The following is a 288,358-nucleotide window of genomic DNA, read 5'->3' on the forward strand; positions in this document are numbered from 1 at the left end:
TTGCAAGTGTGGCCACACCACTGCGCTGGCAGCTGTCAGTGTGCACAGACTGCAGCGCTTTCCCTACTCAGCTGTACGAAGACAGGTTTACCTCACAGCGCTGTACAGCTGCAAGTGTAGCCAAGCCCAAAGTCTCCCTGTTCATTGTATAGGGAGCCAAGGCACCTAACTTAGGCTTTGTGGGCCACAATAGCGCTCCCGTTATTTTTCTAGACATTGCAACACTCAGTGTTGCTCTGCCTCAGTCCCTTTGTGGATCTGGGCTTCAGAGTGGGACTCAAGGTCTTATGTCCCCTAATGGAATTCCCCACCTTGAGTCTCCCCTGTAAAATGCATGGGGAGACGTAGGCACCTACGACTGGCGTTCACAAAAGCCAGCACACCACAGGCATAGCTGCCAAAATATAGGTGCCTTGGGGATATTAACAGTGGAACGTAGGTGCCTAGGGACTTTGGCTCCTACGTGGGTAGGCAGCAACTGAGCAGGGGTTTTGAGAATGCCACTGGCACCTAAATGCTGAACTTAGCAACCTAACTGCCATATTAGGCACCTGAGGGTGCAATTCTCAAGGAGGTATTAGGTGGTTAAATCCTACTGACTCTCTGAGACTTATGCTCCAAAGTTCCAAAGGTTTTGAAAAATGGGACTTAGACTCCTAAGTCACTTTGACACTTTTGAAAATTCCACCTCTGGTCTCTTGCTTCCTGGGTCAGAGGAGAATGAATACGTTTCCCTCCAGCGGGGCCTCTGGTCTGAGCAACACAGATGGGCTCCAGAGGCCATTCCATCCAGCCCTACGTGGCCAAGAGGAAGCTGATTCCTGCATGAGACTGGGGGCCAGATTGAGGAGGAGCTGTGGCACTTCAGGAGCTCAAAAAGAGGCGCTTGTCAGCTGTTGTGCCATTGGCTGATCCATTGAGGATACCATTTTAGATGTTAGTAACGTGACCAGCAGTGAGGAGAAAGCCTGCATCTGTAAGCTCCACCCAGGGGTACTTTAGAGCACGGGTATGGACTCAATAAAGCAGTGAAATATTAAAGACATGAGGCCTGATTTACCATCATGTTACTCTGATTTTATGCCTGTGTAACACCACTGAGCTCAGGTAGCAGGAAGGATCTGGATTCAGGCTATAGTTGTCTAGATAAGAATTCGCTGGGGTGGGGGAAGCTTTCAGGTGTCACAAAGCCAGTGGAGCTGGCTTCTGTTCTAGCATTCCCCCCTTTCCCCCCCCGCCATGGGATTAGGGATCATGGTAGGGCAGAGAGGGTGGCTGCTGGAGGTGGGCATGAGTGTGATGGGGGCTAATTCTCCTTAGGTTTGCTCTCACACCAGGGCCAGCTCAGCTCAGCCTGGCCCAAAGAATCAGGGAGCCATAACTGGCTTCCCAATGCCTCCCTCCCTTCTCATATGCAAGAGATAATTTAACCCTAAGGACACAATCCTGCGCCAATGCCATTGACCTCAACAGGAGCTGGATCAGGCCCTATAGCTCTACTCTGTCTAAGCCTCTTTTTATAATTGGGGGAAAAACTAAATGTAAGATCTCTTCGCTGGTGATGAAGTCTTCCCAACAAATCTTTTGTAGGTGCTCATTTTCAAAGCTCTCACAGAAGAGAATAGCGTAGCTGAAGTCGACGTATCTTATTTCGACTTACCTCCCATCCTCACGGCGCGGGATCGACAGCCGCGGCTCCCCCGTCGACTCCGCTTCTGTCTCTCGCCCTGGTGGAGTTCCGGAGTCAACGGGGAGCGCGGCGGGGATCGATTTATCGCGTCTAGACAAGACGCGATAAATCGATCCCCGATAGATCGATAGCTACCCGCCGATCCAGTGGGTAGTGTGGACGTACCCTTTGATACTAAAGATCTCTGAAATCAGACCCTTAATTATAGAGGAATAAGAGAGCCTGCATGCTGAGATCACATTAGGAGAAATCAAGCATGAGAACAGTTCTTTGATTACTGATCTTTCTTAACAGATCCCCTATAGATTTCCACTAAACATACAGTAGATTCAGCTGCTTGCCCCACTTCTTGTGAATACAGACCTAGTCAGAATAAGGGACACCCCCCCCCCTTGCTTTCTTTGTTAGGGGTACGTCATATCTGTTTTCTTAGAACATTTGTTTCCTTTCATCAGGAAGAATGGTGTTCACAGCTACAATCTTTACATGGACAGAGAGGGTCAAACTTTGTGCGTTTCCCCTAAATCCAGACTTACCCTACTTTCAGCAGTACAAAACTACATAATTACAGAACAGCTCAGCTCTGCTTTTAGGGTTGGATGCGATCTCAGCTTTTTCTTTCAAGAATAACTCTCTTTCTCAATATTATGTAGGTGGAATTGTCCTACAGTCATTAATGAATATTCAGAGGCCCAGCTCCTCAGCTGGTGTGAATAAAACTGTATAAAAAGTAGTGAGAGAGGAAAATCCAACCCTTAGATCTTGTTCCAGCAATTGGATCTACATGGGCCTGCGTGGAGTGCCATTGGCTTCATAGACGTGCAGGGCTCCAACTGCAGAGTCAGAGTTTCCTTGTGAATAAATTTATGTCCTTTAGTTGTGAAAGTCTCGTTTGTGCCTTACCTGACGACTCTGCTTGTATTGGGCTCTCCCTGCACCCACTGACGCTTCTCTACCACTCTCGCTCAATCTTGTTGTGGGAAGGCCACCTGTGTGGAAGAGAGAACAGTTCAGTGCGTTGACCCCATTCAGTTCTTGGCTTCTCCACTGAGATTGCAAACAAGGATAGCTAGTTAGCACCAGATGTAATGTGCTCTCCTATCCATTAGGGACCAGGCTGAGATACCCACCTTCTATCACAGATATGCATCAGCATCATCAAACATGCACAGTCTACTGAGGACCATTGCGCCAGCCAGAGCGACCATGGTTGACAGCATTGCACCAAGCATTGTGTAGTGGAGTTCCCAGATTTGTCTCAGTCCTGTGAATCCATGAATTTCTCGGGCAGCCCCATGGGCAGCCCCAGGTAGGGTCAAGGTGTACTCCTCTTCATGCATCAATGGAGAGTTTGAGAGCATGGTGTGCTGAGGTGTTTTTGTCCGCCCTGGTGATGTGGCTGAAGAGCATGCAATGCTGCTTGTGAATATAATGAGGGATTGGAGGAAGGCCAGATCTCGGTGAGATTGTGACAATATGCACAAAGCCAGACCAGTTTATGCTCAGGATTTGGTGCTGACAGCACATGTAGAATACCTCTAGCCATGCCAAGTCTGTCTAAATGAGGGTCCAGGTTTCTGACCTGTCTACCAATACAGGTAGTATGCAGGTTTGATAGATCCTGAACTCTGTCTCAATGCAAAACATGGACTTCAAGCAGGAAGCAGTGAGACCTATTCATCAAATAACAACCAGTTTGCTGTGAGCTTTTGGACTCTGCCTGCAGCCTAGGTAGATGAACCTGTAATGCTCTCCACAGTACTCAACCCCACCTGGCTCAGCTGTGAGGTTCGGGACCTTGGTCTTCTGCCATGAGACATATATGTATATGATATAATTAAGTGAAACCATTAAGGTTTGGTCACCATAAGAGCTTACTCCTGAAAGCATAGAAATCCACTGAAAATTCATCTGTTTAATGTGGGCAACTGGAGTAGTGCTGCTATTTCAAATCTTTCAGTCCTTGTTTGCTTTGCTTCCCCCACACCTAGAATGTGGCTCTGTTTCTGTCCATACACGCATGTCCAATGCAGCAGCAAATGGCAATGCAGTTTATACGGGATATCGGAAAATAAGGGTGTTTTCTAGGGCTGTCGATTAATCGCAATTAAGTCACGCAATTAACTCAACAAATTTAATCGTGATTTAAAAAATGAATCGTGATTAATCGCAGTTTTAATCACACTTAAACAATAGAATACCAATTAAAATGTATTAAATATTTTTGAATATTTCTCTTTATTTTCAAATATATTGATTTCAATTACAGCACATACAGTGCTCACTTTATATTATTGTTTTTATTACAAATATTTGCACTGTAAAAATGATAAACAAAGGAAATATTATTTTTCAATTCACCTCATACAAGTACTGTAGTGCAATCTCTTTATCGTGAAAGTGCAACTTACAGTTACGTAACAGCACTCAGAAACAAAACAATGTAAAACTTTAGAGCCTACAAGTCCACTCGGTCCTACTTCTTGTTCAGCCAATCACTAAGACAAACAAGATTATTTACATTTACGGGAGGTACTGCTGCCAGCTTCTTATTTACAATGTCACCTGAAAGTGAGAACAGGCGTTCGCATGGCACTTTTGTAGCTGGTGTTGCAAGGTATTTACATCCCAGATATGCTAAACATTCCTATGCCCCTTCATGCTTCGGCCACCATTCCAGAGGACATGCTTCCATGCTGATGACGCTTGTTAAAAAAAAAAAATGCATTAATTAAATTTGTGACTGAACTCCTTGGGGGAGAACTATATGTCTCCTGCTCTGTTTTACCTGCATTCTGCCATATATTTCATGTTATAGCAGTCTTGGATGATGACCCAGCACATGTTGTTTGTTTTAAGAACACTTTCACTGCAGTTTTGACAAAACACAAAGAAGATTTCTAAAGATAGCTACAGCACTCGACCCAAGGTTTAAGGATCTGAAGTGCTGTTCAAAATCTGTGGGGGATGAGGTATGGAGCATGCTTTCAGAAGTCTTAAAAAAGTAGCACTCCGATGTGGAAACTACAGAACCTGAACCACCAAAAAAGAAACTCAACCTTCTGCTGGTGGCATCTGCCGCAGATGAAGAAAGTGAACATGCGTCAGTCTGCACTGCTTTGGATCGTTATCAAGCAGAACCCCTCATTAGCAGGGATGCATGTCCTTTGGAATGGTGGTTGAAGCATGAAGGGACATATGAATCTGTAACACACCTGGCATGTAATTATCTTGCGACGCCAGCTACAACAGTGCCATCTGAACATCTGTTCTCACTTTCAGGTGACATTGTAAACAAGAAGCGGGCAGCATTATCGCCTGCAACTTGTTTGTCTGAGTGATTGGCTGAACAAGAAGTAATGGACTGGACTGAGTGGACTTGTAGGCTCTACAGTTTTACATTGTTTTATTTTTGAATGCAGTTATTTTTTGTACATAATTCTACATTTGTAAGTTCAACTTTCATGATAAAGAGATTGTATTATAGTACTTGTATGAGGTGAATTGAAAAATACTATTTCCTTTGGTTTTTTTATAGCATAGATATTTGTAATAAAAAATAAATACAAAGTGAGCACTGTACACTTTGGGTTCTGTGTTGTAATTGAAATCAATATATTTGAAAATGTAGAAAACATCCAAAAATATTTAAATAAATGGTATTCTATTATTGCTTATCAGTGCGATTAATCACGACTAATTTTTTTAATCGTTTGACAGCCCTAGTATTTTCTTAACTGCTATGCTCCAGGAAGGAACAATAATAATAAACAAACCCAGATGAAAACCTGAGAATCCACTTTCTATTAAAAAAATCACTATTAACATTAGGCTAGTGGTGCCAAATTCACCCTGGGTGTAACTCAGCTAACATCAAAAGAATCATTCCAGGAACTAATTTGTCCATGGGATCTAAATGAAGATATAACATGCTCTCACAAGAATGACCATCTTACACACTATGCAGAGAACCAATCTAAACAGACTGTGTTTTGTGCAATAAATATGCAACAGAAGTGTACAATGAGTAAACACGCTGGCCAAAACATGAGCTGGTATAAATAGGCATAACTCCATTGACGTCAAGAGAGCTATTGCAATTTATATCACCTGAGAATCTAGCCAGCCGCCTCTTCCATCCCAAATGGGAGATCACAGAATAAATTTTATTTAGCACCAACATAATGCTCTACCCCCACCAATGTGTGAGTCCTTTGCTAATAAAACCAGAGAGAAAGCAAATGGAGTTAGAATTTGTATGAGAAGCCAGGTAACCAAAGATCTAAATCAAATGGCTGTATTAATGTGCTAATTCCTACCTCCTCCCCCATCTCCCTCCTCTTCCCACCCTCCAATGGGCTGCCAGGAGGCTTGTTAACTATTAAATAAGAAACACACAGCAGTATTGTTTGTTTTTGGAGAACGCTCCCGTCTGATTTAATTACAATATTCTACAGGTTTAGTGAATTTTCCAATCAGTGCAAACTCCAAAACGGGATCATGCCATTAAAAAAAGGGCCTATTTGTCAGCTGTGATCTAAGTGTGTTATTGCCCCAAGTGTGTTATCTAATCCTTTGCTGAACATTCCTTTTGATTGTGATCTACCTCACAGCCTCATTTCCATCAGGAAGCTTTTTCACTATGGCTACCCTAAGCATGCCCTTGTTTAGTTTAAGGCCTATAAGTCTTGGGGGCAGATTTTAAAAGGTATTTAGTGGCCTAACCCCCACTGATTTCAATGAGGCACCTAACTCCCATTGATTTATACAGTATTATCGGTCCCGTCCCCCCCGAATCGAGAACTTTCTATGTTTTCTCTCTCCTGCACTGGCAATACCTCTGCCTTTTGCTACTACTTGACTATTTGATCAGCAGAACTCCTTATTTTATTTTCCAGTTCATTTAGGTTAGGGATGTGGCCAAGTACTGACTCTTGTGCATCTGCCCCCACCCCAGAGATTGGGAACTCTTCCCAGTCTGAGAATTAATAATTTGTCACAAGTCTTGTCTCTGATTTGGGGACCAACTCTGCAGTAATGTTTTGTTTTCCACTTTTGCCATCAACATTATTTTTCTTTAGATTTTAACTGCTAGTCCATAGCTTGGCTTTCCTTGTTCTCCCTTTCTCAATGTCTCCTGTCCTCTCTCAGCTCCTTAAACAGGTTCCTGTGACTCCCATTAGTATTTGTTTTATGCATCAGAACCCATGCTGCTGTCCTTATTCTGTAACTTCAAAGGGGGTTTTGTCAGAAAAGGGATAAGATTTGCTATTTAGTTTTATCTTATGATTCTTCCTTGTGGATTTACCTTTGATTTTAATATGCAGTTGATTGGCCTGGTGCTAGCTAGACAAGGACTCTGGTAATATTATGCCCATTTTTAATAACTCTGTAATGAAGGAAACAATTTTTATTTCCTGAACAAATGGGGCCATTGTGAAAGATCTTTGGTTGGTGTGAACCAGCCTAGCTCCATTGCAGCGACACCAATTTATACCAGCTTGGGATCTGACCCAGGGAATCAAGTACCCATGGATCCAGTCCCATGGATCCTTTGAAAGCCAAAGTTCTGCCTGCCCTGAAATGAGATATCTGGCACTATATGTAAATGTGTCAGCTCATTGGTTGCATTAGTTCTGGGGAGATGGTGAATTTCTGAGTATTCTCTGCTCCGGCTGAAGCTTTAGCTTCCTTTCCTTTAGAAAGCTGACAACGACATGATGATGACGAACTGGATATATATGAGAATATACTCCATGTTGATCTATGTCGCACAGAGGAGAGCACTGGAAAGGACATAAATAAAATCTTGGCAGAGCAATACAAATATTTCTCCTTCAAGGACCTGGGGGTGGAGGGAATCAAAGTCAATTTGCATCCGCTGGGGGTATTTAGAAGGATATTTGTAATTCACCACATGGGCAGCCACACTGTCTGGTAACCCTTGAGATAATTTGTGGCAATGTACATGACATTAGATAGATGGTCACTGAAGTGAGAAAAAAAACTCAGCCTTCCTTTTAAATGCTAATGGTTCCATATGGATGGGAACTAAACTTCTTTTTGCTGGTGGCAGTAACTGATAGTGTTGATAGAGGGAAAGAAATTGTGTACCTTATTGTTAACTCACACTCTGTTCCACACTCTGTTCTTGTTAACAGTGGCCTAATTTTGTATGTAACGAATCTGACGGAAAAGATCTTCAAGATCAAAGAGCTTTGGCTGGGTTACAAACACCATGAAAATAGTAAAGGATTATTCTGTCCTGGCATGCCAGGCAATGGTTTATCATTTAAAATGAAATAGTCTAAGAAGGGTGTGAGAGATCTTGTTATTCATATTAGCACCGGTTGGCTGAGTAAACACTCAGGGCTTGTCTACATGTGGATGCTCAAGAACGTTAATCCAAATTAACTAAAAGGCGTGGATTAGTTAAACTACATTAAACCCATGAGTGGACTCTTTCATTCAGAATTAAAGTGGCCTTAATTAATTTTAATTTTGAAAGAGAATGTCGACACAGAAGTTTCATGCAATTTAAATTATCCACATTGAATTCACACCTTTAATAATTCAGATTAATTTTCCTATCTCCGTGTAGACAAGTCCTAATAGTAAACAACTGTTTTATGATTTGACTGCCAAACTTCTTCTGAGAAAGAAGGAGGAAAACATATTTCCTGACTCTGGTCTACACTAGGAAATTAGGTTGGTATAACTATGTTGCTCAGGAGTGTGAAAAATCCACATCCTGTAAACCAACCTAATCCCTGCTGTAGACCCATCAACCTAGCTACTGCCTCTCGGAGAGGGTGGATTATCTATGTGGATGGGAGAAACCCTCCCGTTGGCCTAGGTAGCGTCTTCACTGAAGTGCTACAGCAGCTCAGATGCAGCGTTTTAAGTGTAGACAAGCCCTGAGATTCAGATGTAGGGCTCCAAGCTAAGACACGTAGGGTTTGTATGCACATCTTGTTTTCCTCCAGTAAGTCTTCTGTGCAAATGGAAGGGTGTACTGGTTGCATAGTATTAACCCGAAGATTATTGGTAACATGATGCTGGTGCGGCAGAAAAGGTGAGCTTTGGGTCAAAGTGCATTCAAGTTATGATCCTATTCAACTGAATAGCAATGAGACAATGCACCTTTCAGAAAGAGACCACACCCCAAAGAGTGTTAGTGTGAAGAAGAGTGATGGACAAAGTTTGGTATTCTGATCCAGAACAGATTTGGATTGGGATGAATTAAGGCTCGGGTTAGAGTCAACGGCACCAAAACTATGGGAGCTGTTCTCAGGAGATTTTGGCCCAAAGTGGCAGAAATCTTGTGAGATCAACTCATCTCATGTCATTTCTGTCATCATAAAGTGTAGGAAACTTGACAGGAAGGTTGAGTGTGAGGTTTCAGGCTCATCCAAGCCAGAAAACTTTCCCGTCTTTTGATTTTGGATCCCAATCAGACACAAATCTCTTAAGGGTGGGTTTGGATCTGGGGGTTCAGGAGAGAATGTGAAATATACACTGAAGCCAATAATACTAAATCTTTTAATAAAATCATAATTCAAGAAAAAATATGCACCTGGTAAATAAACCTTTTGGAGCTCTCAGCTGGGTCAGTCCCTTCTCTTTCAGACACGAGGGAAGTCCTCCAGCACATACGCACAGAGGCAATCGAAGCTCCCTAAAAGTGTGTGTGGGGGCACTGGTGCCTGAAACATGGCCCTGAAATCGCACCACCTGTTCTCCTCAAGGCCCCACCATCGCACCGCCCATTCCCCCTAGGCCCCGCCCCCTGCTCACTCCTCTCCATGCCTCCCCCGTCACTTGCCCTTAGGGCCAGTAAAAGGTGGGAGGACATAGCCCTCCGACTTTTAAAAGTGATGGGGCCATGGCCCCTGGCCCAACCTGTTCCGGCACCCCTGCATACACACTGAGGTTCTTTACGGATGATTCATACTCAGTTCTAGGAGAGGGAACACAGACACCCCACATTTCAAGACTGGGTTTTTTTAAGAAGTCTAATGGAGTTGGCTATTGAAATTCCATGGGAATTGGTTGCCTAGATTTACAGTGTGGAATCCATCTTGGTCTGGAACAAAATTAGGCATCTGGGCTGATGAAGAGGCTACTGTCATATGCTATTAAGCAATGACATGATATGCTCTGTTGTAGTTGGGCATTTTATTGATTTATATTTGAAATCCTGGATGGCAATGTGCAGAGAAGATGACATGTCAGGTTCAGATTTAATCTGCGTATTTCTACTTAAACTGTGATATAATTTGAACACTACTGTTTCAGGATTCTGCCTAAAGAGTAAAACCGTCCGAGCTGCTACACTCTGGTTTGAATTAGCTCCTGGAAAAAATATTTTTAGCTTTGAAGACTGTGCTATAAAATCTTGAACATCACATTAACAAACAGACAACAGACATTTAACAATTGGAAAAAGGTTGGTTCCAAATCTTTTAAAAGATAAATTCATATGTTAAAAAGATTGAAATCTGACTGGCATTAAGTAGAAAGAACCATACAAATATAGCAGAAAGCCAACTTTAAAAGTCAGTATTCCAGCAATTTTTATACAGAGTTTATAATTAATCCCCGCCATTGTACTAGTTATTAGGTTTGGTATGCATAAACCAGGGGTCGGCAACCTTTCAGAAGTGGTGTGCCGAGTCTTCATTTATTCACTCTGATTTAAGGTTTCTCGTGCCAATAATACATTTTAACATTTTTAGAAGGTCTCTTTCTATAAGTCTATAATATATAACTAAACTATTGTTGTATGTAAAGTAAATAAGGTTTTTAAAATGTTTAAGAAGCTTCATTTAAAATTAAATTAAAATGCAGAGCCCCCCGGACCGGTGGCCAGGACCTGGGCAGTGTGAGTACCACTGAAAATCAGCTCGCGTGCTGCCTTTGGCACGTGTGCCAGAGGTTACCTACCCCTGGCATAAACTAAGCACTCTTCTAATACTTTTAACAAGAATAATGGACCAGTTCTAGGATCGATAAATGAAAAGACCAATTCAGATAATAATACCAAGTTCTTACATAGCGCTTTTCACCCATAGACTCAGAGCACTTTACAAAGGAGGTCAGTAGCATTACCCCCATGTATAGATGGGGAACAAGGGCCTAGCAAGGTGAAGTGACTTGCGAGCAGGGCCCATCGCAGTGCTGGGACTAGAACCCAGCTCTATTGAGTCGTAGGGTATGTCTATGCTTAAAATGCTACCGTGGCAGAGCTACAGCACTGCAGCTGAGTCGCTGTAGCGCATCAGTGTAGAATCACCCATGTTGACGGGTGGAAAGGTTTATTTATCAGGTGCATATTTTTTTTCTTGAATTAAGATTTTATTAAAAAAAGATTTAGTATAACTGACGTAAGTGTATGTTTCACATTCTGTCCTGCAGCCCCCGATTCAAACCCATGCTTAGGCGGTTCATGTCCAAAACCAAAAGAAAGGATTTTTCACACCTCTGAGAGATGTAGCGATGCCAGTGTAAGTTCACAGTGTAAACCAGCCCCTAGTCTGGTGCTCTATGCACTAGGCAACACTACTGTGAAGAGACTATACAATGTGGCTGCTGGAGTGCGCATCGGGGTGCCCTGAACATTGGGAATTTTCAACCCTGAGCAGGTGGTCCAAGAGCTCTGACAATATCACCTCTATTCTGACTGTCCCAGCTGTAAATAGCAGAGCCCTCAGTCTTAGGAATTATCAAAAGGCAGCTTCCCCCTTAGATTAGAGTATCCAGCTACCATGGTGCCCACCAACGCCTGCACTAGTCAGGAGACCCATCTGGTGACCGTGAGGTAATTGTAAAACAGACATTGATTGAGGAAGCTTTGCCTTCGGAATGCATACACTCATCTCATCGGTCAGATGCCAGCTCAGAATAGTCGCTGGAGAGGAATTGTAGAGAAGGAATTTACTTCAGACCAGGGGCTGTCACAACATACCTTAACTGTCAAACAATGTCAGGAAACATCCTTTATCTGGAGCTTTGCTTGGAACACTGGACACCAGACCAAACCTCCATTACCTGCAGCTTTTTAGACCACTGGAGATCATACCCAAGCTGCAGGCATGTTACAATGAGCTGTGATCTGCATATGGAATATAAGATGGGTAAGTTGCTCTCTGTGCTATGGGTGGGTATGGAGAACCCCTCTTTGTCCTTGTCACAGGCACCAAAGGCAAGAACCAGGGACAACACCTGCAGAGAACTCTACTGAATATTCCCCTTCCGCTAAAGATTCAGTGAGTCACCAGAAACATACACCTCGGCCTTGTATAAGAGGAGGGTGCCAGCCTACTTTCATGGCTGAATTCAGTCAGAGGGCCTATTTCAGTGGGAAGTTCATGAGAAAGCAGGCTCCACTACCCAAATATTACACCGTTCCCCAACTCCACCACCTCTGTCCTGGTCCTGCACCCTCCATCCCTCTCCTTAGCTAATTATCTTGCAGCATAAGCTGATTTGTGTCCACTCCCTCAGGCGAGGGCCTGACAACGATGTCTCCTGGTAACGATGTGGTGTGCACACCAGGAATAACCACCTTTTGGGGGGAGCCTATTGTGCCACCAAGCTGATGCAGACATCAGGATCTGGAAGGTGAAACAGCAAGAACCCCTTCTTGACATGGCAGTAAGGAAAACTTCCAGGCTGAGTGAAAGGGAACAGACTGGCTGATGCTAGTGGTGTCCCCCATGGTCCCAGGTGAAAGGACTCAGTGCTAGCCTGCCCGAGTAGATGGCGACCCTGACAGCGTGCCTGCAGGTCATGCTTCAGCTCATCACAACCTGCAAGCCTCCAGGCTCCTACAGGATAAGCCCTAACACTGCATTACCTGCACCATGGGGCGGTCTTCCTTGGCTCACAGACTCTTGCTGCAGGGTGTGGACCCCTCCTGTGTGCGACTCTGAGGCAGGGCAAGTGGTGCCGGTCTCCTCCTCTGTTTCACTTGCCCTCTCATGGCTGAGTGTTGTGCTGAAGCCAGAGTCCGCTGTGGCCCCTTTCCCCAAAATGCCAAACAAGACTGATCCTCTTTCAGGCCCTCTACCCCCCACCCCCGACTCCCTGTCCTTTCCCTTCTAGTCTAGTGCTCCTCCTCTTGCTAACCTCCGGGCCCAGGTGACTCTGAACAACTGCTATTACTCACTCTCTCCCCATTGGGCTAGCCAGAGTCTGGTTTGTGAACACAAACTGTATTTGCACATACATGAGGGAAACACCTCAGTACTTTATTTGCACATACAAATACAGTTTGTGTTTGCAAATACGCTCCTGCACACCCAAAATTCAAGATGTGGCATTTGGAATTGCATCTGCAAGTTTTTTAGTCTGTATATTGTAGCCCCTTTGGAAAATTTGGGCCTGGATCTCTGCTTCCACTGGGAGAAAAATGAAATTTTATGTATGAATAAAATGAGAACATGTTTTAAATGGGGTGGGGTTTTTTGTGTGTGTGCATTTTTGAGGCCGTTGGAGATTTGTTTGTTGCAGCACACTTTAGATGAAAGAAAATAATTTGCCTCCATTAAACTAACTAACAATTTTTTGCCCTGTCCCTATAGGCTAGCGATGCTTTGTGTGAAATGCGTTCACCAGTGGACAGATTGGGAAAAAAAATGAAGTGATGGTACTCTATCTAAATGCTTCCCATAATCCTAAACTTCACCCTGGCTCTTCCTGCTAGTGATCAGCTGTGACATAGTCCAGATAAAAAAAATCTCATCATTAGGTTTCCGAGTTAAAATTCCATTGAAATAAATGCGGGAAGTTCACACCACACTTAGACCTATTGGGCCTGATTCTGCTCTCACTTACACCAGTGCAGCTCTGTTGACTTCAGGGTAGGAGTCAGTCCTTATCTACACTAGTGTGGGTGAATGGCGAACCAGGCCCAAGCTCAGACAACCCTGCATTGGTTCAAATTTGTAAGGTTAGCACCGTAATGAGGAACTTTCCTTTTGAAAAATGAAAGGTTAGAATGAGCAGACACTGATGGGGCCACCAAAAAGCATTGGCACAGCGTACTGTGCCTGTGATGCCAATTCTCCCCCCACTGCTGGATTTTAAACCTGTACGTTCTGAAGCTGCATGGGTGCTCTCTGATGGTTATAGCAAACCAACTGCACAGGAATAAACACACACACAGAAGTGGAGCTGGAGCACATGATTTACGAGGAGAGGCTGAGGGAACTGGGCTTATTTAGTCTGCAGAAGGGAATAGTGAGGGGGGATTTGATAGCAGCCTTCAAATACATGAAGGGGGGTTCCAAAGAGGATGGAGCTTGGCTGTTCTCAGTGGTGGCAGATGACAGAACAAGGAGTAATGGTCTCAAGTTGCAGTGGGGAAGGTTTAGGTTGGATATCAGGAAACACTATTTCACTAGGAGGGTGGTGAAGCACTGGAATGGGTTACTTAGGGAGGTGGTGGAATCTCCATCCTTAGAGGTTTTTAAGGCCTGGCTTGAGAAAGCCCTGGCTCTGATGATTTAGTTGGGGTTGGTCCTGCTTTGAGCAGGAAGTTGGACTAGATGACCTCCTGGGGTCTCTTCCAACCCTAAACTTCTATGATTCTAAGTGGATGTAAACATTATGGGAGTATAGCGAGGCAGTGGGATACCCCACAGCCCCGCTGAGGGCCGAACCTCCCCTAACACCAATGTGGGCGGAGCCGCCACCGGGTCCGGCGCCCGCCCCTCAGAGGCCACGGCGCCGACCCGGAAGTATAAAAGCCCGCCTGCAGAGCTCAGTGGAGAACAAGCTGGCGGAGAGAGCAGACGTCTGTGGCTGAGCTCCCACTTGGGAGACAGCAGCAGGCCGCGACCGGCCTGCTGACTCACCAGGCCAGCCGAGCCTACCCCTCGCCTGTTACCCTGAGGAGGACTGGCCAAGCCTGCCCCTTTCCAGCTACCCCGAGGAGCTGAGCCTGCCCCTTTCCAGCTACCCCGAGGAGGAGCCGAACCTACCCTTCGCTACCTACCCAGAGGAACCGATGCTGGTGGAGAGCACCGAGGACACCAGTACCGCCCAGGTACCATACGAGGGGGAGTGTGGAAGTAGCCCGGGGGCAGCCGACCCTAGCCTGGCTGCAGCACTGCCAGAGCCTATGTCAGTGTGTTGCGGCCAGGATCCCCACTGACAGCAGCGAGTTTCCGCCGCTGCTAGGGCCCCGGGCTGGGACGCAGTGGAGTGGGAGGGCCTGCGTCCCCCCTGCCACCCACTCTTTGGGTGGCAGACTCCCCCTTTCTCCTGGCCTAGAGAGGCTGGGACCTCTTGCTCATTGACTCAGCCCCTGCTTAAGGGCCTGAGTTCCTGACTATTTGATTGCTGCCCCGCCCTGACCTAGGGCCTGGACCGCTACAAACCCATTGACTCAGCCCCTGCTTGAGGGCCTGAGCTCCAGACTGCGTGGTTGCTGCCCCGCCCTGATTGCGGGCCCGGGGCTTTTCTGACCTATTGGCTCAGCCCCTGCTTAAGGGCCTGAGCCCCTAACCGTGTGTTTGCTGTCCCACACTACCGCTGGACCAGGACTGACGGCGGACCAGAGTGAGGCGGTGGGATACCCCACAGCCCCGCTGAGGGCCGAACCTCGGCCGAGACTTCTACAGGGAGGAAAAGGAGGAAAAACATCTTGTCAAGCAAGACAGGAAAAGGTGAATAATAAAATATAGGTGGGAGTGTGAAGGAAGAGGAAAGAGCAATGGTTCAACAGCTTTGTCACATAGACCTCTTAGGTCTTACCAAAGCACCCACCAGTGAACCAGTACTTAAGCTCCCAAGGCTGCTGGAGCTGGCTGATTTTACAAAGGGTTATTGAGCTCACTAACACAAGACTTGCATGAGGTTGTGTCACATGACATCATGAACAATCTTTATTGATTATCCAAAAAACTTAGGAAGAACTTCTATTAAAAGCTTAAAATAAACCAACTCTAGATCTCCACCTATTCAGATAGAGAAATAAATCTTCCACAAACGTATACTCCTTCAAATGGAATACATTTGATGAATCATACCAAAAATCTGTGATCATTATACTGGATGTGTTAATTTCCCAATAAATAACCCATCACATGCTGACTTTTTAAAAATGAAGTGAAGTGCCTTCATTACCAAGGGCTGGCCAAATTCTGATCTCACGCTGGTGTAAAGCTAGAATAACTCCACCAAGGTCACATTGGTAGAAAACTAGCGTGAGCTAAATTAGGACCCTGTGGGAAATTCTGGCCCCGTTGAAGTAAATAGGAATTTTGCTATTAATAGCAATGGGGCTAGGATTTCACCCCAAGCGTTCAAAGCTGAATACTTTTTCTAATACGTAAGATATGGAGGGAATCAAGGGAAAGCATATAATATTTATATATAAACTGACAACTCTGAAAAATAGAGGGCCTGTCTCCTTAATATGAGAGAGCGAGCGAGCAGAGAGTAATTTTTGAGGGCAGGAGGAATTTTGCTTTAGACAGACAACATTCCCCAATAGGATGAAAAGTGATCAGTCTCTAGCTTAATGAAACTCAGGCCTTGCTGAGAGAAATATAGCATGGGTTGTACCAGCACGTGTAATGCTGTTTTCTGAAGTATAGACTGTGACCATATACTCTAAGATGGGAGGTCAGAAGTCAGCTATGCCAATTTACACTAGCGGAGGAACTGGCCACAGATGTGCAGGAGTGGAGAGCAAAACTCTATATATCAACTCAGTACTTTTTCCTTGAAGGAAAACACTCCAAGGCTGCAGGCCTTTCCCCTCTTTTCCCCCATCCTCACAGAGTAGTGTTAAGCACACACTCGCCCTACAGGCAAATTGCCTGGAAGCTGTATCTTGCAAATAGGTGGCTTAACAAAGAAACAAAAATCACGTTAAATGTAAAAAAAAAACCAACCCAAGAACATTTTAAATATTTCTGCAGTGCATTTACCCTGACGCACAAACATCTTCTCCCTCGATCCTCTTTAGTGCTTCTCAAGTTCAGAGTGAACAATCATATGACACTATGTACTTCTCCTGGTCCCCCAATATACATGTTCTAAGCTGACCTCTGATGTCATGGAATGTTTTGTAATCAATTCTTAAAGTTATAGCACCACTGGATTTTATTAACTCGCATAACAACAACAAACAACGACAACAAAAAACCCAACAAAACCCAGGACCTCATAACTGATCAGCCTTGTTTTATCCTTAAAGCTGCTTTAACAAGCAGGGAGTAATATATTGCAATTGGTATGCCACAATTTAATTGTTCTGTTCCTAAATCTAATATTGCAGCTGTGGGTTAAGTTTACACCAGAGCTTTCAAGAACATGAAAGTGTGGTACATCTGTGCAACAGAAAGCTAAACATCTCTTGATCTGATGTGTTTACAATGACATTTGATATTGTGGAATGGTTTGGAGTTTGTTAAAGCTACAGAACCATTTTTAACTGGTGTCATACAACAACTATGGTCTGCAAAAATCTCCTCATAAACTGCTCAGTCTGATGTGAGACAAGTAAAGCTGAGGAGGATAATGTTTTCTCAAGAATCTTTGTAGATTCGTCTGATGCAATGGAAATGGAACTCTGACCATAACTTCTCTTTCCGACTGTGGGCCATATGCTCAATTATTTCAATCAAGCATTTGAAAAATAAACACCATTTAAATAAAAACACCTGAATACATCATAATAGCATAAAGAGAGAACACAGTAGTTCAACGAGTGATACTTAAATCAACTAGGGAAACTTAGTACATTCAGAAATCAAAGAGTCTTCAAGTTAACAGGTGGCAGAGCTGTGTATGGTACCCTGGACTTCATATTCTGTGTAACGAGCAGCTTCAGCATTATTTACTAGTTAGTGCATTTATTAAGCTCATAAGTAGTTCGGGAAACTTGGTAGTGGGCTCATAAATGTCAGCTGCAGTTTGTGAACTGCAAGTATCCGAGTGTTTTGATCAATGCTTTTACAGGAAAGTTAAAGGGTTATTAAAATTGTTTACTACTGCTACATGAAAAGGGAACAAGCCTGCCGAGTAACTTCAGTGGCAACAAGATGCAGAAGGCTGCAGATTGAATGCTGTAGCAGAAAAGAATTTCCACCTTTAACGAAAAGATTCAATTCGCACACAACCTCCGAGTCCACACACTAGGAAGCCTGTTGTGTGTTCTTTCTTCACAATGAACTATACAACTTTATGGTTGGTTGGTTTTGTTTGCAACATTAAGTGACCAAGAACACAGGTTTCTGTCAGAAATATTTAATATGAGTAGGTTTCTGTATGAACGTTTTCTCATGCGCTAGTATGTCCTTCTGACACCTGCTGTCCTTTGAGAACTCAAAATGTGGAAATTAGGTAAGAAGATCCTTATCTGCCATTTCCTCCAGGGCAATCCACATTGATGCATTAGGTATTATCCAGTCTGACAGTTGAAACTCATGTAAGCTAACATACTACACTGGAATCCATTCAGGTTTCAAATTTATTATTTCAACCAGAATTAAGAACTAGCCAAAGCCTCTTCATAAAAAGGCACCAAAGCTGCACAGTGGCAACTTGACCAATGGGACAGAGTCTGCTTGCATAAAAAATACCTTAAAAAGCATATAATTCCATGGGAGTAGATCTGTAGCCATAGTCTCTTGCACATGGAAATTTGATACAGTAAAACGCAACAACAGTGCCTCCCCTCAGGTCAATTAATAGAGAAATAAAAATTGCCCTTAGAAGGGAAGAAATGCATTCATATTTCTTAGGTTTTTTCTCTTTTTTGTAACATCATAATGTTCTCTTCACGGGTGGGAAACTCAATCTTCAAGTTCAAAGCTTGTTTCATCGTATAGTTCAGGACGAGATGACCTGGAATGCCGTGAATATTTCAGTTGCAGAAAATCGCCCAATTCATCAAGGGCATTCAGGACCTGCAAGATCATTACACTGTATCAGTTATCTTAAAAGGATTTAAAGCTGTTCTCACTTCTGCTTTACATTTGAACAGCAAGTGACACAAAAACATATGTGGCGTTCACAGTTTAAAATCAAAGAAAAAGGAATAAAGCCAAAGGGGTGAATTTTGCTGTCAGCTACACTGGTGAATGTCAGTGAAATCAATTGAGCTACACTAGATTTACATTAGCATCACTGAGAACAGAATTTGGCTCTATGGTAGGCTATGTTGTATTAGCCAATGGCAATATTTATTAGCCGACTGTTGGTAAATTGTGTGTATTTCTCAGACATGCAGGGAGAAAAATACTCCAACTAAGAATTCTCGTTTTTACATGAAAAAGGCACATACATAACATAAGACAACATTGCTGTATCTGCATACATATCCCAAAGGCCAGTTTTACCATTGTATAACTCCAGTGGTGGACCAGGCCCAGATGTTTATCAGGGTCATTGTGAATATCTTGAACAGGATTATGTGGTTTGATAGCAAAAGTGGAAAATGTGCTTGTATTAATATCACAGCTGGCCTCATCCTATAATGTGAGTGGCTGCACATCCTCAACTCCTATTGGATTCAATAGAAAGCAAAGGCATTCAGAATCTCCCTGGAGAAGATCAGAACCCTGCAGCCTCAAGCCCATGCTGAAAAGCAGCCAATAGGTTGATATCAAGTAAAAATATAGCACCTGTTCTTTCAATCCTGTTTCTGTTTACGCAGTAACATACGCAGTAACATATGCTCAGGAATAGAAAAGTCCCCCCCCGGTTTAAGAATGTGGTAAAATGAGCTAAATAAAGAAGGACCTGCAAAGTAATTAAAAAAAATTACCATCCTTGAAAACTTTCACATTTATGGGTCTTCCCCCTTATGTATTACTGCCAGTGGTTTAAGCCAATGGTTGTTGTGATGAGAAATGGCACAAGAGCTGTGTGTTTTTATTTTACACTGGATTTACAGCACATTCACGCAGTGGTTGTCCTTAAAAACTTTTCAGCTGCCTGAGGTAACTAAACCACACTACCCAGAGTGTTTCCCATTCCCCACACAAGGCATAGGGAAGTTTAGATAGTGTGGCAAATACTATGGCAATGATACCTAGCTGCAAAGGCAAAACTTGTAAAAGGTGACTGCTGGGGAGCGGCATTCAAGGCCCCAATTTGCATTCCGCGGTGAGATGAATTGCAAGATCAGTGCTTGAAAATTGTAACTTTCATGTGTTTAATGCTGCTGTTTTAAGGAAAGAAAACCTAAGCGAAATAAAGAGATTAAGCTCCTAATCTCCAGGGTGATTTCACTGTGTATTACTGCAGTTGCATAATCAAAAGCTTATGCAACTCTGGAACTACACAGCGAAATAACAGCCTACCTAACTACACCTCGGTAACTAAGCATTGATATATATATATATATATATATATATATATGTTACCATTTAATTTTAACTTCGTGTTGAGTATTCCATTGTTCCTTACTGTAGTTTTAAGATTAGCAGGAATTTCCTACCGCACATGTGCAAACCAGATTTTTCAATTTTGTTTCTAAAATGGTCTAAATTGGCCTGGAAATTAGTCTTGAGTATAGGACTAAGGTCTCAGTCCTCCAACTGTGTTTGCATCCATGTGCTCACATCAAGTCCCACTGAGGTCTGCGTGGGCACAGGGGCCAGCTGCATGGAGTCAGAAGCAGGATCAGGGCTCTTCCCACTTGAAAACACTGAGTGTATAAAATGCATCAGTTTCTGAGAGTTATGCTCATGCAAAAAGAGCCTGAAAATCTGTTGGCAACCAAAAAAGTTCCACCCTTACCTAACTCAAAAATGGATGAACATATTTCATCTAAATTTGCTTCCTTACCCTTGGACTAAGAGGAAGATGGAACATTTCAATCTTAAAAATACTTTTTTTTAGAAAGTTATGAACAGATGGAAACAGAAGTTTATAATGGACATCTCAACATAAGTGTAACTGCCCTTCTGGAAGCAGGTAAAGATACAGGGATCAAACTGGTCATATTGCACCTTTTAGCCCTCTTGTTAGATACAAACAATTCCAAATATTGGACTGAAAGTTCCACATGTATCATACAAAACCCAAGATGGTGCCATATTTTGCTGCTGCAATGTAACTCACATAAATATGGAATGAAAATAAGGGCATGGAAACCCTTATATGCAATTATTACCACATCATTTAGGGTTTCCTGCCCAAGCAGTTAACTTTGGTCTTGGTGTGCTCCTCATGTAGGTCTTTATTAGTTATTACAGATTTAGTCACTCTTAGGAACAGGGGAATATAGTACAGTTAATTGTTGTATAATTTAATATTTTAAATAAAATCTGTAATTATAAAGGCTTTAAATATTAAGTGACAAAGATCAAGAAAAACAAAAGCAAAATGAATTATTGAGATTCAAAGTAACAGACTTGTAGCTTCTCCCAGCCCCTCTAGCATCTGATGTTAATTTCACCAGGACATCTGCTGTTCTTACCGTGTCTAACATCTCCCGTGTATGTGCAGCCGACACACAAAACCGAGCCCTCGATTCTGCGATAGGAGTAGCTGGAAATCCAACCACAACCACCCCAATATTTTTGGCTAACATGCGCCTTGCAAAAGCCCTGGGAGGAGGGAAAGAAGAAAACAAAAGTGAGTTATTGCCAATAAACTGAGCACAAAGAGAAAACACTCAAGTGTGAAAAACAATGGTTAAAAAATCCTGGCCCTACTGAAGTCAATAGGCATTTTACCATCAACTCTCCACTGCCTTGCAGCTTGTGTAGTCATTTTCATCTCTGCAAAGCGACTGTCAGATACAATCACTGATGTAAGTGAGCAGAGAATTCTGATTAGGAGCAATTTGCAATCACTGAGCACAGGTGCAAATGTCTATGTAAAGTGTAAGGCAGCAAGAATCAGACCCAATATCAGGCAAATATTTAGACGAACAGATGGTGATAAATAAAAATTAATGCCATTTAGATCAAATGTCATTGAACAAGGCACTGAACATAAAGTAGAACGATGGTCTTGTCGCTGCAGCACGAGACTGGGACTTGGGAGACCTGGGGCTAATTCCTGGCTCTGCCAAAGACTCCCTGAATGGGTCGGTCATTTAACCTCTGTGTGTCATTTCCCCACCTGTGAAATGGGGAGAACAGCTACCTGCTCAGTGTCCCGAGGAGAAAATTGTTCATATTTGTGAGGTAAGTAATGCAGAGGGACAGAGATCGATTCATAACACTTAGCGTGGACTAATTGGCCTCAACGACAACCCATTCTACCAATCTGTGCAAACGGGTAGAGGAGACTGTGGTCACAAATAAACTGATCCAAAGAGGAAGCATGCATGAGCCACTGGGACAGCTACAGAGGGACTCTGACAAACAACTTCATGAGGGAGTTCCAGAGATGGGGCCCCAATGCTGAGAAGTCTCTGCACCTTGACCACTGAACTTCCGGATGGCAAGGGGAGACATCTTGGTTGATCTCCAATGCCTCAAGAGGGAAACAAGATGCTTCTGCAACTAAAACTGTCTCCCATTTCCCCACAGGCCAGTTATTAGGGTTGTGTTCTGGGCTGAGGATTTTCTATAGCTCATAAGACCTGCTTTCTGCCCATCAGATAGTCCTTGCAAGAGGGCTTGATAAATAGTTAAACTTCAGACTAAAAGGATCCTGGTGTAACTGGGAGACAGGGGAGTTCACTATTCCCCACAGATCCTGAAACGCTGATGGAAGCTTGGCCATAGAAGGGCACAAGTTCTCCGTGCAAGAGCTGGCCTGTGATCACATCGGAATGAGTAAGCAATTATCCGGATGGCTTTAATGTTACCAGGTCTGATGGGCCAGGGTAGGACCCATATTTATGGTATCTCAGAAACAAAGGCTCCTCCTGAGAGCTACTTTTGCAAAGACTCCAACTCCCTACGCTCTGGGCCTTCGTTGAGAAGGTAATAGTCAATCAAGACATAAGTCAATCAAGAGATATCATCACATACCGTAAAATGGTGAAATGTATGTCAGTCTAAGACATGTCATATCTTAGATGGAAAACAATGAAATACCTTCAAAATAATTAGACAATGCGCAGCTTTTAAAATTATTATAATTTTTGCAAAACATCAATAGAAAGAGAAAGAAGAGTTTTGATTTTTTTTAAATTCTGTACACTCATTTAGTGTACGGAGAAGCTGGCTCCAAATTAAGGCCAGGATTCAATTTAAAGCTACCTATGGCAAGTTCACTGAAAGGAAGAAATTTCTCCCTTGCAACATCTACAGCAAGTAGCCAGATTGAATAGTTTAAAACGTACCCTCCATATAATGTTAGTGTAGTTTGTTTGCCTACCAGGCACATTTCAGTACTTACCCTATTTTACCAGGCATATAAAGGAGCAAGGGGACGACAGGGGAATCATCATTTCCATATACAATGAAACCCATTTCGTGCAGTCTCCGCCGGAAGTATCTTGTGTTTTCTCCTAGCTGGCGCACTCTCTGAAGCCCTGAAATGAGACAGTCATGAAATCAGTCAGGGCACAGATCCCAATGGGGCTTCTCTTCAGGAAAAACAAACAACCAAACAAACAAAACAGGGACGTGTAAGTTTCAGAACCATTTAGCTATCCATGAGATCTTTACGTAGTTATTGGAGCCACAAGAAAAATATTTAGTGAGTCCAACTGTTCAAGCCACATAAATACAGAGGCACATACTGAATTTATGTAACAACAGTGCAACTCCACTGATTTCTGCTGAATTATGCCTGACCAATGTTGGCATGAAATGAAACTCAAACCTAATGTATTCAGACACAAACGCCTAAAGCCAGGAGTATTCTCTCTCTGTCTCGCTGGACATAGATTATAGTGCATAATATAGTTTAAAAGGAGATGCTGGATGAAATATACTTATTGGTAGCAGTGGTGGTCTGGTATGACAGTATCTGGTATACATCCATCCAATTCTATGATTGTTCTTCCCTGATTAAAAATTTCCTGCTATATCCTTGTGCTGGCAAGATGTGCAAATTCCATTCAAAATAGTTGCAGAGATTTTTCAATCATAACCTATTTTCACAGGCTCTTGTTCAAGGAAACCCGATTCCACATGTCCCATGTCCGAATCGCACTGCAAATTCATAGACCAGGTTCAGGTTCTCATGGGTTTGCACCTGTACACATGAGCTGGCCAAGAACAGAAGTGAAACTAGTAGCCATGGAAGAACGAAAGCAGAATTCATCTTACTGCATTTGAGTACCATCCCTTCTGGAAGACAGAGATGTGTCCATAGGCAGAGGCTGCTCACTTCCTACGCCTCTATTACCCTCCCTTGCTAGCCTAGAGCTAGTGAAACATTTCTGGCTAAAGCGAACAAGGAACAATTAAAGAGAGGCTAGAAAGTCAGCTTTGTATTTTTTCACCTTTAAAAAAAATATTGCGCCCACCATTCTTTTGAAAACAATGCTGAAGTAACCATTTTTCCCACACATGCATCTTGAGGTCTTCCTCTCACCCACCTCACAATTAAGTGCACAGGCACAGACTTTCTAATGTGGCAGGAGGTGCCTAACCCCTCACTCTGCCCCAGGTCCCGCCCCACCCCTTCCTCTAAGGCCCCTCCCCCACTCCACTTCTTCCCCTCCCCCAGCGCGCCACGCCCTCGCTCCTCCCCCACCCTCCCAAAGCCTCCTGCATGCTGCAGAACAGCTGACCGTGGCGGGTGGGAGGTGCGGGGAGGGAGGGGGAGGCTCTGATCAGCAGGACCTGCCGGCAGGTGGCAAACACTGGCAGGCTGGGGGAGCTGATAGGGGGCTGCTGGTGGGTGCTCAGCACCCACCATTTTTTCCCCATGGGTGCTCCGGCGCTTATGATTAAGCGTACATATTTATAAGACGAGCCAAATAAAAATGTTTTGCAATAGAAAATACAGAGATAGGGAAGGGGAAACCATTTTTTAAAAAATCCTTCAAAATCTTTACTTTGGAAAAAGGCAAACGAGTCCCATACAAATGCAGTTCCACATGCACCGTAAACAAAAAGGGTAAAGGAATACCTGATATCAAACTACCTACAAGAGTGTAACATGAAAGCATTACATAAAGTCTCGGGCAGTGGTTAATAGTTCAGAGGAACACAGGAACTGCCAGACTGGATTAGAGCCCAAAGGTCCATCTAGTCCAGTGTCCCATCTCGGACAGTGTCCAGCACCATTCTGCCATCAGGCCCGAAGAGGGGTGGCGCGGGTTTTTTTGAAAAGCTACATGTGAGGACAAGAGGGGAGAAAGCTGCCTTCTAATTAGCCATCTGTCTCACTGCCCCGCCTCCTCTGGGGTGGAGCAACCAGGGCCGGTGCAAGGAAGTTTCGCGCCCTAGGCGAAACTTCCACCTTGCGCCCCCACCCAGCCCTGCGGCAGCTCCCCGCCCTCCCTCCGCCCTGAGGCGCCCCCCCCACGGCAGCTCGCCCCCCCGCCCTGAGGCACCCCCCCGCGGCAGCTCCCCCCCCAGGGAGCCGTTCAGCAGCTCCCCACCCCAGCTCACCTCTGCTCCGCCTCCTCCCAGAGCACGCCGCCCCCACTCTAAATCTCCTCCGCTCCCAAGCTTGCGGCTCCAAACAGCTGATTGGCGCCGCAAGCCTGGGAGGCAGGAGAAGTAGAGCAGCAACCACGCACTCGGGGAGGGGGTGTAGGAACGCTGTAAAAAAAAAATTGGGGGCACCGCTTTTTGGCACCCCCAAATCTTGGCGCCCTAGGCAACCGCCTAGTTTGCCTTAATGGTAGCACCGGCCCTGGGAGCAACCAATCAGAGCTCAATCGCCCTCTCTTCCCCACTCCGCTCCTGTGTGAGCGATGGGTTGGCTCCTTTGCCCCTTCCTCTTCCCTCCCGCAGCTGGGGCGGGGAGAGGGGGAAGAGCCCCTGGAGCTCAAGGTGTGCCGTGGCAGAGAAAAGGTTGGGAACCACTGTGTTGGAGGAAGTTGTAAGAACCCTGCAGTAGACAGATGTGGGGTAATCTGCCCCGCACGTAGGGTATCAGCCTGGTCTCTAATAGTTAGGGATTGGCTTAAGCCCTTATGCCCAAGCTTTAATATCCCTTCTACGTTTTGCTGCTAGTAATTATGATAATTCTGGATATTGCTGATATCCATATAAATATCTAATACATTTTTGGATCTTATTAACTTCTTGGCCTCAACAATGTCCCATGGCAAGGTCAGGGCCATCTGCTTCCCTCTGCTTCTGTAAATTGCTCCAGGGAGGCCCAAAAGAGAAAGAGCCAGTTCCATGGCATGCTTCCTCCTTTCTCTCAACCCACGGCAGGCAGCTGATCACTAGTTTGGAAGGGGCAGGCTGGGAGGCCAGATGAGCTCAACAGCATTCTCCCACCCTCAAGCCACAGGAGAAAGCAACACAAGCTACAGCAAACAGAGCCTGTCCTCTGTGCTCCACTGGGGGAGAAGAGAGTGACAGGACCAGGAGTTGGCTGCCCAAGACAGTTACATAAGCTAAGTCAAGAATTCGGCCTATCAGATATTATCAGAGTTCAAGGATGACTTTTGATCATTGTAGATCATGTGAAATGATTAAAGACACTTCAACAATATTTCAGATGTATTAATTTTCTTACTAAGTGACATCCAGGGATGTCTGCATGACAAGAAATTGCATTCATATAAAGTTTTTAGTTGCTTTGGAAAGCACTTTTACTTGTATCAGTGTTGAACAGAAAACAGCAATACAGGTCAAACAAGTGTCTTGAAATTCATTCAGACATTTGAAATTTTACACAGTTGCTTTTATTTAATCTCACATATTACAGTCTATTAAAAATGATTTTCTACTCCTATTGTTTTGATGGCAGCCTAAATTGAATGTATTTTTAAATAAATTGTTCTTTCCCCCGCTGTCAACCTTGCGAATAGATCAAACGCATACAACATGTAATGCATGTGTAGTTACACTAAGGATGTATATAAGCAGTTCCATCCAATTCTAGAATAGCTATACAAGTCATAACATTATGTATATTACCCACATTAATTTGGAAAGTAGAATCCCCAGCTGATGATCAGTTTACACCCTGAAGCAAGAGAACTGATAGACCTTGTCATTTTTTTAATGCTAGGTAGTGTAACAGATGCTCTTCCAATTCATATCATTGTACTTGTCCCAGTCATGTCCTGTAGCATTGATTATTATGAAATAATTATATGCTGAATTAGAAAGTATTTCCTTGTATCTGTTCTAAATTTGTTGCCTTCCGACTGAGAGTGTCCATTTGTTTTTGTGGTATGGGAAAGGGGTAAATAGGAGTGTTTAGAATCATAGAATATCAGGGTTGGAAGGGACCTCAGGAGGTCATTCACCTTCACTATACTATGCTGCTCATTGTTTTACAGACCTCCACCATATGCTCTCAGTCTCATTTTTATTCTTTCCAAACTAAATAATCCCTGTCTTTTTACACTCTCCTTTACGCATCTTCTTCTAATACCTCTGATCTTTCCAGTTGCTACTTTCCTTCTGGTGATTCCAGTAATTGAGGTGATGGCATGATACCATGTTCCAAGATGTATAATACCATTGTAAAAGTATCCATGTGCTTTATTCCCTAAATACCAGTCATGCCCCCCGGCATGTTTCTGGCTTGCTTGGCCCCTGTCCCCTGCAGCTGGAATGGCAGCAGGCCGCCCCCGGCCCCCCTCCCGCCCCCCGGGCCCTGCTACCCGGGACAGGGGCTGAGTGAGCTGGAGCCTCCTTCCCCCCATGGCATGCTGGGCCCCTGTCCCCGGCAGCCTGGCTGCCACTGCCTCCCAGACAGGCTCTCTCAGGCAGAAGTGGTTCCATCCCACTCCCCGCCCGGCTGCCAGAGAGAGCAGCGAATGTGCCGGGGGAAGGTGCAGGGAGAGAGGACAGAGCTCCTCTCCTTCCCTGTCCCCAGCAGGCCAATCTGGGGGAGCACTTGACCCTCCATACCTCCCCCCCCCACGTGTTGCCTTGATGTTTTCTGGAAAGGTAACGCCCAGTGTATGGGAGCGGCTTATTTCATCCTGTGCACTGCTTTCCACTTGTCTGTTCTGATTTTCACCTGCCATTGTCAGAAGCTCTGGGACTTCTCACAACTCTCGCTATTTTTGACTGGGAAGTTGAGTGAAGACCACATAGAATCATAGAATATTAGGGTTGGAAGAGAGACCTCAGGAGGTCATCTAGTCCAATCCCCCGCTCAAAGCAGGACCAACACCAACATATACTAGTACTGGTCCATGAGGCACTCCAGCATAAGGATCAGATTGTCCTTGGTTCTTGCACAGAGGGAGAGAAGAAGGATGAGTTGTGCATGGGCCAGGGAGCACTGCAGTCACTGGGAGCATAGAGAATGCCCCTTCCATTTTGTCCCAGGTGCATGATTCACCTTAAAGGAGGCAGGGAGGAGACAAGGCCATGGAGCTGACTGGGAGGAGCAGTCTGTACCATCAAATGAATGGTGTAGCTGTGTAATAAGGTACAATCCTTCCGGTGCGCCCCATGGGGCAGTGCATCTCCGTATCACACTCAACAGAGACCAGTGGCTTAATGCCACAGTCTAGCCCTTAATCCTTTTCCACTGTAAGAATTGCCCATGTTTTACCGCCTACATCTTAAACAGCCTATACTGCATGACAGGGCCTCGTCTCGCAACCCACGTTTCCTCAATAGCACTGCATAAAGGACTTTCAGTAACTGCTTCTGGTACGTGTAAACAAGTTGTGTCCATGAGTTCCTTTGTTGTATGCAGTGTTGTGGTAGCCATGTCGGTCCCAGGATATTAGAAAGACAAGGTGGATGAGGTAAAAATAAATAAATAAACAAACAAATAAATAAAAGAAATTACGTCACCCACCTTGTCTCTCCATGTGTTCCTTGCTCGATTATTTTGTGGGTGCTTTCAGAGAATACCTTTGCCACACTAATTTATCCCCATCAATTTATACTCCCCTAAATTCTATATAACACAGTTTTCTCAGCAAGAAATCCCAGGACTCCTGGATTTACCCTTTCTATTTTTATTAAAAGTTGGCACCATAATTGGCCATCCTCCAGTCCTTTGCTTTAATAGTAGCCTAGATGTTCTACCCTTCAGTTCCTTTAGAACTCTGATGAGTGCCATCTGGAGATTTACTGCCATCTAATCAGCTTTTTCACTTTTGATACCTTTATCTCCAACAGTACTTCATCTTTATTACCTGTGAAGGATAACCACAAATAGACATTTCCTCCCCATTCCTGTCTTCCTGGTGGGGTGAAGACCGATGCAAAAAAATCCCACGTAGCTTCCTTGTTATTTCCTCCTTTATATCTAGCTAACCCTAGCGTCTTAATTCTGATGTACTTCATATATGTGTAATGTGTTTGGGTCAACAGCTTTAGCTCTTTGTGCTTCAAATTTCCTCAGAATCACAATTTTGTCTTTCCTTGTAGTAATGTCACTTGGACTGAATTTGCATTATTAAGAGGATTCCTTTTTTTTGCCCGAATGAACTTTTACAAACCTGGGGCTGAACTGTGGTATCCCATTCACAGGAAGGTGCAATTCATCACGTCCAGAGGGCCTGAACAAAGTTTATGTGCCACTCCAGTTCATTTACTCATATGACCAATCCCATGGGCTTCGCTGGGACTAACTGCATGAGCAAATGCTCACCAACGTAAGTAGAATTTCCATAGTTGGGCTCTTGCCATTCAACTGTTGCCCTACTCTTCCCTTGTTTTTGTTCTCAGGAATGCAGACTTTGTGACTCTAATCAGGTAATTCTTTAGCAGTTTCCATTCGGATTCTATGGATTTTCATTTCCTAACTTTCCCCTTCAGGCTGTATCTAACTTCCTCTTTAAAAAGAAAATAAAATCCTCTTTTCTTGAAAGGTACCATCACAGTACTATCTCCTGGCATGGTCCCCTACTGAGGTCATGTCAAATTGTATCCTTTTATGCCATTGGGCCAAATGAGGCAGTTAGAAAAAGAGCCATAGAATGGTGAAGAGTGTGGTAAGTTAAAAGTGATCTTCAAAATAAAAAAATGGGTTTCTACCCTTTTTGGTTTTAATGAGGCATAAAAAAAGATGTAAAGCGTTTTTATTTTCCAAGGTATTCTTTCCTGCTTGTTTTTTATCTTAGAAAAAAAGCAGGAACATCAAGCCTAATCTTCCCTCTTTAAGCTGGGGGACTCATCGGAGGACTGGAGAACTGGAGTGAACTTCCTCAGCCATCACTTAAAGGGTAGTATTGCTGAATGTTTCAGAAAATGAGCTTTTCTCCCAAGCCCTTGCCAGGAGTTAGAATGAACAAACTCAATCTCTCTCTCACCAATTCCTTTCTTCATGATCATTCCATGTTGACAATATTTAATAATATAAAACCTGGATAAAGCTCATTTGTCTCTAAAAGTCTCTTCCCCTCTCAGTTGCTCAAGTCCTCCAGCAAAAGCAGGGGAGTAGAGAATCAATATTTATGTTAAAAAAAGAAGCAGTGAAAAATCACTTGCGTTTGAAAAACCTTTCAGTCCTTTCTACATCACAAAGAAGCAGATTTCTAGCAGATTTTGTTGCTTCCCGTATCTTTAACAGCCTGATTGCACAACCATGTTTCCAGTAAGAGGTCCATATCACATGCTTCATTACTTCATTTCTGTTTCTATAGATTCTACAGTGAATCCAGCTCTGGCTCATCCAGAATTTTTATTCAGATAGTCTAGGAATTCTTTGTGGTTAGTACCATTGCTCCATTGTTGCAAGTGAACCTGTTTTGTATTTCCCCCCAGTAAATACAATAACCCATAGATTATTCTTATGTCACTAAAGCTTCAGAAATTCTGATCATGTCTCCCAATACAAAGTATTTCAGCTTCTCTCTTTTGTTTGTGAAGTGTACAGTATTGGTACTCTACATGAATAGTTTTTACTCTTAATACCTATTTTTATTTACTTCTTTCTGCTGACTCCATCCACTTGCTGTATTGCTGTTCCTTGGTTCCCCATTCTCCAACCTGGTCCAGCTGTGATTACTGTGCTAACCCCTATTACTAGCTAGGTACTGAGCAGATTGCATTGTCAGACTACACTGCTCCTCAGCACCTGTTATCTTTCATTCTATTCCCTTTTGGTTAATGTGGGTATCACCACACCTATCCAACCCTGTTCCTCTAATCATTTCCTACTGCTTAATAAATTCTAGGTTTAGCTAAGATCTATTGCTTCATCCCTTTTGTATCTCATCTAGTCAAGACGCTCTCCTGACAAGCTTCTGGCTGGGAAATTTATAGGGAAACTGGGACTTGCTCTATAGTGATCAGTGTTTTGTTGAACAAATTAAAAGATCCCATAAAACCACTGCATTTGTAACTTCATGCACAAAACTGCCCACGCAGACAACTGGTTAGTTACAGTTTCTGCCATTCAGTTTCAAACTTTCTGTGTAAGAAATCTGCTGGGTTAGTAGAGGCCACAAATAGTTTAACCATCTCTCCAGTGCTGCTAAAACAAAAACAGCTGTGCCAGAGCAAGGAAAACAAATGAAACACAAAAGCATCCTACTACAAAGCTTTCCAGTCTCTAATAAAAACAATAGTCTGTGGTATTTCCAAAAGTATTTTTGGTGTAGTAGCTCTCAAAAAACCCAGGAGGAAATATTGAGGGGCTCGGGCGGGGGACCACAGAATAGCTTGACTGAAATCTACAAAATGAAAGTTCTCCCTTCATTTAGTAACATGTTATTAGTACCTCTTAATGCATAGAAAGAACTGTGTGTGTGTGTCTTAAAGATTAAAAATAACTGTAGTATTTTAACACTACCCAATCTAATACCTAAACTCTCAGTCCACCGCATTTGAAACTACTGACTTTTCAATTAGGGAAAGTTTTCATAGATGCAGATGTTGCTGGGGGATGTAGTTTAAGATGTCTCCTTTCTAGTCAGCTATTTACCACAACGCTGGAAAGAGAGTCTCAGCCATTCAAAAGTCCAGGCTTTTAAATATTTATCAAAACTATTGGATCATTGCATAGAGCTGACAAATAAAAAATATGTAACAATTTAAGGTGCAGGTAATATTCGTTCCCTATTAAGGGAAAAATCCCACCCCGGAGTGATGTTGCTATACTGACATAAGTTGGTAGAATAGCCTCAGACAAGCTCCTCAAAACTGAATATCCAACCACCCCAAATCTACATCCTTAGACAATTTGTAAGTGCGGAGGGAGTGTTCTCCTTTGGAGTATGCCCACAGGGCTCAGTTCAGGACATTCAAATGCTGATGTAGGAATGCCTTTTAAAACAGTGACATCCCAGAACATTAGACTCAGAATGTTAACACCATTTTGCTGGGGGTGGAAAAAGCCTAGAAAAAGATCAGAAAATGGATGAATTCTGAATAGTAAGGTGATCTCTGAGGGAGAGAATACTGGAAGAGGATGGGCAGGTGGGTGACCATTTCTTTACCAAGCCTCACCACTTTCCTTTCTGATGTTAAGTTTTTTGGTTACAGAGCACCTACTTGCCTCATACACATTGTCATCTGATGTAGTACTGCTCCACTACTACCATATATAATCAGTTATTTATCTTGTACGCTACAGTAGTAGGTGCAGCAGAAAAACCTCAAGTTTGCAATTATATTTCAACGCTCCTTTTGTTTTCAGTTTTATGAGTCTCTTCAATACTAGATGTAAGGGGAGCTTTGGGTAAAGCACAGGCTTTCATTTGAAGGGCCTAATTTCCCTCCCACATACCTGACCCCAATTTCTTCCCCAGGCTTGCTGGCTCCCTTTGCCGGCTGGCTGAATTGAGGAGGCAAAGCCTACTCTTTGCCCCTGCCCATTTATTCCCCATCACATGTGGGAGGGGAGCAGTGGTGCTGTGGAGGCCGCCTAGGGTGACCAGACAGCAAGGGTGAAAAATCGGGACAGGGGGTGGGGAGTAATAGGAGCCTATATAAGAAAAAGACCCAAAAATCAGGACTGTCCCTATAAAATTGGGATATCTGGTCACCCTAAGGCAGCCACCCCACCTGCATTGTGACCTGGAATATGGGTAATCAGTGCAAAGGGACAGGAGGTGCCCAATGCCTTCTCATTGTCTTGAGTGAGCACATAAGGCAGCTCAGAGTTGAGCTCTCTGGGTACAAACCTGCTTTCACTGTAGTCCCGCGATGTGAGTGTTGAATTCAATAGCCTAACTGTCCGAGGACCAGATTCTTAGCTGGCGTAAATCATTGACTTCAATGGAAGTAGGCTGATTTACACAAGCAAATTATCTTACCCTCTGACTGCAAAATTATCATCCCTCTCAAGCAAAGTTTCTTTTACTCTTCCAAAGACATTTGTTTTTCACTTCTGAAAGCTTTAAACCAGCAAAGACTTTAGATGTGTCCAACTTCTGCACAACATTTTACCTTTGAACTCCACATGAAGGTTTTTAAACCTTGGAAATTCTTACTCAACATATTGAAACCAGGAACAAGCAACCTGTAGCCTTTAATGTTTATATCTCAGGTGTATGTTCACTGAAAGAGGGTTATTTTTCCTGAATCTGTTCCAGAGAAGATAATCCCGCTCTTTGTACTTTTCCTCAGCATACAGTGGGCTAAGCAAGACACAAATTCACCTGCTTTAATCTTCTCCAGCTGTTTTTTCATGGGGACTTTTTAGATAATTAGTCATCCAATCAAACTTCTACATACCAGTGTCAGACTGTCTCTTCAATCTATGTTCCTGAGATACAGAACTTTACTCCCCTGCCTTCCTCTAGTAACAACTAGATAGTAAAATGAAAACTTTAATAGGCTGCAAATTTTTTTGAAAAACAATAGCTGTTCTTCTCCCCTAAACAGTTACAGATGGACTGATTTTCTTTCCTTCTCTGGTTCCACTATAGAAGTAACACATATGTACCTCCATGTGCACTAAATCACAAATAGAACATTATAAAACCAGGGTGCCTAAAGGAAATGAACTCTAAGATAACAGTTCTGTATAAAAACAACTTTGTTATGGATTAGGGAGAAGCAAAGGGATTTTCTTCTACACTAACACCATCTATAAACCAAATGATTTAGACTAATACTCCTGCTAAATAAGCCTTTAAGGACTAGAGTCAATCTAATTTTAACTGTGAATTGCTGTAAAACACTTTTCAGAGAAAAAGCAATGGTAATTTTAAATAAAAGGACAGAAAAGAGGAGCAATTGTACAAAATGCTGTTGATTTTTTTATTGGCCAGGTATGTACAGGCACTTACACACAAATATTGATAATGCAGTATCATGTACACTAAAAGCACCTTGCATGAAAACAGGGAGAGAGGGACAAGCCCTTGCTGTGCATATTTATTACCAAACACAGGTGATTAATCACAAAGCATGTCAGTCCCTCAGCTGAAAGCCAGCCAGCACACATTGCACTACATCTGTAACATATTAGGTATTACTGAAATGCCAAGGATCTAAATGCATTTAGGAAAGGCAAGTCTCTCTTTTGTGTTCCTCAGACTGACTACCCACTGCCAATTGGAGTAATACGACAGCAGCAAGCTTCTTCTGGAACTGCCGGGGAATGGAAAGCTCTGCTATCTCTAGAATGAAGAAGGTACCCTGACGTGCCATGGAACGCTGTATTATTGCCTATTGTAAAAATGAGGTTTTGCTTATGAAGCGCCAGTTGCAAACCCCTTGCTCATGCTGAGTAATTCTTATTTCCTTGACTTCAGTACCACTACTGGAGGGAATAATTGCACACAAGTGTGTGCAAAGGAGTTCACAATCTGACTTCATAAGAATAACTGTGAGATTTATTTCCATGTTAGTCTGTGGATCTCTTTCACAACCCCTTTCTCTAATGCTTAATTTGAGACTAAGGGGAGATCATTATTGTGCGAGGGATTATCAAAAGCACCCAGCATTGGCCTCTGTCCAGGTACGCCGGAACGGGGGGAGGGGCGGGGGCCATGGCCCCATCACTTTTAAAAGGGGGAGGGCTATTCCCTCCCACTTTTTACCATCTATAAGGGTGAGTGACAGGGGAGAGGGCGTGGAGAGGTGCAAGCGGGGTGTGGGGTCTTGGGGGGGGGAAGAGGCAGAGCGGGGACAAGCCCTCGGGGGAAGAGGTGGAGCAGGGGCAGGGCCTCGGGGGAAGGGGTGGTACAAGGGTGGGAGTTTGGGGAGAGGGGGCAGGGCCTTGGGGAAAGAGGAGACATGGGGGAAAGGGGCAGTGCGGGGCCACAGTTTGGGCGCCAGTGGCCCTCCACTTTTACGGAGCTTCTGCCACTCCTGTCTCTGTCCCAGTGGTGGAATGAATGGGGGGAAGCAGGGGTGACTGCACCCCTAGCAGCCATTAGGTGTATGCGTGGCGCCTTTTGCGGCACGGAGAGTGAGCCCGCCCTACACTCACACGGTAGCGGTGGCTCCTGGCCCATGGAACTACGCTCAGTTTCCTGCTCTAGGCATTGCAGCATGGTGCGAGAGTCGCATAGTGCCCAGGTTGCAATGCCTGGAGGAGGGAGCTGGGTCTAGCCCTGCAGGACGGGAGCCGCCTCTGCCAAGTGAGTGCAGGGCAGGTTTGCTCTCCAGCTCACCACCAATGACCCATCACCCCACCCCCTGCCCTCTAGTGGCAAAACCTCACTCCACCACTGCTCGATTCCCACTGATGTCAACAGAAAATCTTCCACTGACTTCAACAGGAGCAGCATTACGCCACTGTTGAGTACTTTTGAAAGTCTTGCTCTATAAGCTTATTACTCAAGTTCCCTTGCTTGTTAGAATCAATAGCCCATTGTTCTCTATGGACGCAATTCTCCCACATATAGGGTGAGGAGTACCTTACTTTGCAGGTGGCGCCGTTGAAATCAGCGCAATTACATTCAGGGTTTGTTCTGCTTCAGCTTGAGTACTGGTGGCAGAATCCAACCTGACTCATCATCTGCTGCTGAGAAAATGGCTATGATGCAAGGCCCTGATCCAGCCAGACACTTAAGCATTGTAAGCACATCACACATGGGTAGTCTCATTGCATTTAATGAGAATATTCATAGGCTTAAAATTAAGCATATCCTTAAGTGTTCTGCTGGATCAAGACCTAAGAGAAGCTATTGCAGCTCATAATAAAAGACAAGAAGAAAATCTTAGGGATTTGACACTAATGTAGTTCATCATGGATGGCTCCAATCCTGCAAGCTGCTGTGAGTGGGTGCTGGGAGCTGCCCACACAAAGCAGCTTGCAGCATTAAGGCCTCAGATTTTACAAGAGACACCGACAGCCATATTTAGTTTTACAAAACATGAAAGGCCAGATTTTCAAAAGAGCTCGGCTCCCATTTAGCACTGGAAGCTCAGCTGTCAGGAGCTGAGCTCCTTTGAAAATCTGGTGCCAATTGTGGGTGCTGAGCATTTTTGAAAATCTGGTCCTATGTTTTTACAAAACCCAAGACAAATGTAAATGTTTCCAGCGATTCATCGCCAATTTTTAAAATAAACCTTTAAAAAACAAAAACATATTCCCCTGCAGCTTTTGCAATCCAAATATGCCAGCTTTGATCTAGTACATGAGAACTCAATTCTGACTACAAACTACTAGTCCCATTTTCAATTTCCAAGCAGAGAGAGATTGTGATACAAACTTAAACCAAAGACCATAAATAGTGAAAGTCATTTGCATTTTAAAAATATCCTGTCTGTTTTAATAATCTCAGGTATTGTTTTGTAACATGCATGAGGACAGTAGCTTCTTAAGAATATATTTAAAAATTGACAGAGTTCTATAAAAGCATATAGGAAGGGAATGCTACTTTATTGTTAATGAATTACCACGTATTAAATAGAAAAAATATGACTTTTTAAATGCTTCGTTAGCAAGTTACATCACTACATTTTATTCTTTGTCAGTATGGAAACTGCTTTTGTTTGTTAGCAGTCTTAAATCTGTCCACTCAGTGGTTCTATTTTGTTACCTATCAAATTTAAGTGTAAAAATATGCTCATGATATTCTCAATAAGAAAAAAAGGTCCAAGGTCACAGCTGGAAGGGGCTAGCATGGCTTTCTCAGGCCTAATCCTAGTCAAGAAGCTCTGTCAGTGCCTTACAGGCAAGTACACATAGTATAAGCGATCATTAAAAATCAGACAAAGTCCAAGTATTCTGAGCCAAGTGCAGGCTCATCTAGGGGCTAAAACTGCTAAGGCAGCTGTTGAGTTTCCTGAGGTATCTCCAGTGGTGTAATGAGAAGCCATGAAGAGAAGGTATAAAGAATATATATATAATCCAAACTATAAAGTGAATGTCATGGAAACTTCTGCTTACCATATCCCATATGAATGAAGAAGGGTATATTTGAGATTAAAAGGCAATGCAAGTTTAAAAGGGATAAAATGACTTTAGAAACAAAAACAAAAAAACACCGCGAACTATCCTATAGAACTCACTGCTGCATGGTATTAGTGAGGAATATAGTTACAGCTGTGAAAGGTTCATACAGGGATTAGACACTTGTATTCTATTAACAATTGTATTATATGAACCACAATAGAACATTTGCAGTTACTCTATCTAGGATAAACATTGCAAATGCTATGAGTCCTCAAGCTTTAGTGCCTGAACTGACATATTGACTCAGGGAGAGGTTTCCTCCTCTTCAACTAAGAATGCTCTAATACTGAACAAATGGCTAGAGGCATTGTGACGTTATTGATATAATCTGGGACCATATAGATCATTGTTGCAACCAAGGTCCTGTAGTGGCACCCAAATCTTGTATAAAGGGGGTCAAATGGGGTGTCTTAGACAAGGTTATGGTTTACTGGTTATGATTATGCTGTCTATATGTGTGTATCAATTTTGTAGTTGAAGTTATGAATATTGGCTCTATACTGTCTGTATGGCAAACTTATGCTATGCTGCTGGGTGACATCCCAGACAAGCTGGTGTTAGCTCTGCCTAGCCTGCTTGATGGCCCATTAAGGACCATCAGCTATACAATGGACCCATTGAGAGAAGGCAAATATGCCTTGAGACTCAGCAAAGTATGCAGGGACTGGCCCATGTGACTCCAGACTCCATTTTGCTGTAATTTTCCACAGTAAGGACAAAGAGGTGTTCTTACACCTGGAAAAGACTATATAAGGCTGATGCCTCATCTCCATCTTGTCTTCAATCCTGCTTCTTACCTCTGGAGGGACTTTGCTACAAACTGAAGCTCTGAACAAAGGACTGAGGACCCATCCCAGCTGGGGATGTTCCAGAGACTTGATTTGAACCTGCAGTTTATTCTATCGCTGCTGCAAGCCTGAACCAAGAACTTTGCCATTACTGTATGTAATTGATTCCATTTAACCAATTCTAGCTCTCATCTCTATCTTTTTCCTTTTATGAATAAACCTTTAGATTTTAGATTCTAAAGGATTGGCAACAGCGTGATTTGTGGGTAAGATCTGATTTGTATATTGACCTGGGTCTGGGGCTTGGTCCTTTGGGATCAGGAGAACCTTTTTCTTTTACTTGGGTATTGGTTTTCATAACCATTTGTCCCCATAACGAGTGGCACTGGTGGTAATACTGGGAAACTGGAGTGTCTAAGGAGATTGCTTGTGAGACTTGCGGTTAGCCAGTGGGGTGAGACCGAAGTCCTCTTAGTCTGGCTGGTTTGGTTTGCCTTAGAGGTGGAGAAACCCCAGCCTTGGGCTGTAACTGCCCTGTTTTAGCAATTTGTCCTGAATTGGCACTCTCAGTTGGGTCTCGCCAGAACCGCATCGTCACAGGCATTATGGAATTTTTCACCATTTTCTGAATCCTCTGGCACAGGCCATTGTGGAGGCAGAATACTTAACTACATGGACCATTAATTAGAGTGAGCCTGGCATTTCCTGGTTCGATTTGCTCAGTGAACAGGAGAAAACAAGGTAGAATGAAGGGTATGCAGTAATGTACTCATGGATTCTGTAAAACTGTTACAGGCCATCTAGTGTACATAAGATAGTCAAGAGATATTGGTGAAATGATCATGAAATGGTGCTTGATGGCTTCAGGACTCTATCACAAATTCTGTGCCAGGTATTCATTTGTAGATAAATTTTGGGGGAGACCTTGTATTTCCTGCATCTCTTTTTAGGTACGTAATGTGGGAGTTTTTGAATGATAAAATGGAACATCCCACTGAAAGTAAAACACATTTTGCCAGTGGGTTCACAGCTATTTGCTAACAGTAGAGGAATGGTGAGACTCAGGACTCCTGGGTTCTATTCCATGTTCTGATAGGAGTATACCGTACTGTACTCCTGTCCCACCCAAGCCTGAAATCTTCTGCTCCTGTCCCTCCAATATATCCATGTCCCAGTTTTAGACCTTCCCTTCCCAACCCAACCTGCAACCCCTTCTTAGTCCCAGTCTTCCCCTTTATCCCAATGTCCTCCAACTCCATCCCCTTATCTCAGTCCACTACCTTCCCATCAAACTCTAACAAGTCTCTACAGAACATGTGAAATGGAGATGTTTCAGAGACTCACATTTGGGTGGATTTTCACAAAGATGGCAAAAGGCACAACCTTGACATCAGGATGACCTTGTGTCAAGTTTCAAAGCATGGAAGTGTTAGAGCTACTCAATGAAACATCTATACATTGTTTTGCCCATGTTAAATATTCTTACGTTTCCCTAACTTTATTGAGAGAAACAACAGAACTTTTTTTGTTGAAATAAATAAATAAAAAAATAAATTTGGCCATAGGCAGACACCTGGCATCCATGGAAAATTTCAGTCTGAAAGGTTGAAGTTTGGCAAAGTTATAAGGAACTGAAAACAGGGGCTTATCATGGAAACTGTTGGGCAACACTGACTGCAGATATCAATACCTGCAATGCCTTTAATTATTTATATATATATTATATATAAAAATGAGGAGTCCTTGTGGCACCTTAGAGACTAACAACTTTATTTGGGCATAAGATTTCGTGGGCTAGAACCCACTTCATCACCACTAGTGCACACATGTATCTACTCATACCCTCCAGTCATGCATCCATTAATTAGATCTTGGAAATTCAAACCTTGTTTTCTTTTTCAACCAAGCATAATCATGCTAAAGCAAAATAACTGCAGAAAAAACAACAGCAAATCCATCATTTTGATACACGAGAAGGTAAACACAAACACTGGCTGCATTTCTGGGCTTTGATTACATCCAATGTGTAAGCACATTTCTCTTGCTCTACTCCAAGTCAGATGTTTACCAGATCAAGGCAGAGTTACTTTAACAACTAATGGAAGGCAGGGTGGAAGCCCTATAACTAACTTGGGAAATGTAAAACAAAACTGAGCAAAGCACTAGAAAATATACTGCAGGGAATAACCTGGAAGTTGTAAGGGACTGACTAGTCACTAAATGATCAAACAGGTCTTACCCTGTCTGATTTCTGTACATCTATCATTCTAGGATCCAGTGATGAAGACAACTGTAAGAACGGGACAAATTTACTCATTTGCCACCAAGGTATTTCACTGTCTCTCTCTTTGTTAAGTTAACATGGAATAACTCACCAAGCTGTATTTTCTTTCCTTTTCAAAATACTTAATACATGTGCTGGCAGTTTTCCTAGATATCTGAGAGTCAGCACCTCTCCACCTACAGGAATATCTGTCGGAGGGGAAACACTTTGTGAGGCTCTCCTTATAGAGAGTCCCCCAAACCATTCTGTGGGGAATGGGAGCAGCTTTACTCCCATGCAATGAATTCCATTCTCACAATCCAGCAGACCCTCAGGGAGAGGCCATCCCTCCTCACTGGCTCTGGGGTTCCAGACTCATCTCCATTCCATGGTAACACACAACTCATTGCAACTTGCCTACCGGGGCCTCCTCTGCCACTGGGACCTACCCTGAAATGGAGGCTTCCCCAGTACAGAGGAGTCTGTGAAAAAGGTAATATGGCCTGCAGCCATGTTATCTTTCCTGGGTAATTGTCATAGGGCTCTTGGAATACCCATACCCACCTTTACCCATTCCTCATGAAGACCCCATTCTTCATAGAGTTTTCTGTGTGGTCCTTAATTTGGGGTTGGGAAGAGAAACGTGTGCATAGAGGTGGATTACTTAACCTTCTGCACGGGAGAGATAAACTCCATATGTCGATGGTGTCTTTCATTTTGGGATTTAGGGATGCCAGCTTGTCTGAGTTGAGACTTTCCCATCATGTGGCATGTTGCCCCACAAGGATCATTCAAAAGTTAACAGCTGCTATTTTATATTATATTAGTGCACAAGGGCCCCAGCCAAGATCAGGGCCCTGCTGTGCTAGGTGCTAAGCAAACATCTAGGAAGATTCAGCCACAGCACGCTCTCTCTCTCTCTCTCTCTCTTTCTTTTTACATTCTGAGCCACAATCTCTGTTCCTGATGCCAAAGCAGCATCAAAGCCTGATGACCTGATGCTCAATACATTAGTATTCAATTTTACAAGGCAAATTAAAATAAATTGCCAGAGCTAACAGATAAGCGAAGCAACTCAGTTCATGTAAAAATACATTGTGTCACTAAACTACATTGCTGCTCATAGAACTTTTTCTGAAACTCTAATCCTCCAAATCACCTAGGGGTGGACAGCTTTAAAGGCCCTCTCTTGAACCCAGATCTCCTACCAGAGTGCCCTACACTGTACACAGAATCATGTTACCCCAAAGCCATTTGTAAGCAGCTCTGAAAGGCTGAGATTAGAAATGCTCTACAGATATAATGCTTTACATACTATGTGTCTTAGGCCCTAAAGATATAACTCTTGAAAAGGGTTAGTACAATATTGCCCTCTGTTGGTGAGCATTTTTATAAAACTGATTCAGAGGATTATATAATGTATCAGGACCATTTGAATGTACAGGAGGCAAAATACAAGGAGTACATCAGAGTGAGTCTCTTATATCAGATGCTACATAGATTTTACTATCCCCAACCCTTACCTTTCAAATTGGAGAGTATAACAACAACTTCCTTAATCCAGTTTGGATTATTTGCCTAAATGACTAAAATATCGTTTCCCCAGCCTGCAGGCATCACAATGGAATGTTTCTAGATTCCAAGTAACCTTAATTTTTGCTAGTGCACTGAAATGAATTTTGGTATTTTGGGCCAGATTCTCCATTCCTCCTTATATGCACTGGCACCTTGCAAATGCTGGCCTGGACCAGAGGACCCATTGGCCCCTGGTGAAAATCTAAGTAGCCCCAGGCTGGTTTGCAACAGTGCTCTATGGGCCATTGCATCAGTACAAAATAGTTGGAGTGCAGTCTGATGTGGCCATGCCTCCATCACTCTCCATCCCCTGCTTGCCCCCCAGCCCAGGACTATGAGGGAGGGCCACCAGGAAGTCATTGAGTAGCTCTTCTCCAGGCAGGGACCCCTACTACAAGAAGATTCTACCTTCTTTATGCTGCTTAACCAGTAGAAATGAGCTGCTGTTCAAGACACAATCTGGCTCTTCAAGTGTATGTTATACATAAAATTGCAAAATCCACATCATTCTCCCTAAACACCTCCAGAAAATTAAAATGCATTGGTACATCAGCTATTACCCCTGGGTTAGGATAAATTTAAGTCCTAGGAGCTTGGATATATGTCAGTAACATACTGCAGTAGTAGCAGATAGTTACATAACACCTGTAGGAGAACACTTCAACCTCCCTGGTCACACAATAGCAGATGTAAAGGTAGCCATCTTACAGCAAAAAAACTTCAGGACCAGACTTCAAAGAGAAACTGCTGAGCTTCAGTTCATTTGCAAATTTGACACCATCAGCTCAGGATTAAACTAAGACTGTGAATGGCTAGCCAACTACAAAAGCAGTTTCTCCTCCCTTGGTGTTCACACCTCAACTGCTAGAAGAGGGCCTCATCCTCCCTGATTGAACTAACCTCATTATCTCCAGACTGATTCTTGCCTGCATAGTTATACCTGCCTCTGGAAATTTCCATTACATGCATCTGATGAAGTGGGCATTCACCCACGAAAGCTTATGCTCCAATACATCTGTTAGTCTTTAAGATGCCACAGGACTCTTCGTTGCTTTTTACATAACATAGTTGTTCTATAGTTTATATAGTGTACATTATACAGAGACTCTGATCCTTGGCTACATTAAAGTAGATCCCCTATCACAGAAGGAATACAAATAAGACTTATCCTCCATAAATGACATCAACACATCTTTATTGCAGTTTCTCCAGAACTTGGGGACAAAGCATGTTTGAAAACAAATGTAACTTCAGGACACTGCAGTCTAGTTACAAATTGAAGTGTGAAATTAATGTCATAATTTTAGTAGTACCATCATGTACAGTATCACACCTGGGTAGAAACTCTATGGCATGCTTTCAACTGTTTGCTGTTTCAAACGTTTACATTCATCAAGAACCTCATGCAGCAACCCCTCTATTGAGACAAGGCTGAGTCTGAAACTCCAGGAATGGTCTCTAAGTAGTATTTTTATTGCAATATCTAAGCCCAACAAGATGATTAATGAGAGATCCTCAGCTTTAACTCTGAACTCATGCTGTGAAGTCAATCATAAGATTTAAAGAGTTTACATCCTTTTCATATACGTTTTTGGGAAGCTATGTGGTCTAGTGGCTAGAAAAGGCACTTGAGAGCAAGGACTCCAGAGGGGCACTTCCATCTCTGCCACTGTCTTGCTCTGTGACCTCAAACAAAGCACCTAACCATAGGTTGACCAGACAGCAAATGTGAAAAATCATGACGGGGTAGGGGTGGGGGGTAATGGGAGCCTATATAAGAAAAAGACCCAAAAATCGGGACTGTCCCTATAAAATCGGGACATCTAGTCACCCTACCTAACCACTGCGTGCCTCAGTTTACCCAACAGCAAAACAGACATCTTCTTGCAGGAGTGTTGTGAAGCTTAGTTTGATAATGGCTTCCAGTGTACTCTGAGATCATTGATAAAACTGTGCATAAGTATGTAGAAGTTTGATTAAAAACACCCAGGGGCATGCCAGGATGGATATGATAGACAGTACAATGTGAATGACTGCATTTACACTGCATTTTTTACCATACTTTTCTACTGCCTTTGGGACCTTTGTTGTTGGAAGGTATTTTTTGCTCCTTGTCAGTAAATGCTAAGATTCTAAATAAAATGTGTGTAGTTAATAAAAGGGGTCTTACCTTGTGTTGTTCCGTCTAGTCCCATGACACATTTCATCGACCGAATGATCTGCTCTGCTACAGGTGGACACATAGATGTGGCATAAATAGCACTGTGCGAGTGAGTTCGTAAAAAATCCACAAGTTCCTTAAACAAGTGAAACAAAATTTGAATTCACTTTGAATTGTCAGGAGAGCAGAACGCCTTCCCAACTACTGATACAGGTGAGGACATACGGAGATCAAGGATATTTGACTGAGACATTTCATGACTGATTTATTTTCTTAATTGTTATTAAAAATCCATGGCAACTCCCCATTGCCACGTGCTCCCCACTTTAACATACTCCTTAGTCCTTGACACATGCTTCTGCATAAGCTTAAAATGAAAACAGGCCCCAATCATTCAATTGGATCCACCACCTGCCTGAACCCCTACACACCTGTGCAGAGCACTACAGACTTAAATGGGACTCGATGTGGGCATGGGGATTTGTGCTAGTGGCTCTGAATGCAATTCTTAGGCCCTGATGCTGCAGGGACGCCTCCCCTGCCACTTACCTGAGCCAAAGGACTTTATACAAACTAGGAAAAGTCATAAGTAGGGGGCCTAGTTACAGGACATAAAGGTTTAAGGCCTTGTGTACACAGGAAAGTTTTACCAGTTGTACTGATGTAGTTTACAGGTATAGTTATACCAGCGTAATCCCAAACTGGGCATGCAAATCTGTACATCGAAGTATATCTAGTCAAGCACAGAGCTGGCTGAATATCCCCAAGACAACGAACAGCAGCATTATTTGTAAAGCCCTCCACCCAGGTCTGGGACAAAAGTACCAATAGCCCAGCAAATTACCTAATATGAATATCAAAAAAATAAGAAAACTGAATATTTTACCCATTCCAACAAACAGAATAGCTGAACAGTTCAATCATTCATTTGGGATCCAAACAGGAGCGGTGCATTCTCTATAATAGCACTACTATGTGGCAGATTATGTGGAAAAGCAGCTATATATGCCATGCACAGATAGGATGCCATTTGTTTTGGTGTCAAACAGAGACTAGAAGTTTTCTATTTACCTTCTTGCCAGCTATGTATCCTCCAGCTGCTCCAAAGCTTTTGGTGAAGGTACCCATCAATACATCGACATCTTCAGGGTCCATTCCAAAATATTCCACGACTCCCCGGCCGGTGGGTCCCACAGCACCAATGCTGTGAGCTTCATCCAAGTAGAGGTAGGCTTTGTATCTCTTCTTCAAGGCAACTATCTCTGGCAGGCGCACAATGGAACCTTCCATGCTAGAGAACGAGAATTGCTAATGAATCTTTTAATCCCCATCTCTCTTTAAATGTTAGCACTATGATACACATTATGGACAGCAGGGTTACCTGATACCAAAAAAGGCCTCTTTAAAGCTCAAACCAAATTCGTAGCTCAAAGAAAAACTGGGAAGTCTTAATGCCCATTGCTGAGCTGGCAGTCACTCGCATGAGCAGTCCCAGTGACTTCCTTGGTCTTTTTGCAAATTTTTTTTTTTAATAGAATATCAGGGTTGGAAGGGACCTCAGGAGATCATCTAGTCCAACCTGCTGCTCAAAGCAGGACCAATCCCCAATTAGATTTTTGCCCCATATCCCTAAATGGCCCCCTCAAGGATTGAACTCACAACCTTGGGTTTAGCAGGCCAATGCTCAAACCACTGAGCTATCCCTCCCCCATTATCAGCCCTACTTCTGCATGCAGAAAAGAGAAGAGAAGGGAAGGGTTCAAATGACATGCTGGACTTTATCCAGATTAGTGTATATAATTCATTACAACCCCCCCCCCCACAATTAGAAGGTATTTGCAACTCTGGCCCCCCACTTATGTCCATATGCCCCCACTCTGACAACATTTACAGGTTGTAAAGGCAACAGATCCAGGCAGAATTCCCCCAGTGCAGGAGAAGTCTAGGGTAGCACAGGTGGGAGCCAGGGGCAGAAAGATTTATATAGATGAGCTTCAGAGCAGCCCACAGGCACATGTGGGGAGGCTCCCTAATTTAGGGCAGCCTTGGCTCTTGGAGAAGGAACAATCTGGGGAGGTACAAAGGTGACTTAAAGTGATCTTTGACTCCTTCGCTCCTAGCCTGTCTCTTTCAGGGGATGCCACACACGATCTAGCACTGTACAGGAAAAGATCCTTAATATTTTATGTTTTTTTTCTCCTTAGTACGAGAGCAGAATTCAATATGCTGCATTGATGCATTAACAGCATCTTGACACTCCTAGGGAAAAAAGGAAAAGAAACCCAGTGCACTCTCGGTAGTTACCTCAATAGGGTAGGTGAACAGCAGGAATTAGCCTGTAAGATGAACTCCCCAGGAAATAAATTAGAAATCCACTTTAATGCAAGGCAGTTTAGTTATCCGTACCTTTGCTGTGGACACTATTATGCCTTGACAACCTGGGTGAGATTACTAAGGAAGCTTATCAGCAGATACCTTCAGATGTATTCAATAGTTTATTTTTACAGTGAGTTAAACTTGTTCTCTTGCACTAGCTGTGGTGAGGGAAAAAACATCTGAAAGTGCTAACATATTTCATACCAAAACCAAGGTGCTGTGTGCCAAGCAAAACCTACATTCTGTGGGGAGGCCCCCTGCTCAGGTGGGTCAAATTGGAAATCTTGAGGCAGCTCCAGCTAAATTGAAAAATGGAGCCTGTTCCCGAATTAAATGTGCAAATGAGTAATACAGTCAGTATGGCCTCCCGGCGTTATTTATCTCGATATCAGTTTCAAACTGTTTTATGCTGCCCTCACAGATTTTAGTATTTGCAACATGTAGCTGCATTGTACAAGTTATAAGGGAGAAAGTTTGGCAGTCAAGTAGGGGAGGTTTGGCAGTCAAGTAGGGGACAACAGGCCTTTGGCACGGGGAGGCTTTTCACGATTTTGGCCTCTTTTCTTTCACTCACTCTCATGGGCAGGGTTGTAGGTAACTTGAAAGTTTTGGGAAGGCTTGAACCTGTGCTCCCTAAATCTCGTTAGCTCTTGACAATGAGAAGCCATCCCACTGTCCCTCTCCCAATACCCGGCACTACAGCCAATACACAATAATAATACAATGGACTTTGCAATAGTTCCATGTTGCAGCTAAAACATTCAGCAATGTAATAGTATTTTCACATAGCCCATGTTGATCTATGCGGGAAAATTACACCACTGTCTAAGTTATTGTTTCAGGCAGTCTGCAGACTCAGGAAGACACTCTGCATTTGTTTACATTTGGAACTTTATTTTCACAGCTATAAGGGCTAAAATCTAAATTTAAGAGTAGAAAATCCACTGCGCAATTCTACAGCAAAATCATGTGATTGCTCAATCCTGGAATACAGAGAGCTTAGTTAAATTCCCTCTCCTGATATATGACTGCCAGGAGATTTTAAATGTGAAGATAATTTGATGAAATTGTTTTCATACAGTATGACCTAATGATGTAAGTAGGAGTTAATTGTTTTTAGTCTAAATAGGTTAGTGAAACAAAGAACCTATTAGTGTTCTTGAAAGATGCTGGCTTATTTAAATCCTGGGATGGTGGCCAGAGGCCACCAGAACAATGAAAGGCCCAGTTCTTCCACAGAATGGCCAGAACACAGGCAGCTTTACTGCAGGTTTCCCTGCATGCTGCCCTGCTAATGAGCCTCATCCCTCCCTTGGGACCAGCTCTAGAGACAAGAGACCAGTTTGGTTTCTGTGCCCATTCTGTCCTTGGCCTCTCTGCTGACCTTTGGTGATTGTGGAAGAAGGCTTGCAATGGGGACACCTCTCTACTTAGAACTAGACTGAGACCAAACTCATTTAACATAGGCCACCGAGCAGCCCTTATGGAAGGTAAAACTTCCAGTAAATATTACCCCGGGCTGGAGTTAAACCAGGGCCCTAGAGCTGAAATGAAATGAAATGTATCTGTTTGTTTCATTTTGGTAGTGTCATTCTTACAAAACGCTCAGGGCATTTCACAGCTCTGGAAGTCTGAAAGGAGGGAGCCTTAACATCTTTTGGGAGTGGGAAGGGGGTTAAATTGTGTCATTGTGGCCTGACTGAGCAGTAGCATTAAGCTGTGCCATCCACTGAACAATTCAGGGAGGGATTGTGCCTAGGGTTCCCATATTTTAATTTAAAAAAAGGAGGACACTCCACGGGGCCCTGGCCCCGCCCCCGCCCCAACTCCGCCCCTTCCCCGCTCCCAGCCCAGCCCCGCCCCTTCCCCAAAGCTCCCGCCCCAACTCTGCCCCCTCCCCTGAACGCTCCGCCCCTCTGCTCCTCCCCCTCCCCTGCTTCCCGCGAATCAAATGTTCGCGGGAAGCCGGAAACAGGGAGGCAGCAGGTAAGCTGGGGCTGGGGCTGGGGCTGGGGCCGGGGCGCGGCCCAGTCCGGCCCCCCCGGCTGAGCGGCTCCCTCCGGCGGCCGGCCGGCCCAGGCTCGGCTCGGGCCCTGGGGCACCAGCCCTGGTCCGGCCGAGTGGCTCCGGCCCGCCCTGGCCCCGGCAGCCCCAGCGGCCCCGTCCGAGCACCGCTGGCCCCAGCGGCTCCGGCCGGGACCCAAGTCCCACGACCCCTCCCTCCCTATTTTCCCGGACATGTCCGGCTTTTTGGGATTTCCACCCGGACGGGGATTTGAGGCCCAAAAAGTTGGAATGTCCGGGAAAATCCGGACGTATGGTAACCCTAATTGTGCCTCATGGGCCCAGCGTGCATGGGGCCTGTGCAGATTACACTATTCGTTTAGGATGGCGCAGACTGCTCCTCCTCACTCAATTGGTCTTTTCCTCTGTGAGGTAATGCGGAGGAAGTGGGTGAGGCCTTGATTCTGCTTCCTTCCTGTTCCTTTTGGGGCAGTGTGTGCCTCAGGAGAGCACAGGGACTGCAGCAGTGACAGAGGCCCTCACTTCGGCTGCGCAATGTAGTTGGGGAAGCAATCTGTGCACCCCAGTTTCCTGCCTCCCTCTTGGGGCGTTCCCACCTGAATCTGGCCCCAAATTAATCTACGAAGCTGAACAATGAGTGCATGCTGTCACTGTCAGGGAAACAGGATTGGGTACAGAAGTCCGACATTGCTGTCTTAGGCCTGGTCCACACTAAGCCCCCAGTTTGAACTAAGATACGCAACTTCAGCTACGTGAATAACGTAGCTGAAGTCGAAGTACCTTAGTTCGAACTTAAAAGTACTTACCGCGGGTCCACACGTGGCAGGCAGGCTCCCCCGTCGACTCCGCCTACTCCTCTCGCAGAGCAGGATTACCGGCGTCGATGGCGAGCACTTCCGGGATCAATTTATCGCGTCTAGACAAGATGCGATAAATCGATCCCAGAAGATTGATTGCTGGCCGCCGAACCAGTGGGTAAGTATAGACGTACCCTTAGTGCCTCAAACCCAGCCCAACTGGAATTTGTCAGAGTTCAGACCTGGCCTGGTGGAGTTTTGTATGGCCCTTTCGGCCTATAACTTCTGAAGCTGTTTTCCCTCACACAGTACTCTGTCTGCAGCCCTCCGCTGTTCGCTCTGCAGTGCATCGTAGGGCCAGCCTCCCGCACAAAAATGACCGTGACCTGTTCACAACACTGATGTCCCCTGACCTAGTTACAACAGTTCAGATCTGTACTGCAGACAGGATCTTAAATGCGTTCTGGGCAGGGCTGAAGCGTCGGTTACATACAAGGTTTTAGCTCTGCTGCATAACTTGGTCACAACATGATTACGTCCCAGTTGCTCTACAATGCCAATCAAGTTTTAACGAGGCCACGAGACAAAAGTGTTGGAAAGAGGTCCCCTGGCAAGGTTTGTACAGGACACAAATGATGTAGTTTCTGAATCACTGAGTTTAGGTCCTGATTCAAATCCCATCATAGTTAATGGGATTCTTTCCATTGGCTTCCATGAGCTTTGGAGACTGGGAGATGGAAGAGACATACCACCGTAGGTCAACTAAATCTTCTCTGTCTGGAAATGCAGGTTTACTCTATACAGCACACTGACAGCATTTTATCCAGTTTCATTTTAGAATTCTCAGGCAACTGGGCTTCTATCATTTTTCTTGGTAGACTGAGGCCTTTTCCATAGCCTAATTCATTGCACTGTCAAGAAGATTGATTTTACTGATATTCAGACAGCCATTTCCCCTTCTTAATTTCATCACACAACTCCTAGATATGCCAGCGTGTAATACCCTTCCAATCTCTGCAGATTTACTCTAACCCTTCCAGTATTTGAAGACTTATCATATCCCTTTCTTCAGTCATTGCTCAGATTACATATAAATCTTTCCTTATAAGTCAATCCCTTTGGCCCCTTGATCATGTCTGTCATGGGTCTTTAAACTCCTTTCCTCTGATCTGATATACAACTAGATACACACAGTGTATTCGTGTTGATCTTGATCTTCCAAAATACACACATTAAATCTTAATCTTTGCTTTTAGCATTATTTTCTTTGGTAAACTTTGTCACAGTGCGGCATTTAGGAGACTTGACACAGACTTCTCTAGTTTGTGGTTTACAGCAACAGTTGAAAAAGTCAAATAAATTACAGTGTTTTGAAATGTTAGGAAGCAGCCATTGATTGATTAACCCCTTTTTGTTGGTCTCTGGCCAGTGACGTAAAATGTTACCCCTTTGGACGAAGGGGCTGGCAATCACCTAATAGCAGGATATAAAAAATTGCCCTAACAGGCTGCCTAGAGTACTGGCACTGAATCGCAAAAAAACCTCAAGTATACATGAAAATGCACTGGACAGTATCCAAGCGATCAGAGAAATATGACGACGTCAAATTAAAATGAAAATGGAAAAAAGTTTGATGAAAAACCATCGGTTTTGACCATTGTATGTTGCCCCTCAATTGTTGCCTTGGGCCTTGGCCCATCTGACTCATAAGTAAATATGTTACTAGGTAGCACAAATCTACCAGAAACTGAGCAAGAATGCAGTAATTGACTGATCCTGAACTGAAAACAGTAGAAGCCAAGGAAAACACTAGCTAGAATTTAGATAATAGAGACATGATTTAGCAAGTCAATTTAATTTCTGCCATGGACCCTGCCAAAACTTGTTCATGCTTTTGTACTGAGGATTGATGGCCATGTGGTCTCTCTCAGCTTGGACTGAATATGGAATAAATTTACTCTCAAACTAGTCCAAGTTAAAAGCCAGCTTTCATTAATAGTTACATTTACCTGTGCTGAGCTTTCCTTTTCTGAACGTTAAATAAATTTTAAAAAACTGAAATGTTTTCTCACTGTTTATTTGACACCCAGCTTGGGTCCTTTATAAGCTGTGGGCCAAATTCTGCATTTACTTATCCCCATGCAAACTCAGTGGGCTATGATTCTGAAACACCAAACACCACGCTGGCTCGCAGTAGTTCTTTTCAACTTTTGCCAGTTTGGTAAGTCAAGGTTCATGTGCAGTGTTGCTGAGTAGGATAACTCTTTCACATACCCTTAACATACCAGTGAGCTTGCAGGAGTGAAAATGAAGGCAGAATTTTACCCTTAATGTTGATCTCATCAGTGTCGTATATTGCCATCTTAAAAAAAAAAAAAAAAAAAAAGTGGAACGTTACATCCATGCAAAAAGATGCCAAGCCAAACTTGTAAATCAAGATACTTTAACTTGCATTATAGATCTGACCAAGTGATTTTAATTCTATATAATAGTTATCAATGATCCCCATTTCTTTAGAAACCCATTTAAGAAACCAGCATATGACCTTACCAAGAAGGATACTTTAAAGAATTTTCCCCTCCTCCTCACTACTCCGTGTAAGAATGGTAATTTACCAACTGTCAAAACTAAAAAGAACTAAATCTAGCCTACTCAGGTAGTGGAAAGTCTTGCTGCTACTTCAAAATCAGAGTCCAAGAAAGGAAAGGGTCAGAAGGAGAGAAAACAGCAGCTCAAGTACATATAAAATGAAGAATTAGAGTATGTCTTCCCTCACCCTTCCTTTTATGTTTAAAATGTTATTACCAATATACTGGATTGGTTTTGGTCTGCTAATCTGTACCTAGCAATATTGAATATATGGAGGTTACTTCCCTGTAACTGGAGGTTCTTTGAGATGTGTGGTCCCTATCTGTATTCCACGTGGGGGGACGCATGCACACCATGAGTCTGAATCTAAAGGTTTTTAGTAAACAGTATCCATTGGTCTGAACAAGCACAGTTGTTGTCCTCGTGCTCCTCGTACAAAAGGGCAGTGCGGGCCAATACCTCTCCAATTCCTATATTACCAGGAATCCGTTCATGATTTGCAGCAGAGGGGATGGAGGGCAGATAGTGAAATGCAGATAGGGACCACACATCTCAAAGAACCTCCAATTACAGGTAAGTAACCTCCATTTCTTCTTCGAGTGATGGTCCCTATGTACATTCCATACATGGGAGATTAGTAAACTGTAGTCAAACAAGAGATATGTGTGAGGATGCAGATGGTATGGATGTCTGTAGTCTTGCCATCCCCACAGCTGCATCTGCAGTAGAAGTCTGCACCAATGCATAGCGTCATGTAAAGGCGTGTATGGATTTCTAGGTAGCCGCCCCGTATATATCTGTAAGGGTATGTCTTACAGAGATGCTACAGAAGTTGGGGGGAATGTGAGCTAATTGGTAACAAAGGATGATGCAGCTTGGTATCCACTTACAGAGTCTCTGAGCAGATAGAGCTTGACCTCTTGATCACTCTGCTACGGTGATGAAACGTTTAGGAGTTTTTCTGATTGTTTTGCTTTCTAGATAGAATGTCTAGGACAGTGGTTCCCAAACTTGTTCCGCCGCTTGTGCAGGGAAAGCCCCTGGCGGGCCGGGCTGGTTTGTTTACCTGCTGCGTCTGCGGGTTCGGCCGATCACGGCTCCCAGTGGCCGCGGTTCGCTGCTCCAGGCCAATAGGAGCTGCTGGAAGCGGCGCGGGCCGAGGGACGTACTGGCCGCCGCTTCCAGCAGCTCCCATTGGCCTGGAGCAGCGAACTGCGGCCAGTGGGAGCCACGATTGGCCAAACCCGCGGACGCGGAAGGTAAACAAACCAGCCCGGCCCGCCAGGGGCTTTCCCTGCACAAGCGGCAGAACAAGTTTGGGAACCACTGGTCTAGAAAGTTAAGCTGTCCCTTCTCATCAGAGGTATGAGTTTTTGGAAAAAATACTCGTAAGTGAATGGTTTGATTCATGTGAAACTCCAAAATTATTTTGGGAATGGATTTTGGGTGGAGGCAAAGAAAGACCTTCTCTTTATGAAAGATGGTATATGCCATGAGTGCTCTCAGCTTGCTCACCCTCCTGGGATAGAGAGTAGGAAGGCAACTTTATCGAGAGATGGAACATAGAACTGGTTGCTAATGGTTCAGAGGGAGGTTTGGTGAGAACTGAAAGGATGAGATTGAGACCCCATTGTGATGTTGGTCTCACCACTGGTGGGGAAGTTTTAACAAGTCCTTTTAGGAATCTATTCATCACAGGATGAGTAAAGATAGTATGGTTCTCAACTGGTGCTGATTGCTGCAAGATGGATCCATATGGAACTGATTGAGAGGCCCAATGTCTAAGGGCAAGGAGGTATTCTAGAATAACAAGAATCCTAGAGGACTCTGGAGATAACTAGTATTGTCATGACCAAAAGGAGAAATGCTTCCATTTGGCCAAGTAGCATCTCCCTTTCTGCTTTGAGAATGGAGTGAACTGCCACTGAATACATGTGCTCTATGTCAGATGCTCATCCAAATACCAGGCCTGCAGTTGTAGTGGTCCTGGGTTGGGGAATGCCTGATTGTACATTGTGTTGCGACAGCAGATCCGGAAATATGTGGATGCTGGGGGGGGGGGGAGGAGGGAGATAGAGGGAAGGTTGAAATCCACAGGAGGTCTCAGAACTGTCTCTGCTAGTTGGGTGTGGTGAGGATGACCTGAGCCCTGTTGTGACAGATCTCTTGCAGAATTTGTGGTATTAGTAGGGTGGGAGGGAAGGCACACCTGAGGTGGTCTGTGAAGATAGCAGCCGGGCGTTGCCCTTCAGACCATGGCCATAGCTGCTCTGGAGCAGTATAGGGGTAGTTTCTTGTTCCCTTGTAAGGCAAAGAGATCCCAAGATGGTGTTCCCCACTCGGTGAAGATCTCATTCAGAACAGAATTGCAATTCTCCCATTCATGGCCCATGGAAAACTGTCTGTTGAGACTGTCTGCTAGGGAGTTGTGTGCACTTGGTAGTTATATTGCTGAGAGGGTTATGTGGTTTCTAATACACCAGTTCCAGAGGATGACTGTATCTACACTGGGGGGAGGGAGGAGATCTTGTTCCCACCCTTTCCCCCATTTGTTTATGTAGAAGACAGCTGTCATACTGTCTGACATAACCTGGGTATGTCTGGATTGGAGGAGTGGAGGGAATGCATTGCGGGCCCAATAGACTGCCCTTAATTCCAGTAAATTGATATGGATTCTGGCCTCCCCAGGGGTCCAGGTGCCTTGTGCAGTGTGATTGTCAATATGGGCTCCCCAACTTAAGAGAGAAGCATCTGTGATGATAGTTGCCTCAGGTGTGTGTGTGTGAGGAAAGGAACTCCCACTTGAACTTTCTCTGGATTTGTCCACCAGGCAAGAGAGGCCATAATTTTGGCTGGAATTGCTACTCTAGCACTGAGGTTATCTTTGGTGAGTAAATGGACTGAAGTCGGGTTTGTAAGCAGTGGAGAAGCCTGACGAATGGTGTTACGTGGCCGCATAAGGCCATATGGCTTAGGAGGGAAAGACAGGTTCTGACCATAGTCTGAGATGTTAGGGTGATCTATTTTATCAAATCACCCCTGGTATGGAAGCTTTCCAACAGGAAATAGGCCCTTGCTGTAGTCAAGTCCAGAGTCGCACCTATGAAATCTATGGACCTCGTGAGAGTCAATGTCGCCTTTTTGTGGCTGACACAGATTCCCAGGGAAGATACTAGCTGGAGCAGGAATAGGGTCACCAACTGGAATTCCCCGCTGGATCTGCCTGTCTGGAGCCAGTCATCAAGATATGAAAAGACAATAAACCTGTGTCTTCTCATCCAAGCCATTACCATTGAAAGGACTTTTGTAGAGACCCTGAGTGCCAGAGCTAGTCCAAATGGGAGCACTCTGAATTGGAAGTGGTTTTTCCCAATGAGGAATACGAGGATTTTTCAGTGGATCAGGTGAATGTCTATGTGAAAGTAAGCATCTTTCATGTCGAGGGCCACGAACCATGTGCCCCCTGTTCCAAAAAGGGAATTATTGATGCTAATGTGACCATATGGAATTTTACTTTTTGGAAGAATACATTTAGTTGGTGTAAATCATTAATTTGTCTCCAACCACCAGACTTCTTGGGGACCAAGACATACGGGAGTAGAATCCCTTCCCTTGATGTTAGTGTAGCACCCATTCTATGGCTTCTTTCTGGAAGGAGAGACTTTACCTTTTGGTGAAGAACCTCCTTGTGAGAGTGGGTTCCTGAGAATGGGCCAGGGAGGGATATTGTAGTGGAGAGATGAAATAAACTCGATCGTGTAGCCGTGGTGGATGATCTCTAGTACCCATTTGTCTGTTGTTATTGCCCCCCAGTTGTGAGCAAAGTGCGTAAGGCAGCAAACAGAGTTTCGGGGGGCAATAAGGCATGTCATCAACGTTGGTATGCATTCCTTCAGCATACCATCCAAAGAACCCCTTGGACAGTGGGTGGGGTGGGGTGGCCATCGCAGAGGTGGAAGAAGTCATATATCTGGGTCTTTGCATACTGCCTTTTGTGTGATGGTTCATAAAGGCACTGGCAATTGAATACTTGAGGTGAAGGTCTGGGCCTGTAGGTTTGCTTCTGATGTTTCCTCTTCAGGGCGGGGGTGTAAATGCCCAGCGATTGGAGGGTTGTCCTCGAGTATTTAAGAGAGTGTAGAAACAGTCTTTTCAGTAAAGAGTTTAGACACATCAAAGGGAAGTTCCTTAATGGTTTTCTGGTCTCCCCTGGAGGACCCCAGAGATTGCAGCCACAATTCGTGCCTTGTGACTATAGCTGTGGCAATGGCTCTAGAAAGGCAGCGTCAGCTGCTTCTACTGCCACTTGGAGTGATGTATTGGCCATCAGCCCACCTTCATCAATGAGGGCTTGGAACTGGGCCCTGTCTTCCTAAGGAAGTTTGTCTTTAAAGTTTAGACATTTCGAATAATTCAAGAAATCATATTTTGCTAACAGCACCTAGTAGTTAGCAACTCTGAAGTGGACACTAGCTGATGAAAATATTTTCCTGCCCAAAAGGTGGAGGCATTTAGTCCCCTTGTCAGTTGGGGTAGTCGTAGGGTGCTGTGTCCTGGACCTTTCTGTAGCTGCTTGCGCCATGAAAGTGTTGGGTACTGGATGAGTGAATAAAAACTCTGCTCCTTTAGCTAGCACAAAATATCATTTTTCAACCCTCTTCAAGGTAGGGGCACAGGAGGCAGGGATATACCACATGGATCTGGCAGGTTCCAAAATGACCTGATTGATTGGGCTGGATGATATCCAATAGACCATGCTGTGTGTCCTGGACCTCCTCAACAGGTATCTGAAGCTCAGTGGCTACCTTCTATAACAGCTCCTGGTACTGCTTGTGGTCACTGGGCAAGGAAGGGGATGATGGAGCAACTGCCTCCTCAGGTGAAGAGAATGATACACCCATCTGAACTGGCAGAACCAGTGGATCCAGCTCAGCTTCTTCCTCCACAAACTTGGATGGACCTGGTTATTACTTGTTGGGAGAGGAGGGTCGGTCGGTGTGATTCTTGCACAGATCAAGTACGTCTGTTATGCGGATCCCATTAGGCTAGTAAGAAGGATTGACTGATGGGGGAAGTCCCCAAGACATAGGGTACTAACGGTCCCCTGAATAGCCATAACCTGAAGGAAGTGGGTGGTTCCAAAACCTCCTGTGGGTTCTGTCTGGGCTTGTTTCCGTTGGGTGTGGTGGGAGAAAGAGACTTGTCTGGAGCCTCAGATTTGTTTGACAAAATAATAGATTCCTGCTCTACTGGCGGTGCCATCTGTACCAGTGGGAGGATGCTCCGAGTTGTGGATGCAGTAGGGGGCGATCCTCTTCTTCTCAAGGTGATTTTTTCGGGCATAGGGATGTCTCTAAGGAGGACGGGGCCTGGGAGGAATATTCTACTGTGAGGTAAAGATTTTGGTTCTTCCTGCTGTTTGGGGAGCCTCTGAGGAGGGGACTGGCAGATGCAGGGCCCCCAACGGGGTATTCAGAGAATGCCACATGGAGTGAGCTGGAACCATTGAATGGGGTCCAAGCGTGGGGCTCTCAGACAGGCCTGGTGGGTACTGATCTTATGGTCTGGGGAATGGAGCTGGAACCAGTACTGTCGGATCCTTTTTCCTTTGCCTTCTTGAATGTCAGGTTTATGTGGAACTAACTCCTTGTGACCCATGTGTGAGGACTCACATGACTTGGACCAAGCTGGGTAGAGATCCTTTTTCTTAGAGGCAGATCTGGACGAGGATCTATCCTTATGCCTATATGGTCATGTCCCCTACTCTCATGTGAGGGTTTCTCATGCTTAAGAGTTTTAGCCTCTACTCCAGAGTGCATGCTTGGAGAGGTGCTGCTTGCAGTCTGAGGGGGTCTCCCCCCAGCCTGGATCCGAATGAGGCCTCATGACCTGCTCCATGAGGTGCTTCAGCAGGTGGAGCGCTTGTCTTTCACTAGTTTGGAGAGGGAAGGAACAGGGCCGCCCAGAGGATTCAGGGGGCCTGGGGTCTTCGGCGGCGGGGATCCTTCCACTCTGGGTCTTCAGGGCACTTCAGCGGCGGGTCCCGGAGTGAGTGAAGGACCCGCCGCCGAATTGCCACTGAAGATCCAGAGCAGAAGAAGCCCTCACCACCGAATTGCCGCCGAAGACCCGGAGCGTAAGAAGCAGCAGCTCCGGGTCTTCGGCAGCGGGTCCTTCACTCGATCCGGGTGTGTTTGGCGGCACTGAAGGACCTGCCGACGAAAACTCTCATGGGGGCCCCTGAAAACTCTTGTGGGGGCCCCCTACAGGGTCCGGGGCAAATTACCCCACTTGCCCCCTCCCCCCCCCCCGGGTGGCCCCGGGAAGGAACAGCAGATAATGCCTTTGGTGAGGCGATAAAGGGCGTGCTGGTGGTCTTTTGCTGATGGAGAAGGAACAGGGGCAGGAGACACAACTCTCTTGGGACTCTTGGCATAGTTCCTCTCTACACGGAGAAGCTTCCCTGGGCAGGGAGAACTAAGCTCACTATACTAATTATAAAACAACACTATACTAAACTAAAAAAAAAAAAAAAAAATCACTAAAACTATTTACAAATTGTTTTACTGATATTAAAATAGGAAGATTGAAGCGGACACAGAATTTTTATTCAGGCCATGAGGTGGTAAGAAGAGATGTTGGTTTGCCCTGCCCTTTATATCCTTACTTCAGAGCATGAGGAGAACAACCGCACATGTGCGGACCAATGGACCCGGCTTACTAAAGTTCTCTAGACTCAGGCACGTGGTACGTGTGCATACTCATGTGTACAATACACATAGGGACCATCACTCAAGAAGAACCAGTCCTTCATGGACAGGTCAGCTCTCATCCAATATTGCATCTAGCCAGTTATGCAATGATCTATCGTGGTGGCAATGCGGTAGGGGTTCCTTCTCGAGCCAGTACAGAACTGGTTTGCCATCTGAAGCATGAGCTTCGATTTCTTATTTGCCTACCTCACAAGTATACAATAAAGATTTTAAAACTAGCTAATGTTTGGACTACTTTCTGATGAGATGCTATAAGAAAGCTAGGTATTATTACTACTTTTATTGTATGCTTTTTGCTTGCACAGATACAAAGGCTATTAGTGGAAATAAATGGTCCAGCACTTAAAACAAAAAACAAGAGATCCCAGGTACAGTATCTGACTCCATGTCCTCTTATGCAGACTTTCTTTGACAAACACTTAGCAGGCGCCACACTCAGGTTAGGATTTTTAGTGGAGACTAAGGGAGATAGGTGCCCAAATCCCACTGAAAGTCAGCGGCTGTTGGGTGTCTAACTCCTGTAGGCCGCTTTGAAAATCCACCCCTGCAAAGAATTGGAGCTTTTGAATCAAACTCACTCTCTGAAGTTTTACATGCTGTGATTGTGCATAACAAGAGAAAGACACATGGCTCTTCTGCTTTCTTCAAAAAGAAAATTCTCTGTGAATACTAGCTGCAGATCTAAGGAAAACTAATGCCCAGTGTCCCATTAAATGGGAGATTGATTAAGTGACAAATGCCAGAGCAAGTTGACATTATGGGTCTGTGCAACTGCTCACTTTAACCAATGCATCCATGACACAAAAGTACCTTCACTTTCCCTTGTTGGTGCACATCCAAAGTAAAGGATTTAAAAACTGAACAAAGTAGAGCAGCTAAAGGGTTTTCTGTAGGCCATGTGACTGGTAGGAGTATTTGTCATTAAAATGTTGGTGGTCCACTTAATTTCTGCATGATCAAAGTCCTTAAAACTTAACTTTCTTTTAGCTGCACAGAGCTATGTTTATTTGCAGCTTTGCTCTGTTTATTCTGGCTAAAGGGAGATATTCAGCCTGCTTTGGATCAGCTGGTCTGCTGTTAAACTGTTCAGTCCTGAGTGACTGGTGTTTAGATGAGGGCTGACTTGTTCTCTGCAGCAGCTGGCACAAGTTATGCAAAAAGAACATGCTGATGACTATGAAGTTATGACGACATGAAAAAAGAAAAGGCATCATTCTTAGAGCTGTGCAAGTAACTGATTTTTTTTTTTTGGTTTGCTTGTGATCCGAAAAATCAAAAAAAAAAAAAATCATTTTGGGTCAACTTGAAACTGATTTTTTTCAGAAGTTCTGGCAAAATGAAAGGTCAAAAAATTTGTTTCAAGGTGTTTTGGCATTTTTAACTGTTTTTCTTTTCTAAAAAATAAACGCAAATCAACTCCCTTGTAAATCTAGCCAGAAAAAGCAAAACATTTCATTTCAGAAATGGCATAATGAAGCATTTTAATATTTCTAATTTTTTTCCTCTTTTTTCCCCACGGAAACAATTTGCCCAAATTGACACAAATTTGTGAAATGTTGCGGTCAACCTGAATCTGCATTTTTCAGTGAAAAATTTGTCGGCCAAATTGTTTTGCCTAGCTCTAATCCTAATGAAAAAAATATCTTGCTCAGGATGACTAGCATTAATTATTCAAAACCCATAAATTGCTGCCATTCAGTGTGGCTGCATTTCAGTGATGGATAATGTGATCCTTGTGTGTAACTTTCAATATTGGTTCGTAAATCACTTTGACATCCTTTGGGCTGAAAGGATGCTATATAAAAAACGGGCATGCAAAATGTATATAGTGCCAGTACCGGTACCTTTTTTCAATTCATCAACGCGTAACAGAGAACTCTAGAAAGCTGTTCTGTTTAATCACCTTGAGGCAGATTGTCAGCTGTTGTAAATTGTCACAGCTCCGTTGACTTACGTGAAGCTACAACAATTACACCAGCTGAAGATCTGCCCTTTGCATTTAAACAACATACTCCATCCCAAAGGAAAGTGCTTTGCAAACCAATATTCAAAATCACACACAGGGACCACACTGGAGTTGCTTCTATTTACACTAGGGCTTAGACTGACCTTCAGGATTTATATATAAAACACTGAAACTGTCTTTACTGCCTTATTACAGTTAATATTGCAGACCCACAATTTTTAGCAAGACCACTGAAGATCCTACTTGAGCTGTGAAGCAATTAAAAAAATACACTGAATTTCTCAGGCAATCTCAGTGTTACGCCTATTAAATTCCTTTATAATACAAAGTACTCACACATTTGTAAATGCCTACATACCTGTAAATGCCCTCTACTAGGATGAGAATTTTTTTCCATGCTCTGCGACTTCGAGGCTGCCCATATGCTATTGCATCCCTCAGTAATTTCTCTAGGCTCTGCATGTCTTTATTTAAAAATAAAAGAAAGGAAGAAAACAAAATATTAACATAAGGGGCTTTAAAAGGAAGTTTTAAGTTCTTTCTGGCCACTATTTTTTTTTAATAAGAAATCGACAAAGAAATGTCTCCTAAATGCACACTTCCGTTGTACAAAGGCTACAGGCCTAAATATTTGATTTAATTTACCTGAATTTAATCTTGTGATAATATGATCAGAAGAGCTTTCTGCAACTATGCACCTCAACGGGGAAAAACTTTTCCTTTAACCATTAGAAACTCTCAGCTTCTCTATTTAAAAATAAAACTGAAACACTTTTGTCAGCTCCTGATTTTAACGGTCTATAATTCTTTAGTTGCACTGAAGAAATGCACAGCATCCTGAGCTTCACAGGGGGAGATTTTCAAATGAGTCTAAGGGATTTAAGAGCACAAGCCCTACTGAAAGTCAATGACACATGAAAATTTTCCCCTACGAGTGCAAGCTTGTTGTAATAAAATCTATGGGCCAGATCCTTAATTAGTATAAATCACCTTAGCTTCCTTGACTTCTATGGAGGACATTGACGGACACAAACTGAGGATCTAGTGCTATAGTTTTCTGATTATTACAATTAGGGACAAAAGAGGAGATTAAGTAGACAGATTATAATTTGTATGTATTTTGCTTCCCTCCATCAGCACCTTCCCCTTTCACTAAGGGCACGTCTACACTTACAGTGCAGCAGCTGACTGATGCTCTATGCTAATGAAAAAGAGCTCTCCCGTTACCATAAAAACCCACCCCCGTGAGCGGCAGAAGCTACGTTGGCAGGAGAAGCTCTCCTGCCGACTTAGCGCTGTGCATACTAGCATTTATGCCGGCATCACTTATGTCTCTCAGGGGGGTGGAATATTCACACCCGAGTGACATAAATTTTGCCGACATACGCGGTAGTGTAGTCATAGCCTTAGACTCCAAATCTGAGGAGAATTGAAGCAATTACATAATTTTAAGACAGAAAAGTCATCACAATGGCAATACACTTGTAACAAAAAACGTTAAGAGTGTTATATACAATAATTCAGGCGACAGGATCGTGACGAGAAATAAGTTTTAGAAGAGTAAATAGTATTGTGGTCATAACCTGCTGTGTTTAACACAGTCATTAAAAACAGACTGGTAACAAAACAGAATCGCTGAAAAGTTATTTCATTATGATCAACACAGGCAAATGCCACAGAACTTTGTTTATTTCATTTGAAATTCATTTAGCAGAATAGAGATTCGTTAAGCCTACTTCAGTTAAGCGGCTTTGGGTCAGTTCCATGCATAATATCAGCAAATGCTTGGATCTTGATGCATGAAGCAGAGCAAGAAGAGGAATCTTGTCCTTTACAAGAAAGGTGGGGAGTGGGAAAAGACTAACGAGAGAGAAAATATGCAAATGGGTACAAATGCCCTGAAGGGACTCTGCTTCTTAGCCAAAAAGACAATGTTTGGCATTGATGAGGCTTTTCTTTGAAAGAAGCCTGAAGTAGTGTTAGAAACTTTGTTGCTCCCTCAGGCATTGGTTATGGACAATACGAAACCAATTAGATACTTTTTAAAAAGTGGAATGGCAAGTACAAAAGAAAAAGAAAAGAATGTACAAAGATTAGGGCAGTACCAAAATTTGGCTCCTAATTGAGAATGTTTAAAAATAGATGATACAGGGTCTTGAAACTTTAGTTATTAGTCATCGGGGGTAACATACAGAGTATAGGGGGATGTTAGTATTTTGATATTGGATAGCACATAACACATACAGTCTGCAATATCCCCAATGGGGGGTACAAGGTGGACGAATCAGGGTATAGTCAGCAAACAGTGAGGGTACATCACTCATACAGGAATTACAGGCAGTCATAGGTATAAGTAAGTGGGCCGAGTAATGAGGATAGGATGACCCTCATATGGTGGAGTTCAGTTCGGTTCGGTGGGTTCAGGGTTCAGGGGATAAGGTCCAACAGAGGAAGTCTTCAGGTCTCTTCCTCATTGTGGGTGCGTGAAGTCACGCCGGCTCACTCTCGGTATTGGCGGTGGCCGGTGATGTGCTCTGTATAAATGTCCCGGGACCACCGGATAGTGTCTGAGACCATTAGACGTCGCATGAGCCGTTTTGGATGAAACCTCTTTGAAGCTGATTACTTCCTGCAGTTTGTGAGAACCTGGAAGTACACATTCCAAAATGCCTCAAGACAGTACCCTGCATGGCATTTGGAAATGTGCAGTCCCAATTTCCCGACTGCTGCCAGAACTAGGATCGAGTTGGTGGTGGATACATGAGGGATGGGTCTGTAATCTACTTCATTTGGCTGAACCCTTTTCTCTACCACTCTACTGTGGTTTAGACGTGGGTCCATATTCCTGGATCAGATCACCTTCAAGTTTGGGTGGGAAATTCGATTTCAGATTGTGAACTGGGATCTGATCTGAATTTCATAGGTGGCCTTTACCACTAAGAAAGGGGTCAACCAGAATGTTAGATCTGAATACCTTTGAATTTGGGTGTTTGAAACACAGAGCTAGATCTCAATTCTGCAACTCAGGCTAAATGCTCTGTCTCACGTTCACCAAGCATTCTGGAGTGCTTGAAGCCCATGAGCACAATGCAATTTGCAGTGCCTTAGAATTCAGTGACCATTGTAGAAGCAGTGGGTGGCACTAGAGCATTAGGGCCCTGTACTCTCCATTAAAGTGATTTGATAGTTTTACACCCATGAAAACAGTCCTGTGTGTCCGTGTTTGCAGGTCGGTGGCTGGGAGAAGACAATGATACCTTACAAACACTGCTGGCATGTTTTGTATTCACAAATGCCACATTTTCTGCAATAAAACTTGAATGCAGTGTTATTCTTTTAGCATTACGACATCTAATCTTGATCTTTATATTTCTAAGAAAATACAACCCTTCCACTTTATGAAGATGCACTTCAGTCAATACCAACATATTTTAAACTATGCAGAGTAAATGAACCGTGTTTGTGCACCTTGTCCTTACACCGGGTTAGACTGTGGACCTTACTCAGTACTTTACTCCATGAGTAGTCCCGTTGACTTGATAGCATAAGGTATTATCCAGCATCACTAACTATATCCCGCTTTAGCCCTTAGCAAAAAGTAGGCGCTTCCTCATGAACTCTTATGTATACTGAGCTGAGTGGTTTGTCAATTTATAAGGTATGATTTACTTATTATAAACCGCAACTTTTTTTTATTTGGCTGTTCAAGAGGAGTTGGAGAATACCAAATTACATTCTGAATGTAGCTGTACCATTAGTACCCTCTTTTGCCACTACAAAAGATCTCCGTGGGTCCCCTCAATGCAGCCAATCACTGGCTGTATTTGCTGCCCTCTAAATGGAGGTTAGAGATAATACAAGGTTCTTCAACAGAAAGAGCAAGAGATTAATGAAACAAATTGACACAATGTTAGGAGAGGAGTAGGAGTCAGATGGATCTCGGAAAAGATTATTCAGCCCTCCAGCCTTCGCTTTTGCAAGCCCCAAATAAGATTAATTGCTTCACTTAAAAACAACACCTTTCATTAGTCAGTGGTGGTTAGAAAAGGCAGGACAATAAAATAATACTCCAACAATGAGAGTAACTGTTGCTAGTGCAACCTGATGTTAGTTTCTGAGGAACATTCCTGTCCTACCACTTTGAACCAATATGTTGTCCCATCTGCAAAGCCCAGGGCATCTGTATAGACAGAACACATCTGCTACTGCAAATATTCAAGGAAGAAACAAACCTGGTGTTTCCCTTTGTGGATTTGTGGCTCTGTCTCTGGGCACTGGCCATTTCACTACCATGTCTCCAACATGACCAATCCCTCCTTCCACACTTTCTAGCATGATTCCAGTACAATGCTGCTCCATGGCACAAAGAAGGATTGCAGTCTCCCTCCATGGAATATCCCTTGGCTTGCATTCTAACACAGCAAAACTAGGTTATCTCGTCTTTTGAAGGTCTTGCATACCAGTGGAGGGAGTTCCAAATTTGCCACTTAGGGTGCAGGCAAATTGTGGTAACAATTGCTCACCTGGCTGAGTTCTGAGATTGTGATTGTTGCCCCGTGGGGAATAATGCAAGGTAGACAGAACAGTTGTCCACTAGATGGCAATCAAGTAAATAAATTCTCCTGCTGTTTCTAAACTGATTTGCTTAGCAGCTATTCAGAGCACTCATTTGCAGCCCCACCAGAACAGCCAAGTGCTTTGAATATTTAGTAAGTGGAAGTTCTTCTTTTTGCATTCTGCCTTATCCTATATCCAAACAAACCAAATCATTTAAGCTGAGGGGGGAGCAAAGCCTTTCTCCGACTATCATTAGCATTTATGAGGTAAAAGGACTCCAAGGAAGTGGGGCTAATAGAATATGTAACTGGCTGCATGACATCAGCCTGACAATAAGGGGGGAGATTTTCAAAGACACAGAGGGGAACTTAGGCACCCAATTCTCAAAGAAAATCAATGTGGGTTGGCCTGATGCCTCTTTGTGCCTTTGAAAATCTCCCCCAGAGTCTATAGCTTCTTTCGGCTTAGGAACCTACACTGTTAAACTGGACTAGTGCTGGAATCTGTCTTCGGAAAAGGCCGTTTGCCCAAGCTCATGAGCTGGAGTTAAGGTTGGAAGGTCTGGTTTTCCTAACACCCACGGGATCCGAGGGGGAGTGTGGAGAAGAGGGTTAGCAATCACTTGGGTGTGTCAGCACTAGTGAAGAGGTAGATTGCAGAGTTAGGGGAGAATCTTTCTAAACCCTTGATTCTGCCAACCCTCACACACGTGCTCAACTTTGCTCAACACATGCGAGTAATCCTGCTCAAGTCAAAGTTAAGCACTAGTGTAAACGCTTGCAGAATCAGGGCTTAATCTATGTACCCCACACCTGTCACTGCGGTTGTAAGTCTATTTCATAGCGTGGGAGGTGGTGAAGAAAAAAAGCATTTAGTTGCCCTGTATTTTAGAATGTTTGTTCATTGCATTATAGCATTGAAGGAGCTTATGTTTTAATCGTCTTACACCTGCAAGCCTTTAACCCATAAAGGTGTTACATATGCAAATGAACTTAATTTCCCCCTTTCCCCCCTTCCTCTGCATCTCTTTAGGACATGGTGATCCAGAATGGGGGGAAGTCTAATACTGCCGCCTTCAAAACACAGAACAGTTGCCACACTGACTCTGGTTCCCCACACTGATCCATGCTAAAGTTGATATGTGCTTTGCGTGCACGAGGTTGGAACTTTTTAGAGATCAGGGCCTTTTGGGGGCATGTGCCCACCCCTACGGCCTCACCTGTGGATGTGTAAAATTTCGGTTAGTATCAACTATTATAACTCTGGATATTCTTGTTATCCACTGCAATGGAACATGTCCCCCTCAACTTTTCATTACCTGGTTGATACACTGGGGCTACTGCTGGTGGGCTAGTAGTACTGGTAAGAACCCAGATAAAGACAAGGCTCCATCCAATGGTTTCTGGAGATTTTAACAAAGCCCTGGCTGGGATTATTTAGTTGGGGTTGGTCCTGCTTTGAGCAGGGGGTTGGACTAGATGACTTCCTGAGGTCTCTTCCAACCCTAATATTCTATGATTCTATGATCAGTTAAACCTGCTATAGGGCTGGACCAGAGGGACCACCAGTGGTCTAGGATAGACAAGTTGCGTGTATGTCTGTCTGAAAATAAGTCTGTAAATTAAAATATAATATTGAGGGGGAAAGGATTGTGTAGCATCAGCCAAAAGTTTGCAAGTTGTCCACGCATGTCTTGTGAAGCATTTTCATCCAGTTAGATTTGGAGTCTCTCTCCCCCCCTCTCTCTTGCAGTGACATTTAGATTTCACTTTGCCAGAATTACTCCATCTGAGTTTTGAGAGCATTTTATACTTCTTTATTTGTGGAATTAGAGGGAAACCATGGATTTGTCAAAAGACAGGATCTTTTGGATGCCTTCTACTATTTTACTTGGGGGAGGAGGGAGATCAACATCCTAGCTTGCTGCCCTATTTGTACAATACTAATCTTGATGGATAGGGTGGTTACGGAACACACCTTGCACATGTTTTCCCTATAGTAATTCAGGAAGTATGTGGCCCAGAAAACTTTTTGTTGATTCATGAAAGTGTAGTGTAAGTTTCCCCCTCATTTTGATAACCATTTCCAGCTGCCAACAAAAACATAACAGCAACACACTATTCGCACCTTGCCCTTCTCTCCAATGTATCTTGTATACACGTACAATCAAAGAAGTCAGAGTGAAAGTAAATGAGATCTAAACAGTTTAATCAAGGCTGTTACGCTCCACGTAAAAGGAGAATGAACTAGACAGTGGGGAGCAGTCACTTTCTCCAACCTTCCTCATTCACATGTAGGCACACTTTGAAAATGTCATTCACAAGGCTGCCAACCAATTTGGTTTTGTTCTGGCAACAAACAATACAGAAAGAATGTTTTCGTCACTAGTTGAGTATTATGTGGCAGTGGCACAAAGGTCTTTGACTTTTCATACCATGTTTACAATGCTGTAATACCAGGTTAAACACTATGCTGGTGTAAACTGGCGCAGCTACAGTGGAACGGTGCCAGTTTATATCATCAGAGAATTTGACTCCATTCTCATGTTTAATAAGTGACTTTTTTAGAGTGCCGTATTACAACCCATTGCTGTTTGCCTTCCTGGCTGACCTTATCTTTAGAACTCTCACAACTTCATAGCTGGATTCAATTCTACTCTTTGACCCCTGGTTTCCATGAATGGAGTATTGTTCCAGCTATTCAGCAGAAGGTCCTTGACATGGTGACTGAGGGCAACTACCAGACCCCTTTCAGAGAGCTGTTTGCTCCCCTCATCAGCCATGACACAAACTAGTGCCCATTCCCTGCAGGTAATGAGTATCACCTACCTCCTGCTGAGGTTGTGGAAAAGTGATTTAAAAAAAAAAAAAAAGGACAAAAACACTTTACAATTTTAGAGTCAAATTAATGCTCATTAAATGCTCTGCCCCAGATGCAGAGTTTTCTTTTTATCCACAGAGGCGAAACAGCACAGGGAAGCTTCCCCATACACCCAGCAATGTGACTTGGATAACAGGTAGATCAGCTGACCTATTTCCACTAAGTGTGAGAATGAAAGCACAAGTCTAACATTTGGGTTACGTGTGGCCAATGAGCTTAGCAGTTCAAACATCAAGGCCCTGACCCCGCAAAGCACTTAAGCGTGTGCATAACTGTAAACAAATGAGTAGTCTCATTAAAGTCAATCGGACTATTCATATACTTAAAGCTATGCACCTGCTTAAGTGCTTTGCAGTATTGAAGCAGAAGGCTGGTATGTCTAGACAAACTGGAACAATAGGTTCAAATATCTGAAAAAGGCTAAGTGTTTGAGGCAGTTAAATGAAGAACCATTTAGATTACTAAAGGCTTGTCTATACTTAAAATATTATAGCGCCACAACTGAGCTGCTGTAGTGGTTCAGTGTAGACACTACCTACGCCAAAGGGAGGGCATCTCCCATCAGTGTAGGTAATCCACCTCCCAAGAGGTGGTAGTTAGATAGACTGAAGAATTCTTCTGTGGACCTACCACTGTCTACACTGGGGGTTAGGTCAGTATATCTACATCTCTCAGGGGTGTGGATTTTTTATACCCCTGAGAGACATAGCTAAACCGATGTAAATTCCTAGTGTAGACTAGTATAGTGTGGATCTTTTGGGCAAGCCATTCCCTGTATACACATTACAAATGTAAGGATGTTGGAGTAGCCAGCTACAATGCTACTGTCCTCTGACACAGTCCATTTTGCAACGTAAATAGCACCTAAACGTATTTTTTAAATGATGTCAAAGCCCTGGACATGCTGTTTTTAAAATTCACTTAAGTCCCATTTACAAAGCAAACCACAACTTGCTACAAGACAACTGCATCCGAAATGGGTTTACAGTGTAGACGGGGCCTTCACAGAGGGGATTCTGTCTGTCCTGCTGGATGTGTGCCAGTTAGATGCCTCGCTGTCCAGCCGTGCTGCATTTCGGTAATGTGTCACACGTACAGCTCTGGAAACCACTTGGGATCTTTTAGGATGAAAAAGTATTCCATATGTGTAAAACTACTCTTAATAGTTATTGGATGAGGAAAGTGAGTTGGTAGGTAGGTTCTGGATTTGATTTATGAAATCTGTTCATAAGAACACTCCAAAATGGCAGCTTTATAGCAAGGGTATTTATCTATATGGCTTCCTATACGGGGGTGGGTTGGGGGTTGAAGATCAGAAACGTAAAGTATACAGAGTTTTACAAAATGTTCATACCGTTTCACAATGAAAAGGGTTCTCTAGGTATAATTCATGTTAAAGTCCAGGCAGAATGGGGTTAACTCAGAAACGATATATAATGCTCCAAAAGGTTCCCACTGTTTCATAATGATAAGCGTTGTCTTACTGTAATTCTGGTTAAGGCGATAAGACTCAAAATGGTTAAACTAGTCAGCTTTTAAATAAAACTAGACTGGCTTTGGCAAATCAAATCCCTAATCTAGGGAACAATGGGTTACATAGAAAGAATCTGATGAGCTTCCAGTGGTGTTTGCTGAGGTGCTTAAGGGAATTACCTAATTTTCCATCTGCAGTTTGGTGTTTGTGGAACTAGTTAGCTATTGCTGTTAGTTTTGCTCCACATTCTTTACAGAGAATATCAGCTCTGATTTATCATAAACCCCCAACAGCAGGCTGATTAGATGTTAGCTCACGGGGGGAAAGGAGGAGACCGTGTATGATGGCTCCTTGACAAGTGATCAGGCGGGGAAGGGGTATTAATTTATCAACATATGGGTCAAAAATCAATGTGACGTCTTCAACATTCTTTTAGGAACTGTGATCTGAATCACATTCCCTGAATGGATATCTTCTTTCAAGTGCTATGGGAAATAGCACAAAATAATCAGGGGGTGAATGTGGAGATGGTGTTGGTGGGGGAGTTGAGAGCCCTTGGGTTTTGGTGGTTAGAGGTCATCCTTCAAAATGTCATGCAGCAAAAAAAGTGTGACTGGGATAAGTTACTGAGTAGAGCACAGTGCAATCTAAGGAAGAGGTCAGAGATCAAGAGAGACACAAGTATAGAAATACTGCCTAGTATGTCTAAATCTCTAAGGTCGGATCACTGAATGTTAGTAAGTGCATCAGATTGTAAATTTATAAATAGTTACTTTTGTAAAAATGTTTTGAATCAGGCTTATTCATAAATGGTGCTTAATGAGGTTATGGAATTGCTTCTTGACCAATTAAAATGATGCTAATAATGATACTGTATCTTATAATTATAGTGCACCTTTCATCATATGTTTTTATAATCATATACATAATTAATGACTTCACTCACCTCTGGGATGGGGTAAAGTAGTAACTGATTACACAGTACCTGTACATGGCATGATACAGAACAGTGGAGAATAGCAACTGAAATTGAAGGGAGTATTTAGGTAGACAATATGCAGTGACCGTGCTATAATCTTTACAACAGGCGTTTGCAAGTATAGCAAGTACCACCAATGCCACAGTGTCAGCAGCATTAATTAAGTAAAAGGCAATGTTGTCAATGTTTTAAAAGGCCATGTAACAGGATGACTGGCCCTTTAAGGGGAGATGGGTCCAGCCCCATCTGTGACACACTTAACTCACCTGCCCAGATGGAGAAAATGAGCTAAGTCATCTGACAGGCAAGTCATGTAGGGGAGAAATACAACAGAAGCCTATGGACAGCCAAAGAGAGAGAAGAAAAGACCCAGGCAGAAAGCCCAGGGAGTTGATGCTCAACAGAAAGCAGGGAGAGGTTGAAATGAGCAGAAGGACCGCATGAACTGCTCCACACAGAAAGGCTCTCCCTAGCTCCTACGCAGAAGGCCTGGGGATGCACGCCTACAGGGAGCAGAAGCTAGCTAGGGAAGCTAGAGTGTGGCGGGCAAGTCTGCTAGAGCAAAATCTCAGCAGGGAAGGGATAGGCCTAAGAACCCTACACCAAGGACTGTGAGCCAGCTAGGATGTTGGATGGGAGTTCTTATGTCTCCTTGTGAACTTTGTTAATAAATCTAGGACATAAGAAGGGGTGTTACTTGACACATGAAAGCCTATGTTGAAGTTACTGGGGAGTGGCTAGCCTGAAGCCATACCAGTAGGTGGTGCTGGTACAGACCGCTATGCAACAACAGAGTTATAATGTAGAATTAGTATCAGTCTTGTCCTAAAATCCTATTTTGGTGAAGTCAGTATGTGGGCAGATGCTTATATCCCAGCTTTCTGAATACTTGAAAAAACCTGCCAGAAATTTAGGGTGGGGTTTTCAAAAGTGCTCTGCATTAGCTTAACTCTGCTTTCACTGACTTCAGTGGTAACAGAGTTAGGCCAGCGCTGAGCGCTTCTGAAACACCTTAGTCTTTTGTATTGATTTTCTGTTGCAATTGTAAATAAATGTTTCTAGCACCGTACAGAATCTCAGCAACACACCAAGCCAAAAGGGTGGTTATGGTGAGAAATATTTTTGAAAATTAAGCTCCAACATGGCTAACCAGGGCACTGGTCATGGTCAACTGTCTCATTGTATGCATTTCATTTTTCTCTCTCCAAAACCAGAAATCATATATAGCTTTGAGATGCTAATCCCCCGCCCCTTATAAAATATTCTCAAATAGGTGATGGCAAAACTTGTATAAGCAGTTCTGTCTGGTTGGAACATCTCTGCCACCAAACATCTCCAGCATCAATACTCACTGTTGTGTTTGAAGATCCTAATGGTAGCACCGGAAAGTCTTGCACCAAGAACAAGAGATGTGTGGTTCAACTCATCACTTAAAATGAGGCAACCCTGTGGAGAAGGATCACAATAAATATCCACATAAACCTTTGGAATATTCACAAGTTAATGCGAGTGGATAGATCACATATGACCAACCAAACTGCAATGCTTAAATGTGAATTGGAAAATTTCTTAAGTCTGGGGGTATTTGGACCCAATATTCTGCTTCAGGGACATATATAAATCTTGGGGACAGATTCCTGAATATTCCAGGGTGGTGAAAGGAGGCCAGATACTGTCTGTAAGTAGCCAGCGGTGAATTACCCTGGTGGAGGGGAGCTCCTTGCTGTTTTAAGCCCAGTGAACCCGGCACCTGCGTTTACTGCTTACTTTCCTCAGTGAGGTGTGGGAAGAGTGCAGCTCCATTGATCCTCCTCTGCTGTAAGATCCCATAAGGACCATATGTCAGTGAGGTAAGTAAGTAACATTCTGGAGCTGGAGCCAGCATACTGGTCTTATAGAATCAGGAGCTGTAACTGGCTTGTTGCAGGACACCTGTACTGTATCTGAGTGGTGCTAGGGCATGTGGGGAGATCTGTCTGTCTCTTTCACTCACACACACTTCATCTTTAGTAACTTTTACAGTCACTAATTCCAGTAGTAAAAAACTCATTTTCCTTTTAAAAATCCGCAATGAAATGCATGAAAAATTAACATTGCATCATCTGTTATATTAGCAAAAGCCAGATTCAAACTGGAGCCTTATCTTGCCCCTGCTTTAATCCTAAGCATTATTCTGTGGTCTTTTGTTACATGAGCACAATGCAATGCATCATTTTGCAAATATTTATTTTGCAAATACAGGTTAACTAAGTAGAGGCGGAGAAATATTTCACACATGGATGGTCTGAAATCTACCTTGAGCTATGCATGCGGAACTCACTCTGAAATTAATAGGAATTGTGCATCTGTATTTGGAGGTCAGGATGAAGCTACTACATTAAATTATGGAGATAAATTAAATGAGAAGTCTCCATAATATAGGGCAATAATTCAACATCAAGAACAGTCACTTACCCTGCTGTAACTGTGGTTCTTCAAGATGTTGTAGTCAGTGTGGATCTCACTCCTCATGCACACGAGCTCTGAATCTTTGGCTTGGCAGGGACCAGCAGGGCCGCACATTCAGCCCCCTCATCGTTCTGTGCAAAAGCATAAAGGGTGGAGTGGCGCAGACACTGGCCCTCAGTTCCCTCTCAACTCAAAGCCCATGTCAGCTGAGGACTCCGAAAGGGGTGGAGGGCAGGTCATGAGATCCACACTGACTACAACAGCTCGAAAAACCACATTTAACGTAGGGTAAGTAACCATTCTTTCTTCTTCGAGTATGTGTGGATCCCACTGTAGGAGAAGGCAAGCAATTTCTTCTACCAGAAGGAGGGCATGAGAAGCATTAGCTGCATCACTTGAATAGAGATCGGAGTACAGCTCTCCCAAATTTCATATCTGATCTGGTAGCCAAGTCCAGCAACATCTGATCTGGCAGCCAAGTGAATAGGTTTCTCTATGTAGCAGTCAGAACTGCATTGGCCAGTAGGGGCTAAAATGATGAGACTCCTCTGGTCCCAGCTTATTTTGACGATCACTCTGGGATTGTTGAGAAGGTGTAAAAGTGACCTTGGGTTCATTGTAGAAGGGAGACATCTGGTAAAGATCCTGGAATACAAGTTCGGGCACTTTGCAATGTCTTGGGTGGCGAACAAATCTCTCAATGGAGTGCCACACTGGAGAAATACTGAGTTGATGGTGGGTCTCATTTCGTTCCAATCTATGCCAGATGCATCCGTAACAAGTGGTCTGGCAAAAGATTCCAAGCTCATGCACATGGGATGCATGCGCGCCCACAGTGGGATCCACACTGACATGTACTTGAAGAAGACTACTAGAGATTCTGCTCCTTCCTTCCCATACAGTACCTTTGAGTATCACAAAACTGCAACGTGAAGCTCAGATTCTACAAATAAGGAACATCATTTTCCCATCATTGTGTCCCTGCACTGTACCCCAAATTTCCCTCCACTAGACTATTGGAGAAAGTTTTTTTTAAATGATATCAATTTCAATAAAATATATTTTTCACAAATATGACTGTTATTTTATCCTAGGACATAGTTCTCTCCCTTCTCAGGTGCTCCAGGCACTTTGCTTTCAACCTCATGCTTCACAAGGCCCTTAGCATTAATGTTCAAACATACACTACACTCTGGGATATCAACAATCAGCTCCAAGAAGGATGCAATCTGTTTCACAATCATGTCTAACTCAAGTGAGGTTACAAATTTCCTCAACTAACAGCCCAAACATACTGTGGTTCATCACGCCATTATTGGACCAACCTTCTGTAAAATAGTCTAAACTTTGTGCTTGTGTTTATTGACAGCTTTCTTGCAACGTTGGTCTCAGATTTATGTAAAATCAATACTGATCCTCTCACAAAACATTTCTCATTTCCCAAAACCTAGCCCAATTCTCTTCTCAGATCAGTTTTATGCTGGTGTGGCTCCACAAACATCAATGGATTTACACCTAAGTAAGCAGGAGGAGAATCCGTTCCACTATTTAATTCTTACAACAGCTCTCTGAGATGGGAGGCAAAAACTATTCACATTTTAGAGAAGGGTAAATGGAGGGAAAGAGGCTAAGTACTTACACTGGTACTTAAATACCAGGGTGGTAAGTGTCTTAGCAACACACAGGAGTGACTGACAGAGAGCGTGATGAAATGGTGAACCCGAGGTGAAGAAGAGCATCAGTGTCAGAACTCAGAAGTTCCTGGTATCTAATCTTGTGTTCAGACCAAGCCTCACCATTTATTGTGCGTTTGAAGTAGTGTAACTGTAGGCAAAACAATTAGCAGGCAATAGTCATACTCACCTTCCCAACCAGTGATGGAATATTCATAGAGTTAGTAGCAAAGCCCATGCCAAACACCATAGCTGCTTCCACATCAAGAAACCGGGCCACCAGGTTCTCTAGTTCTATGTGTTTGTCAAGGTTACCTGGATTAAGAATTACAAGGCATTTTAACATCTCATTACAACATAAAATGTATATAATTCAAAAGGAAGGAAGGAAGGATAGAAAGCAAGAAAGATCTGGAAATATGCAGTTAATTTACATGGATGCTTCAGATCTGACAAAGATTTTTCCATTTATATCTTGCACACCTGAGACAAAATGTAAAACAGAAGGATTCAGATGAATTATAATTCGGCCAAGGAGGTGAGCGACATCTATTGTTAAAGCAGAACAACACTTTTTCGACAGCGTCCTATTTTCACATTCTAATAACTTTCTGAAATGTTCACCTCTTAGTCTTTATATTTTCCATGCTGACTTTTTTTTTTTTTTTTTTTTAAATCACCTTCAGAAAGAAAATTGTCCTTATTTTTGAGTTTTGGTAAAACGGGAAACAAATGGACAACACCCTCCCCCACTTTCCCCACTATGTAAAAAAAGGGGATAATCATTACCATGCTTTGGTAGAGAGGGATGAAGAAAAATGTTTGTCCTGCGTCTTTTTGCATTTTGAAAGCTGTGAAGCAGCAAAAACCTCTTCTGCCACTAATATTTAACTGAATAGCAGAGAACTCACCCCTTCACAATCCATTCATCTCAATCAGGTGTGAAAGGTCTGGTAGCAGGAAAACAGCCTTTATTATTATTTTGTATTTGTATAAGGGTAGTGATTCTAGAGATCCCAATCCAATATCAGGACCCAACTGTGCTAAGTGCTGTACAAACAAATAAAAATGAACGTTTCTGCTCCAGACTTAGGATGACCCGGTTGAAAATGGACCCTGGTGGCTCCAGTCAGCACCACCGACCAGGCCGTTAAAAGTTCGGTTGGTGGTGCTGCAGAGCTAAGGCAGGCTAGTTCCTACGTGTCCCGGCGCTGCACTGTGCCCCGGAAGTGGCCAGCACCTCCAGCTCCTAGTCGGAGGGGGGGAGGGGCACAGGGCTCCACACACTGCCCCTGCCCCGAGCACCAGCTTCACACTCCCCTTGGTCGGGAACCGTGGCCAATGGGAGCTGTGGAGGCAGTGCCTGTGGGCTAGAGCAGCGCGCAGAGCTGCCTGCCGCGCCTCCGCCTAGGAGCTGGACCTTCTGGCCACTTCTGGGGTGCAGCGCCGAGTCAGGACAGGTAGGAAGCCTGCCTTAGCCCCCCTGCCCCTGCTGTACCTCCGACCAGGAGCTGCCAGAGGTAATCCCGCGCCCCAACCCCAAGACCCAACCTGCTGCCCCAGCCCTGAGCCACCACCAAACCCGGAGCCCCCTCCTACACCCCAAGCCCCTCATCCCCTGCCCCACCCTAGAGCCCGCACCCCCAGACAGAGCCCTTACCCCCTCTGCACCCCAATCCCCTTCCTCAACCCACAGCCCCCTCCCACACCCTGAACCCCTCATCCCCAGCCCCACTCCAGAGCCCGTACTCCCAACCGGAGCCCTCACCCCCTCCCACACCCTGAACCCCTCATTCTAGCCCCACCCCGGAGCCTGCACCCCAAGTTAGAGCCCTCATCTCCTCCCAGCCCATTGAAAGTGAGTGAGGGTGGGGGACAGCGAGTTACCGAGGGAGGGGGAATGTAGTGGCCTTGGGGAAGGGGCGGGAAAGGGGGTGTGGCCTCAGGGAAGGGGCGGGGCTAAGGTTTTCGGTTTTGTGCAATTAGAAAGTTGGCAACTGTACTCCAGACAGATCATATTCTTAGGATGATATCAAAAGCAATAGGGAACAGACAAAAGACTGTGGGAGAGGGAGATGGTAGGATAAGATATGAAGCAACTTTGCATAAAAAACTAGTATTCTCAACTTGCTATCTGCCTAGCCAAAAGTGTGGTAATGTTCTGTAGGCACCATGGCAGAGATAAGTCTTAAGCAGCAATTTGATGGAGGAAGGGAGGTATTTTTATGGGTTTTGACAGCGTTTTCCCCAGGAATATGGTTAGGGAGCATAGGATAAAGTGTGACAATGCCGAAGGAACAAGTGGACCTATGCATGATAATGGCTCGTGTCACCAGCAGAGGAGAGGCAGAGTTGGTGTCATGACAGAAGAGTAGGTCTGGTAGGTGAGGCAGAGCTAAATGATGAAGGGAACTGAAGGTGAAGACAAGAAGCTTTTGTTTGATCTGGTGGAGACAGGTGAACAAATGGAGGGATAATGAGGGTGGTGAGCCAGAAAGGTGATCTTACCTGTCATAATTAAAAACCAACCATAAAATGGCCTCATTATGGTTCCAGCAGCTGGTTGTACTGAGGTAGTGTTTTCTATTCCTGTTTTTCTGTTCACATATATACAGTAGCTTAAAGGAACATCATCAACTTAAAAAAAATGCATATCTGCTGAAAAAAATTGTATGCCCATTTTTCCCAATCTGTTCAGTTGTCCTAACAGTAGTTCTTGCAGGTATGTTTTTGTCACTCTTAGATCAAACAGAAAAGGGCAGCATCTCTGGTATTTCTTTAACCTGCCTTTGTTGACTTTGCTAGGATGATAGACTGAACAATTTGAGATTCACCCATCACTATTTGTGAATGACAAATCCCAGCAATGGAAGCTAGGTGCCAATAAAATGCAGTCACTCTATAGAACTATTGGATATAAATCCAAACTGCAAACCAAAACCACCCCTGAATTTGGTGAGTTTTGTTTTGCAAAACCCAAACCTGACTGACAAGGATTTGCAACACCAGCCCTGGCTTTGCACATCTCTAATTATGATGGAACTACCGTAGGTGGTGGGTGAGGTGTTACGGAAGAAGTATGATGCATAGACCAGATCTTATCAATGAAAGACTAGTGACAAAATCATACGGGGGTGGGAAGAACAGAGCTGATTCAGATTCAGCCTACTTAAGATTCTAGGGTTTTAAAATGAGAGGATATTAAATGTATTAAAACCAGTCATTTAAGTATATAGTCATATAGGAGGATTCCCCCAGCATGGGAAAGTCCCCAGGTGCGTACAGCCAACTACACCAGTTATACTTACCCTCACCCACTCAGCCCTCTAGTGTTGGATACATGTCCAGGGGAATGGGGTTTGGCCAGTGTTCTGGCAATCCCCAGCTAGTGGAACTGTCGCTACCAGAAGGTGCAAGTTATAGCAACCCTAAGACTGTTCTGTTTTGCTGGGGTCCCATGATCAGCACAAAGTCACCTTGATGTTACATTTCCCCTACATCCCACTAGACTCTGCACTGATCGCAGCCCAGCCTGACTGGAGAACTGGGGCCACAGAGCTTTCCTAATCAGGTGGCATAAGCGGTCTACTTAATAAAAGAAGAAAAAACAGCCATCAGCAAATTTGAAAGGAAAACCCAAATAATTCCCTCCCATCCCTCTTCCCAGTTGTGAAGCAGTTATAGGATAGTGTGGGTTTGTCAGGTTGGTGTTTGAAAAAGGCAAGGGTATTATGGGAAATTCTGATAACAATCAAAGATTGTTATAAAAAATTGTGACTTTCATATTTTCAGCCTTCCACACCCGCCTCTCCCAAATTAAGTCACCTTTACGTTAATGTCATCCCTGAGCTCACCTGAGTGTAGGGAATGTGAAGTGTACACTCCTACAGCAAGTTGCCCAGGCTGACAAAATCCAGGCCGGTGATTAAAAGTCACTGACAGCTTATGAAATATTTAAACAACAAAGTTAAAAGTCTTACTCTCCGTTATCTGTGCTAGCACAATGCTGTAATGTCTGATTTGCAAACGCTGGTGGGCAATATTTAATTTGTTTTTTTAAATTAAATTCTTTCCACTGATTTAAAAAAAAATAGTATGGAAAATTTTCTGTTACCATTCGATTTAATAAAAGCTGATTTTAAAACAAACAAATCCCTTAAATCTGGGGCCCAAAACTGAACTGACAGAGACACAATAATCCTGACATCCCAATACAAGTCACAGGCCTAAATTTTCAAAAGTCAATGGTAATTGTGAGATTTCAACCTGAGTCACATGAAATACTCCTGATTTTCAGACTTACCCACTCTCTGAAAATCAGGCCCTTTTTAAAGGTGGACACCCACAAATTGAGACACCCTAAATCGTTAGTCACAGCCGAAACTTCAGGTCATAAATACTGCAATTGTTTCTAAGAGTACAACTAAGTTCACATTAGCTTTAGTTTCTTATCACTATATCATCTTCAAGGCAGTAACTATCTCATCCTGTGTTTGTACAGCACTTGGGGCAACAGGACTTGATCCTGATTAGGACCTTTGGGCACAATTTTAATATAAAAAATAAAATAAAAATAGTAACACAACCACCACCACCTGCCAGAACATGCTGCTAAAATGTCACATGCAGCCTTAAAGCCTGAAAAAAGTAAAGTGCTATTGTAATTTAAATGTGGACATGGAAATTTAGATTTTCCCTGAATAATCAAAGAAATTAAAAGACCAATCAAATAATAATAAAAAACAGAACAAAATGACAACTGATTTTTGGTTGAGCACCAAAATTTAAACTCTCCCCACAACCCCCTCTGATACAACTCTCACCCAACTTATTCTGTGTGGGCTAAATCTAGTCCTTTGCTCTTAGACTGAGTAGCAAGGGGAGAATTTCAAAAGGGTCTGGGGAAGAAATCCTGCATGTGGCTGCTACAGAGCCCTAATGATGCAGTAGACACTACTGCTTCTGGGTGCCAGCTCCACAGGGGACAATGGCCAGTAGATCCATACAGCAATAGAACCACTAAGTGTTTAACTATAGAGTCCCCAGAGAGCTAAACTTTGTAGTGGGCAGGGGGTGCAGATTCTCATTCAGGATGCACAGCTTTTGAAAATAAGAGGAAAATTCACTTTCAGATTGAAAATCCCAAAAGCCTCCCATAGATTCAAAGATCCCAAGGACGGTAGAGACCGCTGTGATTATCTAGTCTGACATCCTATATAACACATATAGAACATCTTATATATAACACAGGCCATAAAACTTCTCCAAAATAATTGATAGAGCAGATCTTTTAGAAAAACATCCAATCTTGATTTAAAAGTTGTTAGTGATAGAGAATCCAGCACAACCCTTGGTAAATTGGTCCAATGGTTAGTTACTCTTACTGTTAAAATGTAGGCCTTATTTCCAGTCTGAATTTGTCTAGCTTCAACTCCCAGCCATTGGATTGTGTTATATCTTTCTCTGCTAGATTGAAGAGCCCATTTTTAAATATCTGTGCCTCAGGTAGATACTTATAGACTGTAATCAAGTCACCCCCTAATCTTCCCTTTTCTAAACTAAATAGATTGAGCTCCTTGAGTCTATCACTATAAGGCATGTTTTCTAATCCTTTAATCATTCTCATGGCTCTTCTCTGAACCCTCTCCAGTTTCTCAACATCCTTCTTCAATTGTGGGCACCAGACCTGGACACAGCATTCCAGGGGGTTCCGGCGGCATGGCGCTCGGCGGGGGGGAGGGGGGGGCGGGCTCCGGCGGCGCGGCGCTCGGCGGGGGGGTGTTCCGGCGGCGCAACGCTCGGCGGGGGGGGGGGGGACTCGGGGGGCGGCGCTTTTTTTTGCTGCTTGGGGCAGCAAAAAAGTTAGAGCCGGCCCTGTCAGCGGATGAGCCCCAAATCTTTTTCAGAGTCACTGCTTCCCAGGATAGAGTCCCCTATCCTGTAAGTATGGCTTATGTTCTTTGTATACATCTATGTGTATGTATCGAATACCATTTTCTAAGATATACTGAAAAAGTATCTTGCCCGGTGGGGAAAAAAAGGAAACAAGATTAAAAAAAACAAAAACGTAATGATTGGCTTGTCTCACAAACTGACACAACAATCTGGATACGCCATTCTCTCTTTTTATTAGGCCCTTATGCTTCTGTATTATAAGTTGCATATTAAAGTAACATGCAAATGACTAGCTATTTCAGAGACAGCATGGGCAGGATTTTGCTTTTCTCACTGTCATTAGTTTTTAATCATGTTTACTCAGACTGCAATCATTCCTGCTAAAATATGGAGTAACTAAGGACTTGTCTACACAAACAATTAGACCATCATGGCAAACTTGGGTGTCAATCTACCCAGCACTAGCCTGCCCTGGATTAACTGTCCTTTTGCACCCTGCTGACGTGCATTAATAGTTTGTGAGAGTGCTTTGATCTAGTCCTCTTTGAACCAGGAGTAGCTCAAAGCGCATTAACAAACTGTTAACTCATGACAGCAGGGTGGACAGGGACAGTTAGACTGTGGCAGGCTAGTGCGGGGTAGATTCACACCCCAGCTTGCCGTGGTCTAATTGTGTAGACAAGCCCTAAGTATTGTCTTTGGCAATATTCTGCCTTGATTAGAATCTCTTTTGTAAAATGCAGACGTAATTTTAAATATATAAATGGAAACATTAAAATTTCCATGTTAATCTATTTCCAAAGCCAATTTTTATTTGGCATTTGTTTTTAAAATAATCATTTTACTTCTTCATTCTCCCCTCTCTTCATTACACTTCTCCAAGAAATGAAATATTCCCTTCATACCCAGACCTATCAATGCTTAGAAAGAACACTTACTAATAAGGCCCTGAACATACAAAGCACTTACATATGTGTGTAACTTCAAAGGCACTATTTGTGCTCACACTTCCTCACATGCTTACGGGCTTTCTTGGGCTGGGACTATAAAGAGTCTATAGCTTTAGCTATTATACCTCGATTTATTAATACTTCAAGTACATAAGTTCAGCCCAAATAAATAGTTTTGAAAAAAAAGCTTCTTGCCCAGCCTTATTATGATGAAGGTGATAAAAAAAATTAGTATTATTTCACACAAAAAGTCAAACCAAAAATATTACTCATCCCAAGTGGGTAAGTAAATAATTCAAGTTCTGTAAAGTTGCTTTAGTATTAACTAGCACAGAGTTAAAGCAGCACTACAGATATAACACCAAATGATCTAAACCCATCCTTATACCTTCTCTTCCTAGTTTTTTTAACCCATTACCTCCTTCTGCTCACTGTAATTCTCCCTCTGAAAGGCTGTACATTTTTGAGTAAAATATGAATGCAAGAGAGCTGGGTTCCCTTTTAATGCTTACTTATTAAAAATAGCTAGAATCCATACAATCAAGTGCCTCATCTTCCCAGCCAACAGCGTTTCCAACAGGAAAGAAATCAAAGGTCATGTCACTATAGGACTGACTACAAGATGTCACATTTTAAAATCCAAACTCTATGCAGTTCCAATGATTTTAGATGGGTGGAAGTCTACTGCAATACGTTCCTCGGAGAACAAGAAGAGAAACGTTTATAATTTAGGCCCTGATCCTGCAAAGACTTACGCAGCTGCCTAACCTTACGCACTGAGAGTAGTCAATGGTGCATTCAGTTAAGCACGTGTGTAAGTCTTTGAATCACTGGGGCCTAAAGGGCTTGTTATAACAATTTATTAAGTGCTGTGTAGATAAGCAATGTAGGCTATGCTAACAGTATAGGGCAGGGATCGGCAACCTTTGGCATGCGGCCCGTGAGGGAAAGCCGCTGGCGGGCCGGGCCGGTTTGTTTACCTGCAGTGTCCGCAAGTTCGGCCAATCGCAGCTCCCACTGGCCTCGGTTCGCTGTTCCAGGGCAATGGGGGCTGTGGGAAGGGGCGTGGGCCGAGGGATGTGCTGGCTGCTGCTTCCCGCAGCCCCCATTGGCCTGGAATGGCGAACCGCAGCCAGTGGGAGCTGCGATTGGCCAAACCTGCGGATGCTGCAGGTAAACAAACCATCTACGCCCACCAGCCGATTTCTCTGACGGGCCGCGTGCTAAAGGTTGGCGATCCCTGGTATAGGGACAGTAGAGTGAGTGCAGCCTAGGGGCTGTCGATCAAGGTGTCCACTATGTGACCTTTGTGTATCTGCACATGTGCAGAAGGGACTCCTGGCTAGAGAAGCACGGGTCTCAAAGTCCTGTGATGGTTATGATTCATGTGAAGGGTACTAGACTTACTTTGCCCTGCAACAGTTACTAGTTTACCTAGCAACAGTTCCTAATTTGTTAATCTGTTTACCTGTCAATAACTCCATCATGTTCTGTAGTGATTGTAAATCAGTTGTTAATATATACACTGTATATACTGTTACCAGTTCTTTGGCATTATGTGGCTAGGCATTATCTGCTAGCTAGGTTCTACCACTGTGATTCTGCCCAACCAACAGAGTTACGGTGTTTATGATTTCATTTCTATAATAAAAGCTATTGTTTAAATACTAACCAAAGCCTCCGGAATTGGATATCTGAAACCAGGCGGGTAGCAGGAGGAACCCGCCAAGGAGCAGTATTGCTTGGGAAGGGAAAGGCCTAGTAGTACCGTCAACAAGCATGTTTTCCCCCTGCAGTCAGAAAATGAAATTGACAAGTCCCTTGTAGGTGGTGAGCCATCATTTTGATTTTCCCAGTGGAAAATTGGAATTTGTCAGAAAAATTGATATTTTTCCACAATTTTTTTTGATTTTTTGCAAAAAAAAAAAAAAAAAAAAAAAAAAAAGGCATTTTCCATTGAAAAATTATTCTGATAGAAAATTCCTGACCATTTCATAATCAGCAGGGACATTGAGCAGATCAAGAGATTTCAGGCTCCCATGAACACACACTGCTAGTCAGGTTTCAAAGTTCTGTCCAAACTTTTTAGTATGATAACTATGACCATTAACAGAGATCTCCAAAGGAGACAACAACAACTGATAACCAAAAACTCTGGAGACTTGCAAGTTGTAATATGTAAAGTTATGTAAGTTACCCAAATTAGTCAAAACAGCTTTGAAAAGACACTACAAGCTCTCTTTGCAATCACCAGTAGCTGACAGCAGAAACGTGTAAGGCTAGCATGCCGTAGTTCTATATTTTTGCACTACCCGCATCATACATAAAGGAGTTCCAGAAGACTATTCCTCCACAAGGAAAGAGCTTCTGCACAGCAATGCAATTGGAGTTGCTTTCAGATGGAGATGCACCTTTCTTGGATGGCAAGCTAGCACATGGGACAAAAATTGACTCAAGCTTTTTAATAATTACATAGTATTGAAAATTAACATTCCTTTTAATAGCCAAGCAAGAAATAGTTAACAAGCATAGAATCTTACAAGTATCCAGTTTCATCATGGCATCTGTAAAACAACCCATCTAGCAATAGAAACCAGAGCAGCAATTTAGCAGTTTACTCCACTTACCTATTTCCTGCCTGGTACTGCATACTCCTGTCCCATAGTTCTGTAATACATCTGCCACTGTTTTCAAAGCATTAGCATCTGTTTCTGCAAAGCCGAGGTAGTTATAAGAGCCCATGTTGATTACATCCTTGATAGTTCTTCCAGTAAACCTACAATTAAAGCAGATTTTAAAGGAGGAGGCAATAAATAAATAAATATTTATCCATCAAGTTTGGTTTTATTGCCATATTCCAATTTGGGAAATTACATTCTGTATACTTATAGTCCTATTTATAGTTTCCAATTGTTTTCTACTTAACTGGGTCAAAACAGGAGGTCACTTACTGTAACTGGAGGTTCTTCGAGACGTGTGGTCACTATCTGAGTTCCACATGTGGGTGCGCATGTGCGCCCTGTGCCTGAATCTGGAAGTTTTTTCCAAGCAGTGTCTGTTGGCCCGCACATGTGCAGTATGCCTCCTCGTGCTCCCGACCAGAGGTATAAGGGACAGTGTGGGTCGATACCACTCCCGTTCCTACTCTTACTGCAATGTGGTCAAGTCCCAAGCAGAGGGGATGGAGGACAAGTAGTGGAACACATATCTCAAAGAACCTCCAGTTACAGTAAGTAACCTCCTACTCTTCTTCTTCGAATGATTTCACACGTGGGTGACTTGTGATCAGTGTGGTGGTGGATGCAAGGAGGCTACTGGCAGAGCCATTTGCAATACAGCTAATCCCACGGCTTTGTTCGCAGCTACTGCATGATCGAGGGCATAGTGCATTGTGAATGTGTGTATGGAATAACATTCTGTGTCTTTGCAGATGTCTTGCCACAGAATGTCAGCTAACGAAGCGGAGGAAGTGGCTTGTGCCCATGTAGAACTGTAACGCCCCTGAGAGCAAGCTGTAATGCTCCCAGGAGAGGGGAGGTTTGATATCTTGTAGCATTCCAGCATGCAGCCTAAGACCCACTTGGAGATCCTCTGTGAGGATATGGTTTGGCCCCTTGATATTTTTGCCAGGGCTACGAAGAGTGATGGAGACTTTTGAAAGGGTTTAGTTCTTTGTAGGTAGAACGCCAGGGCCCGACTGACATCGAGGGAGTGTAGTCTCTTGTCTGTAGGGGAGGCGTGTGGTTTTGGGCAGAACACAGGCAAAAGGATGGATTGGTTGAGATGAAATTCTGACCCAATCTTAGGGAGAAATTTGGGGTGTGGTCTCAAGGAAACTTTGTCCTTATGGAATACCATGTAGGGAGGGCCAGCCATCATGGCTGCTAGTTTACTGATCCTTTGGACCCAACTTGGAATGCCACTTTTATGAAAAGGTGGGCCATGGTATAGGTTCGATAGGTAGTCTCATGAGGCCTGAGAGGACGAGGTTAAGGTCCCTCTGAGGTGTGGGTTTGGTGAATGGTCGGAAGGTTTTGAGCAGGCCTTTCATGAATCGTACCATCATAGGGTATGTAAAGATGGAGCATCTGTCCACTGGGGGAAGGAAGGCCGCCAAGATGTACATCGATAGAGCTGAGAGCTAAACCCAATGTTTTTAGGACAAGGAGGTAATCTAGGATGACCAGAATGGTCACCCTGTCTGGTGAATGGTGGTGGCGGCAGACCCACTCCAGGAAGCGAAACCACTTTGCTTGATAGCATGATTTGATTGATTCTTTTCTGCTCTGGTTAAGGATCTGCTGGACTGGCGTGGATCTGCTCTATGTGAGACGCCCATCCAAACACCAGGGTGTGAGGTGAAGTACGTCCAGGCGGGGACGTTTGAACCTGCCCTGATATTGCGTGAGAAGATCTGGGGATAATCGGAGCCTGATTGGTGCATGGGTGGAGAGCTTCATGAGGTCTGTGAACTAGAATGGTCAGGGACGGTAGGGTGCTGTGAGGATGATGGTGGCTCTGTCCCGACACACCTGAGAATCTGAAGCAACAGGGGAATGGGGGGGGGGGGGGGGGATATTGAGGTATGCAACTTTCATGTCAAGAGCCGTGAACCAAGCTTCCTTGTGGAGAGAGGAAATCGATGTCAACATGATCATGCAGAATTTCAGCTTTCTGATGAATGTAATTTAGCTGATGAAGGTCCAGGATGGGTCTCCGCCCTATGCCTTTTTTCAGGATGAGGAAACATGGTGAATAGAATTTTTTCCCTTGGGGTTGTGGGGGAATGCCCTCTATCACACCCTTGCGGAGCAGGAAGTCAGTTTCCTGCCGAGTAATCAATTGGTGGGAGAAATTCCCTGAAGGGGATAAGGGGGGCGGAGAGGGATGTGGCGGGAAGGAGACAAACTCTGTGGAGTATCTTTGATGGATGATCTTCAGTATTCAACTGTCCATGGTAATCTTGCCTCAACTGTGGGCAAAATGGGCAAGGCAGACGCTGAAGATGCTGAGAATGAAGCGGTTAGCATTCATAGTGGTTTGAGGGTGTTGACCCACATGTCAAAAATGGCCTGTGGCTGAGATAAGGTCAAGGAGATGGTAGTGGCCTAGGCTGACCAGACGTCCCAATTTTATCGGGACAGTCCCGATTTTAGGGGACTTGTCCCGTGTCCCGACCTTACATTGGTCGGGACGCACTTTGTCCCGATATCGGGGGACTGTCTGGTGGAGGACGCAAGCCGGCACTGCCGGCGCCGCTCACCTCTTCTTCCTGGGCCCTGAGGCAGCTCAGCTGAACTCCCAGCGCCTGCCTGCCCACCGGCCGGCAGGAGCCTGCAGAGTGCTGCAGCCCCCACTCCCCAGGCACGCACAGAGACGGCGAGGAGGTCTCCACTGTGTGCTGCAGGGGCGGGGGGGGGCTTGTAGGCGCCGGCAGCGAGCCCCCCGCCCCTGTCCCCGCCCCCCCCCGAGCGACCTTAGGAGCCAGAGGGACAGGACCTGCCTGCTGGATGCTCCCTGGGAGCCGCTCTAGGTAAGGCTAGCACTGCCTGGGACTCACCTGGCCCCCTGGCAGGTCCCTCTGGCGGGGGTGGGGGCAGTTTTTTTTGTTTTTTTGTTTTGCTCTGCCGCCCGCTTGTTTTTTGTTTTTCGTTTTTTGCTCCGTTCCCCCCGCGTCCCGATATTTGACCTCTGTCATCTGGTCACCCTATAGTGGCCGGAGCTGGGAAGTGGGGCCTCTGGAACCTCAGTCGTTTTCAAGGGGGTTCCGGTGGCTGCTGGTAATAGGGCAGATAGGCAGCCGGTGGATGGTATCTGAAAGGCTGCAGCTGGTAATTCCATGTAGGGGCTGTGGTGTAGATTCCCAAAGAGTGTAGAGTGGAGCATGAGTCCTTCAGGAAGTGCAGGGATTCATCTGTTTTGGCGTTGAAGAGATTGGCTTTGTCCAAAGGGTGGTCTTCTGGACCTCCCAAAGGAACCTGGACAACTGAAGCCATGAATCCCTGTGATCACAAGTCCAGTGGCTAAGGAGAGGGAAGCAGTGTCAGCTGTCTCCACTGCTGCCTGGAGGGTGACCTTCGCCACCAGTATACACTTGTCCATTAGGGCCTGGAACTGGGCCTGGTCTTCCACAGGAAGCTTGTCCTTAAACTCTGCTAGACTGCCATATATGTAAAAATTGTACTTAGCTAGCAGAGCCTGATAGTTCACTATGTGGAATTGCAGACTCGCCGATGAAAATGGAGATAAGAATGTCTTTGTATGTCTGGGTGTCTGCGGGGTGCCCATGGAGACTTTGGAGGGACCCGGTTGCATAGTCAGGCCTGTTCTGTCTGCGTGATGTCGAACTGGCACCGTCAGAGTATTCGAAGCCGCACTCATAGACGGGCACTCTAAGAGTCCTTGTACCAGTCCTTGTACTGGCATTACTGATGGGTCCTGCTTCTTCTTTGCCTTATCCTCCAGATGGGGTGTGTGTGTGTGTCTTTGGCACTGGTTCTGTGGGGTCCGGGCGTGACATCTCACCTGACTTGGCATAACTTGAGGAGGGAATGCATCTCTTATGAGCAGTATGCTGCAGGGATCTGCTCTTGTGCCCGTGAGAGTGTTTTTTGCTCTCATGGTGGGACTTGTCCTTACTTTTCAGTGTTGGCGGTTACACACCATGGCTTGTGCTTGGAGGGGCACTGCCGGATTGTGCAGGCTGTTGTACAGGGGGGTCTCCCTGGCCAGGATCTGAGTGCATCCAGGGCCTCATCGCCTCTTCCATCAGGAATTTGCAGAGATGGAGCTCACAGGCCTTTCTGGTTCTGGGCGAGAAGGACTTACAGATGGCACACTTCGCCAAGATGTGTGCTTCTCCCAGGCAGTATAGGCACCATCACTGATAAAATAGGAAAGAGGGCAGGAGATGGAGTTCTTGAAGCCTGGGATCTTAGACATAATCCATCAGTGTTGAGGGGTTGAGTTCCCCAACTGGGGAGTGGTTCTACTAAACTACAAACTATACTACAACTATATTAACTATATTAATTATCCTAACTAAGGTATAGAGTAAAATTATAAATTATTTACAGTAGAGAAAGGCAAGTCTCTCATCTGGTAAGAGCGAAGGAGGATCAGGGGTTCCAACTCAGGCCATGTGGCAGTAAGAGGGAACTGGAGTGGCATTGCCTGGTACTGCCCCATATACCTTCAGTCGGGAGCATGAGGAGATGTACCGCGCATGTGCGGGTCAACAGACACTGTGTGTGCACCCATGTGTGGAATACATACAAGGCCCATCACTCAAAGAAGAACTGTTTGCTTACACACAATGTTTGCCACAATGTTCCATCCTACAGGTGACTGCATTTCAGGGAGTGAAACAATGCCTGTATATATTGTTTCAAAATTGCCTTAGGATCGTTCAGGAGGAACAATGTACATTTGACATATGCTTATCCACTTCCAGACTCTGTTGGACTGTCAGAGGCATGGCTTCCATCAAGTTGTGTTAAGAGAGCCATTACCAGAGGAACAACCGTGCATCATACATTGGAAAAAATAAGAAGACATTTCAATGTAGTTTCAATAATCTGAAAAATAATCCATAAAACCCACATGCTGCAACACTCCCAATATCTTTCTAATACATGCGTTTACTTTTTCAAAATATTTCAGCAACCATAGTATAAACAGAGACACTACATACGCTTTCACTATAGTGCTTTTCTACCTCAATTTCAATAGAATGACGTTGAGTGTATATAAAGCCTTAGGTTCCAAGCTTGAAACTCAATACCAAAGAATTGGGGCAGATCCTTGTGTGTAATTCAGAAGTCTCATCTACACAGCACAAGCAACCATCGTTCACAACTGTGCTTAAGAAAGGTTTAAACCAAACTGGGTTATAAGAGAGTTTGGCTGAGCAGTGTGGATGGGTCCAAACTGTGTTATAAATGCTTTTAAATCTCTTTTAGGTTTTTACCTGGGTTAAAGCAATTTTTTTTTAAAAAGCCCATTTGCAACATAATTTGGCCTCCTTCCATCCTGCCTGCCCAAACAGTGTTTAGAAGCACAGTGCTCGATCTTCAGCTGGTGTAGAGCCACTGACTTTAAATGTGTTAAATGCTGTTGTTTTCCCTTTGTAGATGGATCAGAAATTAGTTTTGTAACACCAGTAACCTACATTTAAAGCAGATTTTAGAGACGGGGGCAATATATAAATAAACAAATAATATTTACCCATCAAGTTTTGTTCTGTTGCCATATTCCAACTTGAGAAATTACATTCTGCATACTTATATTCCCATTATAGTTTTCTACTTCCCTGGCTAAAAAGCTGTTGCTTGCTACCTGAAGCCTGACCCACCTAAATGTCCAGTTGAAATCATCTGTAACACGTTCTATCAGGTCAAACTGTGGCCCTGGGACGCTGCAGATTGGACGGTTCCAGTTATCTCGTATTCTCATGTAGAGGTTTCTTGTGTAAAAGTTCTCAAAATCTTGATAAAGTGGCACAAAATCCTGGTTTGAAAACACGTACAGGGTTACATTTCTAGGCAAGTCACCATCTTATGTCCTTTATTTATTCAAATTAAAAAGACAGACTAATTCATTAAGAAACTGGTAGTAGTACAAGCCTAGTGTTCCTGTGCCATATATAAACTCCCACATTTGCAGATTTGCTTAATTACCTAGATTACCATGTATGGCCCATTTATTTCTGCCTGGCAGGTAGCAGAGAACTCATGAAAGGGCCCAATCTTCTGAAAGCTCATACCAGGAGGAGCCATCATGCCAGATACACACTATGAAAGTTATTTTGAAAATAGAGAGTTTCATTATAATGCAGAGCTGCTAGCAAATGTGGGATAAAAAGCCCATCGTAATCCATAAGAAAACAGGTTCATTAGATATAACCTGAAAACCTACAGTGATTTATTTGGATATTTTCAGCTTAGACTAGAAGTTCCCACCTCAGTTTATACACGCCTTCTTCTTGTAGGGCATTGACTTTGGTTGACAAATACTTAACCATGGATTATATATATGTTGCATCACAGTCATACTAGTTAGCAAATATATACATATGAAATATGAGAATTAGCAGAATACACAATGGTGTGGTAAAAAGGTTTTATTGGAAAGTTTAGGATCATCATTATTCACAAGTGGCCAAATCACAGAGGACATATCAAAAGTGTGATAATGAAGTCTTTATATCCTGCTACTTCATTATGTAGCTTATGCTGCTTTAAAAAACCCTACAAAAACAAAAACAGCCCGCCCCCTATTTTAGGAACAGTACCATCTTCCAGATTTTTTGAATGGAGTTGGTTTTCTTTTTTGTATCTTTCCTCCTATAGCTCCAGGTCCCTTGACCCAAACTACAGAGGGCTCAGAAGGAGAAGGAAATTATAAACTAATCAATTTTAGAATCCATACAAATGATTATAAAATAGCTTTTCTGTGTATCACAATGCCATGACTTTAGGGTCCCATATCTTGGGCCTACCAGGGAAAGAAGCAATTCTTGGGTGTCTCGTTGGAATATGAGGATCCCTCACTTATTTCTAGCCCTGATCATGCACAGGGCTTTGAGTGGTAAACCTGCCACCAGTCCAAAAATGAACTGGTCAGTCCTGGCCCTCAGACCAATGTAATTTTGGAGTGGGGACAGGTGAAGAAGGAAACCTTTGTGATATATATGGCCCATATTTGAAAGCTGCTCAGATTGTTAGAAATCGTGCCCCCATGGGAATCTCAGGGATCAAGCATGAATTGATCATCTATAGCTGCTTGGGATCATTCATGCTTCCACTTCCTCTGGCAGGTCTGCTTTAAATTGTCTGGATCAGTATCAGACAGACTGGTATTCGATACAGATATGGTCAATTTAAAGCAGACGTGACAGAGGAGATCGAAGCATGCATCTAAGGCAAACTGTTTTTGTTTTGTAGCTGGAGCAGAAGAATCAGACTAATTTATGATTTACTTGGCAAACATACACTCTGGGATGGGAATCTGCCAAAATACTCTCTGTGGAGTAGCGAGAGGGCAGCACGACAATGGTCTCCATTTTAAAAGAGGATAGCATCATAATATTGTCATTATTGTACGCTTATATCAACAGTACTCCAGTGTATTCCCAAAAACTCTTCCAGGGCATCATTTATGCACGTGTTAGCATAACGGAATTAGGGCAACAGCAATCCCCAAATTATCCAGGAATAGTGCTCCAGTTTCCAACAATTGTTATAAAAGAGGGTTTTATATTTTGGTATCACAGCTTATTTTCTGCTTGATGGCTACCTATGTGTGAACTTCATTTGTATTTACCATCTCCTGTGTTTATAGGAAGAAAACAAGTCACTCTCTTAAAATAGCAGTCTGCAAAGAGTTTTTTAAAATACATATTTTTAGGTTAAAAATCTTGATGACTAAGCTAAAGAATACTACATGCCCAAGCTTTGTTCTTTCAGGACATATTTTAGCTTTCAAGCAAATATAAAGCTCTTGATTCTGCAAATTGTCACCTCCCTCTCCTTTTACTATTATGGGCTGTTACTAACAAAATTTCCTTTTGGACAGATAGAAGAGGAAACCCAGCTCCGGGAGAGGCCAGCCAGATAGGTTTGTTAGTGTAATGAGAAAAGATAAGAAACAGAGCTAAAGTGTTGCTGGGTATGTCAGGAGATAAATATATGAACGTACACTTGGAGACTGCCTTGACTCCTGTCTCGAGGCAAGGTCAAGCAACCAGTCGGGAGGGACAAAGGGGTTGGGGCAGGGGAGGCATAAGACACACTAAAAGCCAAAGAAAAGCCTGACCTTGGCCAGAACACAACCTTACTCCTTACTTTTCCCATGGGATACAAAAGAGGTGGTACCAAAGCCCCCAGAATCACGACCCACCAAAACGGAACATGACCATAAATTGTAAGGGGTGGGACCAGGGGCATGTGTAACCCACACACCCCCTAAGTGTGGTGTTCTGTCCCATCTAGTGGCACTGAGACCACAGAGAGAGAGAGAGAGAAAATGAGTCTGCTCTACAGCCTTAGCTAACTGCCAGTTGGCTTTTAGCTCATGTGGTAGAGGCTCATGCTTTAAGCTCCAGAGGTCCCTGGTTCAAGCCCACCCGCTGACAACCGGGGTCTGTCGGCATTACAAGTAGGCAGACTCATTTTATCTCTCTCTTTAAGTGGTCTCGGTGCCACTAGATGGGACAGAACACCACACCCAGGAGGTGTGTGGGTTACACATGCATTACAGGTAGGGTGACCAGATGTCCCGATTTTATAGGGACAGTCCCGATTTTTGGGTCTTTTTCTTATATAGGCTCCTATTACCCCACCCTGGTCCCGATTTTTCACATTTGCTGTCTGGTCACCCTAATTACAGGTATAATTAAGCCTGGGAAGGAGGAGGAGGTGGGAAAAACAGAGACTCTGCGGCATACAGAGCTATGGATATGCTTGCTTGATTAATCCCAATAAACATCTCATTGTCTGCACTTCAGATTTCTGGTCTTCTGCTTTCTGTCTGCATGACAAGAACCAGGAGAGAGTGAAGGGAAAGCCCTTAACACAATACACAAACTTTTTTCATACATACTTTTTGTTCTTCTCTTTCTGCAGCAAGGTTACATCTTTCTAATCCACAGGCTCTCATAAAATCTCGCAGGTAGCCAAATATTGTTCCAACGCCAAAGCCCAAATAAGTCAAAACAGCAACATACATTGGTGCTTGTTCAAAGTGTTCATTAAACGGCCTTTTGTAGAGACCTCCATTTGATATGCCATTTTTCTGAAAATGCAAAATAAGAATTTGTGATTAAAACATTTCAACTGGCCTTAAAACCAAAAATAATTTGCTTCAAGACCTCACGCTTTTAGACGCAATCTCTTCCTATAGTGTAGCATGGAGTAGCAGAGGTATATCATCACAGCATTAGACCCAGCAAATCCTAAATTTAAGGAGGATTACTTCTTATGCTGTAGTCGTTGTTATAGGTTCTAGGAATAAGACAAGCAATAACAGGAAAGGGGGTAACCTGGGCTTGTACCTTGAGTTAGCTTACAAAATTGAGATTGCAGAATATGCCAGTGTTGAAATCAAGGGCTGTTATTTGTGTCCATTTAATAAAATTCAATTTTTTCCTGTGTATAGAAAAGATACTTCCACTGGACACTGATTGAAGGCTTTGCAGGCACCAAGAGAAATGCATAGATCCACTTAAAAAAAATAGCGGAAAGGGCAAAAATCAGTAATGGTGCTAATGCTGCTGATGCTCAATTTTATTTATGAAGATTTTATAATTTTTACTTGAAAGAGAGAGAGAATGAATTCTAGCTATATACACATACACATATATTTTATATACACAAACAAACACTGATTTGCTCTTGAGGAATTTGTCTCTAGTTCATATTGCGATTGTAAGGTTACAATCCAACCCTTTGTTTATAAATGTAACAAATTTTGGGTCACAAGTCACTGAATTACTAAACATCCAAGATGAAGGTTTGACAGGCTAAATCAATACTAATCAAAATTGATGTAGAAACATGATCAGAAATATGGATCTTATCAATACCTACAGCGTCTATCTGTGCTGCTAAGAGTATGGAAATTCAGAAGAATATCTAGCATGTAGTGAGGCGGTATGACCTCCCTTCAAGCCAGAAGGGGAGGAACCACCCTCCGTGCACAAGTGGGTAGAGCCAGGCCTGCCTTGCTCCTCCCGCCGGAAGTACATCACTGGGACAGGAAGTATAAAGGGCAGGGCCTCCCGCTCAGTTGGGGCCGAGACACCAAAGGAGGCAGCCGAATCCTGCTCACTCCCAGACGCTGATCTGCTGCTGAACCCAGTGATGTCCTGCCCGCTGGGGAGCCTGTTCCTGCCACGGACCTGCCGGGACTGCTACAGGCCACCTACCCAGAGGAGGCGGAGGACGCCCTGCTGTTCCACATACACCCCAAGGGGAGGGGAGGAAGTGGCCCAGAGACAGTCGACCTTAGACTGGCTGCAGCTTCGCCTGAGGCATGGCCAATGTGTTACGATTGGGATCCCCGCTGACCCAGTGGCAGACCACTCCACCACTGTTAGGGCCGTGGGTTGGGATCCGATGGAGTAGGGTAGGCCCGGACCCCACCAGCCACCCCACCCCTGGGGTGGCAGCCTCCCCTCGCCAGGCCCAGTGGCCTGTGCCCGTCAGTTGTCTGCTGGAGCCAGGATGTCCTACCCCTGGGGTTTCCTCTGGCTCTGCTACAAGAGCCCAGAACTGATTGACTACTGGGTTTGCTCTGTCTCTGCCTCCATAGGCCAGTGCTAATTGACTGGTGGGGTCACTCTGCCCTGGGCCGAAGGGCTTGGAGCTACTTAATGCTGGTGTTGGCCCGAGCCCCTGCCCCAAAGGCCCTGAAACCATAGACTAAGGCGGGTGCAGCCCCTGCTTGAAACGTCCAAGGGCCCTAGACGGTTGGCTGCACAACCCATTAAAGTGGTCAGGACGCTAATGCCTACGCTGATTCCCCTGATGCGAGGTGGAGGCCCCGATGACGAAGTGAGGCAGTGTGGCCTCCCTCCAACCCAGAGGGAGAGGGACAACCGCCCCACCACTACAAGCCTCAAAAATGTTTAGTGAACTGGAAGATTTAAAACAAACAAACAAACAAACATATTCCCTCTCTGTCAGGTTTAAATGTTGCAAAGTGTTCTGCATTCTTCAATGTATGTAAAGTATTTATTGTATCAGTCTTTGAGATGGGTTTATTTGTTCCTCATCCCAGGATTACACATTTTAACAATATTGACTCATTCAGAACTGGCCCATTTACTGCATTGCAGTTCTCAACAGTAATCAAACGGAATCATTTTTGTAGCTCTCTTGTGATGGTTGAAGCTATTGTACCATGGTACCATCCACTCCAGTGTGGTCACATAAGTGGGTCAGCTGCACATTGTGATTAACTGTATGAAAATTAAAGGATGAGTACTGAGGTTTGGCCTCCAACCATGAAAGTCAGCCTTTGCAACACCAATGGAGATCTCCATGCCATGTCCTGACATTGATAAACGCCTACCACAAACTAAGGCTAGGCAGTTTGTGAGCTACATGATGTGCACAGCTGATCTAAGTGAAAACATACTTCTATTATTGTCACCTTATATCCCAGAGCCGGGACACAAGGGTAGCAGCTTTGAAGGAGCCATCCTCTCCTTCACCCACAGCTGTGGGATTATATTTAAAACTTGTGTAGTGTGGCAGTTCAGATCCAATGTCATGCAGCTTTTCACATCTCCAATTCTCTTCCTCTGTGCTGCAACTCCACTGCTTCATACTAGTCTGGGTCCCTCCAAGATTGACCCATCTCCAAGCTGGCCTGACCACAATCACAAAAATAAGAAAGAGAAAAAACCTAGGAGAAATGATCTAGTAGGAAATGGGAATATTCAGCCACTGGTAGAGAACTTATTGGCTAAAGCGCCAACCCAGAGGACAAATGACCCAGGGCAGTCATTCCTCAGTGGGGGTCTTAGTGGCAATTTGTTTCTCATTTGCCTCCATCACAACACCCTTCACTAACTCAATAAAGAATTCTGCCCCCAAGCAAGTCCACTGTTGCTTCCATGAGATCAGAGCTTTGAAGAAATGAAAAAGATCCCGTCTCTTCTACTTATCTTGTGCAGTCTGCACTCTGAGCGAGAGATTGTTTTATAGACAGGCGTACCTCAGAGAGCCCAAGCAGTCTTCTCACAAAAATTCTGGTCCTTTTATCTGACTAGAGAGCTCCTACCCAGAGAGATTACATACTCTGTAGTGGAGAAGAACATCTGGCAATCCACTGGGCAGCGGGGGCCCTATACTATCCATTCCTTGGAATCCCATTCATGCTGGTCAAACAAGCTCTGTTCAAATGACTACATGCCATGAAGGGCTCCAACCGAGACATTACTTGAAATCAATAGGGCTGTGATGCCAGATAGTTAAGTTGGACATCAGCCAGGAACATTGTCTTCCCCAAGCTCTTATGGCGTTCTGTTCCAAGGATCACTGTGGTAGTTGGGGTTGGGGAGGAATGTAAAACACACAAATGGCAGGTAAGTATCTTCAAAGGCATCTCCAGCCACTTGGGCAGCGATAGGAGATTCCGACAATGAAAGGTAAAGATTTTGCAGCATTCCCCAGATCTGCAGGTCCCCTGCTCCCTCATCCAGAATCCTCTACTTTCTTTTTCATTGTCCCCAACCCAAATGTCAGTCAGACGCAGAGGGAAAAGGGCAACGCTTGCAGTCTTAATCTTTTCTCTTGATACAGCAGTAGTGGTTCCTGCAGAGCCCACTGAACTGTGGGCCCCACGCACCACTAGTAATGCTGGGGTTGAATTTATCCCACCTGGCTTGTATCACCCACATACACACACAAAAGACTTCATGGCTAAAAATTCAGGCCAGGTCCTCAGCTGGTGTAAATCAGCCTACCTCCTTTAAAGTCATGGAACTAGGCTGATTTATATTAGCTGAGGATCTGGCCCTCATTCAATAGTTTCACGCTATTCTTTGCCGCGAGTATAGTCTCAAACAAACATTATAGTACAGGCATTAGACAAGGGCAGAGCTATGAAACCTTTTCTTAAACGTATGAACACAGCCAGGCTTGTAGAATTAGAAAGCTGTCAACACGGGCTTGTCTACATGGTGCGGCAAACCATGCCAGAGGGGAGTGATTTGTAAAGTGCACTAACGTGCTGTGCTCCAACTGCCCCATGTAGTCCCTGCTGGCGCACTCTAAACGATACTTCATTCATGTAAATGTAGTCCTGTTTGAAACTGGGTACCTTTTAGAGTGTGCCAGCAGGGTCTACCTGAGGCAGTTAGAGCAGATCACGTTAGTGCTCTTTGCAAATCACATCCCTCTACAGTGCACTTTGCTGATGCCGTGTAGACAAGCCTTAATTCCTTCCCGCCTACTTTCATTTTGCATTTCTCACTTTATTTACCCATGCCTCACACAGCAGAGCAAAGTTCACTTGATTCCCTTTCAGAGTAAGAACTGCTGGACTCTGACAATTTCTTCTCTCTCACTCACCCCACCCAATGCCCTCAACTGCAGGTGTCTGCAGAATCACTTGATGCTATACCCATCCCTCATATGTTTTGAAACTTCTGATGCTTATGAAAGACAGAGAACAGATTGTTGTGTAACTTTAAAAAAATCTCACTGGTGATTACATGACAATCACAAAACTCTTGGTGTTTGCAAGCCTTTTCAAAATGACAGAGGTAAAAGAGCTACATTCACAACTCCCCTACAACAAACCTGAATTTCCCCCCACAAGCCTTGGGTAATTCATGGGAGCAGCTAACCCATATATAAAAAAACCTTTCTAAAGTCAGACACTTATACTACACAGTACTTCAAAGGCAAGCAAGTATCCACAATTGATGCAATCTCTCCCTTTCTTTCCATTTCAATTGCATTTTTCCAAATATTTTTATTGGATCAGAATGCATTTTTAGTGGCATGTGCCCTACCTATACGAACACTTAAAAAAAGGAGAGACATCGTATTTTGTCAGTATTTCTGCCTTTCGCAGACAGTGTGTTATCTTGTTACAAACAGGTCTTGTAAACCAGGGTTGTCATTTTATTTTGGATTAAAAACAATGCCCAAGAACCACCACCATCTTTAATACCAGAGAAGCTAATTCTCACACTATTGCAAGCTTTGCCTTTTCAACACTTCTGCCCCAGACCAAGCTGAAACCCCCTATATTGGCTACGGATTAGCCTGTCCTTTGAAGACTAGATATCTGCAATTAATCTGTGCAAGGGATCTCTGTCATCTCTGCCAAGGCATTTAAATGCCACCCATAAACGCTACCAGTAGTATCCAGTCTACTAGTCAAATAACCAAGGATTAGATTCACAAAGGCATGTAGGTGTCGCAACACTGAACTTTGCCATGTCTCACTTTCAGCGACCTATAAAATCACTGCCATTCATGAAGCCTGACTTAGGCACTTAAGCTCCCTATACAGTAAATTGGATAAGATAAGCGCCTAAGACTGGGATTCACAAAAGACAGCATGCTAGGGAGTTCCCAAACTAAGTTAGCCAGTGGGAGATGCCAACATGAAGGGTGTGTCCTAAGCCCTGCCCCCTGAAGGAATTCATTGCCTATGTCCGGGATGGAGGGAGACACCTTAAGTGACACACAATTAACACAGGACAGGCAACACCAATCTTATAGGGCTTCATCAGTTTGGCTGAAGATAATAGACACAGATTACTTAAAGACAGCATCACTATGTAATTGAACCCTTTAATAGCCTCTGTGCAACACCAATGTTAGTAATTCAACAAGGAAAGAGCAAAGCTACTGCACTGACGTTGGAACACATAACAAAATAATGGTTAAAGGCGGCTTATTTTAGTCACAAAGTGGATTATGGCCTGGACTTGCTAATGCAAATCATTTTTCCTTAATTGATGCTAGACCTCCTGCATGGCTATTGGCAGGTAGCTATACATGGAGAGTTAAGACATAATACAGTATTCATCTTACAAGCAGGGCATTATCATTTCAATCTTATGCTTATGGATTTTGAAATGTTCCCAGCACCTTTTATAATCTAATGAACGTTGTATTGGCATACCTGGTTTAAAAATCCCTTCTCATTTGCCTATTTGGTTGTAGGTTCTACAATGTTTGGTCAGCATTTGCAGAAGCAATGGGACCTCCCCATACTGAAGGAAACAGGACTGGTTATCACAACTCTAGCGTCATTTATGTAGATAAGAAAAAGAGCTCTCTGCAAACCATGTCTTGTTTAGAAGGGATAAAATCTGATCCCAAAAAAGATGAAACTCTCTAATTTCCCTCAACTGACAGATATAATGTAGATCTGCTAATAGCTGGGATTTAATGGTTATTACAGGAAATTGATCAAAGACTATATGAATCTGGTTGATCTATTTGTAGCTTTTAGTAGGGAGAACACAGAATTCAAGAGGGATATGCAACATCAAGAAATATTTGATGAAAACAATAAATCACATGATTTCTACATCTGTTCAGAATTTCACAGATTTCAAGAAGCCATTCCAAATGCACACAGACACCTATGACAGTGCATTCCTATGGCAGAAGGCTGATGAGGGGACAGTGATTATTACCGATGTAATCCAAATGCTATCTGGAGTGAGCTTTCTCAGTCAGAGGCAGAATACCTGGGGCTTAGATGGACATTTCCTCCCTAGCACTAAAGGAAAACATTTATTGCTCATCACTGTCTCAAGTGGCTGATGATAGTTCTGTCCTGTAAGGAAAACCATCAAGATGCAGATTGAGTCTCAAGGAATTTGATGTGGATCTACTTAAACTTTCTAGGACAAAGGCGGCACCCAATACCTTCCCTAGAAACCTATTCCTTGATATCCTTAAGAAATAGTTTAGTTCCACAACAAGTAGGGATTGTAGGTCTGAATCTTACATGATCAGGCATTATCCTCCTTGAAAGCAAAAGAAAACAAAACAAAAAACCTGAAATAACTTCAATCAGAAGACCCAATGATTAGAAGTGTTATTGACACAGCTCCATATGCTTCCATTGATCTCCACTAGTACTGCTTAAAAGATAGGGTATCCTTTACTGTAATGATATGGAATCATTTCTGATACAATCACCCAGGATGTCAGTTCAGATCAGATATGCCAGACTCTTTAACAGGAATACTGTTACTAAGGCTATACACTACCGCGGGATCGACGCTGCTGCGATTGATGCACCTGGGGTCGATTTAGCGGGTCTAGTGAAGACCCGCTAAATCGATGGCAGAACGCTCTCCGGTTGACTCTGGTACTCCACTGGGAACGAGAGGAGTAAGTTAAGTTGATGGGAGAGCATCTCCCGTTGACCCAGCGTGGTGTAGTCACTGCAGTAAGTCGACCTAAGCTACGTCAACTCCAGCTGCGTTATTAACATAGCTGGAGTAGTGTCACTTAGGTCGACTTCCCGCGGTAGTGTAGACATAGCCTAAGTTAGGGATGATCATAGAATTGTTGTATCTTCAAGTTGCCAAAACAAGAGTTACAGCAGCAGGTATTTTGACTAGGAACAAGAAAGTATCATTGACTCATGTCCTAAGCAGCGAAGCTCAGTCAATGAAAAGCAGATTCATATATGGTCACAGTATGTCTACAGTGCCCTCGACTGTATGTAAGAGAATGGTCCCTGCTGAAGGCTCAGAGAAAACATATATCTAATAGAGAAACAGCCTATATAGACTGGTAAAATGTTCCAGAAGTGCCCAAGTGACTTAGGAGCCTAACCCATACATCAACACAGCAAAAAAAGACCCGTGGCAGTGAGTATCGGAGCCCGGATCAACTGACTTGGTCTCGCACTGCAGGGCTGAAAATAATAGTGTAGATGTTCAGACTTGGGCTGGAGCCCAGGATTTCAAACCTCTTGAGGGGGAGGGTCTTGGCGTCCGGGCTCCAGCCCAAACATCTAGACTGCTATTTTAGTCCTGCAGCATGAGCACTGTGAGCCTGAGTTAGGTTCTGAGACTCGTTGCTGAGGGTTTTAATGAGATTTAGGAGCCTATCTCCCTTCAATAATTTTGAAAAATGTTACCCTAAGTGAACAGTATTAATTGTTTGCTCGGGTGCATCAAGTTTGTGCAACTCTTCCTCTGCACTTCCCACAAGCACAAATTTTATATGGGAATACCCTTTGCTAGTGAACTTTAATCAAACTACAGCCAAACTTCTAGGCACACAGTACAAACTCACGAAAGCATATGCCTTCTGAGGAATCAGACACACAGGTGTGAATAGTACTTACACAGGGAATTGTCATATTAATTGGGACCTGTCATTTCTACAAATTGCTTTAGATTTCAACACTTTTCCATAGTCAAGCACAAGTGATAATCCAGCATATCTACTATATGGTAGAATTATTCCAGATCCACTTAACCCAGTCTTGAGAAGTGTCCTGAACATGAACCATTCTACTTAATACTATGAACCTAGAGATGAATGACTATCATGCTAGAAATGTCTTGGACCAGTTCCAAATACAAAAAGCATCATTAGAATATCCAGGAGAGAAGCTGTTTTGAGTGTAAATGACTTAGTATGAGCTGTAACTTATTTCAACTCCAACACAGCTATGGTTTTACTGCAGCTCCCTTTCACACCACCACAGGTATTCAGCAGGACTGATTATATTGAATAGTTATTTGAGTGAAGATGCTACCATCTACAGAAAATGCTCGAGTATATAATATTGAATTTAGCACTTCTCCCAGTAAAATACATGGGAGTTTTGCCACCAACCCCATTGGGTGGAGGAGCAACCTCCTACTCTCTCACAACACTTTGCAATCTTCACAATGAGAGATTTGAGATTTTCCAGCCAAGAATAAGATTGCTGTATCTGTCAGAACAAGTGCCTTCACTCTGTTGAAATGCACAGCTGAATTCCGACATGGACACTCTATACTCAATTCATCTAAGTAACTGAGGAGGTAGCTCATGGAGCCTGTCCCCAAGATGCGGCTTGAGCTTCTACCTAGTGCTTGCTAGTTAGAGTGGCCCTTCCCTCTCCTTGCATGGATTGCATCCTGGATTCTTTTTTGTGACACGTTGTGCCTCCACCCAAGATGGTTCCTCACTGGACCGGGACACAAGGGGTGCTGTGCCTTGGGAAAATGAATGATGCTGCTAATGGACATGGGAGTATAAAAGCCAGCACAGAATGAAACTATGAAGTACATCAACAGAAACCCCAGCAAAGAAATGACACATCCAAAATTAACAATGCCACAATGAGGGACTTTACTGGGAGCAGGAAAATAGGACCTGGAAAGGAAAGGGTTAACTAATAAGTACTACAGCATCAACAAATCAGCCAGTTTCCCACCTCACCACACTCACAATTCTTCCTGATCCCCAGCTCCCTCCTGGCTCCATTCCAGGCAGGTAGTACACGGAGTATGATCTGGAGACGAGTGCACAAAGAACATCTGGGCTCCCCCTCCACCCATGGGGCCCTTCCCTCTGCTCTTCTCCTTCCCCACAAGGCCCTGCCCCCTGGTCTGGCCAGAAGCCAGGCCATGGTAAGAGCTGTGCAGGGAGCCCAGGACACTGCGGGGAGCCCTGGACCCTCCACCTGTCCTGGGACACGGGCTGGGAGCTGCTCTTGGGCATCCCAGCCCCCTGCCCAAGACAGGTGCAGGGTCTAGGGCTCCCCTGGGCAGCTCTTACCATAACCTAGGGCAGTAGTCCCGAAACTGTTGGGCACGGCCCCTAGGGGAGCATAGAGGGACATTTGGAGGGGCGTGGCAGGGTCCAGCAGTGCCCTGCCTCCAGCTCTGCTCCAGCCCCAACCCAGCCATGACTCTGCTCCCGACCACACCCCCACTCACCGCCCCCGACCCTGTTCTTGGCCCCAGCTCATTTGTCCTGTTTGCTCCTGCCAACTGATCACCAGTTGGCAAGAGCAAACGGGACAAATGCCCAGTCTTGCCAAAAAGGAGCTTGGGGTGGGGGTGAGGGGCAGGGCTCAGGCCAGCCCTACGCGGGAGAGGAAGGGGGCTTCATCGAGTGGCTCAGCCAGCCCTGTACAGGGGAGGGGAGAGGGCCAGCTCTGTGTGGGGGGAGGGAAGAGGGGGGAGGGCCAGTTCCAGGAGGGAGGGGGAAGTGATAGGGGTTCAATCCAGTCCAGCACAAGGCGGGGGGGGGAGGGGCTCATTCCAGTGCAGCCGGGGAAGGGAGAGGGCCCTCAGCTCGGCAGCGGGGAGGGCCCTCAGTCTGGCATAGTGCGGTGTTCGGGTGAGCAGTTCAGACAGCTCTGCCTAGGGGTGAGGAGAATATTGCTCACGTTTCCACAGGCTTCTGGCTGGGCTGGAGGCGCACCGTAGTGACCAGTAGCGCTGGAACGGGGGGAGGGAAAGGGGGACTTGATACCAGTCAGCTCTGTGTTCTTGGGGAACCAGGGTGCAGTATCCAGCCTGACTCATGAAAGACACCCCCTGCCCCAGCCTCTGCTTAAACCAAAACCCATCAGAGGAAAAAGCCTGCAGAGAGCAGTGAAGGGAGTTGGGAGACACACCTAGACCCCTCCTGACAAGGGTGACAAGAGTGAGACATCTCCATTAGCATACAGAATGAAGAACAGAGACAACTCCCCTAGCCTCATCTCCATGAAAGATGGGACAGGGAGACATCTCAATTTGCATACAGAATGGAGAACAGAGAACTGCACTGAACTCTGGGACCACAAAAGCAAGGACGCACTGCATCTTGGGAATCTCTGCTCCAGATGTTAATGAACCTATGCCTGCCCACACCCAGCTCAACAGTTATCAGACCAATTTTAGTAAGGAATCCTTGATTGATATCCAAAATACTGAAGCAGCCTAGTTGCATTGTGAGCTCCCTGGAAGAAAACACCACCCATAGCTAAGAGTGACCAGCTCCTATTGTCTAGCCTAAAGAAAACCGTTGAGTCATCAGTTTACCTATAAACAAATCTGGTGTTCTCCCTTGAACCATGGTATTTTCTCTACAAAAATCCCTACTCACCCTCCAGTAAGTGTTCTGATACTTAGATCCAAACTATGCATCAGTTCCACTGGAACTCCATCTTCTCCTGACTGATCGTGCTGGCGGCTCTGCCTGTCTCCTACATTCAGGACCCTGAGCTACCACCATCACCTGGGAACCCCGACCAGTTCAAGCCTCATGGAGTGGGTGAGATCCCCCTCTTTCTCTCTCTCGGTTTTCCTTTCTACCTTAGGTATTAACCTTTAATAATGTATGTTATGTTGGTTTAGCTCTCCTTGTGTAGTTATCACTATTATTCAATACATAACGTTTATGGTTAAGTTGGTTGCTTCTCTCTCTCTCTGAACTTTACTCTTTTGTGTTTTTAGCTTCCCCCATTCACTCTACAGCAACGCTTCTTTTACCTAAGCTAAAGATCCCTGCAGCGCCCAAAATACTGTGGGGTTTGCTCATCAAGTAGGTTACTGCCAGTACAATTGTGACGTGAGAGTGGGGATAGGGACGTGCTGAATCTGGGATGCATAAGGGTAACAGCATGAAAGTGCTGCTTGACCCAGTTCATGGAGCCCAGGGGCAATAAGGAGAGGCAGCTTGAAAGTGCTGCTTCCTCCAGCCCAGTGAGTCCAAAGACATATAAGGGGTCAGCTTGACATTGCTGATTGACCCAGTCCACTCAGACTTGCTCTGTTAGTGTGTGTGTGTGTGTGTGCGCGTGCGCGCGCGCATCCGGTTCTGGGGCTAGAGGAACCCAGCCCTAGGGAACCTAGGTCTTGCAGGATAGCTCCATTGGGAGGGGACTTGCAGAAGGGAGAAGTAGAGCTCCATATGAAAACACAAGTGACACAAGCAGTACATTGATAGAATTACAGAACCCCCCCCCCCCCGAAGAGTAACCCGAATAAATTAGCATACCCCAAAGTAACAGGCAAATCTGGTAACAGGCCTCGCCTGTTCACTTTTCACAAGAGCGGACCCCTCCCCATTCCCCTCTTCTTCCTCCCCGGGGCTCCACCCCCTTGCTCCCCAAGCCAGGCCAGTGTGGAGCCCAGCCGGGGAGCCCGGGAAATTGTTGGAGCCACGGCGGACCCTCTACCTGCCCGCGATGCAGGGGGGTGGAGGGGGCTGAGAGCCCCAGTCATGTCCCCGCCCCCCAGGCTCCTCGCCCGGCCAAGGGCAGGTGGAGGGTCTACAACTCCATGCCAGGTCCCCACAGCTGCCCGCACAGCTCTCCCTGACCCGGCCCCGGTGCGGCGCAGACCCTCCACCTGCCCTGGGTGGGGGAGTCTGGGGGGGCAGGGACACAGGCCAGGGGCTGCTCGGGCCCTCCCGCCCAGGGCAGGTGGAGGATCCGCTGCGGCTCCCCACAGCTTCCTGCTCAGCTCTTATCAAGGTTGGGCTGGGGCTCCGAACCCGCCTCCCCGTCTAGCTGGAGCCAGGTCAGGGAGAGCCGCGCTGGCAGCTGTGGGGAGCCTGGGTCCCTCCATCTGCTCTGGTGAGTCTGTGCTACAGCTCCGGAGCCCTGCAGACTTGCAGAGATACAAAATTTGTATCTGCATCCAAGCTCCTATCCGCAAAAATGGTCCACAGATACCCGTGGATTTGCAGGGCTCTATAGATGGACCTTTGGTCTGACTCAGTATGGCCGTTCTTATTGGCCTTAATGGGAGTTTCTAGTTCATTTTGTCCCCACCCCGACTCCAAGCATGCTGGGAAATGGAGTCCGAGGGCTCTGGTACCCATTATTGTTTTAGTCCACAGACCCCCTAGAGGCTCAGTACATTGTTCCTGAAGCTGGCAGACTCCAAGTAGGGGCTACCCTGACATTACGTCACTTGAACATTTATTTGATAAATTTCCACTTTTAGAAACAGAAAAGATAAAAATTATTTTGGCATCAACCTTCGTTTGTGACAGAATGACCTTATTATTGATGAGTTAGTGGAAATCCTAGAATTACAGAGGACGAGCAATCAATACAGAATCTGTTAAAAATTGAATATTTGAGGGGAACACAAAATAAAGAAATATATTGATCTCTGCCTTTGTGGGAGAGTAGTGGCATCATAACCCTTGCACCAGCTAAAACAAACTCCTACATTCCTGCTGGAGGAACCCAAATATTATGACTTTAACCCCCCCCCCCAAAAAAAAACCCTCTATATCTACTAACAAAGACCCAGCAGGAATAATGCTGGGAATTGTAGCTATGTAATGCACTTTATTAGCCAAAAAGGAGGCAACTGAAACAAGAAAAAAAAAAAAAAGGTTTAGGAGAATTTACAGAACCTGTTTGATCTTCTAAATAGTGTTATCTTACAGAATCATTTGCCTGTCAGAACCTGCTTGTTACAGATATTGGCCTAAAATAATATAACCTTTATGAACCTGGTTATTACTCTCTGTGCTGTCTAGAACAAAATAAAGAGGAACCAATCCTGTCATTTTAAAATAGCAAGCATCTTTCCACTCAGTGGTCATTTACAGTCTATTTCAGTCCTCATCCTCAGCAGCATTTCATCCTGGGAAAATGTACCTCACAAACAACATCACTGGGCTGGGTTCATTGCTATTATTTCCTCAAGGAAGTCTATTGTGTTACTACCAAAAGATCAAGAAGTTAGTGCTGCGAAATAAGTGTCCGAAGGCCAGCATCGCAAATGACACCTTTTTTTAGGAGTATTATTAAGTCATCATAGTATAAAAAGCACTTTGAAGGCGAAAAGGTTTGCATGCAAAAATCGTACAGATTGCACCAGTAGCATTTACCAGGAGCATCTGCTAGGTAGCCACCTCCATCAGATGAGATAGGAAATATTTGCCACCAAACAGGGCCATTTCAGAACAGGTTTCATTCCACAGAATGATGAAAGTTTGCCTTCTAGCAGGAGGACCAGAAATTATGTTTTTGAATGCAGAAGGCTGGAAGGGTAGAAGATATACTCACAGACAATATTAAGGAGGAAGATAAGTTGTATAGGCCAAAAGACAACAGTATACAAGAAAAGACATCATATAGGATATAGATTAACTAAGGAGAATGTTCTACCATTAAATTAACTTTGGAAGGTTATGTAGACACTCATCACATACTTATTCAAGATTTCTCTCAGCCCTGGACAAGGGGATCTCAGCTTCTACCCCTGCATACTCTCCAAGATTCCAGGAGCAGTATTTGTTATATACCCCAGTGGATACCATTATAAACATAATGTCCCTGCACCAAATTAAACTTGAATCAAAGGATTTTGGGGTGAATAGAACCCATCCCTACTTGCTATTTGTAGCTAACATGGCACTCTAGAGTGCTTGGAACTTCCCTGACATCCACACATGACTTGAAATAATTTCCTTTGGAAAACTTTTAGGGTCAGTCAACAACATATGATGTGGGAGGTTTGGGAAAGATCATAAACCTGGAGAAACACCACCTGTTTTGTAAATCAGACTGTAAATTCTGAAACTCTTACAATGCCTATTGTCTAGATAAACCAGTATATAGAAGGGAAAAAAATCAGCTGCTATGCTTGATCTCCCATTGGCTGGCCATTGATATGTCAAAGAATCAGGGGCGGCTCTAGGCACCAGCAAAGCAAGCACGTGCTTGGGGCAGCCCATCTGCAGGGGCGGCAGGGATCCAGCCTGGGAGCTGAGAACCTACAGGGGGCTCTGGGAGCTGTAGTTCAGGGGTTAGCTCCCTGCCTATAGAGCCAGCCCTGGAGCAGGGAAAGAACTACATTTCCCAGCATTCCCTTGGCCACTACCAACAGGAAAGAGGGGGAGGGAGGGAGGAAGCTGAGACCTCATGCTGCAGCCTGCTGTGAATGGAGAGCTGCTCTGGGAAGGGCAGGGATACCATATTTTAACATTCTAAAAATAGGACACTCCACGGGGAGGGAGGGTAGCCCCACCCTGCCCCCATCCACTCCCTCCGACTGCCCCCCCACAGAAACCCCAACCCATCCAACCCGCCCTGCTCCCTGTCCCCTGATCACCCCCTCCTGGGACCCCTGCCCCAGCTGCCCCCCAGGACCCCACCCCCTATCTAAGCCCCACTGGTCCTTGTCCCCTGATTGCCCCCTCCTGAGATCCCACCCCCAACTAAGCCTCCCTTCTCCTTGTCCCCAACTGCCCCCTCCTGAGACCCCCCAACTTCCCCTCTAGGACCCCACCCCCTACCTGTCCCCTGACAAACCCCTGGGACTCCCATGCCTATCCAACTGCTGCCTGTCCCCCGACTGCCCCCCCAAACCCCTGACCCATCTAACCCCCCCTTCTCCCTGCTCCCGACTGCCCCCCCAAACCTCCGCCCCATCCAACCCCCCTTGCTCCCTGTCCCTTGACTGCCCCCCCGGAACCCCCTACCCCTTCTCCAACCTCCCAGTCCCCTTACCGTGCCACTCAGACCAGCGTGTCTGGCTTCGCGCAGCGCCAGACACGCTGCTGCATACATGCTGCCGTGCTCCCCTGCGGAGCCACAGGTCCCCCCCGCCCCCAGCACCTGCCTTCCAGATTTGAACACCTCAAAATTCAGGAGTGCTCAAGCTCAGTTTGGGCGGCTGTTACTTCATTTCTCCCAAATCAAATATACTGATCCACTGTAACTTGCTATAGAAAAAGTAGGATAAAATTGAGCAAGAAATGCTTCCCAGTGGTTATTAGGACTGGAATTGCTATTTTCAACAGCCATTGCCTTTTTGTTTGTTTGTTTGTTTGTTTAAAAGGAAGACAGTGATATTGCATTGGCAAATTCCCCATAGAAAGAAAGAGTGGAACAAAAGAATAATAAAGGCACCTCAACTTTTCCTCATTTATGTAGGACAGTCTTATAATATGCATCCAGATATCCCCCAATCACACAAGCTGAAAATTGTTCCACTTTACTGCAGTTCTGTAACCATATGGGAACCAATCCTGTCTGTGTTCTGTGCACACCTAAAATTCCTGCTGAATGACCTGCCCTGGGAGCGAGTTACCAGTGACCCAGGGCTGCGGCAGAAGGAGGGTGCAGGTGGGGGGGGGGGGGGAAGCCCAGGGCTGGAGCAGCAGGAGGGTGCGGGTGGTGGGGGAGAGCCCAGGGCTGGGGCGGCAGGGGGTGCGGCGAGGAGCTCAGGGCTGGGACGGGGGGCAGCCAAACATTTTTTTGCTTGGGGCGGCAAAAAACCTAGAGCCGGCCCTGCAAAGAATAACCTGAAAGTGAGATGAGCATTCAGAAATACCAATGCAGTTGCTGCTCCATCTGCCATTACACACAGGAATTCAGTACCTACTCAAATTAAGGTAAGTGGGGAGCAAGAAGGCAACACATGGAGTATAACTACTAACCTCAGAATCACTGGAGACACAGGGATTGAGGGCACTACGCAGAGAGAGACTTATAAAGAAGGAAGATATTTCCCAATGTTTCAGCATTTATAGTGAAAATGCACTAAATCAACAAACAAACCCTGAGTGCCTATGAGATGCCTAAGTAAAAGTAACATTGGCATGGCTCACATCATCTAATTGCAGGATGTATTTACTGATTATTTCCAATGAACACATGGACTTTTGGATTCATATTGTCTCATTGTTTCCTTGTATCCCCCCCTCAACCTTTAACCATCTGTTGTCTCTTATTTTATACTTGGATTGTAATCTCTTTGGGGGCAGGGCATGTCTTTTATTCTGTGTTTGTACAGCACCTAGCACAACGGGGTCCTGGTCCATGACCAGGTCTCCTAGGTCCTGCCGCAATACAAATAATAAATAATAATATGGATATTGCAGCATCTCTACTAATCATTCATCCCAGTGTTTTGACAATGTATAACGTTGGGGGGGAGGGAAGGGGGAGAAGAGCAGATTAAGCCCTATCACTCAAAAAGACTTTAGCTTGTTCAGTTCCGTGATGTGTGATATTGACATTATTATTCTCAGTTCAGAAAGTGTCTCCCAGAAATTCTGTCATTCAGGAAATTGTTATATCAGTTTTATGAGACATGGAATTTATGAGAAGTTGACATTTGATTTGGCAAGTTGCAGAATGTGACTGAATGGACAGACACTTTATGATACTCTAATTCAGTGTTAGTAATTGGGGACAGTCTGAATTCTCAAAGACATGGCATGATCCACTAATTCAGTTACATGCAAGTTGCCAAGAAGGCTAACGGAATCTTGGGCTGTATAAGTAGGAGCATTGTCAGCAGATCGACGGATGTGATCATCCCCTCTATTCGGCATTGGTGAGGCATCATCTGGAGTACTGTGTCTAGTTTTGGGCCCCACACTACAAGAAGGATGTGGAAAAATTGGAAAGAGTCCAGCAGAGGGCAACAAAAATGATTAGGGTGCTAGAGCACATGACATACGAGGAAAGGCTGACGGAACTGGGATTATTTAGTCTGCAGAAGAGAAGAATGAGGGGGGATTTGATAGCTGCTTTCAACTACCTGAAAGGGGGTTCCAAAGAGGGCGGATCTAGACTGTTCTCAGTGGTAGCAGATGACAGAACATGGAGTAATGGTCTCAAGTTGCAGTGCGGGAGGTCTAGGTTGGATATTAGGAAAAACTTTTTCACTAGGAGGGTGGTGAAGCACTGGAATGGGTTACCTAGGGAGGTGGTGGAATCTCCTTCCTTAGAGGTTTTTAAGGCCCAGCTTGACAAAGCCCTCACTGGGATGATTTAGTTGGGGACTGGTCCTGCTCTGAGCAGGGGGTTGGACTAGATGACCTCCTGAGGTCCCTTCCAACCCTGATATTCTATGATTCTATGAAGTTAAGTCATTCTGACTCAGCAAAACACTCCACTTGGCTAGAGAATGCATTAGTATAAAATGCAGCTCCTTACAAGGCTTTTTCCTCGAGGAGAAACTTTTACAGATTTAAAAACGGATACTACATAACAGGCTGGAATGGTTGAATCATCAATGGATTCCAGGGCTTCACCCACGGTATTATGCAAAGGCCTGAAACAGAGCCAAGATTCTGCACAGATGACAGGTGGAAGAATAGTTTAATGGTAACAGATGCATATGCTTTTCCAGAATGGATGCATCTCTGGAGTTCCTGGCGTATGGCAAATAGACATCACAATCCTCAATCTTGACAATTTAAAATTACAGAAGCCTTCTGAAGGTAGCATTTGTCACTGACAGAGTAAAATAGCAATTTTGAGGAAAGCTGTCAGCAGCATTTAATGCACCAGGAACATGTTTAGACTCACCGACCTCCACTATTGCCTTCACATTGTCGATCTCATTTTTGTGTTGGCATCAAAATAATTTGATCATCATCTTAGGGATCTGAGAGTCATGCATAGACTAAACAAAGCAGGAATCACTGCAAAGCACCAATGATCATGGATTGTAATGCTCTACAATGACAGCTGAGTAGGTTAGTTTATTCTGGCCACCTTTAGTAATTTACTAGGACTCAAGATTCCACAGTGTTTGTTGTGCAGTGCTACATAAATCCAGGAGTCTGAGCCTTGCTCCAGTTGTACTATCCTAAACACATAGCAAAAACTAGAGTGGAAAAATCCACGCACCCATATGAGTATGAATCTTTTCTGGGCAAGTGCCATCAATTCTGCAAAACCTAAGTTTTCATTTAAAAAACAAAACAAAACCGCCGCCACCTCTGAAAAACCACTTGAGTGCCAAGAAAACGTAACAAATGCATATAGAGTGTAAGCTAATGTATTGATACCTTCCTAGTCTGAAAATGCACAGCTCTGGTGCTTCTACTGGAGTGTGGGGGTGAGGCAGCCACTGTGGGCTCTGCATGTGTGTGAGACCTCTGCCAAAATTTCCCTGCCATCCCAGCAGCAAGTTGTGTGCTTGACACCGGCAAGGAGTGGAAGTTTTACCTAGAAGCCCCAGATCTCTCTTTTTAAAGGGAAGGGGAGGCGAGGACCACAGAGGCCAAAGTGCTACTGCTTCTTTAAGGAGATGGGGATGAGGTGAGCTGTCCAGACACTGCTGGTGGGAGGGGAGAAGGTGGTAAGGGCCTCAGCTGCTATTTTCACAGGCAGGGAGGAGCAGAGGACTCAGGTGTAAGAGGAGGAACAATTGGGAGGACAAGGCCTTTTTGTGTGCTAGGACAGGGCTAATGGCACCAAAACATGGAATGCTGTAGAGAACTAGGGCAAATTCATTTAGTGGGGATAAGATAACTTAGCAGGGCAGAGCATTTTGAGAAAACTAACCCAAAATAGTAATTATGGGTTGCCTCAGCTATTCACATATGTACTGGTCATAGAGTACGTCACAATGGCTCAAAGTTTAGAGAAGCATTTGCTCAACACCTTCAACAATTGCTTGTTGGAACAGCTAGTTCTGAAACACACAATAGGACCAAGTTAAGAGCCACCTCTCCTAAGTAAGAGACAGGAATTTGTTGAAACAGTAATGATAGTTGGGCAATTAAGTAACAACGCCTATAGCACAATTAAAGTTCATCATCCATGGGAGACACATCATACCAAAAACTATTTTAAGAAAAACCATACTGGATAAGTATCAGTGGTCCATTTAATATCCTGTCACCTGGAGCGGCCACTATCAGCTGTTTCAGACAGAGGTGCAAGAAATCCTGCTGTAGGTGGTTACTATAACAACACTGGATATTCTTGTTCTCCATATAAATGTTTAATCATCAATGTTATCCTTTGGCAAAGAGTTCCACAGGTTAATTTTGCATTTGTTTAGACAAAAACTTTTGGTTTTTTGGTTTTTTTTAAAATTTTTTTATTAAGGCAAAGCTACAATAAAACATTAACATACTACATCATATATTACTTATTAAGGAACAAGTTAATATTCAAAGAACCTGGTAAAGTTTCTGGCTTTTTGAATTTTTCACCTTTTAATTTCAGAGAATGGCCTCCTGGTTTTATACTATGCGAAAGGGGTGAATAGAAATTAATTCCCTATACTGTTAATGATTTTGTATACATCTATTATGGCCTCTCTCTAAGTTAAACAGTTCCAATCTTTTCAATTGCTCTTTATCTAAGAGGTATTTTTTCCACACCTCTAGACATTCTTTTCACCAGTCTCTGAACCCCCTCCACTTCTGTTATGCCTTTTTTTGAGATGGGCTGACTAGGATTAATTGCTTTATCTCAGGCGATAATATAATTCCTTATGCACTCTAGCATTTTATTTGCTTTTTTGATCACTGCTGCACATTGAGCAGAGAACTTCATTGAACTATCCATAAGGCAAAATTTGGAGATGATACAAAATTACTTAGGTTAGTTGAGATTACCGTAAACTGTAGAGAACTCTATTGGGATGTAATAAAGCTACGGTAGGCGAATGAGCTTGGCAAATGAAATTCATTGTTGACAAAAGCAAGGTAACACACATTGGAAGAAATAATTTGAACTCCTTATGATGCCTAGATTTTGAGTCCACAAGGGACCATCATGATCATCTAGTCTGACCTCCAGCATGTCGCAAGCCACAGAACTTCACCCAGCCACTCCTGCAATAGGCCTATAACCTCTGGCTGTGTTACTGAAGTCCTCAAATCTTGATTTAAAAGCTTCAAGTTACAGAAAAACCACCATTTACTCTAGTTCAAACTAGCAAGTGAGTATGTCCCCTGCTGCAGAGGAAGACAAAAAAATTCTAGGGTCTCAATACACACTGCTGGGTCCTAAATGAATTGTAATCACTAAGGATTTTTTTTTTAAAGGCCTGGGTATTATTGTAAACAGCTCAGTTAAAACACCTGCTCAATACACAATGGTAATCAAGCAAAGCAAACAAAATATTAAGATATACTATATAAAGAATTAGATAGAAAAATATAAGAAAATTCCTGTATTAGAAGGTTAAACCATTAGGGGGTTGTTTGCACTTTCTTTTCAGTCATATAATATGAGTAGGCCAGAATCAGGATAGTTGACTAGGCAGAATTTTGGTGTGATACGATATAGCAGTACTTATATTACAAGGATAGCAGTTACTTTTTTTTGTACAACTTCGCTTTTTTGTACAACTTCGCTTTTTTGTACAACTTCGCTTTTTATTAATCATCATTTGAAACTTGTGTAGCAGAAGTGAAACTTTGCATCCTAATGGAAAACAGTTTCACATATTTTTTCTTCAGTTGAGGTTTATAAAAATTTGTTTGCTTAACTGACTTCAACAAAGTTCTTCTGGCTACTAAACTTTTTCTTAGATACAATAGTTAACAAGAAGATAATGTTAAGGGTCAGTTACAACACCATAGTAAGTTCTGGTCTCATAGCTTCTCTGAAGACCTTATTCCTCTGAACCAACATATCAGGAAAATAAAGCATGTAGTTAAATATAATCATAATGCATGTTGGTAAATAGTTTATCTTGGTAGAAACGGACCTCAAGACTGTGAAATTAGATTTTGAATAAGAGAGAAAGTTGAGTTAAGACTTTACTATGGACTTGGAAAGCAGCCAGTGAACCTTCAGAGAAATCTAAGAACAAAGTCTGATATTTTCTTTTATGTTTTATTGTTTGGTGATGTCCTAATGAAATAAAAAAAAAGGACTTTGACATGCTGGTGTCTTTGAAACATACAGACAATACACCCTCCCCCCATCTCACAAGGCCCCTCCATGACTCAAGAGCCAGGATTCCAGAACTGCACTGGTTTGTGGGGGAGACACACAGTGGGGCCAGAAAGCTGCCACGCTGTGGTTCTCATGCAGATTTTCTGGTGTATTCAGCCACTACCCAAAACATGGACCCCTAGATTTATTTAAAGTTACTGGACCATAAAAGCTCAGTGAAAATCATTAAGTTTTCCAGAAATTATTACCTCAGGTGGGATGGTTTAGGCAGGCCTGGAGTAGGCCAGGAGTAGAACTTCACAACCCCACAGACCCCAGAGATCCACTGGGAAGCAACATTAACTCCTAAAAGGATAACTGCATGGATAGCCAGGGACCAGCTGGAATGAAAGCGGCTGGTCCCAACTCCATCCTCTCCTGCCCCCAAACTCTATGGATCTCAATTCCTGCTATGCACTCACAGAGGGACTCCTGTGGGATACCACAGAGGGCTCAGTAGTTCTACAGAAGAGGCACTACCCACTCCATGGGCAGAGTTTTCTATATTTGTGGAGACAGAGAGAATGATCTGGCCCTTACTGACTTCTGCTTATATCTATTTATTTGTAATACTGTCTTTGAGTGAAAAACAATATTTATTGGCCATGACTAACCTCGAAGTAATTCACACAAAGCAATTCTTGCACTATGTCTCAGTACTTCAAATTCTAAGTCCAAAATTAGGTAAATCATAAGTAACTATTTTACGCAATCAGTTAAGCAAAAATTGCTACGTGACTATTTTGAGTACAGTGCCAATGAATATGCTTTTAATAAGCTGCTCCAGTAATTATGCAGGTTTCTACAACGACAGGAGTAACACTGGCATTCTCTTGCATACACCTCCAGCAATTACTACATTCAAGGAGACTAAACTTGAGTAAATATTCTGGGCAGGGCTACTCTATGGTAAACCCAGACTCCAGACATTGGAACAAATTGGGCCACCACCCTTACATGTGCCCTGATTCATCTGCAGACCCCCTCCCAATCCCTGGCCCCATGTCTGCACAAAGCCCCTGCCTTGAGGGTGGGGGCGAAGGTGGCGAGCTCTGCAAAAGCAGCTACACAGCTGAAACCTAAGAGGCAGGTGTGTGCAAGGAGAGAAAGAGGAGGTGGAAGGAAGGGCTAGCTGAAGCATGTTTGGTTTGGCCCCTCCAAGACACCCTTTTAAATATCCAGCACGGAGCAGAGTCTCTTGCACCTGCTATTGAATCCTTTACCAATTTTAGTGGTTTTACAATCACATTTCTCCTCTCCTTCTACCCCAAAAATGTAGTTGTTGCACCTGTTGCTGTGAAAGAGGAAACTAACTTACTATATAAAAGTTAAACAGTGACCCTGACAACAACACAACACGCTATTAAATGCACAAATAGAATTAACATTTTACAAATAAACCTATTTTATACTTAAAAAAAACCCACCACTTTACAAGCCATAGCTTTAGTGCAAAGAGTTCTTACTTTGAGCATAACCAGCAGGTGTAATTTTCTTCTTATAAAAAGAACTTAACTTTTCAAATATACCTAAGTAGCAAGCTGGCTGCCTCTCTCTAATTTTCTTTTAAATGAAATCTTCAGACCTGTAGAATGAAAGTCTGCTGTCCTAATTCCACTTGCTACTATTACTCAGGCTTTTCCCAGTGTCTCATCTCAGGAACTGTTTATTTGCCTACAGACTCAAATTTAGCATAACAGCTTTAGAAACTGCAGGGAAAATCATTGCTATTATATTGACATAATAAAATGAGTTGGTTATTAAGTTGTTTTTCTTAAATATCATTGTATCTGGGCAGGGGAAGATTGGTTTTAGATTCCATTCAATAAATGACTGTGTCATTTTCAGGTCCCCCCCCCCACCTTTATGAAGGATCCTAAATTGAACTAAGATTCTTTCAAATGACAAACTTGAGAGCTCTTCTTATCCAAAAATTATGGGATGACCAGTGCCTAAAGGTCAAAGATAAATCAACACTTACAGTATCTAGGTTGAAAGGGGACGTGCAAGATAAAGGACATAACACCAGGAGGAAGAATAGCCTCTTTATGGATTAAATTCATACCAATACCAATGTGATCTTTAGCAACTATCCTTTCAGGTTAAAGCAACATAGAGAAAAGCTGATCTAATATAATATACTGCTGGAAGATTACAAATATGGTAACAGACTACTGATAATTTTTATAAATTGGTCTGGTCTTTGCTGTGTTCTTCTTAGGAGCGTGTAGGAGGAAGATGGGAGGAAACAACAGATGAGTCTATCTGACCCTACTGTAGGGTGTTTATGGGAGTATGGTGGCACACCAGTCCCTTCTAGATACTTCGTAACACTCTGGGCACTTTGAGCTTGGAGTAATGCACTGTGGGCTTTACAAGCTTTAGCTCTTGGTGAGCTCCCACTAAACACACAAATACCACAATGATGGGCACCCACATAAGAACCTAGAGAGACTTTCATAGATTCTAAAGCCAGAAGGGACAATTATGATCACCCAGTGTGACCTCCTGTATGACACAGGCCAGAGAACTACCCCAAAATAATTCCTAGAGCAGATCTTTTAGAAAAGCATCCAGTCTTCATTTAAAAATGGTCAGCGATGGAAGATCCACCTCAATCCTTGGTAAATTGTTCCAATGGTTAGTTACTCTCACTATTAAAAATGCACACCTTATTTCCAGTCTGAATTTGTATAGCTTCAACTTTCAGCCATTGGATCATGTGATACCTTTCTCTGCTAGACTGAAGAGACCATTATTAAATATTTGTTCCCCATGTAGATACTTATAGACTGTAATCAAGTCACCCCTTAATCTTCTCTTTCTTAAGCTAGATAGATTGAGCTCCTTGAGTCTACCATTATAAGGCAAGTTTTCTAATCCTTTAATCATTCTCATGGCTCTTCTCTAATCACTCTCCATTTATCAACATCCTTCTTGGATTGTGGGCACCAGAACAGGACACAGTATTCCACCAGTGCCAAATACAGATGTAAAATAATTTCTCTACACCTACTCGAGATTCCTCTGTTTATGCAGCCAAGGATTGCATTAGCTCTTTTGGCCACGCGTTACACCGGGAAGCTTATGTTCAGCTGAATATCCACTACAACCCCCAAATCTTTTTCAGAGTCACCGCTTCCCAGGACAGAGTCCCCCATCCTGTATGTATAGCCTCCATTCTTTGTTCCTAGATGTACATATTTACATTTAGCTGTATTAAAATGCATGTTTGCGTGTGCAATTTACCAAGTGATCCAGAATGTTCTGAGTAAGTGACCTAATATCTTAATTATTTACCACTCCCCCAATTTTTGTATCATCTGCAAATTATATCATTGATTATTTTATGTTTTCTCCCAGGCCATTGATAAAAATGTTAAATAGTGTAGGGCCAAGAATTGATCCCTGTGGGACCCCACTGTAAACAGACCCATTTGATGACAATTCCCCTTTTACAGTTACATTTGGAGACCTATTAGGGCTGGTCAACACTGGGGGGGGGGGGGGATTGATACTATTCGCGTAGCTGAAGTCGAAGTATCTTGGATCGAATGTTGGAGTTCCGGAGTCGACGGTGAGCACGTTCGGGGATTGATATATCGCGTCTTAACGAGACGCGATATATCGATCCCAGATAAATCGATTGCTACCCGCCGTATGAAGACGTACCCTAGGTGAGCCAGTTTCTAATCCATTTAACTTTTCACCCCAGTTCCATTGTCAGTTTTTCTTCCCCAAGTATTTGTGACTATTTCTCGAATAATAGGACCTCCCAATAAGAATATCATTCAAAACTTGTGGTGTTTCCCCATTACTATGAGCAACAGAAAAACAGCTGAGCAAAACCAAATGAACAATAATCACTTCAGACTTGACATGGTGCAAGTTCTCAGTGAGGACAGATATTTTGGAAGTTTGAGAAAATTTGTCTTAAAGTTCGATTAAATGTTTCCTGCTGAGTGTACATAGTACTTTCAAAATCAGACCATCAGGTCTTTAGAAAGGTGCTGAATACCTGCAGCTCACATTGACTTCACTCTGAAGGGCTGGAACTCTGCTTCTTTGAAAATCAAGCCTTTGAGAATCTAAGGAAGCATCACCCAATATATCATAGTTACATAAGAGGTAAGAAGTCCCTGCAAGCAGTCCCGGGGAAGGAGAACAGGGAAGGTTGCCGTGGTTCTGCTTGGCTCAGTAAGGCAGAGCAGAACCTTTCTGCATTAAGGTCAGACAGGAAACAGGTTGCTGGACAATAACTAGCCCACATGGATCTGGTGAAGGAGTAGGGAAGTGGTTCTCAACCAGGGGTCCGGGGCTCCCCCGAGGGGCCGTGAGCAGGTTTCAGGGGGTCCGCCAAGCATGACCAGCATTAGACTCGCTAGGGCCCAGGGTAGAAAGTCGAAGCCCCACCATGCAGGACTGTACCCAGGGCCCAGAGCTCTGCCATCAGGGGCTGAAGCTGAAGCCTGAGCAACTTAGCTTTGTGGGGCCCCCTGTGATGTGGGGCCCTGGGCAATTGCCCTGCTTGCTCCCTCCTAACCCAGCCCCGGCTTTTATATGCAGACAAACAATTGTGGAACAGTTGGGTTGTGGAGTTTTTATAGCATATTGAGGGGGTCTCAGAAAGAAAAAGGTTGAGAACCCCTGCAGTAGGGGATCTCCAGCCTGTTTCTTCTGCTGAGTGGGTCTCCAGGCCTCATCCCAGCTGATTTATTTGAGGCACTGGTGTAGTTACAAAAACCTGTTGGTACCTCAATTAATTGCATAGTCCAGGAAGTGCACAATTAATCAGGTACCCTGGTGAATAACATTTGAGTTATGGCAATACCTAGAGGCCCCAAACAAGATCAGGGGCACCATTGTGGTAGGTGCTGTAGAAATACATGAGAGACAGTCCCTGCCCTGTAAACATTACAGTCTAAACAGATGAAAAGTAGGACTTTTGACTTTAGCAAAGCTTTTGATATGGTCTCCCACAGTATTCTTGCCAGCAAGTTAAAAAAGTATGGATTGGATAAATGGACTATAAGGTGGATAGAAAGCTGACTAGATCGTCGGGCTCAACGGGTAGCAATCAGCGGCTCGATGTCTAGTTGGCAGCCAGTATCAAGTGGAGTGCCCCAGGGGTCGGTCCTGGGGCTGGTTTTGTTCAACATCTTCATTGATGATCTGGTTGATGGATGGATTTCACCCTCAGCAAGTTTGTGGATGATGCTGGAGGGAGAGGTAGATACACTGGAGGGTAGGGATAGGGTCCAGAGTGACCCAGATGAATTGGAGGATTGGGCCAAAAGAAATCTGATGAGGTTCAACAAGGACAAGTGCAGAGTTCTGCACTTAGGACGGAAGAATCCCATGCACTGTTACAGGCCTGGGACCAACTGGCTAAGCGGCAGTTCTGCAGAAAAGGACCTGGGGATTACAGTGGATGAGAAGCTGGATATGAGTTAACAGTGTGCCCTTGTTGCCAAGAAGGCTAATGGCATATTGGGCTGCATTAGTAGGAGCACTGCCAGCAGATCGAGGGAAGTGATTATTCCCCTCTATTTGGCACTGGTGAGGTCACATCTGGAGTATTGCATCCAGTTTTAGGGCCCCCACTACAGAAAGGATGTGGACAAATTGGAGAGAGTCCAGCGGAGGGCAACAAAAATGATTAGGGGGCTGGGGGCACATGACTTATGAGGAGAGGCTGAGGGAACTGGGCTTATTTAGTCTGCAGAAGGGAAGGGGGTGGGGATTTGATAGCAGCCTTCAACTTCCTGAAGGAGGGGTTCCAAAGAGTATGGAGCTCGGCTGTTCTCAGTGGTGACAGATGACAGAACAAGGAGCAATGGTCTCAAGTTGCAGTGGGGGAAGTCTAGGTTGGATATTAGGAAAAACTATTTCAGTAGGAGGGTGGTGAAGCACTGGAACAGGTTATCTAGGGAGGCGGTGGAATCTCCATCCTTAGGGGTTTTTAAGGCCCGGCTGGGATGATTTAGTGAGGTTGGTCCTGCTTTGAGCAGGAGGTTGGACTAGATGACCTCCTGAGGTCTCTTCAAACCCTAATCTTCAATGATTCTATGACAAAGGAAGAGTTGGGGATCTGAGTTCAGAGAGATGCAGTGATTTCATGGCATGTACATTGAAACAAGGTTCTTGGGTGGTTCTTTAAAAAAATCGGATGGGTGTCTCAAAGAAGAACATATACGAGTTGCTTTTAAGAACTGCACTGGTGCTGTTATAAACTCCCCAAGCAACTTCTATTCATTTTTTAATTTGACTTATTTTTTTTGAATTAGCAATTCTAACATTGCATTGAGGATTGTTTTTCTTTAAAATAAAGCAGATATTGCCTCTGCATTTAAATAAATTACATTTGGTTGTCTTGTTTCATTCTAGAACTTCAGTAGAATCCCGATAATCCAAAACCTTGGGTGACATCAAAATATCATCTGATAATCAGCAGTCAATAGAATAGGTCAACAGCTCGTTAGAACGAGAGAGAGAAACAGTGGAGGTTCAGATAGTTGGGATTCTACTAGAACACACTGTACAGAAAACTATTCTAGCGTTGGTATGCTCAAGTAAAAAGAAAAATAAATAAGGAAGCATACCAAACTGTATTGTAAATTATTTCATGCTGTCAACTTTCCACAATGATCAGGACTTACATACCAGCTGGAAAGCAAAAACATGCTTGCCAAACACTGTGGTGATGAGTGCAGTATAAGAACCTATCTAGAATAGAAACCATATAATCATAGAAATGTAGCGCTGGAAGGGACCTCAATAGATCATGAAGTACAACCCACTGTGCTGAGGCAGGACCAACAAAACACAGACCATCCCTGACAGGTATTTGTCCAACCTGTTCTTAAAAACCTCCAATGATGGGGATTCCACAACCATCCATGGGAGCCTATACCCTGATAGTTAGAAAGTTTTTCCTAATGTCTAACCTAAATCTCCCTTGCTGCAGTAAGCCCATTACTTCCTGTCCTACCTTCAGTGGACAAGGAGAAGAATAGATCACAGTCCTCTTCATTGAGAGCTACTCATTGAGTATGGACTTTCAACCAGTTGTGCACCCACCTTACAGTAATTTCATCTAGACCACATTTCCCAAGTTTGTTTACGAGAATGTCAATAGAACATTACAATACATTATATTTAAGAAGTCCTAGCAGGTACAAATCTTCACATTCTTTTGGAGTGGGGTGGAGAAGTCAGCATCTTTAAAGGATTCTCACTGCATTGCCTCACATTAAGTAAAACATGTGGTGAAAGTACATTGTAACCTTGGAGGGAATATTTATACCTTGAATGGAATATACTTACTGCTATATGAAAAGTACAATAGAGACAAAGTTCATGATGTTAGTTCATTATGCCTCCCTGAACAAGACATGGACATTTCTGCATTCCCATAAAGAAAAGACAAAGGTCAGATTTTCAAAAGAGTTAGCTTCCATTTACGTACCTAAATGAAGTGGCCAGATTTCAGAAAAGTTCTCACACCCAACAACACCCATTGTTTTCAATGGAAGCAATGCTGAAATTCTGGTTACTTCAATCAATGCCTAAGTAAGACTTGAGCTCTTTTGAAAAATCTGGCTCAAATGCGGGACATCGAACCCTTTTGAAACGCTAACCCTATCCATGAGTCTGTGAAGTGAACGAGAGTGACCTCTTTTAATTAACATTGGTTACATGGGGGAAACACATAACTGAGTAGCTCGCTAGACTGATTCCAGCTGCCCATGAACAGAACTTTGGATCTCCACCCTTGCTTCCTAAGTTCACCCCAGACATCATGACCTTCTGTTATTTTAAAGTGAGAGTTACCTGACTAATAGACTTTGTCAGGAAAGCCTTTTTTATTCCCCCGCCCCCCCCGCTATGTATAAGGGCCCTCTGTTGGATTTGGAAAGAAATGATAAACTTGACATAATTCTTGAATATCAAGGAAGCATATTAAGATAGATCACAACACTTATATCAGCAGACTTGTACACAAAGACCAACCTAATCAAGTCTCATAGTTGATTATCACAAGTTTATTCCCAGCATTCTCAGAATGGGAGCACGGTAACAAGATGGGAGCAACAACCATGGACTGGTAAGGATGTTTTTTTCTATTTTGCTGAATACATTTATTAAAACAATGATGAAATATTTCCTTTTTGAGTATTACAATTTTATTTATACGAATATTTTGGAAGACAACTTGTCCACATGCTTTTGTTTGTTTGTCTGGACCATGTGCTAACCTCTATATAAATCACATCACTCACTGTTCACACCTCTGTCTGTAGTTTGGTAACCTAATTCTTTTTAAAGATCCAGACTGCTATGGTTAGAAATTGAAGACTCCAAGCACAGTCCCTCTTGGAGGCACTTCACTGGCTCCCCATTGTGCTAGGCATCAGGATTAAGCTTCTTGTCTTTGCTTTCAAGGCTCAACATCAAGCATCTTGCCTATATCTCTGACTGGCCAACTTCCACCTCCCCCTACCTCCCCTTAATACACCACTTGTCTCCTTACAAAAACATCTCTGTGCCTTCTTCTATGCTGCCCTTTATACTTAGCAGACCCTGGCGAAAATCTCCCTGTCAAGCTTCCATCCTTGATTCATTCAATTCATGCCTAAAATCTCACTTCTGCGGCATTGCCTACAAAAAATAAGGTTGCGTACAATTTACCAAAATGGCCATCTCAACCACCAAATTACAGGAATACCTGTACTGATCAGTCACATTGCCATACATCTGTAACTTGTGTCCTTCACCTTTTCCCCTTCCTGGTGAAGGCTATAGTTTCATTTGTCTGTCAAGTCCATAATTTAGGGTCCAAAAAGACTTAAGAACAAACGAATGGCCATACTGGGTCAGACCAAAGGTCCATCTAGCCCAGTGTCCTGTCTTCTGACAGTGGCCAATGCCAGGTGCCCCAGAGGGAATGAACAGAATAGGTAATCATCAAGTGATCCATCCCCTGGTGCCCATTCCCAGCTTCTGGCAAACAGAGGCTAGCGACACCATCCCTGTCCATCCTGGCTAATAGCCATCGATGGACCTATCCTCCATGAACTTATCTAGTTTCTTTTTTAACCCACACATACGCAGGTAGCTTTACTCACATGAGCAATCCCCTTGACTTCCTCCTCCCCTCTTAATCTAGTGCTTCTATTCTCCCACTGCTTCTGACCCTTCCGCACCCATTATCACAGGTCTTCTCACCTCTACCACCTCCTTCAGGGGTTCCATTTCAGAAAAATTCAGCGGGGAGCAGGGGAGGGGGGAATTTGTATCAGCATCCCTGCTTCTGCCTCCTGCTGAAGCCACAGCTGCTTGGGGGGTTAATGGCCACTCCCATTCCAGATGTGGGTGGGGAGATGGCAGGCTGGTCCTATCCCAGGGAGTGGGGCAGGGAGAAGGGCTGGAAGGGGGTTGTCTCAACAATGATCAGCCTAGGGTAGGGATTGGGGTGGGCTTGCTCAGATCCTGCTCTGGATTCTCCCGGTGCTTCCTGTCCAGCCAGTGGGGTGAGGAGCAGGGCCGGCTCTAGGCACCAGCAAAACATGTGGGGCGCACATTTGCAGGGGGCGGCATTCCGCCCATCCTTTTTTAAAAAAAATATTTATTTTTTACTCACTTCCTCCCCTCTCGCAACGCTGCAGAAGCAGAGAACCCATGGGACCCTGGGAGCTGTAGTTCCTTGCCTAGCTCCCTGCCTATAGAGCCAGCCCTGGAGCAGGGAAAGAACTACACTTCCCAGCAATCCCTTGGCAGCTATCAACAGGAAAGGGAGGGGGAGGGAGTGAGGTAGCTGAGCCATGCTGCAGCTTGCTGTGAATGGAGAGCTGGTTGCTAGAAGGGGGTGGCACTGTGAGTGGGGGACAAGTGTGCCCAGCCCAAGGAGTAGAAGGCTTGCCCCAGATATCCCCTTCAGAAGAGTTCCCCAGACTGGATTAGGGATACTGGTGTGACCTCACCTTGCAGCCCCCAAAGAAGGAATTGGGTGGACTAAATGGACAGTGCACCGCTTTACATAAGAGCATAAGAACGACCGTACTGGGTCAGAGCAAAGGTCCATCTAGCCCAGTATCCTGTCTACCGACAGTGGCCAATGCCAGGTGCCCCAGAGAGAGTGAACCTAACAGGTAATGATCAAGTGATCTCTCTCCTGCCATCCATCTCCACCCTCTGACAACAGGCTTCTATCTGAAGCCTAACAAGGGAGGTACGTGGATCCCACTAGAATTTAAAATTAAAAGTAAGGGAGGGAAGGCTCTGCTAGAGGACTTGGGCAGCTTTAGATACAGTACCGGGCACTTAAGAGGATTTCCACTTCTGAGCCATGGAAGCAGAAATTGACTTTTCCTTTCCAGATTTAGCTAATATTCAGAAAGGGAATCTAGCACCTGCCTTCCGGATTTGAACACCCTCAAAAATTCAGGAGTGCTCAAGCTCAATTTGGGCAGCTGTTACTTCATTTCTCCCAAATCAAATATACTGATCCACTGTAACTTGCAGTAGAAAAAGTAGGATAAAATTGAGCAAGAAATGCTTCCCAGTGATTTTTAGGACTGGAATTGCTATTTTCAACAGCCATTGCCTTTTTTTTTTTTTTTTTAGTTTAGTTTTATTTGTTTAAAAGGAAGACAGTGATATTGCATTGGCAAATTCCCCACAGAAACAAAGAGTAGAACAAAAGAATAATAGAGGCACCTCAACTTTTCCTCATTTATGTAGGACAGTCTTATAATATGCATCCAGATATCCTCCAATCACACAAGCTGAAAATTGTTCCCCTTTACTGCAGTTCTGTAACCATGCGGGAACCAATCCTGTCTGTGTTCTGTGCACATCCAAAATTCCTGCTGACTGACCCGCCCTGGGAGCAAGTTACCAGTGACCCAGGGCTGGGACAGCAGAAGGGTGCAGGGGGGAGAGCCCAGGGCTGGGGCGGCAGGGGTGTGTGGGTGGGGGGAGGGCACTGGTGTTGGTGGGGGGGGAGCCCAGGGCTGGGGCGGCAGGGGTGTGTGTGTGGGGGGGAGCCCAGGGCTGGGGGGCAGCCAAAATTTTTTTTGCTTGGGGCGGCAAAAAACCTAGAGCCGGCCCTAGTGAGGAGGGTGGTGCTGACAAGACAGCAATTAGGGACCCTAGCCCAGCCCAATCCACAGTGGCCCTGCAGATCTGAGGAAGTCACCACAGCACTGACTGGTGAGGAACTATGAAAATCTGGAGGGAAAGGAGGGCAAACCAAGTGTTTTTTTGGGGGGTGGGGGCACTGCCCCATTCCCCCCCCCCAGCAAATGATGCCCCGTCCTCTTTCCTGCTGAAATCTGTATTAAACTTTGCTCTCCCTAAAAGCCATTGTCTCTTCCCTTCTTCCCGTCCTTTCTAGCCCCTTCTCTTCCCACTAGCTCTATTTCCACTCAGTTCTCCATCTCTAAAACTCGGCAGTCTACCACCTCTTCTAGTCCCTTGCCCTCTCCCACTGCCACACTGGCAATCCGTGTGACTCACTTCCTCTCTTCTCACTCTTCCTTCTCCTTTGGCTTCCAGCTTTACAGACACCCACACCTACTATCTTAATCACTCTCCTGACCTAGTTCTCACTAAGCATTTTGTTTTCCCAAGCAGCTCCACCTCATCACTACTTTTCCTTTCAACACTGTTCACTCCTCAGGACAATCAGACCAAATTATCTGAGTTAGCAGCTGCTCTAAACCCTTCTTTTCCTCCCTCATTAGTAAGCTATAATCTAAGTGAAAGTTCTTCTTTCTAAGCGGTTGACTATTAAAGACACTAGTAAACTTGATATGACAGGGAGGATCAGTTTTCAAGATCACATGCAATATTGTTATTTGAATTATTAAAAATTGCACCAGAAAAAAGCAATTGTAGGTCTTTGTTTAAATATATGCTTTAGTCTTTATAGATGTGAAATAGGTATCTAGATTGAGTTACTCCAGATATTATTGTAATCTGATTGCTTTAAGAGATATGCCTACAGTATCTGGTTGCAGAATAATCTGATTATGATTATGGTTCCTCCCTTCCCCTCTTAAGTAATCAAAGTTAATTAAAAAAAGAGATCACTCCCGTTTGCTACACTGACTAAGGGATAGGGCCAGATTTTCAGAACTTCTTAACACTCACAATTGGGGTTAGATTTCCAAAAGAGTTCGTCTTCTATTTAGGGAAAATCCCCCACTTTTAAAATTAATGTCTAGCATCCTGCTTAATTCTGTTTTAAACCACAAGGTGTCTTGAGATTTTTGTCTTTTTGAGGCTCACAGTTTTCATGGTTACTTTATCATTAAAGTGACTTTGCTTTATGGGCCTTGTTTTGGACATTCTTATTGAATGACTTATGCTGGAATGATAAATACAAAAACATTGGGAAGTTACTGTTTTAAGAATCGAGCCTTCAGTGATTTCAAAGGACCTGTGAATTAAGAAAACTGTAGATTGCACAAAAGAATAACTGCTTGTTCTAGCTTGAGATGAACTGAGCTCTAAAGCCAATAGGGCTTTATAAATTAATTCAAAAAATGAACAGAAGTAGAACGAGAATTTTTTTTCTTTCCGAAGGTGTAGTAAGTAATATTAGCTGGTTTTGCTTCTATTATAAATTCCAAGTAGGTTGGGATTATGGGTAGTCATAATGTTCTGATTTGTAAATCTGATTCCAACAGTAGTACTTTGCATATATAATTTGTCAGTAACCCAAAGATTCTCCTTCCTCCTAACCACATATCCCATCCTTCATCCTCCTCCTTCTGGCAACACACTGTACCAAATATGCTATGTCAAATGTCCTCCTTTGCTTCGCTACATGGTTAGTTAGGTGTGCAAGATACACCCTTCCCCTCGGGAGGCCATGCAAGGCTCAACATATTAGTAAGGGGCCAGTAAGATAGATGAGTTGAACAAAGGGGCAGGAAGAGAAAGAATAGCAAGCAATGAGGTCCAAGGACAAATTCATGGTGAGGGCAACTCCTGAGCCTCAGCTACTGAGAAGCAAGGTAGGTAAAAATCAATTAAAATTGGATTTAATTTAAATATATTTTAAAAGAATAAATCTATTTTAAAATAAATTTGAAAATATGACAACCTACGTTAAGGACTAAACTTACTATCGACTATTAAAATAATTTAAATTAAATAATTAAAATAGTTATTTAGTAGTATGTTTGCCCCCAAAGTCTTAAAGAAAGACAAACCACTGAAATGGTGAAAGGCACTGGATAAGAACTGACCACCAGAATTTGTGGAAGTGCTAACCCAGCTTTTGACAACAGTAGCCTCTTCTACAGGTGCAGAAAGAATATTTTATTCATTATTCAACTAGTTCAGTTCAAGGACTATTTCATTCAAGGTTAAGAAACTGATTGGGAGTTGAAAAAGCAGGAAAGCTTGTTTTCCTCTTCCACTCGATGAATAAAAATTAGGTGTGAGAGGAAGAGATCAACTAGTTTTAAACTCTCAAAGGACATGGTGACCATAAACAATCAGTTCAATTCGCTTACTATAGATAACACTTCTTTTGTTTAATGAATCAGTGAGTTTTAAAAGCAAAATATGTTTTAAGAAGAAAAAGTAAGTTTATCATGTATCCAGCACATTTGAGGTAGTTTTATTTATTTTTTGTGCATTTTTAATTGAATTCTAATTTCCATCCAAATAGAGCTTGACACAAATCATGAATAAAAAATTAATCTAGTAAATAAGAAATACACCGGTCACTGTTTTCTAACGTAGTAAAAACAAGTAAAAATTAAGTATTTGAATAAATGTATGTTAAGCCACATAATTGCTTAAATAAATGTATACAGATACTGTATATCCTCCTGGTTAGCAAAAAGAAGTGCCAAAGGCTATATTTAGTTGCAAATCAACATGTTTTAAAGGTTTCCAACCAGTGACAATCCATCTTTCTTTTGGAAAACAACTAAAAAGAACAAATGCAAAACAACATTAAAATTGAGGATTTAAATCACGGTTTCCTGCTTCCTGATTTAAATCATGATTAAAATCAGTTTGATTTAAATCAATTCACCCTGCTCAGAAGTGGCAGCATGCTTGGATTTCTATTGACTTTTTTGCTAGTCTCTTCATCTGTAAATTCTGCGTATATTGGTACGTACACTTTAGACACTATACAAGTTATTCTAGGGCCCATTAACCTAGGCTCCACACCCAACTGCATAACTCCCTTCTACCTACAGTGATAAGAATCAGCTCTGGGAATGAATGGCACATGAAGGTGAACTTTGGGCCCAACAATTCAGTACGTCCAAATAAAAGAAGTTATTCCATCTATTGATCCCATGGTGAGCTTTCTTGATGAGGTTATCATTTCAGACTTGGGATCCAGGAACTCCTCGCTTTGGTCAGTTTTGTGTGCAGAGAAGCTGCGAGTGGGGTGTATAAGGAGAAAAGGAGACAGCGGTCAAATCAGGTTTGGGGGAGGAGTGGTGGTACTCTACAAAAGTACCAGTATTTTTTTTGCTAAAGTAGTCGATAGTTAAAGTAGTAGTTAACAGATCTGATATTCAAATTGGCAACAGCCTTCAGAGGACCTTTTCAGCACTTATTACTTCTGCATTCTGAAATCAGTGGGAATTCTGCTTGACTAAAGAGTAAAGGCTGATTCTCAGGTGCGGAGGAACCACAACTCCCAGGGCAGCCTCCTCTGAAAATTAAGCCCTGAGTAAAGAATGCGGAATCTGGCCTTCAGAGTTACTATTTCACTTTTCTTGCCAGTCTGGTAAGACATCATTGCGTGGCTCGCATTTGAGTTCTCTGCAAACATAAGGGCTAGCATTTTCTTTTAAATGAAAGCTTTAGTTTTGCAAAAATTGATGGAGTCACTACAGAAGTGTTACTATGGTGACTCACATCTCAATGGCTCAGTTGAATCCCGGAAAGAGTTGAGAAAAGGGGCTTAGTTTCCATGTGTAGTGAGGGGGCGTGGCCTCCCTCCAAGATTGACAGGGAAGAACCCGTGCCAGGGGAGGAGCCAGGAAAACCCATGCCTGCCCCCCTGGAAGCAGAGGGGTGGGACAGGAAGTATAAAAGGTGGGCCCAGCAGCTCAGTTGGGCTGGAGCCGCTGGAGGAGAGAGATGCCTTTCACCCGCTGCAGGGGCTCGAGTCAGACGGAGACTGCTACAGTGCCGAGGGCCTGAAGGAGCTTCCAGAGCTGCTTGCCACCAGGAATGCTGAGGAGCTGCTGGGACTGCCGTTAGCAGTATACACCGGAGAGATGGAGGATGATCCCGAGCCACAGATGCACCTTAAGCAGCCCAGGGACACTAGACTATTATCTGGTTGTGTCGTTGCCTGAATCCAGGTCAACGTGTTTCAGCTGGATCCCCGCTGACCCAGTGGTGGAACACTCAGCCACTGTCAGGGCCCTGGGCTGAGACACGGTGGAGTAGGGTAGGCCTGGGTCCCCCTACTCCCCTGATGCCAACCCCACCCTGGGGTGGCAGCCTCCCCACTCTAGGCCAAGAGTCCTGAGTTTGTCTACCGTCTGCCAGAGACAAGATGTTAGACCGTCTGTTTGCTGCTCTGCCCTGCCTGAGGGCCAGAGCCCTAGACTGTTTGGGGCTCCACCCTGCCTGAGGGCTTGAGATCCAGAGACTGATTACTGCCCAGCCCAGGTCAGAAGGCCTGGGCACCAGAAACAGCTCATTTCTCCTTTTCCAGACAGCCTTTCTAGGAACGAGATAGCAAGGGGGTGTGGCCTCCCTCCCGAGATTCACAGGGAGGGAAGGCCACTCACTCCTACACCATGGTTCACACTTTGTGAATTTTTTAACATTTTAAAATGAATGTAGTTTTTGTGAAAAGAGCTGGATCAACAGACCTGGAAATGAAAATCCTCTAACATCTTCAGAACAATGATAGTCCATATGTTCTGAAACTGCCTTGCCAGTGTGCTTCAACCATGACTTGGAGGGACCATTTCTTGTGGTTAGATCTACATAGCCATTCAATGCCTGTCCTCTATGTGAAGACTCCCAACTATGGCTCTGACTGGAATGCCATTATTTTAGTAATGTGGATGCCTGTCAAACAGGAAATGGACTGAAACCATCCACTGAGTTCATAAGGGTTACACAGCAATCAGATGGTGACAATGACTTTGTTGCTGTTAACCTGATTTGGATTTGAGCCAGTGACCTATAGATGAAAAAGTTCTATATTGATTAATTTAGAAGTGAATACATTAGTTTGAAGCAATGATCAGTAATCATTGGGTTGCTTAGAACAAATAAATTGGGCTCAAATTTTGCTTTCCTATACATTGCAAGGGGGAAAAGACCCTTTGGATTTAAAAATAAAAACAGTCCACACGCAACATACACATTTTTTTCTACTGGCTCTGCAGCAGCTATTAATTAGAATGGCAGCTGTGCCAATTACATTCTACTGTATAAATCATTGGTACTTGCAAGTGGGTATGCTCCTGATGTATCATAAGGGCTGACACACACACTGAAGGATGCTACGTGCTTTACAGGAAGTGCATAGAAAATGGGTCCCTGCTTGAGAGCTCTACAATCTAAATGATGAGCTTCACAGGGACATGAGGATGAAACCTATGCCAGGAAGGGATGAAGAAGAAGATGAGTTAAAAAATAATTGAAGTTATTACTCCATTTAAGCATATATGCATGTATGTGTACACACACATATGTGCACCATCTTGCATTGGAAAAACTAGTGGCTCTCTTTGTAATGGTACACAAACCAAGAGTTTCTAAAGTGAATACGTTTTCTACATGAAGTTGCAGAAGGTACAACTAGAGGTCACCCTGTTGGCTTGCACATGATTATAAAGAAAACCATTAATTTTTCTAATACAAGCTAATTAGTAAAAAAATAAATTATTTAAACTACAGAAGAAATTGAATAAAAACCTGAAACTAGTCCTATGTCATTTACTTATTATGTAATTAAAAAAATATATCTATATTCACGGGCAGAAGAACCTAAATGTAGGGGAGCCATGAACTTGATGAATTTATCTCGATAAGTATGTGGGCATTCCCACATAAATGGAAACTTTCGCCTATTCTTTGCTGTCCTCATTGTCCTTATAAGGATAAGGTGTTCCATGTTGTCCAAGGGCCATGTCATTAAAATGCAAAGTGAGAGAGAAGACTGGCTACGCAGATCCTGTAAGCGGTAGGAATGTCCTTCATTGTAAGAACCTGCAGGACTAGAAGCTAGGACCATGGATGTTCTGGCTCGCTGACACCTTCACGCAGTCACTAGAGACTTAGGCTAGGCAGCCCTGGAAGGACCCTCTAAAGCTAGGCTTGGCAGGAAGTACTGCCCAAAAGGGTCTGATTGGCTGAAATCAGTATATAAACCAGGAAGCCATGATGGGCAGCTGTCTGAGCAACAACACAAACTGTCTGCCTGCTTCTGCTTCAGACCCTGCTGATGCTAGCCCTTAGACTCCAGCTTCCAACCCTGGTTCATCCTTGACCTTGCTCTCTGATTGCGGTCTGTAACCTGATGCCTGACCCAATCTCCTGGTAACCTGATCTTGCCTGACTCCTAAATCTTGGTTTGCCCTCTGGCCTGTCTTGGAATCTGACCTAGTGATCAGAGCAGGAGTCAGGAGACAGGCCAGGTCAGATGCCAGGAGGTCAGACTGCCCATGCCCTGGTCATGACAATTTGCTCAGACAGCCTTTACTTCGTCCCCCCACCCGCCAAATCTATCCAACCACTCCACTGATGATGGAAGGGCCAGGCTGTCTCCAACCAGTGGCTTCTTGAGGGCCTGGGACCTGCCTGGGCACCACCTGAGCTCCAGGCTCCAGAACCACCCTATCTGCTCTCAAGTAGAACCAGACCTGGGAACTGCATTTCCAGTTGCTACTGTGGTTGCAGGTCTTGGTGCAGGAGCAGCAGATCACCCCACAACTAGCAACTAGCAACTAGCTTCTGCCAACTTTATAGATGCTGAGGCAGCCAAAAACCCTCCAGATCCCTCTCTGGCTGAAACCCACAGCAGATCTGGTGGAGACAATTGATGGGTCACCCCTATCATTGGGGCTGGTGAATCAATAGACCATCCCCATAGAGGCCCGTAGTGGAACGGCATCAAGAAACAATATGTTTTGATGCGATCCTCTCCCCATTCTTCCTGATAATTCTTGGCATTCCTTGGTTGGAGGGGCATTACCCGTGTATCTCCTGGTGGCAGAGGAGCATTAGCTTCTCCTCTGAATATTGTCGGAAAGCGTGTCTCCAGTGAAGGCACCAGCCCCCAAGTGACCTTCACCCAGGGCCCCAGGATTGGATGAGACCCTCAGAAGTGGAACCCTGAACAGCGGGGGCTAGCCAGGCAGGAGCGGCTCCAGGTCATAACCTCAGCCTAGCTGACAAGTACCATGACTACCTGGAAGTGTTTAAAAAAAGAAACATGTAGACTCACTACCCCCACACAGAGACTGCAACTGTCCAATAGACCGACAGCTTGGGGCAAAGGAGCCCTATGGATGGATATACTCCATATCTGAACCAGAACTGGAGGCGCTATCTGTGTATATCCAGGAAAACCTCACCAAGGGCTTCGTTTGGTGATCTGCCTCTCCAGCTGGAGCACCAGTCCTCTTTGTGAAGAAGGACAGGTCACTATGCCTCTGTGTAGATTATCATGCATTGAGCCAGGACTGCCAGGATCTTCATGGGACATACAATCTAGTGTGCAGAAGTCCTGAGGATTAATAGAAGACTGTTTTTCGTACATGATACCGCAACTTTGGTCATGCCATTTGGCCTAACCAACGCCCCTGCAACATTCCAACATTTTGTAAACAATGTGTTCAGGGACATCCTGGGCCAGTGCATGATTAGCTACCTCAATGATACATTGGTATTTTCTGAGAACCCTGAGCAGTTCTACCATTATGTCTGGTCTGTCCTGGGGAGATTATGGAAGCATGGTTTGTATGCCAAACTGAACAAGTGCACCTTTGACCAGGTTACCATTGAATTTTTGGGGTACGTCACCCCAGAGGGAATTCAGATGGACCTGCAGAAGGTGGAAGCCATCTGCAACAGGAAAGCATGCCAGACTGGGAACTCCAGTGCTTCCTGTGCTTTGCAACTTTCTGTAGGAGATTTATCACCAATGTCTCTGAACTAATAACTCCCCTGACTTCCCTCCTTTGCAAAGCCATACAATTCACTTGGTTGCCCGAAGCCCAGCTTGGTTTTGGTCACCTGAAAGCTGCCTTCATCATGGCCTTGATTCTGGAACACCCTCACCCAACCATAGTGGAAGCAGATGCATCCAATATGGCCTTAGGGGTGGTACTCTCACAGCAACTCGGACCTCAGTCAATTCTGCACCCTTGTGCATTTTATTCTAGTAAACTTACTGTCTGGGAAAGCGAAATGGGAAAGCCCATGCTCTATCACAGCAGAGGGAATAATACCGTGGAATTGAAGAACCAACTTCTGACCCCTCTATCTTCTCAAGCCTGGTAATTTTGCTAATGCCACAATTCAGTGAGACCTGCTCTCCCTCATGCAGTCTGCATTGAAAGAAGACCAACTTGCCCAAGGGACACAGTCCATGCCATTGAGGGCTAAGATGCACCACTCCATGTGGGATGGGATAACATACTTCGGTGAGCACAGATATGTTCCCCCAGGGTGCCCATGACTGGAGGTAATAGAGCTGTGCCATGATGCTCTGCTGGGTCACTTTGGCCACTGGAAGACCTCCTGCATGGTTGCCTGCATGTGGGCTGAGGTCCAAGCTTAAGTGGACTCCTGCAAGTGCTGTACACGTACCAAGACACATCGAACCAGACACGTTGACACCTTAGTACCCCTGGAGACTCTGGCTAGGCCTTGGTCTGCCATCAGGCTAGACTTTGTTGTGGAACTCATGGCGCCTGATGGCCACACCATAGTCTTAGCAGTTGTGGCTGCCTGATCAAAATGGCCCATTTCATCCCCCTGCAGCCATCTGCTTTCTGCTGAGGCTACCACTCAACTCCTGCTACACCACCTGGTCTTGCTCCAGGAACTCCCAGACCACATAGCTTCTGACCAAGGCCCATCATTCATCTCTTGAGTCAGGCACAAAATCTTCAGGCACTGGACATCTGCCTATCCACCTCCACCGTACACCACCCCAAAAATATGGACAAACTGAATGGGTGAACCAAGTACTAGAGCAGTACTTGTGGTGCTGAATAAACTACCACTGAGTCAACTGGTCTATATGCGGAGTTTTCATACAACAATGCCAACCATGCCTCCTTGGATTCGAGCCCCTTCTTTGCCAGTTATAAGAACAGGAGTACTTGTGGCACCTTAGAGACTAACAAATTTATTAGAGCATAAGCTTTCGTGGGCTACAACCCACTTCTTCGGATGCATATAGAATGAAACATATATTGAGGAGCTATATATACACACATACAGAGAGCATGAACAGGTGGGAGTTGTCTTACCAACTCTGAGAGGCCAATTAAGTAAGAGAAAAAAAACTTTTGAAGTGATAATCAAGATAGCTCAGTACAGACAGTTTGATAAGAAGCAAGTGTGAAAATACTTACAAGGGGAGATAGATTCAATGTTTGCAATGGCTCAGCCATTCCCAGTCCCCACTCAATCCCGAGCCGACCGCGTCCAGCCCGCACACCAACTCCAGCCCAGCAGCCCCCCACCAGAGCCCGCCCCCGAAGTCCCCCCGTTCCAAGACAGCCACCCGCAGGTCCGCCGCAGAACGGCCAAACAGGCCAAAGTGCCCCCCCACCGGTCCCCGAGCACCATGACTCCCGATGTCAGACCCGCGCCCATCAACTCCCCCGCGCAGAGACCGCCCGGCCCGGCCAATGCACATGGCAGAGGGGCACCGCCGGCACACACCACACCGGCAGACGTGCAGGTGAACGAGCCCCCGACGGCACGGCCGACGCGACCAGGCCCCACGACGACGCCACCCGAATAGACACGCAGACAGAGCCGGCACCGGGCCCCGCCACAAGGACAGGCCCCCGGGCCAGTGCCCCCGCCCAGCGATGCGTGGCCGCCGGCGAGCACCCGCCCCTGGCTGGGGGGCCACCTGCAAGCGAGGACAGGTCCGCCCCCCAAGACCCGCGAGAGCAAAGGACCACCCCCCAGGACAGGCCGCAGATCTCCGATGATGCGCCGGAGAGGCCCCAGCCGGGGGCCGAAGGCAACAGCCAGCGGTGCCCTGTCGAAACAACAGACTGGATTTCCACATAGATTGCCTCCGTCAATGTGCAAAGGCCGAAACTGTGGAAAAGCAACACCACCCGCCCCACAACCTCAGCCATGTTTCCACCTGCATTACCAGCAGCCTCATCGAACCCTGCTGCCACTGGTCTAACAGATCCATTTTATTCAGGAAGAGCTCAGGAATCACCTAAAAGAAGCAAAGAAGGACTACAAGAGACACGTGGACTATCGGCGGCAAGCTCTGATGTTCACAGTGAGCCAGAATGTGTGGCTCACTGCCCTAGATCTCCAGATCTGTTGATCCTCCCAGAAATTGAACCACCAGTTCCTGGGACCCTTCCTGATATGTCAGCAAATTAATAGTTACTTTCAAACTCTAGCTACCCCGTCTCTCAAAATACACCCAATTTTCCATGTTTCCCTTCTAAAGCCTTACACTGAGAACCTCTTCCCTGACAGAAACACACTATCACCTCCATCAGTCAAAATCCACGGTCATGAGGAATATGAAGTACATGCCATCCTCAATTCCTGAAGAACAGACAGCCATGTGTACAAACTGTTTTACTGGGAAGTCTATGGCCCTGAAAAGTGCACTTGGGAGCCTACCTCCCATGTCCATACCCCTGACCTGGTGAGGAAATTCCACAAAGGTCACTTGGACAGGCATCACCCCAAAGGGGGAACATGATGTAAGAACCTGCAGGGCTAGAAGCTGAGACCATGGGGGTTCTGGGCCTCTTCCACATCCACATTGCCACTAGAAGTTTAGGTTGTGTGGCCCTGTGAGGACCTGATAAAGCTAGGCTTGGCAGGAAGTACCACCCCTAAGGGCCTGACTGACAATCCCTCACAGACCACTGATTGGCTGATATCAGTATATAAACCAGGAAGCCATAATGAGGAACTGTCTGAGCAACAACACAGATTGCCTGCCTGGTTCTGCTCCAGACCCTGCTAAAACTAGGCCCTAGACTCTGGTGTCTAACCCTGGTTCATCTGATCTCAATCTCTGATTGCTGTTTGTAACCTGGCAACCGATCCTGATCTCCTGGTGACCTGAACTTGCTTGTCTTCTGATGCCTGACTTTCAGTTTGCCTCCTGGTTTGTCTCGGACTCTGACCTCCTGGCATCTGACGCTGCCTGACTACCAGCTACTGCTCCAACCACTAGGTCAGACCGCCCACGTCCTGGTCATGACATTCATGGTAGATAGTATGGAGACGAGGGACAACTACTCCTATATATTTACCTCTCTGACCCAGTTAGATTTTACATAGTTCATTCATCAAGAAACTTTTACCACCTCAGTGAGACTTTCATTCTCTTCACTGTGACCCATTTGTTGGAACTTCAGCATGTTTTTGTAAGTGGATGAATGTAATTCATAAATCTGTTAAATCACTCCCGTTTAGAGAATGCTTTACATGAGGTAGTAAATAGTCCTAATATAGCTAAATATTCTTCATTGCAATTTGCTGCCCTCTTCCCAAGTTTTGTTTTACATATTGCAGGTAGTTTCCTAAGATTAAATACACAATTGCTTTAAAAGGTCTTTTGGTAATACATGGATCCATACTCTTAAAGAAAAATTTGCTAAGGTGTGACAGCTGCCATCTTGACCAATGCATCAACGAGTGAACCAGAGACCTCCAGAGCGAAACAATAGAGTTAGAGTTGAAGGCCAGAAGGGACCACTAGATCATCTAATCTGACCTCCTGTATATCACAGACCATCACCACCACCAGCACACCAAACCCAACAAGTGACCAAAGTATTACAACCCACATGAGTCTCTACAACTTGAGTTCATTAGTTAGTGTTCATTAAGATCCTACCCTTCAAATCAGCTCAGCTGTAAGTCTCTTGACACTTGTAATGTCATAATTTCGCTATTTCTCTAGTTACCACAGAGTCTACCATAGTAGACAAGACCTGAATTTCTAATGCAAAAGCCAAGCTACCCTTTTTTCTTGAGGGATGGGGGGAGAGGAAAAGCGGGAGAAGGGGGTAGGGAAGGACCTCTCACCACTATTTTTTAAATACAACATAGAGCAGCAAAGAAACTCAAAATCCCCCTGCTGACACCCCCCCCTCCTGCATGCAAGCCACCTTCATTCGACAGTACCTTCCAGCAGGGAACTCTATGAAGAAAAAAGACACTTATTAAAAGCATCGGGAGGTCTGTTGAAAATGGATAACTGAATCAATCTGCGTGTAAAGACAACATACCATACAAAGAAAGAGAGATGAAAAGAACCTATAAAATAGTAAGCATCTGTTTACACTCAAAGCTGCCACGACCATAGGAAGGATTTCTCTGGTAGGTTTGTGTCCAGAGCAAATTCTCAAAAGGTTAAGTATCCGGGGACTGCTTGCATGTCTTCTACACCAAGATAAAGCATATTTAAGAAATATTTGGGCCCAGCAACTATGTTGATTCTTTAAAATCCTTTTTGCCCTGGAAAGTTTTAGGTTACAAAGAATCATCTTTGGGTCAGTCGTCTTTCTTTCACTTTTATTTGAGGACAAGAGGAGTGGGGAAGGCAAGGCCTTTCTAGGTTAGTTACTAGACATTATCGGTCTAGTTTTCAGAGGTGCCAAGGATTTGCAGCTCCTGTTGAATTCAATGGGAACTGCAGGTGCTCAGCGCCTTTGAAAAATCAGGCTCCACAGGGTAGATTCTGACTAGTACGGATGTGGCCATACAGGGAGCAGATGTGAGGATCCCCTTTCCCTGTGTGGTTTTGTTAGGGCTAACCAGATCTTGGGTCTGGGTCTTATGGGCACTCAATTTTTTTAAAAAAATTACTAATACACAAGTTTTTTTTTATTATAACTTTCCCCGCTACCCCATTTTATACAGCAAGTTTAAAATTTCTCAGTTTGAGCTGAAACTAGACTTTACAAACACCAACGACCCACCCACTTTATAACTCCCATAACAAATTCACCCAGAGATGCACCTGCCCATAGAGTTATTAAACATAAGTATGTGTTTTACATCTGTAAGCAGGTACAAAGAACAATGCCAAGCAAGGTAGGGGGTAGCCATGAGTAAAAGAGTGAGTTGTATAGATGGTGTGTAAGAGGTATTAGGATATAGCCTGAAAGAAGTTTGTATAATTTGTGATTATAAAAAAAAGTTTTTTCCTTTCGGGCTCAACACTTGTTGGCAGCTGCTTAGCACCTCCCTATCAGTCCATAAAATTCACACATGTAAATCTAAGGGCTGCTTGTATAATAATGATGCAAGTTAAATTTTTATATAGTGACAGTATATGGATGGCAAGCCAAACCTTTTATAATGTGGATATGGCTATATATTACAGAAAGTGAAAACCTCCCACCTTTAGCGAATCTCTAATGACTCTAGCTTGTTGCAAGTTCAGAAGCTTAAATTGGATAGTTAAACTTGTTCTTAAAAGCTGGGCAAGTTATATTAAAATATAATGTATTCACTGAAATCTACACATTTTTTCCTATCATGAAGAGTAAGATTTTTTTTTTTTATGATGGAAGCTCGATGTGACACATTTTAGCCTACTGATTGCTTGCAAATAGTTGGTTGTAGATATTGCTACAAGCATCAGAAGTTTGAGGCTTATGATTGGTCACCTGATTGGCTGAACCTCAGGAGCACTTGTTCGAGTCACTGGGTTTAAGGTTCTTTCAGGGAGAAGAATGGAGGACTTCAGAGTGAGGATGAGCAGGCAGATATAGAAAATTCTTCAGTCTATATTCTGATAGTGCCTTGTCTTTATTGGTTTCTAATTTCCCATCCATATCACTATGGCCAGTGACACATAATAACTCTGTGTTTGTGAATATACATGGCCCAAACTGTGAGGGGTCGGGGCTGATCACAAAAATAGTCTGCATGGGGGCTCTTTGTCCAGTGACCTGGGGAACATTTACAAATTTCCCCCCATGGCTGTGTTACTTTAAGCAAGTTCTTTTTTGGGACTGCCTTTATTGGCCTTCAACACATGAAGCGAACAAGAGAGGTAGGCACAGCAGCAGTCTAGGGAGAACTACAGAAGAGAAATGTTAGGCCTTCTACAACTGCAAAGAAACCACCCTAAAGAGCACCAGCAAAGCTTCATTATAGTATCTCTGCTGGGGGCAGACCACAGCACAGAAATCAGTCTATTTAGCAGCAAACAGGCAGGGCTTCAGGGAATGGAGGGAGAAGGCAGGTCCTTTAGGTACAGAAGATATGACAGTCTGTTGTGCAGTCACAGGATGATGCAGATGAAGTCAGTGCATTGGGAGAGGAGTGTTTGTCTGCAGAAGACACTTCAGGGTCACTCACTTGAGATCGCTGAGGACTGTTACCATGGGGCTTGTTACAATAGTGAAGGATGGGTCTAAAGGATGTTGTGAGGAGACTCTGCTTTATTTAGTTCCTGAGAAATGAAGTATGTTGTGGTTTGGGGAAAACGTCTGCTTACGTGTCACACAAACTATCTAGGTTACAGGATGGGAGTCAATGGAAAAATACTCCCACACCTATCATTGCTAAACTGACAATTTAACAGAGACTGCACTCTGCTCCTGTTGGCTGGCTGCCATCTCCATGACCCCTACTGATCCTTGTCGTATCCATTGTTCCAGTACCAGTTTCGTCCCACCCCTCCCATTCCATGCTTTTAAAATTGGATTCTGTTAGCAGCGTACGGCGGTGAGCTCATCTGCACACCAGTACCACATATCCTATGCAGCCTCACTGACCAGGTACAGGCGGTTGACTTTCTGGCCTGGAGAGGGGTGTTTAGGTAGAAATTCTATATGGCTACTTGTGATTATAGAGATGGATGTGTGGCATGGAGCACTAGAACAGTTCTTCTAGTGGGGATGCTGAAAGCCATTGAACAAAACTGTGAGCCCTGTACATGACGGAGGCCGTGCATTCGGTTGATATTATTACTCCCGCATCCCCACCACTGCTCATTCCAGCGCCACTGTGTGGGGTAGAACGCTGCATACCATGTGTCACCACCTTCTGGCTTCCTTCAGAGGCCGGAAAACTGATCCGCAGCCAGAACCTCCCCGAGGGAACAAAGCACAGCTTGAGGCTGGCTGAAGGGGCTGCAGATCTTTCAATGTTTGTGTTGAGAAAAATGCGCCGAGATCTCATTACTGAGGAAAAACTTGCTCCTCACTAAGCTGAGGGGAAAGAATGGAAGGATATGTGGAGCGGGAAGGAGGAAACTAAGAGCACATGTCAAAGTCTGCTATTGGGAAGGCAAAGGGGAGGATCTAGCTGAAGAGGTCAAAGCAAATGTTGGGAGTCTCATGGGCATGTGGCTGTGCAGGAGGGTCTCCTTGCCCTCCATCTGTGTGTTCAAAATTGCTCCACTGCTTGAGTCACACAGTAGTCAAATGCAGCAGCAGTAAGATCCTCCTCTACGCCAGCCTGCTTCTAATATTCAGATGTCACCTGACATTGTTGCCTGTGGACTCCTAGTGTGGCCAGTGGTGCGAGGAAATTGTTTGGGCACAGGGTGTCCTGCAGGTCTCTGAGCTGCAGATACAGGAGTACACACAGTGAGTTTGTCCTGGGGTGCAAACTCCCCACTTCACAATCCAGCTGCTCTGAAGGGTCTCATTGGAAGGTCTGTCTCTTTGACAGGACTGAAGTATAACCAAGTGAGGAATTCTTCAACTTCTGTTGCCTCTGCTCCTTTCATTCCTGCTACCCGTTCTAATCAAATTATTAAAATCTCCCTCCCACATTTTCCCTCCCAAGCCTGTCACAAAATGCAAGGATTTCTGGTGTGGACTCTTTCTGCAAATGATTTGTGCAAACACACATTCTCCACCAGGAACTCCAGGAGACCTCTGTTTGGCCAGTGGAAGAAAATGTAGACTTCCCTCCTACTACCCAGTTTTTCCTCTTCCTCGTTCATTCCTACTTCTGTTTTGCTGTCCTATGCCGCATCACTAATACTAAACAGCAGCAGAGTGAAAATGATTTTTAAAAATCTATGAAGTGCTTCTGTATAGTTCTTTAGATCAGACCTGCCTCTAACAAAGAAGCAATCATTCATTCTTCTGCAGCTCACCAGTGCAAGCAGACACACACAAAATGAAAGGAGAAAGGTTGTTTGACAGCTGCCTACATCCCTATAAAACTGGACTTTAATCTTCACTGCACATTTACAGCCAGCATGCTGTTAAAGGCAGCAAGATTTTAATTACTATTTTGATTAAGTGATGGCTAAAGTCTAGTTTGATAGGGACCTAGACAGCCCCCAGAGAACCATTAACCTATCATTTTCTTGTTGCTGATATTAATTATATGTTATGCTATATCTCTGGCTATCACCGCAGGTAAAGAATGCTGACAGAAGTCAGTCTATTTGTCAGAAAAGGCAAAATGCCATCTAATAAACTGTTTGCAGTGTTGTAGCCATCTTGGTCCCCGCATATTAGAGAGACAAGGTGGGTGAGGTAATATCTTTTATTGGACCAACTTTTGTTGGTGAGAGAGAGAGACGCTTTCAAGCCACACAGAGATCAGTGTCAGACCCAGTTTTATCAACTACATCACCCAGGTAGTCTCTCCCAGTGGGATACTCCCCATGCAAGTGACTTGCTCATCAGTAATGAATGGGCAGAAAAGTGGGGTCAGGGTGAAGCGCAAGGATAAGTGGGGGAAAAGGTTCAGTGATTAGAACACCAGCCTGAATTATGGCAGACCTGGGTTCAATTCCTGCTCTGCCACAGGCTTCCTGTCTGACTACTTAATTTCCCTGTGCCTCCATTTCCCATCGGTAACATGGGGATAATGGAGTCTCCCTATGTCACAAGGCAGCTGTGATGATAAATACATCAAGGATTGTAAAGTGCTATAGTGATGGAGGCCAGACAAGTACCAGAGACAGAGAAGCATCAGCATCCACTACATGTCTGGATGTAGGGTGACCAGACAGCAAATGTGAAAAAATGGGACCGGGGTGGAGGGTAATAGGAGCCTATATAAGAAAAAGACCCAAAAATCGGGACTTTCCCTATAAAATCGGGACATCTTGTCACCCTATCTGGATGGCAAAGAATTGGAAAACATGATAAAACAGAGGCAGGGTTAGCTGGGAGGAAGAGACAGACCAGACATGAAAAGGTAGATTCCTATCAGGAATAAGATTCCTGTTGTACACAGCTCTCCTGTCTGTTCTTGTCCCCTCCTCCTTCAATCTGTGTTTGTAGCAGGCAGTGTAGTTCAATGAGAGAAGCAGCATGGTATTCTGAATAGGGCAGACAGATAATAATAGGGCATGGGACTGGAATTTAGGAGACCTGCGGCTTGTCTACACTGCCCTGCAGTTTGGGCTATGAGGGCATAAACAGCAGTGTGCACCGAAGTGCTGTGATGTAAACCATTCCCTCACCCCCCGTGGATACTGCAGGCCTGAACTCAAAGGTTCATAGTTCGTATTCTTGGTTTGTGTTCATTTAATGCTTTTCAAAAAGGACTTACATTAATGGGAACTAGAAACCTTGTAGTTCATGTCCGCAGCATCCTCCCGGGGGTTTTACACCCTTTATGGCTATTTACATCCTTTACTGCTATTTACACCCCTGCAGTCCGAATGGCGGGCAGCATAGACATAGTCTTGGATTCTCAGACCAGATCTGCACTGACTCACTGTGACCTTCAGTGAGCCACTTAATCTCTCCGTGCATCCGTTTCTCCATCTTTAAATTGGGGAGAATGATATTTCCCCCCTATAACCGTTTTGAGATACGTAGTTGGAAAGTACTACGTATTATAACACTGTCTCTTTCAGAACAGCAGTGGCAGCCCTTAAGCTCCTGAAGCTGGCACCTCAACTGGCAGCAGCCCCTGGACACATTCACTGAGGAGTCGCCAACCAAGCAGTGGAGCAACGGAAAATCCAACAGGGACTTGACCCCAGCTTGGAAGGCTATGAGTGCCTCAGCGATCTACCTGATTGGTCGTTTGTAGACGGGTGCCCTACCCCATCAGGGAAGGGGCAGATTCATCGGAAGCAGGACAATGAGGCATTCGTGCGGTGGGTGGGCCATGTTGTCCCAGGACATGGCCCGAGGGCTGCAGCAACTGTGAGATCCAACAGCACACGAAGCAGGAGACCACGGAAACCAAAAGGCAGAACCAGCTGCAGCCTTCCATCAACTGAATCCACCCAATAAAACACCCTGCACCCTCCAAATCCCCTCAACAGCAAAATGACTGATTAATACCCCCCCCTTTCCTCCACCGATTTGCTGTTTAAGGGTAATAATTCCCAACTTTTACAGGTGCATCAAGTAACCACCCCCCCATGCTCCAGTCATTGTTTTCTTACCGCTCATCCCCAAACACACGCTATTCTCTTTTTCTGGCTATATTCCTATTTATTAATAGGTGGCAAAGCTTTTCACACCTCTGAATTTGCTACTGTAACAATTTCTCATTCTTTGTCCAGCCGCTAAACTATTTCTGGAGGGTGAGATGCATGCCTAAGAATTTGCTACCAATGCTAAAAGTATAGATTTCATACATTACAAATGGAAATATTTTTAAGTTTTTAAACTGATGCCACAGAATTTCACATTTGGTTTATAGGAGCAAATCCTAAGACATGGTTTTCCCTGTCATTGAACAAGTTTTCTTCCCTTCCACAATGGGGTTGGGCCAGCAGCCAAGAGCCACTCACAATGGAGACTCCTGGGGCCAGCACCCACTAACTTTTACATTTGGTGTGTCCTTACCCGCCTTAATGAGGGTGGTAAATGCGCGAGCTTCTCATTATGAAAAGACTTAAGACAGAAGTTTCTTGATTTTAATGCATCTAAGCCTGGCAATTCAAAGAGCTACAGTCATTGCCTAAAGCTTTAGGCATAGGCCAAAGTAGAAAAAATACGTCAGGTAAGCACTCAGGCACAAGATAGTGTTGCTTACTGCTCCGCTTCCCAAAGCACAAAATTTATCTCTTAAACTTTTTCTATTCCCAACTGAAACTTTAGCTCAAAAATTATGTAGCCATCAATATATTCTCAAAGCCAGCACAACTTTGGTTTGAAGATCCAACACATTTCTGATAATGATAGGCTTCACCTACATACATCATTTAAAATGTAGTCCATACAACCTGTTTAACAAGAGAACACCTGTGGTTTTGATGTACCATATGGGAAAAACCATGCACCTCTCATTAGCTGTAGTGAGGCATTCATGCAAATGAAAGGCTGTGGTTTCAAAAGAGGCATGTCAGACGCCAACACATTGAAAGAATGGTCTGCAGATTAATCTGATTTTTAAGTACTACTAACACTGTAAAATTAATGTAAATAAAAAAAGATCAATTGTTAAGCCTGTTAAGCATGCCTTGGTAAACCAGACACAGTGCAAGGCACACAACAGTATAATCACCAGGAAAATCAAACTACAAACAACAAAAACCTCTCTCCTTCCTCGTTTTTCCTTCCTTATTTCCAAGTCACACGTGTGCAGTGTCAAATCATAATAAAAACACTTCACACAAACTTTCTAAGAGGATAAAACACGTTTTGAAACCAGTATCAGCACCTTGAGTAGGAAAGCTTTAGGGAACCACAACTTTAAAGTGTGTGTTGATTCTCTATTTCTGATATGAAATACCAAAGTCTAGTTAGATCAAGGGCTCCACTCTATATTCCTTGAGCACCCATAACAGTCACTGACTTAAGCCAGTGATGCAAAGAAAGCAGGATCAGGTCCCATGTGGGTAAAACTTAACAGAAAAAGCCAATACTGTACCATCCATTAAATGAAAAATGAAGACAGATTATTACAAAGCTAGTTTATTAAATACATTTGTAACTGTTAATTTAAACGATTTCAGAAGCAATTCAATAAGTGATTAGTTAAATCTTACCTGAATTTCTTTAGCAATTCCATTTTTCTTATAGATTCCACTTTTTAAGAGGTTATTCCGTTTCTGATGACAATGTAGATGTCCATTGCCGACAGCATTGGGATTAGCCATTTGTTTAAATCAATAAGATTCTCAGTTCTTAAGAGTGTCTCAGGTCTTTCTACTTTAAAAAGGTAGAGGGATGAACAAATAAAGTTCTGAGTGAGGCCTGAAAGGTATCCAACTGGTCTGTCTGGCTTTTCCAGGAAGAGAGGAGGGACTATCTTTTTGCAAGATCTTAAAAACTAAAACCAAACTGTTACCTTTATACAGCTTCAGCCCCAGTGAGGTAGAATGGCAAGTACATGGTAACAGGTCGGCTTTTAAAAACTAGGAAGTGTACAGCTCATGCCGGTAACACAGCACCTATGTGAGTGAGTCAACAAGATTATTGCAGCTAGAAAGAAGTGGGTGGATTCCAAGGTGGAGACACTTAAAGATACACTGCCTCCTAAATATTTCCCAGTACCAAACTTTAGTCCCTTGATAACACTCAGAGAAGTGATAGATTATCCTGCTTTGCGGAGTAAAAGGTTGAAAGTTTAAAATTTAAAATTTAAAAATTTAAAAATAATAATAAGAAGGCAGTAAGACTATATATTTTAAACTTATGCAAATCTTGATGTCAGCCACCATTAGTATTGAAATAGGCCCAGTAGCCAAAATTAGCACAGATTTCTTTGGCCTCGAGCCTGTAAACTCTTATGCTAACAAGGGGACTACTTACATTAGTAAAGATAATCATATGCAAAGTGTTTGCATATTCGGGCCTTTATTAGAATGTAGCACTTCCATTCCACCTTCAGCAGAATACTTTTTTAAAATATCTTCTTTACCAAGATATCCTGATACAAGTCCATAGTCTTTACTCAGGAAAAACTTCCATTTGGTGAGATCTTTCTGGTACAGCCCATTATTATGCTGCAGTGTTAGCACAGGTCTCAATTGTTTTCGCTTTGTTAACAATAGGATTAAACAGATTGCTATGCAATTCAAATGATGAGACATGTTAAAAAATTTGTTACAGGTAGGTTTGAGTGGGTCTTATTTTTAAACTTAAGCCCCAAAACATTTATGCATGTAAGTAGTAAATGGGTCTACTTATGTGCATGCTTGTAGGATTGGGGCCCTTTGACTTTAAAGGAAACACTCGTGCTTAATGTCAAGCATGTGTCTTTGCAGAATCAGGGCCCTGTAGATTTTACAGACAAACAGATTTTCAGGATGCTTTTTCCTATTTGAGATCGCTTATCTATTTGATTATAGGAAGTGGAGATCTTTAGAGTATCTATGTTCTAATAACTAAAACTACAACTAATTTTTCTGATTAAAGGAAAACGTCTATATAATCTACATTTCAAAGAAAAGTAGGGTTGAGGCTTTAATCGGTAAAAATATGTGAAGTGTTTAAATAAAAGAAACAGTGGAAAAGAAAGCTGCTCTCTTGACAGCAAACTATAGGTTACAATGCAGAAAATGAAACTCACTATTTGACTCCAAAGCAAAAACAGGAAACTTTCAAGTTATCATAAACTGCATTATCAGTATTTAAATGTTGAATTAACCAGATTTAAAATCTGGAGTATAACAAATTTTTGCCAATTCTGAAATCTGTTGCCGGGGTCATGTACTGAAATATTAAACTGTATTTCCTCTCTCTCTCTTCTTCATGACTTGCAAAGGAAAATGATTTAAAGGGGCTGAAACCTCTTTTGTTTCTTCAAAATATGTATGTAAGGCCTGAAAGGTGTTTTTTCCTTTAGAAGTTTCAGGAATGTCAATTTATGTCTTCCCTTATTTGTTGAGTGTTGGAGGACTCAGAAATGTGCATTTAGAGTTTTTCTAGCTTTGAGTTGATTGATAGGGAGGGGTGTTGAATTGTTTACAAAGAAAATTTTTCTCCCAAGAGTCTTAAATTGTTGTTTGGTTTTTGTAAATTCCTAAATTTTGTAAATTCCCTAAAACTCATTTCCCTCTTCAATGAAGCAGGTTTTACTTGCTTGGTACGTCAGAATCCCCTTACTTCTCCAATTGTCCAATTGTCTTCCAGGGTATTCAAGAGCTGTACAAAGATAAAAACCCTTCCAGGCCTTTAATTTATCAGAAAGCAGCAAAACAAACAACAAACCATGCCACCAATCCAACAAATCCACTTCTACACAAGCTTGATGCCTGATTTTGTCTTCCTTTGCAAGTAATCTTTGACCTACATCCTCAGTATCAGTAAGATGGTAACAGCCTTTGCTGAAGGCAACAGAACCACTCACAGTTATGGAGATACCAAAACAATGACAAGGGTTATTAAAAACTGGAAAATGTAATCACACAGGAGTCAGTGTTAGGATTAGAATTCAGGAGTTCCTGGCCTTTGACTCTTGCTCAGCCTACTAGACAACACTGTCTTATTTTTGTATGAATCACAGTCTCTGATAGACTCCATTAAGCCAATCAGCAGGGTGACTGCATGATGGGTTAGTTATTGTTAGTGTGCAGTAATAGGCTAATAATTTCAGTTATAGTAAGTGATTGGGACTTGGGGAAAAGATCCAGGTAAGAACAGCCAGGAAATAGGTGGGGTGAATGCCCAGTAATAGTTAGTGGTATCCTGTGGTTTTCTTGCATCACTAATAGAATCCTTACAAAATTAAGGATGACAAGAATTAATTATATCTGTTCTTTCTGTACCTAGCACACCTACCTAAAAGAAAGGCGTGCTGAGCATTCTCCATATTGGACTTATTCCTATGGTTTCTCAGTGAACCCCAGTCTCCTGGAAAAAATGCTTTGTGCTCTTTGAGAATGACTGACCACCCTATGGTAAGAAACTGTACCATCTTTGGACACATCTTAGTAGCAGAAAGCCAGTGATTCTAGTATACCTGAGTTTGTATATGCTAGTCTACTCTATAAAGGATCTTATTCTCCCCTCCTCACTGTAGTTTCTCAGATGTAGGGTATTAAGTGACATGATTAACATCTGCCACATGTGGTTCATTCTCTCTCTCATCCCTTCCCCATGGGAGGGATGAATCTATCCTTGAGATCTAAACTCCACCTTTAGTCCTGAGCTTTAGGGCCCAGACCCTCAAAGGTGTTTAGGCTCCTAACTTCTATTGAAATCAACCTCTGAGGACCTGGGCCTAGTCCCTATTTGTTACCCATTTGGGGGGCCTCAAAATGGGCCCTAGATTGCCTGTGGCTTCTCAAGTGAGTAAAAAAATAAACATGCTCCCTATAGTATTTTTACTTTCCAATGTGTCTATCAACATCTCTCTGAGCTCATGAACAATCAATATGAAATTAAAAGACAGCACGAGTATAATCATCTTATCTAACAATTTTAAAAAGGCACGAGAGAAAGGCCATCCTGCCCAGGCTAAACCCTGTCCTCTCAACCCACCCTCTCAGACTCAAACAAAACATAAAATTTGGAGTTCACAAAACAGGTATCTTTTGAGGGCTGTCTATATTATAGACAAATTCATCCCCGATGCAACTCTGTTCAGGTCAATGTTACCTGGTTACAACATACATGGTGGAATCCATGTTGAAGGTTTTTTCTGCAATAAAATCATGTATCGATCATGCTTGTGCAGTCACGTCTATTACGCTTCCTAACTGTGTTTGCACCAGTGAATAATTCTGAGAAAAGGCAGACTGTTCAATAAATATTTCTGTTCTGTGTTTGGGGAAGAACAGATGATATAGTCTCATCATGCTAACAATCTTTCCATTCCACTAGTATCTCTGGAAGATGTTAAACAGATGCCACTAAAGTTAGACATTTTTAAATTAGCAGGTCCAGATAACTTGCATCCAAGAGTTTTAAAAGTGTTGGCTGAGGAGCTTGCTGAACTCTTAACATTGATTTTCAATAAGTCTTGGAGCACTGGGAAAGGTCACGAAGAGTGGAAAAAAGCTAATGTTGTGCCAATTTTTAAAAAGAGTAAATGGGACAGTCTGAGTAATTGTAGGCCTGTCAGCCTGACATTGATCCTGGGCAAGATATTGGAGCAGCTGATCTGGGACTCGACTAATACAGAATTTAAAAAAGGTAAAGTAATTAATGCAAGTCACCATGGGCTTATGGAAACTAGGTCCTATCAAACTAACTAGATATCTTTTTTGATGATATTACAAGCTTGGTTGATAAAGATAATAGTGTTGATATAATAGACTTCTTTAAGGGTTTTGACTTGGTACCACACAACTTTTTGATTAAAAAAACTAGAATGCTGTAAAATGAACATGGCACACATTAAATGGATTAAAAACTGGCTAACTGATAGGTTTCAAAATTTAACTGTAAATGGAGAATTGTCATCAAGCAGGACTATTTCCAGTGGGGGTACTAGAGGGACTGGGTCTTGGCCCTATGCTATTTAACATTTTTATCAATGACTTGGAATAAAACATAAAATCATCACTTAAAGTTTGCAGGTGACACAAAAATTGTGGGAAGTGGTAAATAATGAAGAGGACAGGTCACTGATTCAGAGCGATTTGGATTGTTTGGCAAACTGGGCAAAAGCAAACAATATGCATTTTAATAGAGCTAAATGTAAATGTATACAGCTAGGAACAAAACACTTACTGGATTGGGGACTCCATAGGCACTGATTCTGTGGGTGCTCTGGGGCTGGAGCACTCATGGGGAAAAAATGGTGGGTGGGCAGCCCCCCATCAGCTCCTCCCCACCCCCCCAGTGCCTCCCGCCTGCCGGCATGCCCCACAGATCAGCGCCTCCCCTTCCCTCCCCATGCTTCCTGCCCGCCGCAATCAGCTGTTTTGCCGCATGCAGGAGCCTGGGAGGGAGGGAGAAGAGTGAGGATGCGGCACGCTCAATGGAGGGGGTGGAACTGGGCGGGAAGAGGTGGGGCGGGATGAAGCGGGGTGGGAAGAGGCGTAGTGTGGCCATGGGGGAAGGAGTGGAGTGGGGGCAGGACCTGGGGCAGAGCCAGGGGTCGAGTACCCCCCAGCACTTTGGAAAATCGGCACCTGTGGGGGGACTCTATCCTGGGAAGCAGCGACTCTGAAAAAGATTTGGGGGTTGGGGTGGATAATCAGCTGAACATGAGCTCCCAGTGTGATGTTGTGGCCAAAAGAGCTAATGTGAACCTGGGATGCATAAATAGAGGAATCTTGAGTAGGACTAGAGAGGTTATTTAACCTCTGTATTTGGCACTGGTGTGACTTTTGCAGGAATACTGTCTCCAGTTCTGGTGTCAACAATTCATGAAGGATGTTGATAAATTGGAGAGGGTTCAGAGAAGAGCCCCATCACTGATTAGAGGATTAGAAAACCTGCCTTATGGCGATAGACTCAAAGTGTTCAGTCTATTTAACTTAACACAGAGAAGGTTAAGGAGTGACTTGATTACAGTGTATAAGTGCCTACATGGCAAATAATAAATAATGGGCTCTTCAGTCTGGCAGAGAGATATATAACATGATCCAATGGCTGGAAGTTGAAGCTAGACAAATTCAGATTGTAAATAAGGCCTACATTTTTTACAGTGAGGTTAATTAACCATTGGAACAACTGGATTCTCCATCTTAGACAATTTTTAAATCAAGATTGGATGTTTTTCTAAAAGATCTGCTCTAGGAATTATCCTGGGGAAGTTCTATGGCCTGAGTTATACAGGAGTCACACTAGATGATCACAATGGTCCCTTCTGACCTTGAAATCTATCACCATATGAATCAATGAAAAAAAAATCTGGATGACTGTCCTGCCTCAACACTTCCTGAGCAGGGGATATAGTGCCCAGAAGATATGCACTAGCAACACCACCATCACCTGGGGCAAAACCCTCTGAAATGGCCCACTACACAGAGAAATGGGATAAAGGACTTGGTAGACTGGTCACATATGCACTGCCAATGGATACTAATCTACAATGCAATATAGCAGGATTAATGACCTGGTCACAATCTAGGGACCCAGTCCTGCAAACACTACGGGCATGTCTACACAGCAAAAAAAGACCCAGAGCAGTGACAAGAGCTCAAGTCAGCTGGGACTCAGGATAGCAATGTAGACATGTTGGGCTCGGGCTGGAATCTGGGCTCTGAAACCCGGTGAGCGGAGAGGGTCTTGGAGCCCAGGCTCCAGCCCAAACCCAAACCCAAAGCGCGACACTGTTATGTTTAACCCCGCAGCATGAGTCTAGTCAGTTGACCCAGGCTCTGTGACTAGCTGCTGCAGGGTTTTTTGTTTTGCTTTTGTTTTACCCTTACACACATTCTTAACTTTACTAGCACTCATGGTACAGTAGTAAAGTTAAGCACATGCGTAAGTGATTGCAGGAGCGAGGCTGCTGACAAGGGAAGAAGATGGTCAGCTGCCAAGCATAAACTATTTTGTATATAGACACAAATCACAATTGTGAGGATGTGTGTACTGTAATTCGTGGCAGAAAGGCAGGCAGGAAGATAGAAGCATGGCCTAGTAAATAGAACTGTGCAACTCCAGGGACTTGGGTTCCATTCTTAACTCTGCCACTAGACTCCTGGCTGACTTTGGGCAAACCACTTTCCCCCACCCCTACTCTGGTCCCTCAGTTTCCCCATCTGTGAAATGGGGATAACACTTTAACTCCATTATAAAGTGCTTTGAGATCCATATAACTTATAAGAGTTAGGTGGTATTATTATTAGGGAGAAGCTCTATCATGAAGCAGACAGACAAACTAGTTTTAGGGCTTTGTTTTAGTAAAGTTTTCTGTTAGGCATTAGAAGAAAGTTACTTTTTCTGTGATCCTGTATCATTGCCACATGCTGACTCATATTGAACCAAGATAAGAAAAAAACAAAACAAAAAGTTAAACCTTCCGTAAGATTTTCACTTTGATAAGCCTGTGGAGGAGCCTGAGTGGAACTAGCACTTCCCTAGATTCCCATTTGCAATCACACTGCTGGTCTAAATATAAGTGGAGAAGAACGTATGTTACAGTGCTCAGGGCATGTGATGATAAAGGTGGAAGAGTGAGGGCCACTACCTTTTTGGAGAGGGGCATTTTTTGTGTATTGGAAACGATGCTGTTCTTCTGTGTGATAGACATTTGGGCACACTAGCAGATCACAAGATAGTTGCAGGGTCCTGACAATTTCAAACTTTGATCAGATGCAAACCAGTCACACCATTAACAACCAGTAAAGACCTGGACAGTTGGCCTCTGTGACAATGCGGTTCTGGCGGAACCCAACTGAGAGTGCCAACTCAGGACAAATTGCTCAAACAGGGCAGTTACAGCCCAAGGCTGGGGTTTTTTCCACATCTAAGGCAAACCAAACCAGCCAGACTAAGAGGACTTCGGTCTCACCCCACTGGCTAACCGCAAGTCTCACAAGCAAACTCCTTAGACACTCCAGTTTCCCAGTATTACCACCAGTGCCACTCGTTATGGGGACAAATGGTTGTGAAAACCAAGACCCCAGAAAAGAAAAAGGTTCTCCTGATCCCAAAGGACCAAGCCCCAGACCCAGGTCAATATACAAATCAGATCTTACCCACAAATCACGCTGTTGCCAATCCTTTAGAATCTAAAATCTAAAGGTTTATTCATAAAAGGAAAAAGATAGAGATGAGAGTTAGAATTGGTTAAATGGAATCAATTACATACAGTAATGGCAAAGTTCTTGGTCCAGGCTTGCAGCAGCGATAGAATAAACTGCAGGTTCCAATCAAGTCTCTGGAATACATCCCCCGCTGGGATGGGTCCTCAGTCCTTTGTTCAAAGCTTCAGCTTGTAGCAAAGTTCCTCCAGAGGTATGAAGCAGGATTGAAGACCCAATGGAGATGAGGCATCAGCCTTATATAGTCTTTTCCAGGTGTAAGAACACCTCTTTGTTCTTACTGTGGAAAATTACAGCAAAATGGAGTCTGGAGTCACATGGGCCAGTCCCTGCATACTTTGCTGAGTCTCAAGGCATATTTGCCTTTTCTCAATGAGTCCATTGTATAGCTGATGGTTCTTAATGGGCCATCAAGCAGGCTAGGCAGAGCTAACACCAGCTTGTCTGGGATGTCACCCAGAAGCATAGCATAAGTTTGCAATACAGACAGTATAGAGCCAATATTCATAACTTCAACTATAACACTGATACACACATATAGACAGCATAATTATAACCAGTAATCCATAACCTTGTCTTAGACACCCCATTTGACCCCCTTTATACAAGATTTGGGTGCCACTACAGGACCTTGGTTGCAACAATGATCTATATGGTCCCAGATTCTATCAATAACGTCACAGCCTCATTCTGCACTAATCCAGTTTTAGACTGGTTTCATTGGAGATACACTGGTGTCAAATTGCTGCCACAAAAGGGAGAATCAAGCTGCCACTTATTTCATAGAATATCAGGGTCAGAAGGGACCTCAGGAGGTCATCTTGTTGGGAGGGCAGCACTGTGGAAAATTTGGCCCTCCATCTAGGGTTGCCAACTGTCTAATCACACAAACCCAAACACCCTTGCCCCGCCCCCTGTCCTTCCCCTTCTCCGAGGTCCCACCCCCCTCCCTCCATCGCTCACTTTCCCCCACCCTCACTCACTTTCACCTGGCTGGGGCAGGGGGTTGGGGTGCAGTTTCTGGGCTGGGGGCAAGGGGTTTGGAGTATGGGAGGGGCTCTGGGCTAAGCCTGGGGCAGAGGGGTGGGGTGTAGGAGTGGGTGCGGGATACAAGCTCTGGGAGGGAGTTTGGGTGCTGGAGGGGGCTCCAGGCTGGGGGAGGGGGCTGGGGTGTGAGGTGCAGGCTCCAGCCGGGCGGTGCTTACCTCAGGTGGTTCCTGGTGAGCGGTGCAGCAGGGTTAAGGCAGGCTCCCTGCCTGCTTTGGCCCCAGCCCCGCGCCATTCCTGGAAGCAGCCAGCACATCCCTGTAGCCCCTGGCAGGGGTCTCCGCATGCTGCCCATGCCCCAAGCGCCGACTCCACAGCTCCATTGAACTGCAGCCAATGGGAGCTGCGGGGGTAGAGCCTGCCTTAGCCCCGCTGCACCACCAATCAGGAGCTGCCTGAGGTACGCAGGGCAGGGGTCTCTGTGCGCTGCCCTTGCCTGCAGGCACTGCCCCTGCAGCTCCCATTGGCTGCAGTTCCCAGCCAATGGGAGCTGCGGAGTCGGTGGTCGGGGCGCAGGCTGCGTGTGGAGACCCTTCCCCCCCACTCCAGGGGCTGCAGGGATGTGCTGGCTGCTTCTGGGAGCAGCGTGGGGCCAGGGCAGGCAGGCAGCTTGCCTTAACCCCACTGCGCCGCCAGACTTTTAGTGGCCTAAAATCTCCCGGTTTGGCTGCAGTAGCCTCTGGGAGATTGAGCCTGAAACTGAGAGGGTTGGCAACCCTACCTCCATCTCAATACCCAATGACCCATTGGGCTTTCTCTAATGCAGTGGCTGCACTAAATTAGCATCAATACTGCCTGCCTCAGCGCAGCTTACACAACTGCCTCTCAGTGAATCTCCTCGCAACTCACACGGTGTCCCCCAGTAGTGGGGGCAGGGTGAGGCAGGCCATTAATCCTTGCACCCCTCAGTGGTGGAGGGAAATCAGCTTAGGGGTGCAAAGGATAGTTGGGGGTAGGACCTGTGGGGACAGAGATGGGGGTTACCAGAATAAGTTTGGGGGAGGGGACTGCTATGGAGGGGGAAGGCTGGAGCAGCAGAGAGGGAGGCTATTTTGGGGGTGTGTGAGATGTGGGGAGCTTCATCCTTCTCTCCATGCTGCTATCCATATTCTAACCCCCCAGCTTCATCCCCTACCCCCCCCCCCCGCCCGCCCCCAATTCAGTCCCTGTCCCCATCCCCCACCTGTCCTGCTGGCAGAGAGCTGTGACTGAGGTGCTGGGCAGCTTCTGCCTCCTTCCCTGTCCCACACCATCTGCTCTGTCTATGCTGACTGGGACCCAGCAGGGGGAAAGGAGGGCAGCTGAGAAGAAAGAGAGAGAGAGAGACTTCTTTTCATATCTGGAGCCACAGCAAATGCTAATGACTGGGTGGAGCAATTGCAGGAAAACGCCCACTCAGTCCCTGCCGGATACATGACGAGCAGAGTCCTCTAAACATGTTTGTCACGCCCACTGAGTGCCACTTGGCAGAGCTGCATGTTTTTGGCATGTGCTCACCCCCTAAACATCCAGTAGAGGTGAGATTACAGCTGCAGCCACGTCAGAACAGTAGTGTTTTGCACCTGCTTTGCAGAGGGGTAAAGGACTATGCGAAGTGCAAGGGGGTAGAAGCGGCTGCTAACACTATGCAGGTGGAAATGTGATTGTGGGCTGTTGAACTGCAACGAATTTCCTCTGGGAGCCACATTTAGCTAATTCATTCCTGCCAATCTACTGGGAAAATCTGCAGTGTTCAATACAATGATCTGCGGCTCAAACAGATCCAGCTGGGGTGGAGCAAGAATTTGACTATATTCCCCACTGGGCCCCAGAACTTCCTGCTACTTCAAACAGCAGCAGCTTAGGCAGATATGCTGATTTTTATCAAAGGAGTGGGACACTATTAACCTGTTCCCAGGCACATTCAGCAAGGAGCAGGCATGATGTCATCCTTTTATGGCAGGTCACAGCAGTGGTTCATAAAGGAAGGATCTCACAGAGAAAATAGGAGATTTTGAATTTGTGTGCTCAACTGCAACAGAATAAAAAGCTCCCCTTGTCACCAAGTAATATTACCTTAGTTAACCTAGAACAGGTACCAGCTCTCATGTTTAATACTCCTCATAACTTCTCTCTCATTTTTTTCCCTTTAGTGGGTGGCCTAGGTGCAGCTCGTTGGGAAATACTGCGAAGCAGGCTGGGACTTGAATTTTCACACTCTCTGCCTGAGTTTCACCAGTATTGCTTTATTATCAGTCTCCTCTTTATATCTGATTTCCCTCTCGCTCACCTGCCAACAGGACGGGCCCAGATTTTGTGGGCTAGCGGTGCAAAGGAATGTACCATTTTAGTTTTGACCCACATGCATCTTGTATACCCACAAACTCTACTCCCACCCCATCACTGAGCTCTGGCAACTACCATATACCCAGCTAGATCATCCGGAGAGAGCTTGAGAATTCAAAATGGATCAAGCCTTAGCTAATACATCAAATACACCTAACTCTACGGTGGAGAAGTGAGAGACAGATGGCCAGTTACGGGGTTCAAGCTGACAACAAGGCAGTAGTATATACAGGGTCTGATTCTCCACTGCCTTGCGCTCTGTGTAGCTATTCACACCCATGCAAGGAGGATATAAAATGTTACTTTTGGTGTGAGTAAGTAGAAACGTAGCATTTGTCAGTGTTTTACACCCCCAATACACAGAGTATTGGCTACACAAGGTAGGGGAGAATCAGTCCAACAGTGCAGGTCTTTTTTTACCACTATGTCCAGAGAACATAAGAACGGCCGTACTGTATCAGACCAATGGTCCATCTAGCCCAGTATCCTGTCCTCCGACAGAGACCTGTTCATTCCCATTAAAGCATCTGGCATTGAACAGGGCAGTCATCGTGTGATCCATCCCCTGTTGTCCAGTCCCAGCATCTGGCAGTCAGATGCTCAGGGCCAACCAGATCATGAGGTTGCATCCCTGACCATCTTGGCTAATAGCCATTGATGGACCTTGTTGGGATGGTGCCAAATTGGTGTGGCCGTACTGAATGAATGGTGTGAGAACATGGCTTGACATGACTGAACTGCGAAAGAGGATTCTGGGAGCAGAATCCCTCTCTTAGCATCTGGCAGATGCCAGAGGTGAAACTGACTGGCTCCAGGCCGCATGTATGATCAATACGGATCTTTGAGTCAGCAAATATGTCCACTTGAAAGCAAACAACATGTGTAGAACATCCTGAGTGGATCGTGGGCTGACTGAGGTATCTCGGCCCTGTTGAAGGACATCACACAGGGGGCTGAAGTGAATGATTGATAAGGGAGTGAATGTGGGGTAATGTTCAGTTGGCACCACTCTGCAGTCTCCTCCTGAAGTATTAATTAGGTAAAAATTAGTAGCCACACGCCCACTGGGCATGCCTTTAAGACATCTGACTCCTTTGAGGAAAAAGAGTATAAAAATCAAGCAAAGTAATTACTGTTGGGGGATTCCTTAATTGACGCTTGAAGAAGCTGCTAGACAGAGTAGCCAAAACTCTGCTCCGTGGGCTTGAGTAGGACTGTGAGCCAGAGGGGTACCAGGCTGCCAAGGCCTTGCCTCGGGGGTTCGGAGACCAGGGCTGGCTCTAACTTTTTTGCCGCCCCAGGCACAAAAAAAGAGCACTGCCCTGCCATAACCACCCCCCCCCCCCCGAGCCCTGCACCGCCAAAACCCCTGCCCGCCAGCGCCGCGCCGGGCTGCCGAAACCCCCGCCCCCGGCTGCTGAACCCCACCCCCAGCGCCACGCCGCGCCGCCCAAACCCCCATCCCCCCGCGAGAGCCGCGCCGCCCAAACCCGCGTCCCCCCCAAGAGCCGCGCCGCCCAAACCCCCGCCACCCCCCGAGCGCCGCCCAAACCCCCGCCTCCCCCCGAGCGCCGCGCCGCCCAAACCCCCGCCCCCCCCTCGAACGCCGCGCCGCCCAAACCCCCGTCCCCCCCGAGAGCCGCGCTGCCCAAACCCCCGCCCCCCCCGAGCGCCATGCCGCGCCGCCCAACCCCCCCCCCCCGAGTGCCATGCCGTGCCGCCCAAACCCCCGCCTAAACCCTGAGCGCCGGGCCGCACCGGGCCGCCCAAACCCCGAGCACCGCACCGCCCAACCCCCCCACCCCGAGTGCCGAGCCGCGCCGGGCCGCCCAAACCCTGAGCACCGCACCAGGCCGCCCAAACCCCGAGCGCTGGGCCTCGCCGGCCGCCCAAATCCCAAGCGCCGGGCCACCCAAACCCTGAGCACCATGCTGTGCCAGCCCCCACCCCCCCCAGCGCCGCGCCAGCCCCTGCCCCCCCCAGTGCCGCGCCGCTGAAACAAAAACAAACAAACAAAAAACCTCGAGCCAAAAAAACCCCACCGAACCAAAAAAACCAAAAAACCCCGAGCGCCCCCCGCCACCCCAAGATTGGCCGCCCCTTCCAAGGTGCCACCCCAAGCACGTGCGTGGTTGGCTGGTGCCTGGAGCCGGCCCTGTCCGAGACAGATTAGAGGGCTGAGGAGACCAGACCTAGAGAGAAGAAGTCGTCCATAGAATTGGTAACCATCTTCTCTGTTTGCCAAGCAGGAACTGTGTGAGGCTAGCACAGGGCCTGTTTGCGTATGTTTGTGAAAGAGAGGCTCGCTAAAAGGAATGTATAGCTCTTAATCTATAATTCTTAATGTCTAACATAGGAGTTATGTGCTTAATGTAACCCTTTACTGCTTGTGTAATTCCTTCTCAAATAAACTGCAGTGTAGGCAAGTTAATGACTGTGGACCTTTTCCACTAGTTTGACAGTAATCTACTCCAGTGGGAGCCATTAAAGATCCATTCAGGGGTAGTAGCTCTCTGGTGCCAACAGACCTGTACTCCATAATCTTATCTAATTATTTTTTGAACCACATAATAGTTTTGGTGTTCACAACATCCCCTGGCAATGAGTTCCACAGGTTGACTGTGTGTTGTGTGAAGAAGTACTTCCTTTTGTTTGTTTTACATCTGCTGCCTATTAATTTCATTGGCTGACCCCTGGTTCTTGTATTATGTGAAGGAGTAAATAACACTTCCTTATTCACTTTCTCCACACCATTCCTGATTTTATAGACCTCTATCTTATCCCCCTTTAGTCGTCTCTTCTCCAAGCTGAAAAGTCCCAGCCATTTTAATCTCTCCTCATATGGAAGTTGTTCCATACACTTAATCCTATTTGTTGTCCTTCTCTGTAACTTTTCCAATTCTAATACTGTATATTTTTTTGAGATGGGGAGACCTGAACTGCATGCAATATTCAAGGTATGGATGTACCATAGAATCATAGGACTGGAAGGGACCTCAACAGGTCATTTAGTCCAGTCCCCTGCACTCGTTGCAGGGCTAACTATTATCTAGACCTTCGGCACAAAGCCCATCAGGGTAATCCGCTGGGGACCGTGAGACATTTTGTTTACGTTGACCGTCTGCAGGTACAGTCCCCTGCAGCTCCCAGTGGCTGCAGTTCGCTGTTCTTGGCCAATGGGAGCTGTGGGAAGTGGCGCGGGCTGTCCGCCGCTTCCTGCAGCTCCCATTAGCTGAGAACAGCAGCCACTGGGAGCTGCGGGGGGGGGGGGGGGGGCGTGTCTGCGGACGGTCAACATAAACAAAATGTCTTGCGGCCCGCCAGCAGATTACCCCTCATGGGCTGCATGCTGAAGGTTGCCGACCTCTGATCTAGACTATTCATGACAGGTGTTTGTCTAATCTGCTCTTAAAAATCTCCAATGATGGAGATTCCACAACCTCCCTCGGCAGTTTATTCCATTGCTTAACTACCTTGACAGGATTTTTTTCCTAATGTCCAACCTAAACCATCCTTGCTACAATTTAAGCCCATTGCTTCTTGTTCTATCCTCAGAGGTTAAGGAGAACAATTTTTCTCTCTCCTCCTTGTAACAACCTTTTATGTACTTGAAAACTGTTATCATGTCCCCTCTCAGTCTTCTTTTCTCCAGATTAAACAAACCCAATTTTTTCAATCTTCCCTCAGAGGTCATTTTTTCTATACCTTTAATCATTTTTGTTGCTCTTCTCTGGACTTTCTCCAGTTTGTCCACATCTTTCCTGAAATGTGGCACCCAGAACTGGACACAATATTCCTGTTGAGGCCTAATCAGCTCGGAGTAGAGTGAAAGAATTACTTCTTATGTCTTAAAAAGAACAGGAGTACTTGTGGCACCTTAGAGACTAACAAATTTATTAGAGCATAAGCTTTCGTGGGCTACAACCCACTTCTTCGGATGCATATAGAGTGAAACATATATTGAGGAGATATATATACACACACATACAGAGAGCATGAACAGGTGGGAGTTGTCTTACCAACTCTGAGAGGCCAATTAAGTAAGAGAAAAAAAACTTTTGAAGTGATAATCAAGATGGCTCAGTACAGACAGATTGATAAGAAGCAAGTGTGAAAATACTTACAAGGGGAGATAGATTCAATGTTTGTAATGGCTCAGCCATTCCCAGTCTTTATTTAATCCTGTGTTGATTGTGTCTAGTTTGCATATCAATTCCAGCTCAGCAGTCTCTCGTTGGAGTCTGTTTTTGAAGTTTTTCTGTTTTAAGATAGCCACCCGCAGGTCTGTCATAGAATGGCCAGACAGGTTAAAGTGTTCTCCCACTGGTTTTTGAGCATTATGATTCCTGATGTCAGATTTGTGTCCATTAATTCTTTTAATTCTATATGTTTCACTCTATATGCATCCGAAGAAGTGGGTTGTAGCCCACGAAAGCTTATGCTCTAATAAATTTGTTAGTCTCTAAGGTGCCACAAGTACTCCTGTTCTTTTTGCGGATACAGACTAACACGGCTGCTACTCTGAAACCTGTTCTTATGTCTTGATCGCAACAATCCTGCTAATAAATCCCAGAATGATGTTTGCTTTTTTTTTCTGCAACAGAGTTACACTGTTGATTCAGATTTAGCTTGTGATCCACTATGACCCCCAGATCCCTTTCTGCAGTACTCCCTCCTAGGTAGTCATTTCCCATTTTGTATGTGTGCAACTGATTTTTCCTTTGTCAGTGAAATACTTTGTATTTGTCTTTACTGAATTTCATCCTTTTTACTTCAGACCCTTTCTCCAGTTTGTCCAGATCATTTTAATCCTATCCTCCACAGCACTTACAACCCATTTCAGCTTGGTATTGTCCACAAACTTCATAAATAGGGCTGTCAATTAATCGCAGTTAGCTCATGCCATTAACTCAAAAAAATTAATTGCAATTAAAAAAATTAATCGCGATTAATTGCACTGTTAAACAATAGAATGCCAACTGAAATTTATTAAATATTTTTGGATGTTTTTCTACATTTTTAAATATATTGATTTCTATTACAACACAGAATACAAAGTGTACAGTGCTCACTTTATATTATTATTTTTGATTACAAATATCACTGCTCTACAGCCAAAATGCGTCTGAAATAAATGTAGTCAAACTTTACTAATTCTGGGTCACTGAGAACGAAAATGATGCTTAAAATTGTTGATTGGCTCTAGTTTTCAAGATATGCTATTGGGTCAGTATATACGACCCTTGACTTGGGAATGGCGGAGGATAAGTGAGTTATAAAGGGAAGGGATCTCAATTTAAACCAGAAATGACTAAAATACATCTTTGACTGGATCTATGACTAAATCTATGACTGGGTTTGGACAGTACTTGCTTTTTAGGCAAAACAATGAATGATGCAATCTGAAGCTGGTATTGCGTCATACATGATATGAATTGCATCATGTTATTTCTAGAAGTCATGGATGATGCAATCATAATGAAGCTTACATCACTCTGCTGAACAAATTGCCCTATATCAGCTCTAGAAATCATACAGTGTCGTGCTCTCTTATTTGTCAGTGTTTGATTTTGCAAAGGGACACATTTCTGTTTAGCCAAAGTGAGCAGAGATGCCTCGTACTTGTGTGAACAGTGCAGATAACTTCTGCTATGTTTGTGGTGAAGTGACTTTTGCATCACAAAAGCGCAGTATAACCACTATGGTTAAGAAAGCCTATCACCTTTATTTTGGCTGCAAAACTGGAGATCAGGACAAGAGGTGGGCCCCACACATATGTTGCAACACTTGTGCAACAAATCTTCGCCAGTGGTTGAACAGGAAAAGGAAATCTATGCCTTTTGCAGTGCCAATGATTTGGAGAGAGCCAACAGATCATACCAGCAATTGTTACTTCTGCATGGTGCCTCCAGTTGGGAAAGGTGTGTCAAAGAAGAAAAAGTGGACTGTGCATTATCCAAACATTCCATCAGCTATACGCCCAGTACCCCACGGAGAAGGACTGCCGGTTCCTGATGCACCAGAATCATTCTCACTTGAGTCAGCCGAGGAAGAGGAAGAGGATGAAACTTCTGGTCCTGAACCATCAATGACACAGGACCCACATTTTCTCCCATCCTCCTCCTCTGAACCACACCTCATAACACAAGGTGAACTGAATGACCTTGTCAGGGATTTGGAACTACCCAAGAGTAAGGCAGAGCTGTTGGGCTCCAGACTACAGCAGTGGAATCTCCTGGCAGGTGATGTTAGGGTTTCCATGTTCCGTGACCGTCAAAAGGATCTTGTCCCATTCTTCTTCATGGAAGGTGATCTTGTAGCCTGCAACAACATCGATGGTGTGATGGCAGCCCTCAACATCGTTCACGATCCAGATGAGTGGAGACTGTTCATTGATTCATCGAAGATGAGTCTTAAAGCTGTTTTACTGCATAATGGCAATGTTTTGCCATCAATTCCAGTTGGTCATGCAGTCCATATGAAGGAAACCTATGACAACATGAAACAACTTTTGAGGTGCATAAACTATGACCAACATCAGTGGCAGCTTTGTGGCGATTTGAAGGTTGTTGCTCTCTTGCTTGGTCTGCAGACTGGATACACAAAGTACTGCTGGTTTCTCTGCGAATGGGACAGTCGTGCAAGAGATTCCCACTACATCAAGAAAGATTGGCCACTCCAACAGTCATTGGAGCCTGGGAGGAAAAGTGTTCAGCATCCACCACTTGTTGAATCAAGGAAGATTTTGTTACCACCCTTACACATCAAGCTGGGTCTGATGAAGAACTTTGTCAAGGCCATTGACAAAACACAAGCAGCTTTCAAGTACCTCCGTGGAAAATTTCCAAGGTTAAGTGAAGCTAAGATAAAGGAAGGTGTCTTTGTTGGTCCTCAGATTCGTGAACTTCTTCGAGATGATGCATTTGACCATGCACTGCGTGGCAAGGAAAAGACGGCATGGAAAGCCTTCCAGTTAGTGGCAATAAATTTTCTCAGAAACAACAAGGCAGACAACTACAGGTTGTTGGTGGAAAATCTCCTCAAGGCATACAAAAGCCTTGGTTGCAACATGTCACTAAAGATACATTTTTGGCACTCTCATCTAGATTTTTTTCCACCGAACTGCGGAGCAGTGAGCGACGAGCACGGCGAGCGATTTCACCAGGACATTGCAACAATGGAGAAACGCTATCAGGGCAAATGGAGCCCATCAATGCTTGCAGACTATTGCTGGACAGTGACAAGAGATGCTCCATTTAATGAATACAAGAGACAAGCCAAGAAGCGCCGAGTAGACACTGAATAGGACTAAACTATGTACATAATAGTTTTTTGCCTTTTGTTTCATAATAAATTTTATTTATATAACCCTTTTGCTGATTTTTAAAGTGTTACATAAACAGGACAGGTGACATATTATCATGTAAAGCAACCATAAACACATGAAAAGACCTAGGTTTACAATTTATGATTAAAACTCTACTATCTACACAATATACATAGACATAAAATGTAAAAACTTAAATATCTTAGAAACAGTAGCCAATCAGTTGTTTTAATTGTCATATTTGAATTCAGCACATCAAAATACATAATAAATAGCACATTTTAGCTCTGAAGCAGACGACTTCTCAAAAATTGTAGACCAGTGTATTTGCACTGTAAAAATGATAAACAAACAAAATAGTATTTTTCAATTCACCTCATACAAATACTGTGGTGCAATCTCTTTATCGTGTAAGTGAAACTTAAAAATGTAGATTTTGTTTGTTACATAACTGCACTCCAAAAACAAAACAATGTAAAACTTTAGAGCCTACAAGTCCATTCAGTCCTACTTCTTGCTCAGCCAATCACTAAGACAAACAAGTTTATTTACATTTATGGGAGATACTGCTGACTGCTTCTTATTTACAATGTCACCTGAAAGTGAGAACAGGCGTTCTCATGGCACTTTTGTAGCCAGCGTTGCCAGATATGCTAAACATTCATACGCCCCTTCATGCTTCGGCCACCATTCCAGAGGACACACTTCCATGCTGATGATGCTCATTATAAAATAATGCATTAATTAAATTTCTGACTGAACTCCTTGGGGGAGAATTGTATGTCTCCTGTTCTGTTTTATGTGCATTTTGCCATATATTTCATGTTATAGCAGTCTCGGATGATGACCCAGCACACGTTTGTTTTAAGAACACTTTCACAGCAGATTTGACAAAACGCAAAGAAGGTAAGGTGAGATTTCTAAGGATAGATACAGCATTTGACCCAAGGTTTAAGAATCTGAAGTGCCTTCCAAAATCTGAGAGGGATGAGGAGTGGAACATGCTTTCAGAAATTTTAAAAGAGCAACACTCCGATGCGGAAACTACAGAACGCAAACCATCAAAAAAGAAAATCAACCTTCTGCTGGTGACATCTGACTCAGATGATGAAAATGAACATGCGTCAGTCTGCTCTGCTTTGGATCGTTATTGAGCAGAACCCGTCATCAGCATGGATGCATGTCTTCTGGAATGGTGGTTGAAGCATGAAGGGACATATGAATCTTTACCACATCTGGCACATAAATATCTTGCGATGCCGACTACAACAGTACCATGCAAACGCCTGTTCTCACTTTCAGGTGACATTGTAAACACGATGTGGGCAGCATTATCTCCTGCAAATTGTAACCAAACTTGTGTGTCTGAGCGATTGGCTGAAGTAGGACTGAGTGGAGTTGTAGGTTCTAAAGTTTTACATTGTTTTATTTTTGAATGCACTTATTTTTTGTACATACACCTCTACCCCAATATAATGCTGTCCTCGGGAGCCAAAAAATCTTACCGCGTTATAGGTGAAACCGTGTTATATCGAACTTGCTTTGATCTGCTGGAGTGCGCAGCCCCGCCCCCCCAGAGCACTGCTTTACCATGTTATATCCGAATTCGTGTTATATCAGGTTGCATTATATCGGGGTAGAGGTTTAATTCTACATTTGTAAGTTCAACTTTCATGATAAAGAGATTGCACTACAGTACTTGTGTTAGGTGAATTGAAGTATACTATTTCTTTTGTTTTTTACAGTGCAAATATTTGTAATAAAAATAAATATAAAGTGAGCACTGTACACATTGTATTGTGTTGTAATTGAAATTAATATATTTGAAAATGTAGAAAACACCCAAAAATATTTAAATAAATGGTATTCTATTATTGTTTAACAGTGCGATTAATCACAATTAATTTTTTTAATTGTGCAATTAATTGCAATTACTCTTTTTAATCTCTTGACAGCCCTATTTATAAGTGTACTCTCTATGCCATTATCTAAATCATTGATGAAGATATTGAAAGGAACCGAACACAAAACTGATCCCTGTGGGACCCCACTTGATATAACCTTCCATGGATTTTATATGGTGGCATTATGATATTTTCTGTCTTATTATCTATCCCTTTCCTAATGGTTCCTAACATTCGGTTACCTTTTTATATAGAGGTATAACAATCTTCTAGAAATGCTGACTCAGGACTAGCTGCATCCCTGGTACAACTCCATCGAAGCTAGGGATGCATTTGATCCTCACAACAGCTGGATTTAGCCACCTCCATGAATTGAATGTACAATAGCTTGAAACTGAGGGGCTGACCCCACTTCAGAAATTGCTGTTTAAGGGATTGTAGGTAAGAATCATGAAAAGGGAAGAGCTGTCAGAAAAAACAACAACATCTGAATGAGAGATTAACTTTGTTTAATCTGCAGTTCAGTTATGAATTGCAAATCAGTCACTGAGTGCTGGTGACGGAAATGGAGTGTGTTTCTTGTAACTGTTGACTTTAGGGATAGGAGGGGAGGTTTCCTCACAGTTTCACTACTGTAATGGTTTATTAACTTTTGGGAGATATATTTTTTCAAAGACCATCTTTAGAGAAGCTCAAAAATTGCTGCATTTGCTTGCAGCAGATGCAATTATGTCAATTGCAGGCCACTGATACTGGAATACATTTTTTTATGTTATGTTCTTTTCCTCCAACCCTGTGGCTGTCTTGTCTATTTCAATTGTAAGCTCTTCAGGGCATGGCCTCTCTCTCTCTCATTCTGTGTTTGAACAGTGCCCAGAACAATGGAGCCCTGATCATGGCTGGGATCTCTAGGTGCTACTGTAATAGAAACAATTAATTTGGAAGCAGGGTAAACTGCACTCGTGCAAGTCATCATTTATACCAGTGCAGCCAATTTACACTAGGTGTTTGCACTGGTACACCTAGGGCCTTCACAATTAGCACACACTGGCCTTTCAGACATTACTGAGTGGATTTGTGGAAAAAAACAATTCAAACTGGGTATTTGTCACATTCCTGATTTCAAGGTCTCATCCTGCCTGGACAGATCTAGGGGTTCCATTGTTACAAGGAAATGCACTACTTCACTGAGGCATCAAGACCAGTGGATGCATGGAGAAGTGTCAATGAACCAAGGGACTGCTGATTGTTCTAGTCCAGGGGTCGGCAACCTCTGGCACACGGCTTGCCAGGGTAAGCACCCTGGTGAGTCGGGCCGGTTAGTTTACCTGCCGCGTCGGCAGGTTTGGCCGATTGCAGCTCCCACTGGCCGTAGTTCGCCGTCCCAGGCCAACGGGGGCTGCGGGAAGCGGCGCGGGCCGAGGGATGTGCTGGCCGCAGCTTCTCGCCTCCCCCATTGGCCTGTAGCGGCAAACCGCGGCCAGTGGGAGCCGCGATCGGCCGAACCTGCCGACGCGGTAGGTAAACAAACTGGTCCGGCCCTCCAGGATGCTTACCCTGGCGAGCCGCATGCCAGAGGTTACCGACCCCTGTTCTAGTCATCTCGAGACAACAAAATACTGCTCTGTGCCTGAATGTTGTATTATCAGACCATAATTTCCAGTAGCACATTATTTGACAGCATGTTTTTTTATTAGGGATCTTGTTTTTGTCATAATTGTGTAGGTTCTGAAAAGGGAAATACTATGACTGACTTAATACTTTTGGACATCTTTCCTTCTTAAGCTTGGTGTACACAACAGAGTTAGGTCGACGTAAGGCAACTTACATTGACCTAATTAGGTCAGTGTACACACTACAGCCTTGCTCCCACTGATGTAAGTGCCCTACTACATTATGTTTTGGAAAAAGTTACCCACGCATCACATTGATCAGAGACTCAAGCTTGAGGCCTGTTTATTGAATACATACCAACGCGTTGGGGGTAGCAGCAAGATACCGCTCCCCCGAAACAGAGTACGCGAAGCCTTTTTAAAGCCGAAAACCGCAAACAAATTACACATAGTTTATGCAGCGATAACCATATTAGGAATAGGAGAGTTAGAGTCTTTCTGATCTTCCCAGCACTCTTTTGCAATCTTCCCAGAATAGGGTGCAAATTGAGTGGAGGGCTTCTTGGTGGTTTCCGACAATGCCATTACTTTGCCTTATATGGGGTGCCCGTTACACAAATGTTCCAGGCAGGGTACAGTTACATAATGGGGTGTTTATGCAATTGGAGTAGGAGGAAGCATGAAAGGGGTAAGGGGAGGCATGATTAGTCATTTTAGCTGATTGCCTTATGCTTATTGCTTCACACAAGCAGTTATTATATTTTAACAGCCATGAATACACGCACTATTATTTCTGTTGCTGGGGCTTTCCAGTCATCCCTTCCGCCCCCCCCCCCTTCCTCCTCTGGTCATACCCTTGGCTGTTACTGTCAGGGATTACAATGCTTAGCCTGGTTCAGGCTTGTGGCCTGCAGAGTGGGCCCAGGCTGATCCTGCGGCCTACAGGGCTGGCTAGATTTTTCCTCACAATTAACATCATAACTCCACCTCCACAAGAGGCATAAGACTTATGTCGGTGTACAAGGGGCAACGCAGTGTCTGTGTAAACATTGCATTAGAGGATATCTAGGGCCTAATTCTCCTCTTGCTCAGGGGCGGCTCTATGTATTTTGCCGCCCCAAGCACGGCAGTCAGGCGGCTTTCGGCGGCATGCCTGCGGGAGGTCCGCCGGTCCCGCGCCTTCGGCGTACCCGCCGCCGAATTGCCGCCGAAGCTGCGGGACCGGCGGACCTCCCACAGGCATGCCCCCGCGGCTTGCTGCCCCAGGCACGCGCTTGCTGCGCTGGTGCCTGTAGCCGCCCCTGCTCTTGCTTACACTGTAACATAGTATCATTACATTTGTATAATCTGACTCATGTCGGTGAAGTTAGACCAGTGTAAAGCAAGTATAAGTGATGGGAGAAACATCTTTAATTTCTGTAAATTTAAGCTATTCTATTGTCTGTTTTTCGCTAAGGCCAAGAAACCTGTTAGTAGATCATCCGAGTTTTGATGGATCTATGGAAGCAGCATAATATAGAGAAGACTATTACAGAGTAGTAAACTATGATGGATTGCCATACTGTAACCGGAACTAAGCTATGGGGTAGAGGGCCCATATGTTTGTTTGAATTTAATAATTATTTTAAGTTTTAAATTAGAATATTGCACATATTAGAAATATACCAAGTATGTCCCAGAGGCATTTCTAAGTCAATCCTTCATCTTAAAGTTCTGATGACATGGATAAACGAGTCACATTATTTTAATAGCTCATTACATTATCAGAACTACTTGGTTTGGACATTGTCTAGGTATATATGGATAGCTAAAGGATAATATTTGTATTTGAGTGGGAAAAAGTGTCAGCATGTCTTGGACCCTCTTGCTTTCCTCTGCCTCGATGGCAAGCTTAAGGTTTAGTAATGGCCTGTGGGACAAGCTGGTTGTAACACTTTAGGATCACTAGTTCTCCTCAGTTAGTTTTGGTGTCTCATTGCAATATGATGTTTTTGGCCATTTTGAGAGGCGAGGTATTAATTTTTCCAGGCTGTAATTATGTGGACCATTTATTTTCTATACTAACTCTGAAGACGGAAACTGTTTGAAGGCCGATGGGAAGCGATTTCCCTCCACCCCCATATTCCATTTTGTTTTTAATCGTAGCTAGGTGGAAATGGAAAGGCCATTTCTTTATATGCAGCCAAATTTTCAACAGTGGCCACTGATTTTGATGCTCAGCTTGAGACACCTTGAAGTGTCAGACTGGGCCCCCAAGAACTGAGGCACCCAAACTCAGTCACTATTCTTGAAAATTTTGGTTTAAGGCCCCAAATCTGGCAAATACTTAAGCAAGGGCTTAACTTTGCTACTGCCCCCTAGTGGGACTAAGTAAACCCTTGCATAAGTGTTCATAGGGTCTGGGCCTTAGGCCTGGGTGCACAAAAGGAGTTAGGCACCTAAGTCCTAGGTTTTAGGTTCCACTGCAATGCTCAAATCTCCTGCTGAACCCCGTAGACCCCTAAATTCACTCAGTGCCTAAATTATTGCAGTAAAACCATTCCCTAGTTGCCTATGTTTCTGCCTCTGGGCATGTGCTCACTGTTGCCTCCCTTGAGGCGGTCAGGCACCTATCACCCACTTAAGGCCCAGAGCGATTCACAAATTGGAATAATATAGGTGCTCCTCTGCCTGACTCAGGTGTGGGGCCCAATCCAGTAGGCACCCGCTGAGCACACCTACCAGATTAGGCCTCTGAGGCAACTTTACACAGGGAGCAGGAGGTAGACCTCCCTCATAGCTTTGAGCCCAGTGGTTTGGGTACTCACCTGGGATGAGACAGAACCTGGTTTAATTCCCCCCTCTGCCTAAGGGGGAGAAGGGATAGGCCACCTCTCAGCTGAGTGCTGAGTCACTGGGCTATGCGATATTATGATGGGGGTTGAGGGGTGGCTCTGTCAGCCTCTCTTCTTGAAGCTGTTGCACTTGGTGTAAGCAAAGAGCCCCTGGATCAGGGGACTGGCTCCTGGGCCTCCCACATATTAGATCCATACTCCAACGCCAGGCTGTAGGAATCATGATCATGCTTATGTGCTCTTTCTGACCCAAATGACTCTTCAGGAGCAGACATGCCAAACCCGTGAAAAAAATGCAGAAATTGGCCTTGTTTTTGGTTCAATTGGCTTGTGAGTTGCTTGTTGGCTAGTTTTTGACTTGTTGCTTGTTTGGCTTGTAGCTTGTTCTAGCTTGTTGCTTCTTTTTTTTTTTTTTTTTTTTTTTGATTGGCTCCTGGCAAGCAGGGGCAAGGGCAGACAAGGGGCAAGCAGGGAGAAAGGGGGGGAGAGAGTCAGGGGTGCACAGCGGGCCCACCACAGTCCCAGACTGCACGCCGGGGGGATCTAGTCACATAGAGTGTTGGGGTTCTTAGCGATTGGCTTGTTTTGGCCTTGTTTTGAAATGGGATTAGCTTGATTTTTGGCTTATTGTGTAAGTCGGTGTGCTTATTTACCACGTGAAAGTTGGCAACTGTGTTCAGGAGCATCTCCAGAGTGCAACAGCTTCAACAAGGAGAGACTGAAGACACCTTAGGTCAGAATATCCCATAGCCAAGCGGCTAGGGCATGCACCTGAAAGGTGGCTGATCCCTGTTCAGATCATTTGAACTGCGGGGTCCCTGCATCCCAGGGGAGTACCCTAACCACTGAGCTAAAAGCACTGCTCCCCCAGCTTCTTGGTAAAATAGCATAGGTGACTAACTCCAGGAGAGGGGTGAAACTTAGCACCCCCACCTCTGGTCAGCATCTGTCATTGGCTAGCTAGGCAGCTCCCTGCTTAGCATACTCATTTTTGTGAACCAAAGTCAAAGGTACTGATCTCTCCCCATTTATCGTATAGTGTGTCTCGGTACCTAACTCAGGCTTTCTTGAATCACAGTGATTTTCTAGGCACCTGTCAGTTAGGCATGTGCTCAGTATCACAATGCCTAATTCCTTTTGTGCATCCAGACCTTAGTGACTTACTCGATACGGGGTACAGTACTATATTACCATCTGCAGTATTGCCAATCTCGAGCATTCAAAAATCACCAATTAGGCCTTCAAAATCATGAGATTGCCTTAAAATAATAAATGTTGGGTTATTTTTATTTGCCTTCTGCTTTCTGAGCCTTTAGGGTACATTTGGCTCTCCTCCCCTCTCCCCCCCCCCAAACACACACACACACACACACATACACACAAAATCAAGAGAGTTGGCAACATTAGGTTGCAGTTATATTCTCAAGACACTGTTGCGATGTTTAACAACATTTTAATTATGCTGGCCAGCAAATATTTTTTCTAGTCTTTGGTGTCAATGAGTTCTGCTGACACATGAGACATATGCACAGTAGTAAAAAGAAAATTGGAAAGATTTCTTATGAAAAGGTCTTGTGCTCCTTGCAGATGATCCTTTTGAGCTTTCAGCAGGTCCTAAGAGAAAATAAAGAGCAAGCAAAAAACCAAGTGCCAGAAATGGCTTAGAAGATCTGTACAGGTGAAACTTCTGAACAGCTTTACAATTTCCAACCAGACTTGTACTTACCTACAAAAACAAACCTGTCTGCCATGGAGAAAATGAAAAGATGAAATATGGACCTTGTTTAGATTAGCCAAAACTTTCTTTATCATTACCAACTAAGCAGCAACGGAGACCCAAGGGGAAGAGTCCTTGCCAGTTAACTCACTTGTGGGACGGGATCTGCCTTAACTCCTCTTTTCCTCTGACCACAAATTTTGGACTCTTTAATCTTCCCTGTGCACCAGAATAATGCCTCTTAATGGCCAGCAGACCCAACCATGTATGTATAGTCACTGTCCCTCTTGTCTCCCTAAACTGTCAGACCTTGGAACTTTTCTGTCCAGCCATGCCTTCATCAGGACGCAGTGGTTGGCACATTAGGAATCTGTTGGGGGAAGTGACTCTCTCTGCCATCACACACATCAGGTTAGGAGGCCGCTTACCCAAACCTTTTATGTCAACTGGTCCGTTAACTAACTCCCTTGCAAGGACTAAAACCTCCTAGAAGTTATGATGTCATGACTACAGAAAGGAAAAACTTGTCTGGAAACTCACAGATGGGAAAAAAAATGCAAATGCACAAACCAAGAACCTGCTGCAAAAGTACAGGAGGAAACACAACAGAGAAACGCAGCAAACCACATGACTCCTACCCCCTTCCACAGTCATGCAACATCCCCACCCTGCACCAATGGTGAACAACTATTCCTGACCATGAAGGAGAGGCCAGACAGGTAAAAGAGCTTTGCAAGAACAGGACAGGGGGAAGAGGCCTGGGCCTTCTCTGATGGTTGTCATAATCAGGGTAGCTTTATTAGGTGGTTACTACAGTGCAGGAGCGGCGCCAGGGTTTTTGCCGCCCTAGGCGGCAGCGCTCCTCCTCTGAGCATTCGGCGGCAGGGGTCCTTCCGCTCCGCGAATTTGGGGCACTTCGGCAGTGGGTCCCGGAGCAAGTGAAGGACCCGCTGCCGAATTGCCGCCGAAGGCCCAGAGTGGAAAGACCTCCGCCGCCGAATTTCCGCCGAGGACGGCAAAATGCCACCCGCCAAATCCTGCCGGCCTAGGCGACTGCCTAGGGTCGCCTAGTGGAAGCGCTGGCCCTGTTACAGTGTCTCTCCAATCAGGGGCTTCAACCAGTGACATCCCAGCCATGGCCTCACCCTTAAGACAGAGTCCAGTCTCCCCATTGAGACTATAGCCAGTTGGGTTGGTCCGCATGCTGGTCTCCATAGATAGGACTAGCCAGGGTAGCATTGCCACTTCATCTACTCTTCAACTCCATTGATGAGGTGGGGATATGGATTTTTTCCTTTCCTTCTCTGTATCCTCATCACACTGACCCAGGCAAGTAATGTCCAACTGCATTTGTGTGGGAAACCCAACCAAACACTCAATTACCTGGGAAAATAAAACTGATCAACATTAATGTTAAAACTGAACCGAAAGAATATCAAGACATGGTGTAGCGGGGTGGTCACCCCGCTCCTGCCCTGAAGGGCTTAAAACAGCTCTGGGAGAGGGCTGTGGTGGGGAAAAGCTGGGCTGATTGGGGGAAGCAGCCACAGCTGGGGCCATGCCCCAATCAGGCCACAGCTGGCCCTATAAGAGGGTTGAGGGCCAGAGGCTGTAACAGTCTGTCTAGTTCTTAAGAGAGAGGAACTGGCTGCCTGAAAGAGAAGGGCATCTGAAGTGGAGCAGTGCTGGGGAAGGGCAGTGGGAGCTGGGGTATGCCACCCTGGTAAAACCCCAGGCTGCAGGCCTTGAAAAGGGCCTATGAAAAGGTACTGGGGCTGCAGAGGGGCAGCCCAGAGATAGGCAAAGGCAGCAGGTCCTAACCCCCTTGCTCATGATGAGTGGTTTGCAGACTGCAGTCTGCCCCAGTGAGCAGGGGCTAGATGATGACTTGCAGTAGCCACTGAGGCAAGGTGGGGATAGAGGGTTGGGGGTTCCCCTGGGTGGAGAGACCCAGATTGTGGGTTACTGCTGGGGGCAGAACCCTGACGTAGAGGGGCACCGGGGTCCGGGAGGGACACGGCAGCCAGTGGCAGGTGAGACACCGGCCTGCAGAAGTCGCTCCAGGCTGGAAGAGCTAATTCCCAGGACGACCAGCAGGAGGCGCCGCGCCGGTGAGTCCTCATTTTGCTACCCATGGGTTTAAAACTACAGCACACACCATGATGATGTAACTTCAGTTTGTACATAGGAAGATTGCCTCAGGAAACAGGAATGAATTTCAAACATAACAACTTAAATGCTCTGCGCACATATAATTTTGTACCATGGGAAGGATGACAGCCATACCTCATCCTCCGGATGAGGATCGTGGTGAAGATTCCTTCTTTGAAGGAACAAGGTTGTGAAATAGCAACAAAAAATAAATACTCAAAATTACAAAGTGTTCGATTCTGCAATGCTAACTCATACCTAGGAGTAGCACTTACTCACTCAAGTAGACTACTGAAGTCAATGAAACTACTAAGTACTAGTTAGGTTTTAGCACCCCTTCACTAAGTGCTAGTGTTATATATAGTGATGTGATGCTGGTGGATGGCTCTCAGCAAACAGTAGACTCTGATGACCCACACGTCACAAATAGTGACACAGAATTAGGCAATTAAGTTGCAAGGTGACTCTCTATATGGCATACCTTAATTGTGTTTCCTGGTTCCCTTGATTTTATTTCCTTGTCACTCATTATTCCAGCCTTGCAAATTTTCTAGCCTTGCAAAATTCTACTCACCCCCTACGTTAGGGCAAGTAACTTTTAAAAAAATGGGTAAAGGGCTGGTGAGTAGCTTTGTTTTGTGAGGGCTAGTAAATTTTCATGGCAAGCTTCCATGGCCATATGACTCAGCAGGCTCATGATCAGCGTAACTTGACTATACTGCTATGTGTACTGATTATTTTTAATTTACTACCTTCAAAAATAAAATGAAAGCATTATCGTTCGTTTTATTTACAAATTGTAATCTTTCTGTAATTACAGTTTAAAAGTTGTCTCTGACCCAAATCTTTCAGTTCTTACTTAGGCAAAATTCCTGTTGACTTCAGTGGGAGTTTTGCCTACATAAGGACTAAAGTGGCTAGGCTCTGATACTGTGAGCTGATCGGCACAGCTGGAGTCCTTCCCCTGTAAGCAGCCCCCTTGAATTCAAGTGCAGGTGTTCAGCCTGTGGGACTGGAGTCCAAGTAAGGATTTAGAACTTGGTCTCAAATGTAGGTGGGCCCAAGCCACTATATTTTGATCTGGATTTTGAAACCCCACAAGGTTCTGGGATGGTTAGATCTAGAGGTTTGATTTCCTAGCTTTCATCTTTAATTTCACAGCAATGATGGTGAGACTTCAATGCTGTTATTCTCTGTTCATGGTTATTTGTGAAACATTACTTGATGAAGATAGACGTTAGAACAGCCTAAAGGTCTGCTGCAACCGCTCCCTTTGGGTCTCGGAAGCAGCCCAGATTGGTCAGGTACTGGTGCACTTTGGCCAGATCTCAACCCTCCCTCCACAAACACTTCTTCCTTCCCCAGTTGATATCGGGGGCTGTGAGGGGGGAGTGTCCTAGGATTGTTCTGTGGTGACCTACATCAGAGGCATTTCCAGGTAGCTGTTTCTGAACAGGAGCTGTCTGTAACCCAGAGTCAGGGGCCTAGTTTTGGTTTTTCTTTTATGCCTGTAAAGTTGTAACCTGGTAATGGATCAGCCACGTTTGCCCAATATCTGAAGACTGTGTAACAAGATAGTATAGAGAAGATGATTATTTTAGTGAAGTGACAGATTACTAGCTTGTAATCAGATTTGATTTGGTAATTGGATGCCTACGTGCAAAAGTGGCTTAAAGTGTGGCTAAATTCTGAAATCCTTACTCAGATATTACTCCAGGAAAATCTCTCGGACTCCAGTCGGAGTTTCCCTGATTGAAATCTGACTAAGGACTTCAGAATTTAGCCATGGCTTCCCTCCATTTCCTTTGCCGTCAGTAATGGACTATTAGGGTCCGGCTAAACTGCAAAACAAAACAAAAACCCTATGGCAGTGAATCTCAGAGCCTGGGGCAACTGAGTCAGGATTGTGGAGCTTGCAATATAGGACTAAAAAGAGCAGTGTAGATCAAATACCACCACAAGAGTTAGGTATGGGCTGGGTCAGTTCCAGCCCTTATCTAGAGCTTTCCTTCAGAGAGACACGGGCAGTCTAACCCAATCACTGAGTGGTCAAACAATCCGATGCCTTTGCTAACCAAGGAAGTCCCTTGTTTCACCCACTGTCTGTAGATTCCAAGTCTACAACATGTGTTCTGGAAATTAATATTGCCTTAGTCAGCGTAGCCTCCTCAGAGACTTGCCTTCTTTCTTTCATAGCCTGTTCCTTCCTGATTATTTATTACATCTGGAATAACTTCCCACCAAGCTGGACAATTCAGCCAGGTGTGTTAGGTGTCCAGGACAGACCATTAATTCCTTACCGGCTTGGCCTCGTGTGGGGGTTTGTATCCTTCAACACCGGTGTTACAGCTTTTTCAGGAGATTGGTTGGTTGTCTTGTAGGGCTGTGTCAATTAGTTATTTAGGTCCTGCAGTAAGTTTTGTGTGGTCATAGCTTTATGCAGGGAAACCCCTCGCTGAAAGATCAGGGCCTTATCTTTAAAGGGAAAGGCAGCTGTTTCAAGATGACTCTGAGATAATTTCTCTATTTTCGTTTGATTTTTCTTCCCTTAGATAAGGGGGAAATAAAGATGCCACACTTGTAATCATGGTATAAATACCAGGATGGATGGATGGATGAGGGAACTAGAGAGGAGTTTTCTTTACTTGGTGGCTTCTAAGGGTATGTCTACACTGGCAGAGTTACAGCGCCGCTCAGAGAGTGCTGAAGGGAAACCGCTGTTGTGTGTTCACATTGTCAGCTGCCTGTGCAATAGTGTGTTCACACTTGCAGCACTTGCAGCGGTATTCGGAGCGGTGCGCTCTGGGCAACTATCACACAGAGCATCTCTTCCTCTTCTGCTGCTAAGAGTTGTGGGAAGGTGGAGGGGGTTATGGGGCATCCTGGGTCCTGTCCCAATGCCCCATGATGCATTGCTTTGCATCCCAGCAATCCCTGTGCTTCCGTCTGCATTTGGCGCCATCTGTCAATGGTTTGTGTACTGCGTGCTCTGCTCTGTCTCTTCAGTCTGCAAGAATGGATCCCGCACTGTTGACCAATATTCTGCTTGCTCTTACTAACACGTCATGAGTGGCAGTGGAGTTATTCCTTAAACTACAAAGGCAAGAGCAGTTCGACATTGATCTCGCCACATGTTGTAGCTACGACACGAGATTGCTTGTGGCATTCATGGAGGTGCAGACCACAGGGGAACGCCACTTTTGGGCTCGGGAAACAAGCAACGAGTGGTGGGATCACATCATGATGCACGTCTGGGATGCAGTGGCTGCAGAACTTTCGGATGAGGAACGCCACATTCATGGGACTGTGTGATGAGTTCGCCTCAGCCCTGCGGCGCAAGGACATGAGAATGAGAGCTGCCCCATTATTGGAGAAGCGCGTGGCGATTGCACTTTGGAAGCTGGCTACTCCAGACTGCTACCGACCGGTTGCTAACCAGTTCGGAGTGGGAAAATTGACCGTTGGGCTTGTGTTGACAGAAGTGTGCAGGGCCATTAATCGCATCCTGCTTCAAAAGACCATGACTCTGGGCAACGTGCGTGACATAGTGGATGGCTTTGCACAAATGGGCTTCCCTAACTGCGGAGGGCGATAGATGGCACACATATTCCAATTCTGGCACCAGACCACCTAGCCACTGAGTACATTAATTGCAAGGGGTATTTCTCAATGGTTCTCCAGGCGCTTATGGATCACCATGGGCATTTCACGGACATTAACGCAGGCTGGTCTGGAAAGGTGCATGACGCACGCATCTTTCGGAACACTGGCCTGTTCAGGAAGCTACAAGCAGGCACTTTCTTCCTGGACCAGAAGATCACTGTAGGCGAAGTTGAAATGCCCATTGTAATCCTGGGAGACCCTACCTACCCCTTCCCCCCAGCCCCTCCCGCCCTCCACGACCAGCTGTTCCGTGGTGTGCCGGAGGGGCTGGGGGGAGGGTGGAAAAGCAAGGGCAGGGCGTGCTCGGGGGAGGGGACAAAACGGGGGCAGAAAGAGATGGGGTGGGGCCTTGTGGGAAGGGGTGGAGTGGGGGCCGAGTCTGGAGGCGGAGTTGGGGGAGCACCCCCCAGCACATTAGAAAGTCGGCGACTTTGCTCAGATACCCTACTGAGGTGTGTGGTACAAGAACCTAAATAGATATATTTCATACAAGGGATTCTAAGCAACTCCTGGAGATATTGGTTTGAGATGTTACATAGAGGTAGTGGTAATTCTGAGTAGCCAGATTCTAGCAGTCGTCTATATAAAAAGGGGGAAACTCCACTTATGAGCAAATAGGTTTCTCCTGTATTCATGTTTACTTTCTCTCTTTTGTATTTGAATGATATATTCCAGAATATTCCTACACCACTTTTTTTTTAAATAAAAGTGAGCTACATGCTTGAATATGTGAAGTGAGTTAGATGCCCTTTCACAGTGTATATAATCTGAGATTTTTCTTTAATTATGTGTTGTCCTAAAATAATCATAGTATTGCCCTAAGGGTCACGCAGCAGAGAGAAATGGACTGAAATATTTCATGCTTGAGGTCAGCCTGGAAGTATGTGTTTCCTTCGATGGGTGGACCCCTGCACTGGTGTGGAATCTCCTGGAGTCAACAGAGCTCCGTAAAGGCACAAGGCCAGCAGAGAACTCATGGCAGGGTCACAACCTGAGACTTTTTTCCCTTCCAGATTCTGTTGTTGCATGGAAGTGCCTTTTTTTTTTTTTTTTTAATTAAAAGCCTTCAGACCTGGTCTGTGAATAGCCATGAACAAACTGCCAAGGGAAGTGGTGGATTCTCCATTTCTTGATGGCTTCAGTTCAGATCAAGACTGGCCTTTCTGGAAGATCTGTTTTAGTCCAACCCAAGTTATTGGACTCAATGAAGAGGTAACTGGTTGAAATTCTATGGCCTGAGTTATACATAGGGCTTCTGATTTTAAGCTTTAACCAATAAACACACATTTTTTCTCCCACAGATACATCTCTGAGCAGGAAACAGGAGGCACAATCCTTTTCTTGAAAGTCCCCATGATTCAAGCAGCATTGTGCATGCTATACCATATCTGAGGATCGTACTTCCTACTCCACTGTCCCATGTGGAGGAGGCAGGTTAGAAGGGGCCAGCTGAAGGGAGAAGTTTTTGTACTCCTCCACTGTTACTGTGCCTGGTCCTTCCATATGGAGCAGAAAGCCGGAAGAAGTCTCCCTGAGCCCTGGCCCATACTCATACTACACACTAGCACAAGGTTGAGCTAGCCCAGAAATAGCAATGGTTGTAAGCAATGGGTAATGGGGTGAGGCTAGGAATTAGGATCATTAATATAAATTAGGTAATGTTTGTGGGCTGCAGGGCATGAGGTAAGGGGAAATGGGCTAGAGATAAAACATACATTGTATGTGTTTGTATGGATCATATCCGTTCCCCACTCCTTTGTCTCTGTGTTATCTAAGTTCTTCATGGCAGAGACCTCTCTTCACGTGTTTGTAAAGTGTTTAGCTCACGTTTAGGTGTTGTACAATTAATTAAATGATAATAGATCTCACGGTGCTTTGGGAAGGTGTGTGAACAGGATTAACCCCATTTTACAGGTGATGTAACTAAGGCACAGAAAGCAAAGGTCCTTTCCAGTGTAGCTCAGCTGAATCATACCAGGAATTAATTTAGCCCAGAAGGTTTCAGTAATTTTCCTGTGGGGGGTGCCAGGGTTGAATAGATAAATATATGGCTAGTGCAGGGGCTAATTTATTTTGTAATGTGATCCACCTCTTAACAGACACAGGGCCTGTTGGGCAACCTCTGCTTCTAACCTCCCATGCCCCCATTTGCAATCACACAACATTCCTGTGGCAGTGACACTAACAACTGATCACCTATGTGCTCATGTAACCCATGGCCTGATTCTCCTCCCTCACTTAGGAACTGTACAGAGCTGTGGAGCTTAAGAATTTTGCAAGACCATAAATGCAGCCCTGAAGGGTTCATGAGGATCAAAAATAATGGCCACCCCATGTGAACCTGGTCATGTGGGGGAGCTGACTGAGTTCCTGGTTGAAGCTGGGGAACTGCTGGTCCTTACAAAGAGATTTCTAATACACCTCTGCCCTGATATAACGCTGTCCTTGGGAGCCAAAAAATCTTACCGCGTTATAGGTGAAACCGCGTTATATCGAACTTGCTTTGATCCGCCGGAGTGCGCAGCCCCGCCCCCCCGGAGCACTGCTTTATCGCGTTATATCCGAATTCGTGTTATATCGGGTCGCGTTATATCGGGGTAGAGGTGTACTAGTTTTGTCATAGGCTTCATAGGACCTTTGAGTTGTTTGTTTTCTCTGGACCTCCATTAGTCCATCTGTAAAATGAGGGTAATAATATTTTTTCTACCTCACACAAATGGTGTGAGGCCTAACTAATGTCTGTAAAGAGCAGAGCTTTGTGAAAGCTTCCCTCTGGCTGATGTAATAGAACTCAGGATGTTGAGCCCCCTCCTGCCAATGTGCTCAGAGCCTCAGGGCAGGCGATGGGGCTAACAACGATTGACACTGATGGATGATCTATTTGATCAGCTCCTGGCATTTCCTAAGACATTTCCTAGGATTGTGACTGTTTCCTGGAAACTTCAGAGAGGTTTGGTGCTACTAAGCACCAAAGGGTGACAGGGGATGGATCACTTGATCCACCTGTTCTGTTCATTCCCTCTGGGGCACCTGGCATTGGCCACTGTCAGAAGACAGGATACTGGGCTAGATGGACCTTTGGTTGGGGTGGCGAGTTGTATGGGCCCGTGGTGCCCGGGCTCCAGGAATATTCAGGGCCCGGGGGCCCGACTCCACCAATGTTTGGAGCTGGGTCTCTCCCCCGGTCTTGCCTGCCGCCCCTGCGCGGCTCCCCTGGAGCATCCCCCGGCCTCCGCCTGCCACCCCCGTGTGCTTCCCCTGGGCCCTGGAGCGTCCCTGCCTCAAGCAGGTGGCTGCTCCCCACAGCTCTGCACTGCGCTCCCTCGCCACAGCCGCCAGCCGCTGCTGCCTACTACACAAGAGCAGCGCTGGTGGCAGGCTGAGGCGGTTGCTGCACCTGAGCAGGGGAGGAGGTGCACACATGATTGGCAGCCCTCCCCTCCCCCAGCACCCACCGGGAGGTGACGCCGAGGGGGCTTCTGGGAGACAGAGTCTGGACCTCACCTGAGCAGCTGCTGGGGCTTGGGTGAGTGTCCGACCGTGTGATCTGCGCCTCTCCCCGCCTGCAGCCACCACTCCTGCCCCATGCTGGGCAAGGGGCAGCCCTATACCCCGTGAGGCTATGGTGAGGGGCAGCAGCAGGGGAGGAGACCACACGTGATGGCAGCCCCCCAGCACCCACTGCAGGGGAGGCAAGGGGGCTTCCTGGGCCTGAGAGGGGCCCTAGGAACACGTGCAGTGACAGTGGTGCAAGGTGAGGTGCTGTCGGGGGGGGGGGGGGCGGGGGAGAGCAGGTCCCCTCCCCCAGAGCTCGCTGCTGCCAGCGGGGAGAGGGTTGGGGAGAGTCCTCCTCTCTGGCCCTAGCCTTGGGGCAGCCTGTCTGCACCCCAAGCTCCTCATCCCCAGCCCTGCCCTACCCCAGAGCCCACACCCCCAGCCAGAGCCCTCACCCCCCTGCACCCCAACCCTCAGCCCCTTCCTGCACCATGAACCCCTCATCCCCAGTCCCTCCCCAGATCCCTCACCCCCACTCCAGAGCCCTCACCTGAGGGAAAAAACACACAACTTAAATTCGGTGATCACTTTGGGGTATGATTGTGTTTAGCACAATACTTGATTATTTTACACCCTTTAACGTATATAATTGGTTGTATACGGTACAACAAAATATAATGTATTGAAGCAGGTGAGTGCTGCTTCTGACTTTCCACTTTTAATTGGCCCTTGTAATCTTGTGGCGCCAGCACGTTGTAGCTTCGTTTTATCCCAGCTACAAATTCTTGATTTGTAGGACCAGTAATAATCAAGAATGGATAAATTCTTAATAAAGTTACCCAGAGAAAAAGAAGAAAAGGGTAATTCATCAAGTGATGGCCTGTTGTTCGACACCCAGCTTTCAAACTGAAATTATACAAAAGAAAGATGCAGCAAATCTACAAGATAAGAAAAGGAGTTTTCAGCAATCTTGGCTATCAAGATTTACGTGGTTGGAGTACAATAGCGAATTAAACAGAGCTTTTTGCTCAGTCTGCAAAAACTGTTCTGAAAAGAAGATCTTAATATTTTCTACGAAGGCCGAACCAATGTTTATTTTGTCCGGATTTCAAGATTGGAGACACACATTGCGTGGTTTTACATCACATGAAAAATCCTCCTGTCTCAAGGAAGCTGTAATGAAGTATGCTGCTCTGCAGTTGCAGGTAAATGTTTCTGCACGAATGTCGGCCAGTTACAGAAAAGAATCACAATCAGCTAGGAATGCACGGCACAACATTTTTAACAGTGTTCAGTACCCAGCTCAACAAGGAATAGCATTACGTGCACATAATGAGAGTGATTCAAATTTGATGCAGCTCTTGTTGCTACGCAGTACACATTCAGAGGAATTGAGACAGTGGCTTAGTCGCACAAAATATAAGTGGCTGTCACATGAGATTATTAACGAAATAATCAAAATGATGGCTATGCTGGCGCTAAGACAAATTGTGCAAAAGATAAAGGCTTCAAAGTTTTACGCCATTGTAATGGATGAGACTACTGATTTGTCAAGAAAAGAATAAGTGTGTTTTTCTTTAAGGTTCTTTTCTAGTGAAGACTGGGAGATTTATGAGGAGTTTATTGGGTTTTACCAAACTGACACAATGGATGCTGCTTCTCTTTTCAAAATTGTGGAAGATACACTTCTCAGGTGTGCTTTGCACTTTTCTGATTGCCGGGGCCAGTGTTACGACAGAGCCAGTAATATGTCCGGCAAATTTACCGGGGTCCAAGCCAGAGTGAAGGATTGAGAGCCGAGAGCGGAATACGTGCACTGTGCTGCACATTCCCTTAACCATGCTACACGGGATGCCCTGCATAATATTCCAGAATGTCGTGATATGTTTTCAATGGTGAAAGATCTCATCAATGCCTTCAGGGAGTCACCAAAGACTATGGCAGCATTTGTTGGGATGGTGCCAAATTGGTGTGGCCATACTGAATGAATGGTGTGAGCATAACTTGACATGACTTCAACATGGCTGGAGAACTGCAGTGGATCCTGGGAGCAGGGTCCCTTTAATCAGAAGCAGATTTGATAAAGGACTGGCAAAGCCTGTGTGTGTGATCAATATTGAACCTATTGGTCGGCAAATATGGGCCAATGCAAAAGTAAATATTACATGCTTAAAGTTCCAGCATGGAGCAGGTAGACCTGGTTATAGTGACACTAGAGCAAGGACACCACACAGAGACAGAGTGAATGATTGATGAGTGAGTAAGCGTGGAGTGATCTTTGTTTGGTACCGCCCCCAGCCCCTGCTAAAATACTAATCAGATAAAATTTATAACCACACGCCCACTGGGCATGCTTTTGAGACATGTGACTCCTTTGAGGAAAAAGAATATAAGAATCAAGCAAAGTAATTACGGTTGAGGGATTCCTTAATTGATGCTTGAAGAAGCTGCTAGACAGAGTAGCCAAAACTCTGCTCCGTGGGCTTGAGTAGGACTGTGAGCCAGAGGGGTTTCCAGGCAGCCAAGGCCTGGCCTCGAGGGAATTGGAGACAGATCAGAGGGCTGAGGAGACCAGACCCGGAGAGAAGAAGTCGTCCATAGAATTGGTAACCATCTTCTCTGTTTGCCAAGCAGGAACTATGTGAGGCTAGCACAGGGCCTGTTTGTGTAAGTTTGTGAAAGAGAGACTCGCTAAGAGGAATGTATAGCTCTTAACTCCTATGTTAGACACTAAGAACTATACATTATGTGCTTAATGTAACCCTTTACCGCTTGTGTAATTCCTTCTCAAATAAACTGCTGTGTATGCAAGATAATTACGGGGGACCTTTTTCACTGGTATGACAGTAATCTGCTCCACTGGGAGCCATTAAAGAACCATTCAGGGGTAGTAGCGCCCCCTAGTGCCAATAGCATTTAGAGAGTTTCAGAGTGAAGGGGAGCCTTCTTTATGACCATTGTGCCCCTTAGATGGACACTAAGGGTATGTCTACACTACCTGCCGGATCGACAGGCAGTGATCGATCCAGCAGGGATCGATTTATTGCATCTAGTCTAGATGCGATAAATCGACCCCCGAGCGCTCTCCCATTGACTCCTGTACTCCAGCGCCATGAGAGGTGCAGGCAGAGTCGACGGGAGCATCAGCAGTTGACTCACCGTGGTGAAGACACCACGGTAAGTCGATCTAAGTTATTCACGTAGCTGAAGTTGCATAACTTAGATCGATTCCCCCCCCCGCCCCAGTGTAGACCAGGGCTTAGGCTCAGTAGCATTAAATCACTGCTCCACAATTAAGAGGCCATGATGAACTGAATAGATGAATTTAGTTACTCTTCAGATGAATTTGGCTCCAAATGTAGTGGATTCTCGAAGCAACTTCAATATTTTTCAACATACTTTACACTAACAGTTCTTGTGAAAGCCATGGGTCCTGTAGAAGAAGCTAATGCAAAAATTCAAAGCCCAAACATGTCATTGGCAAGCGTTATAAAGAAAGTTGGCTTGCTGCAAGAGGTGTTGAGTGGGATGAGCACCGACTCGTCATACAATCGCTTCTGGGAAACAATAGTAGAGAAGGCAATAAATCTTTATTTAGACGATCCTACATTCCTGAGAAAACGCAAGCCACCGAGATGGCCTCAACTATGGAATCCTTCCTCACACCTTCAGTGACCCCAAAGAGTATTTTCATCAAATATATGTCGGGATCATTGATGCTTGCAAAGTTGCCATTGAACAGAGGTTTTCAACAGAAAGCTTTACTTTAGCAGTAAAATTGGAGACGCTGATGCAGTAAATGGCTCGAAACAGGACACTGTCCCAATAAGTGAAGCTTTCCATGGTGACATTAACACAGAGAGGCTATCTCTTCATTTAGAAATGTTGAGTGATATTTGCAGATCGAGAAATTGCCAACTTAATTCAGTGAGTGAAGTGAAGCAATTTCTGAAACAAAATGAAGGCTTGAGTGACATGTCAGAAGTTACAATTCTCCTGAAATTATTCTACACAATTCTGACTACTAGCTGCACCTCTGAGCGATCATTCAGTTGACTGCGCAGACTGAAATTATTTGCGAATGAGAATGGGCCAAGAATGTCTAAATCACTTGGCATTTCTGCACATTCATAAGAACTCTACCTCTGAATTGGACATTGCAAGTCTCCTGGATGACTTCATTTCAAGAACTGAACGACGATAAGTGTTTGCTGTCTCCTGAAGAACATCGCAAAAGAAGGGGCTACATTTTGTTTTCATTTTAGAAAGTATTTGCTTTTGAGGGTTATTGATCCAAGAGTGCTTGGTTGTTTCTGTATTCAAAATTCAGTATTAATAAAGTTGATATTCTTAGTTAAAATTTCTTACGATAGTGATATTGTGCAATATAGGGAAACTGTTAAACGCTTACTGTTTCCAGTCCATTTTTACATTATTTTAAAAAATATATATCGGCTTACAAGGCAGGTGAGGGGGGGGTCTTGTACCCGTTCTGGGCACCACCAAAAATTATACAAACCTGCCGCCCCTGCCTTTGGTCTGACCCAGTATGGCCGTTCTTTTGTTCTTAAGCATTCTGTAGCAACTGTACTCCCCTATGAGTCACACAGGGCTTCTCCTCCCCCCCATTCAGCATTTCCAGCTCTCACAATTTAATTTTGAGTCTCACGCTAGTTGGTATTTTTCTTAAAGACCCAGCTCCTGCAGTCATAGGATTCTCTTGATCACATTTTCAAGTTTTTCTCCACAACCACAAGGGTCAGAAACTTTTTCAAAACAAAAACTGAGATTTTCGCATAAGCAGATGACTGCAGGAGCTGGGGCTTTAAGATAAACAACAAGTATTGTGGGAGTCACCATAAATTTGGAGAGTTGGCAACCCTGCGGGGCATGGCCTTTTGTACCAACGCATAGGGTCTGAAGCTGAATTTTAATATTGCTCCCTCAGAGACAGTGAATATATTGAATTGTTTGTTTTTAATTTATTTTTTTTCTACAGCTTTAATTGCATATAGATGGTATATTGCATGACCAAAGAATGACAATTCTATTTTGCAACAATTTTTGGAGGTTTCAAAATTTGTTTTGGTTACTCACTGGAACAATGTTTCAATCTTTTTTGCAAAAATGGAACTGTCAAAGTGTCTGATTCAGAATAGGAGCTGAGATTTATGGTTCAGGTTATGTCTCGAGAGAGCACACTCGTATTTGATAGCCTGGCTCTTAGGGCACTGACATGTGGGAGACTCAGGAAGAACAGGGACTTGAACCTGGCTCAGAGCAGGCATGGTTTTTTTAAATTCCAGATTACTCTGAATCAGGCTGAGGAGGGATATGAACTGCTGTCTTCTAAATTCCTGACCACTGCCCTAACCACCAGTCTGGTGAGCGTTTTTAGCCAGACAACTTTGTCAAAAGTGTTCAATCTGCTCTAATATCCGTATATGTGTTTTGTGATCATGGGTAAGGAAGTACATAAGAACATAAGAACGGCCGTACTGGGTCAGACCAAAGGTCCATCTAGCCCAGTATCCTGTCTACCGACAGTGGCCAATGCCAGGTTCCCCAGAGGGAGTGAACCTAACAGATAATGATCAAGTGATCTCTCTCCTGCCATCCATCTCCACCCTCTGACAAACAGAGGCTAGGGACACCATTCCTTACCCATCCTGGCTAATAGCCTTTAATGGACTTAACCTCCATGAATTTATCCAGTTCTCTTCTAAACGCGGTTATAGTCCTAGCCTTTACAACCGCCTCAGGCAAGGAGTTCCACAAGTTGACTGTGTGCTGTGTGAAGAAGAACTTCCTTTTATTTTAAACCTGCTGCCCATTAATTTCATTTGGTGGCCCCTAGTTCTTGTATTATGGGAGTAAGTAAATAACTTTTCCTTATCTACTTTCTCCACATCACTCATGATTTTATATACCTCTATCATAAGTAGAATTAAACACTGGTGTGAAAAAATAAACGCTGAACTTAATTTGTCTGCCATTACGGATTCAGCTGTACTCTTTCAGCAGCAGTTTTTAACATAAATTAGACATTTCTGTGTTAAGTAGGGTTACCATATTTCCACAATCAAAAAAGAGGACACTGGGGGGGGGGAAGCCCCGCCCCCATCCACTCCCTCCCACTTCCCACCCCCTGACTGCCCTCCTCAGAACCCCAACCCACCATGCTTCTTGTCCCCTGACTGCCCCCTGCTGAGAACCCCCCTAGGATCCTACCTGTCCCCTGATTGCCCCGACCCTTATCCACTCACATGGGTGGCAGGGTTGTAGAAATTTTGGTGGTGCCCAGAACCCCCCCCCCCACCTGCCTAAGGCTCTGGGAGGGGGGTTGGGTGGGGGGAGGAGGTCTGGGGTGCAGGTCCTGGGGATTAGGGTGCAGGAGGGGTGCAGGGTGCAGGTTCTGGGATAGAGTTTGGGTGCTGGGGGCAGGCTCCGGGCTGGGGCAGGGGGTGGGTGTGCAGGAGGGGGTGAGGGGTGCAGGCTCTGGGATGGAGTTTGGTGGTGGGAGGCAGTGCAAAGGGAGTGGGTGCAGGCTTTGGGAGGGAGTTTGAGGGCAGGAGGGGGTGTGTGGGAAGGGGGAGGGGGTTTGGGAGGGAGTTTGGGGATAGGAGGGGATGCAGGGGTGAGGGCTATGGGTCTGAGGATGAGGGGTTTCATGATGCAGGAGGGGGCTCAGGGATGGAGCAGAGGATTAGGGTGCAGGGGGATGAGGGCTGGGGCTGAGGGGTTTGGGGCATTGGAGAGGCTCAGGGCTAGGGTGGAAGGGCAGAGTAAGGGCAACCTGTCTTCCCAATAGTGGATGGGGGCACTAGAACCCGGGGGCAGCAGACAGCAGTTGCTGCTGGCTCTGGCAGTACAAGCAGACAAGGGAGATGCAGGGAGGGGGGGCCCCACGGGGGGGGACGTGCGGAGGGGGGGTGGCAGGTGGAGGCCGGGGACCCATCCAACACTCCCCCGCTCCCTGACTGCCCCCCCCCGGGCTCCCCTTACCATTCTGGCTCCACGTGTTTGCAAAACACGCTGCCCGGTGGGTCAATTTGTGTGTTACACAGGGCTGCAGAAAGAGGGAGGGGGGAGCAGGGGAGGGCTCTGGCTGCTGGAGGCCAATGGGAGTGGGTCAGTCGGCCCAGCCGCCCAATCAGCAGCCGCACTCTGCATGGAAGGGAGGGAGGGAGGCGAGGGAGAAAACCCATCAAGTCCAGTTGGTCATGCAGTCCATATGAAGGAAACCTATGACAACATGAAACAACTTTGGAGTTGCATAAACTATGACCAACATCAGTGGCAGCTTTGTGGCGATTTGAAGGTTGTTGCTCTCTTGCTTGGTCTGCAGACTGGATACACAAAGTACTGCTGTTTTCTCTGCGAATGGGATAGTCGTGCAAGAGATTCCCACTACATCAAGAAAGATTGGCCACTCCGACAGTCATTGGAGCCTGGGAGGAAAAGTGTTCAGCATCCACCACTTGTTGAATCAAGGAAGATTTTGTTACCACCCTTACACATCAAGCTGGGTCTGATGAAGAACTTTGTCAAGGCCATTGACAAAACACAAGCAGCTTTCAAGTACCTCAGTGGAAAATTTCCAAGGTTAAGTGAAGCTAAGATAAAGGAAGGTGTCTTTGTTGGTCCTCAGATTCGTGAACTTCTTCGAGATGATGCATTTGACCATGCACTGCGTGGCAAGGAAAAGACGGCATGGAAAGCCTTCCAGTTAGTGGCAATAAATTTTCTCGGAAACAACAAGGCAGACAACTACAGGTTGTTGGTGGAAAACCTCCTCAAGGCATACAAAAGCCTTGATTGCAACATGTCACTAAAGATACATTTTTGGCACTCTCGTCTAGATTTTTTTCCACCGAACTGCGGAGCAGTGAGCGACGAGCACGGCGAGCGATTTCACCAGGACATTGCAACAATGGAGAAACGCTATCAGGGCAAATGGAGCCCATCAATGCTTGCAGACTATTGCTGGACAGTGACAAGAGATGCTCCATTTAATGAATACAAGAGACAAGCCAAGAAGCGCCGAGTAGACACTGAATAGGACTAAACTATGTACATAATAGTTTTTTGCCTTTTGTTTCATAATAAATTTTATTTATATAACCCTTTCGCTGATTTTTAAAGTGTTACATAAACAGGACAGGTGAAATATTATCATGTAAAGCAACCATAAACACATGAAAAGACCTAGGTTTACAATTTATGATTAAAACTCTACTATCTACACAATATACATAGACATAAAATGTAAAAACTTAAATATCTTAGAAACAGTAACCAATCAGTTGTTTTAATTGTCATATTTGAATTCAGCACATCAAAATACATAATAAATAGCACATTTTATCTCTGAAGCAGATGACTTCTCAAAAATTGTAGACCAGTGTTACAGGAATGGTACAGCAGAGCTTAATGTGGCCTACAGATCTATAACCTTGAACTGGGCCCAGAAGTGGCTAGTCAGCCAGTGGAGATCCCATGGCAATTGCTATGTATGCTCCTATGACAAACATTAAAGGGTATTTTTTATTGATTGAAGCTGTGACATCAACATACTACCCCATCTTTATTTTTTACAAGCCCAAGGCATGTCTTTGTTTAGTTTAAATTTATGATGGACATTGAGGATTGTTTTGGTTTTGAATGTTAAACTGTTATAAAAACAGAGCCTAGGTGGGTGAGGTAATATCTTTTACCAGACCAACTTCCGTTGGTGAAAGACAAGTGTTCAAGCTGCACAGAGCTCTTCTTCAGGATAGAGAATAAATACTGTAAAAATGTGAAGATTACTGAGCTTATACTGACCTCTAATGGTCATAAACATGTATAATACATTACTGTAGGGTAGCTATTTGTGTTTGGAGAAGTGCAAAGCCTCAGTGGAAATAGTGCTGGCATGACAAGCAACAAAAACTCTTCTGATGAAGACTCCGATGAAGTAGTGATATTTTTTGTGATTTTTTTTTTTAAAGTACCCTTGCCTTTTTAGGGATAGCAGGAAAACATGACGATTAACCAAAGCTTGCAGAAAAGAGTTCTAACTAAGTTTTATTTCTCTTCCTTTTGGTCTATCAGGAACTTTCCCCAAGGCATTGCCAGAAATTAACCATCTTTCTATCTCATCCTTTTTTTTAGACTGTTGATCCTTCTGACAACAGGGGAAATATTTAAGATGTTTAAATATTTTAAACATTTAAGATACATATTATTGCTCAGTGGTTTGAGCATTGGCCTGCTAAACCCAGGGTTGGGAGTTCCATCCTTGAGGGAGCCATTTAGGGATCTGGGGCAAAAATCTGTCTGGGGATTGGTCCTGCTTTGAGCAGGGGGTTGGACTAGATGACCTCTTGAGCTCCCTTCCAATCCTGATATTCTATGATTCTATATTGCCAGCATTTTTCAACTTGAATGCTTGGCCCCAAGATCCACAATCCAGGCTTCACAACTACTACTGGCTTGATTTTCAGAAGTTCTGGGAAATCCACAGCATCATCATATGATAGCAGAAATGTAAAAACCTTATCATGATATTATAACTCCTCTGATCTCAGGGAAAGGACCATCTCTCCCCAATGCTTTATTCTTGAGGTACAAAGCACTGATGAGCTACAGGGGGCTTACATGAGTCCCTTGTTAACAGAATCTTTGAGCCCCATACATAAGTATCTCATCTTTCATTAAGAAAGCATCTATGCCCTTGCTTACGAAGATATGTTTTCAAGACTAACTCTAAGAATACTGAGTGCTAGGGTTGACAGCAAGAAGCAGCTGGGCTCCATACTTTCAGCAGGAGGCTGGGGAACTAAAGGTCCACCCTGCTACTTACAACAGTTTGTATAAAATAATTCCCTAAAGTTTCAGGTACATCCCATAGAATCACGTCCGACAAGACCAAATTATAGGAGTGGTGGATGTAACTTGATTCTACTTTGTCTCTGCATTTTGTGTACTGCACCTTTGAATCTGCAAGAACAGTATCTAGCTACATTTTATTCTCAGTGTCACTGAGGTCTGATACAGAGGAGACAGACACACCATGCTTTCTCATGGAGACCTTACTTTTGTTTTCTCTTGTTTTCCTTAATTCATTTTAGACTGGAAATTTGTTTTGCTCTCTTTGCATGTAAACATAACAAGGATGAAATCCCTTGCCATTTTACAGCATCAGGATATAGGAAAGAGGAATAAACAGATGATATTTTGTGAAGAAATGGGGCATTATGGGAGTGTTACTGAAACGGACAGTCACAACTGACAACTTACCTAGAAACTGAGTATCAAAACTCCATCCAAGTGGACATATTTAATATGAGGCTGAAGTTTACAGAGACTTGTTTTTTCAGCATGCACTGTTTTATTTTGGTCAGAACACCTTCACCAATTGGCTGCAGGTGGAGTAATGAATAGTTTACAGCAATCCTACACGTTATGTTGCAAGCAACCAATATAGACAGCTACTCAGATTGCGACAGAGCAGTGCATTTTGGGACTTAATCTCTTTGGTATGCCCCGATTTATTTAAGGGTGGTTCCATTCTGAGAAGTTATTGTGTAAAAATTGCATCTTCCTCCTTTCTATGTGTATTCAGGGTCACATTTGCTAATTTTAGTGAGAAAAACAAATGCTTGCTTAACTTTACTCAGCCTTGAAGAGTCAATGCTGCAAAGAGGGAATGAGCAGGATTCTATTCCATCCTGTGCATCTGAATTGTTTAATAATTTCCAATCATTTTCACTTGTGCTGCCCCAGAGGAGGCAAAGAGATCACTGAGGGTGCAATCTGGCCTGCAGTATCAATAAATTACTGGTGCTGCACGAGATAGAAAGAACCTCACTTACTTGTCAGAACCCGTCGTGAGTTTGCAGGGCCAGGAGTTAGGAAAAAAAACATTGTACTTGAAAACTGACTTTAAACTTATGATTACAGAGAAGAAATGAACTGTAATAAGAAGCCACTGGCCATATGATAGGACTTTGTGTGCCCCATCTGCACCGCATATTGGATATGCCAGTTTACTAACAGCCTGAGCTGCTTCATAGAAAAAGTTGCAAAGGGCTGGCTGACGCCTAAATGAAATTTAATGTTCAAAATCTTACTACAAAGAGTGAAAGAGCAACATTCAGAAAACAGTACCAATGGAGTCCTGAGAACTTTTCTCCTGCAATAATAATCACAGCTTGATATTTTTATTCTTTCAGAGAAAAGTGAAGTTTGCATTCAGGTCATTCATTGCCAGCTGCACAGTGAAACTGCTCTCTCTATAAAAGAGGAAGCAATATACACAGCACTCCAGGACTTTTATGCAAATATTTTTATCCCTGAACAATGCTAGTAGTGTACCGCATAATAGCTCACCTCAAGTAATCACAGCCAGTGCTAAAAAGGAAATTAAGCACCAAAGAGCTAAGTGATGCTCTACAGAAAATTCCATAAAATGAATCATCAGGCATAGATAGACCCCACTGTTGAACTTTGCAGCCATCGCATTTTCTTGCTGAGTTAAATGGAGGATGCTTAAAAGCAGATTTCTGTTGCAGTTGGTGCTTTGAGAACAGAGCCAAGAAATATTTAAATACAACAAAAGAGAAAAAACTTGGTCCTCTCTTTCAGTTGAATCTAAGATCAGACTCAAATCGATTTGGAAAGAGTTTGCTCAGGCCCCCACAGCTCACACACAGATTGGAGCGGGGTAGAGAATAAGTCTACCCCAGAGGGAAGAGATAGTTGGAAACAAAGTTTCCATCCCACAGGAAATTCCAATGTGGATGAAAAGTTAAAATCTTGAATTATTTTGTGGAACAGAAACTCCGAAATATTTCGATTCAGAAACATTGCAACGAACAAAATATTTCAACAATGCTAAACTGTTTCATTTTGATAATGTCAAGACATTAAAGTACAGTGAAAGTCTAAATGAAAGTTGAGAAGAAACAAGAAAGTCAAACTGAAGTAAAACAAGAAAGTTGGAACTAACTGAAACAAGACAATGAAATATTCCAGTTTGATTTTGACTTATTGCAAATCTTTTCTGTTGAAGTCTTCATTGAAAGCAACATGCGCCCACAAAACATTTTGATTTAAACAAAAATGCATTTTCCCACAGAAAACTGTTCTGTCAAAAAGTTTTTGACCAATTCTATCAGAGCTAAGAAAGCCGATAAATTCTGGAGACTTGTCTACACATGTTGGTTTTCCGGAACAGCTATTTCTGAATAACTTACTCCATGGACAAGCCCTAAGTTTCCAAGAGTCATGTGACAGAAATCTCTGAGCAGAAGAATGTGCTAGGCAAATTTTGGTGAGTGCAGTTAGGAGGGATTCTGAAACCAAAATTCCCTCTCATCCCTTTGTGATTTTAGAGGTGTCAATAGGAATACGAATTTGATCAGAGGGATTTTGATCATTACCAGTTGTCATTATCAGGCCACGCATGCTGTGCCCCCTGCAGAAGTGACCTAGTCTAAACCTTTCTTAATCTACCTCCAGCTACAGCTATCTAATATTTGAATGAGGAGAATATGCTCACATTGTGTTCTGGGAAGTGGGCGAGCACAAGCCCGCCCACTGCTAAAGGACCCTCCCACAGCCTATCGGGAGGATCCACTGGGCCTGAGACTCAAATAATTGCATGGGACAATGGAAAAAATAACAGGGACAAGTGTGAGGGTCAAAGGATCAAAAGTAGGGCAAATTCCTTGATCCACATGTTTTCCAGATAGAGCTCCTCAAATGTCTCTTTCCTTCCTCCCCTCCCCATTTATCTCTTCTGTCTTCCAGCGTTCCCACAGCATGTCGTTGTCATAAGCAGATATAATCTTGCCCAAGCCTATTCACTTAAGTGTGGGTCATATTTACCTGGTTCGTTGTGTGAAGCATTAAGTGGAAGAAGTAAGCTGGCAGGGGATGAGGGTGCAGTGTGGGACTGTGATTGAAGAACAGGAAATCTAGCTGGAGAAGGAAGCATGTGGATGGACCTGGCTGGAAAAGGAAATAGAGCAGCGGTTCTGAAACTGTGAGTTCACGGGTGGGGCAGAGAGGGTTTTAAGCCAACTGTATTGCAAGGCCATTCAGTGGGTGGCCCAGCTCCCTGTATAAGTTAGGGCAGCCATAATTTAATACAATCTGGCCATATGTTCTTCCTGTCCCCAACAAGCTGCCTATGCCAGGGACTGGAGAAGGGCTACGATAAAACCCTTAAACTAGTTTCATGAGAAGCCCCCTGCACAGGGTATATTCTCAGCATGCCATTTCCAATTTCCTTAAGGCTCCTTCATGTTGCCAAAGTAATTTGGCTTTAATGTAACGGAGAATCAGGCCCTGGATGTCTGTCCTTTCCATGTCAGACATTTGCAGTTGCTCCAAATGCAGTGTTACCGCAGTTCCAGATATAGACAGATGCTACTCTTAATGAGAGGGCAGACTAGGATAGCCTCAAAAGAATATGATGTGAGTTTAGAGATTGGTTAGAGGATTTTAATCCGCACTGCAAACTGAGTGAGCATGCACTATTATCTTAGAGCAGCACTGGAGTGAATGATTGGGCATTGAATGCTCTAGTTACTAGAGCACTCTAATTAATTACTATTCTTTACTATTACTATTACTGATGAAACCTATCGCCTGGCTATTGGGGAAGCTGTGCAGCTGCCTCTTTGCATGCAGTGAGATTTGATGACTAACAGTCTCTTTGGACTGCAGTGAGTATGTAAAACCAGATATTATGGGGCTTGCAAACATGCGCTCTTTTCTTATTTGAATATTGGTGTGTTATAGTGGTCTGGGGACATAGCCACGGAAGAAACATGTACCTTGTCTTTTAATTTCTGCTCTGTCCATTGTTGCATTATAGATTATGGCTAGACATGGATTTAATCCTAGCTATTTAACTGTACGCATTTATTTACTGCAGTGTTCACAAAACTGTTAAAAGTTAACAAAAACCTTAGGCCAAACCATTGTCTGGCTGAATGCTTCTTATAGTAAGGTATCACTAATGTATCCCAAAATGAACGCTTCACAATTCACTTCCAGAGTTATGGATACAATCGGGGGGAAACTGCCAAGATTGTCATAAAACTAATCATGTTTGCAAGCATTATGCTAAGACCAGCTGTCATTCTACGTGGCTTCTGTTAACATGGTTTCTTATCAATGTTTGTAGTTCAAATTAAAGCCATGACAGTGGTGGACAGGACCAGTTCTTGAGTAGGCTGCGCCTTCTGAGACTTTTTACCAGTCCCCCAGGTGCACCCCTTTCAAGTGACAGGCCCGTGCCTCCACCCTGAGAAATGGATCTAAACCAAGAGATCTGTATGAATATTGTCTTACCTATGTTTGAGACAAGGCGGTGAGGTAATATTTTCTATTGGATCAAGTTCTTTGAACTAGGAAAAACTTTTGCCAAAACATTACCAGCTAGGTCTGTCTTCCTAATGGTTTTGGGGGTTGAAGCTCATGTCTCTCACAATTACAATTATGGTCACTCTTTGTACTATTAATGTAATCATTGAATCATAGGACTGGAAGGGACCTCGAGAGGTCATCTAGTCCAGTCCCTTGCAATCATGGCAGGACTATTATCTAGACCATCTCTGACAGGTGTTTGTCTAATCTGCTCTTAAATCTCCAATGATGGAGATTCCACAATCTCCCTAGGCAATTTATTTCAGTGCTTAACCACCATGACAGTTAGGAAGTTTTTCCTAATGTCCAACCTAAACCTCCCTTGCTGCAATTTAAACCCATTGCTTCTTGTTCTATCCTCAGAGGTTAAGAAGAACAATTATTCTCCCTCCTCCTTGTAACAACCTTTTATGTACTTGAAAACTGTTATCCTGTCCCCTCTCAGTCTTCTCTTTTCCAGACTAAACAAACCCAATTTTTTTCAGTCTTCCCTCAGAGGTCATGTTTTCTAGACCTTTAATCATTTTTGTTGCTCTTCTCTGGACTTTCTCCAATTTGTCCACATCTTTCCTGAAATGTGGCACCCAAAACGGGACACAATACTCCAGTTGAGGCCTAATTAGCATGGAGCAGAGCGGAAGAATTACTTCTCGTCTTACTTACAACACTCATAGACTCATAGACTTTAAGGTCAGAAGGGACCATTATGATCATCTAGTCTGACCTCCTGCATGATGCAGGCCACAAAAGCTGACCCACCCACTCTTGGAATAATTCTCTCCCTTGACTCAGCTGTTGAAGTCCCCAAATCATGATTTAAAGACTTCAAGTCGCAGAGAATCCTCCAGCAAGCGACCCCTGCCCCATGCTGCGGAGGAAGGCGAAAAACCTCCAGGGCCTCTGCCAATCTACCCTGGAGGAAAATTCCTTCCCGACCCCAAATATGGCGATCAGCTGAACCCCGAGCATGCGAGCAAGATTCTCCAGCCAGACCCTCCGGAAAAAAGTTCTCTGTAGTAACTTTTAATATCCCATCATTGATCATTGTTACTAATTACCATTACTCCTGCTAATACATCCCAGAATGATGTTCGCTTTTTTTTTTTTTTGCAACAGTGTTACACTGCTGACTCATATTTAGCTTGTGGTCCACTAGGTGGTCCACTATGACCCCTGGATCCCTTTCTGTAGTACTCCTTCCTAAGCAGTCATTTCCCATTTTGTATGGGTGTGATTACATGCTCATGATTATTGCCTACCATTCTGACGCCTAGAAGGCTCATCGAGAATTTCTTAACGAAATATTTTTTCATTGAAAAAAGCAGATTTGTCAAAACCTAAACTTTTTACAGGAATGTATCAGTTTCGACAAAGCTTGAATTGGGAAGGTTTTTCAGGTCCAGGGTGGAATTTCTGGTCAAACCCACAACAAGCGAGAGAGCCTGGTAATTAAGATACTCATGTAGGATGTGGGACACCCAAATTCAAGTCCCTGATTCGGAGCAGGGACTTGATCCAAACATTCCAGCTCAGTGACCTAATTACTAGGCTATTGGCTCTTCTGGCGAGTGTTTCTCTCGTTTTTTGTCAAAAAATTTCAAAAGGTCTCGTGTTCATCCTGATGTAGAATGGGAAGATTTGACACATTATATATTTTAAACCACACAGGACGGGAAAGCCATTTCCTGCCGAGCTATAGGCACCCATTTTACCCGTGTAATTGAGGTGACTTAAATGGGGCATGGATAATTAGGGCAGATACTTAAAAGAGAAAAATCCCAGGGAAGCTTGCACATACACATATTTTTAACAACATGGACATGAATGATCATTCCAATTTAGGGAAGCATAAAACAGCTAGAGATGTCAATGAATATTAATAGCTGGGATATACCAAAAGAACTAGCAAATTCCAAGTGCTATTGGAATAGAACTGAAATTAAATAAATATCTTTTTCATGCCATCAGCTTTATGAGACCGGATTCTTTAACAGTGAACAGTGAGTTGGGAAGACCTAGGGTCATAGAAAGGGAGACAGATGATGCTTCATCTGATATAGACTAGAAATGATTAAAACAATCACAGGAAAATATGATTCCTGTCTCTTTAAAGAACCATTATCTACCTTCAGGCTTGACACTTTAGCTTAAAGAGGCTGTCACCCTGCCATGCAAAGATTCCTAATTTGAATTGAGGCATCAAGAGCTATTAACTTGTTAATTGTGTCTGATTCAATGGAGGATCACTTAATGGTGTGGAGGAGGCAGAGAAGTGGATGCACACCTTTTGTTATAGTCCCATAGGTCTGAACAGGTCTACATCTCACAAACAATGGCAGATTCCCATGTAATAGTGAATAAAATAGAAACATTTAACTGCCCATTTAGCCAGAAGAAAGCAAGCAAGCCTTTTTGCGCCGAAGGTGAGAGATTAGTCGTCTTCATAAAACAAATGTCCCTCCAGAAATATTATGGTTGCTCCACTAGCCACTCCAAGGGCTCTCTAATGTATTTGATCATGCAAGTTAACACCTTTATTTGAAGGATATTTGGTAGTCAGGGGGAGTTTTTCTGATGGGGATAAATCATTGGGACTCAGATTGATGCAAAAGACAATTGTTCTCTATTTTTCATGAACATTAAAGTTTGTACTAGTCTAGATTTCCTTTAACTGAGTTGTGGCTAGATCTGATTTCATATGCCACATGAGCAAAGGCTGAAGCAACTGGATATGTTCAGTTTGCAATAGAGATTAAGGGAGGGATATGATAGCAGTCTTCAGATACTTGAAAGGCTGCCATAAAAAAGATGGAGAAAAGTTGTTCTCTTTTGCTACAGAGGGCAGGACAAGGGGCAATGGGTTCAAACTACAGCACAGCAGATTTAGATTAAATCTCAGGAAAAACTTCCTAACTGTATAACCGGTAAGACAATGGAACAGACGCCTTGGGAGATTGTGGAAGCTTCTTCACTGAAGGTTTTCAAAAGGAGGCTGGATAGCCATCTGTCTTGGATGGTTTAGAGACAATAAATCCTGCATCTTGGCAGGGGGTTAGACTAGATGACCCTTGTGGTTCCTTCTAGCCCTACGATTCTATATACTTTAGATGTGGTGATTTTTCTCTTTGTGTTAACTTGGTTTGAACAAAGATCCTTTGGTATCTGAGGAGGATTTGGGGAAATTCATGAAGTCCTTCCTGGGAGAGGTACATGAGCCTTTGACCCTTAATACATGCCACCTGGAGCTAAAAGGCTTAAATAAATAGAGATATCCTATCTCCTAGAACGGACCTTGAAAGGTCATTGAGTCCAGCCCCCTGCCTTCACTAGCAGGACCAAGTACTGATTTTGCCCAAGAACCCCCTCAAGGATTGAACTGACAATCCTGGGTTTAGCAGGCCAATGCTCAAACCACTGAGCTATCCCTCCCCCTTAACTTAATGCATTTTTTACTGTGGGGTAACTAACACGTATGAGCTATGCCACTGTATAAACACAGTGAGACAAAGCTCAGTAGTTAAACTGAGTAGTTGTACAAGGTGAACTAGGTGAGGTCAGGTGGGGGTGTAATTCTGACTTTGCCTAGCTACCTAATGGTAAACTCTGCAAGTTTGTATCCATTTAGGATGAAAAACATCTTTGTAAGCAGTGAAGACAAAGCCTTTCTCTACTTGGTATTCTTGGTCAAAAGGCAAGGCCCAGAGGGGTTCATTAACAGGGCCTAAGGTGCTAAAAATCACTGGAGAAGCTTTTCAGAGTATTAAGAATCAGAGGGGTAGCCGTGTTAGTCTGAATCTGTAAAAAGCAACAGAGGGTCCTGTGGCACCTTTAAGACTAACAGAAGTATTGGGAGCATAAGCTTTCGTGGGTAAGAACCTCACTTCTTCAGATGCAAGATGAGAGTATTAAGAGTTTTCCTTACAACAGAGAGTACAGTGTCCTAGCCTGAATCACTGACACTAAGGCCAGGTTTACACTACAGATCTATATCGGTATAAATACGTTACACAGGGGTGTGAAAAATCCACACCCCGATCAATGTAATTATACTAACACCCCCGTGTCGATGGGAGAGCTTCTCCTGATGACATAGGTACCGCCTCTTGGGGAGGTGGATTAACTATGCTGACGAGAGAAACCCTCCTGTTGTCAGTACTAAACTACTTTTTTTAGTATTGATGACTCCCTTTGTCATAATACCTAGCATCCTCAAGGTCTATACAGCTCTCTGGGTGCTATCCGTGGCTTATATTAGCTACCACACACCTGTTTTGGAAAGAGGATTCTGTGGTTCCCTTGCCTTTAACAGAGACTGGCCAATCTCTCCTACTTTATGTATGTCACTCCTGACAGCTCCTGAGATTAAAGTTATGTGGGTGCTTAATTGCTTGCAGAATAAGATCCTTAGCCTTCTCTGAGAAAAGACCTGATCTCTCTTCTCATAGGAGCCTCTGGCAGTAAATATTCCCAAACCGAAACAGTCAGCAGTTTCAAAATTAGGTTGTTTTCTTTTTTTAAGACAGACTTTATAAATTAATAATGGGAAAGTCCTGAAGTTTAAATTAAGCTTAATATAAAATCATAACTAGTCTGGACCTTCTTTATAGTTGCTGATTTAAGGAAGAATAAAACTTTACATGGCAGAAAGATCTGTTTCTCTTAAAAGCAACACACAAGCTAGGTCAGCAAGTTCCTGTCAGTCGAGCTCCTGCAGCTGCACAACCTTTGTCTGCCTCCTATCTGGAGATTTGCGTTCAGGGGAAAAGATCCATTAGTAACAAGTGGGACATTGTCATTTCTCTAATTCAAATACCCTTGTATACTGAGCATTTGCAACATTTTAAATTGAATTCCTTATCCACAAACTGGTTCGGGGATTTCCTTCTAATCTGCATTTGGGCATATTTGACATATCAAGGGTTATGCGATCATTTCAAAGAGGGTTTTTTTATCCCCTGTTAGGAGTTGGGGAATACGCAATTAAAAAATTCTTCCTAGGTACACTTAAGACTTTCGTAATTTTCCAAAGCCACTGACTCTCTGGGTGGGGCCTAAGCAAAGTCAGCTGACAGCAAGGTCCTTTAGCAGCTAATTAGTTTCCTCACCACAGGTGCTATCCTTGTTTTCCCAGCTGCACTGTCAGTTTTAACAATTGCCTTTTAGATACAATCTTAATCTGCCTCTAATAATTCATAGGGCAACTATAAATCATATTTGGCCTGTCCTACTTCATATGCAACAGTAGTCATAGCCCAGAGCAAATTATTCAGAGGAAAAAAAATCAATAGTGCAAAAGCTTATCATTAGCACAGGGAATGCAGTCCTCAAATACCTGGTGTTTGCAAACATTCCAAATATTTTTTCTGAACTAATCGCATACTTAAAATTTCCACACTAAAATCCCCCAACCACAAGCACAGGCAAACAATCGTTCGTGACGATCAACTGGTACTTCTCTTTACTTACTATTTAGTATGACCTGCTATTCAAACACCTGTCTTATATCTCAAACATTTCCCCCCCTTTCACAACCACTGGGCCATACACCTGCTGTGCAACTTTTTTTGACATCCATAGGAGTGCTCCATATAGATCTAGGGTAGAATGTGTGCCACAGAATTTGAAACAATGCAGAAACAAAACTAATGTATATTAGTTTAAAACTATATTAGAATTAATAGGAGACTTTGAAAATGAGAGAGAAACAATTAATGTCCAGCTACCTTTATTTAGAGAGATTTAGGGTGAAATTTTCAAAAGCTCTCAATGTTGGCCTAACTCTTGTCACATTGAAGTAAACTGGATTCAACTCAGTAGGAGCAGAGATAGGGCAGCACGGAGCACTTCTGAAAATACCACTCTCTGGGCCATATCCAAAATATTTGCTATCACGGCTGTCTTTCCATTGATCAGGTCCTTAAAGTACAGATTGGAAGCTGTAGTGACAACTAAACATAGCAGGAGTAGTCAAACTTTATCAGCAGAAGACACCCACAACCCCCAGTCAACACACATTGACACACCCTCATCATATGATACGACAACCATCCCGCCCCCTTGCATCACTTGGCAACTGGGACAAGGGGAGCAGTCAGGTGCCCAGTCACTGAGTGTTGTAAGATAGACAATATCTCCGTTCTTTTGTCTCCATCTCTTCTGGCTGGGATGGGCATATGATGGGTGGAATAGCTGAAGATTAAGGTGTTGGGAGGGGTTGTTTCCTAGATCTACTCCCATCCCTCTTCCGTGCCATCTCTCTGTGGCTGCTGTAAATGATGCTGCGGGCGGCCCAAATGAACCACAAGCAGCCCCAGGATTGGGTGCATACAAAGGTGGTGGAAGCAGAGGGCTGTAGCACTGCAGTGTAGATTGCTCACTAAAGTGACAGGAGGGGCTCTCTCATCGCTGTAGGTTCGCCACATCCCCGACCCCGAGAGGCCATAAAGCCTCACCATGAAGTCAGATTTTTGGGGGGAAATCTTGCTGTCAACTCCACTGAAGCATTCTGACGTGTCTCTATATTAGAGTGGAACAGAAGTCCTAACCTGCTTGAGCAGGCCAGCTTTTGGTCTATAGTGAGGTGTGTATTAACCCCCCAACAACACCACCACTTTTTTCTTATCAAATGATTATCCTTATCTACTACCTTAGATGGCATCTGGCCAGATATTCATGCAACAGGGAGCTGCTGGCCACAAACAGGACTACACGACCATTTTAAACACACTGTTACAGATATGCCCACACCATCCGTGTATAAACTAAGCTGAGACAGAAGTAATTCAGAGTCCTTGTTTTTTCTAGTCTACCGAAGGCACACCCAGTGACTCAGAAGACAAGCATCTTTCTGCACAATCCAATAGGTGGCTGTATTGCATTTCTTTCTATTAACAAACAATCACATTTGCTAGAGAGAAGCACAGCTGTCACTGTGCTATGGAATTTATTTCTAAAAACTGTAGCAAAAGCTAGCATGGTGTTTTTCACAGCACCTGAAATAGAGAGAAAGTTATAGTTGCCTCATTAGAACAACATTATTGTATTTTACTTATAATATTACTTATTAACTATTAACTTTCACTGTTTATTGCACAGTACCTGCTCTCATTTTCGTGTTGAACAGAGAATTAAACACAAAAAACATTTGGAAAGGTATAATTAACAATGGGGATAACTGGGTCAAATTCTCTCAGATTCGATGGTCTAATGATCCCTCCTGGCCTTAAAAAAAATAAATAGATGAATCTATGAACAGTTATATGGCCCCTAATAGAACAAAAGAGATTAGTGAATATTCTGTGACTAAATACTGTAAGCTCTTTCAACTGCTCTTTGTGGCTCATACTATTTATTGTATATGAATGTCTGCTTGACCAATGTTTTTCAGTTGTGAAAATGTTCATGAAACCTAAATGTTTAACAAATATTAGTATGAATGATTATTCACCTTGATAATTTGTACTTGAAGTCATTATTGATTAGACTGTATTGGTTAGTCTCCTGTTTAAAAATGATAAATTATCTAATCATGGTGCAGAAATAAGATCACGTGACTTAGATGACCAATCAATGCCACAACTAAAGATCAGTATATACACAAAGCAATAGCAGCAGTGAATACTTCACACACACACACACAAAATCCTCATAAAGTACTAGAGGAATTTTTGAACAATGAATACATGATTAGAAAAGGCGCAAGATTCATCAGATCATTTGTTCATCGAAAGTAATTTGAATGGTGTGAGTTCATCATGGACCTATAAAGATTTAGAATTAATCACCATTGCCAAAACTGAATTAACTCAATCCTCTAGTATTAAATAGGTATGAGACTGTAGTTTAGAGAGCTCCACTGTTGCCAAGACATAAGAAATAGACCCCAACAGAGAATCTAGCTCTGCTTAGCAGAGAGTGAAGCTAAGCAAATATTTCAAAATATAGTTCCTGAATATCTGCACAAATAGTTGTTTTTAATCAGGGAGAATGGGAGCATAAGGATGTCACTGTTCTTGATGCTGTGGAAACACAGAACAAAAAGATAGTTCCTGTCCTTGCTTTGGCCAAGTTCATACCCACTTCTGTTTGCTTTTCATGAACACTGCAGGGGAGCATATTTACGAATAGTAATGTTCGCAGAGAGGGCACATAAACTAGCAAATATTTCTATAAAGTAGAGCTGGTCAGAAAGGTCCCCCACCCCCAAAAATGTTGGGTTTGTGACAAAAATATCAAAATCTAGAATATATTGGTCAAAAGTAGAAATATTTCAATTCTGAAATGCTACCGTAGTGCATTATGGGATGAATAGTTTGGGTGCTTCATCATCCTATTCTCCTCTAGAGATTGTGCTCTCTGATCAGATTACACCTTCCATGATGCACCATGGTTTCCTCTCTTGGTGAAAGGGGCCGGTGCATCATGGCAATCACACGGCAACAGTGAATCATGGAGATGAAATCTGGTTGGGGATTCTGGCTGAGAATAGGAGTATGAGGCCACAAAGCAGCATTTCAGAATTGAAATATTAAGTGGTTTTTGGCCAAAACAGTTTTGCTTTGCTCTGAAAACCAATTTTTTTTTGCATTTTTTGACAAAAATTAAAATTTACCAAAGAAAGCAGAACTTGAGAGATTTCTTTCAGTTGAAAACCCAGTTTCAGTTCTGTTGAAAAAAAGTTACAGTGGGAAATTTTTCACCAGGCCTAGTATAAAAGTAACTTCAAATTCAATATTCAACTATTTACACCAGAAACCTCATCCAATCAGAGAACAGAAACACTGACATGTGACCTAAATGTCCAATCAAAACTAACTAGTAACTTGAATTCTGAAGAGCAAGTATTATCAATAAACTTCTCATGAACAATTTACAGACCAATCATTCACCAAAATTCATCATCATATCACTTCAAATAACTAATAAATGTGCAAAAATTATATCCTTTCTGCAGGTAACAAGGATGAAATTCATCACCTATAATTATCCACAGGTAGTTATTTGCTGAGATGTAGCAGCCACACTCTTCAGGCTGCAATTGCAATGTAAGTACTGCCCTCAAATCAGGAGAAAGGGTTAGTGTGAATTATGGGATTCCAAGCAAAACAGAATTAGAGTTGTACTGATGATTGGTTCTTTTGGTTCTGCCATCAAACAAACAAAACATCAGGGCAAATGTTCAGCTTGGTTCCAAAAATATTAGGGATTTGTTACAAAATTGGAAAAGACCATTTTGGGCCAGCAAGAATAATGATTAAGTAGAGTAGATCCTTCCCTTTAATTCAGTAGTTCGGGCCCTTGCTTGGGATGTTGGAGATGCCGGTTTCAATCCTGACTCTGCAGCAGGGCCTCAAACTGAGACTCTCTCCTAGGTGAACCCTAATTGCCAGGCTATAGGCTACAAAGGGACACACAGACACACGGTTTGCTGGTCCTGAAAAACTTTTTCCTGGTCAAATTTGCACTTGGTTTCAGAATCGGTTCATTTGCCAAAATGCAAATTGGTTGACAAATTTCACCCCGCTCTAAACAGAATACACTAAAGACTTGGGTCTGCAGTAATTGCGTACAAAAATACGTCCAGTGGCTTAAAAATACTAAACGACTGCAAGATCAAACAATAAGGGCCAAACTTTCCAAAATGGCCTCTAAACATTTGCTCCTAAAACAGCATGGGCAACTCTTTGCAGACACAAACTGGTGTATTTGCAATTTTGGTGGTGAAAGTTTAGTGGCCACTTGAGAACGTTTGGCCCCATATACAATATTCACAAGTAAGTCCAGGTTCATTAGAATGGGAACTCTAAATTCAGAGTTATAAGGAATGGGCGGAGGCCTGGGAAGCATAACTATAACTAAAGCAAAACACAGTTCTATAATTAATTAGATTAAATGCTATATTTAAGAGGATTTTCAGGTTGTGACTCATTCTGACAGGAAATTCAAAGTTGAGGCTAAAGGGTGAGTTTAAGCTTTAGAATTTCCTGTATTGGTTGACTGGTGTCCCAACTTTAAGGTATTTTAATTTAGATTCGATTTGTAATTTTTAGAGTAACTAAGTTTATAGCAGGTTCTGCTTGAGTGACTAACTCCCTTACAATTTAAAAGACCAAACAAACCATTGTAATTTGTTGGTTTAGTACAAGGCTCTGGGGAGCACCAGGGTTCCTGGAATTCTGGCAAAGGACAGCCAGATGCTGCACCCCCCTTTAGTTTTTTTATTATTATAATAATAATTATTATTATTAAGAGAGTACAGCGTCAGGTCCCATCCGTGCCTGCCCAGCTCTACTGGACAATGGAAAGGGGGGCAAACACATTACCCATCCTCTCCCCAACCTCTCTGCAGAGGGTAATGCCACCACCACCACTAGTCTTGCAGAGTTCTTGGGCTCATTGTGAGAGGCCACCCACTGTATTTAGTCTCTGTACAGGGGGTGAAGGAGTGAGAGGGATTCTGTAATGGGTTTGGGAAAGCTATATGCTCACCTCAGGTATAATCCCTGTCCTCAGCTTTACTAAACTTCTAGATTTACTAAATCTCTTTATGAACACGAGTTTGTTAACAATCCTTGAACCCATTGTGAATACTGCCAGTAACCAGACTTTACTTCCCCCCTCCCCTACTGCCAGCCTTCTGGTTTTATAGAAGCCCCCACCTGTTCCATCACAAGTGAGCTTCTAGCTAATCAAGGCTCGCTCATTTGCCACTTAATTAGCTGTTTGGGCCCACCTGGCCTAATTCAGTTCTTTCAGGGCCAGTGTGGGGAGTAAACCCCATCATAGGTGTCTTATATAAACTGGTAATGTTCTAGTCCTAAAAATCTTTGTGTGGTGTATGTATGCGATATGTAGAAATATATGCTAGAAGTATATTCTTAAATGGTGTTTGACATGCAATGTATAAGTCCAATTTGCCCTAGAAGACAAAGGAGTGTGTGTTTGCTTGTCTAACCAGACTGGTCCTCAGGCAGAGACAATGAAGGCACATTTACATGTTAGGTAAACAAAACTATCAGGAAAGCAAGTGGGGAAAGGTCTCCCTGGGGGATGGGGGTTGAATAACCAGGAAGCCTTCCTGTCTCCTGAAGCAGGGTCAATGAATTTTGGGAAGATATAAGGAGAGAGAAAAGGCCATTTTGGCATCCTTTATCTGAAGAAACAAAGGAATAAATACTCTGAGATCTGTGAATGGTCCTGGCCAGAGAGTCTGTTCAGCTGTGCTGAGAAAGAGACCTAGTGGAAAACTCTTCTTCAAACAAGAGACTCTAATCTGTTAAATCAGGCTTTTGTCTTAAAAGTGTATTTTTACTTTTGTTTGCTTGTAACCCTGTCTATCTTTATCCTTATACTCAGTATCACTTCATCCTATGTCCTTTTGTTAAATACATTTGTTTTACTTTTACTACAAAAAATTAAGTGCACTGATTGAAGGGAAGGGTGTGTTAAGCTAACAGGCTGCGGTGTATTGTCTCTTTAAAGGAGTAACAAACTTAACTTCTGTGAGTGCTCATAAGGGGACTGGGCAGCGCAGGGAGACATCTCTGGGGAACTCTGGAGTTTGGGTTCACTGTTTGTTTCCTACAAGGCAAGGTTTGGACTGGCAAAATCCTGAAGAGTTTGCTGGTAAGGCTGACAAGCTGGTGTGTCAGGGAGTTGTCACACAGCTTAGCAGTAGTAAATCTCTCACTGGCTGAGAGGGATAACGCAGTAACTCACAATTCTGGGAAACCCCAGCAGATTGTCACAATTCTCTATGTCATCCTCACGGGTCACCTTTGTATATAGCTGACCAGTGGCAGATGAAGCACGAACGGAGGAAACAAGAGTGCTGGTGAAAGAAGTCAAGTTCTGGGGTGGCTGTTGGTGATGAAGAACTTTTGAAACCGTGTCTTCTCCTCCACCAGCCACAAAGTCATGACTAGTGGAACCCTTTCCTTTCAGGTAATGGGCACCTTGGGGAATCTAGATTCCCTCTGTTCAGGAACAAAGCTGAATGTTTCTCTTTATGAGTAGTTTTTCTATCTATTTCACAGACAGGTCATGTAGCTCTGGACTGCACTGGTTACCTGTGTGATATCTGCCCCTCCAGTCAGTGTTCTGCTAATACATTTCTGATTGAATTTTGACAAGTCTCACAGTATTGATGTTCTGGAGGAGCTGGAAGAAACTTGGGTTGTGACTTGGATCTAGTGGTATTCAGAATAGAAATGTCCACACTTTACCCCCTTTCCGCACATGTCTGGTTCTAGGGGTGGGTGAGCAAGGCCATTGTCCTGGGAGCCAACTTCCAGGAAGCGCCATACCTTTGTACTGCTGAGCTCCCCCCCCCCTTTTGCTCTGATTGGCCAGCTTCTCTGTTTTGGTTTTTCTTGCTCTGCTGCTCAGGTTGGAAGTGCTGAAAATGTTTTCCACTCTGGCTGGCAAAACAACTAGGGCTGCTCCAGTTGATAGGATTTCCTTTATTGTTAGTTTCATTAACAACAAACATAAACCTCTGCCCGAGCTTTCACCTGAATTGGGCTATCTCCCTCTGTTTGTTTACCTAGTTCCTTCTTGCCGCAAACAGACTGAACCTGTCACGCTCATGGGTTGGAGTCCCAACTGATCTATCTGTCAAGGTGAGTCAGCAGAATAGCTCTGTGACTGTGCAGGGACATAGAACCTGACACCTTGTCACATTTCCTATGAGATGGTAAAGTACCATCCTTCCTCAAACATGCAGTTCTTATGACCGCATTTGCTCTGTCTCTATCTTTCCTGTTCTGAGAAGGTTGAAATGAGACATCCCTGGTTTTATCTAGCATCCTCTGAAATCTGTAATTTTGTAAGTTTGGGCCCAGTACATAGACTGCACTGGGCTCATTATTGATTGCCGGGAGGAGGAGATCATTGACCAAAGGTCAGGTGTGCATGCAGCCCAAGAGCACACCCACTGGACTGGGCCCCTCCCTTGTGCCCAGTGCCCCACCAGTTGGAGCTCTGATCCACCTTGTGGGAGATATGGGTTCAAATCCCCATTCTGCCTGACCTAAAGCATGGATTTGAACCCAGGTCTCCTACATATCTGGTGGGGCCCAAACCAGCAGGCTATTGACAGGTGCCCTTCTCTCAATTTCTCCTCTTGAAGCGGTTCAGCTTTGTATAAAAATACTTAAATATTCATTGGAGCATGGACTGGAACCTGGGGCTAACAGGTGTGCGTACTAACCACTAGACTATCGAGTCACTCTCTCTGGCCCTATGAATATTCAATTATTTCATACAAAGTGGAATAGCTTGAAGAGGAGAGATTTGAGAGAAACCACACCAGGGTTTAAGGGGGTCATGACCACCTCCTTGCTCTTTTGTGAGAAGGAACTAACCTAGCAAAGGCACCTATTTCCGGGAGAGGGTTCATGGCTATGAATCCTGAGCAGAGGTGAGCACCTCCCTTTGGCCTGGACTTAGGATCTACATCTCTGAGAGGGAAGAGTCACACTCCTCTCTCCTCAGCGTTTCCTTCTGGCTAGCTTAGGAAGCTCCCTGCTCGGCATGCTGGCTCCTGGGAATTCCTTTTTCAGATACCCAACTCCCACCTTGCATTGTATGAGGAGCCTAGGTGTCTCACTTGGGGTTGTTAATTCCACTAGAAGGCAGGGCACCTGAGTCCCCATTGTGAATCTAGCCCTTAGTGTTTCAGTTCCCTGTCTGGAAAATGGAAATCATCCTTCCTCTTCCTCAGCATTTGTGAAGGGTAACAAGAAGGGTTTCTTCAGGTGTGTTAGCAACAAGAAGAAGGTCAGGGAAAGTGTGGGACCCTTAATGAATGGGGGAGGCAACCTAGTGACCAAGGATGTGGAAAAAGCTGAAGTACTCAATGCTTTTTTTGCCTCGGTTTTCACAGACAAGGTCAGCTCCCACACTGCTGTCCTGGGCAACACAGTATGGGGAGGAGATGAGCAGCCCTCAGTGATGAAAGAACAGGTTAAGGACTATTTAGAAAAGCTGGACATGCACAAGTTGATGGGTCCAGATCTAACGCATCCAAGGGTGATGAGGGAATTGGCTGATGTGATTGCAGAGCCATTGGCCATTATCTTTGAAAACTCATGATGATTGAGGGAGGTCCTGGATAATTAGAAAAAGGCAAATTTAGTGCCCAACTTTAAAAAAGGGAAGGAGGAGAATCCAGGGAACTAAAAATCATGGAGCAGGTCCTCAAATAAACCATTTTGAAGCACTTGGAGGAGAGGAAGGTGATCAGGAAAAGTCAACATGGATTCAACAAGGGCAAGTCATGCCTGACCAACCTGATTGCCTTCTAAGATGAGATAACTGGCTCTGTGGATCTGGGGAAAGCGGTGGACATGATATATCTTGACTTTAGCAAAGCTTTCGATACGGTCTCCCACAGTATTCTTGCCAGCAAGTTAAAAAAGTATGGATTGGATGAATGGACTATAAGGTGGATAGAAAGCTGGCTAGATTGTCGGGCTCAACTGGTAGTGATCAAGGGCTCGATGCCTAGTTGGCAGCAGGTATCAAGCGGAGTGCCCCAGGGGTCAGTCTTGGGGCCGGTTTTGTTCTACATCTTTATTAATGATCTGGACGATGGGATAGATTGCACCCTCAGCATGTTAGCAGATGACACTAAGCAGGGGGGAGAGGTAGATACGCTGGAGGGTAGCAATAGGGTCCAGAGTGACCTAGACAAATTGGAGGATTGGGCCAAAAGAAATCTGATAAGGTTCAACAAGGACGAATGCAGAATCCTGCGCTTAGGACGGAAGAATCCCATGCACCGCTACAGGCTGGGGACCGACTGGCTAAGTGGCAGTTCTGCAGAAAAGGCTGGGGATTACAGTGGATGAGAAGCTGGATATGAATCAGCAGTGTGCCCTTGTTGCCAAGAAGGCTAACAGCATATTGGGCTGCATTAGTAGGAGCATTGCCAGCAGATCGAGGGAAGTGATTATTCCCCTCTATTCAGCACTGGTGAGGCCACATCTGGAGTATTGTGTCCAGTTTTGGGCCCCCCACTATTGAAAGGATGTGGACAAATTGGAGAGAGTCCAGCGGAGGGCAACAAAAATGATCAGGGGGCTGGGGCACATGACTTGTGAAGAGACGCTGAGGGAACTGGGGTTATTTAGTCTGCAGAAGAGAAGAGTGAGGGGGGATTTGATAGCAGCCTTCAACTACCTGAAGGGGGGGTTCCAAAGAGGATGGAGCTCGGCTGTTCTCAGTGGTGGCAGATGACAGAAAAAGGAGCAATGGTCTCAAGTTACAGTGGGGGAGGTCTAGGTTGGATATTAGGAAACACTATTTCACTAGGAAGGTGGTGAAGCACTTGAACGGGTTACCTCGGAAGATGGTGGAATCTCCATTCTTGGAGGCTTTTAAGGCCCGGCTTGACAAAGCCCTGGCTGGGATGATTTAGTCGGGGTAGTGGGTTGGACTAGATGACCTCCTGAGGTCTCTTCCAACCCTAATCTTCTATCATTCTATGATACTGTCTATTTAGCTTGGAAGCTCTTTGTGGCAGGGACTTTTCCTTAAAACATAGGTACGCAGCATCTAGCACAATGGGACTGTGATCTCGGCTGAGGCGTGTGGGCACTGCTGTGTTACAAACACCACCAACAATAAGTAGAGTGGCTACTTGTGCTCTGTATAACACAAGTGAAGTTGTCAAAGTTTTGCTGTGGCAGCATACACAGCAAAAGAGAGAACATTACAAGTGCGTTCTGAATCAATTTTTGAGGTTCAAGCAGGCTGTAAAAAGAAGGTTTATTTGCTCTGCAACAATAACACTCCTTGCCAGTCATTCAAAGAGAAGATATTTCAAGGGTAGCCTATCCCTGTATGACAGAGAGGCTGCCTTAGGAAAGCAGATCTGAAGGCTTACCATGGTAAGGTAGTTTTCAGTTTAAGGTTTTTCATTTTTTTTTTTAACTTCAGTCCTTCAGCTGGAGTGTTAACTTCCATCTTATTTGTGGCACGTCTGAGGATTAATCAGTTTCCCTGCTCACATTGGGCTGGCTAATTTAAGCATGAATGTACTAGGTGGAAAGCAGTGTGCCTGAAGGAAATGGAAGGAGGCTGGCTGGCCTGGAAAGAATTGTAGTCTTCTAATGTTTTTGCGAAAACTGATCAAGAAATAAAAGATCTCTAATTTAGTTCTATCTAAAATTTATTAGCAGTGTCTGGAAATGAAATTACATCGAAGATAATTAATCTACTTTCAGGGTCCCTGGTGAGCATTAATGCTTAACTTTTCTTGTGTTTGATGAAGCCCTCTATTAATTACAAATATTTATATAATGTAGAGTCTTGACACGAGTACTCGTTCCTAAAGGGACCTGCTTCTATTAATCAGCCAGTCTAGCAGAAGATGCCTTTACTCTTTACAATGAAGGCAAGACCTTGCTTCAATAAATCCTATTTAGAGTCCACACTTCCTAGATATCCTTCCGGGCTGGTGCAAGATGGCGTATACTACATTTCTACAGTATGATATAATGCCTTACTCTTTTCCCAGTAGTTAATTAGTTTGCAATGGGACTGCACCTTTTTCCCTCACCCGCCTTTTCTTTTGTTATTAACCTTTTAGTGGATAGCCGGCAATCCACTAAATATCAATATATTGTATAAGGAGGAGGTAAAAGCAACACATCCAATAATGGACATGTAAATATTATCTGACTCAGAGGCAGGGTCTCATCAAGACCTTGTGTCGTTAATGAGACTAATGAAAGTAATTTTGATGAAGTTACGAGCACATTGTAACTTCAATGGAAATGCATGGGTTTGAATAAAGAATTGTTTATTATTGTATACCTCTGTGGGATACTGACTTTTGCCGCCCCACCCCGCTTCCTCCAAATCCAAGCAGCACTATGTATAAAGAGAGGATTAAAAGGTGTCTCTGACATATTCCAATGTAGGGCGGTTGTTTTCCTCTTTTTGCATTCATTGCTGTGAATTCAGCACCAAGCACCTGTTTAAAACAACAGGAAGGTCACAAAGGGTTTTGTCGCTCACACTCGTATTTTTAGCCTGGTGGGAGCTCACACCCTTGCCACGCAGGCATCCATGTTGAAAAGAAGGCCAGCCGTGGTGTTAAACAGCACTTCATTATGCTGGTTGGTAGTTTTATGTGAACTGCGTAGTCTCCCGGAACAAAAGTTAATCTTAAAATCCCACTGCTAATATTGCCATAATCTAACCCATGCTAGTAATGGGAAGAGCCTCAATTGAGGATAACCGTGAAGTAAGCCACTGTTCTGCTTTTCATCCATAGATACGGCTATTTCTATTTCCCACAGAAGGGAAACCACACTGTCAGAGAACACTTGCAGGAAATAACAGGGATAGTGATGTACGGGCTCAGCTTTTCGAAAGCTCTGATAAAAAGGCGTAGGCTGTGTAGTCCACCCTGAGTGATAATGCAAGGATGTGGGATGCAAAGTAAGAGAGGGATGAATGTGTTACGGGTAGAACAAAGGGAAAGCAACCTAGAGAAGGTGACTCTGACTTACTGATTTCTTCCAGCTACGCTCACTGCTGAAACATAGAAAACTGTGTCCTGGCCATATGGGTACGACAGAGTAAACACTGGGATACCTCCATTGTTGTCCTGTTGCAATGAAGCCAGAGGAGAAGAATGATCTGAACTCAGGCTGGAGTCAGGCTGCCCTCCCCCCACCCCCAGGCATGCTCCCACAAGTGGGAGGGGCTGGGGGAGGGAAGAGCTCAGCTAGGTCTTCAACCCCCAGTTCCCCAGGGGGGCCACTCATCCTCCCCTGGCCAAAGAAAAGCCTCTGCCAGGGAAAACCAGCCACACTGCTTTGGATCCTGCAGCGGATTGCTATTGCTGGTGCACTGGCTGCCTCTGTTGTGATGCTGGGGTGATTTCAGCCAGCCTTCACTGGGAGCCTGAGGCTGCTGGGGTACCCAACCTGGCATGGTGGGGCTCCGGGGGCACATGTAATTGCAGCGGGCTCCTCTGCTGCCTCCTTGCAGCAGCTGCGGATCAGTAATTGAGAGAGACGGTTCCCTCCGGAATGCAGAGGTATAGATACCTCTCCCCTTCCCCGGGTGCACAGGTGGATCAGTGCCTGGTATGGCCATGTCCTGTTTCCCACTCAGGTAAGTCCCACTTTCCCTTCCCTTATAATCGGTGTTTCTGAAACTGGGAGTCACAAGGCTATTATAGGGGGGTTGCGAGTAGGGTTACTACATCTGGGTTTTCCCAGACATGACCAATTTTTTTGTCCTCTGATCTCTGTCTGGGTGGATTTTTGAACTATGAAAAAATGTCCATGATTTTTCCTTGCCTTCAGAGCTGACTGCAGGGCCAGCTCCAGGCACCAGCCAACCAAGCACATGCTTGGGGCGGCACCTTGTAAGGGGCGGCCAATCTTGAGGTGGCGGGGCGGCGCTCGTTTTTTTTTTGTTTATTTGTTTTGTTTCAGCGGGGCGGCGCTCGGGGGGGCGGGGTTTGTTTTCAGTTCAGTGGGGCGGCGCTCGGGGGGCGGGTTGTTTTTGGTTCAGCGGGTTTTTTGTTTTGTTTTTTGTTTTTGTTTTGCTTGGGGCAGCAAAAACGTTAGAGCCGACCCTGGCTGGACGCCTGGACAGTGGCAGCTGCTTGCCAGGCACCCAGCTCTGAAGGCAGCGCCGCTGCCAGCAGCAACACTGGAGGAAGGATGGCAATACCAGATGCTGCTGTCTGGCTGCCCACCTCCGAAGGCAAGGAAACATCATGGACATTTTTTTTTTTTTATATATTTCAAAAATCTGCCCAGACAGAGATCAGAGGACCAAAAAAGAGGTGATGTCCCTGAAAACCCAGATGTATGGTAACCTTATCAAAACTGCACCCCTCACATTGTGTCCAGATATTTCATTTGTGTATAAACCACAATCCTTGGACAATGTTATGATTATTACCACCAATTTGGACAATGTTATAATTATTGCCACAATCACTGGAAAAGGCTTCCAGCTTCCCAAAATGTATCCTGTTATCTGTTTTTTGGGTCAGAAAACATGTTTCTAAATGTCCACATATTTAGACCTGAAAACTGTTGCTTTACATTTTTTTAAAAGGTTTCAGTGCCTTTGATGGCAGGGATAATAATTACATGCTTCATTCAGTGCTCGTATGAGTATGTGCAGTAATTTGCGATCACTTTTTTGGGGGGGTGGGTGGGAAGGGAGGAGATGTCATCACAGCCTAAAATATTTTCAAAGGGGGCGGGAACAAAAAAAGTTTGACAACCCCTGCCCTCGTGAGTGGAGGAGTCCCATTGTACTTGTACCAAAGCTGAATGGATCAACTCATTTTTCCATCAATTTCTGGAAAATAAATGAGCTATCACAATTCAACATGTATCCTAGGTCTAGAGTGGACAAGTTTCTGGAGAGATCAGTGGCCACCAAATATCTCCCCTTTGTCAGGGCAAGAGTGGTATTGGCAGATTTCTCTTGTGCCTCTGGTGGCAAAGGAGACCTTTTGGCCAATATCAATTCAAGACCATATTATTTTGGTATTCATGTATCCACAGCCACCTTCCAATACCTGATGGATGGAGTACTCCACCATCATGGGAACGTGCCCCAGTGTACGTCAATGGTATTGTCATATACAGCTATAATTGGCATGGCATTCCAAGGCCTGTCAGCTACCAAAATTCTTCACTGAAACAGGCGGGCTAGTATACGGTGTGCACCAACTGAGATGTCAGAAGAGGAAATAGAGCAAGGAAGAGATGAAGATAAGGTGATAACTGCTAAGAGGCTAATTAGCAGAAGAGGAGGTGATAGCAAGCCCTCGACAGCTGTCCTGGTTAAGGGAAGGGAGCTATCCGACAGTAATGTTAGGGTATCAGATATTCTGGACAGAGCCCTATATTCCTTCTCCTGTGAGAGGCTACAGCATCCAAAGATCTGATCATGTAGCAGATCATTTCAAAGGGAAAGTAAGTTTGCAGTAAGTGTGGCGGTGAACAGTTATACGAGAATTGTGAGGAAGGGACAGAACAAGAATGTTGCAAGTGTGGAGGTAAATGCAGCTCAGCATATGGAAGGTGTACTGAGGAAAAGCAAGCTAGAGAATTACCCCCCTCCCCCAAATTACTAATAACATCTCATATGCAGAAGCTGCTAGGGGATAGCTAAAAGAAGAAAAAAGAAAACTGGGGGAAAGCAAATAGCCAGCAATAAATTAATGGGAAGGAAGTAACAAGTAACATTGGGGTAAAAGGATATGACATACTACTTACAGAAGCAGATTCATTGTGTCGATGATAGAAGGAATAAATTGTATGTCTCAAACAGGAAAGAAAACCGAGACTGTGAGAATCATAATGAAAGCTGCTGAAAAGTACCTATGGGTTAGCAACCAATCAGTGGAATGACTTCATACTTTCCTAACCGAAGAAATATTGAAGGTTAAAAGAATGGCGGTGACTATTTTCAGCAGGAGTGCCCATAGACTAATAGTGCATGGGCAGGAATTAAAGAAAATAATCTTGATGTGAAGCCTGATATAATATGCACATAAGAGACTTGGCTAATAGAAAAACTAGATTACAAAATCTCAGCATATGGTGTATATATAGACATGCTAGAGAAATAGGAAAGAGTGGGGGTATCTGTACCTTTGTTAAGAAGAACCTGAACTATCTTGAAGTAGAGGTTAAAAAGCTAAACATCGAGTATCATGATATTGAGATACTGACACAAAACAATTCTGTCTCTCTAAAACTTGATACTGTTTATAATCCATGCATGCAACTAGAGGTTATGGATCGGAAAGCATTAACTGCAGATGCCACATGCCCATTCATGATCTGCAGTGATCTGAATAATCGCAAAAGATTGTGCAACATTTAGAAAAATGATAAAAATGGAAAATGTTTAGAGCAATTCTTTGAAGAGAATAATTTAGTAATATTAAACGATGGAGCAGCTACCAGATTCAGTACAGATGACGGAAGCCTCTCATGCCTGAATCTGGGAATAGCTTCTGGCACCATAGCAAGTAGATACAGCTGGGAAATTTACAGAAAGGAGGGAATGGGTAGTGACCACTTCCTGCCAAGAATTACTTCTCAAGTAAAAGGAAATACAGAAGATGAGGATAATATCCCTGCTTGGAATCTAATGTATGTGTGTGTGTGTGTGAGATTGAGCAAATATACTGACATTACTTAAAAAATAGGCAAAATGGTGCTATAAGGAATGTGCAATGTTTATTAGGGAATGGAATTAAGCATATAAAACAACAAAAAGTTCCTTAAATAGCAAGGACTTAATGAAATAGAAGAGAAGTAAGGGAGTTGCCTAAAGGGCTATAACAAGGGAAAAAGAGAAAAGTGGAGAACTGCAGTACATCAGAGGCATAGAAACAAATTAGGAAAATGAATGGAATAAAGAGTAAGAGCCATATAATACCAAGTTGTGTGGTTGAAGGGCATGGAGTAATAATCTCCAACAAAGAAAAAGTGGAAATTCTAGCCACCATGTATCAAAAAGTTTGTAACGAAGGAGAACTGAGGATAGAAATTAGGGCGAGGAAAAGAACATTCATTAAAGATAATTATGAGGTTATGTGTTATGGAGAGAGGGATTATTTCATAAAGTGGCCTCCATACGTATTATAGGAAGAATGTTCAGATGGATAAGGGACTTCTTAAGCAAAAGAACTATATAAGTCCGAATAGGGAAAACTTTTTTCAACGTATATTCAATTGCAAATGGAACTCCACAGGGGAATATAGTTGGCCCTACCCTCATTAACATCATGATAAATGACCTCCCTAACCGTACAGGAATGGGGATCACATTATTTTTGGACGACTGTGCCATGTGGACCAAAAGCAGAAACGATGAAAGCACTGCCAGAAGAATCAATGATGCACTTAAGAGAAGTGCAGAATGGGGAAACAAATGAGGTTTCAAATTCTCCATAGATAAAACTAAGGGAATGATCTTCACAACAAGGGAAATCCAAAAAAGATGTAAAATTGTATCTACAGGGCCAACAGATAAATATAATGAAAAATTACAATTTTTTATGTGTGCTATTTAATAACAAGCTGACTTGGAGGGACTATACTGAAGATAAGTGTAAAGGTAGAATTATCTTACTCAAAAGTATCTCTGGAACATTCTCGAAAGTGGATAAGAAAACAGTAGCGAGCGATTACCGAGTATGGATGCCAGGCCTTTGAGTCAGCAGAGACCACAAATCTGAGAAAACTAGACTATATCCAAGCACAGGCATTGTGTATCGCATGTGGTGCCTTCATTACTATACCTCTGTGTGTACTACAGATGACAGGCAGGAAAATGCCTGTTATTCTTACAATGAAGCTCCTAGATTTAACTTTTGGGACCAAAGCACTAGGTAATAGCGAAGATGACAACACGAAGCTAATACATAATGATGGTTGGGAGTTAAGTGAAGGCCAGGGTAGGACAAAAACTAAAATCCCCTATGGAAGTGGAGTATAAAAGTGGATAAAGGAACCTAATGAAAGGAAAGGATTGAAAGACCAAAATCTAGAGCTATAGCAAAATACTCTTATCACTGGAAAACCATTCCCCTAAAGATAGACATGGAATTACATAATGAAATAAGAGGATAAGTATGATAAATATACAAGATATAATAAACCAATACACTATGATAAGTGTGGACACTATTGGCATATATATACATACAGATGGCGCCAAAGAGAAACAGGAAGAGTGGGAACAGCTTTCCCTGTGCCCTCATTAGGACTCAAGAAACCATAAGGCTAACTAACTTTGTATCTATCATTACGGCCAAGCTAGCAGGGAGTATGCTAGCAATAAATTGGACTTTAGATGTGCGGCCAACTGGCATGGCCATCCTGTCTGTTTCCTTATCAGGGCTGCAGGCAATTAAAAATGGTAAGTCTGACAGCAGAAAAGATATTCTTAATGAAATATTCCTGCTAACAACTGAACTGGTACAATTGTAATAGCATGGATCCCGGTGCAGGTAGGGATAGCAGGCCATGAATTGGCAGACACACAGGCAAAAGGTAGTATTAATCATGAAACAAGTTGATCTAGGAAGCCCCTTAAGCAAACTGGAATTTAAACATCTAATAAAAAATGAACTAAGGAAGGAATGGCAGGAATGAATGGGGAGATGTTCCAAGAAATATGCCCAACAGTTGAAAATGCTGAGATAATACAAGGCCCTACGAGGAAGAGCGAAGTGGATCTATTTAGAATTCTACCAGGGCATTGTGGATTAAATAGCAATTTATTTCTAATTAGCATGCACAGAGATGGATTATGTATAACATGTAAATTCCAGAAAATGGTAGATCATATCCTTTGGGATTGTAAAGACTGTACCAGTGAAAGGAGGTGTTTATATAGAACACTCAGAAGTCTTAAAAGGTATGTCTATATTGAAATTAAAAACCCGCGGTTGGACCATGCCAGCTGACTTGGGCTCACAGGGCTCGGACTAAGGGGCTGTTTAATTGCGGTCTAGATGTTCGGGTTCAGGCTAGAGCCTGAGCTCTGGGACCTTCCCCACCACAGAGTCCCAGAACTAGGGGACCAGCCTGAGCCTGAAAGTCTACACCGCAATTAAACAATACTTAGCCTGAGCCCATTAGCCCGAGATAGCTGGCATGGGTCAGCTGCAGGCATCTAATCGCAATGTAAACATACCTAAAGTAACAAAAATTTCCTTGCCTCATCTATCATGAATACAAGGAAAATGGGGCCCAATTAAAAAAGCTCTTCTGCAATTCTTTAAGAATACCAGGAAAGGTGCAAGACTCTAACTAATGAACAAGATACCTCATGGAGGTAAGAACCATTTACTCCTCTAGGCACCTGGGGCTCAAAGGAGAGAGATGGTGTCCCTGATCCATAGCCTGTCTGGGAGCTTTCCCTATCCCTGGATCCTAACCTTCATTTAAAGACATCTTTATCATCATGCTGTTCTTGTTTGACTCCTAGGAAAAGCATCCCCAGAGTGTCCTGGATCCTGGACACTTGTTTCCTGCAGGACATTCCAGCCACCTTGTGTGACAAAGTGGGAATTTTCTGTAAAATTTTGATGAATCTTATGTGTGCCTCAGTTCTCTCAGTATTTTGCATGGCTACCCAGTGGGGGGGAAAGGACTAAGTTTGCTGTCATGGCAGGCTGAGACATAGGTGTGTGTGTGTCACCTCACTGTCTCCGGATGAACAGCTGTCATTAAAAAGGACAGGATGAAGCCAACCCCATGTCAGTGGAAAATCCGAGAAGACGACAATGGAAAACCCAATCACCAGGACACAATCTCCTAGCAACCAACGACCCAGAGGGAGATGGAGTTCTCCATCTCAGCAGGGAAGCTGAGCAAAGACCCCCAGCTCGAGAACAAAGGACTAGAGAGGTGTGTGGTGGAGGGTAAGTGTTTGGCTTCTGGAGGAAGCAGGGCTCTCTCACCTGGGAACTAAGGCGGTGAGTTAGAAAGAGACACACATAGACCATGAATATGGGGTTCATTACAGCTTGCCTGGGCCCTGCACTAGCCAAAATGAACTGTGCTTTAACCTTCATTTCTCTATGCTAACCCAAGGATATCCTATGCTGTATTCCAACTGACTAATAAACCCTGCTGTTTTCAAAACACTGCCTGAGCGTCATTGTAAATATTTGATGAGGTGATTTGTACCCTCTTCAGGGATTAGTCTCTAGCAGGGGTCTATCTGAGACATACCAGGGTACAATCCAGCCCACTGAGTAGCAGTGTCGCCCCTGCCCTGTAACCTGGGTGCCCGTTAAAATGCCTTACTGCTGTAGCCTCCAACCTGGACTGTTCACAAACACTCCCAGCTATGTCTCTCTGTGTGTGGCAGCCAGCCAGCCATACTTTGGCTCTTACCAGCCTTGATTTATGCTTCAGGGTGACCCCCAGTCCCAGATCTTCTCCCAGAACTGTATGTCCTGTACTGCTCAGCCCTCGTCTGGACAGTACAAATATACCGAGCCTTTTATTCCTTGAAGGGAATAATATGCACACAACTTGTTACCCCAAATGGAGTTACCCAGACACTTCAACTTGAACACATTGTATTAGATAGAAAGGTAAAACAAGTTTATTAACTACAAAGTGATCGATTTTAAGTGAGTACAAGTAACAAGGTATAAAAGTCAGACGGGGTTACAAGAAAAATAAAGATAAAACACTTGCTGGTGCCTAACAGAACAAACTCCATTAGATTCAGTGCAAAGTTCTCACCAGATGCTTTCAGGAGTCTTCCCATCCTCCTTCCTGGGGCTGAAGGGACTTCGGCCCTAGCTTCCCTGGCCAGTAGATTCTCCCTCAGGTTCAGGGGATCTTCCCAGCCCTCCTTCTTGGAGCTGGGTTATAATTCAAAGTCTCTCTCTCTCTTTGAACCAGGAGTCCACAGCCCCCTCTCTTCACTGGGTTATTATGCAAATAAATTCCAGCTTTTCAGACAAGGCGACCACAGCTCTCCACCTGGATCTGGGTTCTGTTTCAGATCAGCTTTAGCTCCCAGGCAGCTTCTCCCACCCCAAAGCTGGCTCCTTCCTACTAAGTCCTTTTACCTGTCAGCTTAGAGAGTTTAACTGGCTGTAGCTCTCCTTTACCTGTAGTAACAAAGAACTCCTGTCTCCAGGAGCACCACCTTGCAACTGAGCCTTGATGGCATTTTATCTAGCTAGATATCTAGCCCCTGGCCCTGATAAAAGGCCATCAGGGCTCAGTTGCTACATGGGCTCTTTCCCTTTAAATTAGCTCCTCATATGTAGTTTCAGCCCAAACTCCCCTTAAAGGGACCAGCAACCCCATGATGCTTCTGCACTGAAATTCGTTATTCTACATGGAATACAGGAGCTATTTATCTAGGGTCTTCAGTGGTGCCTATCACCACGGTATCTGGGTGCCAAGTACCTGAGTTTCATTTTTCCTGTGTGGAGGCAGTTTCTCTTCTCTGTTGGTAAGGGCCTGACCTTTATTTTTTAATTTAATATAAAGGTGCATGAGTGTTGGTGAGCAGGGGTTTGTTTACACTAGACTGTTGTACTGCTTGAGCTCTAGTATTGTAGTTAAAGCCGTACAATCCCCCTAGTATGGACACAGTTAGATCAGTATGAAGGTGCTTTATACCAGTATAGCTATTCCAGTACAGGGAGGGGAATAAGCTATATTGGTGTAAGGCACTTTTATAAAGGTATAACTGTGTCCACACCAGGAGTTGTTCCAGGGCAACTATTTAGGTAAAAATAAAATCAGTAACGACACCCCTAGCCAAAACAGTTATATAAGTGCAAAAAACCATGAGTAGACCAGGCCTTTAAAAGTTAGGAAATGCCAGAATTAAGGTTGCTTGTACGACTTCAGTGCAGCTCCGTTGTGCATATGTATGATGATACAGATTCACAAGTGTGGACTTGGGGTTAATTCGCTTCCCTTCACTGCATCAGTTTCCTCCTCCAGGAAACCTGGAAGGAGAACATAACACCTCACAACCCCCCATGGGTGTCCGGTCCTGAGAGCCTAAGCCAATTGTGAGCTCAGCAAGGTTCTTTCCTGGCCCTTACCAGATCGGATCAAGTCTGCGCTCCCTGGGTTCTCAGTCCTGCCTCAGCACAGGCTGTCCTTATATCTCCCAGCAGGCCTGGTTCCTAGTCACATGCTGCCCCTTGTCACGAGACCCCCACACCTATTCCCTTCTCTTGGAGAGGTGGCTAACCCTGGCATGGGTGCAGGTGAGCTCTGCCCCCTTAAAGGGCCACCTCACCCTTTGACAATCTGAAATTGAACCTTTTGGTTTAACATACATTGTTTGCCGTCAAAAATGCTCAGCACACAATGGAAGAGGAAATCCTTTTGACTGTATTTAAATTATTCCGACTGAAAGTGAACGATAGAAAATATGTCCAGATTCTTTCAATAGCAGCAGAAACATTCATAGAGTCAGAAAGGACGATCATGACCATCTAGTCTGACCTCCTGTATAACACAGGCTGTAGAATGTCACCAAGAGATTCCTCCATCAAGGCCATAACTTCTGATTGAGCCAGAGCACGTCTTTTGGACAGACAGTCACAAACATCAGAGCCAATCTGGGTAACAGAAAATCTTTCCTCTGCAGCTAGGTGGAATTAAGGGAAATGGAGAAAAAGAAAAAACTCTAGTTGGGCTATGACTGACATTTGAAAAGAGAAGCCAGGATAACAAAAGCTAGGGCCCAGGACTGGCTATCACACGACCTGCCATTTTCTATTCCTGTCTTTCCTGTTGAGTCACCGAGACCACGAATAAGTCACTGCACCTCTCTGCCTCAGTTTCCCCAATGATAAAATGCAGATAGTCAAGGTGGGGTTTACTATTCCAGTTTTACAGGATGGGAAAATGAGGCAGCTGTGGGGCCTGTCTACATTACAGCTCTGTAGTGTATTTGTAAGCCGGTGACAGCCGCACATTTGTTTCATAGCCCCAGCTGACATGGTTCCTTAGCATGTATGTGTCATTTGCTTCACCCCTATGTGAGAGCAGGGCTGGACACCCTTTACTAGTTGTGCAGGAGGGAGCAGGTACCTGGTACCTCAGTTCTGAACAAGCTCTTGAAAACGAACATTTTATTCAATGAACTGGAAGTAAATATAAAATCACTGCTGATAACATTGGTGGATGGAACCCAGTCTGGCAGAGTGATAAATATTGATGATGACAGGACAGTCATACAGAGCTATCTGGATCACTTGGTAAGTTGGACCCATTCAAACGTAACAAGTTTTAACAGAGCCAACTACAAGGTCATGCAGGCCAATCCTACGGAATGGGGAACTGTATCCAGGAAAGCAGTGACTCTGAAAAGGATTTAGCAGTCATGCTGGGCAAGCCACTCAACATGAGCTCCCAGTGTGATGCTGTGGTGAACAGGGCTAAAGCCATCATTAGACGTATGAGCAGAGTAGTGCGTAGGGTAGGGAGGTGACCCAGCATCAGTGAGACTGAGATCGGAATACTGCATCCAGTTTTGGTGTCCACATTTTAAAAATATGTTGAAAAATCGGAGATGATGCAGCAAAAAGCCATACAATGTTTTGAGGGCTGGAAAAAAATTCCTTCTAGTGAGCTATTGAAAGAGCTCAATCTGTTTAGCTTAGAAAAAAGAAGATTGAGAGGTGACTTGATTGAAGTGTTTATGTGCCTTCATGGAGAGAAAATATCGGGTATTAAAGGGCTGTTTAATCTAGCTGAGAAAGGCATAACAAGACCTAGTGGCTGGAAGGTGAAAACAGAGAAATTCGGATTAGAAATAAGGAACAAATATTTAACAGTGAGGCTGATTCACCACTGGAACCAACTAAGAAGGAAAGTAGTAGATTTTCCATCTCTTCATGTCTTCTAACGAAGACTAGATGCCTTTCTGACATGTGCTTTGATCCAAAACTAGCTATTGTGGTATATAGAAGGCCTATGATATTCAGGGGGCCAGATAAGATGCTGTCTCTTCTGGCCTTAAAGTCTACAAATCTATGAAAAACAGAGTGTGGCATGGGGAGCAGCCTCTGATGTTTTCTTGTGTAGCTGGCCTGCTCCCCAGGTCCAACAGTGAGTAAATGAGGTGATCCACATCCAGCTCAAACATCCAAAGAGACTGGCCAAGGGCAGGACATTAGCGCTGCAGGGGAGGGGTGTGTGTGGCAGTGACATCACAAGGGCCTTTGGCAGGACCTCAGCCTATTGGGCAAAGGTGGATGGGGAGGTGGTGACCTCACAGAGAGACGCTGACATCAGCCAGGCAGGACAGGGGTGCAGTCCTGAATGGATTTTAACTGAGATAATGGTTAAAATTTGGTCCCGACCATTTCTTGTTTCTCTACACTAGACATTTTACCAAATGGAGGAGAAGGAGAAGATGGAGACATTATAAACCCTGAGGCAAGGGTGTGCCACTCACAGGTGACAGGAGGTGAGTTGAAGATCCTTTCTTTTGTGGGGACATTGAACTATGCATTTTGTTGGACTCTTTTAACTCAGAAGGGGGCCAACACAATTGGTGAACTGGCCCAAGGGTTAAGTTGCTACCTACCAAAAGGTGCACCACCATAGCATTGGAGCGATTGCTGGCAAGGAAGGCTAGAGATGGAGGAAAGTTACCTAACCACTAGGTGGAACCACTGTTAAGGCCAGCCCCCATCACAATTTGGCAGAGAAAGCAGGCAATGTTCTAGACCAGGGGTCGGCAACGTTCGGCACGCGGCTCGCCAGGGTAAGCACCCTGGCGGGCCGGGCCAGTTTTATTTACCTGCTGACGCGGCAGGTTCGGCCGATCGCGGCCCCCACTAGCCGCGGTTCGCTGTCCCGGGCCAATGGGGGCGGCGAGAAGCGGCGCGGGTGAGCGATGTGCTGGCTGCGGCTTCTCGCCGCCCCCATTGGCCCGGGACGGCGAACCGCGGCCAGTGGGGGCCGCGATCGGCCGAACCTGCCGCGTCAGCAGGTAAATAAAACTGGCCCGGCCCGCCAGGGTGCTTACCCTGGCGAGCCGCGTGCCGAACGTTGCCGACCCCTGTTCTAGACCTACTGTAAGGCCTAAAAAAGAGAAAAGGGGATAGATGTGGAAAAGTTATTGAAGTGGCTGTTGGATAGCAGCAACAGATGGCCCAACAGGAGCAAGAACAGTATCAGCTGCTCCAACAAATGGCCACCTAGGAACAACAGGCGACCCAAGAACAGCAGCTGCTCATTCAGATGTTGGCAGTGTAGCAATAAGAATGGCGACAATGCCTAGTCCAACAATTAGTGACCCTCTTTCGATGCAGGGATCAAACGTAAATCCTGTAATAAGACCTTCAAACACTGCTCCAGCTCAAACATTCTGATAAAACTCACAAAGAAGTGGCCTGAAGATGACCCAGAAGCCATCCTTGTCACCTCTGACCAGGTCACCATGGCGGTACAGCGGCCACCCCAGGACCAGATTATTTTGTGCCAGCCCCATCACACAGACAAGCTGCATATCTTGGCCTTGATGCCATGGCAACGCCCAACTACGCATGGGTCAAGGTGGCTATCTCTGACATCACAGCCAAAACCAAAGAGTGCCTTTCCTGGGTGACAGACCCACTGGGGGCCCAATCTCGAGCAGTGGCCCAGAGCCTTTAGAAAGTTGTTGGCTCTGGCTCCAACCTGAAAGGTGACTTGGGCAGCAGGTGCCCACTAGTGCCTCTCCTAGTGGTTTGAGAACACTTTGCGAGGATGGGTATGGATCAGGTGGGGTTGCTGGGGAAAAAAGCAGGTACCAACACATCTTGGTGATACTAGATTACACAACACCGTATCCTGAGGCCATCCCCCTTTGTTCAGCGACTTCATCAGCCATCACTGTCACACTATATAGAAGTCTTTGCTTGGGTGGAAATACTGAAGGAGATACTAACTGACCAGGGGACCAGCTTTACTTCAGAGCTAATAAAGGAATTATGTGGTTTTTGCAAAACACAGGGCCACATTCTCAGCTGGTGTAAATTGACATAGTTCTGATAGAGCCAGTGGAGCTATGTGAGGTTTTGACCAGATGAGGATCTGACCCATAGTTTAGACAGGACCTTTCCCTTATGAACTTGCAATCTAAAGCAGAGGGTTGCAATATAAACAGAAGATTTGCTGTGAGGGTCAAAGCAGGCAGAAGTGACTTGTAATCTGTCATCACTGGAAGACTAGGTGAAAGGAGTGGGTCTTAAATAGGGAATGTGTGTGATTAAGTATCAGAACAGGATTTCATCAGCCAAATGGGTTTCAGGTTCTTTGCTGGCCATTTTACAATTCTCTCGCTTGACTTGTTTACTGATGGGACTGTTTGCCAAGGAACTTTGGAGAAATAGTGACATATGAACAATCTGTTGTGGCATATTGTCGTGGTGTTGTTTGTGCTGCTATAGTTACTAAGCTTTTAGCCTGTTCATAATTGATCTTTAGAAAACTGGAAATTGGCACCCAACGTTTTTGGGGCCCACAGCTCCAAGTCAGATGTTTTTCGTTTTGTTTTTTGGTGAGTCTCTGTGGCTTTTCTATGTTGTAAACGTCTGTTCAGTTGAAGGGAAAAAACCCACACGGTTAGTGGAGCCGAATAGATGTTAAGTGCAGATCAAGTAGCTCATCTGCCCCCTTCCAGAGTGAGCCTGGGGACAGAAGCATATTTATAGGCCAGGCTGCAACTACGAAGACTAAGTGTCAGCGATTTAACAAGTAACAGAGGGGTAGCCGTGTTAGTCTGGATCTGTAAAAAGCAACAGAGGATGCTGTGGCACCTTCATAGAATATCAGGGTTGGAAGGGACCTCAGGAAGTCATCTAGTCCAACCCCCTGCTCAAAGGGAGACCAATCCCCAGACAGATTTTTACCCCAGTTCCCTAAATGGCCCCCCTCAAGGACTGAACTCACAACCTTGGGTTTAGTAGGCCAATGCTCAAACCACTGAGCTATCCCTCCCCCCATTTAAGACTAACAGATGTTTTCACCCATGAAAACTTATGCTCCAATACATGTTAGTCTTAAAGGTGCCACAGGAGACTCTGTTGCTTTTTAGTGATTTAACAGGCTCATGGGTGAAGGGTCTAGGGATTTTTACTATACATTGGCCCCAGAAATTTCCTGACAGATATCATCATTATGATTTCCTTAAACTTTTAGCTGTTTTCTACAAGACATTAGCCCTGGGTCTAGAACTTGCTCTAAAAAGATCTAACTGACACATTGCATAGAGTGTTGCTGACAACTGGCGGGCTGTCTGTAGTAGGGCTCCCAACCCTGCTAACACCAGTGCAGCTGAAATGATATGTGCAACAGTAGGAAATGTTTGAGAAGTTTCTCCAGTAGACAGGGCCGTAGAGTGATGCATTACAGGAAGAGAGTTCCTCAGAGGTACTTAACAATGCACCCAAAACAAGGGGACACTAAAAGTACCGAGGGCAAAGCGACTGCAGAGTGTGAGTGAGCTTGATAACAGGGAGTGAAGCAACATCTCGAATGTATCCTCAACAGGGAGGAGTGAACTCAGGAACTAAAAGCAAGAGCCTCTACACTGCCTGACCTGTTGGCTCAAAGCAGACTCATAAATCCATCCTGTGGCCCAGGAAAAGTGGGACTAAGAGCCACCTTCTATAATTGTGGGTGGCACAAGCAAGCTAAACATCTATGGAAAAGAAGTCCCGAGAGAAAGGAGAATGGGGAGCAAAGAGGGGAAAAGATAGGGAGAGAAAGGAGGTTTAGCAGATGGAAAAGAAACAGCATTCAAGGCAACAAAATAACAGTTTAAAGGGGGAGGGAGCATCAGCAATATGGGGAGCTGGGCAGTGTTCTCAGGTGTTTTCCTGTGGCCAAAATATGAACAACGATTGGCATATGTTATGTGATGAGGGGCCGTCTCCCCTCATTCCCCCCATGAACTCCCCTACAGAGGGCATCCACTAAATCTGAATATGACACTAGATCTTCGCATTGAATAAAGCCACCACAAATCATGTCCTGGGCTCATGCCAGGCATTGCTCCAAACACAGGGAAAATCTCCTCTGGCATAGGTAAGATTAAGAGGCATTTGGCAAGTGTTATGGAAAGTGTTATGTCACCTCATCACATCGCTGAAACCATTTTCTTGACACCTTGGACTTTCCATAGGTCTCTTAGCTTGTATCTACACTGCAGTTAGACACCCATGACTGGCCCATGCCAGCTGACTTGGGCTTGCAGGACTCGGGCTTGTGGGGTGGTTTAATTGCAGTGTAGATTTCCGGAGCCTGGCCTCTAGGACCCTGCAGGCTGGGCGGGCCCCAGAGCTTGGGCTGAAGCCTGAGCCCCAAAGTCTACACTGCAATGAAACAGCCCCCCAGCCTGAGCCTTGGGCGCCCGAATCAGCTGGCATGGGCCAGACACAAGTTTGCATTTGCAGTGTAGACACACCCATAGAGGGAGAGGGCAGTTGAAAGAGATGAACATATAACATAGGTCCCTATTGCTGGGCCTATGTTAGAAATAGCACCTAGTCTATGGAACCAAGAAACATTCTTTGGCTCTATGGGTTTTCCTTTGGTATTTTCATATTGGTTCAAGAGCAAAGGGATGTTAAAAAAAATTAAAACACCGCATGTAAAATAAAAGGAACATTTTTGCATAATTAGCTTATGGAACTCATCAGCAGAAAATATCACTGTGGCCTACATTTTGGGGAGGGATTGCAAAGGATTAGACATTTATATAGATAATAACAACATTTACTTACATTAAATAAATAACAAGGGCCATAAAGAAGCCTCTAGTAAAGGGTATTGGGAAGACACTTCTCCAAGGTGTGGCATATTCCATAATTATCCATGTCAGGGTTTCTTGTACCTTCCCCTGAAGCAGTTGGTTTTGGCTACTGTTGGAAGCAGGCTCTGATGTAGAGATGGACCACTGGTGTTACCCTACAATACAATGTTCTGATGTTCCTCCATCAGCCCCATCCTGCCATCTCACACTATAAAACACAAATTGCCTGTAAAAATGATAATTTTCCTATCAATTTTTAAGGTCAAATCAAATGATGTGGAGAATATGCAGTGGTGTGACAAATAATTCACATAATTACCATAAAAAACTCACTACACTAGAGATGAATGAAGGAATCAAACTTCACTCTGGGAGTGCAACCTGATGGACCAGATCCCCAGCTAGCTTAAATGAGGGTTGTTCCCCTGAAGTAGGACTGTCAGCAACATCTCCCGCTACTTTGACTAGTCTCAATTTTGACCTCACCCTCACACCCAAAAAGAGAAATATCAGTGGACAGTTTTGCTATTTCTCCTCCCACCCTGTTATTTTACCAGCTTTTGTTCCAGATCTGGAATGCAGTCCCTAAATGCCTTACCCACCCAGCCACTGTCACTGGGACAGGGAGCCAGTCTACAACACCAGTGTCTCCTATCTGGTTATCAGAAAGGTGCACTCTGTGACCTCCAAGCCAGTATACAGCAAAGGAGCCAGCTGGTACTAGTGGGTGGAGTCCGTGCACTGGGTCTGCAAACTAAGCCAGCAGCACCGTCCAAGAGAGCCAGGTGGCTTCCTCTGGGCTGGCCGACCAGCAGTGTGTGTAAGGGGTGGGGGCTGTACTCTTCTCTAGGAGTGGGGGTCCAGAGCACAGTGACGAGGCAGGAACTGATCCTCTTGTCTGTTGGTGAGCGTTGAGGAAGCTAGCTGGTGGGCTGTTCTGCTCTTTCACAAGATGGTTTCGGGAAGCAGTTGAATGAGCTACACTGATTTGGGGAAGCTGTCACCGGCTCTGCACTCTGCTCCAGCTGTTGGGGACACAGGAGTGTGTAAGTAGGAGTTTGTTATCTAGCTTTTGATTAACTGGCTGAATCAGGCTGAGCAGCAGATGCTGGTCGTATTCTTGTGCAGAGAAGATGGAAACTCCACCTGTGGCTTAAGTTTTATTTCTTCATGGTCCTTCTGAAAACAGGGTACTTGATAAATAGAGGTTGAACTCATAAAAAGCCAAACTCCAAGACATTTAGAGGAAGCTTCTGATTCCCCTGCTATCAGGCCACCCACTACCTAAACTGGAGAGCCATGCCAGGTCTTCAGTGGGAGCTGTGTGACAGCTGCTTGCTCCTCACAGATCAGACTACACAGCCGCAAGAGAACATGAGGTGCCATGACATCATCATTGGATACAATGGACAGCCATGCAGCTGTTCTGGTGCTGACCATTTTACAGTTGCTGTAGTGTAAGGAATGGGAGAACTCAGACCGCTAGTAAGAAGCCTGACATTTATTCATCCTTCCTCAAGATCAGGATTTATCCTCATCCCTTCCATCTTTCTGTCTATGTATTTCTGGCACATCGGTCACCAGGCTAGCTCGTATGTTGGCCAGACCTCACTGCTGAGACAAATATACTTATTTCTGGGGCACGGCTGTGAACTAAACCTGTTCCTCTCAGCAGCAATTTAAATACAGTCATGTGCTGTTAATCATTTTAGTCAAAGCATCCTGTGAATGTGCCATATCCAGTGTTCGTTGGAATCAGATGGTAGATTCATTAGAAATGATTTTCATGTTGTGAGTTCTTGGCTTCTGTCTTAGTTAGCTGGGCACTCTATTGTGCCACTGCTGATGTCATCAATGACATCATGAGGATGTCTGCCATCAATATTGCAGCCAACAGACTGAGCAGTTCCTAAAATCTCCTTAATGGTTCCAGAGAGCTCCCTTCTGCCTCTGCCCTAATCATCAAAGCCCTCAAGGAGCGTCCTCGTGACAGGAAGAAGCAGAAGAACATTATGACATCGCCAAGGCAACAGGTGACTGGAAGGGGCTGAGGATCACAGTGAAACTCACTATCCAGAACAGGCAAGCTCAGATTGAGGTTGTCCTTTCTGCCTCTGCCCTAATCATCAAAGCCCTCAAGGAGCCTCCTCGTGACAGGAAGAAGCAGAAGAACATTAAACACAGTGGCAGTGTCAGCTTTGATGAGATAGTAAACATCGCACGCCAGATGAGGCACAGGTCCTTGGCCTGGGAGCTCTCTGGAACCATTAAGGAGATTCTAGGAACTGCTCAGTCTGTTGGCTGCAATATTGATGGCAGACATCCTCAAGATGTCATCGATGACATCAACAGTGGCACAATAGAGTGCCCAGCTAACTAAGACAGAAGCCAAGAACTCACAACATGAAAGTTAATTAAGATTTTTTTGTAACAATTAGAAATGATGTTGCACAAAAATAAGGTGGCACATTTAAAGGTGAAAATAATTGAATGGAGATAATTTAATAATACTTGAAAAGATGCACAATTGGACTCATCTTCTCCCTGCAAATACATGACTTGCCATCAGCTACAACAGGGGTAGGCAACCTATGGCATGCGTGCCGAAGGCAGCATGCGAGCTGATTTTCAGTGGCACTCACACTGCCCGGGTCCTGGCCACTGGAACGGGGGCTCTGCATTTTAATTTAATTTTAAATGAAGCTTCTTAAACATTTTGAAACCTTACTTACTTTACATACAACAATAGTTTAGTTATATATTATAGACTTATAGAAAGAGACCTTCTAAAAACGTTAAAATGTATTACTGGCACGCGAAACCTTAAATTAGAGTGAATAAATGAAGACTCGGCACACCACTTCTGAACGGTTGCCGACCCCTGAGCTGGAACAATTTGATGGCTTATGCTGCACTCTAATCCATATTAAACAGCTGCCTGAAGATTTAAAAACGGGGGTGAGAAGTAAAGGAAAAGAGGGCATTGTTCTTGTTATGCCTCCATTTTCGATTTGTTTTCCAGGACAGATGACATTTTTTTTACCTAGATCCTTAAGAAAACATTTTAATCGGTGTGAATGAGATGGAACCTGTTTATTTAACATCCCAGAGATTAATAAAAGTGCAAGGAATTAACAAGCCAGAACGGCCTTTAGAAACTCTGCCTTCTTTCTGAAATGTAAAAGCTATATTATGTATCAGAGGAGCTAGAGTTTTTCTTGGCCATCAATCGGGATTCAGTTAATTCACTGCCTATACTTTGGGATTCCCCTACTGCGTATATTCAAGGTCAAGTTATTCTGCATTTCCATAACACACACACACACACACACAAAGATAAGAAATACAATTGGCACATTGAAAAAAGGGCATCAGGCAATTAGATGAGGATCATTCATGATCCTGAGACTCAGTAGTTTTAAAACGAAATTTTAAAATGAGTGAGGCTATATGATGATCGAATTAACAACAAAGCTTCCAAAAAATGCAATATTGCAAAAATGTATTAATGACACGATAAAAGCGACTCTATGTATGGCTATCAGAGAAGCAGGGAGAGAGATTTCAGACAATACTGATCAATTATAGAAAGCCCTTTTACTTCTCAAATACTGCCAAAGATTTTTTAAATACATATGAAGCTGGGATTTTCTTTTCTTTAAATCTTTACACACACAAGCTCATACACCGTGGTGAGTTGTGGTGACTGCTACTGATTGTCTACAAACTGAGCCCCTAGCTTGTCTATGCTAATACATCCTATTATTTTTATTACCCCATCCTTAACACCTGCCTTTTTGCTTGTTTCATGCACCTGTTGTGCCTTATCTTTTAGACTGCATGTAAACTCTGTGGGGCAGGCAGGAGCGCTGCCAGCTTTTCTGCCGCCCTAGGCGGTGGAAGGTCCCACCCCGAAATGCTGCCCCCCCCAAAGGCGGCGGAAGGTTTCGCCACCGAAATACCGCCGCGGTCGCCGCCCCCCAAATTGTAGTGCCCTAGGCAACCGCCTAGGTCACCTAATGGGTTGCGCCGGCCCTGGGGGCAGGAATGGTCACTTACAATCTTTGTACAATTGTACAATGCCCATCACAATGAGACCTCTAGGTGCTATCATAATAATAAACAATATGACTATTCTGGAGGGACACCTCTAGGAAGTGAAATGCTCTGTTGATTCACAAAACACTTACAGCTCAAGCAGTAGTTGTGCAAACTACCCCACATCGACCACACATGTATCTCAGTGCTCTTCCCATAGGGGTCCTCTTCTAAAAGTGGGAAAGTTGTGGCGTTCCTTGGCTTCTCCTCCAGGACTGACCCCACACATGCCAGTCGTAGAGCTGTTTGTGTCACAGTAAAAACTGAACAGAGACCTCCAACTTATTTCACATGGGATGGGCAAGAGTCAGGGCCGGCTCCAGGGTTTTGGCCGTCCCAAGCGGCGGGGGGGGAAAAAAGCCGCGATCGGTGGCAGCTCCACGGTGCAGCTTCATTCTTTGGCGGCAATTCGGTGGCAGGTCCTTTCCTCCAAGAGGGACTGAGGGACCCGCCGCTGAATTGCTGCCAAAGAGCCTGACGTGCCGCCCCTTTCCGTTGGCCGCCCCAAGTACCTGCTTGCTGCGCTGGTGCCTGGAGCCGGCCCTGGCAGGAGTGAAGGTCTCCATGGTCCTCAACCGGAGGGGAAGAATAGCCTTCCTTTTATAGACAGTGGGCCCGATTCTCATGTATTCTAAGGCCATGCTGCACTACTCTACCAGCATAAAGGGGGCCTGAAAGTGGGTGTGAGTAATTTATAACCACGTTAGGCCATCGTGCTGGCCGAGCAGTGTGAAGTGGCTATAGGGTGAGGATCAAGCCCAGTACGTATTTCTACTTGACATAGCTACCGATGTCAGGCAGTTCACTTCCAAACCTTTCACCTGGGAGCAGGAGATCCACTTCAGGAGGGCCCCTCTGTGCGTAGAGCTTGGGGGTATAAGTGGGTCCGGAGTGAGCATCCTGCTGCAAGAACTGATAATAATGTGACTCCAGCGTGTTGTTGCCAATCTTTGTAAACATAATCCACGACAGCAAACCAATTCTTTGCTACATAGTGGGACTATGTTCCTTTTACCACTTGAGATGTGGGGGTCTACAGGTAAGTATGTCGATGGCGGTTGAAGTTAAAGAATACTACCCTGTATGATCTCTTGTCCGATGTCCACTACAGATACTAATGGAAACACACCTGTTTCCACTGTTACCTAGTCCTCCTTCACTCTCCCTTTCTTACCACCATTTGCCTGTTGCATACTGTTTAAATCCTAGACTGTGAGCTCTCTGGGGTAGGGACCGTCTTTCTGTTATTTGTTCAGCAATGTGGCTCGATTTCCTGTTGGAATAATGTGTTGCTACTACACCACCATATGTATTCTTTTGGACAATAGGGTACAATCATACAAAAAAGATGGGAATTGTGAACTCTGATTTCAAAGTCCAAGGTAGTATTTGGGAACTGGGGGATAGCTCAGTGGTTTGAGCATTGGCCTGCTAAACCCACAGTTGTAAGTTCAATCCTTGAGGGGGCCACTTAGGGGGATTTAGAGCAAAATCAGTATTTGGTCCTGCTACTGAAGGCAGGGGGCTGGACTTGATGACCTTTCAGGGTCCCTTCCAGCTCTATGAGATAGGTGTATATCTTCATAAAAAAACACTGGGCATTATTATTTTTGGGAGGTAGGGATATGTTGGGGGTATTTTTCACAGTCCCTTACCTCCTCAGTTGTCATACAATCAGAGAATGGTAGCAATAGAAATCTCATACTTATGAGGGCTTTCTTTCTCCTGCTATGTAGACGGGAAACCCTGTTACTCTAAAATGGGCCCAGCGAGAGAATTCCAAAGCAAACTAAAATTGTTGCTTACTATGTTGGGAGCAGTTACACTTGTACCGAGTTTCAAGCTCAGGCGAGTTTTCACTTGTAGCTTGTTCAATGTGTGGGAAGATGAGCACTGTATTTTGTCTGTCTACAGTGTAATAGCTCTGGACTGGAGTTACATGAGTGAAAGAGACATTTCTGAAAAATGTCAGATGTGAAAAGGCACTGAAAGAGGTAGACAGACCTATGTTACCAAACGTGAAGATTATGTACGCACCAGTACATACACCATTACTGTCAGAAGATGAGAACAAGATTTTACCCTAGAGGCTGGTGTTGATCAAAGCAAAGAAAATTATGTCCCCTGCGCCTTCCAGAACAATGTATTGAAAGCCTGGTGATTAAGGTTCACCACAGAAATAAATGCCATTTGTTGACAAGAATTAGTATTTGTGCTTTTCCTGGGGCAACTGCCCATCATAGAGGAAAGCCAGGATATTGGTGTAACCCTGCTAGCTTCGGGCTATACAAAATACCAACATTTAAGAAAGATGCATAACTTGCTTTTTATATAATTTTTTTGTTCACGTTATTTACTTTCCTTGTTTTATACAGTCTGTCCTGGAAATATGGTGGCGGATGAGACCAAAGTAGAAATCAGTTACCTTAAATTAAAGGCTCAGGTGCCTGGAGTTCTGCTTGGCTCCACTGGATGCACCGAACAGTAACTGGGACAAATTCTGATCTACCTTTCTGCCCTTCCTCTATTATGGTGACGGTAGGGGGCTAGACTGGCTCTGATTAGTACACTCTATTCATGTCCTTGGAACATTGTTTACTTTGGGACAGCAGGAGTGGACAGCGTACAGTCACCTGTGCTGGCATGCAGGAATTCCTCTACAGAGGGGAATCCTCAACTGCCCCTTTAAGTTGCCTTTGTGCCATTGGAGTGGTACAAAGTAGCTTTAGGATAGGGCAAGGATCTGGCCCTGCGAAGTCACTTACACCCCTGCAAAGTGTATATTAAATGCTTCCAAATTGAAATTCTCCACTCACTCACACCAGCTACACAAGGTGCAAGGCAGTAAGGACTCAGGTCCTGATTTGGAAGACCCTGGGCCTGATTCTGCTACTACTTGCACCAGTTTTACAATGGTGTCACTGCATTGATTTCAGTAAAGTTAGTCCTGATTTACACCAGCCTAAGTAAGAGGAGAATCAGGCCCAATTACTGTGGAATTGTGGATTTTTCTGACAGCCAATTCAAGAGTACCTAGGGCTAAATATTGTCCAGAAGGTAGGGAGGGCTTTCCATAGACTCCATAGAGCATAACAGAGCTGATTCCACTACAAAAGGAGCTGGGCTTCACAGCACTGCTCTGTGGTGGCTCTCTTTGTGGTACAGCAAGTGTGTGTAGGGAGCTGGGACCATTGTAAATCCATTAGAAAGAACCACAGGCCTAAATCTCCTGCTTGGAGGCATGCAGTGGACCATTTGCTACTACATCCCATGGACTGCAGAGGTAGTGAAACAGCTGCGCAGCTGATCCTTGGCAAGTTTCTGGGCTATGTGGGGGATTCCTTCATACCAGTCCTTAGCTCCCTGTGATAGGGGGTATTCCCTACACAGGCTCTGAATGGGCTAAGGTGGGTGTGATAGGGTGTGTATGCCACACAAACCTTCAATGGATTACTGTGGGCCTGAGAGGCCAATTAACATACCAGACTGCACCTGAGGGTGGGGAGCTAGGTTTAATTGATTATGAAGCCCAGCTGGGCAAATGCAGGCTGGTTAGCATAAAGAGAGGAAGTTTGTAGCAGAAAGGAGCTGGGCTGGCTGAGGAAGCTTGGTTTGTTGATAGGAGGCAGGAGAAAGTATGGCTAGGAGTAGGGTAATGAGAGGTAAGCGGGGCTGGAGATGGAAGGTTTTCTGTCCCCCAAGTGAAGTCACTCTACAAACTGAAAAAGAGCCTAGCGGAGAGGGAGAACAGATACAAAGTAGGGGGGAAAAGAAAAGAGTAGAAACAGACAATGAGGATTAGTCTTAAAGGTGCCACAGGACCCTCTGTTGCTTTTTACAGATTCAGACTAACACGGCTACCCCTCTGATACTTGACACAATGAGCATGTTCGCGCAAAACAAACAAACAAACAAACAAACAAACAAAAAAAAAACTGAGGAAGGAAGTAAACCAAAATCTTATGATTGTAAGATCACTAGCCAAAGAAATGAGAGTAGGTGACATTTTAGAAAGCCTAGGGGATATAAGAAGAATTATGACATGAGGTTGCGAGATGGGGATCTTTTAGTTGAATGTAAAAACAAAGAGCAGGCTAATATATTACTAAAAACAAAATTAAGTAAGTTGCCAGCTACCAAAATATCTTCCTGAAAGGAAGGAGGTAATGTAGCCGCTGCCATTAGAACCGACCAATGATGAGATAACAAAAAGCACAGGAGACAATCAAGTGTTAGTAAGTGACTAAACAGTAAAAGAGGAAGAGAAAGCAAGCCAGCAGCAGCAGTGCTGATTACATTTAAGGGAGGGACTCTACTTGAGAAAGTAGCACTAGGGTTTCAGATATTCAGATCCAAGCCATATAACTCTTTAGTGGAGGAGGAGGGATACAAGTGCTAATGGTAGGGATATGCCACAGATGTTTGTAAAGGGAAAACATGATGCGATTAGTGTGGGTGAGAGCATTCCTATGCAAATTGTATGGAAGAGGCTGAGGTCAAGAGTAGTAACTGTGGTGGTAGTCAAAGGCCCGCATATTGAAGGTGTTCTGTGACAAGACAAGCAAAAGAGATGAAAAAAGATAAAAATTGTTAATGCATCTTGTAAGGAGATTCTCAGAACATCTGGTGGAGGAGGAAGAGAAAATCAGCACAGGCCAAGGGGAACTGCAGACACAGCCTCAGTCTATAAAAAATATGATAAACACATAAGGAATTCATGATGGATGTGGAATAGGATATCCTGGTGTTGCGGGGTGTGGGAGGGTAAAGAAGTATATTACATGTGTGATAGAAGTGATAAATTGCACATCATAAATGAGAAATCAGAAAAAAATAAATTCTAGCAAGGGCAGCAGAAAAATACTTGCATGTTAGCAATCTGTTAATGGACTGTATTCATGTGTGTGGTTTTTTTTTTTTTATTGAAGTTAATGGTGAAATATGACTAGTATGGGGATCTGTCTTTTGTAGGAATGTGCACAGCCTGATAGCACACAGTCAAGAACTAAAAGAAAATACCCTGGAAATGAAAACTAAACTAGATGTCATACATATCCAGCAAACATGTTTGGTTGAAAAGCTTGCCTTTAACATTCCAGAGCATATTACCATTAGGCAAGACCAAAAACTAGGAAGAGCAGGAAACGTTTGTACTTTCATAAGGGAAAGATTTCTTCATTCTTTACTGCTAGGCAGTTTAATAAGTCTAGAATAGAATGCTTTTGAGATCCCAAAGCAGAAGAGAGAGATTTCTTTAAGGATTTATAATATCTATAACCCCTGTGGGAAATTAGAAAGCTCGGCGTTACAAGAAATAGTGATGAATGCTAAAAGATCATATATTCTATCCAGTGACCTAAATAGTCATCATAAATTGTAGATAAATCAGACAACTGACAAAAATGGTGCATACTTAGAAAAGTTCATTGACGAAAATTAATGGTTTTAAATGATGGCACTGCAACTAGATTTAGTGCTCCAGAGGGTAGTTTTTATTGCTTAGTCCTGGGAATTATAACAGCAGATATTGCAAGCAGATGCAGCTAGGAAATATATAAGGACAAAGAAATGGGTGGTACTTAAGACTTTTCAAGAACAAGGTAAGGTGGAAAGTAATGGAAAGTTACTCACCTGGAATTTTAAGAAAGCTAACCGGGAGCTATTTACAAATAAACGTACCAAATTTGTGAATGATCACAATGGCACAAAGAATTAAAAAAATCAAAGACAGAAGTTGGAAGAAGCACTGCAGGCATATGAATAAATATACCAAGACATCCAAAATAGACAGGGAAATCAGAAGAATGAATGAAGTTCAGACCATGAGCAGCCACATCCCAGGTCTTTTGGGGACTGACCAAAGAGTGAGAAGGTCTGATAATGAGAGAGCAGAAATTTTAGCAGAAACTTTCCAAGGGTTGAGTAATGATGAAAATCAAAGTGCAGTTCTCCAGCAGAATAAAAGCCAATTAATTGAAAAGCATCATGAACTATTATGTAGTTGAGGTAAACATGAAGATACTATACTGCATGAATGGTTTTGTATGTGGAAACTTGAGAAAGCTATTGCTATCTGCAAGAATATACCCCCTAAGAAGGAGCTAAGCTCAAGGAACCCAGCAGAGTCCATGCGTATAAGCTAGCTCCACCGAGGGGGAGCCAAGCTCCAGGAGTTCCATGGCACTCTGAGAACACTCACAATCCTATTTTAAACATCTGCACAATATACTGTGAGTGGTGTCTCATTTTTGACAAGTTAAGCAGATGGAGCTTGTTAGGTGGGTGGGGCTTGGAATTGTACCACCCATCTGAGCCCTGTTTGTACCAATGCAAAGTGCATATAAAATACCACCATTCAGATTTGGTAGCATTTAATACCCATTTTGCACTAGTATAAATGACTATATTAGGTGCTGGGAGGCCCTTGTCACTATCTATACCACACTCAAGCTGCAGCAGAACTCCTGAAGTTAAATATATCCCCTGAGGGCAGTATATCATCTCTACTACAGGTGGCTGAAAAATAGACTATTTGTTCCACTATCTCAAACTTTTCCATCACTCATCTGAATTATTTTTCAATAGAATTTTCCAGCCAGTTTTAAAGTTGATTGTTTGTTTGAAATTTTTTCCCAGCCTGCTCTAGTCCATACATAATATTGCTTTTTAACTACTCTGTACAATTATCACAATGCAGGATTACAGATGACTGCTGCAGGACATCTGTCGCAGCTTATAAAATACATTGCTCAAGAAGACTAAATGTAATTTCTTGGCAGTCATATTAGAAAAATGCATATTGTATAAGCATATTGCCCTTTAGCATTCATAGAGGTACCCTAATATTCACAACAAATACATCATATTAATGCATCAAGCCATTACCAGGGAAAACTGAAATCAGATCAGTGAAGTACAAAATTGACTCAATATGGTTTTAATGTTGCAGTGCAGTTAAGCTTTCTCTGTGTTCTACCTTTTTGTAAATATGAGGCATCCTAAAATTACTTTGGAATGCGGATAGGTAGGACTCCAGGAGGGACTCAGAGCTAAACCAGGGATGGCAGCAGAGAACAGAAGCCGTACTAGGAAGTGGCTCAGGGAGGGGCGCCTGCCCCCTAGGCTGCACATTTAGAATTGTTTCATTGGGCCCTGGGTTGGAACCTGGTGGAGCAGCGAGGGCCTGAGTTCCCCTACCCTGAGCTATCTACCTCCGCTGCAGGGTGCCACAGCCCAGAGTATCACCACTAGACAGTACTACCGGGTTCGGACACCAACCCTGACAGCAACCAATTTAATATTTAATCTAGAAGTTATGTAAAAAGGCACACTTCTGCATTTAGATTTCAATGGAGTCTATTAATGCTATAAGCTTGTGAACATCATGCATATGCACACAGGCATCAACAACTAAGATTTCCATAGATCATTTATGCTAGATACTTACGATAACGATTGGAATAAAGTGAAAACAGAAGAATTCATCTGGCATGTTACGATAAAGGCAAGGTGTAGGACATAAGTAGGGATTCTGACGTTAGGTTTTAAACACCAATGTGTGTACCTGATACAAAAGAAAATGAAATCAACGTTTCCCCAATAAACACCAGAAATGGTGACTCAATTCATGTTGACTTCACTCCTTTCCCAGTGCAGTTTGTTAATCTAGGTGATGTCCTTGCTCTCTGGCTTGTATCTAAGGTCAGAGCAGTAATGCACTAACATGTTGCACAGGAATTGGTCCATTTAGACCCTACTGATGCATGCTATAGGTTCCCTAGTGCACTTTAATGTAGTACTGTTGGAAGCAGTGCTATGTGTGTATACAAAGAGTCCCAACCCCCAAAATACCTAGAAGTCCTAGACAACATTGTGCTGTGTAGGGGAAAAAATCAAAAATATACAAAGACACCACTTTTGTCCATAAAGTCCATGGCTCATTCATAGTTGAAAGTTACTTTATGGGGAGCTGATGTTCAGGAATTAGCAGAATCTCCATTTGCTGTAATGTTGGCCACAAAGATTAATTTCAAACCCATATAATGTAATTCCACAAATCATATTTTGCATGTTGTGAGAGCATCATAATGGACATGTAATTAACTACTATAATAAAACCTTTATTTTTTCTCTGCACCTACCACTGGGGTAAAAAAAAATAACATCCAAACGTTATGTGAAACAAAAGACTTTAGTAAAGATGGTAAGAAACAGGCCTTTTAAAATTAAAGTAAAACTGCCGTTGTTTTTAATGGAAGTTTATCTTGGGGTGGACTACAGCACTGAGCCCAAAATTTTGCATTTCAAATTCAAAATATTATATAAAGGCTTATCAACTAATCTTTCTCCTGTAACAGTGGAAGAAGAGCCAGGATTTTCATTAAATATGGGTGGCTATTTTCTAAAGGAGGTGCTTTGAAAGACAGCACAATACAAGGCCAGATTGTGTGTATGCCACTCTACGTATCCTGATGGGAATTAACTCACATGAGTAGTCTCATTAATTTAAGCAGAATAGCTTGAGTGAGTAACTCCTCTCAGTGTGCATCAGGGGTTTACAGTCTGGCCCACAGTGATCAGGGTCCCGATTCAGTAGTCCATCCATATTCAGCAAAGCAGTTAAGTACATGCTTCAATGCTTGGCAGAACTGGGGTCTAGAACATGAGTGGAAGTCAGATAACTTGGGATCTCAGCCTGCATTGGCACATTTTGTGACTGGATTAGTAATTTTAGGCCAAGATTTTTAGATGTTGACACCTAAGGTTAGTCACCCAAGTGCATATTTAGGCTTCTAAACGATGTTCAGAACTGATGAGCACCCACCAATCCTGGAGTTCAAGGAGATCCAGTTTTGAGGTTTCTGGTTCAGCCCATTTTAAAGAGAGCTCTATTTGCAAAATCAGATTAAAATCGGGGGTCAGATTTCTGAACACCTCAAAAGTTCAGGAGTGTTTGACTGGGGTCTTGAGTTGCACCCATATCTAGTTTGAAATAAGAAATGCTGACCTGGCAAAGGTACACTGAGATGGATGATATGGCTAGCTGTTGCCTATACTCTGGAAGAAAACTGTGGCATAATAAAAAGATGCTAAAGAGCAAAATAGTATGTTTTCTCATATACTTTCCCCTCATTGTAAAAGTCTCTTTACTGTTATCCAGTATTGCTGTTGTGCCTGACCTAATAAATCAAACACAAATAAAAAGTAATTATAAAATAGGAACATAGACACAATGGGCATTAAAAATAAATAGCAACAGCCAGAAATTAATTTGTTTTTCTTTACTTGGCCTTGAAACAGCATTTCTACAAAGGGAAGTAAATTAATGTAGCTTCTTTATCCCTGGGAAACTGTCCTAGCAGTACATACTCAGCTCCAGTTAGTCATACTTCTTTTTAATTTATTTTTATGAAAACAATGACATCTGTAAAACAGATGCACCTTTTTGTTCCATTATTATAGTCATACAGATGAAAACCTTTGATACTGAAAAGGCTTGAAGATGAGGACAGAAGGAGACAAGGAGTGAATGAAGCTTGGATTAGAGAGTGGTGAGGTTGGCCGTACAACGTATCAGTAAAGCCTCAAATCACCAGTTTTTGTGATAATCTTAAAATTTATGCTTTCTGATTTGTCTGTCTAAAGCTGCTGGTTGTAGATGGGCATTAACCCCACATAATAAAATATCTGAAAGGAGCAACTTGGGGGATTGATGTACACAGATCAAAGGCACATGATGCAGTTCATAAATTCTGTGGATATATATATATATATATATATATATATATATATATATATATATATATATATATATATATATATATATTTGTTTACCCAGTCCTAGCTGGTAATTTCAAGGAGCTTTATCTTTTTTTCCTCCTAGTTATTTAGGCACCATAACAAGCTACGTTGTTTTTATGTCACTATTGGGGACAGTCTGTCAATGAGCAAGCTGCAACTAAATGAATAATAAATAACCACAGACAAATCATGCTGAAAAGATGATCGGTGGTCAATGGCTCATTGCAAATGAGCAAGGAGGCATGTGGATTAGACAAGTTATCTTTGTACATGCTCACGTCTTCCAGTGATTTCATTAAGTCTGCATTTATTCTGGCTTAAGTTTTTATTTCAGAGAGGCAAGCAGGAATAATTTCCAAAGGAAAGTGCAACATTAAATCTGGGACTGCCTAATGACCACCATGATCTTTCCTTAACTCTTTACTGCATCTTAGTCTCTGGGAAACAAGTGGTGTTTTTTGCAGTGTTACTGAAGGACTAGCAGAACTCGTAGAAACCATCCTCAAACCACTTGCTACACAAAGGGTAAGTTTCCTTCAGGACACAACTGATTTCTTCCAGAAACTCCGCAACATCAGCAACCTCCCTCAGAACAGCATCCTCGTCACCATGGATGTCACCTCCCTCTACACCAACTTCCCTCATCATGACAGTGTTGCTGGCTTCCTCAGTATCTACAAGACAATGGACAACACTCCGATATCAGCCCCAACCATGATTGCCAAATTCATCCATTTCATCCTCGCCCATAACAACTCTGCATTCAACAACAAACACTTTGCCCAAACCCTGGGAACAGACGTGAGTACTAGGATAGATCCCCAATATGCCAGCCTCTTCATGAGCCACCTCAAGAAAGAATTTCTGGAAAAATGCAACATGAAATCCTGAGATACATCAATGATATCTTCGCCTGTGGGACGGATGACCTAAAATCCCTTGTAGATTTCCACCACAAATTCAACCACCACCAAACACCATCAAGCTCTCTGTAGAACACACCCACACCGGCATCAACTTCCTGGACACCACGATCAGCTTTGACAATGGAAACCTACAGACAATTATAGACAAGAAACCCATGGATCACCACACTCACCTCCTCAGACCCAGCAACCACCACAGATGCACCAAGGAATCTATTATCTACAGCCAGGTACTTTGATACCACAGAATATGCTCCAAAGAGAGAGTCTGGGATACATACCTTAACTCGCTAAAAACGCTTTCACCAAACCAGGACACTCCATCAGAGAAGAAGATCGGATCATAGACCAGGCCTCTCTATTCCCTAAGAGAACTTCCTTCAATATGGAACTAACACCACCACCCCAACCACACACCCCTAGTTGTCACCTACCACCCCACACTGGAACCAACACAGGCTATCATTAAACAATTACAACCCATACTTGATGGGAACCACATCCTGAAAGAATCTTTCCTGAACCCCCTCTTCTAGCCTTCAAACAATCCTGCCCACCCAACCTCACCAAGCTCATCATCAGAAGCAAGCTCCCCACAGACCGGACATGCCAACTCCAAAGCGGCACCAGATTGTGCCAGAACAGATGCAAAACCTGTAGCCATATGTCCATTCTTACAATGATCAATACCCCCCACAACACACCTTTCAAGATCCATGGGTCCTACTTAAGCCTCCACAGCATGTGGTATAGCTCATCCTGTACATTGAATGCTCCAACAACAACTATGAAATAAGACAATCACCATGCTCTGAAGTGAACTCATACAGAAAAACGATAAAAGACAAAAACAACCTTTCACCTGTGGGCAAAGACTTTCTGCAAAATGCTCACTTTATAGCTGACCTCTGTCCTTGTCCTCAAAGGAAACCTCCACACCATCTTCAAAAGGTGTGCCTGGGAGCTTAAAGTCATAATGCTGCTAGACACCAAAAATCATGGACTCTACAGAGATAATGAGGAGTCTGGTGGTACCTTAAAGACTAACAAATTTATTTGGACATAAGCTTTCGTGGGTAAAAAACCCACTTCTTCAGATGCATGGAGTGAAAATTACAGATGCAGGCATTATATAATGACACATGAAGAGAAGGGAGTTACCTTACAAGTGGAGAACCAGTGATGACAAGGCCAATTCAGTCAGGGTGGATGTGGTCCACTCCCAATAATGGATGAAGAGGTGTCAATACTAAGATAGGGAAAATTGCTTTTGCAGTGAGCCAGCCACTTCCAGTTCCTATTCAAGCCCAAATTAATGGTGTTAAATTTGCAAATGAATTGTAGCTCTGCAGTTTTTCTTTGAAGTCTGTCTGTGAAGTTTTTTTGTTGAAGGATGGCTACTTTTAAATCGGTTATAGAACGTCCAGGGAGATTGAAGTGTTCTCCTACTGCAGGGATCGGCAACCTTTGGCACGCGGCCCGTCAGGGAAATCCGCTGGCGGGCTGGGATGGTTTGTTTACCTGCAGCGTTCGCAGGTTTGGCCAACTGCAGCTCCCACTGGCCATGGTTCACCATTCCAGGCCAATGGGGGCTGCAGGAAACGAAGGCCAGAACATCCCTCGGCCGTTGCCACTTCCCGGAGCCCCCATTGGCCTGGAACGGCAAACCAATGGAAGCTGTGATGGATCGATCGAACCTGTGGACACTGCAGGTAAACAAACCGTCTCGGCCTGGCAGCGGATTTCCCTGACGGGCCGCGTGCCAAAGGTAGCCAATCTCTGTCCTACTGGCTTTTGTATGTTACCATTCCTGATGTCTGATCTGTGTCCATTTATCCTTTTACGTAGAGACTCTCCGGTTTGGCCAGTGTACATGGCAGAGGGGCATTGCTGGCACATGATGGCATATATCACATTAGTAGATGTGCAGGTGAATGAGCCCCTGATGGTGTGACTCATGTGGTTGGGTCCTATGATGGTGTTGCTAGAGTAGATATGGGGATAGAGAAGGCAACGGGGTTTGTTACAGGGATTGGTTCCTGGGTTAGTGTTTCTGTGGTGTAAGGCCATTGAATTGTGAACTGGAGCACATGTGCAAGTGTGACTGAGACAGACAAAACAGAGGCAGATTGTAAGAGGCAAAAAGCAAGACTGCTAAGCAGCGGTCTTTTTAACACAGTGTATGACCGTGGAAAAAGCTAGAGAGAAAGACGGTATTGGCCAAAGAGGCTTGAGGTTGTTAAGCTAAAAATCTATCCTTTTGTTCGGGTTCCTCCTGCGTTTGGAGAAGCAGGACCTTTATTTACCTTGTAAATAAACAAGATTACACCATGGAAAATACCAGACTCCTTCATCAATTTCTCTCCCAAACTGGAACATTCCCAGGGCCATGAACCTCGATTAGCTGCTTGGGTAGAAAAAGGGCAAGAACAGCTTTTAGTTACACCATGTGTGGGCTGGTGTCAGGATGGATACTGTTTCAACAAGAGGCAAATTAAAACTGTCCCAGAGATATCAAAACCGGCAGAATGTAGAGATTTCTTTTTTCTTTTTCACAGTCCACAGCAGCCGTATCTAGAGCTGGCTTTGCATGTGTCATGTCCCTTAGCAATAACTTGGAATGAGACTGATTTAATAGTATGCAACTATATTATTACTTCTAAATATGTCAAGGGACCAGGCACTTGGGTATATGAGCCTTTTGGAATATTAGTCTGCCCTTTCCATCATATTCTAGGGAAAAAGCTAATTAAAAAGATTTCCCCTCACTCAAAGAAATATGCCAGTATTTCTTAATTGGCACGTACACTTCTCAGAGCAGTGTGCCTGACACAATACAGCTTCTGAGAGCAAAAGGGTTAGTAATTGGTCTAGTTTTTGGTCTGTTACTTTTCCCTCTCCGCTCAGGTTATTTATTTTATGTGGTCAAACTTAATTTTAGAAGGAAGCATAGGAGTGGAATTAACTAAACAGGTACCGTGCCTGCCAATCAGTGACTGGATATTCTGAGCAGATTTAGCCAATTAGCAGGACTGTCCCTCTCACCGTTGGATTCCTTCACCTGAGACAAGCACAGCATGGTGGTCAAGGCTTGATTCTAGGATCTGAACAGTCCCAGGTGAACTAAAGAGAATCGAGTGCCTGGGTGAACTAGTAAGGGATCTGCTAAGCTTTTCCAAACTGGAAATTTGACTTCCACAAATTACATTTTTTATACTCTGCAGATATACTTAAATATACATAGTTGGAGGCTTTAAAGTAATGAAACTACAAAAGGATAATTGTAGATTAAATGAGCAGGTGCATATCTGAAGAACTATTCAAGGCACAGAAAACAGTAAGATTTGTGTAGAAATGTTAATGTAATTTTAGTGTAGAGAAGCCAGTGAAGACAAGTCCTTGGTCACCTTTTTTACAGTATCTTCCCTGAGTAATGTGAGCAATTAGAGCTAATTTCCCATGACACACACCCTATACTAAATAAAAGTTTTGCTTCTTGTTTTTGAAGTGTCCAAACTATTGACAAGTACGGCACACTCCGTGGTCACATGAGCAGCCTCACTGATTTTAACAGTGCCGTGTGCACTGCCCCTTGTACAATCATTTACACCCATGTGAGGTGGGTGTAAAGTGCTGCCTGATTTATTAGCGTTTTTCATCTACTTTGCACAGCAACAAATGAGGACAAAGTGCAGTGCCATGGAGAATCAGGCTCTTGGTTTTTAAAAGAGTAGATAGGGCTGGTATTTGGCAAAATCCATCAACAGGGGCTTGCTAAGCTGGGACTGCACAATACCTTCTTTAAGGACAGCGGGTACTATCCTTCTATAAGGAGGCATTGATTGGCCTCCACCAACAGTGTGACTTGGAACATCCTCACCAGCCAGGGAGGACAAGATCCAGCATGCAGGTTTTGATGCAGAGAATCACTGGAAACTCCAGAAATTCAGTGAGAGAAACCAGCCTGAACATAAGCAGAGAAGAATCAGCCTTTGTGCCCTCATGTCATTGCTCTGTCCCCATAGAAGTTCAGTTCCAGCTGCAGTTTCATGGTGCAGTCCATTAAAAATGGACATCTGCCAACCTAAGTGGCTTGGGCTCTTACCTGAGAGTCTTTGTAGCCCTTCCTTGGTAGGTGCAGTTATCAGGGTCATGCTGTGCCGGTCAATATTAGCAGAGCTGCTTAAGCTCTGTAAAAGAGCTGGGGTTAAAGAGAAAATGCAACCAATGAGCCATCACTAATGAAGTGTCCTCAGCTCTGGAACTCATTTCCCGCTTTGGTCCGTCAAAGCTCAGGCTTGTTGTCCTTCAAGGCACACTGGAAGGGATCAGGGTTCTGGGGTGCTCACTGTGGAAATTAGTGTGTATTTAGGCTCTTGGGTTCTTTATCATCAATGGGCAATGGTTTCATTGCTGAAGAAGAGGAGTTTGGTCTGAGAGGTTTCCGAGGCTATCATTTCAATTTGTGCAGGTAGAGGAGAAGGTAGATGAGACATTTCTAGAACAAACAAAAATATCCAAAACACAAGACCTACTAGTAATGGATAAGGCTCCATGTTTGTCACGGAGGTCACAGAAGTCACAGATGCTGTGACTTCTGCAGCAGCCCGTGCATCTGGCCCAGGAGCCTCCTGAGCAGCTTGGGCATCCCCTGGGCCAGTCGTACTGGCTGCTGCTGGGGCAGTCTTGGGCCCCCAGCAGCAGGAGTTTGGGTGTGTGGGGGCTCAGGGCTGGGGGTTGGAGTGCATGGTGGTGCTTACCTGGGGGTGCTCCCCGGAAGGGTGACAGGAACTCCCCTCCCTCAGCTCCTAGCTACATGTGCTGCCTCCACCCACAGGCATCACCCCCGCAGCTCCCATTGGCCACAATTCCCAGCCAATGGGAGCTGCAGAACTGGGGCTCAGAGCAGAGCGGAGACAGCAGATGGAGGTAGGAGCTGAAGGTCGCTGCTTCCCAGGAACTGGGTAGGGAACCTGTCCCAGCCCCACCAATCCCCCTAGGCACTGGTGGCGCCTCCCCATCACCTACGGTGCCCCCCCCCAGGCCACATCCCCCGAGTACCCATGGCATCCTCCTGAGCCGCCCTCCCCACAAGTTTTTGTCATGGGTATTTTTAGTAAAAGTCATGGACAGGTCACGGGCCATGAGTTTTTGTTTACTGCCCATGACCTGTCCATGACTTTTACTAAAAAATACCCATGACTAAAGTGTAGCCTTAGTAATGGGAGACTTTAATTACCTAGACAGCTGTTAGAAAAGTAATATGGCAAAAAACAAAATGTCCAGTAAGTTCTTGGAATGTGTTGGGGACAACTTCTTCTTTCAGAAGGTTGAGGAAGTAACCGGGGGAAGCCATTTTAGACATGATTCTGATAACAGGGAGGAATTAGGTCCATTACTTAGCAGGGAAGGAGAGCTAATAATGGATGACACCAAGAAGACTTATGTATTTAATGCCTATTTTGCTTCAGTCTTCTCAAAAAACGTTTAATTGTGGCTGGATGTTTGTTCAGCACAATGTTAACAAGAAGGGGAAGGAATACAACCCAGAATAGTGAAAGAACAGGTGAAAGAATATTTAGATAAGTTAAATCTATTCAAGTCAGCATGGTCTGACGAAATTATCTCCAGGGTTTTTAAGGAACTAGCTGAAGCAATCTTGGAACCATTAGCAATTATCTTTCAGAACTCCTGGAGGACAGATCATGTCCCAGAGAACTGGGAAGGGCAAACATAGTATCTGTCTTTGAAAAGGAGGACAAAGAGGACCTTGGGAATTACAGACCAGCTTCAATTTCTGGAAAAATAATGGAACAAATTATTAAATGATCAATTTGTAGACACCTACAGGGTAATCAGGTGATAAGCAGTAGCCAACATGGATTTATCAAGGACAAATCATGCCAAACCAACCTAATTTCCTTTTCTGACAGGGTTACTGGCCTAGTGGATAAGGAGGAGGCAGTAGATGTGATATCTTGACTTTTAGCAAGGATTTTGACAGTCCCACGTTACACTCACAAGCAAACTAAGGAAATTTGGTCTAGATTAAATTACTATAAGGTGAGTGCACAACTGTTTAAAGACCGTAGTTAGAGTAGTTATCAAAGGTTCACTCAGACTGGGAGGGTGTATCTAGTGGGGTCCTGCAGATGTCTACCCTGAGTCCAGTACTACTCAATATTTTCATTAATATCTTGGATAATGGAGTGGAGAGTGTGCTTATAAAATCTGTGACTGCCACTATGCTGAGAGGGGTTACAATCACTTTGGAGGACAAGACTAGAATTCAAAATGACCCTAATAAACTGGAGAATTGGTTTAGAATCAGATGAAAATCAATAAGCACAAGTGCAAAGTACTATATTTAGGAAGGAAAAAAACCCAATGCATAACTACAAAATGGGGAATAACTGGTTAGGCAGCAATACTGCAGAAAAGGATCTGGGGGTTACAGCGGATCACAAATGGAATGAGCCAATAATGTGATGCAGTTGCAAAAAAAGGCTAATATCATTCTGGCGCGTATTAATAGAAATGTCATATGTAAAATACAGGAGGTAACTATTCTGCTTTACATGGCACTAGTGAGGCCACAGCTGGAATACGGTGTCCAGTTCTGGGAAAGATGTGGGCAAATTAGGGACAGCCCAGAGGACAGCAACAAAAATGAGAAAAGCTTAGAAAACTGGACCTATGAGAAAAGGTGAAAAACTGGGCATGCTAGTCTTGGAAAAAAGACAACTGAGGGGGAACCTGATAAGTCTTCAAATATGTTAAGGGCAGTTATAAAGAGGATGGTGATCAATTGTTCTCCATGTTCATCAAGTGTAAGGCAAGACGTAATCAGCTTAATTTGCAGCAAGGGAGATGTAGATTAGATATTAGAAAAAGCTTTCTAACTATAAGGATAGTTAAAGCCTGGAATAAGTTACCAAGGGAGGTCATGGAATCCCTATCATTGGAGGTTTTTAAGAACAGGCTTGACCAACACCTGTCAGGGATGGTTGTGTTGTACATGGTCTTGCCTCGGCGCAGGGGGATGGACTAAATGTCCTCTGAAGGTCCCTTCTAGCTCTACATTTATGATTCTATTCATTTCATGCTTGGAAACCATTTTTAGTCTTGTTCCATCCATTTTGCTAGAGCAATAACATAGCATAGAAACAATCCATTTTGATCCCCAAGAAAAGTAGCCAAAACGCTTACAGATTTAGTGACCCAATGAACCTGACTTTGGAAGCCAAAGATGGGGAAGAGGAGCTAACTGAATCGGAACATTTTCCCCCGGGCTTGCTCACTGCTCTCAAGGAAACAAGCTGTTTTCTCCTTCCCTCTAAAGAAGCCGATGATTTGGTGGAAGAAGAGTTGGAAATAACAAGCACTACTGCAGGATAAGTCGTAAACCCCTCCAGAATAAAATAATCCTTTTTGAAGCACTCCCACCAAACCTCTTGATAATACTGTAAAATCCCCTTATTTTGGGGACAGATCATAAGCTTCCTATCAGTGAGAAACAGTCAGTATAGACAGGCTTTAATTTTTTCTGGGTCTCCCAGAAAGAGATTTACCTTTCATTTAAGGCATTGACGTTCTCCATTCACAGTATAGTTTTTGCTTAATAAGTATTAACATTAATATCATTCCCCGCCCCCCGGCATATAGGACACACACGTGCCCCCAACGGCTGTCTTAAGGAGTCCTTTTAGTCAATTCATTGGGTAATGAAGTAAACCTTAAATTTAAAAAAAAAACCTATAAGCATCATTTTAGACTTAAGTAACAGAGGGGTAGCCGTGTTAGTCTGAATCTGTAAAAAGCAACAGAGGGTCCTATTAGACTTAATCCATTCACCTCTATGAATCTCCAGTGAGTATCAAGGCTTATGTAAGACATGTCCATAGCTAAGCAGCCGAGATTAAGGTATAAAATCAATACACATAATCAAACTGTTTCATTTCCCCCGCTCCCCCCGCTTCTGAAATGAAAGCTAATAAGACCCAGAGTGACTTGAGTCTTGGTCTGGAAAAAAGCAAATAGAGATGCAATCTGCTGGAGTGGGAAGCAGGTTCAAATGTGCTAACGTTTAGTGGAAGGCACTGGAGCATTTCCAGCATGTTACTGTCTGACTGCCACAAAGAATTCAGATAACGCTGACATCGGTGTGATCCAGATTTACATGTATGCTACAAGGAAACGTATTGGATCTGATCCAGAGCCCATTGAAGTCAGTGGAAATCTTTCCATTCACTCCCAATAAGCTTTGGATCAGGACCATTATCCTCATTCTGCACAATGAGACGGGTGCCTCAAAGATAATGGAAAGAGTTGTCATTTATGGAAAGCCAGTTTCTTGGCACTAAAAAGTCCCCATGCTGAATATTACTTTGGGTACTTCTAGTCTGATTCCTTTCATTGCCATTTGGGAAAGTCATTTACTTCCTGCCCTTACGTTTCTACTCACTGGTCAACAGGTGCTCATCATTTCATCCAAGAAGTAGCTGCGTTTCAGGGGTGGGCAAAATGGTATTTGTGATGCTCCCTGGGAACTTCTGGGAGGAAATGCTCTCGAGAAACATTACGTGTCAGTGATAATGGCCACGTTTTTATACCGGACCCTTGACCTTAAAGAAAAGCAGCATGTTAATTGTGCACAGTTCTATTCTTTGTGCTCTGCACATGCTGGTTTTTCTATATTCTAGAAATATAGGTTGCATTGTCACAGCCCTTACTTGGCTGCACAAAGGAAGAAGTAACTCTCTAATCCCCTTACTTGGATTGTGACTCCAGCCATGGGGACGGAGCAGACATTGCTTACCTGATATTCCCCCTTGTGAGGGGCACACAAGGGCAAAGATTGGGATGATCCATGGCTCTGGACCCCCTCTTTTCCAGCCAGGTGCACACGGAGTAAACTGCTCCAAAGGAATGAAGTGCCAGATTATCAAAGATATTTAGGCACCTAAAGATGTAGATAGGTGCCTAGTGGGGGTTTCAAAAGTGTCCAAGCAGATTAGGTGTCTGAGTACCAATGGGACTTACTCCCTGTCAGAAGCAAGATGGGAACAGGGGTGGAACTGACCGAATCACAATTCATACTCTGGTTTGCTCTTGAGGTGATGCAGCTGTATACCACCGCTTCCTCAGGCCAGAAGGTGGAGTTATAATGCTGCCCTCAGTGAATATCACTTGAGTGATTCATGGCTTACTTGCTTTCATTGGTTTAGTGTATCTACAACCAATAACCTCTTCCCTCTCCCCTCCTATTTAAAATACAGCCTTTACTGTATGCTTCTTGCCTTTGGCGCTTTGTTTAATTCTTTGCTCAGAATTGCTATTGTACACAACCAACACAGTGAACGAGTGATTTAATGTGTCTTCTGCCCTCTGTCACCTATTGTCCCTGTGCATGGCATATCCAGATGCTGGACTCCATAGCTACAGCTTTAGCTTCTCTTGTAAAGAGTCAGTCATCTTCAGATATGAAAGAAACAATGCAGGTTGAAAAATAAATCATGGTTTTGCTCATAAACCCATTGGGACACCACCAATCCACTCACAACAATCTGCATTGCACAGAAAGGTGCAAAAGTCTCTGTGTACAAAGGTGATGCTTTGTGCAGGCAAGTGGCTGCATCTGCAGGCCTGCTGAACATTTGGGCCTTAATATTTTTGAAACATACCTGATGACAGAATGGCTGGAAGTGGAAGCTAGACACATTCAGATTTGAAATAAGGTGCAAATTTTTAACAGTGAGGGTAGTTAGCCACTAGAAGAAATTAGCAATGGTTACAGTGGATTCTTCATACCTCCAGATTTTTAAGTCAATATTGGATGTTTTCCTAGAAGATTGAACTAGATCCTAATAGGAATTAATTCAGGAAAATCCTGTGACATGTGTTATACAGGAGGTCAGACCAGATTCATAGATTCATAGATTCTAGGACTGGAAGGAACCTTCGAGAGGTCATCGAGTCCAGTCCCCTGCCCTCATGGCAGGACCAAATACTGTCTAGACCATCCCTGATGGACATTTATCTAACCTACTCTTAAATATCTCCAGAGATGGAGATTCCACAATCTCCCTAGGCAATTTATTCCAGTGTTTAACCACCCTGACAGGAACTTTTTCTAATGTCCAACCTAAACCTCCCTTGCTGCAGTGTAAGCCCATTGCTGCTTATTCTATCCTTAGAGGCTAAGATGAACAAGTTTTCTCCTTCCTTCTTATGACACCCTTTTAGATAGCTGAAAACTGCTATCATGTCCCCTCTCAGTCTTCTCTTTTCCAAACTAAACAAACCCAATTCTTTCAGCCTTCCTTCATAGGTCATGTTCTCTAGACCTTTAATCATTCTTGTTGCTCTTCTCTGGACTCTCTCCAATTTCTCCACATCTTTCTTGAAATGCGGTGCCCAGAACTGGACACAATACTCCAGTTGAGGTGTAACCAGCGCAGAGTAGAGCGGAAGAATGACTTCTCGTGTCTTGCTCACAACACACCTGTTAATGCATCCCAGAATCATGTTTGCTTTTTTTGCAACAGCATCACACTGTTGACTCATATTTAGCTTGTGGTCCACTATAACCCTGTGGAAGTAGAGAAAGAACTGACAGGGATGTGAAGGGGATTTCAAATCCACGCAATCTCCTTTTGTGAGCAAGAGTCAGGCTAGCTGTAACCCTAATAACGCGAGATTTGTAAAAGTGAGGATTGTGTGAGGCGAGTGGGAAAGAACTGTGTGAAAAGTTGTTGTGACCTTGTATTAGATAAGAATGGAATGTAGACTATAGTTTAAATCGGTGAGAAAAATAAGATATCAGGATGACCTATGTATAAACAAAATGCAGCTGTTGCCCATTATTGTTTGTAACAAAAGGTATAAATGCTTGCTGTAATTGTTTATCTGGAGAGAGACCTGTTTAGCTCTCTCCCTCCACGCAATTGCTAGAGATAATAAAGTATCTGACTTGCTGCACCCAACCTGAGAGTGAGTACTCTGTTTTTCTCCGACAACCCCTAGATCCCTTTCTGCCGTACTCCTTCCTAGACAGTCACTTCTCATTCTGTATGTGTGAAACTGATTGTTCCTTCCTAAGTGGAGCACTTTGCATTTGTCTTCATTAAACTTCATCCTGTTTACCTCAGACCATTTCTCCAATTTGTCCAGATCATTTTGAATTATGACCCTATCCTCCAAAGCAGTTGCAATCCCACCCATTTTGGTATCATCTGCAAACTTAATAAGCAGATGATCAGAATAAGTCCCACCCAGCCTTCTAATGTCTGAATCTATGATACTACTGAACCCAGAAATGATTCACCTGTCTGAAAGGTGCCTCAGGAGAACTTGGCTTCCAATTCCATTTTTAGTATATTTTTTAAAAATAATTTGTTTTGCATTATTATTAAAGACACAACGGAAGACACAGGGCCAGATTCTCAGCTGGTACAAATCCATGCAGCTCCATGGATTTCCACCTGCTGAGAATCTGGCCCTGTGTCCCAGCTACCAGCAGCTTGGAATTGCTTAGCATGTCTGTAGTTATGCAGTATCGTTAATTTCTTGGGCAAAATATTAGAAACCAAGTGGGGTTGAAAATGCCTGGGCACCTCTCAGAATTTCCCCGTTTATTTTTAACTTCATGGGGGCCAGCAGTTGCTTCCCCACCAGCTAGTATTGAAATGAACAAAGGCCTTCAAATTTATGCTGGTATTTTTCCACAGTTGAGTAACTAATGTGAGGAACGATTAATGGGCTGCTGAGATCTGCACTATCCATGGTATTGCTGCAGCCTTCTACCGTACCTGTGATTATCATCTCAACCGGAGGCATTTGGAATCCCACATCAATCTTTAGAATGTGTTAAAAGTCTACTGTACAAGCTAGGATACAGGCTTGTTATGTTGACCTTGAACAATGCTTTCCGAGGCAGCAATTCAGTATGAAGACAGATGCCAAGATTTTGTATTTTTATGGAGGAAAAAAAGGCTGTTCAAGTTATGAATTTACTAGCTTGTACCATAAAAAGCTGGATGGAAGCGTAGAGCTCGTGCCGTGGCAGCAATTAAATTTTGAGCTAGTCTGACATTATACGGAGCGGGTGAAAGTTAGCAGACTAACAGCCACATTATCCTCCTAGTGCAGTACAGTGGCTGGAAGTTTCTAATGACTTTCTTCTCCTGACAGCACAGCATTCTGCTTCTAATGGCACTAGGGTTGGGTCTAGGGCTGACAGCAACCTGTCTCTACTCCCCTCTAGAGCCAGAAACGTACCGAATGAGCACAAGTAGGGGTGCCAAAGTGTGTATTTGTTTGCAGATGGGGAGACCACTGCAAGACAAACAATAAACCAGGGAGTTTTGGAGTACATGAGCTAAACTGTTCCACCCCCACCCCCAAATTCTGCTTTAAAACATGCGGATTTGTTGTTTGATATTAGGAAGATAATATGTATAGTTTCTTTAAACGTGAAGCAAGTAATCATACAGGGCTGTGGAGTGAGAGGATAATAGTTTTTCTTGTTCTATTAAAGTTCCAGGTTCAGTGTTAGAAGAAAGTGTGACTTCCTATGACTTTTCTATACTAGTACACAACAGATACCTGAAAAAAATGAACCATCAAAGGCCTGCCCTGTCTTTCACCTAGTTTTGTCTCAGTGTTGGCACTATTCCAGGATTTACAGTAAAGCTGTCTCCACCTGGCCCCATATTCAGAGACAGGAGAGTGAAAAGTGATAAGGAAAGAAAAGTTCACTGTGCCATAAGCAATTTCCCTTTGTCTGTGATGGATTGCCCCTCCCAAACAACCACCAGTCATGTTGCATGTTTAGCTAATAGACGCACGAACAGTGAGAGAAGTATATTTAGGCCCTAAATAGAGTGCAGTTGCTAGAAAACTGAGCCTCATTCCACAAGATCTGTGAATAGAGCGGATCAAAAAATAAAGAAACCCTCAGCGCCCAGGAGCCACAATTCAGATGAAGGCAAGGGGAAAGGTAGCTTAAAGTCACCTTTATGCCCTCTTTTTTTTTCTGGGTCTGCTCCGCTGGAAATTGCTTTAATTTACATCAGCTTTCCACAGTTGCCTATGGGCAGCTGCAGGACCTAAAATAGTACTATGGCCACATCCTACCACCTCCACAACATCCTTGGTGCGCCCTCATACTGGGGCCAATACCATCCACTAAAATAGTACTCTGGCCACATCCTACCGCCTCCACAACATCCTTGGCGCGCCCTCATACTGGGGCCAATACCATCCCCGACACTGCCTGGGTACCTTTCTGTGTGTGGGTACTTGAGTTTCATTTCTTTCTATCACAGGAGCGGTGAAAAAGGGCTGGAGTATGGCTCAGAATCGAGGCCAGTACCTCGTTGCAAATGACTGACTGCCGAGACATCTTGCTGTGTTATACTGAGAGTCACAGCGAATAACTGGTGATTTTGCTAAATATTATTTTAAAACATTACAAAATACTTACCCCTTTGCTTCAAATTAAGGAAATACTGTCTTTGTGTAGTTATGAAATGATAGTGAAAGCAATGTCCCCTGCAGTTAGGTTAATAGATGCATAGATTTTTCCTCCTGCATAACAGTGGCCATAGAACTTCACCCAGTTACCCCTGTACTCGTTTTGTTCCAATAACTTAGGAACAACTTTTACCCCCTTGACTACTTCATAATATATCAGGTAGATGGGAGAATACTGGAAGCGTGGGGACTGTTCATAACAAAATGGAATGTTAATCAATTTTATTTTGGTATTCCATTATAAGATCCAAAATGGAGCGAAAGCTCAAAAATGTAGATATAATGTATACAGTACAGCTTGCTCAAGCAAAAGCAGACCCAAATGGTACAGCTTAGTACAGCAAGAGAGTGCATTTACAGATATAAGAACGAGGGGAACTTGTGGCACCTTAGAGACTAACACATTTATTTGAGCATAAGCTTTCGTGGGCTAAAACCCACTTCATCGAATGCATGCAGTGGAAAATACAGTAGGAAGATATATACACACAGAGGACATGAAAAAATGGGTGTTGCCATACTAACTATAACGAGAGTAATCAGTTAAGGTGAGCTATTATCAGCAGGAGAAAAAAAATTTGTAGTGATAAGTTTTTTTTCTCCTGCTGATAATAGCTCACCTTAACTGATTACTCTCGTTATAGTTAGTATGGCAACACCCATTTTTTCATGTCCTCTGTGTGTATATATCTTCCTACTGTATTTTCCACTGCATGTATCTGATGAAGTGGGTTTTAGCCCACGAAAGCTTATGCCCAAATAAATGTTAGTCTCTAAGATGCCACAAGTACTCCTCGTTCTTTTTGCTGATACAGACTAACACGGCTACCACTCTGAAACCTTTACAGATATAGTCCATATTGGTTCTGCAAATAAAGTAAGCCATGCTAGAAAAAGCACTTCTATGCCCATATAAGCTGCATCTGCACCAGGGCTCTTGCCAATATTGAAATGCCATAAAAATATCACACCCCTACCTGGCTTAACTGTATCACTTTGTTGAAAAAGAAATAAACTTTTTTAATATGTCTATTCCTGTGTGCAAGAGATTTTCAAGGTGGCTCTGCTGCTTTGTGAAACAGTTTGGTTTGCTTTATGAATCGTTTATTTTTCATAGATAGATTTCCTTATTTCAAGTTTCTCCAGGGTAAACATTATTCTTCCAAGAGGTGTATTCCTTTGTCAGGTATTCATTTTAAAGCACTCAACTGCATTACCATTTACATAGTGGTTTGGTGCAGGGAAAATATATTCTTTTACAGGTTTATTCAACTCACACGTTGTTCTAATTGGCCTCCCATGTAACTGTCTTTCATAGGGAGGCTGGATGACTCAGGGGAATGGGCAATGACTTTCCAGGTCAATGGCTCAAGCAGTCATTGGTGACTGAAAGTTATCATGTAAAGATTGTTTGATGGCCTGTGTGAAACGAATTGATTTCAGTCCAGTTGCTGTTTGACAGGTTATCACTAAAACCAATTAGCGCTCTAGTTTGGCAGTCCCAGAAGAGAGGCCAGGGAATACAGTTCCCTATCAGCTCAAGAAGTAATGTTTTTATGTCCGTGTTGAACCACACTGGCTGGTCAGCGTGGGGGAAGCTTTACTGCCTCTGCCCTTGACTGACCCGTTTTTCTGATCCGTAGGCGGATTTCATTTCCCCCCAGTTCTGTCAGTTGGGCACTAAATGCACTGAAAAAAATTGGGGCCATATTCTGCCCCGGCTTATATCTCGTGACATCGCACAGTTGCATGGGATGTGAATTAGGGCTTTGTCTCTCATCAAGTTATAAATGCCAGTAAGCTGTGTCTGCCCTGGTGGTGAGTCTGGAGATCTGCTTTGCAGTCCTGTGGAAAATGAATGCCTTTTCATCTCCTTGTTCAGAGAGGGATTTCAGGACACAACCCTGGCTTTGCTTAGCCATGACTGTCTATGTAAACCTCTGTGCAGTCTGGTGATAATTTGCTCTTATGGGTGGGCTTACAAAACAGCAACAGTGTTAAAGAAAGAAAACATGCCTAAGTCTCAATTATTTTTGCTTTACTAAAAGGAGTGATGCATTGCAAAATAAATTAACATCTGGAGCAAAAGAGGGTTTGCATATTGGCCAGTTCATAGACTGCAAAGTCATGGTGTCTTCAGGAAACCACCACACCGATTCAGTTAATATTCAGATAGAAAACAATTACATCCCTTGTTGTCCATGTGTCTTACATTCCCACGTGGTCCTTTCCCAATTCCCCACTAATTCTTACTGTGAAGAACTAACCATTGTGGAATTGCTTAAATTTTCTCATGGTTAGTTTGCTTCGTTCTCAGTGGTATAACAGCAGAGGGATATTTCATTTGTTTTTTTCTTATGATGTTCGTAATTAACTTCTGCTGGGAACAAATTAATGAGATTGTCAAAAGCTGCGCTGAAACAGTACCACTGCAACTGTATGCAAATGATGAGTTAGGCTCTATTAAAAAAAAAAAAGCATGGAAAAATCTGCTGGCCTCAGCTTCATATGAAGGAAACACTGAAAAAGTTCATACTGCAATGGGTAGCACTTGAGGGGGATGGGAACCCAAATTGAATGGAAAGGGATAGCCCAAGGGAAGGAGAGGGATCAGGAAAGAAGGCTCTCATGAGTGTTAAATAGCCTAACCAAACCTAACTTTCCATTTGGTTTCTAGCAGTGGAAGAAGGTGAAGAGAGCTGCAGCTAATGTTTCTGGTTTCAAGACAATTTCTTTTTTCTTGTGGTACATTATGTAATAGCATTGTGTGTCAGGAAAAAAAAGCATGAAGCACCTACAACAATTCTCTGCTTCACATACTTTGGAAAATTGGGCTAAGGAAGTTCAAATTCATTTACAGGGTATGGTACCCAAGAGAAGTCTAGCAGTTCAGACCCAGGGAAGGGGAAAATTACATTCACTTAAGGGGAAAAAATTAACTAATGTCTCGTCAGTGTCATACACAAGGATTTTCTGCCTTTTTTTTTTTTTTAATTCAAGACCAGTAGGACATACCATGGTCACACATAATTGTACCAATTCCCAGAATTCAAACAGTTGTGAAATTTACGAGTGTTTGAAATCCAAACCAGCACCTTGGATCCTAAAAGTGAATTGGCATAGGCAGACCCTACACTCATGTAACCCACTGGTTAGTGTGAGTTACATGTCCCCTCCTGCAACCAATCCACAGAGGAGGTGGGTCTGTTTCAGCTAGAGACCCTTTCTTTTAGCTCAAGCTGCAGAGACTTTTATGCTTGTAGTTCTGGAAGTTCCCAATTCAGTCCTTGGAAATGGCCATGATAACGGACCATGCACCTGCATAAAGCCCCACTGAAGTCAATGTCTTTGTGCCTTCGGAACCCTGTGCCTGTGCATTTACATGCAGTATTGAGCCCCGGTTTTGAGACAACACCTGACTATGCAAGAGAAAAGCAGGGAAGTATGGCTGCAATAATCAGGGGTTATTCTATCAGCTGAGAAGAGCTAAGGAAGACCGATATCTCCCTTCTAACATGGGTGCAATTTGTGTGATTAAGGGTAAGAGAAAAACAGCAGAAGGGTTTGGGGTTCTGAAAGATTCTAATGAGACCAAGGATGTTCTGTTCTGTTACGCACACATGGATGCATATGTGACAGCGGCCATTTTGGCCAGCACACCAGGGATGGCGCCTCCAGAGCTAAAAAGCATGAGCTAAGGGTCTGCAGTTGGGGGAGAGGGAGGAGCTGTCACAGAGTGTTCCCCTGTGAGTCCCTTCAAGTCTTAACCACAGACCACACCCACTCCATGTCCACTTCACTACAACCATGTTTTATTGTATTTTATATTTACAGTGAGTTGCCAGCTTACCCATTTGCTTCTGGGGAAAGGTACAGCAGCAGCCAGTCCTGCCAAGTTCTGCCTGCCTTCAGGGTCCCAACTCTTCTCCAAGCACTGCCTTCCTGTCTGTTTATGTAGTCCTAGCTGCTGCGGCTGCTTCTCCTTCAGTTAGCCCCTTGGCTGTAGCTCTACTCAGTTAATTGATACCCTCTGTCAACTACCTGTCTTCCAGTTAGGTCCCAAATAAAATATATAATGGGCATTACCGTGACCGGGTGCAGAGTTAGCTCCTGATTTACACACTGCGATGCTGGCAGACTGGGCGCGAGCGCATGCCAAGGCCCCAGGCCTCACTGAACACTTACAATTGCATAGCTGGAAACTAGTATTGGTTTGCTGTGTGCTAGCATTATCAAAATACGTATTAGATGTTAAGGTGATAAAATGTGTTTAGTGTTTCATAGAAAGCTTGTATCATGCAGAATGTTTTGTTCTCAGGCAAATATACCCCATGTCATAATGTAACAACAAACATTTGCATTGTATATATCCCTGTAACTAAGTAACCCATCAAATGATGGTCTCTTACAAGGAGATAGATGTTAAATCCTGTTCATTAAATGCAAATGAGCCATTGTACAAACTGTTGCTGTCTGCTTGGTTTTTGTGAGAAGAAGCTATAAATATGGACACAAGGAAAAATTCTTCATCTCTGGACTGTTTGGATTCTAACAGAGCAGAATAACCAAACAAGAAGACAGATCCCCGGAGTTACTCTGGGTAGCCTCAAAATACTTTTGGGAAATGGGCAGATTACTACATCTTTGTTACCTTTTTGAAATTATAGATACTGACTCACCTGTACATACACTTTACCTGCTTTAACCTCTCAGTCACTCTCATTTCTTTTTCTGAGCCAATAAACCTTTAGTGAGTTTACTAGAGAATTGGCTACCAGCGTTGTCCTTGGTGTGAGATCTAGGATGCAAATCGACCTGGGTGTCTGGTCTCTTGGGACTGGGTGTAACGTGAATGTTTTGTGATCTTTGGTGTAAATGACCATTTATCACATAGTCCATCTTGCCTGGGGTGGCGAGATAGACTGGAGTGTATAAGGGAACTGTCTCTGATTCCATTATTAGACTATTGAAGTACTTTTGGAGTTCACATTTGGTACTGGATTGGAGAAATCTAATTATAGAACATATCACCAGTTGGGGTGTCTGTCCTGCTTTTTGACAGTCTGCCCTGAGGTTGGCACTCATGGTTCTGAGTACTCCAGACAGTGTGACATACACCTCCTCCCCTGCTTCTTCCCAGCTGCGGTCTCCTTTTCCCAATGCTCTATTTCTCTTGAGCTGAGCTCTGCCCTTAACATTCCCTGCTTTTTGTGGGATCCCACCTTTTGCTCTCTTTCTGCCCCCCCAGTGGATGTTCTCTACTTTCCAGCCACAGAAAGAACACTCTGTGTGTGGAGGCCACCCCCACAGTTCAGTCTCTACCCATGTATCCTCACACCAAGGTCACTCAGCAAGACCTTCTATTACCTGACTGTCCTCTTTAATCTGTCACTGCTGTACTGGTTCTGTCCCTTGTTTGTCAAAATTCTTTCTCCTGCCGGTCTGCTCCTGAAACTATGTGGGGGACCAGTTTGTAAGCAGTTAACTCCATACAGGTCTTGGTCACCCGCTCATTTCACCTCCATTTTCTCTTCCTTTTCTACCATCCATCTCTACCCCAGTCTTTTTTCCTCTTGCTGATGTTCCTGGATTGTATCTTCCTGTCTGGGTTCTTTTATTTCTTTCTGATTGCCCCCATCTGCAGTCTCTTTTTCCACACTCTATGGTCATCTGGAGTTTCCTCTTTCCCACCAATGGGAAGGGTTACCAGTCAATTCCCAACATGACTGGATGGGGCAAAGTCTTCACCATCTCCACTTGCTTCCCTTTAAACATTCTCTCTCGACCTCTAGTAGGATTCTCACTACTGGGCAGCGTCTCCTTTACCCACGCATGCATTCCAACTTCAATCTCCTCCCAGGTAACATCCACTGGGGTTCCACAAGGTTTCCTTGGATGAGTGAACACCTGGCAGTAGAGTCTATTAACCCCTTCTCTTGTTTCTTGCTGACATTGACTGTAAGGTTAGGCACATGTTTTCCCCAGGGTATCCCAGTTCACCCACAGAATTCTGCCAACCCACAATCCATATATGGAGTGTCTCTCCTTCTATGTCCTGAGTACCTAGACTAGTAACAAACCACCCCTCTGCTTGCAGAAGAGGAGGACCTCTTAGCCTCTTTCTGTCTTTTTTTTTTTTTTTAGTCCCCTTTCCTGCCCAGGCATCTATAATCTTCCTCCCCATCTCTTGTCCCCTCAAGGGGTGAATTGTTCTCCTGGGCAAGTAAGCCTCTAAGAACTCTTCCATGAGGTTCACCACATTGTCCAAAGTTGAGGGTTGATGACAGCACACCCATACACTTTCCACTTCAGGGAGAGTTTGTAAGAACTGCTCTAATATAACTACATCATCACTTCCTCCAGCCCCTGGCTTTCCAGCCTCAACCAGTGGGTAGCCCAGTCCAACGATCTCTGTGTGAAAGCTCTGGGCTGTATCCCCTCTGTCCATTTTGCAGCCCAGAATTTCTGCCAGTATTTCTTGAATGATAGATCCATTATATCCAAGATAGGGAAAATGGGAAATGACTGCCTAGGAAGAAGTACTGTGGAAAGGGATCTGGGGGTCTTAATGGATCACACGCTAAATATGGGTCAACAATGTAACGCTGTTGCAAAAAAACCCAACCAAACATCATTCTGGTATGTATTAGCAGGAGTATTGTAAGCAAGACACGAGAAGTAATTCTTCTGCTCTACTCCGCGCTGATTAGGCCTCAACAAGAGCATTGTGTCCAGTTCTGGGTGCCACATTTCAGGAAAGATGTGGACAAATTGGAGAAAGTCCAGAGAAGAGCAACAAAAATGATTAAAGGTCTAAAAAACATGACCTGTGAGGGAAGACTGAAAAAAATGGGTTTATTTAGTCTGGAGAAGAGAAGACTGAGAGGGGATATAACAGTTTTCAAGTACATAAAAGGTTGTTACATGGAGGAGGGAGAAAAATTGTTCTTCTTAACCTCTGAGGCTAGGACAAGAAGCAATGGGCTTAAATTGCAGCAAGGGCATTTTAGGTTGGACATTAGGAAAAACTTCCTAACTGTCAGGGTGGTTAAGCCCTGGAATAAATTGCCTAGGGAGGTGGTGGAATCTCCATCATTGGGGATTTTTAAGAGCAGGTTGGACAAACACCTGTCAGGGATGGTCTAGATACTACTTAGTCCTGCCTTGAGTGCAGGGGACTGGACTAGATGACCTCTCAAGGTCCCTTCCAGTTCTATGATTTTATGGTGCTGCCTTGAGTTTAACATAATCCCTAGTGTATTCTTTGCTTAGGGACATGTAGCTAGCCTCTCAAAAGTTTGTGGAAAGGCCTCAAGGTCATCTGTTGGAGCCATTTTACACAGCCCAATTCCCTAGGCTTTTAATGCTCCCTCTTCCCTGGTCACAAGACTCACCAGATTCTGCAGCATCTGGCATTGTGTCACTGTCTACTCCTTAATAAATTCCTGGCGAGCCTTCTGTTGCTCTGCGAGCTACACCATCTTGAACTGTTGCTCTGCTTGCTGGGATTGTTGAATGAGCTTCATGGACTGTTGCTGCTCCTTTTGCTGTTCTACCAGCCATTTCAGGAATTCTTCATTTCTCCCACATCACCAACCCTCACACCGACTCCCTCTTTGGCTTCCCACTCAGAAGAGGGACACTGATCCCAGACAAGCCCCCAAAATGTCACAGGGTGGTCTCCTGGGAGCCCCTTCAGGACTTAATGACAGACCACAACCACTCCAGGTTTCCTTCTTCACCACTGTGTTCCATTTAGATCCCAGTTAATATATGCAGGTGGCTATTAGAGTGAGAAGGTGCTGCGTTAGCTCCTGACTCACCACACTCTGTTACAGGCTGTAACAACTCATATCCTTAGCAGATCGACACAGAGGGGGGCCTGTAACACACAGTCGTACATGGGTTACACATGCATGTACGACAAGTGCCGAACTATCACATTGGGGCTGCCTTTTCCCTCCACAGGGTAAAATGACTTTCATTCAAGACCATGGAAGTTAATTGTGTCCACAGCTGGCCTTTAGGGTGGCACAAAGATGGTGGCAATCCAAGAATCGTGAAAGAGAATCTCAGCTTTTATTTACAAAAAAGTATGTTTCCAGCCCTTTCCCTTTCAAAGATAGCCTTGAAAATGTACATTGATGCAAGCCAATCATGAAAGTCGAAAATTTGTCACTAAGTGTTCCTGAAGATTACAAGCTAAGATTTTTCAAAAGTGGGTGCCTAAAATTAAGCCCCCCAATCTATGTTTAACCACCTAAATAAATGCCTGATGTTTAGAAGTGCAAAGCTCCCAGTGACTCCAGGTTATTCACAGTACCCTCACAGAAACCTAGGTCTGGCCGTTGGGATCCAGAAAAATCATGTCCCTAAGTCTCTTGACTTGGTGAGAAGACCCAAGATCAAATTCGCAGCTGTAGAAGACAGTTCTGCCCAAACTCCCTCACAGCTGGTTGCCTGTGGCTGAGTAACTTCTTTGCCAAGCAGTCTGTCTGCTAAAAGAATCCACTAGATAGCAATGAAGATTGCATGGGGTACGTCTGCACTGCCAAAAAAACCCTCTGTGGTAGCAAGTCTCAGAGCCCAGGTCAACTGATTTGAGCTTGTGAGGCTCATGCCACCAGGCTAAAAATAGCTGTATAGACATTCCCACTGGAGCTGGAGCCTAGGCTCTGGAACCCAGGAAGGCAGGAGGGTCTCAGAGCCTGGGCTCCAGCCCCACTGGGAAAGTCTACATTGCTATTTTTAGCCCTATAGCACATGCCCAAGTCAGTTGACCTGGGCTCTGAGACTCAGTGCTGTGGTGTTTTGGTTTTCCAGTGTAGACATTCCTATGGTCTACTAGACCAAGCAAGGGGCTGAAAGCAATGGTCTAGTCCCAGCTCTGACACAGACTCCCTCTTTGGCCTTTGCCAAGTCACACAGGCTGATGTGTTCACACTTGGATTCTAGAGGTGCAGATTCAGGCCCTGATTCAGCACAGTGCTTAGGCACATACATTACTTTGAACATATGAACTGTCTCATTCTCTTCAATCAATTAGTCCAACAGGTCAATAGGTTGCTTATAACCATGGCTCATAACCATCTATCCCTTCCACTGATGTACTTATCTACAGCCACCTATAACACACGCTAGTCCTCTCTGCAACATGCTTATAACATCTATTAGTCATTTAAACTTTTATAAGCTATTTATAAATATAGCCTTAATATAAAATGTGACTGGAATCCCAACCTTTCAGATAGGTTGTTTTCCCTTCTTCCTTTTACTCAGATAGTTTCATATCACTGATCTTGGAAGCAAGAACATTTTCATTACAGTTGAAACTATTAGGGAAACACCTCTGCTATTGTGCCAGGGAACTAAAGTACATCGTTTACAATAACGGCCCTAGGAAAAGATCCAGTTACCTTGACTTAAGGTACATTTGAAATCTGGACCTTTTAGGATAGATGTTCCCTCTGAGAGAAACAGCCTCCCAAGATAGTTGGCGAGGATAAAAAAAGTTCCATTTTTGCTATTTTAGGAGAAAGCACTGAATACTGTACATGTATATGCTTTGGATGTGTGCCTGAGTGACACACAGGAAGGCTGTCTGAAGTCCCAGCAGACAGAGAAATTAAATGTGAACAGATGGACTAATTCAGTGCAATCCAAATGTGAAGGAAACCTGGCTTACTAGAGATGACAAGGTTTGCCTGAATTCAGCGCTGGAGCTATAAAAGGCAAGCACTTTTTTTTTTTTTTTTTAAACCCATCAAATTAATCTTCAGGAGATGAGCGTTGCAGTGGGTTTTGAAGCACTGACCTTTCATTTCCAGAGGCACAGGGTCAAATTGGAATTCAGTGTAGCAGCTCAATACATTTGCTGGTTTCAGTCTAATTCATGGTGGAAATTTGCCCCTTCCCCCCAAAACCACTCTGCAGTTCATTGTTAATCATGTGCATTGACATTATCTGCTGGAAAAGAGTCAGGACTAAAATTCTAAAGGTGTTGTAGGTCAGTCCTCGGTGTGGTGTTAGTTGTAACCAGTAGCAGGCACAGAGCAAGGGGGTAGAAGTCTCTGTAATAGGAGTTAAAGTCAGTCTTGCATTCACACAGTTGTGATGTTCTGGGTAATCTCTACGTGGCATCCAAGTGGGACAGAATAAAGATCCAACAGATCACAGAACAGCCCTGCAAAGGGGGAAAAGGAAGACAAGCAAGCCATCCAGCCCGTGTCAGAACAGCCGAAAAGCTGGTCACTACTATTTTTAGTGCTCTAGATCAAGCAGAGTTAGAATTTGTCTATTCGAGCTGGGAAGCACAGACATACCCTTGGAGGCTCAGGCATTGGCAGAGGTATGTAGAGAAACTTAATTCCTTTCAAATTGTCAGGTTCTAGCACAAATTGTTAATCTGTCACTTTCCTGAGCATTATAAACCGATAAACTAACCCCCACTGAATTGAAAAAAAAGATATTTGATTGTGTTCCAGTAGTGCCTAGATGCCCCAACCAAGATCAGGGTCCCAGTGTGCTACGCACTGTGAAGACACCTAGTCAGAGGCGCTCCCTGACAAAAGAGCTATTAGCCTAAAGAGACAAGACAGAGAAAGTGTGGGGGAAAAGGAGACAGAGAGAGGTTAAGTGACTTGTCCAAGTTCACACAGCCAGCTTGTGGCACAGCTGGTAACTGAACCTAAACTTCCTGAGTTCCACATTGGTGCCTAAGCCACAAAACCCAACCTTCCTGTCTATAAAATACAATACAATTTTTTTGTGGGTGTCAATACATGCGGACTCCAAACTGTGCCTGCGTTTATTTGTAACTATAATTTTGCTCGCCTGATGTGGAGGCCTTGTTAAGGCTAAGCCTAAAATTTGTCCATGAATATTTTGCCACAGTGCTGTAATATTGATCTTGGTTAATGTGCTGTCTCTTATAGAGCACCTTTAGCATGAAACTCTGATCCATCAGGTATTTAAAGGCCTGTTATCCCTTCAGCGGGCCAAATTAATTCCTGGTATAACACCGTGAAATTCAAGGGCTAATCTAAAGGAGGATTTAACCCAGTATGTTCACATAATTCCAAATGATATTACTGGGAGTACAGAATGTGCTAGAAAAGAAAAAGGATCCATATTTGTTCCGCCTGAGGTTTTGAGAGAATTTTTAGTTTAAACCCTTTTTCTTCTAATGAGAGATGTGATTCTGTAGTTTTCTTTAGTTTTGATTGTGTATGGAGCTACCGCTGTGTGTCTTCCAGGCGCTTTCCTCCCACAGCAAATGAAATGTTAAATCCATGTGGTAACATGATTTAGAAATCAATACATTCTCAGCAGGCAGGCGAGAGGACACCAAAAAACCCACTCAGCACACAAAGCCTTTAGGAGCAAAACTGCTAAAAGGAGACATTTTCCCTGTACCAGAGTGCACAGTGACCAGTAACAATGGCAGTGCCCTGCGACATCAAGAATTAAATTGAATGTTTCCCTCAAAGAAATTCCATTCACTCGCCTCTGGCTCTATCTCTGTCATCTACTTGTCTATACTGCTAATGAAAGGAGACTTACTATTACACCAGACAGCGTATTGTCCTATTCAGGAAAGTGGTCCAGTATTTAAGCATGTGCTTAAACCCATCACCACTGAGAAATGCACAAGCACTGAAGTCAATGGGAGTTAAGCAAGTGCCTCCATGCTTTGCTGAATCAGGAAAGCCTGCTGAATAAGGGTTTAAATCAAGATCTTTTGTTTTCCCACTGAGTAAATACCGAGGAAGCTTAATGTCACTTAATGTTAACTCCTTTTGGCACACTAAGGAGCAACAGTGATGCTGAGTTCCTCCCAAGGGAAAAAAGTCTTAAATCAAAAGAGGGAAAATCCCAGAACTCTTCGGAATATTATAGAGACATGGCTTGATTGCTAGATGTAGGATACAGATATGGAAAATGGAACCCCGGTGGCAAGAAACCAGAAGTAACTGATATCAGGTGAGATTCATCCATGGTGCAGAGGGACAATGCCAGACTTACTACACTACTTACACCCGGGATATTGGCTGTGCAGGGGGGCTAAGGAACTGAAGCACTGCTCTGAGGGGCTATCCACATAGACTGGCTAGGGAGGCCATGCACAAAGGGGTGGTCTGCATTTACATAGATCCAGTGGCCACAGGAGTGCTCTACAACTGTCACAATGAGGTGGGGGCTGGAATTGCAGCTTTGTATGTGGACGGTGAGGAGGCTGGGCTCTGCGATGCTCTGCTCACTGGTCCCAAGTAGTTGAGGGTGGATTTCCCCTCTCTGCACATCACTCACACAGAGCTCACAGGCTTTGGCTCCCTCTACAGGTGGATTTAATGATGTAAATGGAACCAAAAGGCATTTGCCTGCGGGTAAAGGAATAGAAATGCTGTCAGGTATAAAAAAACCCATTGAAAGAAAATACAGCTAAGTATATATATATTTTTAAAGGCTGAATTAAATATACGGGATGGTCTCCCTTGATCTTTACTAGGCAAAACGGAAACAATCAAAATGAGCATTTCTCTAGCAATACTTTAATACTGTCTTTGTACTAATACCTTCTGCTGCCAAGCCCACAAAACAGGATTGCTTAGACATCTCTGGGATGATACCGAACAGAAACACACACAGAGTAAAACATGAACTGTTCAGAAAAATAGATGGCCAGCTGTACAGCTCTGGAATACACTTCATAATAGAGGGACATGAAGTAGCTACCAAAAAATTCTGGGTAATTACCTGCGAGAGCAGTGGGGAAGCAATTGAAAGGTACTCTGCAGACCGAGTTCAGACTTGCAGGATTATGTAGTAACTACATCAGAAGCTATAATTTTGAAGTGGTTACAGTATGAATACCAGGTTAAGTGCCCAAATGCTAAAATATATGTATTGAGTATGAGATATTAGGTATTACTAAGGCCTGGCCTACACACACATTTTACCTATATAGTTACTTTGGTTAGAGGTGTGATATTTCAATGAAATAGTTATATCAGTACAGCCCCTAGTGTAGGCTCAGTTATACCAGTAAGAAGGTGGTTTATATCAGTACAGCTCACTGCCTTACAGAAATAAGTTACATCAATGTAAGCACTTTTATGCTAGTGTAACGAACATAAATCTAAGGTGGTTGTATCATTCTAAGGTGGCACATCATTCTAAGGTGGTTGTATCATTTTAGCTATATTGGTACAGTTAAAACAGTACAACGTTTGTGTATAGACAAGGCGATTCACTCATTAGGTACAGCTTTCAGTTATATGAATGGCTGGTAACAAAATTTAGAACTGTACTTTAACATCTACTGATGAAAAGTGCTATAAAAGAGCTAGGCATTATTATTCTAACTACCCTTTAATTATCTGTATTACAAAAATTTGTTGCTATACTGTACTAATTGGCGACCCACATACAATTTATATTGGATTGGATCAAAGATGGTGATCCCCAATGGTAACAGACTGAAATACACAATATTACAGATGGAAAAAGGTGATATTCAGTTAATACCACTAAAGGCCTCTACCAGCTCAATCCTACACAACTGGAATCAACGGGAGGTTTGCCATTGACTTCAGTGGGGTAGGATCGGTTCTAAAGAGGTGCCATTTTTCGGTCAAACAAATCGTAACAATAAATAAAACCATCACCACACAATCTGTGGATTTCCGACACACTGAAAACATGGGAAGATAGGAGAAAGCAACTAGTGCTCTAGAGGTATATTTCATAACTGTCCGCCATTTAAAATCTCCCAGATACATTATACTGACAAAAGATATAAAGTAAATAGGGGCCCAAGCAAGGTTAAAATAGATAAGAAATATATTTGACTAAACTGAGTCATAAAATTGCAAGAGAAGTATAAATGAGAAAAACAGTAGTTTGTATCACCTTACTATTAAGATATTATGTACAAAGCCGTAAGAACGGGGACTATTTATTAGGGGACTGTGCAAGGAAGATGCAAGAAAAATCAGACGTCTGGTTAAAAGCAAATAGGTACATTGTGTGTGTGTGTGCACGTATACATGCATACATTCTTCTTCCCCTAGAGAACTCCAGATCAGTATAGACAATATGAGGCTAAATTGAAAAAAAGGAAGTGAACCACAAATCTTTGCAGAGGAGTGGATGGATAGAATACTAGCCACTATGTGCAGCATAAGTGCCTGCTCATGGAAACGGTCTTAGTGCAAAAATTACTATTAGGAGTTACCACTTTTCCATCTTACAAACCAAAAAGATACACGTTTACATTCAGGCCACTTATCACCACTCTGGCAGCATAAAGCAGTCCTTGCCTAAATGAGAATCGGGCCCCAAATTCACAGTGAAGTGCTGGATGGAGTGCGAAAGTAGGGAGAAACCACCTTCAGGTCTTTTGGGAATGTCCCAAACTGAAAGGTTTGTGTTTTCATATTAGGAAATTGATGCAAGAGTTATTTCAGGAATATAACCTCAAATTCCCACTGTTTTGTAATGTTCGGGAAATGTCCTGGTTTACTGAACTCAAAGACAGAGGTCCATTTGGACTCTTTGGGGAAGCAGCCAATACCGTGCAATATTTTATCCCTCGGGGCCCGATGCACAGCCCAGATAGTCTGCTGGGCACTGGGCAGGGACAGTGAGGAGAAATTTTCCCACATCACAGTTGCAGAGTGGCTGTGGAATCAGGGGCGGCTCCAGGCATCAGCGCACCAAGCGCGTGCCTGGGGCGGCAAGCCGCGGGGGGTGGCCTGCCGGTTGCCGTGAGGGCAGCAGTCAGGCTGCCTTCGGCGGCATGCCTGCGGGAGGTCCGCCGGTCCTGCGGTTTCGGCGGCAATTCGGTGGCGGGTACGCCAAAGGTGTGGGACTGGCAGACCTCCCGCAGGCATGCCACCGAATCCGCGTTACCAGCGGACCTCCCGCAGGCGCGCCGCCTGACTGCCGTGCTTGGGGTGGCAAAATACATAGAGCCGCCCCTGTGTGGAATCACTTCAATGAGTTATTGCAGGCCAGTGATGAAATAGCCTTTGTGAGGTCCTACTTCTAACTCCTCTTAGAGGTGGGGGAGAAGATCCAGGGTGCTGCACATTTTTTGGCCTCCCTCATCTCAGCAAGCTAGCTAGGACATGTGCTTTCTGCCTCTTGCCTCTTTCCCAGTGCCCGATATTCAGCCCCATCGTGGGCTGTGGAACTACCCCAGTTCTACTGCCAAGAGCCCTTCCACCCAACCCCTATAGAAATGTAGCTGACACAAATAAAACAATTGAGGGAAATGAAATGTCTCTGCCTGTATTAGAATAATAACTGAGGAAAGCTGCACCAAGTGAGATGAATTGGTTAAAATAAATCGTTGACATAGCTTTATAATAGCAGTAGGTGTATTGACTGTAGCCCATCACTTATACAGATGCAGCCTTGCTTATCTCAACACTCTCTTCTTTTATTCTGTGTAAGAAAATAACTTCTACCCACAACGGATCCTGGTTATCTTTAATGAAAAATTAATCATTCAAAAAGGAAAAACTAGGTCCTCCCTTTGTTGGAGCCCGGCAATAATTATATTTGCTTATGTTAATTTTGCTTATGTAGCAATGAGTATTGTCACAAAATAAATTTGCTTTGCAGACAAGTTAGTAAATACAATTGTTTAGTTCTACAGGAAGAGGAGAGATACATCTGCCTGCAGGTTGGATGATCTCAGATGTGCTGGGGAGACAGATGTGTTTAACTCCTTAGTAGTTCTACTTCCTAGTGCATTTTCCACAAGAAGCACATCAGCTAAGGTGGGTTTTTATTCAGTAAATCTAAGTGAAAGATGATGTAGTTCATATTGCTTTGCAGGCGTGCAGGTTGCAGCCCTCAGTGCACCTGTCTAAAGCAGAACACTACTGAACTGGGGGTGGATACTCAAGTCAGTGTGGATGTTACTCATGAATGGCTTTTGTTCAGCGTTGTATAAAGCACTTCACTGCAGCACACAACCGTGGTGTTCGTTTAAATACCGACTCTTTCAAGAGGGACAGCTAATACAAGGGATGTTCTATATGTGTTTTGACCCACATAGCTAGTGAAACAGGTAAAGACAGATATTTGTGGACTAAAGCAGTTTGAGTAGAACAGGACTCTGAATTCAGATGCGTAGTTAGGTTTGACCATGTTTTCACCACTTGTTTATTATTTGTCAATGTTCGTGTGAAAAATGATATTCGCTGTTCATTATTCACCGTTCCTCATTTGTTATTCTTTGGTTTAAAATGTTTCAGGCAGCAGAATCCTTATGCTGGGCCTTAGGGGACTACTCCCACAGCACCAATAATAAAGCCCAAAGAGTCCAGGAGAACAAGTTCACTTACACCCAGCAGTATGAAAACTATCAGGCCAACCTATTCAGCAAAGACAATCGCAGAAGTCGGAATGGAATCTAGAATCATCTGTGAACAAGAGACGTGGGTAAATCAGGTGGATAATTGATTCTGAATCAATAACAGGGCCAGGCCTATTATGAACTGGATGGAAATAAGTCCGACAAGGAACAGAAACCATGTAAGATGGAAAAGATCACAGGCCCACTGAGGCCTTGCCTTCCCAGCAGGAACCACCTTTACTTCTCATTAGCTGCCTCCTGTGAGGATAAGATATTTTATTAGAATAATTTGTTTCTGCTAGCACCCACAAAAGGTGCTAGGGACTGTACTGTATAAAAGATGTCATGGTGCTGATTCCCAGCCCCAAAGAGCTTACTATCTAAAAATACTCTTAAGGGCCTGAACCAAAGCTCACAAGAGTCAATGGGAGTGTTTCCATTGACTTCACTGGGCTTTGGATCAAGCCCAAAATATTTATCTATTTCAGATTTCACTTTGAGATTCAGTTCCCCATCCTAGAGGGAGGGCTACTCCATATATTAATAAATATATTAATTAATAAACCCTCGAGCTACAAAATAAACTTCTCTCTCCCCTCCCCACCATCTCAGATTGTTCTCTTCAGTGGTATCAAATATTGTAAAGAGATTGTCTTCCCTTTGTCTCCCCTACAATACTTAGATATTGGCATCAGCTCAGCTTTCCTTAGTGCTGGGCCTTTGTTTGTAGAACTTTTCTTCCATTCCACAAGTTAGTCTTCTCCTTCTCTTTGTGTCTTCAGCAAAATCAACATTGAATATGAGTGGTGCTCCTTTTGGGATGTATAATTGATGACTTACTGCTTCCTCTAGCGGTGGATAACACTGTGTGACAGTGGAAGGCACACTACTTCACATGTATTCAATATCTCACTCAAATATAGGTCCTCATTCTGCATGAAGGGAATGTTCGAAAATGTAATTTCTTGCCATTTTTAAACAAGGATTTTATCCTGGGTGCTCTTTTATAAACCTTACCCTACAGTTCATCAGTAGAATCCAGAATTGGTCCACTTGAAAAGCTGCTGAGAAATGACTCTTTGAGCCAATGTAAAAAGAGCTATGTGGTAGACCCATCACTGCACAAGGGAAGTAGTGCTTAGGAGATATTTTTTTCCAACACAATTGCCTTTTTAAAATTTTATTGAGGATTACGATTGCGAGAGTTCTTCAGCGACACACAATAGAAGACATTTTCTAGGATTTTAATGTATATTCATAGTTAGCTGACAGCCAGAGCCCTGGTCATTAATTCTTATTTGCAACACTTACAGAATGGAACTTCAATGCATCCACCTTTAGGTGAACCTTATTAGAGGATGATATTTATCTCGGTGGGGACTTATTGCATAATCACACTGGCATTTGATGTGGTCATAAAGATGCATCTGACTGCCTTTGCCTTTTTACCTTGCAGTAGCACATAGTCCTGCAATTCCCCATTCCTGCCTCACAACCCAATATGGGTTTGAAATTACCATAAATAGTGTGTTACGCTGATGGATTTTGGCTGTTACTTGTGCTCTTGAGGGGGATTGCTTTACTCAGCTTGGTTATGAAAAATGAACTGGATTCAAGGGAGGGAGAAAGGACTAAACATGAATCCTGTTGCCAATCAGCACTGGGCATTAAAAACCTGCACCCGCAGTGCCTCGCTGCTTGTGAGCATCGTCCATTAGCAGTTTTCTTCCAGAAAGCGTGCATTGACTGATGAAGCGCCACTGAGTAATTTACCATTGGAAACTAATGACTGTCTAGCAGCTATTTGCCTCCATTTTTAATGGTCTCTTCCACAGTAGTGGTGTTTGTTTATCAGAGCAGAATCCGCTGTGGAAGAGCCCATCGCATAGGGGAAGTTGACGCCTGGTGCTGTGGCACAAGAGTAGTTATTGATTAGTGCCAGGTAGATGGCTCAGCAGAAAACTGAGCCGGCTCCAACTGGACTTCGAGTCTGCTGGACCCTGAGGCTGTGTGTTCAGTTCTACCAGCAATAGGTCAGAACTGCTGGTTCAGCAAGTTATGCTCAGAGCTCAGCCCAGGTGGTGATGGTGAGGCAAAGGCACCTTTGTGCTTGCCCTAATCCTGGAGCAGTTGGAAGCTATTACTGGCTGTATAACTTAGGTTAGAGGTGCCAGAGGGCTGTTGTGACCTATGCTGGCTCATAGTGGCCCCTTAAGAACAGTTATGTTGCCAGTGATTGCTGGAGTGCAGTACCCTCTGGTTTCCACCCATCAGTTGTAGGGAGTGGATGGTATAGAACCAGCTATAACTATGATGGCCCTATCCCTATACTGGGGGAATCCCCAACTGCCCTATTAGGGCAGCTTTCTAGCTGGATCCTTTGTGCCTTAGATGAGGACTAAAAGGACCAGAGAGAGGAATGAGGTTCTGGGCCATATATGAAGATGCCTGAGAAAATGAGGCTTGGGCACACTTGGGAACAAGATCAAGGTAGATGAGGAACAAGTTGCTGCTGCATGCTAATCCTGCGTCTGTCTCTGGCTCCCTCTATGGCACCAAGCGAGTCATTTAGGCTAACACTTTCAAAATTGGAATGGCTAAAGTGAGGCACCCGAAGTGGCCTGATGTTCAGAGCTCCCAGTGGCTTTATGTGATGAAGCATATTTGCAGTGGGATGCCCAGGTGGTTCCAAGGTCAGGGAGCTTTCTCTGCACCCACTCCTCCTCTTCCCTGCCCCAGGAGCCCTTGGGGTAGCTTGCTGCCACTCCTGGCTCAGGGTGGGAACCATTGCTTTACCCTCTCTGCTGTTTTCCCCCTATGAAAAAATGGGGATGTCGACTTGAGAGGATGAATTCTGGGGTGTAAGGCCCTTAGGGGATCAAAACTGCTGTGTACATGCTTGTCTCTGAGTTTGTATCATGATGCAATGACATTTTGCACTACCCATTGAAGCACAAGTTGATGGCATCGCATCATACTGCTGACCCCAAAAGCCCATTCGTTACTTCAATACCCTAATCCCAAAGGAGTCCATGCAGGTGTCTGGGTTCAGATTTGCTGCATTTGGTTTGGTAACACCCAACCATCTTTGGCTTTTCCCAGTGTTCCTCTCTTGGTAAAAGATGAATGTTCCTGGCAAATTCCATTCATGAGCAACTAAATGAGAACATTATTCTGGATATCAGGCTAAGAAAAAGTGTAAGGAAATCTGGGGCTGACTACAGTAAATGCTGCTTTAGTCCATACCTGAGGCCAAATCTCACCCTGGCCAGCTCAGTGATGCAAAGCGCATGCAAAGGCCCACTTGTGCTTTCTGGTTCAGGAATCCGGTTTGCCAAGATGGCAGCCTGGTGGGCATCTACTGGGACAAACTTTGGGGAACTCTCTTGAGCACTAGGGAGAGATTTTTGCCCTAGGGTTATATGGAGAAAGGAGACTCCTTACACTTATTTGTACTTCAGTGGTGGCTAGTGTCCCCTCCTGAGATCAGAGACTCATTCTGCCAAGTGATTTACATACACATCCCAAAGCACTTACAATGTAGACAAGACAGTCAAAGGGTGGGAGAAAGAGAGTATTATTTTCCCCATTCTACAGCCGGGGAAACTGAGGCACAAAGGCCTCAGTTCAAGAAGGGACCGAACCCTTGACTTCCCATGCTTAAGGCTAAGATTTTTTCATGGGTATTTTTATTAAAAGTCACAGTCAGGACTCGGGCAATAAACAAAATAAAATCATGGTTGTATACACACAGTAATGCAGTTTTCACTACATCAATACAGAAGCTTTTAAATTGCCTATTAAAGCTTATATAATTTTGACTGCTGACAAGATTAATTGTTAGAGTGGAAAATGGTCATTTAGGAACACTTAGAGCCTTTCACGATTCTGAAATAACCTGGCGATGTACAACATGCTGTCATCTTTGATTGAGCGTCTGCCATCTCGCAAGATATTTTTTGTAAGACGAAAATGATCTCTCGCAGGCCGCACGGTTAACGGGCAGTGATCAGCACCTCAGGGCTATTACAGCCAGACTTGGAAAGCGATCTTTTAAATTGCACCAAAATTCCACAAGGTCAAGGCACTTCATTTTAGAAGCTGCACCACTGTCACTACAAACCTCGGGTTTTGCCAACTCATTGTCTTTAAACATGGGAAGAGACTCCAATCCATTTAGTGATGGAAGGTCAAGAAGTTTGGCCTGATTGGGATCAAACACTCAGCAGACAAAAAACCAAACAAATTGGCAGTGGGTTGACAAAACCATTCAGAACCAGTCATGTAGGCTTTGGTTTTTAGCGCTGTTTTTGTGAAGGGCTCTCTTAGCGACCAGGTTGTCAGTCGTGCCACTGAAGGACTTTGCCCAACTGGCAAGATCGGCCAAATCATTTGCCACCTTATGCAATCTGGCTTCTGGTTTCCACAAGCAGGGAGAGTTGCCGTTATTCTCGGTGCAAAAGCTTCAATGGCCTCAATATCTGCTTTAATTTCCATTGATTTACTTAAAGTGACCACATCTTCAGCAGCTGAACTACAGCTTTGCTCCCACTCCTCTTTAAAAAAAATCCAAGAAATCCTGCAGGTGGCTGGTCTGAAAAGGGACAGCTTCAAGCCAGCTGTTCTACCATGTGATTACTAGGGAAGGTGGAATTGCAGGCACTTTCCCTTTTTCCTGCAACGATTGACGGAACCGTGCTTTGAAAGCAGGGTAGGCAGCGAATGCACGTTTTACAGCAATGCCAAGTTCTTTTACTTTTCCAAACGGTTTTCCTCCAGGTATCACCCACTAAGTTGAGAAGAGATGCAGTGCGTGTTACATGCACCAAATTCAGAAAAAGCGCTTTGAGGCTACGTTCCCAGGTTTTGTTTGGATATGCAGCATTGTCCGTGATGAAAGCAGTGACTTTATCAAAAGGAATTCGGTATTTCTGAACTGACTGCCCAAGCCCCACCATCCTGGGCTGCAGTTGTGGAGCTCACAAAAAAACACAGAATCCATGACCTCTGTGGCCAACTCTTAGCCTTACCCATGCTTAAAGTTAGGCATGTGCTAAAGTACCTGCCTGAATCAGGGCCAGAAAGATTAAGTGACCTGGCTAAGGTCACACAGGAAGTCTGTGGCACAGCCAGAAACCAGATCTTCTGAATCAAAGTCCAGTGCCATAAACAGAAGACCATCCTTCTCCCATCACCTTCTCCCCTCCCTCTTCGTCATCTAGCCCTTAGTGCTTATCTGATTTAACACAATTCATACTAAGTACTGTATCGAAAAAGGAACGTTACAATGGTGTTGAAGGGGGACACAGGCTGGGAGGGAGAGGAATTAGGGTTGACATTTTATATCTTTTAAAAGTCTGACCTTTTGGAAATATCAGTGTGTACATTTTAAATATTAATAAAGGCACTAGCTGTTAGAAGGCGGAGTGGCTGTTGTCGGGGGTGACCTTTCATTGAAGTAAAAGAAAATTGGCAGTTTTATTAGCTGTAGAGCACTGCAAAAGCTGCCACTGTAATTAGCTAAACTAGCTACATTCTGTAAATGAATCTGAATAGAAGGTTAAGTTGCAATGTTGCTGCAGGCTCAATTCATATCTCAGCCCAGATTCAATTCCTGGCTGGCCTCAGATATGGGAAGATACTGTGTTTCTATAAAAAGCAACAGAGAGTCCTGTGGCACCTTTAAGACTAACAGATGTATTGGAGCATAAGCTTTCGTGGGTGAATGCCCACTTCGTCAGATGCATGTGTTTCTATGTTTGTCTTTACAACAAAGGGATTTTTTTCCCAGAGGCTGGAGCAGGGAAATAGGTACCGTAGGTGCTACGCTAGCGCTATTACTGAGCCATTGGTAGGGTGACCAGATGTCCCATTTTTAAAGGGACAGTCCCATTTTTTGGGGACTTTTTCTTATATAGGTGCCTATTCCCCTCCACCCCCTGTCTCGTTTTTTCACAGTTGCTATCTGGTAACCCTAGTCATTGGTAAGTCACTTCTCCTCTTTGTGCCACAGTTTCCTCATTTGTACAATGGATATAACATATTTAAAATTTTTATTCAAGCTAAGGTTAAAATTATATAATACCTAAATTAAGAAAAGAGTGTCTGTACATCTGGGTATAGTGCTTAAATTATCCCAAAGTACAAAGATTGGTTTAAAAGTAATACAATACATATAGTACATAATCAGCAACAACCCAAATAAGATTAATACATTTAATGATACAATTTAGATATTAGTATTCTAAATGTGCGGGTACATCATGCATGAAAAAGTTATACAGAAAGTTGGTTGTGGAAAGCAAATATAGCAATGAGTGCAGATTGTCCCTTAGTAATTGAGAATTTAGGATAGGTTGTCCCTTAGTAGATATAATTCATCAGAGAAGTATTTCAGTTACTTTCCAATTTCGCTTCTCATTGGCACTCCAGCTTCTCTCTCTTGGTATTGCCGATGTCCGGCGATGTGTTCTAGGTAGATGTCCTTCGACCACCTGGTGACGTCCGACACCATGAGTTGCCACATCAGCCGAGCGTAGTGCTGACCAATTCCGCATTCTTGCAACACTTGCTTGTTACTGGGATGCCATGCACCCAGGGATCTGATGATCAGCGCATGAGTTTGAACCTGGTAACCCCTAGCTTTCAAGGTGTCAGCCAGAGGGGCGTATTTCTCCAGCTTTCAAGACCAGGCATTGCAAAAGGCTGGGGTCCTGTTTTCAGAGGGAACTGTGACATCCACCATGGTCCTCCTTGGTGGTGATGATGTCCGGTCGCAGTTGGCTGTCCGTTCCGGGGATGGCGGAGTTCATGGCCATCTTCCCTACGAGTGGCGGGATGGCTTTGATTAGGTGATTCTGGATGGCATTGTGGCACAGCTGCCAGGCTCTAGCATGGGGCTTGCAGTTACACAAGACATGGGGTAGTGTCTCATTGGCACAGCCGCACTTCCTGCATCGCTTGTCCCTATTCCCGTGGCAGACGTCTCTGTTCAGCGGGACGCAGTTGAGCCAGGCCTTGTGGATGAACCTCCAGTCAGCTAATCGGGTGAAGCTGCCTCAGGGGAGGAAGTGATTGCTGGTGTCCCACTTGCACTCTGGATGCTGCGTGTTGTTCTGAGCTACATGGTCAAACACACTCTTGAAGTACAAGAATAGTCTCTCGGACGGGATTGAGCAGTAAGACGAGGGTCCGTCGAGGATCTCTCAAAGCCTTAGGGTGGTTTGACTGGTAGAGCTTCTGGATCCTGGATGCTGCTGCAGGATTGTAGTGGTGACTGATGTTCCTTCTTCTGGCTTCTCTGATGTTGTTATGGCCCGACACAGGAGTTCTGTGAGCAGTCGGTGTGTTCTCCTGCGTTCCCTTCCTCCCAGATACGATTTCTGTAGACAGGTCATTAGTGAGTCTGTCTATAAGGAGGTCAAAGTCATCAAAGGAGGCTGTCCTCGCCAACTCCTCTATCCAAGCAGCTTGCAGTGGTGTGGCAGCCCTCACCGAAGGCTGCTGCTCCTCTAGCTGCTCAATCTCCACAGGCTCAGGCTGGCAAATTGCTGTGGAATTAGCCTGTTGCCTCTTTTCCTCCTAGTGTTGAGAACTCCATTTGCCCAGGCCTTGAGGCAGGATCTCTGGTACAATGAGTGTCTTCCCTTACAGATTTTAGGGCAGCACTGGTCCTTTTAGGAAGGACAGTTTTGGAGGCACTGGTACTGGTCCTTTTAGGGATGCGGTCTTGCTTGGGAGTTTCCAGGACGATGCTGGTCCTTCTGTGGAGTTCTGTCTTTGATGCAGTGTGAGACCTTCTGGGGACAAGGTCCCATTGGGTGGTCTTGGAGGTCATGTTGGTCTGTCTTGGGATGAGGTCCCATTGAGTGGTCCTAGCAGTGGAGATAGCTCCTCCACTGGCGGGGTCTTGCTGGGTGAGCTGTGAGGTAGTGCTAGCTCAGGGGGTCTCAAACAGGGGGTCGCGAGGTTATTACATGGGGGTCGCGAGCTGTCAGCCTCCACCCCAAACCCGGCTTTGCCTCCAGCATTTATAATGGTGATAAATATATTTTAAAAGTGTTTTTAATTTATAAGGGGGGGGGGTCGCACTCAGAGGCTTGCTATGTGAAAGGGGTCACCAGTACAAAACTTTGAGAACCACTGTGCTAGCTCTTCCGATGACAGGATCCCTGGAAATTACCTCTGGGGGTGGGAGGCGCTGACCTTCTGATGACGGCGTTATGCTGGACGTTCTGTGAGGAAACACTAAGCCGTCTGGAGATGGAGTTGCCTTGTGTAAGCTGTGAGGGAGCGCCGATCCTCCTCTTGGTGGGGTCCAGCTTAGGGATCTTTGAGGCAGTACTTACTCTTTCAGTGGTAGTATGCTGTTGGGTGGTCCCAGGGACGGGGGTTGTCCTTCCCTCAGTAAATTGTTGGACCACCTTTTCATGTTGTGGATCTGGGGGAGTTGACTGGGATGCAGTAGCTGGAGTATTTGGGGAGTCAAATGCCGGAACTGGAGCATGCGGAGTTTCTGCATTCGAAGCAAAGATGGAGTGGGGAGAACATAGTCTGAAGAGCAGGTGAGACAATGTTTGTCCTGGCTGTGATGTCCCAGAAGGCCGTCCTCGAGTTGCAAGATCTCCCTGCAGCAGTGTCTCCACGTTTTTTTTTACAAATTAAAGTAATTATTGTTTAAAGCTTTCTGTGTTCTTCTGGTGTCTGAAGATACTGTGTCCTGCTTTCTCTCATTGTGTGTCCATAGTTGGGCCACGGCAGGTGGAGTGAAAGAGAAGCATAACCAAGAAAACAGTGCATTTGAAGAAACTTTTAGTCCTTCCATCAGGCTTTCAGGGGGACTGAAATCACTAGAAAGATCCTGCTATATCTTAGCCAAAAATAAGTGACTGACATGCGCCTACCAGGTCTACGTTTTGATATTAACCACACTGGCATGCAGTCTTTTTTAAAAAAAAAAAATTCAAAGTCTATTTGATTAAATCTCAGAGCAGAAAGACAATTGGTACTTCAAGACAATGAATTGCAGCTAAATCACACTTTGATTTAACTTTTCAAAATGTTAATAATAAAATAATTACTTGATTTTCAGTTCCTGATGTTTCCTGTGGAATTATATTCATAGACTGCTTTAGAGCATGAAACCACATGGACCCAGATCCTCCAAAGTATTTACGCTTTGAATGGAAACTTCTATTGATTTCACATGCTAGTTCACATAAGACATCAATATGGATCAAGCATAAGGATAAAATCTGGGCACAAGAATATGAATACATAAGAGAGGGAGCAGAGTTTAGAGTGAAACCGTTCTAGGGAGATTTTTAAATCCTCATTTGGGAAAAGAATCTAGGTGCACTTCAGTATTTTGTGTACAGCCACAAACTCCAGACATGAAGAAAAAGGCATGGGAATTAAAAAGGAATATAGAAAACTAAGGCAACATCTCCAAAAGAGAACACCAGCTGTCTTGCTGTTTGGTTCTCTCTCTTTTTTTTAGGGGTGCACAATTTTCCTGCTACCTTAAAAAGTGGCTTTCTACTTGTCATTGTGTGTATTGAGTTTAGGACTTCTCCCAGGGTGGTGTTAGCACCATAACAGTAATATAAATGATTAATGATAATATCTCACAATTACATGCTGCTTTTCATCCCCAAGGACTGCAAAGCACTTTAACAAGCTTGTCCCCAGTCCTGTCATTGTTTGTCCGCAGATCTCCCATTGAAGGCAGTGGCAGGACTTGAATGCAGGTTGATGGCAGGGCCAGGTCCATCATAAGGAAAGGAATCACTAATGAAATGCTGCGGCTGTTTAATAGTGCACAGCAACACTACAACTATTTGGGGGAGAATAGTAGAAGTACCATATTCAAAATGGCAAGTGAATTTTGGGATCCCATGTCCATTGAAGTCAATGGAAAAACTCTTCATTGACCTCAGTGGGCTTTGAGTCAGGCCTAAAGTCATGTAGAATATAATTATCTATACTTGAACTATGCAGAATACTGCCACTACCACACCTCTATTTGAAAAATAAATGCCCTCTTAACATCTCGCCCAAAAGATGTTGATATCAATAACTTACAATTGTGACCAGAATTTAAAATGATCCATCTCTAACAAGAGAGCTTTAAAACTCAGCAAAAGTTTATAATCAAATTCCACATCCCATCTAAACACCGAATAGTGTGTGTCAGAGGAGAAGAATTGCAAGGGAAAGGTTATTAGATTTGCAAAGCTTTAGTATGACTGACAGACTTATTTAGCAGAGTTAAAAGAAGACAAGAGAAAACTATTACAGTACATCTCCCAATCGCAAGAATGAACATCGCCACAAGAATAAGTTAAAACAACAAATGTCCTTTGTGTGACTGACTTGTGTCCTGAAAAGAAGGATTCAAGAGCTCACAACATTTTGAAAAGATTGGGAGGGTTTTTGTGTGATGTCCTTTTGCCAAAGGGATTTTCTTGGGCCTTCCTCGGTGCAAGGGGGCTGGACACGATGACTTTGAGGTTCCTTCCAGCCCTACATTTCTATGATTCTATGATCTTCAGTAGTTAGGCTGCTGGTGCTTATCATAGTGACCAATAATAAGAACATAAGAATGGCCATAGTGGGTCAGACTAATGATCCAGTGGCCAGTGTGAGATGTTTCAGAGAGGATGAACAGAACAGGGCAATTATCGAGTGATCAATCCCATGTCATCTACTCCCAGCATCTAGCAGTCAGAGGTTTAGGGAAATCCAGAGGATGGGGTTGCATCCCTGTCTATGCTAGCTAATAGCCATTAATGGACCTATCCTCCATGAGCTTACTTAATTCTTTTTTGAATCCAGTTATACTTTTGGCCTTCACAACATCCCCTGGCAATGAGTTCCACAGGTTGACGGTGCATTGTATGAAGAACTACTTCCTTTTGTTTTAAGTCTGCTGCCTATTAGTTTCATTGGGTGTCCCCTGGTTCTTGTACTATGACAAGGGGGTAAATAACACTTCCCTATTCACTTTCTGCAGACCAGTCATGATTTTATTTTATTTTTTCATTTCTTTTCTAAGCTTATCAGTCCCTGTATTTTTATTCTTCCCTCATAAGAATACCCCTACTCGTTTTTGTTGCCTTTCTCTGTATCTCTTCCAATTCTAATACATCTTTTTGAGAACTGCATGAAGTATTCAAGATGTTAGTGTATCATGGATTTATATAGTGGCATTATGATATTTTCTCCGCTATTACCTATTCCTTTTCTAATGCTGCCTAACTTTCTGTTAGATTTTTTTTGTCTGCTGCTACACATTGAGCAGATATTTTCATAGAACTATCCACAATCACTCCAAGATCTCTTTTGTGAGTGGTAACAGCTAATTTAGACCCCATCACTTTGTAAGTATAGTTAGGATTATGTTTCCACTGTGCATTACTTTGCACTTTCCAACACTGGATTTCATCTGCCAGTTTTCTGAGATCCCTTTGTAACTCTTTGCATCCATCTTTGGATTTAACTATCTGGAGTACTGTCTGCAAGTTTTGCCACCTCACTGTTCATCCCCCTTTCCAGATCATTTATGAATATGTTGAACAGTAGAGGTCCCAGGACAGATGGTTGGGGAACCCAGCTATTTACCTCTCTCCATTCTGGATACTGACCATTTATTCCTACTCTTTGTTTCCTACCTTTTAACCAGTTACTGATCCATAAGAGAACCTTCCTTCCTTCTCCCATGACTGCTTATGAGCCTTTGGTGTGGGACCTTATCAAATGCTTTCTGAAAATATTTTCTGAAATATTGTCTTATTGTTTCCTTGTGCTCCACTCTGTCTATATCCATCTGTGGTCTCTTGTCTTATACTTAGATTGTAATCTCTTTGGGGCAGGGACTGTCATTTTGTTCAATGTATGTACAGTGTCTAACCCAGCAGGTACCTGGTCCATGACTGGGGTTCCTAGGTGGTATGGTAACACAGATAATAAATAAGGCCTATTTGGAGAGATTAAGTGGTGATACTGGACTTCAGTGGTGCACATCAAGAAATTTCACCCTATGCACCAACCTCTGCTGGCGTAAATCAGCATAGCTGCAAATTTCAACGGAGCCGTGATACAACCATAGCAGTGTAGGACTCGAAGGGACCTCAATAGGTCATCTAGTCCAGTTCCTTGCACTCACAACAGGACTGAGTAATAATGACACCGTTCCTGACACGTGTTTCTCTAATCTGTTCTTAAAAACCTCTATTGACGGAGATTCCACAGCCGCCCTAGACAGTTTGTTTCAGTGCTTAACTACCCTGACAGGAAGTTTTTCCTAATGTCCAGCCTAAACCGCCCTTGCTGCAGTTTTAGCCCATTTCTTCTTGTCCTATCCTCAGAGATTAACAAGAACAATTTTCCACCCTCCTCCTTGTAACAACCTTTTATATACTTGAAGATAGTTATGTGCCCCCTCAATCTTTTCTTCTCCAGGCTAAACAAACCCATTTTTTTCAATCTTTCTTCATAGGTCATTTTTCTAAACCTTTAATCATTTTTGTTGCTCTCCTCTGGACTTTCTGCAATTTGTCCACATCTTTCCTGAAACGTGGCACCCGGAACTGGACACAATATTCCAGCTGAGACCTAATCAGCACGGAGTAGAATTACTTCTCATATCTTGCTTACAACACTCCTGCTAATACATCCCAGAATGATGTTCACTTTTTTTTGCAACAGTGTTACATTGTTGACTCAGATTTAGCTTGTGATCCACTATAACCTCCAGTGGAGTATTTTGCATTTGTCATTATTGAATTTTATCCTATTTACTTCAGATCATTTCTCCAGTTTGTCCAGATCATTTTGAATTTTAATCCTACCCTCCTAAGCACTTGCAACCCCTCCCAACTTGGTATCATCTGCAAACTTTTTAAGTGTGTACTCTCTATGCCATTATCTAAATCATTGATGAAGGTATTGAACAGAACTGGACCCAGGACTGATCCCTGCAGGACCCCACTGAATATGCCCTTCCGGCTTGACTGTGAAATACTGATCATTACTGTCTGGGAACAGTTTTCCAACCAGTTATGAACCCACCTTATAGCAGCTTCATATAGGTTATATCTGTCTAGTTTGTTTATCAGAAGGTCATGCAAGACAGTATCAAAAGCCTTACTAAAGTCAACATATACCACATCTACCACTTCCCCCCTATCCACAAGGCTTGTTACCCTGTCAAAGAAAGTTATTCGGTTGGTTTGACATGATTTGTTCTTGACAAATCCATGCTGATTGTTACTTATCTCACCTTATTATCTTCTAGGAGTTTGCAAATTGATTGCTTGATTATTTGCTCCATTAGCTTTCCAGGTACTGAAGTTAAGCTGACTGGTCTGTAATTCTCCAGGTTGTGCTTATTCCCCTTTTTATAGGTTGGCACTCTATTTGCCCTCTTCTAATCCTCTGGAATCTCTCCCGTCTTCCATGCATTTTCCAAGATAAATTAGCGATTGTCATGATTAATCCTCTGAAAGCTATAAATAGGGAATTGGGGGGGGGGGGGGGGAGGGGGCAGACACACACTTTAGTGCCATGCAGTGGAGACAGAGATATTTGGAGACATAGAGAGTTTAAGTTAAAGATAATTTGCTCTAAAAAACAAAATAAAACAAGGATCGCCCCTTTTAAATAATGACAATTGGCATGCTTCCCCGCTCCAAATAAATACTCCCAGGCTCTTTAACAATCTTATTGACCTCAGGGCTCAGCCAAACTGGCTTCCCCTCCAGGGCTAAGAAAAGTGATTTATTTCAAGGTTCTCAGATGTTTGAAAATTAATTTTGTGTCTGTTTCATACTACAAACGCACTTAAAATATAAAGCACAACCCTTGATAACCAAGCGAGTTCACTCATAGCATCATCTCAGCCGACGTTCTGCACAGTACGACATATGGTCTCTTGTTACTGAAGGAATCACTCGCTGAGTGTCCCCCTTACAGGTGAACTATACAATAGGAAATAACAGCTAGGGGAGGCAGAGAGAAAGCCACTCAAGATGAGCAGATCAGAGAACAGAAATCCGGGACACAATAGAGAAGGAGGGGATAAGTCTTATTAATGAATAAGCAGTTATGGGAGCAGCTCGCATTTATAGAGCATCTTACATCCCGAGGGATCACAAGGTGCTTTAGGAATGAAGGGCCAGATCCTCAGCTGGTGGAAGTTTATATAGCCGAATTGTTTTCAATGGAGCTACTCTGACTGATACCAGCTGAGGATCTGGCCCATTGCATACAGTGCTCTACAGTGGCCTTAAGGCACTGGCCCTCATTGGAGGAAATACCTCCTGAGCTCTCCCTTGCACACAGGGAATGTGGCTGCTTTTACATCCTTTAAAGAGAACAATGACCACTCCCCTCTGCGGATAGTCAGCTCTGCTGTCTAGTGCAGACAGAGCAGGGGATAGGACCATGATCCTCTGCTCATCGATCCCTGGTTTGTGGTACTAGCTCTGTGCAGTCTTTGTGCTCAAGTGATTGCAAGAACTGTGACTGTGGTTTATCCCAGTGCAGGGTGGTGTGAGGCGTGGGGAGGGCGCTGTGACCTCTCCTCCTTGCACAACCACAGAGTGGCTGGTATCACCTAGGAATCACCTCATTCGATGAAATGCAGCAGCCTCTTTGTGGAACATGGCATCAGCTGACAGCTCACGGGAACGCTCCATGACA

General features: G+C 44.0%; 1 protein-coding gene across 1 annotated transcript; it reads right to left on the reverse strand.

The window, feature by feature from the left end:
* Positions 1 to 18,501: 18,501 nt before the first annotated feature.
* SPTLC3 (serine palmitoyltransferase long chain base subunit 3) lies at positions 18,502 to 145,601 on the reverse strand. The gene is made up of 12 exons (XM_065401821.1): positions 145,491 to 145,601; positions 92,807 to 92,998; positions 89,559 to 89,713; positions 83,833 to 83,981; positions 74,551 to 74,675; positions 71,592 to 71,685; positions 60,708 to 60,813; positions 44,895 to 45,114; positions 43,833 to 43,959; positions 23,015 to 23,150; positions 21,135 to 21,264; positions 18,502 to 18,615 (listed from the first exon to the last, which is right to left on the reverse strand). Exons 1-12 carry the CDS (start codon positions 145,599 to 145,601, stop codon positions 18,502 to 18,504), a joined length of 1,659 nt encoding a protein of 552 aa, XP_065257893.1.
* Positions 145,602 to 288,358: the final 142,757 nt, after the last annotated feature.

The sequence above is a fragment of the Emys orbicularis genome, chromosome 3 (assembly GCF_028017835.1).
Source record: "Emys orbicularis isolate rEmyOrb1 chromosome 3, rEmyOrb1.hap1, whole genome shotgun sequence".
Taxonomy (NCBI): Eukaryota; Metazoa; Chordata; order Testudines; family Emydidae; genus Emys; species Emys orbicularis.

Bases quoted from the DNA above. Each gene is read 5' to 3' on its own strand.
- SPTLC3 (XM_065401821.1), bottom strand. From the start codon at position 145,601: ATGGCTAATCCCAATGCTGTCGGCAATGGACATCTACATTGTCATCAG. The intron at 83,982-89,558 runs GTGGGTCAGGCT...CTTTAATTGTAG, and splicing joins GATTTCAACTGGACATTTAG to GTTTACTGGAAGAACTATCA. The intron at 43,960-44,894 runs GTAAATAGAAAA...CACTTGTTTAAG, and splicing joins GATACATAGCTGGCAAGAAG to GAACTTGTGGATTTTTTACG.